This window comes from Salvelinus alpinus, chromosome 10 (genome assembly GCF_045679555.1).
Source record: "Salvelinus alpinus chromosome 10, SLU_Salpinus.1, whole genome shotgun sequence".
Classification (NCBI taxonomy): domain Eukaryota; kingdom Metazoa; phylum Chordata; class Actinopteri; order Salmoniformes; family Salmonidae; genus Salvelinus; species Salvelinus alpinus.
The window spans coordinates 24,369,655-24,658,012 of NC_092095.1; the positions used below are offsets into that span (position 1 = coordinate 24,369,655).

Below are 288,358 nucleotides of genomic sequence, written 5' to 3' on the forward strand. Positions count from 1 at the left end.
ACTGTCGTTTCTCTTTGCTTATTTGAGCTGTTCTTGCCATAATATGGACATGGTCTTTTACCAAATAGGGCTATCTTCTCTATACCACCCCTATCTTGTCATAACACAACTCAAAAGCATTAAGAAGGAAAGAAATTCCACAAATTAACTTTTAACAAGGCACACCTGCTAATTTGAATGCATTCCAGGTGACTTCCTCATGAAACTGGTTGAGAGAATGTCAAGAGTGTGCAAAGCTGTCATCAAGGCAAAGAGTGGCTACTTTGAAGAATCTCAAATTTACAATATATTTTGATTTGTTTAACACTTTTTGGGTTACATGATTCCATATGTGTTATTTCATAGTGTTGATGCCTTCACTATTATTCTACAATGTAGAAAATAGTAAAAAATAAATGACAACCCTGGAATGAGTAGGTGTGTCCAAACTTTTGATTTGTACTGTATGTTCATCCCAACTGAGTAATGCTGGAGCTTTGCCATGTTTTAAATACTCCACGTTCACTACAGTACATTAAACTCCCAATTTTCTCCACCACTGAACAAGCACTACAGCCAGGGGTTTGACTAACAAACACAAATCCTGTAGCCCGGTGACCTACATAACTAAGGCACTACACCCAGAGGAATTCTTGGAACTGGGAGGAATGTCCCACGAGGCCCAGCTCGTAGGTACAGTTACTTATTCACCTAAGTGCCCTCATCATTGCTTCTCTTTGTGAGGAAGACATTCACTGTAGTCTATGAATGAATGTGCTATTTGCAGGCCTACGCAACTGGATATTGTTTTTCAGTCATTGGACTGCATGCCAATAACAAATGGTGTCTCGAGGGTCCATAATGTACAAAGGAATGCTGCTACAAACGGCAATACCTTAAATGGATCAATAATGTTTTCTCTGAGACTGTCGATTGAGATGTATTGTAACTGTCAGCCACACTGGCCTCCACAACAAACTCTTGTAATCCCTGATGAAATCTTAATGTGAACCCATTTAGGTGGAAAGATCCTTCTATCCAACCTTCCGAGCACTTGGCAGGACTCCCAGTTGATGTAACTGGAAAATAAGTAGCACTGGTGTTTGTTTCCCAGCTCCCATCATATTTCCTAAGACATTGTTCTCGTCTTCCTGTTGAAGTCAAAGGTCGTGGGCATTAAACACTTCTGTCTATCTTGTTGACTTATTGGGGATAGTGAGAAGATCAAGTGTAATATTATTTCAATGTTTCTCAGTGTATGTATGGCAGGGAGAGACAGTCCTTTATATCCCGGGTATTTAATCGCTGCTATCCCACAGGTAACAGGATAGGACAACATCTGAAGGAACTGAAAGCCATACGACGACGAGGAACAGTCAGAAAATACATTTTCTGCAGAGCAAAGATGCTATCTGGCGTTTTGTGGTAAGTCAACCGGTTCTAGTCTCAAGGTGTAACCTTAGCTTCCGGACCATTTTGTTTACCTCAATCTTCCCCCTTTTTGTCCCAGCAGGTGAAGAGGAGCCTCACTGATCTCCCCTTCATTAAATCAAAACATTTCCTTTCGGGGCTAAGAAACGCCTCACTAAAAACATCTCCATTGATGTGCGACCCGTCCGTTGCCCTGCTCTGTATGAGGCAGTGGTTTGTGGGTAATGATAGGGTGGCGCAAGTCGAGGACAGCTGGAGACAAACAATCTGCTAACTATGTGAGAGGTTTTTCTGAAAACAGTACCACAGAGAAGGGGGTCATCTTTTTCACAGCAGACCTTTGTCTGTCCTTAACAATTAGCCTCTTCAGTGTGCTGAAATGTCCAGCGTGTGTGTGCGTAGATGTGTGTGTGTGTGTGTGTGTTTGTATGTGTATGTGTGGAAGGGTGTGTGTATGGAAGGGTGTTGAGAGAACCAGGAGTATAGAAAAGCTAACATAAGCCCCAGACATGATAAATCATTGAGACAGTGGTCCTTGGTCAGACTAAGCTTCCATCATAGACAAATAGGACCCCAGTGTAAAGTACCAACAAGTGACTTTTCAAATAAAATGGGGGAAAAAGTTACTTTATGACACATGAGGAAATGTACAACCCAAGTTATGTTTTTAGGCCAGCTACGTTCATTTCTTAGTTCTTGAAATTTATTCAATCAGGCAACTTAAAATGTGAAATGTTTAGAGTGGAGAGAATATTCATGTCTTTGTTGACAGGGAAAGCCAGCAGTGCCCGGCACATAAATTATTCAGATGAATGGTTTTGATTGCAATTAATCCCCAGCCCATCTGACATACTCTGCTGTGAGTCATCTAAATCTGTCCTTGTCAATAGGGTCCAGAGAGAACTCTGTTTTTTTCTTCAAGAAAATGTATATGTGTGATGAATGTAATGGGAAATACAGTTTGTCGATATATTTAGTGTCCCAAAGCTGAGTGGGTATCCTGTTCTAAGTAGCATCTGTCTGCAAATTACACACACGCACGCGTGTGCACACACACACGACAGACACACACACACACACTTGCCATCTTGTCAGCCCCACCCCGATCCATCTTTCATGTCCAACCTTGCCCCTTGCTAACTCAAAAATAGAAAAAGATCCCCGGTGTTATCATTCCATAGACATCCCCTCACACAGCACTGGTGTGTTGTATATACACAGATATATACACCACACTGGTGTTGTGTGATACAGATATACACACCACACTGGTGTTGTGTGATACAGATACTGTATATACACCACACTGGTGTTATGTGATACAGATATACACACCACACTGGTGTTGTGTGATACAGATACTGTATATACACCACACTGGTGTTATGTGATACAGATATATACACCACACTGGTGTTGTGTGATACAGATACTGTATATACACCACACTGGTGTTGTGTGATACAGATATATACACCACACTGGTGTTGTGTGATACAGATATACACACCACACTGGTGTTGTGTGATACAGATACTGTATATACACCACACTGGTGTTATGTGATACAGATATATACACCACACTGGTGTTGTGTGATACAGATACTGTATATACACCACACTGGTGTTATGTGATACAGATATATACACCACACTGGTGTTGTGTGATACAGATATACACACCACACTGGTGTTGTGTGATACAGATACTGTATATACACCACACTGGTGTTATGTGATACAGATATACACACCACACTGGTGTTGTGTGATACAGATACTGGTGTACCACCAGTGTGGTGTATATATCTGTATCACACAACACCAGTGTGGTGTATATACAGTATCTGTATCACACAACACCAGTGTGGTGTGTATATCTGTATCACACAACACCAGTGTGGTGTATATACAGTATCTGTATCACACAACACCAGTGTGGTGTATATATCTGTATCACATAACACCAGTGTGGTGTATATATCTGTATCACACAACACCAGTGTGGTGTATATATCTGTATCACACAACACCAGTGTGGTGTATATACAGTATCTGTATCACATAACACCAGTGTGGTGTATATACAGTATCTGTATCACACAACACCAGTGTGGTGTATATATCTGTATCACATAACACCAGTGTGGTGTATATATCTGTATCACACAACACCAGTGCGGTGTATATATCTGTATCACACAACACCAGTGCGGTGTATATATCTGTATCACACAACACCAGTGTGGTGTATATATCTGTATCACACAACACCAGTGTGGTGTATATATCTGTATCACACAACACCAGTGTGGTGTATATATCTGTATCGCACAACACCAGTGCGGTGTATATATCTGTATCACATAACACCGGTGTGGTGTATATATCTGTATCACATAACACCGGTGTGGTGTATATATCTGTATCACACAACACCGGTGTGGTGTATATATCTGTATCACACAACACCGGTGTGGTGTGTATATCTGTATCACACAACACCAGTGTGGTGTATATATCTGTATCACACAACACCAGTGTGGTGTATATATCTGTATCACACAACACCAGTGTGGTGTATATATCTGTATCACACAACACCAGTGTGGTGTATATATCTGTATCACATAACACCAGTGTGGTGTATATACAGTATCTGTATCACACAACACCAGTGTGGTGTATATATCTGTATCACACAACACCAGTGTGGTGTATATACAGTATCTGTATCACACAACACCAGTGTGGTGTATATACAGTATCTGTATCACACAACACCAGTGTGGTGTATATACAGTATCTGTATCACACAACACCAGTGTGGTGTATATACAGTATCTGTATCACACAACACCAGTGTGGTGTATATATCTGTATCACATAACACCAGTGTGGTGTAAATATCTGTATCACACAACACCAGTATCTGTGTTGTGAAAAAATGGTTACTCTGGCTCATCAGTTGGTTTGGGACAATCCACTATCAATGGGTGCGGTGGCATGATGACACAGCCATGAGATAGCACAGCATACCTTGTAACTCGTCGCTGGAAACTAGGCGAATGAAAGGAGCACCGCGGCTGTGGGAAACTCGAGCTGACCGTGCAAACCGGGCCGACCCAGAAGGTTTTTCGCTTAGCGGGGCAACCTTACAGGCACTGAGGCACTCAATCCAGTGTATCCACGGTCGACCATGGCAGGATCGCTATGCCTGCTTCCTTTATAGGTCGAGGGAACCAGACCTTTCCTTTCCTTTCTGACAATCCTTCCACTCAGAAAACACAGTAGTGGCATAGCTAGACCACATAAACACGGAACAACTCAGAGTTGAAAGCTTGTTTCGATGGAAAGTTTGGGGTTCATTGGCCCTAAACAGTGCATGAAAATAATGGGTTAGCTAACATATTCTTGTCCAGAGATGTTGATTATTATAATTAACTGATATGCTGTTTCTTGATTCATTTTAAGTGGGAAAACAGTCAGATGTCAAGACAAGAAAAACTTCAAGGCAATACTTTGTGTGCATAAAAGGCAGTTCAGATGTTATCTTTTTCTAAATACTTAGAGTATGTCTTGCGTACGGTATCTATGAAAACAAAATCATTTCACTGAGATGCAGTGAATTTGAAGGCCACATGCAGTATAGATGTGAATTAATATGTGGCTGTGCTGGCTATGCTGTCTCTTGTCCCTAGTGACACACAGTGGCAGTTGTTGAAGAGGGAACAGCAGCTGGTGGCACAGTGGGATGGGGGGAGGGGGTGTTGGCGGGGGAGGGAGGGGGTGATGAGAGTGGGAAGTAGAGAGGGGAGGGGTGTCAGAGGGTCGGCAGGGTGTGGAGACTCCTTGATGTGAGACTACCTTTTTTCCACTTGAATGTCCAGACTTTCCAACGCTCTCTGTATGGACCACTGAGGTAAAATAAGAACCAATGAGGTAAAATAAGAACCAATGAGGTAAAATAAGAACCAATGAGGTAAAATAAGACCCAATGAGGTATAATAAGAACCAATGAGGTATACTAAGAACCAATGAGGTATACTAAGAACCAATGAGGTATAATAAGAACCACTGACATATAGCTCTGGACTCTGACCCCTCATTCAATGGACAGACCCTCCCAGATAAGGAGTTCCTTTCGTTTGCTGAAAAACTCTCAAGCTGGGCATAAACTGGTTGAATCAATGTTGTTTCAACATAATTTCAACAAACAAATTCAATCAATTCAATATGATGACGTTGAATCAACATGGAAACTGATTGGATTGAAGTCATCAACGTAAAGGAATGTTTTTTTTCTTTTCACACAATTTTTTTCACCTAAATCCAATGACATCAGCTCAATCAAATGAAAATCAAAACTAGACGTTGCAATGACGTCTGTGTCGAGTGGGTATGTTTGATAACATTTCGGAACTATATGCAAAAAAAGTGAATTAATTGAAAATGGTAACAAGAGGGTTTGTAGAGAAGAAGAAGAAGAAGCCTACTTGTACACTGACAAAACAATTAGCAATTACATTACAATGTTTATTTAAAAGCAAAAAAATATGTAAATTGCAAAGTAGCCGTTACTCGCCTTTCATTGTTTTTATCTGAAGTACTTTTTTGAAAACAAACGAAATTGGAGCCATATCTCAGGGCTGTTTGCTTTGACTTTCATAAGCTCCCTGTCAAGCCTCTGCATGCTACTGTTATTCTAACTGATTGATCTCTTGTTGGAGGGACCCTATCTTGTGATTTGTTAGGGTCCTAGTGAGTTCAAAGTTTCACCTGTCCTTACAAATCCCCAGACTTTAACCTCCAAGCTCAGGGATAGGAAAGTTACTCCTCAGTCCTTATGACTTTAATGTACTTGCCACCCACCAAACACAGAGTTCCAGATTCTAACAGACTAATGTAAACAAGCCAAGCAGGATTTCCATTGTCATAGGATGACATCTCTGATTGCACAGTGCTTATTAAAAGAGTCTTGTCATGTTGTCTTTGATCATGTCTTGTCCCTGTGCTTCCCTCTGCTGGTCTTATTAGGTTCTTTCTCTTTCTCTCTCTCTATCGTTCCGTTCATGCTCCCAGCTGTTTCTCATTCTCCCTACGACCTCATTTACTCTTTCACACCTGTCCCCTATTTTGCCCTCTGATTAGAGTCCCTATTTCTCCCTCTGTTTTCCGCTCCTGTCCTTGTCGGATTCTTGTTTGATGTTTGCAGTTTCTGTGTCCTTGTTCCGCCCTGTCGTGTTCTTTTGCCTTCTTCAGATGCTGCGTGTGAGCAGGTGTCTATGTCAGCTACGGTCTGTGCCTTCCTGAAGCGACCTGCAGTCTGTGGTCGCGTCTCCAGTCGTTCCTCTCTATTGACGAGAGGATTTCAGTTTCCTGTTTTGGATTACCATTGATTTATATCCAGGAGAATCATTATTTGTTTTATACTGGAATAAAGACTCTGTTACTATTACGTCGCTTTTGGGTCCTCATTCATCTGCATAACAAGTCTAGATTTCAGGGCTTGTTTTTCTTTTTAAAGCTTTACTAGCTATACAATGCTCTACATGGTAAAACCCCCCCACTGTAAGCAGAATCAGGTTTTACCTCACACACTTGTAGCGTACATTTTCCTGTCAAAGTTCATTCTGTCATCCGATGATTGACCAACATGAGGTTCAATGAAAGAAAATATGTCAGGATTCAGGACCACAAAACCTGTACTTGGAATTTGGAATTTCTTATAATAAGCACGGTGTATTTTTTTCAATTTATTCTGCTATGTTTAATTTCCTGTTTGATTAACGGAACAGTTTGTTTGAGCACACTCAGTATCATATTTGCCTACGATCTGTCTGTGTGTCTAAAGTGGAATTATTCACTGTTTCGGTAAACACGGTCATGCATTTATCAGAAACCTTCCACACACGCACATCTTCCTCAAAATCAATAGCCAGAAGGTCAATGGAATATTTCTGCTTACAGCTATACTTAAGTACTCAACAACAATGTGACACGTACAATTTCTTCCAATACTCTCATATGGTGGCCAATGCTGGCCATGTCTTTCAGATAATCAGTATCGGAAAATGCTATGTTTTTTCACTGACAGAAATATGTCCACATTGCAGAGTGATTTGCTTTCCCTAACCTGAGCAGTGGCAGCTCAGCTCATGTCTCAACAACATATTATTTTCAGAGACAATGGCAGCTCTATTTATCACTGTCTACTTCTATCACTTCAGGCATGGTTCTCCTTGTTATGAGAGAAAACTCCTCTAATACGAATGCTGAGTGTTTACTTTGATGGGAGAGGGATTTTCCATGTCTGTGCTGTGGTCACAGTTGAGTCATCCGTTTGTGTTTGGATATTATTCTTATTCATCTGCCATTCTGTAATAGTTTCATCCACATCAAACTTTTTTCTCAGTTTCTCGGAGTATAAGTGATTATGAGCCACATTGTCAAGTACATCCTAAATTGGAGTTGTCTGTCAAATAGGCTTATGTTTCTGTTTCTTTTCTAGCAAACACTGTCTTGTCTGAGCATCCCAATCATTTAACCTATCATGACCAGAGACACTCATTGCATGGATTATCTAAAGTAATAAAAACAGGATTGTGTGCTTGATCTGTCTATTTCAAGAACTGACTACAAGAACAAATCAAATGTGTTAGCTCAGTTGGCTCAGTGTTGACACACATCCCGTGATCTGTCTGATGAACAATATATGATGCCTCTCTCTCTCTCTCGGTAACACTTCGCTAGCCAGAAAGTATAACGCTTGTATGAGCCTAGATAACATGTTATGATAAGGCCTCAAATAATGTTATGTATCTCTATAGCACATTTCAAATAATTCAAAATGGCTGGTCATTATGAGATGATAAGGGGATCATAAATGCTTATGGCATGCATTATAATGTATTATAAGCACATCATAATACATAATATCTGGCCAGCTTTGAGTAAAGTGTTACAAAATAGTTTTTTTCAATTCTTTCTCTCAGATGAGTGACAATGATTTACAGTGAAAAAAGTCACTTGACTTCTGGATGGTTTCTGACGGCAACCAGATCTCCTGTAACATTACTGTCAATCCACCCGACACATATTATCCTTACAGCTATAATTACGGCTATACGCTAGATAATACTATGGCAGAAGTGGTACTGTGCCACAGTCTACAAGGTGGTGTATGAGCGATACCCTTGAGTTTTATTTTACATGACACCCCTGTTATTGTGTGTGGGCTGAATCAGGGTCCTGTTCAATTAGGGAGAAAACGGTTTGAAAGGGTGAGACACTACCTGAACCTGACCAATAAGAACACCGTTTTTTGTTTTCTGTTGCAACATCTTTTGCCACGGTGTGACTTACTGAACACATGTTGGAGGTGTAGATGATGTGGGGGTGTAGATTAGGGGGGAGTCATTTCCACCTTTTCTACCATGAATCACGCTGTGGTATCAAGAGATAGGTCAGTGTCCTCACAACATGTTAGGAAAGGAGCAGCTCCTTATAGTGTGGGATAGTCTGTTAAATGTTGGTTGTTGTACATTGTGCTGAAAGACCATTATTTTACATTCCAGGATGGTTAGATTAAGATTGAAGAAGCTGAAGATTTCACTTGTCTACAGTGCAGTGGTCTTACAATTGGCAAAGCCTCCTGGAGAGGATTGTTTGGTATACAGAGTTGCTTTTGGCATGGAAAGTGAGTAGCAACACATCCTCTGTGGAGAGACAAGGATACTCTCCACAGTCCAAACAGCACAGAGAGGACCTTTAAACGTTTCTCTTTTCCACTGGTGTGCTTGCTCTTTGAACGATTTGAAGACAAGGAAGACAAACAAATTAATTCTAAAAGTTAAACAAGCGCAGGGTATTTTGTTTAATTTGAAAACAGCATTGTGAAAGTATAGTGGAGTTATGATCATGATAGTCATCAAGTTTATTTTGATGTTCATTTATAGGCTTGTTCAATAAGTCAGTTGAGTGCTATTATCACGTCTATGCCCCAGTTCACCTCTGTAGAATACATTAGTAATTTAACATGGGCAGATATCTGATCAAGCTCTTAATTGGATAGACTGAGATCACTGGAACGGGTTTGAAAGGAGCTCTGACACTAAAATGAGATTCACAATGTTTTTGTCCTGTAAAACTACAGAGAGAGGACCCCATTGGTTTTGTTAGTCTCACTCAGATATCATATTAACATGGCATAAGTAATGGCAAAATGTGTAGAATTACAGGAAATTTGCTTTAAAACAGCAAAACTGTCTCTCCGCCCCATGGAAAAATGGATAGAACTGCAGGAAATGATCATTAAAACTGCTAAAATGTTCTCCATGCCCTGTGGCAAATTGCATGAAATTTGTTTTAAAATTGCGCAATTTTCAGTCCACCTTTTGGCAAAATGTGTAGAATTGCAGGAAATTAAGTTTAAAACTTTTACATTTTGTCTTTCCGCTATCTTACAATTGAAACCAGTTTTAAAAGCGGAAGTGAAAATTCGAGAGTTCGGGACTATGAGGTTATTTTTTTGTCAAAATGTAGTTATTGACATAGCCTTGTTCTGTTCATTGTTCTCTACCTATATAGTACTCTAAATACCCCAATTCATGTTGTTAAGTTTAAAAGAATACAAGATTAAAATTGCTGTCACCATTCAAACCAATGAGGGTTTGGAAATTTAAAGCCAATTTCCTCACAATTATCTTTTTGCAGATAGAACCTTATAGTCCCAAGCTCTCAAACTGATACCTAGTCAGTTGTACAACTGAATGGATTCAACTGAAATGTGTCTTCTATATTCAACCCAACACCTCTGAATCAGAGAGGTGCGGGGGGCTGCCTTAATCGACTTCCACGTCATCGGCGCCCAGGGATCAGTTGGTTAACTGCCTTGCTCAGGGGCAGAACGATAGATTTTTACCTTGTCAGATCTGGGATTCGATCCAGCAGCTTTTCAGTTACTGGCCCAACGCTCCTACCCGCCAGAAATGGATTGTGTCAGTCAGAGGCTATTGAAGCTATGGCAACATTGACAGAGGCCCAACAGTATAACTAGTCTGACCTACTTTTGTCACCTAGAAAATGTAAGGCAATTCTTGTCCCAAAGCAATAGCACGGTCATAAAGGCACCAGAAACACTCATGGACCATTTAACATCCTCACAGGCTTGGCTGTTTTTGCTGGCCCACTAAATCTTAGCGGCAAGGTAATATTTGGCTGTCAGTCTAATGTTTCAGGTTGAATGAATATGTTTCTGGGGCACTTGTTTTGAATGTTTGAGGAACAATAGTGTTTGAGGAAAGAATTCCTGACAGTCATATGAACAGCAAACAATGCATTGTTTTCTGTATTGTATTTTCTATCAATACTCAAATAAATAATTTATAGTTTACCTCATGATTTGATGGATAGATGTTTTTAAACCCATGTTTTTCAAGGTAAAAAGCACTGACTTCATTCTCCACATGTACTGTACAATCTGAATAATTAATTTCTTAACGCATTTTAAAAGTCATTTTAACAAGCACATACAAAGGAAAACAATTCCCTTTTTATTGAAATACATTTCCAATTCAGAGTCAGTTACTCAATATATGGTGTAAAATGTCATTGTTCAGTGTTTATTTTTTATTGTTTTGTGTTTGTCTCGTGTCTTCACGTTTGCTGTTTGCTTGGTTGATCACCAAAGACCCTTCATCTCTGATTGGACAGCCACACCAGTGGAGGCTGGTAGAGGGGAAATTAGGAGGATGGGATCATTTTAAGAGATCGATTGGAATAAATGGAATTAAACAAACACATGCAAATAAAAGTTAATAAATGATCGTTATGCTGCCTGTAACAATAAGGGCCTGTATTTGAATTGACGCAAACCACCTTCAGACGAGTGAATATTACCAATGTACCAAGTGCCATCTGCTGGTGATCAGTCATCCTTAGTAGGCTCTCTAACACTGGGTTGTCCATCATTGGTTATCCAGGATCTTGTCATAGTGAAATAGGTGTTACAGGTTTTGTGATATAAAGGTTTTGTTATGGTGCTGCTGAAGTTTATTATATACAGTATTCATTATTTGATACATTATTTTTCAGATTGTATATGAAAAAAGCTTGTTGTCATGATCAGATCCTCTAATTATGCATCATCTGATGGAAAATGATTTGTTTAAATCCCAAGATTCCATTCAAATGAATTATTAAAACGAATTCTACTTCCTGTGTTGTCATTTGCTTGCATTCATCAATCTTTTGTTGTCGAGTGGCACAGCGGTCTAAGGCACCTCATCTCAGTGCTAGAGGCGTCACTACAGACCCTCATTCGATTCCAGGCCCAGCGTCGGGTTAGGGTTCGGCCGGGGTAGGCCGTCATTGTAAATAAGAATTTGTTCTTAACTGATTTGCCTAGTTAAATAAAGGTTAAATAAATAAATACTGTAAGCACAGCCATTATCTTTCTCCCCTCTGAGCAAGCTATCAACCAGAGCAGACATGCATCTCATACAGCATAATTATTCTGCTAAGAGCATTATTGGCGCACCAACCAGTGGTCAAAAGAGGTTACAGCAGTGCTAGCCACTTTCCAGGCTTCTAGGCCCTTCTGTATGTCATTTTACAAGATCCCGAGAGGACATATTTCACTTAATTTTTTATAGTCCCCAGACACAGGCAGGCTCGAGACATGTGCAGAAGGTCAAATGTATTTTGTCACTGTTGCTTTAGTAGTCCATTGTTGGCTTTTCTGTTTGAAAAGAGTTGAAGTCATCGTGCTTCGAAGGACAGGGAAGGTGATCTCTGTAGCATAAGATCAGGAAGTATGTATTGTGAGTATTAAGGATGCCAGACATACATTTCATAGGGGGTTATCATACTGTTGGCTACATGCCTAGCCTTTTACTCAAGGTCAAGGAAAACATATTTGTCGAGGTACAGTAGCAGTCAACAGTTTGGACACACCTACTCATTAAAATTTTTTCTGTATTTGACTATTTTCTGCATTGTAGAATAATAGTGGAGACATCAAAACTATGAAATAACACACATAGAATTATGTAGTAACCAAAAACATGTTAAACAAATTCTTTAAAGTAGCCACCCTATGCCTTAATGACAGCTTTGCACACTCTTGAATGAGTAGGTGTGTCCAAACTTTTGACTGGTGCTGTATGTTACAAAAATATTTTTTACAATAACATTAATAAATGTTTACCCCATATACACATACATTATTTTCACGTGTTTTCCTATCTGCCATGATCATATACTTATATTTAAACCAAGGATCATTATTGCTAACTGCTGTGTATTGCTGAAGTGGCTTCACTATTTAGTACAATGTGTCCCTGTCACTATCACAGTTGTTTTGGTTGGTGTTTATATGTCTGTAGCCTACACGGAGCACAGTACTGAATGCAACAGAATTAGCATGCCAGATGAGGGAAGAAAAACAAGTAGGTTTATTGTCACATCTCTATCTTTCTCTCTCTCTCTCGCTCTTACACACACACACACACACACACACACACACACACACACACACACACACACACACACACACACACACACACACACACACACACACACACACACACACACACACACACACACACACACACACACACACACACACACACACACACACACACATGCAATAAACACACACTCCATCTATTGTATATTATCACCTAGTACAGAGAAGGCAAAATCACGTTTGACAGACCAAAGGGCGTCGATCTGCAATCTCTTGGCGGAGAACAAACAGTGTGTTTTGAGAACAAACAGAGTGTGTTTTGAGCTGACAGACAGTGACAGAGAACCCAACAATCTACCATTGCATTGACACTTTAACAAAGGGGCCCAGGTGTATAGTTTGCGGAGGCTTGTGCTTGAAGTAATTCAATTCAATGACCAAAAAGAAATTAGAGACATGACAGCTGATGAAAATACACTCCTATTTGACTGGTAAGGATCCACAGCAGGGGATGAAAGTGCTGTTGTTACTATGCAATACAATACTATACAATACAATACTATACAATACAATAACATACAGAGCCCTATGACAACATGTTACTCCAGGCAGTTCGCCTGAAAATGAGACATCTGAACAGGTAAAAAAAAACATCTGAAAACTTCAGTAGGCCTACATGCCCTATGTTCTGTGTTTGGCACCAAATGAGGTTATAGCAATGGTGGAATGTCCGGCGTGATGTTCCACAACTCTCCCCAGTCAAAAGCAAAATGAGAAGCATGATGAAATCAATGCTGTTTATTTAAAACTAAATCAATCAGACAGGAATGGTGGCATTCTCAGTACCTTATCATAACATAAAAAAACATACTAGTCACATTTAACTTACAATGTAGAACATCCCAATAGCTTCCGTAACTAGTCACATTTGTTTATAAAGAATAATTGCAGGAACATTCATATTCACATTGCCTCTAGTAGCATAGGCCTACAGATGCATATTCAATAATTCATTTATGTAAATGGTTCGAATTTGAGTGGGCATTGGCACAAGGGCAGATGTTGTCGCTCAACTCTCCCCAATGACACGTCTTCATTGCTCTATTACAGGCTGATGAACCATCAAAAGGACTTGAGGAACAGACGGCACCGATTCTAAGCGGGCGCGGGATATGTCATAGCCCGTCATTGATTGTGATGGATGAGACCGGAGCATCATAATGTTATGTAACCGATATCTCTTGTTGCTCATTTAGATCTAAAAGCCTGGTGTGGAGCCAGAGAGCATCCAATCGAATTTTTCTAAAACATTTGAGAATGTTTCATGTGAAGTACATCACAGTCCACAGTCCATCGACCGAAAGAGAATCTGAAGGCTCAATTCAATCAGTTCATCATTGCAGTACATGAAAACTTTTTTCTGTTTACTCTCTTCACAGATAGATGCTTCCCTGTTTTCAAGTTGTAAACATAAACATAATGCACAACCATTGCTATTGCAGGTACTATTGAATTCCATCCTTAGTCTCCGTGCAGTCTATGAAGTCATGGAAACAGGTAGACATCGCTGTAGCCAAGCATCCAACACTCTTTCCCCTGAGAGGTTGGAGGTAGAAGAGTCTGGTGACAACTTAAGCCCTTCATAAGGGATATTGTGTACACGCTCTATGCCACCTGTCTATGAGATTGGGATGTTTGCCAGCACAGGAAAGTGCAGGTCCTGTATCCACAAAGCATCTCAGAGGATTGCTGATCTACCATCATTTTTTCCTTTTAGATCATAATGAATAAGATTGTATGGACAGATCCTAGATCAGCACTCTTACTCTTAGACGCTTTGTGGATACATGCCTAGGGCTCAGACCTGGAGTTCCAAGTAAATGTAACTGCACCAAACACAAAACCCTTCCTCAAATAAGCTAGGCCTAAGGCTGCCATAGCGGAGCCAGTCTCTCCCTACGGACTGGACACTTCCTCTAACCGCCATCTGTCTCCTTCAAGCCTCCCTGAACATCTTTTAAGTTTCCATTTTGTTGCAGCCTGTCTGGGGGGAATCCTCGACATGTATCTATTCCTTTTATCCATTACTAGTGTGAACTGCACTGAGTTGGGCTGTATCAAAACCCTTGGGAAAACAACATCTTTATGGAATGCTTGGTTCTTTGAGAGGAGTGGATCGAATGTTTGTTGTATGTAGATACTGCAATCGATGTGTATCGTTTAGGTTAGTCGTCCGATATTCTGACCTCTACAAGATAAGAAGCTAGAAGACTTGTTGATCTCCAAGCCTAATGTTGCTTGGCAGTAGTTGTTTGGTCTAGGGTTGAACACCACTATGTGTCTGTTCAATGATAAGCAAGGCCAAGTGGGCTGAGTGGGCTGCTTTTCTCCATAAACCCCAGAGGGAGCATGGACTTACTCACCCCTGACATTGGAGAGGATTTGCGATGAGTATGGTGCAAAATGTATGTTTAGTGGATTTCACTGGGCTTTGTACTCATCCCTCAAGTGAGCTCAAGAGAGGACAAACTGCCTTAAATCTATCCAACGGTGTTGACTAGGGAACTCCTATATATGACCTGGATTTCTCTAATTTGAAATATTCCTGGAACTCTGGTTGAAGATGAGGCAACGATGTAATCAGCAGGGAGGTATGAAAGAGTCGACAACATAAAACATATAATGAGCCTACTATGGACATTGCTGTATCCTGTGGGTCTCTTCTAGTAATAATATTTGTATGGTTATATCAACCCCACTGGAAGGAAAGGAAAAGGCCTCACATAAGAGCTCCAGTGGCCTAAGATTGGACTTGATTGGAACAGTCAATCATTTGATAGATAATGATGATGTGTGTGTTGTTCAGATTGGCAGTGACGATGCAGAACCAGAAGCTGCAATAGAGAATTACATAAGACACAAGTCCAATTTCATTATTTATCTGATTTACTTTAATGTGATATTTTATTCAGGCTTCTACATTGCTGCAGCCAATATCATCAGGGCAACACTTCCTTTATGAACAGAACAACAATGAGACCGATATTAATTTCTTATACTACCTGGCAGAAATACATCAGGGAGGTTGTTTGGGTATTTGTAAAGGACTAGAAAGAGCACACAAATATGATTAATACTAACTGCATTCGTCTTAGTATGCAGGTGAATGATTTTATAATATATTTAGTTGACATTATGTTACATACTGTAACAGGGGTCCACACACAGGTCATCATGTGGAAATGTGTTGTTTTAACATGGAAATAAGGTTGATTCAAGTCATTCCTTCACTTAGAAAAAAGGGGGGCTACCTAGAAACATCAAGGGTTCTTCGGCTGTCCCTTAAGGTCCTTTGAGGGGTTTTCATTTGATGAAAAAGTGGAACAATCAAAAAGGTTTTACCTGGAAACAACAACAACAAAAACATGTTTCTGGGAATGAGCTCATTATTTCTACCTTTCTTCCTGTCTCCTTCTAACTTTGTTTCCAGGAATAGATTCCATCTTCCAAATTTGAATTGGGAAAAGAGAGGAAGCTAAAGAGAGAGCTGGATTTAAATTTGAGTCATAGGAATTCCTCACCATTTTACTGGAAACATAGGGGAATTGAGATCATTATAATTAACTTAATTCCCCTATGTTTCCATTAAAATGGTGAGGGATTTCTATGACTCAAATTTAAATCCGGCTTTCTCTTTAGCTTCCTCTTTTTTCCCAATTCTAATTTGGAAGATGGAATGGGGCAGCATTGTTCACACAAGAGGGTGTGAACAATGCTGAGTGGGTGTAGACAAAGGAGAGCTCTCCAGTAGGTACCAAAACATTCAATGGCCCTTTTCTCAAAAGTGAGTTTACAAGTTTATCAACTTTCAAAGCACAATTACTTTCCCATTGTTCCTCGAAAATGCAGTGTATGATATACCATTTTGTAGCTCTGAGTCTCTACTTTTATCCAATGTAAAAAAAAACAATTAAAAATGTTGCTACATAAAACCGATTTGAGTCATATATTCTAACTCTGGTGTCTATTCTACTCTAACTCTGGTGTCTATTATAACTCTGGTGTCTATTCTATTGTAACTCTGGTGTAACGTGGGATATAGGCCACTATAGTTATAGAGATGTGTGCCAAAATTTGTTAAATTTCATGATTGCATGTAATTCAATTAGATTACATTGTCAATTGAATTGACCCCATAACATCGTTTTTATAGATTAGCACATACAGTATGCATCATATAGGCTATACAATCATATTATATGACATAGGCTACATTTAATTTAACTTTCTATCAATAAAACTGTTATAAAATCAAACACAGCTGCATTAGATTATTTTAATAACAGCACAGTAAGTAGCCTACACAAACTTGAAAATAGGTCATTTGGTGAAGGTGACTTGATAAGGAAAGGTCAACTGCTTAGTCTTTTAATATTTTCTTGGAGAATTATATTTACAGTAAGAAAGTATGTACATTTTATATATATATTAAAAATATATACATATATCGTGTTCCCTGCCACGATATTTCACACCTGTTCGATCACAATCTAATATTTCGTTTTGACTCTTCCAGTAGAGGGCTGTTCGAGAGCATGCGCACAACCGCAGCAAGAGAACATTATTCCTCCTGTCACCAGTGCCTGTCACAACATTGAGGGGCAAAACGACAGCCGTGTGGGTAAGGACTTCAACATTTCATATAACTGCACTTTGTTTTTAAAAGATGATCAAGCACACACTATAGGGGTGCTCCAATATGTGGGACGAAAACAATTCGAATAGCGTGTCGGGTTTTGCCATCGTGTTCAGATACGTTGAGATGACTATCCTCGCTCTAATCTCTCATGTTTTCTCCTGTTAAACTAGCGAACATATAAAATGCCCCTTCCCTCAACTACTGACCCACTAAATTAAGTAAAATAACTGTCTATGTATTCGTCAATTTGTTGCTGTAACGTTTTCCAAACATGTGACACGATAGTGTAGGCTAAACAATGCGCAGCAAGGCAGTCAAGCTAAGTGAAACTATAATTTTTCTCGGAAATGTTTCGTCTTAACCTTGCACGTTAGGATTTTGTGTAGGTAACAATGTGTCATCGTGATGAGTTACAACTGTCTTTGTGCGAGGAGACTAGTTACAATTGTAAAAAGTTATTAATGAAGCTTTGCTACGTTGTTTTTATTTCCTTGACTTCAGGGCTATCTTCTCATCCAGGTTGTTTTCTAGTTGGGTGGAGTGTCAGTTTTATATAGTTGTTTGGCCCTATTATTTAAATTACCTCTACATTTTGTTGAACAACATCTACATTTTCTGATTATTTGAACCAACCAGGTTTAAGGTTTGTCATGTTTTGTTTGTAAAACTTTGGGCCTAAATGTCAACTTGTCAAGTGTTTTTTCAATTACACTGTAACATCAACCGTTGTTTGTTTAATTCCTGCGATTTATCCAGAAAGTGCATGTAAAATAATATCTCATTCCCGAGATTAAGGTTAGTTTCCTTATTCTAACAATAATGATCTTCATTCAACCCAACTAATAATTGTCAACCCCTTATCCTATTCAAATGAAATGTTTTGATGCACACTTATAATTTCACCTGAAGAAAACGGAAGAAAAAATAGGTACATTGGGAATGATATACACCGGTTGAGTTAAGAATGATGTAAGCGCTTATTTCTTTAATGTTATGCATTAAAATGTTACCACAGGCAAACAAACAGTCACTAAAGTAACAAAATAAGAATATATAAGCCTGAAACATAGCAGTAGACACCCCGATTTATGTTTTGTTGCTTTTTCAAATATAGTTTTTCCTTTAGTTCTCTAGTCATTCAATTATTATTACTCACTAAAACACTACTCATTAGTGTTTTAAGGAATAGCCTCTGCATTATTCTGTTTGCTGTAATTTCTGAGAGAATAAACCCTTCCCACTGGGAACAGAAGTCAACTTCATTTCAATGAAATGACGTAGAAACAACTTTGATTCAACCAGTGTGTGCCCAGTGGGTTATGTCTAGTATATCCTATAGCATCACAACGTCATGCACTCGTCCACTTTTTATTCTATAGGCAGGCATTCCCATTCAATACTTCATCATTTACATTCACTTTGAAGGTGAGTGATTTTGTGTCTTGCTGAGTGATTGTCAGAAAGACACATCAAAGGATAGATCGTTGTGGTGTTTATTTTGATGTCAGTGTCGAGAAGGTGTTCATCTGCTTCCTGCTTTCCACACTGCTCTATTGCTGCCACACAACACTTCCTGTTATAGCACACACAGATTAAACATGAATAAATTGTTTTGGCTTGAGAATCCACGATTCAGCTAATGTGTATCCGTGGAAGAACTATTCAACAATAACAAGTCACATAAACTGTGACTTTTGTCTCTGGTGTGTTAGTAAATGTAAATCTTATGTGACAACATGTGGAACCGTATCCTAACTTACGTTGTGACTTCAAGATCTCTAGAGAATGTTGCACAGGCTTTGTGAAGTCATCCCTTAGTTTTTGCATTTTTCTTCTGCTGTCAAGCTAAGATGGTATGTCATATTACATTTATGATTAGATTAATGTTGTAGAACTGAAAAATGAACTGAAAAATGATATTTTTCTAATCTGTTGAAATGGTATTGAACTTGAACTTTGATGTGCACTTCTCATGTGATTTGAGTGAAGGGAACACTTTCTCCTTTCTGATGGGGAAATGCTTCTTGCTGATGGATCAAGGGCTTTTTTGGAGGCTGAGAGCACATTTTATTTACTTACATGGACACTTTATAACATAAATCAAGTATTTTCCTCTTTAAAGTTGTCTTGCAGGTTGTGTAGCCTACTGTCTGGGTAAGAGACATTTCTTACTGACTGTAAAGCATATAAACAATGCTATAACACTTGTAATGCAAGCCTAGGGTTTTTTTGTCATCTAATGTTGGACACTTTATAACATAAATCAAGTATTTTCCTCTTTAAAGTTGTCTTGCAGGTTGTGTAGCCTACTGTCTGGGTAAGAGACATTTCTTACTGACTGTAAAGCATATAAACAATGCTATAACACTTGTAATGCAAGCCTAGGGTTTTTTTGTCATCTAATGTTTCAGCTTGAATAATGTGTTAATGAGCATCCAGCCATTTGTTTTCTTGCATCATTTGCTCTCATAGCACTGTACAATACACACAGTTAAGTATTACAGAGGTTTCTGTCACGTAGACTATCCTGTTAACTTAAATACTTCAGTACTGCGGTATTGGCTTGGCTCTCTCCCTTCACAGAACATGTCAGTGACCGCCTCTGTTTAGGTTTATAGTTGTAGTTTTATTGTGTTTGTTAAAAACGATGTTGAATGGATGTAATTCTTTGTGTATGTCCATTTTTTGGGACATAGCACTAGTTGGCCATTGTTTTAGATTTCAATAGGAGGAAAGCCAATCACAGATCTGGGGCACACAGCCATTTTTGAGCAACGTGCTTGCAACCTCAATAGGGGAAAACACTGTTGATTTCAATTGTGCGTTTAGCCTCAATTATAGAAACCAGTCATTACTAGTAATGTGACTGAAGTGTATAATTTCAGTCAAATCCGTGCATTAAATATGTGATTATGCAACAGGTTGAGCAATATATGCTGTACGTATCTGCAAATGTTATTCACAACTGAAATAGAGAAGGCATTGCCCTAAAATAGAAAAAGTCTCTCTGGTTTTGGATTACACTCTTATCTTTCTTTGACAGGATTACTGAAAGAGAATGCACTGACTTTCCAAAGCAGTTGTAAATGTGCTTTCTGGTTATCTACCAATATACAAAACAATAATAGATGTTGTTAAGTCATTTCAATTGATCAAGACCAGTTTCTCAACTTAATCTCGCAACAGACATGCTGTAGACATGAAGTTTCTACTTTGCCATCCCATTCATCTCTTGCCTCAGGTCATGAAATCCTGATGATCTGAATTGTCATTGAAATCTGGTGATAAAATGTATATGATGCACAGTCATTTAATGGATTCTTCATTCATGGATACTATGTGTTATCAGATACTGGACCTATTCATTTTGATTTGAGATTGAATTGAGTAGCTTAGTCAGTGCCAAGGCTGGTCTGACATTCAAGTAAGTTAAATTATGTGGCCTTCATGTACAGAACAAAAGGGTGTCAGCATAATTATTTTGAACATACTTATGTATATGTCACTGAGAGAGACAAATGTGTGTCTTGAGTGTAGTTCTGCATCTATAATATTTATTCTCCTCATATATGCACTCTGATGTAGTCTATGATAACATGGTGACATTTGTTGCCATTGTATGCCAAGGACATTTAAGCCTAACTGCTCAATTTCATACTGTGCTTAGTGTGCTATAAGCTTATATCTTCATGGCATTGACAAAGCAGATTGTCTTGAAACAGCAGGTCTCCCGTTTCAATAGAATGTAAATGTGTGCCAGTTACATTTTTCTCACCAGCCTCAGAGACCGACTATTGATCAAGCCTACGTTGACTTTGAATCAGGAGCCATTTTATTGGAGTATATTGAGAGTGCCACCAGCATGCAGTCTGGAAGCATTGTTTAGATTAAGAACAAATCTCTTTTTTCCCTTTGCAACAGAATAAAACAGGACGTACCCTGTAGTCGTACCCTGTGGTCATCCAATCATTGTGTTTGTCACTTTTTGTCACAACTTGTCGGTGTGCTATTCATCACTCGCCAGGCATTTTCCATAGGTAGTTCCCAATCAAATCAAAACAAATTTGATCCCAGCTTGCTTGGTTTCTTTGAGCCAGTTTCTATGAAAAATCAAAACCCAGGGCACAATAACACTCCGTTGACTCGGTTTGTCTATGGCCTCCAGGCTCTCTCCTTTTGTTGTGTTGAAGCAAATGAGACGCGGGTATCTGCTAAGTCCAGGAAAATGTGCGAATTTGTGTAGCCTCATGCTGTGTAGACTCAGGAGGGAGTGGGTGGTCCCTATTCCCTGAGCATACCGCATACTAAAGCTCCAAAAACCCTTAGCCAAAGTGCCCTCATGCATTCCAGTGTTTGTACACTGTCGTAGACAAAAACAACTGTGCTTACAGAAAGTCCTCAAATAGAAACTAAGGATGAAGTGATTGGCTCCATAGGAGAAATGTGTTTTAAGCCTATAAAGCTAGTCTTTAAATGTATCTTTTGGCCTTCTTCTACAGCTTTAGAATTTTTTTCCTTGCATAGGATAAATAAAACTTTAGAAGCAATAGATACACAGCAAATTTGCAAGTGTTAAAATCTCGGTGTTAAGGTTAAAAGTGCTGTGAGTGTTATATCTGAGTGTTGATTCTAGTGGGATCGAAATTGACACCACTTGTGGTGAATAAATTAAGTGTTATTTGAATCACAGTGGAATCAACACTGCGTGGTGTTGTTACTCCACTGTGTTTAGTTCATTTTCGTTAATTCTCTGAGTGAAAAAGACCTAGGAGGGGCCTCTATCATTTTTCCCAGAATGCTTTGTTGCAGGTAGATTTTTAGAATAGTTTGTTTTTATATCTATGTTTCTGCATGCATGTTGTTTGATTAATTGATCTTATACAATTTCTAAACTAATCCAACCTGTAAGGGGTTGGACCTATTGCACCCGTTACTGAGATGGTTGTTCCAGTTTATATGCTTTAGGCAGTCTTGTTTGTCAAGTCCTTCACCATAGCAGTCATTCTGAATGCAGGTTGTGGGTGATTATAATATTCCAATTATTGCTGGATTCTGATAGGAATTACTAATCACTTCACAAACTAGCTTATTGTGACTTGCAGGTCTGATATGGCCCATGAGCCAAGATTTTCAGACCACAATGTTGAGGATAACTAGTTCATAATTAAAGACCTTATCAAATTTACAATATATGGTCATGAAGGGTTCACTTTAAATTGAAACATATTCACTTTAGCAGGTACTTGGACAGCTTCAGGATGAAGAGTTATTGAATGCAACAAGCATCTCTCTGTCACTAACAAACACAGTCATGGGTTGGTATCTCTCACATTGACTTGAAAGGCATGCTGGGAAATATTAAAATAAGGCTTTACAACCTGTGATGTTACAACACCCCCCAAAAATACTGTAACACTAAATCAAATAAAATCAAAGTTTATTGGTCACGTACACAGTTTATGTTTTGCCTGTTCAATACAATCCTAATTTAAGTCCGAATTTGCTACACTCATGGTGTTAAGGCCCAACACTCTAGGGGTGTTAGTTTGTGAACACTTTGAAAAGTGTTAGTTTAAATCTGTTTCGGTGGGTGACATATCATTTCTAAGAAAGTGCTACATTTAACACTGTGTGCTAAAATTCTGATCTCAAATTTGTTGTGTAGTAATTACATTTTGGAAAGGGAATAGATGATTCCCCAGCAGTAAATGTATGAAAAAGGGTTTGACGCCACCACATTGTGTCTAGTAGGATGATATGAATTCCCCTTTTTCTTTTCTATTTTCCAGACCGTATGCATTTACCAGGCTATATTTGACACTTGACAGCATTGATTAATAATACCTGTACATTTAATTCAGCCTGCATTCAAATGTGCCAGTGAACCGAGAATAAGCATTCCATAAGTGTTCTATAAGCGTTCTGTGAATCCCCAACTATCGGACGCAGGGTGTATTCTCAGATGACACAGGAGATAATTGGGGATCCACTTGCAGCAGGAGTCGCAACCCAAATAATTTAGGGAGACCAATTATAGATGTCTCAGAGATATTTTATCTGTATGGCAGCCTACCGCAGGGCCTCTGCCATCAGAGATTACAATTGGTCTTTCTTTTGTCCCACGGGCAGTTGAACAGTGATTTGTTTTGCTCCTCATTGTCAGCGCACATAGAGAGAGACTGAGCTAAGCTGCTCAACAGACAAAGGGAGAGTTTAACTGTAGGTTGAAAGGCTTGTACTGACTACAAACACCAAGCCTTAAAACTTTGAGAAAGGACCGATTCACTTCCCTCCTTTTGCCACGAATGCACTGAAAGCATCAGATAACCAGGAACATATTTTCCTCAATGTCCCTGCTGGTATCTTTCTCTTTTCCCTTTTCCATCCACTGAACACTTTTGTGGAGTCTCCATTATAATGTGAATTCTGTTTTTGTGCAGTGTTTATTGGATGCTCTTAGCGAGCTCTGTTATTGTGAACAAAAATAGACCAGCCTCTGTGTGTCAGATATTTCAGTTTCTTGTTATTCAGAAGTGACATAAAGGAGCCGGGTTTATGATGGATCTGTCTTGGACTGATTCATTGTGGAGGCATGAAAATGGCCACCACTTTCAGTTAGATTTTTCAATGTAACACGTAATGGCTCCCTTTACTGTAAATGCATGTAGTGGGCATATAAATACACCTATACATATCCTGCTGAGGTCTCTCTCTCTCTCTTTTTCTCCCTCACTCTTTTTTAAAATCCCGCTCGCTCTTTTTTTCCGCTCTATCTAGATCTCTCTATTTTTCTCTCACACCTCTCTTTCTGTCTGGAGAATGATGTATGATTGTATTGGCCGCTGGGCTGCCATTATCTTTATTAGATTTATGCATGTTTGTGTAACAGAGCTCATTTGTGACCAATGAACAATACCCAGGAGTAGTGCATCACGCCATCAAGGTAAATGGAATCTATTTTAGGTAGCGCCCATTAATAACCCCCCCCCCCCCCCCCCCCCCCGCTAGCATCAGGTCAAGGTGGCAACATCCATCCTATTATCTCTATGGAATTGGAGCCTGTTGATAACTTTATTAATTCCTGTCAGGTACACAGTTCATGCTGCATTACAAAGGCCTGTTGCTGTAGCTGGTCTCCTGGGGCTGGGGTGTAATTGTCTCTTTGGATAACAGCAGTGGAGATGGCTGGAAAATATAAATTGTGCTTAGCTTTTAGTGTTGTGGTGGGCTTAATAAGGCTATGTTGTTTACACGGTTGCGCAGTCGCCAACCACTTCACTGAAGGTCAAAGGACATGCTGTGGGCTGAAACCTCTGCTAAATGCCTCAAATGTAAACTCGATGTGCAATGCAATATTTACATGAAGAGCTAGCCCTACTGTTCTTAACATGCACACATGCAGTTTAGGATTCAGTTCTTTACTCCCACAAACCTGGTCTTCTCCGCTCTCTTCTGTACAGCACACACACATCAAACACCTCCTGGTGGCTTTTTCACTGTCAACTGAAACAATTAGATCAACGTAGTCCCGCAAGGGAGGGTTACGCCACGCAGCGCCACCCCATGCCCAGAGCCTTGGCAGCCACCCTCTCCCAGTTAATCAGAGAGGCTGCAGTCAGATCATCCACACTCACCTTCAGGCCTCCTCAAGTACTAGCTCCCTTCCCCCTCTCTCTGTCACACCTCCTGGAGACCTTCCCATCACTCCACCAATTAATAATAGGCCCTCCCTATCTAATATGGAAGGTTCTATTGACTGCCTGGGAATGCAGTGGCATTTAGAGGGAGAATATGGGAGCCATTCAATCAAATCCTCATTGCAGTATTATTTAAGCTGTAGTTTATAAACAAACCTTATTGATAACAAAAAAATATATATAAAATGAAATCTCTAGGTTGTTTTGGGGACACTGTTAATGTTAGATAGCAGAGGACTTTGCCTCACAAGTAGTTGTTTCTACTTTTTAGAATATGGCACGTTTACATGAATTGGTGTGTAAACAAAGTAAAATGCATTGCATTAATTGACTATTGCATGTTTGCCTATCATTTCCGAACCAATGTGTTTTTGTTGTTTTCAGTCTCTGGCTTCTAATAGATCTGTGAAGACATAGAATGTGATTGGAATGGAAGCTCGGAGAAGGAGTCCCTGATTGGCCGAAAGACTGGGCGGGTGCACATACCAAACGGTGAGTCACTTTGGAGGTTCACAGAACCGCTAGAGAGTTCACTTAACAGGGTACCAGTGGTCAATGGTCAGAATGATGATTTGAGTCCCTTTCAGGGTCATACACGGTTATCTTGTGGTTACAGTGCCTTCAGAAAGTATTCATACCCCTTGACTTATTCCACATGTTGTGTTACAGCCTGAATTCAAAATTGATTAAATATTTAAAAAAATCTCACCCACCTTACATTCAGTCCCAGATATACAGTGCATTCGGAAAGTATTCAGACCCATTGACTTTTTACACATTTTGTTACGGTACAGCCTTATTCTAAAATGGATTAAGTTGTTTTTTCCCCTAATCAAACTATACACAATACCCCATAATGACAAAGTGAAAACATGTATTTTTTTAAATCTTAAAACATTTATTGAAAATGAAATGCAGAAATAACAAATTTACGTAAGTATTCACATTCTTGAGTATTGACTCAAGGGTGTGAATACTTATGTAAATGTGGTATTTGTGAGCCTTTCTTGGTAAAAGGCTCTGCATGGTCATTCCGATGCAGAATTCAGGGCATTAATACTTCTTGCGCTTCGCTGAGCAGAGCTGTTATGAAGAAAGTTGTCATGGAAGTGAGTTTGTGTTTATACTGGACCAACTGTGAACCAATTATGTCAATGCAGCGCTATACGGAGCCCTCTGCATTGTTACAAAATTTGGGCAGCACACGGCGATGCGGTACAGAGCTCAATTTGGCCTTCTGCATGCCGCTGGAGGCTCCGCAATTGCGTCACACCCTCCATACAACGCTTCTGACCACATTTTCGTCTCAAGCATAAATTGGCTTTTAGTCTCTAAGAGCTTTGCGCACCTGGATTGTACAATATGTGCACATTTACATTTACAATATGTGCACATAAAAAAAAAAAAATGAAAGTGAGCGATTGTAATCTGAATAAAGGCCAAAATAATATTTGTAAAGGCCAAAACATTAATTTCTGTTTTTAGAGGGAGAGAAATGCTGGGCCAATTGTGCGCTGCCCATAAAGGCCCAAATATAGGCCTGCTAATAGCCATAATGGCGCTGTACAACGTGACCGTGTGTGTTTGAAAGAGTATTTTTATCATTATTTTATTAACTAAAGCAAAAAGATGCTGATGAAATACTGTATAGTATATGCTTTTACATTTGGACAATAAAGCATTTAAAGCATTTTGAAGATATAAGCTACCTGCATTTGTTTATTAGGCTACTGTGCAGTCTGACAAGTAAACATAGCCTACAGTACATACTGTAGTAAACATGGGAAAGTGCCAAATCCCTTACATTAGGGAGAGCAGGCCATGTTCAGACTTTCTCATGACCTCAAGTACTCATTAACTATTTTTCGGGTTGCATCAGTCATGGACAGAAACTTCTGAGACACCGTGTTAAGGATGAACACCCGGTTGTTCACTGGTAAGCCACATTTGCCTCGGGATCTATCCCAGTTGATATTCTGTGCCCACCCGTGGTATTTATCTTCGGTTACACACGGTAGCGTCCCACCTGGCCAACATCCGGTGAAATTGCAGAGCGTGAAATTCAAAAATACCAAATTCTAATATTTAACATTCTTGAAAATATATGTGTTATACATCAAAATAAAGCTAAACTTCTTGTTAATCCAGCCGCTGTGTCCGATTTCAAAAAGGCTTTACGGCGAAAGCAAACCATGCGATTATCTGAGGACAGCGCCCTGCATACAAACACATGAAAATCATATTTCAACCAGGCAGGTGCGCCACAAAAGTCAGAAATAGCGATATAATTAATGCCTTACCTTTGAAGATCATCTTCTGTTGGCACTCCAAAATGTCCCAGAAACATCACAAATGGTCCTTTAGTTCGATAATGTCCTTCTTTATGTCCCAAAAATGTCCATTTATTTGGCGAGTTTGATTCAGAAATACACCGGTTTCAACTCGCCCAACATGTCTACAAAGTATCTAATAAGTTACCTGTAAACTTGGTCCAAACATTTCAAACAATGTTCCTAATCCTAATCCAAACCCAGGTACCCTAAAACGTAAATAATCGATCAAATTTAATACGGAATAAACTGTTTCTAATACCGGATAAAAACAACGTGAAGCGCACTCCAGTTCATGTGCACCAAAACAGTAGAGCCCACCTGGAGTGATATTTACAATGAATAGGACTACTTCTTCATTTCTCAAAAGAAAAACATCGAACAATTTCTAAAGACTGTTGCCATCTAGTGGAAGCCATAGGAACTGCAACCAGGTTCCTAATAATAAGGGTATCCCATAGAAAACAATTGGAAAATCCTATGACCTCAAATTCCCCCCCCCCCCTGGATGGTTTGTCCTCGGGGTTTCGCCTGCCATATTAGTTCTGTTATACTCACAGACATTATTTGAACAATTTTAGAAATTTTAGAGTGTTTTCTATCCAAATCTACCAATTATATGCATATCCTAACTTCTGGGCCTGAGTAACAGGCAGTTTACTTTTGGGCACGCTTTTCATCCAGACAGCTGGAGAACTGCAAGGCAATCCCATTGTGCGCCACTCAGGAGCCATGAACAATAAAATAAAAAAAAGGGAAAGGAAAAAGGCCATTCTTGAACATGGGTTGAGACATTGTTACTAATTTGTAAATAAAGCCTGTTTGTTATTTAGAATTATTTATTTCTGTTTTTAGAGGGAGAAAAAACAAAAACCTACAATCATCTCATGGGTCTCCCAGTCGAGTGCGCACGGGTATTGAACTTTTTAAAATTTTAATTAGCAAACATTTTTGCTTTGCTATTATGGGGTATTGTGTGTAGATTGATGAGGGGGGGGGGGGGACTATTGAATCCATTTTAGAATAAGGCAGTAACTTAACAAAATGTGGAAAAAGTTGAGGGGTCTGATTAGTTTCCGAATGCACTGTATGTACTGTACATATAGGTAGGGGTAAAGTGACAAGCAGCAGTGCATGTGGTGAGTGTGAAGGTATGTGTGTGTCTGTTGGGTTGTCGGTGTAATGTAAGTGTAACCTGCTCTGTACCGGTACCTTTCTGCATTGTGTTCTGGTAAGGTGTAGATGGAAGATAAGGCTCTGGACACAATTCTGCCAGTTGTCTCTCTTTTAATGACTGCATGGAATGGATACAAATACAAGGCAAAAGTTAATGCTGCCATCTGGACTCCCATACAAGTATATTTGCCTCTCCTCATCATGCTCTGAGCACACCCAGGAGTAAAAGCATCAACAAGAAAATGCTCATTTCATTTTATAAATGTTGTACACTAATAATCTGCTAATAAGTGCTCAATATTTCTTAGAGAGTATACTATTGTACCATTATACCTGAGGCATACTAATGAACCAACAACACCATTTTTTTAAATGACCGGACAGGTAACAAAATGAATGACAGGTAACTAGGCACATTAAACATGAAATACAAAATCGTCACATTTCACAACATACCTGCATGGAATGGGTACAAATACAATGCAAAAGTTAATGCTGCCGTCTGGACTCCCATACAAGTATATTTGCCTGACAAAAGACAGTGCCGAATACCCGTAAGAAAATCATCAGAAAACTCATGCTGTCTGCACCTGAAAGAGACTCTCCCCTACAACAAAGCTAACAGTAGCTGGGCTAGCCTTGCAAAGTTGCACTCGAACATTATTCCCATTCACCTTTAATATATATTCCTATAAACAGTAATGCAACACTAAATCAGTGACGATATAACTTTTCCTTGTCATTTCTTGTGCATTTGTGAACATTTGCGAACATGTACATTCAAAAGACCAGAGCATACATAACACATACCTCTCCTGTTCACGCTCTGAGCAAACTGAGGAGAAAAAGCATGGCTCCCGTTGATGACATCACAGCATTAACACAATTTAGAATAAATACAATCAAATAATTCACTCTTGAAAGTAGTGTAATACATCTCAAAATAACTTTTAAAATAATACATTAAAATATATATGAGGGATTATCAGTGAAATACATAAAGTATATTTTACACCTGTTCCATAAGTATGTGGGAGTGTGTGGGTACAGTCCAGTGTGTGTGCATAGTCTGTGCAAGAGAGTTAGTGAAAAAAAGGGTCTATGCGGGTAGTCCGGGTAGCCATTTGATTAGCTATTTAGCAGTCTTGTGGCTTGGGGGTAAAAGCTGCGGTTCTAATCAAATTCTAATAAAAAATGAAACTGAAATGAAAAATGAATGAAAAATGAAAAAATATGCTGTCTTCAGTTACAGGCACCATAATTGTTTCCCATGGGCGTATAATACAGAAAAGGTAACTTAGTCTATGGATGGTTTTACGCACATCCAAACCTTTCACAGGAGCTTGATAAAGATCCAATATAAAGACAAAGGGGGAATGCCAACACCCATTTACTGCTCAGAAATGTAATGCTCTATAAACATCATGGAACCATCTTATAAGATCATACTGGCACTTCTCCAGAAACAACAGACGAAATTCCATTGCATTCAGCCATGCACTTTCTCAGCATAAACCAATGGATGGTGAGTCTTTCTAATAAGTTTGGTTTTTGATCAAATTAAATGTTTTTTTTTTTTTTTTAAACCTACAACAATATTTCTAAATAGGATTGGATCAGAAGCATGATATCATAAATCTCTTCTCTAGTTACATGGCACTGTGCACACATAAGCCTAAAATGCCTTTACGCATAACATTCACAAGTCTATACAAAATACTAGGCTCTTGTCACTTGTATCGTTGCCTATGTGCGAAGCAGATTCATAAAAACAATTGCAGTTGTTATAGCATTATAGAAGAACTGCGTAGTTTGGTGGAGTGTATTTTTGGTAATCGGACGAGGGGTGCTCCTTGAAAATGGGTACGGATAGCAAAATGCAGGTATGTGAAAAAGTGTGAGGGCAAAACCTAAAATATTACAAAGCACTCTCAGTAGATCATTTAAAACCCCTTTATTTAAGGCTTCTTTTGGCTAATGGCCAGGAAAAAAAGACACCTATGTGATGCTGCTAGACCAGCCTTGATTATGTCACGTTCCTGACCCATTTTTATGTTATTTTGATTATGTTTAGTTGGTCAGGGCGTGAGTTGGGGTGGGCATTGTATGTTGTGTGTGTTTTGTTTAGTCTATGGGTGTTGTATTGTGTATGGGATAGATAATTGTGAGGTTGTCTAGTTATGTCTATGGCTGCCTAGATTGGGTCTCAATCAGAGACAGCTGTCATTCATTTGTCTCTGATTGGGAGCCATATTTAAGGTAGCCATAGGCAGTAGGCTTTTGTGGGTAGTTGTCTTGTTTAACGTTTGTTGCTTGTCTGTGCACTTGCGTTATTTAGCTTCACGATCATTTGTTGTTTTTGGTTTGTTTGTATAGTGTTTTCGTTTCATGTTCATCTTCGGTCATTTATTAAAAGAAGATGGCTTATTTTCCTCATGCTGCGTTTTGGTCCGAATCTCTTCCACACGATCGTGACAGATTAATGGGTGGGTAGGTTATGCTTGATTTTTAATTAAATGAAATGGGGGGGGAACCCCCCCCCCATTAAAAAAAATAAAGCGTTTCACTGGGATGCTGACCCATGTTGACTCCAATACTTCCCACAGTTGTGTCAAGTTGGCTGGATGTCCTTTGGGTGGTGGACCATTCTTGATACACATGGGAAACTGTTGAGTATGAAAACCCCAGCAGCGTTGCAGTTCTTGACACAGTTAAACTGGTGCGCCTGGCAGCTACTACCATACCCCGTTCAAAGGCACTTAAATCTTGTGTCGTGCCCATTCCCCCTCTGAATGGCACACATATACAATCCATGTCTCAATTGTCTCAAGGCTAAAAAAATCCTTCTTTAACCTGTCTCCTCCCCTTCATCTACACTGATTTGAAGTGGTTTTAACAAGTGATATCAATAAGGGATCATAGCTTTCACCTGGATTCAACTGGTCAGTCTGTCATGGAAAGAGCAGGTGTCCTTAATGTTTTGTACATTCACTGTAAATCCATTCAAAACCCTATTTAAGAGTGTACTATTGTATACAGTAATTAATATACAGGAGTCAGAGTGCAGTGAATCCATTTTGTTTCCAGGCAGCTACAGTACAATCGATTAATCTGTATTGGAAGGCAAACAGTTGCTGCTTTCCACTGCCTTCTGGGAAATCCGGGCCCCTCCAGCTGCGGCCGCCTCCTCCGCCACAGACCCAACTCTCACTTAATTTGACTTTCATGGGAAGCAGTCCTTATCTCTTACCAGGAACTCAATCGAATTTACATCATATACTGCAGAAAGAGATGCATTAATTTCCTCTTTATACAATAATCATGGGGTTGTTACTGTACTAGGCCTTGAGAAAAAACATTTCACTTTGTCTCTTACAACAGACAGCCAAGCTGCTTATGCGCCCAGTGAACAATTCAAGTAAATTTAAGACGTAAAATGTAATTTGCTTTGCATTATATGGGTAAACTTCAGAGGCCTTTTATGTTTTTATAAAAGGAATGGTGGTGGCTTTCATTGAGTCTGTTCAGAGGGAAAATAGAATGCAAGAGATGTTCTTACAAATAGGAGTAAATTGAGATGTCTCAACTTAAAGCGACGCACACCGTGGAACTTAAATACTAATTGATTTGTTTTTGCATTCAAATGGCCTGCGTTTGTATATCATGTTGTTGTAGAATCGATCCTGTCTCAAATGATGCAGGCAGAGGATAGGAAGAAAAGGAGTTTCAGCAAGGGCGTGGCGGAGGAATATTGTCTAAGAGTGAGTAGGCCTGACCTGACCGCACCTGAGCTCATTATCATATCCTGACAACATTACACCTGTTGGCTGAAAAGTTAAGTGTTGCCCAAGTTTCTGTCAGCAAACTAACAACTGTGTCATTTCAGGAGCGACCAAATGAGGACACCGTAAAAATGAAGAACAAAGTGACAAGCACACAAGGTAAACTCTTGAAATGTAAACACTACTAACAAAACAATTAGAGCATTACTGAGTGCTACAGTATTAGTGCTTATTGATATGAATGCACAGACCATTTTTTCAAATTCATATCAAATTATTTATCGCTGTCAAATGCTATTTAGATTGCATACATGAATTTACACACAGGAATTCTCCATTGAGAATGCTTTTTAGACTAGGACTAGACTTAATCTGGGTCCGGGAATCTGACCCATGGTGTTATAAGGAAAGGTGTAATTCAGATCAATGTGGTGTGCAGCAGTGAGGGGTAAGAAGAAGGCATGGTCGTGGGATCAGTACCTGGGAGAGGAGAAGGTCATAGCAGCTCCCCTAAGACTCTTCACTGAGGTAAGCATCACCTTCATCAACCAGTAGGTATATAGTGCATTTGGAAAGTATTCAGACCCCTTGACTTTTTCCACATTTTGTTACGTTACAGCCTTATTCAAAAACGTATTCAATTGTTGTTTTTTCCCCCATCAAACTACACACAATATCTCATAATGACGAAGCAAAAATCTATTAAAAAAAATGAAATATCACATTTTACATAAGAATTCAGACCCTTTACTCAGTACTTTGTTGAAGCACCTTTGGCAACGATAACAGCCTCAAGTTTTCTTGGGTATCAAGCTACAAGCATGGCACACTTGTATTGTCTCCCATTCTTCTCTGCAGATCCTCTCAAGCTCTGTCAGGTCGGATGGGGAGTGTCGCTGCACTGCTTTTTTCAGGTGTTTCCAGAGATGTTCGATCGGGTTCAAGTCCGGGCTCTGGCTTGGTCACTCAAAGACATTCAGAGATTTGCCCCGAAGCCACTCCTGCATTGTCTTGGCTGTGTGCTTTGGGTCGTTGTCCTGTTGGAAGGTGAACCTTCGCCCCAGTCTGAGGTCCGGAGCGCTCTGGAGCAGTTTTTCATCAATGATCTCTCTGTACTTTCCTCTGTTCATCTTTCCCTCGATCCCGACTAATCTCCCAGTCCCTGCCGCTGAAAAACATCCCCACAGCATGATGCTGCCACCACCATGCCTCACTGTAGGGATGGTGCCAGGTTTCCTCCATACGTGACACTTGGCATTCAGGCTAAAGAGTTCAATCTTGGTTTCATCAGACCAGAGAATCTTGTTTCTCATGATCTAAGAGACGTTTAAGTGCCTTTTGGCAAACTCCAAGCGGGCTGTCATGTGCCTTTTACTGAGGAGTGGTTTCCACTCTACCATAAAGGCCTGATTGGTGGAGTGCTGCAGAGATGGTTGTCCTTTTGGAAGGTTCTCCCATCTCCACAGCGGAACCCTGGAGCGCCACTGTGTTCTTGGGGACCTTCAATGCTGCAGAATGGTTTTGGTACTGACACAATCTTGTCTCTGAGCTCTACGGATAATTCCTTCGACCTCACGGCTTGGTTTTTTCTCTGACATGCACGGTCAGCTGTGGGATCTTATAAGTGTGCCTTTCCAAATCATGTCCATTGAATTGAATTCACCACAGGTGGACTCCAATCAAGTTGATAATCTCAAGGATGATCAATGGAAACAGAATGCACCTGAGCTCATTTTCAAGTCTCATAGCAAAGGGTCTGAATACTTATATAAATAAGGTATTTCTGTTTTTTATTTGTAATAAATGTGCAAACATTTCTAAAAACCTGTTTTTGCTTTGTCGTTACGTGGCATTGTGTGTAGATTGATGAAGATTTATATTTTTATTTAATCCATTTTACAATAAAGCTGTTACATAACAAAATGTGGAAAAAGGGAAGGGGTCTGAATACTTTCCGAATGCACTGTATCTACTACTATAGCCTGACTCCAGTCCACATCATAGCAAGTTCAAGTAGTCCCTCTGTTTTCAGTCCGAGATGTCATTTACTAAACTATACAGGCAATAAAGCTATTATTTGCATTTTAAGGCCATAAGCCAGCTGCATGATGTTAAAAACATAGTCTGTTGATTTAAAAAGAAGGATGTTGGGGACCTTAAACTGCAGGACAGTACATGGTTTATTTTGAACTGCAATGCAATCTTCTCCACGTGATTAATGTCAATGTATCTGTTTTCTTTTGAGCAAAACAAATCAAATTGCAAGCCATTGTCCTTCATTAAAGGCTTTCCCTATCTCAGTAGCTGGAGTTGTAGGCCACGCAGGCAGATTTCAGATGAGAGAGGGAGGAGAATGTGCTAAAACTGCAGAAAAATCCGACACCCAGCCTCGCCTTTCCTGCTGCTTTTCTGCAGCACTTATTTCTAGTGGGCTGACGGGGGCCTGTAAAATAGAAGAAAATCCCAGTGTGTGTGTGTATGGTGGATACCAGGGTGTCTATTGTTTCTAATAACTGCCTTTGAGGACAGTGGGACTTCTGTCGCAGCACACCTATTAGACCGCAGTGAAGATTAAGCAAGGATTTGAGAATTGGCACTAAAATAGTTAAAGTATCAAGGTGTGCCACTGCCCCAGAGCCTGTATAGTCTAAAGGGGAGTAGCTTCACCTGCCAGGCTTCTAGCTTCTCCTAGAGAGCAAGGATACAGAGGCAATGCAAGGATATGTGATCTGGCTATGCAAGACTTGTAGGGCAGTGTTTCCTATGACATTGTAGGACTTATCCAGCCTTTGGACCAGCACTGCGTTTGGTCTGTGTTCCTTACAGGAGAGTTGCTGCCTGGTGCAATGCTCCACTGTTTATCAGTCCCCCCCCCCCCCCCCACTCTCTCCCTGACAATGAATCATGCTGAACTAATTCCTCCGCTACAAACACGAGGTGTGGTGGAAGAAATTTTCTATGAAGGGATTTGACGGGACATCTGTTCCGTCGGAGGCACAAACACTTGTTTCTATGGCAACCGTGCTGTTGAGACACTTGAGCGTGGCGGTCCAACCGCCATGACTTATATGTATGGCTTTTCTGGAGAGGATATTTTATTCATCAATGTTTGGTTTATTCTCCTGCTTTTCTGTAATTTATTTTTGTGGTCTCCTTTTTCGCTCTCTCTGCTCTTTCCTTCCCTCTCTATGTCCTTTGCTGTCTCCCTCACATTCGCTCTCTGTTACGCTCTCTTTTCTCCTCTCCCACACTCTCTCTCACTTTGTCTTCATCCCTCTCTCCCTCCCTCCATCCCAGGCCCAGTCGTTCCCCCTTAGCAGAAATGGTTTCAAGGCGGGGATGAGGCTGGAGGGGATCGACCCTCTGCACCCCTCTATGTTCTGCATCCTGTCTGTGGCAGAGGTGAGCTGCAGCAGTCAGCGAGCTGGCCCAGCTCCAGACCAGCCTCAACCAAGGGCTCTCCCAGCACACTGGGCAGGTCACACTGTAATTGGATCTGTGATTGCAGTCCAGGCGCCACTGTATTGGGTGGAGAAAATTATCGCCCTTAACTGTCACTAACAAAGCCCTTGGTAGTTTTGTGTTGTCGATCTGTTTTTGATGTCATCCCTTTTGTGTTTAAATGTACAAGACTTTAGCACCTGGCATGTACGTATGACATCGACCACTTTACAAATGTACAAGATTGACATTAGCTGTTTGTTGTTGTATTTCCATTAGCAGACATCATTTTGCGTAATAGTCTCATAAAATTTGCAGTGGGAAAAATGATTGCTGTTAAGGGCAAGACCCTGCAAGTAGCCTGCTCTATTGGTCATGGGAATACAAAGCAGAATTACATCATGCCATGGATTGATGTTTGGGATAGTGACCGCATGTACATCCATACATAATACTGTGGTTTGTTTTCCAAGGTGATTGGTTACCGATTACGGCTCCACATCGACAGCTACTCAGAATGCTATGACTTCTGGGTAAACGCAGACTCTCCGGATATCAGGCCAGCCGGATGGTGCGAGTCGACAGGACACCAGCTCCACCCACCAAAAGGTGAGCTACAGCAGATCAGCACACTGTTACCCTTTTGTCTTTACCCATTTCACTGTGACTCGTGACTATCGTGCTGACCCAAACCAAACTGTGCCTTCTCTGATATATTCTTTTCACATGGTCCTTGTCAACATAGTTCAAATCAAGCAACTATAGTTGACCCAGGCCAGCTCATTACAGCTTGCTTTGTCTGAGCTTAGTCCTGCTCTCTGTAAGAGATTGTGCTTGTTTAATAGTAATCAAATATACTTCAGAACAGGAGAATGGCCTATAAACTATGCGTGGATAATTGTTCTTTCAAGGGCCTCATCTTACTTCCACACCATCAGCATTTATTGCTAATACACGGTAGTCTGTTGCATTACAAAGCACATAATTTAATGTACCTGGCACAGTGTTTTATTAGAATGACTGTGAGAAGGTCACTTCTGTTTACTTCTTAATGGGATATTCTACTCCAAAATGCATGCAAATGTAATTACAGTAAAACTTAAACACTGAGTTTCAAATAGCCGCCTGTCCCTTTTAATAGTTCAGGCAATGGCACACATTTCAGCAAATGAACACCCAGTCTAAATGAATTGTTTAGGAGGTTACCATGAGTTACCATGAATTGTTTACAAGGTTTAAAGTTTGATTTGTTACATTACATAATTCAGTAATGACTCTGAAAAAATTATGGCAATCATCAGTTTTTATCGCCAGTAAGAAACTGCTAGCCATTGGTTGCTAACAGCCTCAAGCTAACTGGCAAGCACAAAAACAGTCAACGACTTCGGGAGTAAAGACCCCCCAAAAATCGTCAGATAAGAACTGCTGATAATGCACAGTCAAAGATGAGAATAATTATTCTGTCAAGGAATTTTTTGTAATTTGTTATTTATGGAGGCATACAAAGGCAAAAGAAACGTGACACAGTGTGTAAATGATAACACATTAGTGCAGGAAATTAAGACATATGAAAATGCTGCAATTAAACAATGAACTATCCAAATGAGCTAAAGCTGTGTGCATTAAAACTTCTTAGGGCTGCAATCCCGTTAGCGGGATCGATATGACAACAGCCAGTGAAAGTGCAGGGCGCCAAATTCAAACAACAGAAATCTCATAATTAAAATTCCTCAAGCATACAAGTATTTCACACCATTTTAAAGATACACTTCTTGTTAATCCCACCACAGTGTCCGATTTCAAAAAGGCTTTACAGCGAAGCACCACAAACGATTATGTTAGGTCACCACCAAATCACAGAAAAACACAGCCATTTTTCCAGCCAAAGACAGGAGTCACAAAAAGCAGAAATAGAGATAAAATTAATCACTAACCTTTGATGATCTTCATCAGATGACACGCATAGGACTTCATGTTACACAATACATATATGTTTTGTTCTATAAAGTTCATATTTATATCCAAAAACCTCAGTTTACATTGGCGCCATGTTCAGAAATGCCTCCAGAATATCCGGAGAAATTGCAGAGAGCCACATCAAATAACAGAAATACTCATCATAAACGTTGATGAAAGATACATGTTTTACATAGAATTAAAGCTAAACTTGTTCTTAATGCAACCACTGTGTCAGATTTCAAAAAAGCTTTACGGCAAAAGCACAATATTCAATAATCTGAGAACAGCGTTCAGCCACAAAAGCAAGCCATACAGTTACCCGCTAAATTGTGGAGTCAACAAAAGTCATAAATAGCATTATAAATCTTCACTTTGCTGAACTTCATCGGAATGCACTCCTGGGACTCCCACAAGAAATGTTCGTTTTTGTTCGGTAATGTCCATCATTTATGTCCAAATAGCTACTTTTGTTAGCGCGTTTGGTAAACAAATCCAAAGTCACGAAGCGCGTTCACTAAAAGCAGACGAAATGTCAAAAAGTTCCGTAACAGTCAGTAGAAACATGTCAAACGATGTATTGAATCAATCTTTAGGATGTTTTTAATATAAATCTTCAATAATGTTCCAACCGGAGAATTCCTTTGTCTTCAGAAATGCGATTGAACCGAGCTCGCTCTCACATGAATGCGCATGGTCAGAGCATGGTCAGCTCATGGCAGACCTTACTCATTCCCCTCAACTTCGGCCCCACTTCACAGTAGATGCATCAGACAAGGTTCTAAAGACTGTTGACATCTAGTGCGAAGCCGTAGGAAGTGCAAACTGACCCATATCCCACTGTGTATTCGATAGGCGATGAGTTGAAAACCTACAAACCTCAGATTTCCCACTTCCTGGTTGGATTTGTTTCTCAGGTTTTTGCCTGCCATATGAGTTCTGTTATACTCACAGACATCATTCAAACAGTTTTAGAAACTTCAGAGTGTTTTCTGTCCAATACTCATAATAATATGCATATATTAGCAACTGGGACTGAGGAGCAGGCAGTTTACTCTGGGTACCTTTTCATCCAAGCTACTCAATACTGCGCCTGCAGCCATAAGAAGTTAAGGAAATAGAAGCCTGGCTTATATAGAAGCCTGGCTTATATAGAAGCCTGGCTTATATAGAAGCCTGGCTCCAATAAGCGCCTGTTGTGTCTAGTGATTTAAGCAAATAAATGCCTGGGCTATTAATTGAAGTTTTACGATATGTTGAAACCATCTGAAATATAACTGATGTGCGCCACTGCACTGTAGGAAGAGGATGAGGAGGAAGCGGTGGCTGTGTGCTCGTGGCTTTTATTCGTGCCACTGCTCGCAACAAATATGCAACAAATATACATTGTTACTTGTCTCACTATTCTTAAAGGGGTAGTGCAAGATTTTGCTAATTAAGCCCTTATACTACTTACCGAGAGTCAGATAAACTTGTACGTCTCTGCATGCAGTTTGAAGGAAGTTGAAGGTAGTTTCGCGACCATTGCTAACTAGCGTAAGTGAGATGACTGAAAGTCTATGGGAACAGTTAGCATGCTAGCTGTTCCCATACACTTCCAGTAAATGGGCTAACACTAGGTAGCAACTTCCTTCAAACTGCACACAGAGAAATAAAAATGGTATCCATGAGTTCATCTGACTCTGAGTAAGAAGAAAAATATCTTAATTGCCAAATCTCGCACTATCCCTGTAAAAGCATGTATCGGCAGAAATATATACTGAACAAAAATATAAACACAAAGTGTTGATCCCATGTTTCATGAGCTGAAATAAAAAATCCCCAAAATGTTCCATATGCACAAAAACCTTATTTCTCTCATATTTTGGGCACAAATTAGTTTACATCCCTGTTTGTGAATATTTCTCCTTTGCCAAGATAATCAATCCACCAGACAGGTGTGGCATATCAAGAGGTTGATTAAATAGCATGATCATTACACAGGTGCACCTTGTGCTGGGGACAATAAAAGGTCACTCTAACGTGCAGTTTTGCCACACAACACAATGCTACAGATGTCTCAAGTTGAGGGAACGTGCAATTGGCATGCTGACTCCAGGAATGTCCACCAGAGCTGTTGCCAGATAATTGAATGTTAATTTCTCTACCATAAGCCGCCAACGTCGTTTTAGAGAATTTGGCACTACGTCCAACCGGCTTCAACTGCAGACCACATGTAACCACTCCAGCCCAGGACCTCCACATCCAACTTCTTCACCTTTGGGATCGTCTGAGACCAGCCACCGGGACAGCTGACAAAACTGAGGAATATTTATGTTTGTAATAAAGTCCTTTGTGGGAAAAAACTCATTCTGATTGGCTGGGCCTGGCTCCCCAGTGGGTCAGGCCCTCCCATGGTTGTGGCCCTGCCCAGTCATGTGAAATCCATAGATTAGGGCCTAATTCATTAATTTATTTCAATTTTCTGATTTCCTTAAATGAACTGAAACTCAGTAAAATATTAGAAATTGTTGCATGTTGCGTTTTATATTTTTGTTCAGTATTTTAAAAAATATATCAAAATTAATATACAATAAATTCAAATAAATAATGATATTTCCTGGAGTGGCGATTTACCAGCGGCTGGGCGCCTGGCACAACAATATTTGTCATTTTTAATCCCCATTTGTTTTTTTTTATGTTTTTTTTTCTCCTTTCTCCACCCTTCTCTCTCTCTCCATTTTTTTTCTCCACTTCTTTCTCTCACCCTCTCCCTCTGCACCATTTATTTTCAGGCTACAATGAAAGCGAGGTTAACTGGGAGAAATACCAAGAGGCTTGCAATGCTGAAGCTGCACCAAAGAATCTGTTTAAATCCCAAAATGTTGTAAGTGCTTGGTTGGGGTGCGGGAGTCAATGGAGGCTTAGCTCTACTTTCTCCTGTAAAGACAGCTGGGGCCAAATGCTGACCTTCATTCACACAGCAGAACAAAACAATATGTCCCAGTGGTTGTTGTAAAGCTCCCTCCACACTGCGGCAGAGATGCACCACTTTACTTCCTGTAGTTTTTTACAGTTACAAAAGCTGAAATTTATATTGACTTGTCGTAGTAGTAGATAATTTTCAAATCATGCCACAATATTTCCACTATATTGTCACATGTACAAAGTAGTATTACCCTGAGGGTTGAAGGCATGTGAGATACTGCTTGATTTTAATGAAAGGAAATTGATGAAGGGAAATTATAAATTATATGGTCATATCTCATGTTAAAACTCAACGTTTGTGCGCTCAAGCCTTTCCCTTATGGAAATTAAATCTCACACCTGGAATCATGTGAAAATGTGTTTTTGGAACACTTTACATGTGACATTTCACTTCAAGTGTGACATTTCACATTTCTCTTCAAGTGTGACATTTCACATGTGACATTTCACATTTAACTTCACATGTGAAAATGTGTTTTTGGAAAAATGTGTCATTATGATAAACACATTACTTTTTACAGTGTTTTCAAATTACATATTTGACACACTTTGACATACATGACTACATTGTGTATGTTTTATTTATACAGTAATTATTATTCAAAGTGGGATTTAAACACACAACCTCTTGTAAATGACTGATTTCACCTGTATTCCCGACACTTTAGATTTCAAAGTAAATCTCAGCTTCCTTAAAAATACACTCAAGAAAAACTATTATATTTATCATAGGGATTCAGAAGTAACATTGAAACAGAATAATATGCCCCACCAACATTAGACAACTATACAGAAAACCCTTATATTGCTGAAATAAGTACATCGATGATGAGAGAGACAATAGTCAGATTAACTGGCACTAAGTGCAGAGATGTATAATAGTTAGTGAATGTGTGGGGGAATGTTAGACACTGTGGTGCAGCAGAAAGATCAGTGCACCTCAAATCCATAGATTCTGAGTTCAAGTCCCAGGTGGGGTCATATTTTATCTGAACAGCGTACCACTTACTTTAAAACCCCTATACCATTACTTTACTTATGATGGTTTGGGACACCTGGGACCATCGCGTGACATTCTGACGACTGGTAAAATAAATGTTTTGAGGACATCCTCACCCTTAAGGAAAAAACACATGAATTTCATGTGATGATGTGATCTTATGTAAAGCAACGTGATAAGATGAAATGAAACGTGACAACGTGAGCACATGTTAAAATAAATGTGACATGGGTATACACATTTTATCATGTGATAACATGACATTACACGTGACAACATGTAAAAACATATTCTCATGTGAAGTGTTTCAAAAAGCACATGATTTCACATGTGAAATTTCATATGAATTGTTCCAAAAACACAATTCCACATAATTTAACATGTGAATCATGTGATTTTTCACATAAGGGGATGCTAGCAACCTGAATTTTTTTGCTATGTCACCAGAACATTGTATGGCTCTTTTGTATAATTTGCATAGACTGGAGAACTGACAATGTACAAGCTTAGTGTTTATGAACAGAATACAACAGAACACATTAACTGGGATGACATTCCCTCTCATGGGAGACCAGAAAGTACTAGCGGAAAGACACACCTCCAATAAACCACGCCTGCAATATTCTGATAGGCTGCCACTGCGACACTATGCTGCCAATCAGCAAATAATGTTGCATGTTGTCAACAGAAGAGTCAGTAAAGGTACAGTAGGTCACCTGTATGTTACTGATAACATTTTGCAAGTAAGTTATTGTGAATTTTACATAAACTTACTGACAAATGGCTTCCAGTTCAACTAGTTTCCATTAAGTTGCTGGAAAATGCACAATAACCTATTTACAGTGCTGTTCATAAGAGACAAATGCTCTTACAAAGGTTGCAGAACAGACAATGTCAAAGAAGGTGCTCAATTTGCATCGGCATAACCATCAAACACTTAAACTGCCGGTTGACACACGTACCTGCCTGTCACAACACCTACTCAATCAAGGGTTTTTCTTTATTTTTACTATTTTCTACATTGTAGAATAAAATGAAGACATCAAAACTATGAAATCACACACATGGAAGCATGTAGTAACCAAAAAAGTGTTAAACAAATCAAAATATATTTTAGATTTTTCGAAAGTAGCCAGCCTTTGCCTTGATGACAATTTTGCACACTCTTGGCATTCTCTCAACCAGCTTCATGAGGTAGTCAGCTGGAATGCATTTCAACTAACAGGTATGCCTTGTTAAAAGTTACATTTGTGGAATTTCTTTCCTTAATGCATTGGGACAAGGTAGGGGGGGGGGGGGTATACTGAAGACAGCCCTATTTGGTAAAAGACCAAGTCCATATTATGGCAAGGAGAGCTCAAAGAGAAACAACAGTCCATTGCAACTTAAAGACAAAAAGGACAGTCAATTCAAAAACTTTGAAAGTTTCTTCAAGTGCAGTTGCAAAAACTGGCTCTCATGAGGACCTTCGCAGGAAAGGAAGACCCAGGTTAACCTCTGCTGCAGAGTATAAGTTCATTAGAGTTACCAGCCTCAGAAATTGCAGCCCAAATAAATGCTTCACAGCGGTCACGTAACAGACACATCTCAACATCAACTGTTCAGAGGAGACTGTGTGTGTGTCAGGTCTTCGTGGTCGAATTGCTCCAAAGAAACCACTACTAAAGGACACAAAAGAAGAAGAGACTTACTTTGGCCAAGAAACACGAGCAATAGACATTAGACCGGTGAAATTATGTCCTTTGGTCTGATGAGTCCAAATTTGAATTTTTTTTGTGGCGTATTTGACCACGCCACAAAATATGCTAATGAGCCCCACCAGTACATTGCCCCCACTTATCAAAGCGCAGTGATGATCGTACCTTTATATTAGAAATATTGGGTAGAAAAATGTCACATTATACCTACAAGTTACCGAACTACAGTAATCCCTCGTTTATCGCGGGGGTTACGTTCCGAAAATGACCCGCGATAAGTGAAATCCGCGAAATAGAAAACTTTTTTTTTTTTTTAAATTAGCATTCAATTTTTGCATTCGTATTAAAATTGACTGCTGCTGTCGTCCTTATGTTTTTTTCCTCCTTCTTTATGTAACGAACGGAAGATTCATTGATTCCGTAATGGCGAGCAACGGCTGCATAGCTTTTACCTTCCCTTAGCATGTCCAGAAGTTTAACTTTATCTGAGATAGGTAGCATCTTCCGCCGTTTGGGCCCATCCGCAGGTGCTTTTGTCGGTCCAGGCCGTTTCGTCGACATTATGGGTTTAGGAGATGTTCGAAATTACAAGATAATTTGGCCAACTTAATGTAAATTTGCCAAGCTGTTTTATGTACGTACACATAACTGCACGAGACGACAAAATGATAGCACAATTCGTAGCATGTTTTGATACAAGAAGCGGGAGTGAGTTTTTAGCGAATCAGAATGCAGAGCACAATGCACCAAAAAAAAAAAAAAAATGCATTATGAAAATCCGCGAAATAGCGAATCCGCGATAAGTGAACCGCGAAGTGGCGAGGGATCACTGTATACCAATTGAGTTCATATGTGTGCCTGTGAAGTGTACCTTAGACTTTTTTGTACCCCAGAGAACAACACTGTAACCCAATCATAACCTTATAGTGTGTTAATACATGTTCCAAGCAATATCTATGAACCTGGTGGCACTGCAGAAACATTGATGCACTCAAACAAGAGGTTGCAAGTTCAAATTACCAAAGCATCCACGTATACTCTGTCAAGTGTCCTTGAGCACTGCTAGTTTTACGTTGATGTTACGTTTGTGGTGATAAATGGACAATTATTTATTTGATTCTGGGAAGTTTTTAGCAAAGGGCATGAATGTATTATTGCCAATAAGTCTGTGGCCAGATCTCTTTTATTTTCATAGACCTGGTGGCGTAGCAGGACATACTGTAGCGGGACATATTAGGTTATTTCCGACCATTAAAATCCCAGTTAAAGGAATACTTTGGGATTTTGGCACTTTATTTACTTCCCCAGAGTCAGATGAACTCGTGGTTACCATTTTTAAGTCTCTGCGTGCAGTTTGAAGGAAGTTACTAACTAGCGCTAGCACAATTGCTGACTTGCATTAACACAATGACTGTAATTCTATGGGTATATGCTAGCATGCTAGCAGATAACCATAGACTTCCAGTCATTACACTAACGCTAGCTAGCATTGGCTTGTGAAACTACCTCTAACTTCCTTGGTACTGGACACCGAGCCATAAAAATGCAATCATTGCCAAAATCCCGAAGTATCCCTTTAAGGCCCAAGTGTGGTCACAGTACAAAATTATACAATATGTTTTACACTAATTGAAATCAGAATACAGCAGCACACTGTCATAGTAATGAAATAACACCTTCAAGTTGTTGTATATAATTTAGGCAAAGTGCAAAAATGTCTTCTTGCAACTAGTGCCTTATTCATATCTGGTGCCGTATTCAACTAGTGCCGTATTCATATCCCTTGACTTATTCCACGTTTTGTTGTTACAGCCTGAATTTAAAATTTATTAAATGTTTTTTTCTCACCCATCTACACGCGGGACATATCAGGTTATTTCCGACAAAGTGAAAACATGTCTTTAGAAATATTTGCAAAATGATTGAAAATGAAATACGGAAATATCTAATTTATATGTATTCACACCCCTGAGTCAATACTTTGTAGAAGCACCTTTGGCGGCGATAACAGCTGTGAGTCTTTTGGAGTAAGTCTCTAACAGCTTTACACACCTGGATTGTACAAGCAGACTTTTTTTTTATCCTGAAAAACTCCCCAGTCCTTAACGATTACAAGCATAATCATAACATGATGCAGCCACCACCATGCTAATATGAAGAGTGGTACTCAGTGTTGTGTTGGATTTGCCCTAAACATAACGCTTTGTAGAATTTTTTGTTTCGTATTAATGAAGTGCCTTGTTGCAAACAGGATGCATGTTTTGGAATATTTTATTTCTGTACAGGCTTCCTTCTTTTCACTCTGTCATTTAGGTTAGTTTTGTGGGGTAACTACAATGTTGTTGATCCATCCTCAGTTTTCTCCTATCACAGCCATTCAATTCTAACTGTTTTAAAGTCACCATTGGCCTCATGGTGAAATCCCTGAGCGGTTTCCTTCCTCTCTGGCAACTGAGTTAGGAAGGATGCCTTTATTTTTGTAGTGACTGGGTGTATTGATACACTATCCAAAGCCTAATTAATAACTTCTCCATGCTCAAAGGCATATTTTTAACAACTTTTTTGTTGTTGCCAATCTACCAATTGGTGCCCTTCTTTTGCGAGGCATTGAAAAAACTCCATGGTCTTTGTGGTTGAATCTGTGCTTGAAATGCACTACTCGATTGAGGGACCTTACAGATAGTTGTATGTGTGGGGTACAGAGATGAGGTAGTTATTAAAAAATAATTTTAACTACTACTATATCACTATTATTGGACAAGAAATGAGTCCATTCAACTTATATGATTTGTCAAGTACATTTTTACTCCTGAACCTATTTAAGCTTGCCGTAACAAAGGGGTTGAGTACTTATTGACTGAAGACATTTCAACTTTAAATTATTTATTAATTAAAAAAATGTTCTACAAACAAAATTCCACTTTGACATTATGGGGTATTGGGTGTAGATCACTTACAGTTGAAGTCGGAAGTTTACATACACTTAGGTTGGAGTCATTAAAACTCGTTTTCCAACCACTCCACAAATTTCTTGTTAACAAACTATAGTTTTGGCAAGTTGTTTAGGACATCTACTTTGTGCATGACACAAGTAATTTTTCCAACAATTGTTTACAGACAGATTATTTCACTTATTATTCACTGTATCACAATTTCAGTGGGTCAGAAGTTTACATACACTAAGTTGACTGTGCCTTTAAACAGCTTGGAAAATTCCAGAAAATGATGTCATTACTTTAGAAGCTTCTGGCAGGCTAATTGTCATACTTTGAGTCAATTGGAGGTGTACCTGTGGATGTATTTCAAGGCCTACCTTCAAACTCAGTGCCTCTTCTCTTGACATCATGGGAAAATCAAAAGAAATCAGCCAAGGCCTCAGACAAAAATTGTAGATCTCCACAAGTCTGGTTCATCCTTGGGAGCAATTTCCAAACGCCTGAAGGTACCACGTTCATCTGTACAAACAATAGTACGCACGTATAAACACCATGGGACCACGCAGCCGTCATACCGCTCAGGAAGTAGACGCGTTCTGTCTCCTAGAGATGAACGTTCTTTAGTGAGAATAGTGCAAATCAACCCCAGAACAACAGCAAAGAAGATGCTGGATGAAACGGGTACAAAAGTATCTATATCCACAGTAAAACGAGTCCTATATCGACATAACTTGAAAGGCCGCTCAGCAAAGAAGAAGCCACTACTCCAAAACCGCCATAAATAAGCCAGACTACGGTTTGCAACTGACAAAGATCGTACTTTTTGGAGAAATGTCCTCTGGTCTGATGAAACAAAAATTGAACTGTTTGGCCATAATGACCATCGTTATGTTTGAAGGAAAAGGGGGAGGCTTGCAAGCCGAAGAACACCATCCCAACCGTGAAGCACGGTAGTGGCAGCATCATATTTCGGGGGTGCTTTGCTGCAGGAGGGACTAGTGCACTTCACAAAATAAATGGCTTCATGAGGTAGGAACATTATGTGGATATATTGAAGCAACATCTCAAGACATCAGTCAGGAAGTTAAAGCTTGGCCCTAACCTCAATCCTGTAGAAAATGTGTGGGCAGAACTGAAAAAGTGTGTGCGAGCAAGGAGGCCTTCAAACCTGACTCAGTTACAGCAGCTCTGTCAGGAGGAATGGGCCAAGATTCACTCAACTTATTGTGGGAAGCTTGTGGAAGGCTACCCAAAACGTTTGACCCAAGTCAAACAATTTAAAGGCAATGCTACCAAATACTAATTGAGAGTGTGTAAACTTCTGACCCACTGGGATTGTGATGAAAGAAATAAGCTGAAATAAATCATTCTCTCTACTATTATTTTGACATTTCACGTTCTTAAAATAAAGTGGTGATCCTAACTGACCCAAGACAGGGATTTTTTACTAGGATTAAATGTCAGGAATTGTGAAGAACTGAGTTTAAATGTATTTGGCTAAGGTGTATGTAAACTTCTGACTTCAACTGTACAGAAAATCAAAATTGTATAAATATTAAATTCAAGCTGTAACACAACAAAATGTGGAAATATTAAAGGGGTGTGAATTCTTTCTGAGGGAACTGTATAGACAATCCATTATACCCATAGATGTGGTGGCACATCAGGAACTTGAGGAAGCTACAGTAGCAATCAAGACGTTGTGAGTTCAAATCCCAAGTGAGGTTTTACTGTCTTACTGTCCTTTTAACATTAACACCTTAATTTAGCTGTAAAAATACAGTAATTTATTGTAGATTTGCTGTATTTTCACTGTAACTACACAAAAACTTCCAGGGGAGCATGACACAGCATTCTAAGAATGTCCTAAAAGTATCATGGGGACGTCGCTGTAAAAACCGGGAACTAGACAAAACCTGCAGTAAAAGTAAAATATTCTCAATTACATTTGACACCTGGGTTTTCGCATGTGCTTATATTTTTTTCATGTTAAGTGCTCAAATATTGTCACGTGTAGTTTCAAGTTAGCAAATGTTGCTTTAAATTAAACCATGTTATCACGTGTGAAATTCATGTGTATTTTCTTCAGGGTTAAGGGTAGAATCTGTGTATGCTATGGTATGTCAATATTTACTTAAATCCTCCATTGACATGAATGCATGATTTCTTCTTTTAAGTTTAAAGTCAGAAAGTATGAAGCCCTTTGTGATTTGTCTCTCTGTGTCAACAGACTACGAGCACCTCTAAGTTTCAGGTGGGCATGAAACTGGAGGCAGTGGACAGAAAGAATCCATGCCTGGTGTGTGTGGCCTCGGTGGCCGACATCGTGGACAATCACTTCCTGGTTCACTTTGACAACTGGGACGACACCTACGACTACTGGTGAGACACCTACAATTTAGTTAACCCTTTACACTTGTGGGAATTGGCCTATAAGGATAGGGCTACATTTAAATGTGTCTTACAGAAGAAATAATAAATGCATATGCATAAGCATGGTAGCATTTAAAAGGGAACAGTTTGGAGATTAGGGGGACACAACAGTTCTCCTGACACAAGACTGAATCCAAACATGACACTGTTGATTTTATGTGCATTTTACATTTACTGTACATTTCGCCACATTTGTTGATAACGAAATCTGAAAATAAGAACATTCCTGGAAAATGTTGGGGTAGGTGCGACATAAGACAAAAAAATGACAAAGGTTTGAGTGAGAAGACTAACTGGTATCTTCAAGTGGCCACACACCTCTCCAAAGTGTGCACAGTTCCTAAGTTATTTCAAGGAATTTCTTATGACTCAAAAAAAAGTCTTCAACTATAAGGACCAACATTTTTTAATAACTCTACTACAGTAGATGTACTAGAGTGGAGCACAACCCTCCGTCCCTGCCATCACACAATTACTGTTGTTGTTTACGCAATCCAAAAACTGCCCATTTTAAAAGCTTGTTCTGTTACCTACATCACTAACTAAATTATATAATAGGTTCTTATAGTGTTAGGCTTTCACAAGGCAATTCAGAGAAACGGATCGTCATTTTGGTGCGCATAGAAAGGAGTCATGAGTGCATTCAGGTGCATTTTCCGATGGGTAAATTTTCTTCACAATAGACAAACAGGCTCATTCTGTTCAGAACAAACCAGGGTATACGGCCATCATAAACATTGCCACTGTATATGACGTGAGTTTTATGATATGGAAATGTGAAGGGCACATTTGGCTTGCATGTATTACATCAAAGCAGTATTTACTCAAATCCTCCACGTCTCAGCTTTCATAATTAATCGAGTCCTCTTAGTTCATAGCATTTCCCTGTGCTCTGACGTCATTTGTAGCATGTTACTGTTCAGTCCCTGTGTTCCAATTTAGGCGCTTATCAATGCACAAATCTGCCATTTTCAACACGTGCACGAGTGTAAAGGGTTAAAACTGTTTTTATTCTTTTAAATTCAGCTTTTTGTGAGTTAGAAGTTGATGAGAATATGAAAAAGTGTGCGTGTGTGTGTGAAATTGGTCATTTCAGTTTAACTTCTCAGACTGTTATGAGACACTATTTTTGATATAACTGAAGTAAACTTCAGCGGATCTGGTTCTGTCTTCTCAAAGTTTAAAAGGAAGTGTCTGTCTAGCGTTACATTTTGGGTATCTTGTTGCTACTTTGAATGTTAAATGAAGGAATTTGTCAAAATCAGACCAGAGGTTAAGGTGTTCTAGCCAGAGGAGACGTGATCATAATTTGTCTACTGATGTTTGCTATCAGTAACTGATAGGTTACACCATAATGTTGTTTTGTAGCTGTAGTGCATGTCTCATTCAACTTTATATTACATTGTGTATAATTAGCTTTGTTACCTTATAGAGTGACAGAAGAGAGTGTGTGTGTGTGGCTGGGTGCGCACATGTGTGCATAATCTTTGTGTGTGTACATGTATCATCTTCAATGTAAGATCTCTCTGAAGTTCTGTCGTCAGTGAATCAGTGACAGTTTACCAGCCTATTGCTAAGAGGAGTTTGATTGATTACATATCATGTGACGCATGGCCCAATTCATCCAGTGAAAAGCTTGATATGGGAGAAAAATAGAAGCTGTGTAATTAGATATGATGTAATGGTTGAAGAGGAGAACTGACAGTCGTCTCTGGGAAAAGACAAACGTTTGTTCTCAAGAGTTGCCTGGCTGAGATATTTTCAGGGTATTTTATTTTTCATTTTTTCCTGTATTTTTCCTCTTTCCCTGTGTCATACCGAGACTTTCCAGTAGGAGAAGCTCCTAGCTTCCTAGCCTCCTAACTGCCTACAAAGACATGTAGAAATCATGGTTCCCCACAGCTCATTACATTCACACACACACATGCACACACTCGACATGTACACCCACACTCACAGTGTCTCTTACACACAGGCTCAAACACAGTTGCATGCTCACACGTTCACAAACTCGCACACACGACGCACACCTTGCACACAATTGCATTCTCTCAGACACTCCACTGGCTCACCAGGGAGCATGTGTGGAACTGTTGGTCAAATACCATGGCCCAAGGGACATGGCAAGCCCCATGATTGGCTATTCTGCAAAATTACACAGCTGCTGTGTCATTTCAAAGCACACAGAAGATTAATGGAATTCTTATTGTATTGTCTGATTGATTGTGTTTGTAGGTACATCTTAATCTAGCCGGCCTGTACAATAAGTGAAATTGCAATATTCTCCCGGTCACAAACCGGTTATTGTACATGTAAATTGAATTTAGAGGTTGTTGTAATGTCTTACCTCAGGAGGATTGAAATCAAATTGTACGTGTGTGTGTAGATGAAGAAGTGGGTGTGTGGGTGTGTAGATGAGGAAGTGTGTGTGTGTAGGAAGACAATGTAAAGTATGCTATGGTAAAGTGTAGTGTGTGTGTATGTTTTAGGTGTGACGCCAGCAGCCCTCACATCCACCCAGTGGGCTGGTGCCAGGACCACGGACGACCTCTCACTGCCCCTCAGGGTGGGTAGCTAGCACAGCACACACAGTATACTGTCATTGAGGATGCTGTTTGAATAGTGTCTGCTAAAATGACCTTGTCTCCTCCCCACTTCAACCATGTTTGGCTATTCTCCACTTTAGTCCCCATATTAGTACAAAGATATTAACCTTTATCATAAATCCCCCTTCATCTTCCATGTAAAATCATGAGTTATTCATTTAATTTCCCCTCTAATTTGCTGGTAAATTGCCCCCTTCCACCACACACTTTTTAAAGACATTGAAAGAATCATAACTCATATTGTATGGAGATAGAACATCAGTAGGACATTCATTTCTATGTACAGTATGACACGTGCATCATCCTGAATGAGACTTCATCACAGCTGTTCTTTAGTAATGCATGCCCTTCAATGCATAACAAAAATCGAAACATTAGCTATTTACTTGACAATTGTTTTTGTTTATATACAGTTGAAGTTGGAAGTTTATATACACCTTAGCCAAATACATTTAAACTCAGTTTTTCACAATTCCTGACATTTAGTCCTAGTAAAAATTCCCTGTCTTAGGTCAGTTAGGATCACCACTTTATATTAAGAATGTGAAATGTCAGAATAATAGTAGAGAGAATTATTTATTTCAGCTTTTATTTCTTTCATCACATTCCCAGTGGGTCAGAAGTTTACATACACTCAATTAGTATTTGGTAGCATTGCTTTTAAATTGTTTAACTTGGGTTAGTCATTTCGGGTAGCTTTCCACAAGCTTCCCACAATAAGTTGGGTGAATTTGGCCCATTCCTCCTGACAGAGCTGGTGTAACTGAGTCAGGTTTGTAGGCCTCCTTGCTCGCACACGCTTTTTCAGGTCTGCCCACACATTTTCTATAGGATTGAGGTCAGGGCATTGTGATGGCCACTCCAATACCTTTGACTTTGTTGTCCTTAAGCCATTTTGCCACAACTTTGGAAGTATGCTTGGGGTCATTGTCCATTTGGAAGACCCATTTGCGACTAAGCTTTAATTTCCTGACTGATGTGTTGAGATGTTGCTTCAATATATCCATATAATTTTCTTTCCTCATGATGCCATCTATTTTGTAAAGTGCACCAGTCCCTCCTGCAGCAAAGCACCCCCACAACATGATACTGCCACCACCGTGCTTCACGGTTGGGATGGTGTTCTTCGGCTTGCAAGCCTCCCTTTTTCCTCCAAACATAACGATGGTCTTTATGGCCAAACAGTTCTATTTTTGTTTCATCAGACCAGAGGACATTTCTCAAAAAAGTGCGATATTTGTCCCCATGTGCAGTTGCAAACCGTAGTCTGGCTTTTTATGGCGGTTTTGGAGCAGTGGCTTGTTCCTTGCTGAGTGGCCCTTCAGGTTATGTCGATATAGGACTCGTTTTACTGTGGATATAGATACTTTTGTACCTGTTTCCTCCAGCATCTTCACAAGGTCCTTTGCTGTTGTACTGGGATTGATTTGCACTTTTTGCACCAAAGTACGTTCATCTCTAGGAGACAGAATGCGTCTCCTTCATGAGCAGTATGATGGCTGCGTGGTCCCATGGTGTTTATACTTGCATACATTTGGAAATTGCTCCCAAGGATGAACCAGACTTGTGAAGGTACACAATTTTCTTTCTGAGGTCTTGGCGGATTTCTTTTGATTTTCCCATGATTGTCAAGCAAAGAGACACTGAGTTTGAAGGTAGGCCTTGAAATACATCCACAGGTACACCTCCAATTGACCCAAATGATGTCAATCAGCCTAACAGAAGCTTCTAAAGCCATGCCATCATTTTCTGGAATTTTCCAAGCTGTTTAAAGGCACAGTCAACTTAGTGTTTATAAACGTCTGACCCACTGGAATTGTGATACAGTGAATTATAAGTGAAATAATCTGTCTGTAAACAATTGTTGGAAAAATTACTTGTGTCATGCACAAAGTAGATGTCCTAACCGACTTGCCAAAACTATAGTTTGTTAACAAGAAATTTGTGGAGTGGTTGAAAAACAAGTTTTAATGACTCCAACCTAAGTGTATGTAAACGTCCGACTTCAACTATACCATGACAGCGCAGAAGAAAGTGGTAATAACATGGTACACATCAGATCATGTAAAATGTTATCACAATGACTTAGTTGTCAATTGCATTTCCATTCAAAGTGTAGCTTGTGTTTTAATCCAGACATCAGCAGATGTAATGTTTACCACACCTGTCAGCATTCACCTCCACCTCCTCCTCCGCAGTAGATGTTACTGTAGGCTACATCATGCCCCATAGCTCTCCTTTAATCTCATCATATGGAACGGTTGATCCGTTGACATCTTTGACAGCCTAGCTCTAAGATTTCTCTCTTGACTTACATAAAACCAAGGATCTCAGATCAGCACCCCATCAGTCCTGATTCTGTCAATCATTTAAAAGTCTCTGATCTGCAGTCAGTAGCTAGGATGATAAAGTAAAGTTGGTGGGTTTGTCGGTGTAACGTTCAATGAGACTAGGCAACAGGAGGTGTCTAGAATTTCACCTTGTGTTTCCGGTATAAACATTACATATATATTATTGCCGTAGTGGGCCACTACTGAGCCCCTTCACCCAGTCGTAATTGTGTTGTCTGACTCAACATTAAGTACGGCTCAGGTCATGGTAATGGGGTAGGAATTACATACAGGGAGCTATAAAGTGAAACTCACCCAAATGGTGAGGAATCCAGGTCAGAAGCTTTTGAGGATATCGAAACCCTCTAGGCTCTCTCCTGTTCCCTCGCTCGTTCTCCTGTTCTCCAATATGCAGAGGTGCTCAGTTGTGCCATTTGGTTAACGTTCTCCCCGTGAACTGTATGTCATAAAACAGGATTTTTCATAATTTTGGTGCTTTAAAGCGAGTGTGACGCAGAGCTGTTAAATGAGAGAGAGACAGAGAGAGCTGTTATCACAGCTGTTAAGTAAAACATTATTGTAACTCCTTGATCCATGCCTTGTCTTATGCAGAGAGCATTTAATTGACCATTTGGAATAGGTTTACACTCTCGCTGTCTCTCTCTCGCCAAACTCCTATCAGACCAGCTAGACCTTAGCTCAGCTAAAGCTGTTACAGTGGTGCATACAGTATGAGGTAATTGGAGATAGAGCTTGAAATGCAGGTGCTTGCCTGGCTGGCTTTAGTGAACACCAACATGATGGTATCTGTCTTTTTGGATCTAATGTTTTTTTTCTTGTAAAATATATGTTGTACATAAACTGATTGCATCAAACATCAATTTGAAGTGAATGTGTTGAAACCACATCCCTTGCTTTAACTTAATAAGGACTCATCATTGCTGTCATGTGCAGTATGATGTCACATCCTTTTCCTCAAGGAATTTGAGATCAAGTGAACAACTGCTGCTCTGGTTTACTTACTTTTATTATGTTATACACTGAGTATACCAAACATTAGGGACACCTTCCAAATATTGAGTTGTATCCCCTTTTGCCCTCAGAACAGACTCAATTCGTCGAGGCATGGACTCTACAAGGTGTCGAAAGCGTTCCACAGGGATGCTGACCCATGTTGACTCCCACAGTTGTGTCAAGATGGTTGGATGTCCTTTGGGTGGTGGACCATTCTTGATACACACAGGAAACTGTTGAGTGTGAAAAATCCAGCAGCATTGCATTCTTGACACAGACCGATGTGCTTGGCACCTAATACCATGGCCCGTTCAAAGGCATATTCATCTTTTGTCTTGCCCATTCACCGACTGAATGGCACACATACACAATCCATGTCTCAATCGTCAAGAGGCTTAAAAATCCTTCTTTAACCTGTCTCCTCCCCTTCATCTACACTGATTTGAAGTGGATTTAACACGTGACATCAATAAGCGATCATAGCTTTCACCTAGCTTTGTTTCCCTGAGAATCTGGGAAGGTGAAAGTTCTCATTACTTTGAAATAGATGCATCTATAGGCACTTTACCAACATATTTACTACCACTACTTCCAGCTGTCTCTATGCACAGAACATATTTTGTCTAACATACATTTAATGTTTTATTAATTTCTTGTGGCTGAAGCATCTGCCAACTTGTGAGAAGGAGCCACTTTAGCCTATTGAGATGCACAAATGCGTTTTCTCTTGGATGTTTTACTGGAATGAAATCTAGTTTCAAATTTGAGTTTCATCATAAAGACACAATATATGAACAGTTCCCAAGTAGCCATTCAAGTTTATTATTGAACCATTTGCGATTGGCTCAAATGTCCAAGGCCTCTAACTCCCTCTGACTACTCTCTGGCTTGGGACTGGAGTGCGTTATTTCTGTACAGTCATTTTCCTCTCTTCTATATTAGTTCCACAAAAACTACTGAGGCAGAGTCCTGTAGAGCCAATCACTTACTAATTGGAGCCTCCACAACTCAATCTCCAATAGCTAACCATAATTATCTCCGCAACCAGGCGATATGTGTACATTTGGTCCCCTGCATATGTTGCACCCATCTGTGTGTGTGTCGCGTTCAAGTTTTCAAGCACATTTTTCTTTTGATGAAATTGTCACAGCCGTTAACAGTCACAGTTTGAAGTTGTTGCATGTGTTTGTGTGTGCGTGCGCGAGCTTGCAAGTGTGTGATTAATTCGATTTGTGTTTTGGATTGTGTTCAAGGACACCCCAATCCAGAACATTTCCTGTGGGAGGAGTACTTACAAGACAATGGTTCCACGGCGGTTCCAAGCCAGGCTTTCTGTATGGTAAGCAATAGGCATGGAACAGCAGGCTAGCCTGTGTTGCACAGCACCATTGTTATTCCCAGCCTCTGCTGCAATCTAACGGCTGATTTCGTGTTTCATAATGATTCCTTTTATTGTCTAAAAATAACTACGAACAATTGTAATTAAAAGCAGTTTAATAACTGTTGTGGTTCAGTTCCTTTTCACAATAATGACACAAGTCATGTTTTTCTCAGTTTGACATTAGTTTGTCTCTTTCCCAGACCTGTCTTTCTCATTCAGAAACTTCTGTTTCAAAACGGTTCTTTCCCATAAAGAACTCCACTGTCAGCCTCCTCTCCCCCTGTGACATCTGCACAGCACAATTTCACACCCTCAAATCCTCTCCTCTGGCTGAGTTTCTGGCTGACAGGGCCTGTCCTCTCCTCTGCTCTCCTCCACTCTGCATGTTCTGCTCTTCTCTCTCAGAGATGTGTACAGTGTCCTGTCTTCCGCCTCCTCCCTACCGCTCTCTCTCTCTCTCTCTCTCTCTCTCTTTCTCATGTCCTCTCCTGTCTTCTTTTTCTCTCCCTCTCTTTTGGCTGGGAAGTGTATGGGGCTTTTTGGGAGTCTTGACAGGCTTGATTGCCATCTCTAACGCCCTTTCTCTCTCTCCGCCCCCTCTCTTCCTCTCTCCCCTGTCACAGAGACCGCCTCACAGTTTCCAGGTGAACATGAAGCTGGAGGCGGTGGACAGGAGGAACCCCATGCTGGTCCGCGTGGCCACCGTCTCAGACACTGAGGACTACAGGGTCAAGGTGAGGGAAAGGAAATGGGAATACCTAGTCAGTTGTACAACTGAATGCATTCAATTGAAATTTGTCTTCCGCATTTAACCCAACCCCTCTGAATCAGAGAAGTGCGGGGGGCTGCCTTAATCGACTTCCACGTCATCGGCGCCAGGAGAACAGTAGGTTAACTGCCTTGCTCAGGTGCAGCACGACAGATTTTTACCTTGTCAACTCGGGATTCGACCCAGCAACCTTTCGGTGACTGACCCAACGCTCCTACCCGGTGAAGGGGTGGGGTTAGGGAGAGAACAATGGAGTGAGGAGTGAGGAAATGAGTGATAGATGAAATGAGAGCGAGAGGAAGAGCTTTTTAGAGTGAAAAAAGGAAAGAGTGAGGCAGGGGATGCGAGGAGGTTGTGCATGTGGAAAGAAGTGAGGGGGGTGGTAGTCAGGGTGAGGAGGCCAGCAATGTGTTGTATTGGATTTGCCCCAAACATAACATTTTCTATTCAGGACAAAAAGTGAATTGCTTTGCCACATTTATTGCAGTATTACTTTAGTGCCTTGTTGCAAACAGGATGCATGTTTTTGGAATATTTTTATTCTGAACAGGCTTCCTTCTTTTCACTCTGTCAATTAAGTTAATATTGTGGTTGAATTCGTGTTTGAAATTCACTGCTCAACCGAGGGACCTTACAATTATCTGTATGTGTGGGATACAGAGATGAGGTAGTCATTCAAAAATCATGTTAAACTCTATTATTGCACAAAGAGTGAGTCTATGCAACTTATTATGTGACTTGTTAAGCACATTTTTACTCCTGAAGTTATTTATGCATGCCATAACAAAGGGATTGAATACTTATTGACTCAAAACATTTCAGCTTTCAAAACAAATTGAAAAACATAATTCCACTTTGACATTTTGGGATATTGTGTGTAGGCCAGTGACAAGGCCAGGGATATTGTGTGTAGGCCAGTGTTACCAAACCTCCAAACAAGCTTCAACGCCATACAACAGTCCTTCCGTGGCCTCCAACTGCTCTTAAATGATAGTAAAATTAAATTCATGTTCTTCAACCGATCGCTGCCTGCACCCGCCCGCCCGACTAGCATCACTACTCTGGACGGCTCTGACTTAGAATATGTGGACAACTATAAAATCGTAGGTGTCTGGCTAGCCAAAAACTCTCCTTCCAGACTCACATTAAGCATCTCCAATTCTAAGTTAAATCTAGAACCGGCTTCCTATTTCGCAACAAAGCCTCCTTCACTCATGCTGCCAAACATACCCTCGTAAAACTGATCTTTGACTTCGGCGATGTCATTTACAAAGTAGCCTCCAACACTCTACTCAGCAAATTGGATGCATTCTATCACAGTGCCCTCCGTTTTGTAACCAAAGCCCCATATACTACCCACCACTGCGACCTGTATGCTCTGGTTGGCTGGTCCTCGCTACAAATTCGTCGCCAAACCCACTGGCTCCAGGTCATCAATAAGTCTTTGCAAGGCAAAACTCCGCCTTATCTCAGCTCACTGGTCACCATAGCAGCACCCACCTGTAGCACGCGCTCCAGCAGCTATATTTCACTGGTCATTCCCAAAGCCAACACCTCCTTTGGCCACCTTTCCTTCAAGTTCTCTGCTGCCAATGACTGGAACGAATTCCAAAAATCACTGAAGTTGGAGACCCATATCTCCCTCTCTAACTTTTAGCATCAGCTGTCAGAGCAGCTTACCGATCGCTGCAGCTGTACACAGCCCATCTGTAAATAGCCCATCCAACCAAATACTTACCTCATCCCCATATTTGTTTTTGTTTTTCTGCTCTTTTGCACACCAGTATTTCTCCTTGCACATCCTCATCTGCATATCTATCCCTCCAGTGTAAATTGCCAAATTGTAATTACTTTCTCCACTATTGGCCTATTTATTGCCTTACATCCTTACTTAATTTGCACACACTGTATTCAGACTTTTCTGTTGTGTTATTGACTGTACGTTTGTTTATCCCATGTGTAACTGTGTTGTTTTTGTCGCACTGCTTTGCTTTATCTTGGCCAGGTCGCAGTTGTAAATGAGAACTTGTTCTCAACTGGCCTTCCTGGTTAAATAAAAGTGAAATAAATAAAAAATAGTAAAGTTTCAAACAGTGCTCTACTAGGAGCAGAAACAACTGTGGATTTGGAACTAGGTCTTATCGTTAATCCTGGTGTCTCAAAACGTTTTTTTGTTACTGTCTCTTTATACGATCGAAAGAGCATTTTAAACATGATTACAGCGCTCTGTCTTTAGGAAGGCTTTCTGTTGATCGCTGTGCTCTTTGTGTCCTTGTCTCCTGTACGTCAGCTGTGTTCTTTGTGTCCTTGTCTCCTGTACGTCAGCTGTGTTCTTTGTGTCCTTGTCTCCTGTACGTCAGCTGTGTTCTTTGTGTATGTTGGCCTGTTTAATTGTCCATTATAATACATGTTTTTCTATTTGGTTTAAATGTTTTATTTTCTGTGCAGTACTTTGAGATTATTCTGTATAGTGAAAAGCCCTTTATGAATGTCAGATATAATTTTTAGTACTAACGTGGCTGTCTCTCTCTTTTGCTCTCTTTTGCTCTCTCTCTCTGTATTACTCAGATCCGTTTTGACGGCTGGCATGAGAAGTTTGACTTCTGGGTGGACTCTGACCTGCCGGACCTTCACCCTGTGGGCTGGTGTGCCCGGACAGGTCATCCCCTGGAACCCCCCCTCTGTGAGTTCACCACCCCAGTGTGTGTGTGTGTGCTCTTCGCTAACCATTCCAACTCAACGCTCACATGTACACACAAATCAATGCACTCGTCCATGCTTCTCAAGGACCTCTCCATCCATTAAATCCCCACTATTGATTTTGTTCCTTTCAGAGGTGAATCTCACTGACATTAGAGCACAGCTATCTGATGTATGGGTGCAAAGTCTTTTCTATGGCACAAGGCTTTGTACTGCGCTTTAAATCCTAACCACAACTCCACAGCCAATAGCACAGTATCCCTGCCCTAAAACAACTTTAAAGTAACTGTCCAGTGAAAATCTCACTTTTAAATGTTGATATTATATTACCACTTATCCAAATAATGTAGTTGACTCAAATAATGTAGTTGACTCATCTTATAATCATATTTCTGGCCAAAGCCTAAATTGGAGATAAAAACACACCTCAAACGTTTATCTCAAAACGTTAAAAAGAAAAACACTTGAAATTTGCTTGGATAATGACATCATTATCTTTGGCGGAGACAGACGCGTGTGTGACTAATCCAGCAACTTTTTAATTTTTTTCAAATTCTCCTGTGGGGAGAAGGATCTTTCTCGAGACTAGGGGAGACATGTGCTTACTGCACACAGGCAAGGTAGCTAGCTAGCAAGCAAGCCAAGCAATCCACAGCTGGTCTTGGCAAAAAAAGACAAAGCCTATGCAACAACTATCTCGCCAGTCACTTCTATTTTAAGTTATGTGGTTTGTAAAAGTTGGCCTGCTGGCTATTTAGAAGCAGTTATCTAAGGTTAGCATGCTAATGGTAGCAATCGTTAGCTAAGAAAGCAAGTCAAAGGAGATCTTTCACACAACAACCATCTTGCCATTCCATTTTATTTTAAATCCTGTGGTTTGTAGCTAAAAGTTTTATGTCAAGAGAACGCGGTTGTGTTAGCTGTTGTTGACTGATATAGATAGCAGTAGTAGCTAGCTAGCTTCATGACTAGCTAGTTACGTAGCTAACAACAAAAATATCAGCAATTTAGTGACAGTGAAGTAAAGAACAGAAATGACTCACACTTGTGAAATAATCAGCCTGCATTTATTGCTGTTATAGTGACGTGCCCTAGTAGTTCCATTGTGCATTTCCATATTCTGAATCCATCCATACTATTTGACTTGGTGCAGACAGGCTCGGGCAGTCTGCCCCAGTGCCCCCATGTGGGAGCTAATGTGAATATCCAAATGTATACATGTCTCATTGGCTGAGCAGTCAAATCAGTAAAAAAAAATGTACCAGTATACACCCAAACCACTCTCTGTTGTTTCCGAACAGGCAAATAAGGGGCACAGGGAAATATACTTTTTATAACATCCAAAATGATAATTTTTTGGAAGTACATCTATTTAATTCATATTGTATTTCGTTTTAAAATCTGGAACACTGGACAGATACTTACATTTATAGCAAAGTAGTCGTTGTGATTGACAAGTTGGCATAGTGCGAGAAATCAACAAAAGTATTTTTGTCTGCACAGACTAATCTCTTGACCTTTGAAGAATGCCTTCCATTTTTCTTCATTTTCGATGTTGGCTGTGATTGTTTTTCTTGATGTATTACCATTGACAGTTCCACAGTGATTTAGGGATACAATATAAATGGCTGCAACAGAAATCATGTTAGAAAAAAAAAAAACACAACTCTAATCTTATTTCAAGTGGAGGACTTGTCTCCTTCAGAGACTGGTGGAATAAATCTTTTCAATTTCCCCTTTTGGTAAACACATTTGGGACGACGAATGAGGTGTGTGCGCTCACGTGCATGTGTGCGCTCACGTGCATGTGTGCGCTCACGTGCATGTGTGCGTGTGTGTGTGTGTGCGAGAGAGAGAGAGAGAGAGTTTTGTCTTGGCACCAGCAATACAGGCCATAAACCTGACTTGAATTCTATATATCTTATTTGGTTTGTCTTAGAAGTTTGGTGCTTGATATATTATGGCAACAGAAATGTTTGGTGTTGCTCTAGATGTCTCAATCTAACACATAAGCAGAACCATAAGGGCTATTTGTCTACCCTGACACTCGAAAGACTTATTGGTCTACCCCAGCTAATCATGTGTAAGGTCTCATTCATTGTAACTTAATTTCAAATAGATACTCATAACGCATGGGTTTGCACAGTTGGATAACTAAAACCCATGTTATAGGCGATGAGGCTATATAGGCTACAACATGGGTTTAAGTTATCCTACAGTGAAAACCCTTGCATGATGAGTATCCATCTGAAATTAAGTTACAATGAATGACAACTTATGGAATTCAAGTCAGGTTTATGGCCTGTACAGTGCCTTCGGAAAGTATTCAGACCCTTTGACTTGTTGTTGCACATTTTGTTACATTACAGCCTTATTCTAAAATGGATTAAATAAAAAATAATCAGCAATCTACACACACTAACCCATAATGACAAAGCGAAAACAGGTGCATCCTGTTTCCATTGATTATCCTTGATGTTTCTACAACTTGATTTGAGTCCACCTGTGGTAAATTCAATTGATTGGACATGATTTGGAAAGGCACACACCTGTCTATATAAGGTCCCACAGTTGACAGTGCATGTCAGAGCAAAAACCAAGCGATGAGGTCAAAGGAATTGTCCGTAGAGCTCAGAGACAGAATTGTTTCGAGGCACTGAACTGGGGAAGGGTAACAAAACATTTCTGCAGCATTGAAGGTCCCCAAGAACACATTGGCCTTCATCATTCTTAAATGGAAGAAGTTTGGAACTCCCAAGACTCTTCTTAGAGCTGGCCGCCCTTCCAAACTGGGCACTCGGAGGAAAAGGGCATTGGTTCTTGGTCAAACTTCCAGAAGGACTACCATCTCTGCAGCACTCCACCCATAAGGCCTTTATGGTAGATTGGCCAGACGGAAGCCACTCTTCAGCAGCAGTGGCTGGGAGATTAGTCGGGATCGATGCAAAGATGAACGTAGCAAAGTACAGAGAGATACTTGATGAAAACCTGTTCCAGACCGCTCAGGACCTCAGACTGGGGCGAAGGTTCACCTTCCAACATGATAAAGACCCGAAGCACACAGCCAAGACAACACAGGAGTGGCTTCGGGACATGTCTCAATGTCCTTGAGTGGCTCAGCAAGAGCCCGGGCTTGAACCCGATCGAACATCTCTGGAGAGACCTGAAAATAGCTGTGCAGCAACACTCCCCATCCAACCTGACAGAGCTTCAGAGGATCTGCAGAGAAGAATGGGAGAAACTCCCCAAATACAGGTGTGCCAAGCTTGTAGCATCATACCCAATAAGAGACTCAATACTGTAATAGCTGCCAAAGGTGCTACAACAAAGTACTGAGTAAAAGGTCTGAATACTTATGTAAATGTGATATTAAAGTTTATTTTATTTTATTGCATTTGCTAACATTTTTAAAAACCTGTTTTTGCTTTGTCTGTATGGGGTATTGTGTGTAGATTGATGAGGAGAAAAAAACTATTTAATCCATTTTAGAACAAGGCTGTAATGTAACAGAATTTTGAAAAAGTTAAGTGGTCTGAATACTTTCCAAAGGCACTGAATGTAGTTAATATATGCTGACCCAATTTTACCTACTTGCCTGTTGACTAAATCAATCAATGAAAAGCATGCGTTATCTTCAAAACTCTTTCTTGCCAGCCTCAAGCAAGCCTTGTGATTGGTTTGTTGGTTGTCATCCCCATCCAGCACACGCAGGACCTTCTGACCTTAAGAGCTCCATGACCCAGGGAGTGTGCCCCACTCCGGGCTGCAGGGGCGTGGGCCACATCAAAGGAGCCAAATACACAGGACACCACAGGTAAGACACCTGTTGATGACTACATTGTCTGACAATATCCGCCGGTCCAGAAAAATCCCCAATTGCCTAAACCCTGTAGATCTGAAGGGATTAGAAAGGTATCAGCAGTATGGTAGTAGTTCCACCTTGCTCTCTGATAGGCTTGGTAGCACGTTCACTATGTTGCTTATACCCATCAAATCAAACACATCCTTTCCAATCCCTACAAGTGCTTAGAGGGTAGCGGCTAAGAATTGTTTCTGGGCCAGACCTATCCCCAGCTTGGCTTTTCTGATAGCATGTCACCATTGTTTAGAGGCATATTTTGTTTGCTCAATTTGCTTCCTGTGTGCCCATTGACACCCAGATCAGGAAGGACTAATAACACAAATTAAGGTATTATCCACCAACAGCTGGCTTTGGCAAGGTGAGATGTGGATGCCATTGTCTGTGGGTAATATATATGCTGCTGTAACTGCAGCATTGCATGGCCTGTTGGTTGGCTCCATGCAACAACAGTGAGAGTATGTTGCTAGCATTAACATCCAGCGATAGCTCGTTGGAGCACGAATCCTTGCTAGCATTAGCATTTAGCTCCAGGCTAGCTGACCTGGGCTTCTCTGTAGGGCGAGATAGGGCTGCAGCCAGCCGGGTTCTAAGCTTTTCACCTAGGGGAGCCAGAGGTACCTCCACAAAGGAGAGGAGAAAAAGGGATGATGGAGGAGAGGCACTCCTGGACCATGTTCACTCACGGAGCTCACATACGAGTAGCCTAGAGAAGTTAACCCTGCAGCTTGCAGGCCTGCTCCATGCTCTTCTCCCTGCCAAGACTCTGCCTGACTGACTGACTGCCAGAGCAGCAGCGCACAGTCTATCACCGGCTGTCATACCACTGAGGTTATGGCCCTCTCTAACCCATTTGTTTTACAAAAACACACCGCTTTGCAGAGTGCTTGGTGGAAATTCTCAGTTTTTGATTATGGAAGAGGATGTGTCTTTGAATATATGGCACTTTAGGTGAAAAAAATCGAAATATGCCGACTAATATTAATTTTAGTCGCGGTATATTTTGACAATGCCAGGTGTCAAAGTTGACTTTTTCAATAAACAAACTGTAGATCTTACTCTGTTTTTATAATGTAGTCAATACTATACGACAGTGGTAGTATAGTAGTCCTTCCATTCACCCCTCTGCTCCTCCCTCTCTCCCTCTCTCCCTCTCTCTGTCTCACTGAGCGTCTGTCTGAGGATTCAACTCGCCCTCTGCTATTTTTGTGCCTCACCTTTTCCAAGGATATAATCAACTCTGAATGGAATGAGAGTGGAGTGTGCATATCCCCCCCCCCCTGCACACCCCTCTCCACAGCCCAATGGAAAGACATTCAGTGACAGAGTCCTCCACAACCACAGTACCATGCTTTAAGCCCTGTTACTGCAGCAAAATAAAAACTCTCTAGAAAAGTGGCTCTAACCCAACTTCATTAGCAACTCATTTGAATTTCATCTGCATGAATTATCATGAACTCAGAACTTCAGTTTTATGCGTAGAATAACATATGTGGGTATAAACATATTCAAATGGTGTATTTTACATTGGATAAAAGTAGAGACTCAGAGCTAGAAAATGTTGATAAACTTGTAACCTCACTTTTTGAGAAAATGGACCTTGAATGTTTTGGTACACCTACTGGAGAGCTCTTCTTTGTCTACACCCATCCAGCATAATTCACACCCTCTTAAGCCTTAGCCCCACCCATCTCTTCAAGGATTCACATGTGAGGCCATGTACAAAACAACCAAAGATTTCAAGACTAAAGGCTGGTTTATACTACGGGTGTGTTCGTAAATTCAATCTGGAGTGCCAGAGTGTGCTCAGAGTGAGCTCTGGGCGTTCATAAACTCAGAGCGTTGTCAGATTGTCCGTGTGTAAATTCAGAGCGCTTCGCTCTCGGGGAGTTCAGAGCGCGCATTGGACGCTCTGGCCGAGGAGTAGGGTTGATCTGAGCATTATGACCTAACAACAGCAGTCAAGCACCCAAGCTGACTGGCTAATGTTGGCTAGCTTGCTAGCAATTTCCAAACACAAATGAGGGAACAGCTCACTCTGACCATTTTACTCGCCCTAGCAGAGCTGTTTAGGCTGTTTTTATGTTATCCAGAGCATTGGTGACTGCAACTGTGCTGCAGGCAACAATTGAATTGCTCTTTTTTCCAACGTTTACTGACACCGGAGATATTCAACGTTAAACGTTCGTAAATTCGTATACATGAATGGATGCTTCTCCCTCTTTCACGGGTGGATGGTTGCCCTTAGTTTGAAGATGTACAAAACACCTGTCTCTGGTTTACAACAGCCTTCTGTGTGTTCTCTTTTTGACTCCGTCTGCATATTTGCAATCAAAAAGCCAGAATTCTCTCAATTTCTTTAGCTATTAAACTCTAATGCCACTGATTTCAAAACTCGGTTCTCCAGAAAGTGGAGAGCAACACTTTTGCAGTTCTCCTACTTGATATCTTTCAAAAAAGCTCTGTTACTAAGGATTACCTACACAAACTGATGCGCATGTTATAGACCGAAGCGTGCTACATGGCAGAACAATCGGAACTCATCTCTCGGCATGTCCAGCCCACCCATTATCTCAGCCAATCATGGCTAGCGGAAAGGTTCCTGTCTTTTTCCATGGCTAAACCGACTAGTCTTGTAATTTAACAATTGTATTCCTATTTACAGATGGCATACAAGTGTGTTATTAAGGCACATGAAAGTTTACACGTTCCAGAAGGCATTTCTGCCCAGGAACACACACACACAGAGCTGTATTCAGTCATCTCTGCAGTGCACGGTAATAAAACCATCAATCGACATGCATATTAAAATAACTAATCAGGAAGATGAGAGCTATTTCATACCCCCACATGGCATTACGCTCCGGCACCCTCAATGATTTTGATGAAAGTATTATTTTTAATTCCAGAGGCGTTATTGGTGAAGAGGTAATATTATCCTAGTTTGAATTTTGGTATTAGCCTGAAGGTTTGTGAGTGTGGGAGCTCATCTACTGCTCGAGTCGAGTGTTATGCAATCTCATTATAATAATCTCATGAATATTTATAAAACGGTGACTTACTTTACTTTGAAGAAAAATAAATGTACATTTGTATGTGTTGAGGGACCTTCAGGGTGTTATACAATTCACCTTTCGATAATTTTGGGTTTAACTTTTGACCTCAAAGGGTCAACTCATTTACAGAATACGATGCCGCACAAAGACAAGGCATGTTCATTTCCATTGAGATAACATTTGAATGGAAAGTGCCCACTTTAGCGCCCTGCCTGGGCATTAGAACAGCCCAGCACGGCTCTTTCCTGCAGTACAAATTGATCTTATCTCTCTAAACCATCTGCAGTGGAGGAAAGGGCACAGAGTGGGGCGACCAACCACTCTCTGAACAGCGTAATTTTAGCTTCTCAACACTCAGACTACTGCTGCAATCTATTTTTGAGCTACTAAAACCCTGCAGCTTCAGACGCCTGTAGTTCCATCATGCAGCATTTTGTTTTAATGAACGCAAGCATGGTCGATTTCCACAGCTGGCGTCAACATAAATTGTCTCATCCCGGCTTAAAGTCTCCGGTCTGCTGAGAGCGCAGTTTCATCCCCCTATCAAAATGCACAGATGTATGTGTTTTTCCTTGGCCCGTGCTACGGTTTAGTTGGTCCCAAGGTAGAAGCGTGTCTGTGTCTGTCTGTATGTGTGTCGGCTCAATTTATGGCAACAGATGCAGGCCGACAGTGCATTCGGAAAGTATATTACAGACCCCTTGACATTTTCCACACTTTGTTACGTTACAGCCTTATTCTAAAATGTATTCAATTTTTTCTCATCCATCAACACACAATACCCCATAATGACAAAGCAAAAACAGGTTTTTAGACATGTTTGCAATTTTATAAAGAAAGACCCTTTACTCAGTACTTTGTTGAAGCACCTTTGGCAGCGATTACAGCCTCAAGTCTTCTTGGATATGATGCTACAAGCTTGTAGCCCTGTATTTGAGAAGTTTCTCCCATTCTTCTCTGCAGATCCTCTCAAGCTCTGTCAGGTTGGATGGGGAGTGTTGCTGCACAGCTATTTTCAGATCTCCAGAGATGTTCGATCGGGTTCAAGTGCGGGCTCTTGCTGAGCCACTCAAGGACATTCAGAGACTTGTCCTGAAGCCACTCCTGCCTTGTCTTGGCTGTGTGCTTAGGGTCGTTGTCCTGTTGGAAGGTGAACCTTCGCCCTAGTCTGAGGTCCTGAGCGGTCTGGAACAGGTTTTCATCAGGGATATCACTGTACTTTGCTCCGTTCATTTTTGCCTCGATCCTGGCTAATCTCCCAGTCCCTGCCGCTCAAAAACATCCCCACAGCATGATGCTGCCACCACCATACTTCACTGTAGGGATGGTGCCAGGTTTCATCCAGACGTGACGCTTGGCATTCAGGCCAAAGAGTTCAATCCAGTTGTCCTTCTGGACGTTTGACCAAGAACCATCGGGTTCTTGGTCAACCCCCTGACCAAGGCCCTTCTCCTTCGAGTGTTCAGTTGGGCCGGGCGGCCAGTCTAAGAAGAGTCTTGGTGGTTCCAAACTTCTTCTATTTAAGAATGATGAAGGCCACTGTGTTTTGGGGGACCTTCAATGCTGTAGAAATACTTTAGTATGCTTCCACAGATCTGTTCCTCAACACAATCCTGTCTCGGAGCTCTACGGACGATTCCTTTGACCTTATGGCTTAGTTTTGCTCTGTCATGCACTCTCAACTGTGGGACCTTAAATAGATAGGTGTGTGCCTGTCCAAATCAGGTCCAATCAATTGTCTCCTTATCTATGCCTGTTAACACTCTGTTTCCAGTGGACATTTTTTCTCAGTAAAATTCATGGCCGGCCTTGAGATGCATAGGCTGGGCTTATGGACTGTAATGGAGCGTGAAGATGTGGGCTTTTGTGATGTCAGAGCAACCTTTTCTTGATCTCTGATCTCCCACTCCAAACCAGCTGTAAGTTCCAGTGTTTCCTTTAGCATTGTATAGGCGGATGTGGCCCCCCATTTAGCTCCGTTGGCCCCCAGCTAATAGAGTTTGGCCTCAATTGGTTGACAGTTGTCATGTCAGAGCAGGCCTGGATGTTGCTTTGGGGGACTTAAGAGGTGCCCAGCCTTGAAAGTAATCTTGGTGGGGAAAACATGTACAACAAATGAGAGCAGTTGGCCTTCAACACCCCAGTGACTTGCTTGCTGTTACACTTATAGTGACCCCTCATTTACTCGTTGCTGTATATTTCTTTGCAGCCAAAAGAATGTGAGAGTTGTCAACTATTGTTGTCTGTAAACAATGACAAGCCACCAGGTTCTGACAACTTGGATGGAAAATTACTGAAGATATTGCCACCCATATTTTCCAAATCTTCAATCTAAGCCTACTAGAAAGTGTGTGCTCTCCAGGTAGAATCAGGAATTCCCCAGGGCAGCTGTCTAGGACCCTTACTTTTCAATCTTTACTAATGACATGCCACTGGCCTTGAGTAAAGCCGGTTTGTCTATGTATGTATGCGGATGACTCAACACTATACATGTCAGCTACACCAGGGAGTGAATTCACTGCAGCACTTAACAAAGAGCTGCAGTTAGTTTTAGATTTGGTGTCAAGGCATAAGTTAGTTCTAAATATTTCAAAAACTAAAAGCATTGTATTTGGGCGAAATCATTCACTAAACCCTAAACCTCAACTAAAACTTGTAATACATAATGTGGAAATTGAGCAAGTTGAGGTGACTAAACTGCTTGGAGTAACCCTGGATTGTAAGCTGTCATGGTCAAAACACGTTGATACAACAGTAGCTAAGATGGGGAGAAGTCTGTCCATAATAAAGCGCTACTCTGGCTTCTTAACTTCTCTAGGGTAGGGGGCACTATTTTCACCTCCGGATGAAAAGCGTGCCCAAAGTAAACTGCCTGCTACTCAGGCCCAGAGGCTAGGATATACACATAATAATTGGTCGATTTGGATAGACAACACTCTAAAGCTTCCAAAACTGTTAAAATAAGTTATCTGAGTATAACAGAACTGATTTGGCAGGTGAAACCCTGAGAAAAATCCCTCCAGGAACTAGGATGTTTTTTATTTTTGTAATTTTCTATTCAATGCCATTACAGTATCCATTGACTTAGGACTCAAATTGCAGTTCCTATGCCTTCCACTAGATGTCAACAGTATTTAGAAATTGTTTCAGGCTTGTATTCTGAAAAATGAGGGAGTAAGACCAGTCTGAATGACTAGACCCTAAAGTGTCACAGAGCTTTTTCATGCGCAATCCCGCCTTTCTTGTTTACCTTTTATATTGACAACGTTATTGTCCGGTTGAAATATTATCGATTATTTAGGCTAAAAACAACCTGAGGATGGAATATAAACATCGTTTGACATGTTTCTTTGAACTTTACGGATACAATTTGGATTTTGTCTGCCTGTTGTGACTGCGTTTGAGCCTGTGGATTACTGAAGAAAACACGCAAACAAAACGGAGGTTTGTGGATATAAACATGGATTTATTCGAACAAAACGAACATTTATTGAGTAAATGGATGTCTTCTGAGTTCAACCATATGAAGATCATCAAAGGTAAGTGATTAATTTTATCTCTATTTATGACTTTTGTAACTCTTCTACTTGGCTGGCTACTGTTTGTAATGATTTGTCTGCTGGGCGATGTTCTCAAATAATCGCATGATATGCTTTCGCCGTAAAGCCTTTTTGAAATCTGACACCGTGGTTGGATTCACATGAAGTTAATCTTTAAACCTATGTAATACACTTGTATGTTTTCTGAATTTTTATAATCAGTATTTCTGTTTTTGAATTTGGTGCTCTGCAATTTCACTGGATGTTGGTCAGGTGGGACGCTACTGTCCCACATACCCTAGAGAGGTTTTAACAAGGCAGGTCCTACAGGCTCTACTTTTGTTGCACCTGGACTACTGTTCAGTCGTGTGGTCAGGTGCCACAAAGAGGGACCTCTGAAAATTACAGGGTTGCACTGCTGGCCCTTAAATGGACACGGAGAGCTAACATGAATAATATGCATGTATATCTCTCATGGCTCAATGTCACGAGAATTTTGTTCTCAGTGTTCATAATATCCAATTGAATTAATTACTCAGCCTGAAACCCAGAATTTGTAAGAAACTGGTTGAAATGAATCAGACGGAGGCCCAGCCACAATAGTCAGAAAATGTATTTACGAGAGCGCTCTGCTTATCATTTCCTGTATATTGGTTTATATACTTCACATTTCGTCCTAACTGTCCCTCCTCCTCTAATACAATGATAATATAGTTCACAAGTCTTCTCCTTTTCATACATAGCCTGCCACCTGTTATACAATCTACTACAAGCCCAAGGTTTCCCCCCTCCCTGGGTGGGGAGACTTCCTTCCCTGTTATCAGTTCCACAGTTGTCACAAGTTGTCTGCCACAGTTCCTTGCCTGCTAACTCTCCCTCTTTCTTATGGACAAACATTCTTCATCAGACAGGTTATAATTCTACGTTAAATGTATACATCATTATTCATAAAAATCCCATAACACTCAATGTGGAGGAGAGATTGACTTCATCACTACTTGTTTCTGTAAGAAGTGTTGACATGCTGAATGCACCGAGGTGTCTGTTTAATTTGCATTTTATTGCATGACATAAGTATTTGATACATCAGAAAAGCAGAACTTAATATTTGGTACAGAAACCTTTGTTTGCAATTACAGAGATCATATGTTTCCTGTATTTCTTGACCAGGTTTGCACACACTGCAGCAGGGATTTTGGCCCACTCCTCCATACAGACCTTCTCCAGATCCTTCAGGTTTCGGGGCTGTCACTTCGCAATACGGACTTTCAGCTCCCTCCAAAGATTTTCTATTGGGTTCAGGTCTGGAGACTGGCTAGGCCACTCCAGGACCTTGAGATGCTTCTTACGGAGCCACTCCTTAGTTGCCCTGGCTGTGTGTTTCGGGTCGTTGTCATGCTGGAAGACCCAGTCACGACCCATCTTCAATGCTCTTACTGAGGGAAGGAAGTTGTTGGCCAAGATCTCGCGATACATGGCCCCATCCATCCTCCCCTCAATACGGTGCAGTCGTCCTGTCCCCTTTGCAGAAAAGCATCCCCAAAGAATGATGTTTCCACCTCCAGGCTTCACGGTTGGGATGGTGTTCTTGGGGTTGTACTCATCCTTCTTCTTCCTCCAAACACGGCGAGTGGAGTTTAGACCAAAAAGCTCTATTTTTGTCTCATCAGACCACATGACCTTCTCCCATTCCTCCTCTGGATCATCCAGATGGTCATTGGCAAACGTCAGACGGGCCTGGACATGCGCTGGCTTGAGCAGGGGGACCTTGCGTGCGCTGCAGGATTTTAATCCATGACGGCGTAGTGTGTTACTAATGGTTTTATTTGAGACTGTGGTCCCAGCTCTCTTCAGGTCATTGACCAGGTCCTGCCGTGTAGTTCTGGGCTGATCCCTCACCTTCCTCATGATCATTGATGCCCCACAAGGTGAGATCTTGCATGGAGCCCCAGACCGAGGGTGATTGACCGTCATCTTGAACTTCTTCCATTTTCTAATAATTGCGCCAACAGTTGTTGCCTTCTCACCAAGCTGCTTGCCTATTGTCCTGTAGCCCATCCCAGCCTTGTGCAGGTCTACAATTTTATCCCTGATGTCCTTACACAGCTCTCTGGTCTTGGCCATTGTGGAGAGGTTGGAGTCTGTTTGATTGAGTGTGTGGACAGGTGTCTTTTATACAGGTAACGAGTTCAAACAGGTGCAGTTAATACAGGTAATAAGTGGAGAACAGGAGGGTTTCTTAAAGAAAAACTAACAGATCTGTGAGAGCCGGAATTCTTACTGGTTGGTAGGTGATCAAAAACTTATGTCATGCAATAAAATGCAAATTAATTACTTAAAAATCATACAATGTGATTTTCTGGATTTTTGTTTTAGATTCCGTCTCTCACAGTTGAAGTGTACGTACCTATGATAAAAAATTACAGACCTCTACATGCTTTGTAAGTAGGAAAACCTGCAAAATCGGCAGTGTATCAAATACTTGTTCTCCCCACTGTATATCCAAAAAGCCCATTTATTTGGCGCGTTTGATCCAGAAATACACCGGTTCCAACTTGCGCAATGTGACTACAAAATATCTCAAAAGTTATCTGTAAGCTTTGTCCAAACATTTCAAACTACTTTTGGAATACAACTTTAGGTATTTTTTTACGTAAATAATTGATAAAATTGAAGAAGGGATGATCTGTGTTCAATACCGGAGGAAAACAAAGTGTAGCGTGCCTCTAACAAAGAGTACACTTCCCTCGAGCCTCATTCTGAACAGTGTTACTTCTTCATTTCTCAAAGGAAAAACCTCAACCAATTTCTAAAGACTGTTGACATCCAGTTGAAGCGATAGGAACTGCAAGAAGGTCCCTTAGAAATCTGGATTCCCAATGAAAAGCCATTGAAAAGAGAGTGACCTCAAAAGAAAAATATCTGAATGGTTTGTCCTCGGGGTTTTGCCTGCCAAATAAGTTCTGTTATACTCACAGACATGATTCAAACAGTTTTTGAAAGTTCAGAGTGTTTTCTATCCAAATCTACTAATAATATGCATATCTTAGGTTCTGGGCCTGAGTAGCAGGCAGTTTACTTTGGACACGCTTTTCATCCGGACGTGAAAATACTGCCACCTATCCCAGAGAATTTAAACTACTAGCACACAGCTCGGACACACATGCATACCCCACAATACATGCCACCAAAGGTCTCTTCACAATCCCCAAGTCAAGAACAGACAATGGGAGGCGCACAGTACTACATTGTTCCATGTAGCCATGGCTCTTTCTTCCACATCAGGTAACTGATGCAAGCAGTAGAATCAGATTTTAAAAACGGATAAAGATACACCTTATGGAACAGCAGGGACTGTGAAGAGACACACACACACAGGCACACATACACATAAGACACACACTCTACACACATACACATGGATTTTGTATTGTAGATAAGTGGTGGTAGTAGAGTGATGGCCTGAGCGAACACACTTAATGTGTTGTGAAAAATGTTATGACATGTAATATTTTAAATTGTATATAACTGCCTTAATGATGCTGGACACGAGGATGAGTAGCTCCTGCCTTGGCAGCAGCTAATGGGGATCCTTAATAAATGCAAATACAAAACTGTATCTGTAAATATATACACTCACGCTGTTAGCCAAGGCCTTAAAAGATAACTATAGCCTCAAGTTTAAAGAAATAGAGTCAGCTAATTCTGCAGATTAGAGTCCATATTATCAAAGGAAATTGAATGACTAACAGAACAGACAGATAGCAATAAAAACTGTACGATAAAGGCTCAGAGAAAGTTGGAGGAAAAATAAAAATAAATGGAGGAACTTGTACAAGAAAGATCCAGTGTAATATATTATAAAGAAAATTATGCAAACTGGATGGAATATGGGGAAAATGCACCAAATTCTTTTTCAATTTTCAACATAGAAATGCTACCAATTATTTTTTTTAAACTGAAACTTGTTACAAATGATGGATTCACTCATGATTCACCGAACGATATTTTGAAAGAGAAGGTAAAGTACTTTAAGAATATGTTTTCATTTCAGTCTCCTCCATCTCCACTAACCTCAGGTAATTGTATGGACTTTTACCCTATTAATAATGTAAAATTAACTTCTGTACAGAAAGACTCATGTGAAGGCCAAATTACAGAGGAGGAACTTCTTGATGCAATTAAAGCCTTTTAGTCCGGGAAAACTCCAGTGCTGGATGGCATACCAGTGGAAGTGTACCAGAGGACCATTATAAGCATGTTTTAGCCACTCTTATATAAACGGTAGATCATCGGATACGCAACAAGGTCTGATTTCATTATTACTGAAACAAGATCCAAGTGGTGTATATACAGTGGGGCAAAAAAGTATTTAGTCAGCCACCAATTGTGCAAGTTCTCCCACTTAAAAAGATGAGAGAGGCCTGTAATTTTCATCATAGGTACACTTCAACTATGACAGACAAAATGAGAAGAAAAAAATCCAGAAAATCACATTGTAGGATTTTTTATGAATTTATTTGCAAATTATGGTGGAAAATAAGTATTTGGTCACCTACAAACAAGCAAGATTTCTGGCTCTCACAGACCTGTAACTTCTTCTTTAAGAGGCTCCTCTGTCCTCCACTCGTTACCTGTATTAATGGCAACTGTTTGAACTTGTTATCAGTATAAAAGACACCTGTCCACAACCTCAAAGAGTCACGCTCCAAACTCCACTATGGCCAAGACCAAAGAGCTGTCAAAGGACACCAGAAACAAAATTGTAGACCTGCACCAGGCTGGGAAGACTGAATCTGCAATAGGTAAGCAGCTTGGTTTGAAGAAATCAACTGTGGGAGCAATTATTAGGAAATGGAAGACATACAAGACCACTGATAATCTCCCTCGATCTGGGGCTCCACGCAAAATGATCAAAATGATCACAAGAATGGTGAGCAAAAAATCCCAGAACCACACGAGGTGACCTAGTGAATGACCTGCAGAGAGCTGGGACCAAAGTAACAAAGCCTACCATCAGTAACACACTACGCCGCCAGGGACTCAAATCATGCAGTGCCATAAAAGCTGAAATAAATCATTCTCTCTACTATTATTCTGACATTTCACATTCTGAAAATAAAGTGGTGATCCTAACTGCCTGTGTGGATAGGTAACAGTGTCCTGCACACCTCTGTGTTTATAAGGGCAGTATATTTGAGGTATTACTTATGCAACCTATCATCTTCCATCACTAATTTAGACGGGGTGTCAAGGGGTGCGTGTGTGTCTGTGTGTGCGTACCTGTGTGTGAGACAAGAAAAGCACCACCAAGCATTTCTCTCTCTTGCTCTCTCTTTTTCTCTTTCACTCCATTTCACACTTCATTTGCCTAATCTTCTCATTCCTTCATCATGTTTTTTTTGGGCCTCTTCATTGAAGTTTTGTAATGAATATTTCTTGTTCATTTCAAGGTTTGTCATGTTGTTTTGTGGAATGTTGCTTCCGTGTGAGTCATGATCCAAAGTAGAATTCGCTGAACTGAACCAAAAGAAGCATGATAAGAGAGAGAGAGGGAGGGAGAGTGAGACAATAGGGAGAGATAGAGATTTTCTAAAACAGTGGTTTGCTGCAGGAAAAGTGCTCTGGCTCAGCAAAGCCTAGAGATTTATATAATTAATTACTTTGAGCACAATAGCACAATAGCAATGTGTCTCTACTCTTTACTGTTTCTGGTTGACCGGACCTCAGCACCACATTGTGGCCAGATTCACACTGACTTTCTCCACATGGTAATTTTGAAGGGATGGTTTGACTGATGCGCTGTGACATGCCGGGCCAAATGAACTCTCACACACACAAACATGTCCTGCTGCATGATCTGGCCGGATGAGAAGTGCATGTTTTAACAGCCATGTCTAACACCATTTATTTTCTCTCTTTCTTTCTCAATCATGCTCTTTCTTCTCTTTCTCTTTCTGGCTCAATCTTTCAATCTGTCTACTTCTCTCTCTGCTCTCACTCTAACTCTCTCCATCCCTATCCCTCTCTCTCACCCCTCCCCCTCATTTTCTTTCATTTCTCCACAGTGCCTTCGGCTGTCCCTACTCCGACATCAACATGAAGAAGGAGGCCGTGCTGCCTGACCGGCTGGGCGGTGAAAAGCAGATCACCTTTGTCCCTGTGCACTTTGTCCAGAAGACCAAGAGGCTGTGCACTGCCGATGAACAGGAGGAAGCCACGCCCCAGGACACTCCCATGGAAACCAGGTGGGGGAAAGTGATGTCATTGTGATGATTTGTCAAGATGGCCAGCTGGCCCTGTTTCCATCCTTACTGATCTAACATGATTGGACCCATCCAGCCATGTCAGATCAGGGAGTGAAGAAAGGAAGAATGCAATTTCAAATGATTTAAACAGTGTCAGTGTCGCCACCCAACAGATATTTCTAATTGGACCTGCAGCCTTGGATGGAGAGGAGACTTAGCTAAATGCAATCCCAATGTCATTGAACCTCTGTTTCACTTTCAACTGAGATGCCCTGACACTGTTCCAAACTAGAAAAATAACAGCTGTCTTGACATTTTCAAAGTATTTTTCTTAAAGTCATAACAGAGGACTGCGCACAACTCTCTGCAAATTTAAATTATTCCAAGGTGAGAGTGTTGGAGTCTGAGACGAGGCGGATGACGTGCCGTGGGCTCCTCGGCAGAGAGGTTTAAGGGTGGCAAATTGCATTTTTTCACAATGTCCACAGCAGAATCAGAAGCGTTTCGAATCAGAAGCGTTGGGTTAAACGCCGACTCAGCACTGCCGATCGGCTTAACTTACGCACTGCTCAGAAGGATTTTCTGCTATTGCAGTGGGCTTGCTCTATTTGTCTAGGCCTGGCCGGGCTGTGGATGGCTGGCTGCCAGAGTTTACAGTCGGAAGCTTGTCAAGTGTAATAGCGGAGCGGGAGCCGAGCTGTGATGAACGGTTTTAATATAAAACTAACTTGATTATCAACTTTTTAAATTCCCGCCAGAGGAGTCTTTAATGTGTCGGATGTAATCGTACGTTGTTCTATTAATAAATCGTTGCCGAAGGTTGTTTTCAGAAGCTAAGTGATCCTGTGTTGGTAATGTGATTTGGATTGGTGTCAAGTTGTAGTACCTGCCAAGAAGTCTGTTAGAGTAGGCCATACTCTACTCATATATAAATACTGAAAAGGTTTTGTTCGAGGTCAGCATTTGTGTAAGTGACTATTGATCACTTACACTACATGAAAATGTTTCTTTCAAGATATATCTTTGGTCTGGGCAGGTAGTAACAAAGCACACGCAAATGCGTCTATTACAATGAACTATGGACTACGGCCGTCATTGAAATAATCATTTTTTCTTAACTGACTTGCCTAGTTAAATAAAATAAAAAAATATATAGCGGCACCTGTCAGGGGTGTCTAGATAGTTTTTTACAGCATCCAGAACAGTATTTTATTGGACTGTACTACTGATAATGTATGTTTACCACTGTGCATCGCACTGCTGGCTTGCCATTGAAGCTAAGCAGTGTCGGTACTGGTCGGTCCCTGGATGGGTGACCATATGTTGCTGGAAGTAGTGTTGGAGGGCCAGTAGGAAGCACTCTTTCCCCTGATAAAAAAAGAAAAGAAAAAATATCTCAATTCCCCAGGGCAGTGATTGGGGACTTTGCCCTGTGTAGGATACCCTCTTTCGGATGGGATATTAAATGGGTGTCCTGACTCTCTGTGGTAACCATCTCTGTTCAATGCCTTTTCTCTTTCACTCTTAACCTCTCCCTTTTATCCTCTCTCCCCCCTGCCCACTCACCCTATCTTTCTCTCTGTTTCTACCTTTTGCTTTCTCTATATTTCTTTCTCTCTAATTTTTATCCTCCCTCACTCACTCTCTCCCTTTACTCACTCTCTCCTTCCCCTCTCTCTCGCACTCCCTCGCTCCCTCTCTCTCTTTCTCTCTCCGTCGCTCCCAGGGCTATGTTGTCAGGGTACGAGGGGGCTGGTCGTCTGAGAGGACGACCCCCAACAAACCCCCTGGTGAAGAGAGAGCCCAGGGAGGAACCAGCCACAGCTCAGGGACAGAAGCTCCTCTCTCTGGGGAAGAGAAGCCTACCCAGCAGGTAAGATAAGATGACTTTATTTGTAAATTGTACACAAGGTCCAACTGAAATGTGAATTCTGCTTATAACCCAACCCCTCTGAAAGACAGACACACACTACCGGTCCAAAGTTTTAGAACACCTACTCATTCAAGAGTTTATCTTTATTTTTACTATTTTCTACATTGTAGAATAATAGTGAAGCCATAAACTATGAAATAACACATATGAAATCATGTAGTAACCAAAAAAGTGTTAAATAAATCAAAATATATTTGAGATTTGAGATTTTTCAAAGTAGCCAGCCTTTGCCTTGATGACAGCTTTGCACACTCTTGGGATTCTCTCAACCAGCTTCACCTGGAATGCTTTTCCAACAGTCTTGAAGGAGTTTCCACATATGCTGAGCTTGGCTGCTTTTCCTTCACTCTGCAGTTGGACTCATCCCAAACCATCTCAATTTGGTTGAGGTTAGGGGATTGTCGAGGCCAGGTCATTTGATGCAGCACTCCATCACTCTCCTTCTTGGTAAAATAGCCCTTACACAGCCTGGGGGTGTGTTGGGGCATTGTCCTGTTTAAAAACAAATGATAGTCCCACTAAGCCCAAACCAGATGGGATGAAGGTTGAAGGTTGTGCAATGTAACAGCAATATTTAGACTTAGAGATGCCATCCGTTAGATAAAATACGTTACGGTTCCGTATTTCACTGAAAGAATAAACGTTTTGTTTTCAAAATTATAGTTTCCGGATTTTACCATTTTAATGACCAAAGGCTCGTATTTCTGTGTGTTATTATGTTATAATTAAGTCTATGATTTGATAGAGCAGTCTGACTGAGCGATGGTAGGCAGCAGCAGGCTCGTAAGCATTCATTCAAACAGCACTTTCGTGCGTTTGCCAGCAGCTATTGCGCTGTTTATGACTTCAAGCCTATCAACTCCCGAGATTAGGCTGGTGTAACCGATGTGAAATGGCTAGCTAGTTAGCGGAGTGCGCGCTAATAGCGTTTCAAACGTCACTCGCTCTGAGACTTGGAGTAGTTGTTCCCCTTGCTCTGCATGGGTAACGATGCTTCGAGGGTGGCTGTTATCGATGTGTTCCTGGTTCGAGCCGAGGTAGGAGCGAGGAGAGGGACAGAAGCTATACTATTAAACTGGCAATACTAAAGTGCCTATAAGAACATCCAATAGTCAAAGGTATATGAAATACAAATGGTATAGAGAGAAATAGTCCTATAATTCCTATAATAACTACAACCTAAAACTTCTTACTTGGGAATATTGAAGAATCATGTTAAAAGGAACCACCAGCTTTCATATGTTCTCGTGTTTTGAGCAAGGAACTTAAACGTTAGCTTTTTTACATGGCACATATTGCACTTTTACTTTCTTCTCCAACACTTTGTTTTTGCAATATTTAAACCAAATTGAACATGTTTCATTATTTATTTGAGGCTAAATTGATTTTATTGATGTATTATATAAAGTTAAAATAAGTGTTCATTCAGTATTGCTGTAATTGTCATTATTACAACAAAACAAAGAAATTGTCCGATTTAATCGGTATCGACTTTATTTGGCCCTCCAATAATCTGTATCGGTATCGGCGTTGAAAAATCATAAACGGTCGACCTCTACTATCTTCTGTATACCACTCCTACCTTGTCACAACACAACTGATTGGTTCAAACACATTAAGAAGGAAAGAAATTCCACAAATGTAACTTTTAACAAGGCATACCTGTTAGTTGAAATGAATTCCAGGTGACTACCTCAATGAAGCTGGTTGAGAGAATGCCAAGAGTGTGCAAAGCTGTCATCAAGGCAAAGGGTGGCTATTTGAAGAATCCCAAATATAAAATATATTTGTTTAACACTTTTTTGGTTTCTACATGATTCCATATGTGATTTCATAGTTTTGATGTCTTCACTATTATTCTACAATGTAGAAAATAGTAAAAATAAAGAAAAACCCTTGATTGAGTAGGTGTTGTGACTGGTAGTGTTCATATACAGGTTTTGGAAAGGTGCAGGGGCTGCCACACTGGGCGCCCGAAGAGCTCTTGTTGTGGGGGGGGTTAAGTGCCTTGCTCAAGGGCACAACGGCAGACAATGGCATCTCATTTTTGATACCAACAACCCACTGGTTGACAGTTCACTTCCTGGTAACTCCGGTGGCTGGCTCGCCCCTCTAACTGCTAGGCTACCTGCCGCCCCAGTACATTATACACTATACCTCAGGCCATAAGGCCTTCTTAATGTTTTACACTACTGAGCCGTCCAAGCTGTACTGAGCTGACCTGGTAAGGCATTCACCATAGTTGCTGGAACCATGCTGCAAAGGACAATGTGAAAGGAATATTACAAGTCAGCACTGTTTGGTTCGGGTCAACAAAATAAGTGATTTTTTTCTTTCTTAATTGCCATACTCACAGCAGGTCAAGACCGCGAGGCCTTCCTATCTCCCTACTTACTATCACCACCATGCTGGGAGAATAGAAAAAATATATGTTTTATTGTCACATACACCGGATAGGTGCAGTGAAATGTGTAGTTTTACAGGGTCAGCCATAGTAGTACAGTGCCCCTGGAGCAAATTAGGGTTAAATGCCTTGCTCAAAGGCACATCGACACATTTTTCACCTTGTCGGCTCGTGTATTTGAACCAGCGACCTTTCGGTTACTGGCCGAACACTCTAAGTACTAGGCTACCTGCTGCCATAATATGACCTGTAATTGTGTGGAGGTGGGTAATGCAAATCTTTGGCTACCGTTTCACCACTCTGCATCTTCAGATTAAACCGTTCTCTCTGGTGAACCATACAATAGCATTTGTTGACCATGCTGTTAGGATACGTGTGGCAGGTGATGTGTTTTTGAGTGAGAGAAGCTCATTGCTGAGCTCAATTTCTTGAAATGAAATCAGCATGCTTTCTTTTTGTTTTAAAATATTTAGCAGTAGTTCAGAAGGTCAGGGCCTGGTTTCCCAAAAGCATCTTAAGGCTCAACGGTTTAAAAAATAAACTTAACCTTTAGATGCTTTTGGGAAACCAGGCCCTGGTCATTTGTACTGTACATCTTCCAAACGGCAGCCATCTTGTCATAGAAAAACTCCTGAGATTTCCGAATCTTACTTTTTGTGAATTGGTTTCATCTCCAAGTCCAATTTCCTGTTCTGTCAATAATTTATAAAAGTGTTAGTCATCTCTTCATATAGCACCACCTGCATTTCCTCTCTCAGCGTCTCAGAGTTCTGTGTCACCGTCACAACTCTCTGTACTCTCTATCAGGGCGTTTTGAGACAGGCGCGTGCTCTGCCACCCGGCTCTTAGCGAGGCCCCCCTGGGGTTCCTCTCGGTCGGGTTGACATGGTGTTAATGCAAGGGCACTGATCCAGAACCGTACATGGGGCCACGCTCGCTCTGTCTGTCTCTGTGGTTACTGTGTTTAGAGCACTGAGATGCAGTGCAGATCAGAGACACGAGGCAGGAGTTTACACACACACACACACACACACATACACGCACACACACACACTCTCTCACCCATAACACTGGATTGATTCAATTGAACCTCCAATCTCCCTAAGCCCACAAAACCTATTTGAAAAAGAACAGATCTCTACTGTATCTGCGGCATCGATTCAAGTCAAACCAAATACTGCCACAATATATTTATAGCCACAGTCTGCTTTATCACAACTTCAGCCATGAAATGGCTACAGATCCCTTCAAATTGTGTTTTAACCCCTATCATAACTCGGCCACTGTGATTTCACTTCCCCTGTCACCATACTGATGTCAACGACCCACACACCCACCCGTCCAAAGCTCTTGGAAATACAAATGCTCTGTCATTAAAGAGCCATATTGTCGCAGATGGCAAGAGACGGTTGAGAGGGGAAGAGATGGTTGAGAGGGGAAGAGACGGTTGAGAGAGATGGGAGAGAAGCAGGAGAGACGGGGGGAGGGGGTGAGAGACAGAGAAAGAGAGAGAGTGTGTGTGTGTGTACAGTAATGCCGTATAGAGCGAGCAGATTAGAAAACCCTGCATCCCAGTGTGATTGATATTGAATTTGTTTTCCCTCATAAACGGCCCGCTCTAGCCAGGTTCTCCTGTGTGTACGTTTACGACGAGGAGCTGATTTCTAAACCCTGTGAAAGATTACCGCTTGCCTTGAACATTATGTAAGGCTGCTGTTATATAAAAAAAATGAAAATAAAAAGTGTCACAAGCCTAAAATTAGGAACAGTTACCTTACATAACCATCGTGGTTGATCCGGCTATATTTTACCGAAATACATTGGAGCTTGTTATGTAAGATATTTGTATCAATATTTCCTGATCTGGCATGCCTCCCTCAAGATGCAGTGAAAATAAAACCCAGTATTGCGTTATTCTCTTGTGCATTGTTTGAGTGCAGCAATGCAGCAGAGATTTACACTACCGTTCAAAAGTTTGGGGTCACTTCGAAATGTCCTTTTTTTAAAAAAGAAAAGCAAAAAAGAAAGTACATTAAAATAACATCAAATTGATCAGAAATACAGTGTGGACATTGTTATCATTGTAAATGACTATTGTAGCTGGAAATTATTTTTTAATGGAATATCTACATAGGCGTACAGAGGCCCACTATCAGCAAACATCACTCCTGTGTTCCAGTGTTAGCTAATCCAAGTTTATAATTTTAAAAGGCTAATTGATCATTAGAAAACCCTTTTGCAATTAGGTTAGCACAGCTGAAAACTGTTGATCTCGTACAACGCTGTGTACTATTCCCTTCACAGAACAGCGCAAACTGTCTCTAACCAGAATAGAAAGAGGAGTGGGAGGCCCCGGTGCACAACTGAGCAAGAGGACAAGTACATTAGAGTGTCTAGTTTGAGAAACAGACGCTTCACAAGTCCTTAACTGGCAGCTTCATTAAATAGTACCCGCAAAACACCAGTCTCAACGTCAACAGTGAAGAGGCGACTCCGGGATGCTGGCCTTCTAGGCAAAGTTCAACTGTCCAGTGTCTGTGTTCTTTTTCCCATCTTAATCTTTTCTTTTTATTGGCCAGTCTGAGATGTGGCTTTTTCTTTGCAACTCTGCCTAGAAGGCCAGCATCCCGGAGTCGCCTCTTCACTGTTGACGTTGAGACGTTGAGACTCATTAATCATTCAATGTTTGTCAGCTCGACTTTCAATCGGGGAGCCAAGACCCCTTGAGAGTTTTGAAATAATGAACTTGATACTCTTTGAGCTGGTTTGTGTATTATGAAACATCAACAACGTAGTCCTCTGAGATAGCTTTGGCTTCAACTTGGCTGATCCTCAAGGTTATTTCTATCTGTGGCCAGTCTTGGAAATACTGACAGGACTTTTCCATGGGAACTTCCTTTAGTGCCTCAATTTCTTTTTCTCCTATTCACTGTCACAATCAATTCAAAAGCATGGCTTTCACTGTACACGATGTATGTAGTGTCATAGTCTGAAGTAGACCTGTGCTGTACTGTATGTGCTTTAGCCAACTCTTCTGTCAGAGTATGGCATGACATACTGCACACTGATTACAAAGCATTTGTACTGGACATTTTAATGTTAGAACACTCTAAAATCAACTGTAACACAGGCATATGACATTTTAGCACATATTTGAATAAAATGGCCAACTCAAAAGGTTAGTTCTTACTGTGGGGAATTTAAGGTTATAACACTCAAGTCTATTTTAACATAATAAATATGGCCTTTTGGTTTATTCATTTTCATTATATCACCGGATTATTGAAGCTGTAAATCCCGTACTTCCCATTGACAATGATAGAAGAGTTGGCTATAGCTAATGCAGGATGGGAAGTTTACTGTAGTCTGAAGGTCTGAATTAAAAGTGTGCATTTCACTGGTTCTCAATAGTTTGTGCTAGAAATGTTTGTCTGGACTTTTTTTTATTGATATGATTTATTTAAGTGTCATACACCTACCGGTGCCCAGCCCACATGGGCTTACAAGACACTAGTAAACACAGTTCCATTTTCCTTGTACTCAACAAAATAACATTTAACAAATGATATCCAGTTGAAGTCGGAAGTTTACATACACTTAGGTTGGAGTCATTAACTTGTTTTTCAACTACTCCACAAATGTCTTCTAAACAAACTATAGTTTTGGCAAGTCGGTTAGGACATGTACTTTGTGCATGACACAAGTCATGTTTCCAACAATTGTTTACAGACAGATTATTTCACTTATAATTCACTGTATCACAATTCCAGTGGGTCAGAAGTTTTCATACACTAAGTTGACTGTGCCTTTAAACAGCTTGGAAAGTTCCAGAACATGATGTCATGGCTTTAGATAGGCTGTTAGGCTAATTGACATAATTTGAGTCAATTGGAGGTGTACCTGTGGACGCATTTCAAGGCCTGCCTTCAAACTCAGGGCCTCTTTGCTTGACATCATGGGAAAATCCAAAGAAATCAGAAAAATTGTAGACTTCCACAAGTCTGGTTCATCCTCGGGAGCAATTTCCAAATGCCTGAAGGTACCACGTTCATCTGTACAAACAATAGTACACAAGTATAAACACCATGGGACCATGTAGCCGTCATACCGCTCAGGAAGGAGACGCGTTCTGTCTCCTAGAGATGAATGTACTTTGGTGCGAAAAGTGCAAATCAATCCCAGAACAACAGCAAAGGACCTTGTGAAGATGCTGGAGGAAAAAGGTACAAAAGTATCTCACTGGTCACCATAGCAGCACCCACACCTAGCACGCACTCTAGCAGGTATATTTCACTGGTCACCTCCAAAGCCAATTCCTGCTTTGGCTGCCTTTCCTTCCAGTTCTCTGCTGCCAATGACTGGAACGAACTGCAAAAATCTCTGAAGCTGGAGACTCATATCTCCCTCACTAACTTTAAGCACCAGATGTCAGAGCAGCTCACAGATCATTGCACCTGTACATAGCCCATCTGTAAATAGCCCATCCAACTACCTCATCCCCATACTGTTATTTATTTTTCTCCTTTGCACCCCAGTATCTCTACTTGCACATTCATCTGCTGCACATCTATCACTCCAGTGTTTAATTGCTATATTGTAATTATTTCATCACTATGGCCTATTTATTGCCTTACCTCCCTTATCCTACCTCATTTGCACACCCTGTATATAGACTTTTTCTATTGTATTATTGACTGTATGTTTGTTTATTCCATGTGTAACTCCCTGTAACTCCGTGTTGCTTTGCTTTATCTTGGCCAGGTCGCGTTGTAAATGAGAACTTGTTCTCAACTAGCCTACCTGGATAAATAAAGGTGAACTAAATAAATAAAATAAAATCTATATCCACAGTAAAACGAGTCCTTAAAGGCTGCTCGGCAAGAAAGAAGCCACTGCTCCAAAACTGCCATAAAAAAGCCAGACTACGGTTTGCAACTGCAAATGGGGACAAAGATTCTGCTTTTTGGAGAAATGTCCTCTGGTCTGATGAAACAAAAATAGAACTGTTTGGCCAAAATGACCATTGTTTTGTTTGGAGGAAAAAGGGGGAGGCTTGCAAGCCGAAGAACACCATCCCAACCGTGAAGCACGGGGGCTGGCAGCATCATGTTGTGGGGGTGCTTTGCTGCAGGAGGGACTGGTGCACTTCACATAATAGATTGTATCATGAGGAGTGGAAATTATGGGTATATATTGAAGCAACATCTCAAGACATCAGTCAGGAAGTTAAAACTTGGTCACAAATGGGTCTTCCAAATGGACAATGACCCCAAGCATACTTCCAAAGTTGTGGCAAAATGGCTTAAGGACAACAGAGTCAAGGTATTGGAGTGGCCATCACAAAGCCCTGACCTCATTCCTATAGAAAATTTGTGGGCAGAACTGAAAAAGCGTGTGCGAGCAAGGAGGGCTACAAATCTGACTCAGTTACACCAGCTCTGTCAGGAGGAATGGGCCAAAATTCACCCAATTTATTGTGGGAAGCTTGTGGAAGGCTATCGAAAACGTTTGACCTAAGTTAACTTCTCTGCGCTACGGATCCCTTTTACGGGATCATTTTCCTAAACAACCTTACAAAAAATATTTATAATCATGCAATCACAAGTGAAATATACCAAAACACAGCTTAGCTTGTTGTTAATCCACCTATCGTGTCAGATTTTGAAAATATGCTTTACAGTGAAAGAAATCCAAGATTTTGTGAGTGTATCAATCAATGCTAGAACAGCTAGCCCCAATTAGCATGGTCACGAAAGTCAGAAAAGCAATCAAATTAATCGCTTACCTTTGATAATCTTCGGATGTTTGCACTCACGAGACTCACAGTTACACAATAAATGTTATTTTTGTTGGATAAATATTACTTTTATAACACAAAAACGCCATTTGGGTTACGCGTTATGTTCAGAAAACCAAAGCCTTGTTCCGGTGCTGAAAGGCAGAAGAAAATTCCCAAACGTATCAGATTCAAAAATATTACAAAAAATATTTATAATCATGCAATCACAAGTGAAATATACCAAAACACAGCTTAGCTTGTTGTTGATCCACCTATCGTGTCAGATTTTGAAAATATGCTTTGCAACGAAAGCAATCTAAGCTTTTGTGAGTGTAGCAATCAATGCTAGAACAGTTAGCCTTATATTAGCTTGGTCACGAAAGTCAGAAAAGCAATACAATTAATCGCTTTACCTTTGATAATCTTCGGATGTTTGCACTCACGAGACTCCCAGTTACACAACAAATGTTATTTTTGTTCCATAAATATTACTTTTATAACAAAAAAGCGCCATTTGGGTTGCGCGTTATGTTCAGAAAACCAAAGCCTCGTTCCGTTCGACGAAAATTCAAAAAAGTATCCGTAATGGTCGTAGAAACATGTCAAATGTTTTTTATAATCAATCCTCAGGTTGTTTTTAACAAACATAATCGATAATATTTCAACCGGACCGTAACCTATTCAATAAGAGAGAAAAGAAAATGGAGAGCTCCCCTCTCACGCGCAGGAACTATTCAGAGGACACCTGACTACTTTTGAAAAATCTCGCTCATTTTTCAAAATAAATGCCAGAAACTTTGTCTAAAGCCTGGTCACAGCCTGAGGAAGCCATTGGAAAAGGAATCTGGTTGATACCCCTTTAAATGGAAGAAAGACGGGCCAGGAAACACAGATAGAAAAATAATAATAATCACTTCCGGGTTAGATTTTCTCAGGTTTTCCCCTGCAGAATCAGTTTTGTTATACTCACAGACAATATTTTGACAGTTTTGGAAACTTTTGAGTTTTTTCTATCCTAATCTGTAAATTCTATGCATATTCTACGATCTGGACCTGAGAAATAGTCCGTTTACCTTGGGAACGTTATTTTTTTTTTAAATAAAAAAAAATCTGACCCCTAGCGTCAAGAGGTTAAACAATTTAAAGGCAATGCTACCAAACACTAATGTAATGTATGCAAACTTCTGACCCACTGGGAATGTGATGAAAGAAATAAAAGTTGAAATAAATCATTCTCTCTACTATTATTCTGACATTTCACATTCTTAAAATAAAGTGGTGATCCTAACTGACCTAAGACAGGGAATTTTTACTAGGATTAAATGTCAGGAATTGTGAAAAATGGAGTTTAATGTATTTGGCTAAGGTGTATGTAAACTTCAGACCTCAAATGTACATACAATAATCATGGCAAGTACAGATACCATCTCGCCACATGTTTATGTAGTAGATATAATTCCAACTGTTCTTGTTCCCCTCATCATCAGTCACTATATTCTCTTTAACGGTAGGGCCTAGCATTTCCGTATCTGTGGATGGGATTTGCATTGTGTAGTAGATTTGATTGGAGATTCAGATATGGTCTCTGACTGCTTAGACCTCTGTCAATATCTTCCTATAGAGGTAGCATTATCCAGGAGGAAGGGCAGAGGCTCACTATAGTCTCCTTTAAATCCCTGTCTGATAGAACATGACAATGAGAGGACTTCTCCCAAATGGAGCAGACAGGTGTTATGCCTTCGGAGGAGACACATTAAAAGTTGTGCTGCCGTAGAATTACTTCTGTAGAACATACATTCCCATTTAAGTCAATTTAATTTATGTATATAGCCGTGTCCTTTCTAGTTATGCTACTCTAATGCGCCCCCCTGAGCTCAATTGTTCCCCCAGGCATATTCGGGACATGCATTCATTTCATTGCCTCTAAGCACGTACTAGAAGATGTCTCGCAGCTATTACAAGAAGAATTCTGTAGCCATCCATATTACCATAGACAAAACTTTTTTAAACCTGCATTGCCAAAGTATTGTGCGCTGCTGTAGTTTGTCACCATAGACACCTGGTCCAGGTCATTTAGAATACGTTTTGGGGTTTTATATTTCTCACCTTTTTATAATTTTATTTGTTAAGCACTTTGAAATGCATCCCCTGTAAGAGATTTTACTCTATAAATAATGTTTGATTGATTGAGTTCTCATAGAGAACACAGTCCCACTTTAAATGAGGTGCAACTTATAAAGGCTTCATAAGCCCTACATAAATGCTTCACAAATCATCTATAATCATATGTCATACTCTATAAATGGTGTACAAGAATACATCAAGTTTTATGTCACGCTTGGCAAATCACCCTACAGTGGTAAATGTTGTCATCCTTTATACACCATTTATAAAGTATTGGATACACTTATAGATGATTTAGGAAGCCTTTATGTAGTGTTTATGAAGCCTTTATGTAGTGCTTATGAAGCGTTTTATGTATGCTATATAAAGCCTTTATAAGTTGTAAAATCTGTAGTTTTACCTTCATGGGAAAGACCTGGGACAGGTCTGGCTCTATGGTGTTTCTCCTACAGTTCTTTACTGTCAACAGAGACTGCCCTGCCAAACTGCATCACAGTCCCCCTTTCAGCTAGCACCCAATCACTGTGGACATGCTATCATAACCACTATCCACAGAGCTATCATTACTGTATCCTCAGCACTGGTGTTTTTCTCTGCCAAGAGCACATGGCCCATCGATGTACAGCAGTTTGTAAGATGGTACAATGATGTGAATGCTATAAAGTAGATACGTATGTGTGCTTTATAATAGGATATATTTTTATACCATGACGATATATAGATTTTATGTAAGCCATCTCAGGTTTATATTCGCTCTGTTGTTAGGACTTAAAAGCAGTTCCACCTCAATGCTTGTTTGCTTGGTAATCTTCTGGCCCCAATAGTGAATCGCTTTCTCGCTGTAAGATCATCTCTCTCTCTCTCTTTCTTTATCTCCTCAGGCTCTCCCAGTCAACAAAATATCTGCGAGTCAAAGAGGAGGAGGAAGAGATTGACTTGAATAGCATGATCACAGGTAATGGAAACAGCTGGGTTAGATGGTTCAAAGGTTGTCGTTAATGGTATTATTGACATCCTGGATGCTTTCCCTCGCTCTGCTTGCTCTTTGGAGTGCCGTATGGGCTGGAGAAACTACATTACCTCCAGTCATTTCCCCCCCGTACCTTCTGGCAGCCGGCACCCCAAGTGACTCAAGGCAACGAGAGCATAGACCTATCTATGTTCCTGTGGCACCCTTTTAGTTGTTTTTCCATAGTGTGGAGGGAGAGAGAGATAGAGACTCATTGCTGCCTGGCCACTAAACACTCACTAATGATGACACTGTAATGCCCTTTTATAGTCGAGTCTCCTCACCCAAAGCTATTCAGCTAGTGACAGGTTTTTATTTTTAAATTGTGTAAGTGGCTTGCCGGCTGCTTAGCATCTGACAGGTAGTTACTCTCCACGAAGATGGCTGGTTGTGTGAGCGAGCAATCACTGGAGAGTTGGATACCCAATTTCACCTGAGGTAATTGATGTCAATCACGGTTGCTACTGGGGTGATTTCTCTGTGAAATTGGGCGTTTTCAAGTAGCAAGGAAGTATTAGTCCTAAGTCACTGGATCGCCTGGCTTCGTAGTCACTCATTTTGATTACTGTGAGCACAGGTGTAATGGAGTTTTGAGACTGGTTCAAAACCTAGAGGGGAAAAAACACAGATCTTTTAGTTTAGTTTTTCTTTTCAATACATTGGCGAGGCCCAATAACATCTAGATTCCTCTATCTATTCGGATAGCTGCATTGATTGCTATGATTTGGTGGGTGGTTTCCATGGCAACCTGTCCGTCAGCAGGAGATAGGTGGGGGGGCACAGGGAATGTGTGTGTGTGTGTGTGTGTGTGTGTGTGTGTGTGTGTGTGTGTGTGTGTGTGTGTGTGTGTGTGTGTGTGTGTGTGTGTGTGTGTGTGTGTGTGTGTGTGTGTGTGTGTGCGCGTGTATTTTTTCCGTTAAGCTGTTAGTTTCTCCCAAGGAAAAAGAGACAACGTAGTCTGGAAGGAGCCCTGTTTCGTATCCTTTCAGGCCGAGCGCATTTCACCGGCTGTGTATCGGAGTGAATAACTAATTTTAGCTCCACTACCCGCGACGACAGCTCTTCCAACTCCGTGAGGACGATAAGAGGAGGTGAAAGAGCTCTAGTTGTGACGACAGAACGCATTACTGCTACAGCCGGAGTAGCCAGCCAGGCAGGCCACACACACACACATCACATACACATACCCAAACACATACTTGTGCACACAAACCATACCACACTCGCCTTAACTCCAGGCCACAAGGACCCAATTGTTTCTGCCATGAGTTTGTTCTCTGCTGCCTCAACGAACTAACCAAACTGATCCGTACTCTACTGTGAAGGATGATTCTGGGACCTGGATTTCATTCAGTACATTCTGTACTGGCAATGTGATAAGATAGTTAGAGAACACCACACAATGAGAAATTAAACTAAAGAACACTGAAGAATCTCATTCTTCTCACTCCCCGCAGGAATGTCCATTCTTGTCATTCCTTTCCTCCTTTGTTTTGTGGGACTTTTTCGGTAACTGTGGGATGGCAAGTGATCAGAAGAGACTTGCCAGGTCACCTCACCCTTGGACTCCTTTACAGCTGAAATCCCTTCTGAAAGGGATAGATGAGAGGGCGATTCTCCTCTTTTCTATCCCTTCTCTCCTCCATCCTGTCCTCTTCTCTCTCCTTTTTCCTTACCTCGCTCTTCTTCTTTCCTCTCCTCCATCCTCTCCTCTATCTTCCTGGTACAGGAAGAGACAGTCCACCCATGGCCCTGGCTACAGCATACTTTTCACACTGGACTTTTTGTAGTTATAACAAATATTGTTGTTATAGCATTTAGTTATTACTCACTTTGAGTTTATATGGTAGTTATACTTTAGTTAAACATGTGTGTACGTGGTACTGCAATGCTCATTACTGAGCTGTAGTTTCCATTTCTTGTCCCACACTAGCAGATAATCATATTCTGGTTTTGATTCATTCATAACTGTCGTAGAGTTGAATACACTTCTGAGTGTCAGGACAATCCATTTCTATGAACAATGTTAATTATGTTAATGTACTGAATGATTGTGTTAGTGAGAATGATCTGATTGCAATATCATCCATTGAAGATCTTGACTCATGACTTGCGTTCATATATAATAAGTATATATATAGTTGATGTCGGAAGTTTACATACACTTAGGTTGGAGTCATTAAAACTTGTTTTTCAACCAGTCCACAAATTTCTTGTTAACAAAGTATAGTTTTGGCAAGTCGGTTAGTACATCTACTTTGTGCATGACATAAGTCATTTTTCCAACAATTGTTTACAGACAGATTATTTCACTTATTCACTGTATCACAATTCCAGTGGGTCAGAAGTTTACATATACTAAGTTGACTGTGCCTTTAAACAGCTTGTAAAATTCCAGAAAATTATTTCATGGCTTTAGAAGCTTCTGATAGGCTGATTGAAATCATTTGAGTCAATTGGAGGTGTACCTGTGGATGTATTTCAAGGTCTACCTTCAAACTCAGTGCCTCTTTGCTTGACATCATGGGGAAAAAAACAGCCAGACCTCAGAAAAAAAAATCTGGTTCATCCTTGGGAGCAATTTCCAAAAGAAGAAAAGGTACCACGTTCATCTGTACAAACAATAGTACGCAAGTATAAACACCATGGGACCACGCAGCCGTCATACCGCTCAGGAAGGAGATACATTCTGTCTCTTAGAGATGAACGTACTTTGGTGCGAAAAGTGCAAATCAATCCCAGAACAACAGCAAAGGACCTTGTGAAGATGCTGGAGGAAACAGGTACAAAAGTATCAATATCCACAGTAAAACGAGTCCTATATCGACATAACCTGAAAGGCCGCTCACCAAGGAAGCGAGGTTACCAAGAACCCGATGGTCACTCTGACAGCATTCTAGAGTTCCTCTGTGGAGATGGGATAACCTTCCAGAAGGACAACCATCTCGACAGTACTCCACCAATCAGGCCTTTATGGTAGAGTGGCCAAACGGAAGCCACTCCTCAGGAAGAGGCACATGACAGCCTGCTTGGAGTTTGCCTAAAGACTCTCAGACCATGAGAAACAAGATTATCTGGCCTGATGAAACCAAGATTGAACTCCTAGTCTGGATCGAGGGAAAGATGAACAGAGCGAAGTACAGAGACATCCTTGATGAAAGCCTGCTCCAGAGCACTCAGAACCTCAGACTAGGGTGAAGGTTCACCTTCCAACAGGACAACAACCCGAAGCACACAGCCAAGACAATGCAGGAGTGGCTTCAGGACAAGTCTCTGAATGTTCTTGAGTGGCCCAGCCAGAGCCCGTACTTGAACCCGATCGAACATCTCTGGAGAGACCTGAAAATAGCTGTGCAGCGACACTCCCCATCCAACCTGATAGAGCTTGAGAGGATCTGCAGAGAAGAATGGAAGAAACTCCCCAAATACAAGTGTGCCAAGCTTGTAGCGTCATACCCAAGAAGAGTCTTTATTTATATATATTTTTTATATAACCTTTATTTAACTAGGCAAGTCAGTTGAGAACAAATTCTTATTTACAATGACGGCCTTGGAAAAGTGGGTTAACTGCCTTGTTCAGCCGCAGAACGACAGATTTTTACCTCGGGGATTCGATCTAACAACAAACTCTCTAACCACTAGGCTACCTGCCGCCCTGAGTCGAGGCTGTAATCACTGCCAAAGGTGCTTCAACAATGTGGGGGTCTGAATACTTATGTAATTTACTTATGTAAATGTGATATTTCATTTATTTTGTATACATTTGTAATAATTTCTAAAATCCAGGTTTTGCTTTGTCATTTTGCGGTATTATGTATAGATTGATGAGAAGAAAAAAAAAATTGTTTTCATCCATTTCAGAATAAGGCTGTAACGTAACAAAATGTGGAAAAAGTCAAGGGGTCTGAATACTTTCTGAATGCACTGTATATACACATCTTTTTAAAATATATAATTCCTTTATTATTTTTCACCCCCGTAGTTGGAGTGAACTAATGAACAAAAACGCTTCTACTTACAGCTCAATTTTACCGACACAATCTATTTTACATTGGTTAACTTTTGTTTGTTTTTAGTTCTATCCTTCCACTACCCTCATCTCCTCCCATCTATTTCTGAAGACCATCCAGTTTGATTTCTATTTGCCATATGTTTTTAATGGTGCTGTTTCACAAAATGTCAGAACATATGAAAAAATAATGTGTCTTTCATGTGTCTGATTGGGCCTTCCACGCATGTAGAATGACACGTCACTCTATCACACTCACTACTCTACACCATTTTGAAGATTCACCAAGTGATGTGCTGCTCTCTTCTTTCTTTCTTTCTCTCTCTTTCTCTCTCCCTCGCTTTCTCTTTCTCCACCCAATCGTGAAGAGCAAGTCGTCTCGCAGTCTCATAACTGTGTAGGGAAACAGATGGTCGCTATCTGACACTCGCTGGAGAGAGAGCCACCCCATACACAATAATTTTCTAGCGCGCCAGTGTCCCCCACCTCCTGTGGGCTGCTCACATTTCCCTGCTGCTGTTCAATATGGGCTAATGCTGCTGGGATCCTCAATGTCTAGTCTCACATGAAAAGTATCTGGGACTCTTTGTTTACATACCAAGCTGATTTGGAACAGTGAGGCCTTTGCTATTGTTGAGCTTCTGAGGGAGTTGGAATTTCAGGGTTGAGGTGAAATCCATGTCTTGAAGGGATGTTTTGGTTGGCATAGTGCTAGTTAGGGCTGTCCCCGGAAAAAATAAAATAAAATGATGGTCGACTAAGATTCGTCCTGTTCAATCGATTGGTCGAAATGTTTAAACGTATTTTTCCATATATAGACAGACACACTCTGTGTTTGAATAAAATAAACTACATATGCACTGAGCTTGTCTGATGCTGTAAGCACACTGTTTGATTGAATAATTAAGACACACAAATAACTCAAAGAGCCCGATGGTCACACTGTGTTGAAAAAAATGACAGTGATTACCTGTGTGACTGGCGCACGTTGTCTCGCTGTCCTCCCTACTGCAGCAAAAATGCACCACAGCACAGCAAGTGTTTATTGTGCTGTCCGTGCTGAAGCTGCAAAATCATTTCAGCCATTTAGTTTCTTACTTGTTGCTGTCTGAAAAGCTCTGTTACCGAAATCCATAATTTGTTTCGGAAAAACATTCCCTATTCCCTTAATCCTTGTTCTCTTTACGTGAAACATCTCATGCATGTGACCAATAGGGCCTGACCTATAGCCTATCATAATCACATAAAAACTCCAAACACAGTAACACGTCACAGCAAAATGGATGCGGAGGACGTGAAAAAGAAACTTGAAATGGGTGAATGTTTACTGGTTGCTCAGGAGGGAAAGGGGAAGTCAGATCTGTGGAAGGCATTTGACTTAGTTGTGGAAACTACTGGAGATCATGAAAAGGGAGGGTATAAGAGCAAGCGTTGTGTGAGTATTATGTGCCAAACAGTTGCTGTTAGATTACAATATTTATATTTTTTCTGACCATTTGGAACAGTGTAAACAACACTAAATAAGAGTACCATAGAGTCTGTTCTTATAAAATTAAAATAAACATATAAAGCCTTTATTACAGCAGACTAAAAACAGTTGCATGCATTCGTGAATTGCGGTTTATTTATTATTTATGCTAATTCTTCAAAGCTCCCTTTGTTATTTAATTTTCAAACTTAAATGCTTGATTGTATTTCAAAGCATGAATGTCTCGTATGCTGTGTGATGGCATGAGTGAATAATTGATTGATACAGTAGCCTATATATGGAAATATAGGCCTAAATAAGTTACGGTATTAAGACTAAACAGGATGCGCTCTTAGGCCTATAGCTCGATGGTGGTTATACAAGACTATTATACAAGCCTACTAATGACAACTACATGACTTATTATTATAATGATGATCATAATAATAATTGTAATAATAACTATAAGAAGATAAAGAAAAAGTAGGGTATAGGAGCGAGAGCTGTGTGCATATTATGTGTGACAAAGAGGTGCTGTTAGATTACAGTATTATTTTTATGTCTGTTTGGAACAGTGTAAACAACACTAAATCAATTATAAGTAATACCAGTCTGTTCTAACCCCAAAAAATTGTGAAGCCTTTATTACAGCATAGCAAAGATTAAAAACAGACGAATCTGTGAAATTGCTTTATCCAACATTTTGCCGTTACATGAGGCTTGGTGCTCACGGAATCAGTAGACTATTAAATAAACACTCAAACAGGCAACAGAAGCAAGATCTGTCTTATTTTTGTTGATATATATGAATGATTTATAAAGCTAGGCACATCTTAACAGTTAGGCTATTGATTCTAGACCTAATTAAGTTGGGGGTTTCCTCTCTCCTCAATATTCTTAGACAATAAGGCTAACATGCTGACCACACCGGTCGTGCGCGCGCGTCTGCCATTGCGCGCATGTTGATTTTGTCCACCCACACCAGACGCGATCAGGACATGCAGGTTGAAATATCAAAACAAACTATTAATTTGGGGACAGGTCGAAAAGCATTAAACATTTATGGCAATTTAGCCAGCTGGCTTGCTGTTGCTAGCTAATTTGTCCTGGGATATAAACATTGGGTTGTTATTTTACCTGAAATGCACGAGGTCCTCTACTCCGACAATGAATCCACAGATAAATGGGTAAACCGAGTTTCTTTCTAGTAATCTCTCCTCCTTCAGGCTTCTTCTTTGGATTTTATATAGCGGTTGGCAACCAACTTTAAGGTGCATTACCAATACCAACTGGACTGGAGTTAATCTTTCAATCACCCACATGGGTATATGCTCCTAAAAACCAATGAGGAGATGGCACGTGGGTATATGCTCCTAAAAACCTATGAGGAGATGGGAGAGGCAGGACTTGCAGCGTGGCAAGGGTCACAAATAGAACCAAGTTCTATTTTAGCGCCTGGCTACGCAGACGCTTGTTGGCGCGCGCAATGATTGAATAACATGTATGTGTACATTAAAAAAATGCCAACGACGCGAGCGGTGTGGTCAGCATGTAAGGCAAGGACTGTTTCCTCGTCTGCTGCTGCTGCCTCCGCCGGATTGGTCACATTCCCAATAGGTTGGTTAACTTTGCTATTATGCACACATCAACATAGGGAAAGGCGGCAATTCTACGGCGCACTGAAGATTGTTTCAGAACCGCGGACAGCGACCGTATCCAATGCGGGAAAAATTGCATTTGTTAGAATATTAGATGTATTATTTTTACATAATATAACCATATACAATGTCAGTATCACATGTCTTACAGTGATGGACTGTGCCATTCCCGTGGCCTCCGCAATGGATTAGTCCACAGAGACAGGCGCAAATCAGACAGGTGTCTTGTACACCATGAAGAAAAACATATATATTTGACTGCTCGACTAAATAAATCTTAGTCGACCAACAGCCTATCGACCAAACAATCGACCAGTCAACTAAATGGGGTCAGCCCTAGTGCTATGCCATCTACGAAAATCCTATTTTTGATACCAAGTTGGTATAGACAGCATTGCCAGTCACTGTTGTGAGGACAGGGGGATAAGCAATGACATTTTTAATTACCATTATTTTGGCTTTAGGCGGCATTAGGCAGCCCTAGCGGCGTGTAATCTGTCTGTTACCATAGCAGCAGAGGGGGAATTGTATGGCCAACTCGACCAATAACTAGGGCGAGACCACCGCCACCCAGTCACCACCTAAACAGGGTCTGGTAAACAGGGTCTGCATGTCTTACCAGCTGCTGCTTTCGGGTTGAGGAGGGGAGAAGGAGGGAGGCGGTCATGAACTGGTTATGCTTAGTAATGACTAGTCTCTTTGCTGAGCTGTCTGTGTCAATGCAATAGTGCTGCGTGTGTCTGCCTGCGTGCCATGCATCAATGATTGCTCAAGCCCTTTGTGTCTGCGTGGGGAGTTAGTGTGCATGTGCAGGGTTCAGAACAGTTGTTTATTTTGACTTAGTGAATTACAAAAACTGTAATTGCAATGCAGTTTGTAGACTGCCTGTCACGGATTCCCCCTGGTACTGCTGCTCTTTCCGTGCACCAGTTCCAGAGGTCTACATCACCGGCCTCTAGGCTTCACTGAACTTTCTAATTACGCACTCGATGGTTCCCATTTCCCCTGATTAGTAATTGTATATATGTGCCCTCTGTTCCCCATTGTCTTGTCGGTTATTGTTCCCATGTCTGTTGGTCTTGTGAGTACCTGTGCTTTGTTGTTTCAGCTTTCGTGCTGCATGTGTTGCGTTCTCGTTATTACGTGTCTCGTCCCGTATATTGTTGTGTACTTGTTATTACGGGTCTCGTCCCGTGTATTTATTAGAGGTTTAACCTCGCTCTTTTGTTTGGGATACATCCCTGTGTTTTTCTATACATGTTTGTTTTGGGCTTCGTGCCTTTTCATGGCTGGTTGTATTTTTGGGTTGAGTATTAAAACTCCCCATTACGTATTCCTGCACCTGTCTCCAATCATTTATACAACGTGACACTGCCGACTTGATTTGAGTGCTTTATATGTGTGTAGCTAGTCTTATGTACCCAGTAGCCTTTGTCATAATATCTTGAGTCTGGTAGAGGGTATACTGTGGTTGTTGTTATTGTACACATATGGTAATTCTTCACATCATTGTTTTATGCTGAACCAATTTCAAACACTGCTTAACCTCATTGAGACGCACCTACCCTGGCGGGCCAGTAACCGAAAGGTAGCAGGATCGAATCCCCGAGCTGACAAGGTAAAAAATCTGTCGTTCTGCCCCTGAAAGGCAGTTAACCCGGGTGCTGATGACGTGGATGTTGATTAAGGCAGCCCCACACACCTCTTAGATTCAGAGGTTAGGTTGGGTTAAATGCAGAAGTTGTACAACTGACTAGGTATCCCCTTTTCCCATTCCCTATCTCACCATCTCGCCCAGTGCCATCTCTGAAGGAACATGTTCATCGTTTATTTTCTTCGATTTTATCGCCCCCCCCACCCCCTCTTTCTCACACTGCAGAGGGTGAGAGGGCTGTTGTGTAAACCAATCAGATTAGCTCCCCTCTCGTTTGTGGTGGCGCGCTAGAGATGATTGGATGATTGTCCGTGGGCCTCTGGTGGAGCAGAGGGCCCCTATCAGGGGTCCGCTATCTGACTTCTGTCTGACATGACTGATGGCTCTTATAAAGAGTGTCTGAGGAGAGGTTTCACTTGATTAACAACCAGTAGTGGTGTGTGGGTAAAATCACTGAGGAAGCCAAGCCAGTAAAAAAAGACATATTACAACCTATGTTGTGATAAAAGCCTTGTTTGCTCTCTAACCCATTTGTTCATACACCACCATGATATACGATAAGGCAGTGACAACAAAAAGACAACAGTCACACAGTGGCGGAATAAATTTAACTACACACACGTTTGTTTCGTCACAAAAACCGAAGAGCAACATCTGTTCAGTGAAGTCCATAAAGCAAATATTGCTTATAACAAACAAAGTTATATATTTTTTTTTATTTAACCTTTATTTAACCAGGTAGGCCAGTTGAGAATAAGTTCTCATTTACAACTGTGACCTGGCCAAGATAAAGCAAAACAGTGCAACAAAAACAACAACACAGAGTTACACATAAACAAACGTACAGTCAATAACACAAAAGAAAAGAACAATTTAAAAATCTATGTACAGTGTGTGCAATTGTAGGAGAGTAGGGAGGTAAGCAATAAATAGGCCCTAGAGGCAAAAATAATTACAATTTAGCATTAAATCTGGAGTGATAAATGTGTAGATGATGATGTGCAAGTAGAGATACTGGGGTGCAAAAGAGCAAGAGGGTAAGTAATAATATGGGGATGAGGTAGTTGGGTGGGCTATTTACAGATGGGCTGTGTACAGGTACAGTGATCGGTAAGCTGCTCTGACAGCTGATGCTTAAAGTTGGAGAGGGAGATATAAGACTACAGCTTCAGAGATTTTTGCAATTCGTTCCAGTCATTGGCAGCAGAGAACTGGAAGGAAAGGCGGCCAAAGGAAGTGTTGGCTTTGGGGATGACCAGTGCAATATACCTGCTGGAGCGCGTGCTACGGGTGGTTGTTGCTATGGTGACCAGTGAGCTGAGATAAGGTGGAGCTTTACCTAGCAAAGACTTATAGATGACCTGGAGCCAGTGGGTTTGGCGACAAATATGAAGCGAGGGCCAGACAACGAGAGCATACAGGTCGCAGTGGTGGGTAGTATATGGGGCTTTGGTGATAAAACGGATGGCACTGTGATAGACTACATCCAATTTGCTGAGTAGAGTGTTGGGGGCTATTTTGTAAATGACATCGCCGAAGTCAAGGATCGGTAGGATAGTCAGTTTTACGAGGGTATGTTTGGCGGCATGAGTGAAGGAGGCTTTGTTGCGAAATAGGAAGCCGATCTTAGATTTTCTTTTGGATTGGAGATGCTTAATGTGAGTCTGGAAGGAGAGTTTACAGTCTAACCAGATACCTAGGTATTTGTAGTTGTCCACATATTCTCAGTCAGAACCGTCCAGGGTAGTGATGCTAGTCGGACGTGAGGGTGCAGGCAGCAATCGTTTGAAGATCATGCACTTAGTTTTACTAGCATTTAAAAGCAGTTGGACGTCCGGACAACAGGCCCTCCGATTTGACACACTGAACTCTGTCTGAGAAGTAGTTGGTGAACCAGGCGAGGCAGTCATTTGAGAAGCCAAGGCTATTGAGTCTGCCAATAAAAATGCAGTGATTGACAGTCGAAAGCCTTGGCCAGGTTGATGATGGTTATGAGTTATAAGTTGCTGCAGGGGGTGCTGAGCTGTTGGCCGGGTTAGAGGTAGCCAGGTGGAACGCATGTCCAGCCGTGGAAAATGCTTATTGAATATCAATTATCGTAGATTTATCGGTGGTGACAGTGTTTCCTAGCCTCAGTGCATTGGGCAGCTGGGAGGAGGTGCTCTTATTCTCCATGGACTTTAGTGTCCCAAAACTTTTTGGAATTAGAGCTACAGGATGGAAATTTCTGTTTGAACAAGCCAGCCTTAGCTTTCCTAACTGACTGAGTATATTGGTTCCTGACTTCCCTGAAAAGTTGCATATCGCGGGGGCTATTCGATGAGTATGGCTAAAGGCTGAAAGAACTGGTCGTCTAGTGTGTTCGGAACAGAGAGTTAAAAGAGTTTCTGGGCGCGGAAGAATAGATTCAGCCGTAATGTACAGACAAGGGTATGGTAGGATGTGATATCACCTGCAGCATGGTCAAGCAAGTCAATTTTTTTGACAGTTTACTAAACTACTACTGATTTAGAACCACGGAGTTACCGCAAGTTAGCACAAACACAACAGGAGCACTGCCTCCACTATTCCAGCACCATTTAAACAGCATCAAGTAAGCAAGGCTATATATGATTAGTTTATACACTGAAAACAAACTTAAAGATACCAACAACGATTTTGTCCAATCAATGTTGCTAAATATCATGTGACTGTCCATGGTACTGTCTGTCTGTCTGTCTGTCTGTCTGTCTGTCTGTCTGTCTGTCTGTCTGTCTGTCTGTCTGTCTGTCTGTCTGTCTGTCTGTCTGTCTGTGTCTGTCTCTCTGTCTGTCTCTCTGTCTGTCTCTCTGTCTGTCTCTGTCTGTCTCTGTCTGTCTGTCTGTCTGTCTGTCTGTCTGTCTGTCTGTCTGTCTCTGTCTGTCTGTCTGTCTGTCTCTGTCTGTCTGTCTGTCTCTGTCTGTCTGTCTCTGTCTGTCTGTCTCTGTCTGTGTCTGTCTGACTGTCTCTGTCTGTCTCTGTCTGTCTGACTGACTGTCTCTGTCTGTCTGTCTGTCTGTCTCTGTCTGTCTCTGTCTGTCTGACTTGTCTCTGTCTGTCTGTCTCTGTCTGTCTGTCTGTCTGTCTGTCTCTGTCTGTCTGTCTGTCTGTCTGTCTGTCTGTCTGTCTGCAAGTAAAACAAAATGTTCTGACTCACTTTACTTGTAGACTAGTTGAAAGCCAATGCCATCCACCACAAGTCCAAATCTACATCAAGGTCTTATTTAGTAAGTTATACTGCAGGACATTAACACAAGCAGACCAGAAACAGACAAGTTTTTCTATAAATGATGTTTTGCTTAGGAGGTGATTTGATTGGTCTGAAGCCAAATCCAAACTGGTCTCCCTTGGGGGGGCATTTTTCTGTAATAGAACAACCCACAGTTGAGCTCAGCTCAATTCTGATTGGCTAATTATTATTAATATTTTTAATCAAGAGAGCATCAATCAATCGAATGATACTCTTTTGGTCCAGACAGCATCAGATACATGGGCTACACATACTGAGACAGAGGGGCGCTGTTTCCTTTGCTCAAATTATTTCTCCAGTGCGAATTGACTGAAAATTATGAAAACACGGAGAGAGACGAAAGATAAATGATTTTGTCATTTGTATTTTTGTACAATTCAAGTTAAACTTTGTGGGTAGCACTTAGTTTAGTACTGTTTCCACTGGTATTTACCTGGTATTGACTAGGAAATGATGTGGTAACAATGGCTACTTTTTGGTTTTTACATAATTGGTCCTCTGTTTTCTCTGTGCGAAAGGCTGTCAGTTGGAGAGAATACTTGACATTTATTAAATGGTTGTAGTCTTTTTGTATTAGGATAGTGTCTTAGGGGGTGAGAAAATATTTCAAACTTCTCCAAAGTTGCTATTTGTTTTCAAGTGGCAAAAAGTAGACTGGGCATATTTTGTTGGCACAAGCAGAAATGTACGGTCTTCTTTGTCACTGAACAAATGCAACAGGCTGATTTGAGTTTTTGGTGCTGTTTTATACTTTTCTCTTCAGCCCCAGAGAAGACAAATATCTGACATATTTTGTGTTGGCATTTACAGCACATCCAATTTATACACTGATGATTCCATGAAGAACTGTAGCCTAGGGCGGCAGGTAAGCTAGTGGTTAGAGCGTTGGGTCAGTAACCGAAAGGTTGCTCGATCGAATCCCCGAGCTGACAAGGTAAAAATCTGTCGTTCTGCCCCTGAACAAGGCAGTAAACCTACTGTTCCTAGGCCATCATTGTAAATAAGAATTTGTTCTTAACTGACTTGCCTAATTAAATAAAGGTTAAATATATATATTTTTTAAATCCTTCACCCTCTATACCCTTTCACCCTGCATTTGCTAACTTGGGTGACAATATTGTTGTTCTCAGTAATTGTAAATCTAGACATCTCGCCTCTTTGAAGCGGCTGTATCCTCCATTCTTCTCTCTTCTCCTGTTTAGCCTGCGTTTAGCCTAGATAAAAGGTGGAGACGGCGATCCTATCTATCTCCTGCATCAAAGCCCGGAGCTGAGCCCTCATGTAGAAACCACAGGAATAAATTATGCTAATCTACAACACCAGAGCCTCAGAGCTGCCTCAGTAATAAAGCCACCTTGATGTCAACGGGGGCACGTTTTTATGAAACACATCATCATCGTTGTCGTCATCATCTCCATGGGTCGAGAGGCTGTCTTTAATTTAATCTTGTTTTAGAAGTGCTCTGAGCTGAGGGAGGAGGAACCTGGGTTGCTTTTGAAAGAAATGCGACAGGAAATTAAGTGAAGGTGTAGATTGGAACGGAGTGTCTCGTACTGTTCTCATCTGACTCCATCTAGGCACAATTACACTGTCAGAGATGGTGAGGTAACACATGCAACAGAAGTCTGCAACTGTCAGTCTGATAGCAAAAACAACCAAACACCTGATGATAAACACCTAAAAAAAATACATGGCATGATGATGATAACTGTTGAATCCAGTTAATTGATGAGGAACTATAAGCAGAAAGGGAAATGTGTTTGAGATCTGATACCACTATGTAACAATAATGAGATCTCTTTAAGATGAATTATGTCTGGCCCCTCTCCATAGTACAGTTCTCCCAAGGTTTAGCTCTGGGGGGGAGCAAACTTGGCCAAATTAAGCCTTATAAGCCCTTTGATCTAGATTGACAGAATGATTTTACTTGAATGTGATGACAACTCATATCAGTTGTTCTAGGACTCCAGTGAAAGGAATATCAAAAGCATTGTCATTGACAAAGATAAAAGTTAGTCTTAAGTGAATGTAATTTGATAAAACACCCAACAGATAGTTTTAGTTCATGAGCTGGTTCCATTAATCAGTGTGTCGTCCGTCAATATTAATCAGTGTGTCGTCCGGCAATATTAATCAGTGTGTCGTCCGTCAATATTAATCAGTGTGCCCTCCGTCAATATTAATCAGTGTGTCGTCCGGCAATATTAATCAGTGTGTCGTCCGTCAATATTAATCAGTGTGTCGTCCGGCAATATTAATCAGTGTGCCCTCCGTCAATATTAATCAGTGTGTCGTCCGGCAATATTAATCAGTGTGTCGTCCGGCAATATTAATCAGTGTGTCGTCCGGCAATATTAATCAGTGTGTCGTCCGGCAATATTAATCAGTGTGTCGTCCGGCAATATTAATCAGTGTGTCGTCCGGCAATATTAATCAGTGTGTCGTCCGGCAATATTAATCAGTGTGTCGTCCGGCAATATTAATCAGTGTGTCGTCCGGCAATATTAATCAGTGTGTCGTCCGGCAATATTAATCAGTGTGTCGTCCGGCAATATTAATCAGTGTGTCGTCCGTCAATATTAATCAGTGTGTCGTCCGGCAATATTAATCAGTGTGTCGTCCGGCAATATTAATCAGTGTGTCGTCCGGCAATATTAATCAGTGTGCCCTCCGTCAATATTAATCAGTGTGTCGTCCGGCAATATTAATCAGTGTGCCCTCCGTCAATATTAATCAGTGTGCCATCCGGCAATATTAATCAGTGTGCCCTCCGTCAATATTAATCAGTGTGCCCTCCGTCAATATTAATCAGTGTGTCGTCCATCAATATTAATCAGTGTGCCCTCCGTCAATATTAATCAGTGTGCCCTCCGTCAATATTAATCAGTGTGCCCTCCGTCAATATTAATCAGTGTGCCCTCCGTCAATATTAATCAGTGTGCCCTCCGTCAATATTAATCAGTGTGTCGTCCGCCTATTCTTTTATTTAAAAAATATATATATTTCACCTTTAATTAAACAGGTAGGCCAGTTCAGAACAAGTTCTCATTTACAACTGCGACCTGGCCAAGATAAAGCAAAGCAGTGCGACAAAAAACAACACAGTTACACATAGGATAAACAAAAGTACAGTCAATAACACAATAGAAAAATCTATGTACAGTGTGTGTAAATGGAGTAAGGAGATAAGGCAATAAATAGGCCATAGTAGCGAAGTAATTACAATTTTAGCAAAAGAACAGTGAAGTGATAGATGTGCAGATGATGTGCAAGTAGAAATACTGGTGTGCAAAAGAGCAAAAAAAGATTGCTATTTTTTTTGCTCTTTTGCACAGATTGAGCTATTTACAGATGGGCTATGTACAGCTGCAGCGATTGGTAAGCTGCTCAGATACCTGATGCTTAAAGTTAGTGAGAGAGCTATAAGTCTCCAACTTCAGTGATTTTTACAATTCCTTCCAGTCATTGGCAGCAGAGAACTGGAAGGAAAAGCAGCCAAAGGAGGTGTTGGCTTTGGGGATGACCAGTGAGATATACAGTTGAAGTCGGAAGTTTACATACACTTAGGTTGGAGTCATTAAAACTTGTTTTTCAACCACTCCACACATTTCTTGTTAACAAACTATGGTTTTAGCAAGTCTGTTTGGACATCTACTTTGTGCATGACACAAGTAATTTTTCCAACAATTGTTTACAGACTTATAATTATTATTTCACTTATAATTCACTGTATCACAATTCCAGTGGCTCAGAAGTTTACATACACTAAGTTGACTGTGCCTTTAAACAGCTTGGACAATTCCAGAAAATGATGTCATGGCTTTAGAAGCTTCTGATAGGCTAATTGACATAATTTCAGTCAATTGGAGGTGTACCTGTGGATGTATTTCAAGGCCTATCTTCAAACTCAGGGCCTCTTTGCTTTACGTCATTGGAAAATCAAAAGAAATCAGCCAAGACCTCAGAAAGAATTGTAGACCTCCACAAGTCTGGTTCATCCTCGGGAGCAATTTCCAAACGCCTGAAGGTACCACGTTCATCTGTACAAACAATAGTTTGCAAGTATAAACACCATGGGACCACGCAGCCGTCATACATCTCAAGAAGGAGACGCGTTCTGTCTCCTAGAGATGAATGTACTTTGGTGGGAAAAGTGCAAATCAATCCAGAACAACAGCAAAGGACCTTGTGAAGATGCTGGAGGAAACGGGTACAAAAGTATCTATATCCACAGTAAAACGAGTCCTATATCGACATAACCTGAAAGGCCGCTCACCAAGGAAAGAAGCCACTGCTCCAAAACTGCCATAAAAAGCCAGACTACGGTTTGCAACTGCACATGGGGACAAAGATCGTACTTTGTGGGAAAATATCCTCTGGTCTGATGAAACAAAAATAGAATGTTTTGACCATAATGACCATCTTTGTGTTTGGAGGAAAAAGGGGGAAGCTTGCAAGCCGAAGAACACCATCCCAACCGTGAAGCACGGGGGTGGCAGCATCATGTTGTGAGGGTGCTTTGCTGCAGGAGGGACTGGTGCACTTCACAAAATAGATAGCTCCATGAGGAGGGAAAATTATGGGGATATATTGAAGCAACATCTCAAGACATCAGTCAGGAAGTTAAAGCTTGGTCGCAAATGGGTCTTCCAAATGGACAATGACCCCAAGCATACTTCCAAAGTTGTGGCAAAATGGCTTAAGGACAACAAAGACAAGTATTGGAGTGGCCATCACAATGCCCTGACCTCAATCCTATAGAAAATTTGTGGGCAGAACTGAAAAAGCGCGTGCGAGCAAGGAGGCCTAAAAACCTGACTCAGTTACACCAGCTCTGTCAGGAGGAATGGGCCAAAATTCAAAATTGTGGGAAGCTTGTGGAAGGCTACCCAAAACATTTGACCCAAGTTAAACAATTCAAAGGCAATGCTACCAAATACTAATTGAGTGTATGTAAACTTCTGACCCACTGTGAATGTGATGAAAGAAATACAAGTTGAAATAAATAATTCTCTACTATTATTCTGACATTTCACATTCTGAAAATAAAGTGGTGATCCTAACTGACCTAAGACAGGGAATTTTTACTAGAATTAAATGTCAGGAATTGTGAAAAACTGAGTTTAAATGTATTTGGCTAAGGTGTATGTAAACTTCCGACTTCAACTGTACCTGCTGGAGCGCGTGCCACGGGTGGGTGTTGTTATGGGGACCAGTGAGCTGAGATAAGGCGGAGCTTTACCTAGCAAAGACTTATAGATGACCTGGAGCCAGAGGGTCTGGCGACGAATATGTAGCGAGGGCCAGCCGATGAGAGCATACAGGTTGCAGTGGTGGGTGGTATATGGGGCTTTGGTGACAAAATGGATGGCACTGTGATAGACTGCATCCAGTTTGCTGAGTAGAGTGTTGGAGGCTATTTTGTAAATGTCATCGCCGAAGTAGAGGATCGGTAGGATAGTCAGTTTTACGAGGGTATGTTTGGCAGCGTGAGTGAAGGAGGCTGTGTTGCGAAATAGGAAGCTGATTCTATATTTAATTTTGGATTGGAGATGCTTAATATGAGTCTGGAAGGAGAGCCCACAGTCTAGCCAGATACCTAGGTATTTGCAGTTGTCCACATATTCTAAGTCAGAACCGTCCAGAGTAGTGATGCTAGTCGGGCGGGCGGGTGCGGGCAGCAATCGGTTGAAAAGCATGCATTTAGTTTTATTAGCGTTTAAGAGCAGTTGGATGCCACGGAAGGAGTGTTGTATGGCATTGAAGCTCGTTTAGAGGTTTGTTAACCTCTCTTGGGTACGTGAGACGTTAGCGTCCCACCGCTTCAACAGCCAGTGAAATTGCTTGGCGCCAAATTCAAATACAGAAATACTCATTATAAAAATTCAGAAGACAAAACATATTTTACATTGGTTTAAAGATTAACTTCTTGTGAATCCAACCACGGTGTCAGATTTAAAAAATGCTTTACGGCGAAAGCATACCTTACGATTATTTGAGAACATAGCCCACTAGACAAATCATTACAAACAGTAACCAGCCAAGTAGAAGTTACACAAGTTAGAAATAGAGATACAATTAATCCCTTACCTTTGATGATCTTCATATGGTTGCACTCAGCAGACATTCATTTACTCAATAAATGTTCCTTTTGTTCAATAAAGTCTCTTTATATCCAAAAACCTCCGTTTTGTTCGCGCGTTTTCTTCAGTAATCCACAGGCTCAAACGCAGTCAAAACAGGCAGACAAAAAAATCTAAATTGTATCCGCAAAGTTCATAGAAACATGTCAAACAATGTTTATATTCAATCCTCAGGTTGTTTTTAGCCTAAATAATCGATAATATTTCAACCGGACAATAACGTTGTCAATTTAAAAGGTAAACAAGAAAGGCACTCTCTCGGTCTCGCGCATGAAAAAGCTCTGTGACACTTTAGGGTCCACTCATTCAGACTGCTCTTACTTCCTCATTTTTCAGAATACAAGCCTGAAACAATTTCTAAAGACTGTTGACATCTAGTGGCATAGAAACTGCAATTTGAGTCCTAAGTCAATGGATACTGTAATGGCATTGAATAGAAAACAAACAAACAAAAAAAAAAAAAGACTTCCTGAATGTTCTTTTCTCAGGTTTTCGCCTGCCAAATCAGTTCTGTTATACTCACAGACACGATTTTAACACTTTTGGAAACTTTAGAGTGTTTTCTATCCAAATATAGCAGTTATATGCATATCATATCTTCTGGGCCCGAGAACCAGGCAGTTTAATTTGGGCATGCATTTCATCCAAAATTCCGAATGCTGCCCTCTACCCTAGAGAAGTTAACACAGTGTACAAAGAAGGGCCAGATGTATACAGAATGGTGTCATCTGCGTAGAGGTGGATCAGGGAATCACCCGCAGCAAGAGCGACATCGTTGATATATACAGAGAAAAGAGTTGGCCCGAGAATTGAACCCTGTGGTACCCCCATAGAGACTGCCAGAGGTCCGGACAACAGGCCCTCCGATTTGACACACTGAACTCTCTCTGAGAAGTAGTTGGTGAACCAGGCGAGGCAGTCATTTGAGAAACCAAGGCTGTTGAGTCTGCCGATAAGAATACGGTAATTGACAGAGTCGAAAGCCTTGGCCAGGTCGATGAAGATGGCTGCACAGTACTGTATTTTATCGATGGTGGTTATGATATCGTTTAGTACCTTGAGCGTGGCTGAGGTCCACCCGTGACCTGCTCGGAAATCGGATTGCACAGCGGAGAAGTTATGGTGGAATTCGAAATGGTCAGTGATCTGTTTGTTAACTTGGCTTTCGAAGACTTTAGAAAGGCAGGGCAGGATGGATATAGGTCTGTAACAGTTTGGGTCTAGAGTGTCACCCCCTTTGAAGAGGGGGATGACCACGGCAGCGTTCCAATCTTTAGGAATCTCGGACGATATGAAAGAGAGGTTGAACAGACTGGTAATTTTGGGTTGCAACAATGGCGGCAGATAATTTTATAAAGACAGGGTCCAGATTGTCTAGCCCAGCTGATTTGTACGGGACCAGGTTTTGCAGCTCTTTCTGAACATCTGCTATCTGGATTTGGGTGAAGGAGAAGCTGGGGAGGCTTGGGCATGTAGCTGTGGGGAGTGTGGAGCTGTTGGCCAAGGTTGGGGTAGCCAGGAGGAAAGCATGGCCATCCGTAGAGAAATGCTTATTGAAATGCTCGATTATCGTGGATTTATCAGTAGTGACAGTGTTTCCTAACCTCAGTGCAGTGGGCAGCTGGGAGGTGCTCTTATTCTCCATGGACTTTAGAGTGTCCCAGAACTTTTTGGAGTTAGAACTACAGGATGCACATTTCTGTTTGAAAAAGCTAGCCTATTAATGGGTGGGTGCGTATGAGAAGAGGGGAGACTTTACCAGATTGAAGTCTTGTCATTGCAAGGAATATACAATTATTTACGATCGTACCTCGTAAATGATCAACAATGTTCAGCATTATGAATGTTGGATTTGGCCCCATTCAGCACTAATAAGTAAATCACTAATTGACTAATTCAGCCATATGAATGAGTCATTCTGGTACTTGGATATATGATTAAATGTAATTGGGTTTAGTGGCTTAATGCTAGCCATGCTCCTCAGCTAGCCACATTTAATTGAATTGCTTCTACTCTTCCAAAATGTTATCTTTTCAACAAATCAACAGTATTTTTCTGTAGTTACATGGCAAGCCATGAACTACCCTATGGATCATGAGACCGTGATGTTTTATAGGTGTAGAGTATTTGTAGTCGTGTTCGTGTTCCTATCCTATTGTAGTCGTGTTTTTTTACGAAACCTTACCCAGTTATCTCTTGAGGTACGCAGCACCTGACCTTTATTTAACAGGAGGCTTTGGGTAATTAGTTGTCATGGAGAACTTAGAAGTTAAGAAACCGATACCACACACTTCAAATAATCACTAACGGTCCTTGTGACCCTCTATAAAAATGTAACCTTTATTTAACTAGGGAAGTCAGTTAAGAACAAATTCTTATTTACAATGACGGCCTACCCCGGCCGCACCCGGAAGACACTGGGCCAATTATGTGCCGCGCTATGGGACGCCCAATCACGGCTGGGTGTTATACAGCCTGGAATCGAACCAGGGACTATAGTGACGCCTCTTGCACTGAAATGCAGTGCCTTAGACCGCTGCGCCACTCGGGAGCATATAAACCCCCATGCTGGTGAATACAATGCAGGCTGTGGGTTTGAAAAGCCTACTTATCTTGTCAAACAGAGATATTTATCTTCTGCCTGCCGACAGTCTCTCTGTTTGTTGCGACGAATGATTAATAGTCTTTTCTCAGAACTGCTCATGCATTTTGGAAGCCTTCAGGCCCTCAGGCAAGTATTTCTATAATGATTCTCGGGACCTAGAATAACTTTTATTTCATATTTTATATCCTTAGTACTTTGATTTTAAATCAAGGGTTTATTCATTTAACATCTATATGGACAGCAATGAAAAGGAATGTGGAGAAAGCCTTTAATCCCCTACTTTAGTTTTTCATGATGAATAAGATGACAAAGACTGACAGTGACAGGTCGAAGACAGTGACAAAGAACAGACACGAAAGATCGATTGAGACAAGGGGACATGACAAAGCTTTTCAGAGAAACTCTGCTGAAAAATGTGTAGTGACGCAATCCTGAAATAATCAATGCTCCCTAGATATTTGTTGACTCCAAAGTGTGAGTGCTTTAAAGGGCATTTATGTAGCATGAGATTCCTGGGGAAATGCTGTGCTAAGGGGAATGCATATGTGTCACGACTCACTAAGAGTCTCACTAACCCAACACCATGACTACAGAGAATTTCCAAAAAGCAAGTGGCTAATTGGATGAGTAACGTCAGTATGGCTGCAACTTAGACATTTTGTCTATTGTCTTTTTGTTTTATGTAGACGTCCGTTTCCCAACCTGATCTCAGTTATTTTTGTAGGCTATTTAAATGGATCTGAGCCTGGTACACAAATGTCTCATCACTCCGACTCAGATACGGACTTGGTATGGCTTGTTGAGGGTACATAAACTCACTCTAGTCAGCATTGTTGTACAGTCAGTCAGCCGACAGCCTCATTCAGTCAGACTAGTGTAGCTAACTTTCTGTACAAATCGTCTCTGTAAAGCCAGACGCAACTTCAAATGGCCCAACGGTTTGAGTCAAAGTGTATGCTTGGGGGGAAAAGTCAGTGAAAACGTTGACTATAAACTAGATGCCTTAATGGGGCCAACAGACTCGGAATTCAAGATCTGACCCGGGACCCAAGGGGGTAACCAATAAGCATACTACATACTCAATTTACGTCACAAATAGTGTGGTTAGTATGAGTATTCGAACACAGCTCTACATTTGCACGAGGGCCAGGTAGCCTAGGCCTACCTATACTTCTACGCGTAATCAGGTTTGAGTACTTACTCAAGATTGACAGAAGCGCTCCAAACAAAAGACAATGCATGAATTGACAACTCATAAATGGAATGAAATAAACCAAAACGTTTTTCTCACAAGTGTAGCCTAGGTTGTGCGCTCTGTAAACAACATGTCTACTCCTAAAATGCCAACGGTAACTGTAATAATAATATATTGAATGCATGAACAGAAATTACATAATCAACGAACATTGTAGATTAGAAATGATGGTAGTTAACGGTAAATGTATTACTGGGGATACTGGTGTGCCATCCCCGTGGCCTCCGCAATGGATTAGTCCACTCAGACAGGCGTGAATCAGACAGGTGTCTCGTGTTCCATAACATTTTTTGTAAATATTTTCCACTGATGGACTAAGAAAAATCGACCAAACAATCGACCAGCCAAGTAAATCCAGTCAACCCTAGTGCAATTAAAATGTATTTATCGACCGGACCCGATTAGACTTTGTTAATTTAGTGTTTGTGGGAAGAGAACTGCACGAGCTTGTTATGCGTCAGCCAATTGCAACTGGTTGCTCACCTCACATGCGCCTGCTGCTGAGGAGAGAGAGTGAGTGAGTTAAAGGAGCCTTGGTCTAGGCTAGCCTACTTTTGATTGCGAAGATGGAGTTCATTTTTATTGAAGTAAAATGAAAGTTCAAGGAGAAAGAGTATAGTGAAAAGAAGCCGACAAGTGGAATGTCCTCGGGGACAAGTTTAAATGTTGTAGTTGACAAAGATGAGAAGAACGTTGGCGCGGCCAAATGGACTGTGTGCAACTCGCTATTCAGGTTCGATGTAATTTTCGACCTTTCCTTAATCTATTGTTGTATTTATTATCAGTTGTTTAGTTGTTATTATTATTGTAAATCATTATTATTACTGTAGGCCTATTTGATAATCTAAACCAGTTCTTTAAATATCCTATGCAAAAAGTGTCTTGTTTCATTTGGTTGAGACATTTTCGTTGGCTAAATTAAGGTGTAACTGTCTTTTTGATTTTGTGCTCTGTATTTAGTTTAAGGTTAAAGTAGGCCTGTTGTAAAAGACATAGCATTAGCCTATTGCTGTCATTTGTTGGGTAGGCCTACGGTAGGCAATCACCTTGTTGGTAATAGCTGCCATATAGACCTAGCCTAAAAGGTTTTATTCTGTTGAGCCATTTTCGTTGGCCAAATGAAGTTCCAGCTGTAATGTTGTGTTTGCCGCAATGTAATAGAATTACCGGGAGGCCTACTATGCTACTCACATTCAAACCATGAAAAGGAAAAACCAAAGAGGGCAAGATGCAAAACGTAATTTAATGACCCATTATAATAACCTGTTTGTATTTTCCTTATAAACAATGACTTGACTTACTTTTGATATTACCATAATAAAGTTAAGAAACTTTTTGTTTAGGTGTGGTATGGCTATCAGGCTTAGCTATGTAGGCCTATGAAGGCAGTGCACAACTGACAGTTGAACATGAGGTGGGGAAGAATGTTTTAGGCCTATCAGGTGTTACTCCTTTAATCTAATAATCTAATAATTATCTTTATAACAAATATCCTGATCAGAAATGTATGAATTAGATTCCTTCTGTACACCTATATCTGCATAGCAGTAGTAGCTGCTATCTGACAACTATGAAGAAATCCATGTCGATATCGGGAACATGGTGCCGGCGTATCTCCATCTTTGTCTCTATCTCTCTAGGGCTAGGCCTAAGCTTGGCCTAAGCTTGTCTCCCTTAATATTTTATTTAAGAAATATGAATATCATGCAGTGGACGCCTAGGCGTATAGGCCTATATGCATGCAATGCCCTGATACATTTAGCGCTCAAATCTCCGACGGCTGAACCGTGAGTTAGACAATTATTGTTTTAGGAAGTAAAAACCAATACAACGATAGACTATGAAGTTTTGAATATGCTACACATCCAACTATGCGGAGGCAATCATGTGTTCTAATGATGAACTCGGTTCTCTCTGGGAAAACTGAATTTAGGTTTTCCGCCGGGGTGTGAACCTGGGACCCTTACATTTTCCACTGCAGCTCCTTTTATTAGTCTTCCACCCGAAGGGGCAGATCTGCAGGACTCTCGCCAGTCTCCTCTGGATAGAGGGAGAGAGATTCAACCTTCATTTTCCCTACCTTAAATGTATTCAGACCTGGACAGAGGCCCTGGGTCCAATTCATCAAGTCATTCCCCCTTTTAAGCAGAGGCCACTTCTAAAGATGGCACTTGGCTGAGGTGATATCTCATTGCGTTAAAATTCCCCCATCCTTGAGGACAGCGTTTTGAGGGCACACAGCAGTTGGTTGGAAAGCTGGGGTGTTTCTTCTCTTTACATTATACATTATTGATGCTGTAGCAGAGCTGTCCATTGATGCTTTTATTCTTGAAGAGAAGCTCAAGAAAAATTGTTTCTCAGTCACACAGTTCTTCAGTCATCATTACATTGGTTTTAAACTGCTGCTTTGTGTGTACAATCAGAATGATGATTATTGATGTGCTATGATCAACGTCATCTGTTTGTGTGTGATTTACCATGATAATACATAGCCATTCATCTTTGTTATAGCCACTCAGGCAACAGTGTGACGCGTTCCCATTACCTGGGGAGGTACAGATCTATGCACCAAAAAAACCAGCCATGACAAGCCGACAGCCTCCTGTAGTCGCCCAGGTAATACATTGTGACCGTTGCCATGGCAATCATATCCAGGGCCTTTCTGTGTGTGCCTGCTAGCAGTGCAGTGGAGCTTACCTGGGATACCACTGTCACTGACACTGCCTGGCAGGCTGACATGTACGACTCTCTCCCCTTGTCTACTCTCTCTCCACCCAGGCACAAGCAGCTAGAGTTTAGCTGGAGGCTGGAGGCCTCAGCCAGTGCTAGAGTGTGTAGAGTGTGTAATATGTGACATGTTCGTCCCAAGGTACCCAGCTGAGAGGACCCAGGGCGTCTTCACGTAACATACACGTTTGAGCTGCTACCACAGAGGAGTATGCTGGGGTCACACAATCCCAGCTGGCCACACAGAGAACACACACGCACACCCATGCACATACAGACTGGCTCAGCGCGATGAGCAGATCTTTTATTTTCAGATGTGGCTATTATCTCATTGCCCCGACGATTGAAATATGTTTTTTGTTTGTTTGTAGTGTGCTTGTGTTCAGGTCAAGAGGTGTAACTTATCTAGATGTAGAATAGCTCATTTAAGATTCACAGTACAGTCCACTTTGTTGTCTTTTATAATATTTTCTAAGAAAAGCGTTGCGAACTACCAATGATTAATCACCTGTAACAGCCAATAACTGTTTCGCTAGCACAGACAAGAATATATTCTGGGATGCGCATCGACTATGTCCGTATGTACATACTGTATCCCAACCAGAAGCCATGGATTACAGGAAACATCCGTACTGAGCTAAAGGTTAGAGCTGACACTTTCAAAGAACAGAACACTAATCCAGACGTTTATAAGAAATCCCGCTACGGGGCTATCCCGCTACGGTTCGATCCCAGGCTGTATTACAACTGGCCGTGCTCGGGAGTCCCATAAGGCAACGCACAATTCGCCCAGAGCCGTCCGGGCAAGGAGTGTGGCTCATCGCACTCTAGCAACTCCTTGTGGCGGGCCGGGAGCTTGCAGGCTGACCTCGGTCGTCAGTTGAAAGGTGTTTCCTTCGACACATTGATGCAGCTGGCTTCCGGGTTAAGCGAACGGGTGTTAAGGAGTGAGGTTTGGTGGGTCATGTTTCGGAGCACGCATGACTCGACCTTCGCATCTCCCGAGCCCGTTAGGGAGTTGCAGCGATGAGGCAAGATCGTAATAAAAAATACAAATATAACCTATTACGCCAGCTCTGACGCTTGTCTGATGTGGCAGGACTTGCAAGCTATCAATGATTACAAAGGGAAATCCAGCCATGAGCTGCCCAGTGACGCACGCTTATCAGATGAGCAATTCTGAACAAAAATATAAATGCAAAATGTAAAGTGTTTGTACCATGTTTCATGAGCTGAAATAAAAGATCCCAGAAATGTTCCATACGCACAAAAAGCTTATTTAGCTCAAATGTTATGCACACATTTGTTTACATCCCTGTTAGTGAGCATTTCTCCTTTCCCAAGATAATCCATCCACCTGACAGATGTGGCATATCATGAAGCTGATTAAACAGCATGATCATTACACAGGTGCACCTTGTGCTAGGGTCAGTAAAAGGCCACTCTAAAATGTGCAGTTTTGTCACACAAGACAATACCGCAGATGTCTCAAGTATTGAGGGAGTATGCAATTGGCATGCTGACTGCAGAAATGTCCACCAGAGCTGTTGCCAAATAATTTTATGTTGATTTCTCTAGCATAAGCCGCCTCCAATGTCGTTTTAGAGAAATGTGCAGTACGTCCAAACGGCCTCACAACCGCAGACCATGTGTAGCCACGCCAGCTCAGGACCTCCACATCCGGATTCTTCACCTGCAGGATCGTCTGAGACCAGCCACCCGGACAGCTGATGAAACTGTAGGTTTTCACAACCAAAGAATTTCTGCACCAACGGGCAGAAACCATCTTAGGGATGAGTGCACATCTGAGTGCACATTGTCCTTACCAGGGTCTTGAGCTGACTGCAGTTCGGCATCGTAATTGACTTCAGTGGGCAAATGCTCACCTTCGATGGCCACTGGCACGCTGGAGAAGTGTGCTCTTTATGGATGAATCCTGGTTTCAACCGTACCGGGCAGATGGCAGACAGTGTGTATGGCGTTGTGTGGGTGAGCGGTTTGCTGACGTCAATGGTGGCGGCGGGGTTATGGTATGTGCAGGTATAAGCTACAGACAACGAACACAATTGCATTTTATTGATGGTAATTTTAACGCACAGAGATAACGTGACGAGGTCCTGAGAACCATTTTCATGCCATTCATCAGCCGCCATCACCTCATGTTTCAGCATGATAATAGCCACAATCAACAGCCTGATGAACTCTATGTGAAGGAGATGTGTCGTGCTGCATGAGGAAAATGGTGGGCACACCAGATAGTGACTGTTTTTCTGATCCACTCCCCTTATTTTTTGGGAGGGTATCTGTGACCAACAGATGCATATCTGAATTCCCATGATGATTCCTTAGTTGTTCATTTTCTTGAAATCTAAAAGCACAACCTACATTCGAGCCAATGTCTTAAGTAGTCAAACATGTTATTACTCCCACCTCGTGAAAGTAACAAACTGACACGTTTTCATTTTCGTCAAAAACATATATCGAAGAAGTGCCTTTGATTTTATGGCCTGCACATGCGCGAGACGACCGTTAGACCCGGTGACGTGTTTCTGCACATGAGCGTAGCTAGCCAGCGTTGCTATGACATCGCCTACAAGCGTGATTGGGGATTTCTATTGGAGAAGCTGGTTCTGCCCATCTTCATACTGTACTGTCTTTGTTGTTTCTTTGTAGACAATAATAAAGATCAGTGCTAAACAGTGGATGCAGATCCCTTGGAGCATACATACTGTGAAAAAAAACAAGAACAAGTTATCTTTTGTAAAACAAAAAAGATGGCCATGGCCATGATATGTGAAATGGTTGCATATGTAATTTTTGGTTCCAACTTAATGATAAAGTATTCATTGTGCTTTAAATCATGTGCATTGTCTCTCTATATGAGAAAAAAGAATACCTATCCTCCAGAAAAGGCATTGACAAGTATAACTTTAAAATGCCCCCTCTACGCGAAAGGCGTATCATGCCGCAGCAGAGATTCAGCTTCAAAGTGATTTTCTGGCTGCTCCCATCATTTCTTATTTATTGTTGCATCATTAGATTCATATTTCAAGGAGACAACACGAGTAAGGCTGTGGTATGGAGGTCTTCCCTTTGTGCCACGTCAAGACTGTTCCAACCTTAATTCAACTTGAATTCAACTTGAATTCACCCTTATTCTGTTATATCGCCTTCACATCATTAATTTACTTCAGCACATTTGACTTTGGTGATGCAGCCTTTCCGAACTGGGATTGAGGTTCCGTTGAATTTGGAGTGACTATATAAAGCCACGGACTCTGCTGTAAATCGGCTGAAGCACTGGATTCTTCTTCCCTCTCTTTTCCCTCTTCTCCTGTAATGGCAGATCAGGCCTGTTTTGTGAGCGAGAGGGAGGAGGAGCAGAGATGGATTTAACAGAGCTGACTGGTAGCCATCTCCACAGCGGGAGTGTAATTTAATTACTGTGCCTCGCTTTGCAGGACGTGCTGCTGTACATCAAAAATGTTTCCTTAAAGCTGAGAACCACGATAGGCCAAACGGCGTCACTGCCCCCCCCAGACGCATGTGTTATTGTTTTTGTTTGAGGAAATGAGCATCCAGCGCCGTGGTTAATAAAACATAGTACATACCAGTGGCGGTCGCTGCCATTTAAAATGAGGGAGGATGATTCTTTTTTTTAATGAGCATGGCCTTATTTCTATTACAGCAAATTGGATGACTGTCATTCATATTCCATTTTCCCAGCTCAATGTAACATCGATAGGTTTAGGCTACTAAATGATACTCAAATTCTCCCTGTACCCAACATGAGGTTGCTACAACCTAGCCTATGAAGGAAAGTTTACAACGTAGGTACACGGGTTGAGAGAATTTGAGTAATCAAGGTGACAAGCAGTGACACATTTAGTACTGCCCTGCACACTCTTGCCTGCATCTAGCTGATCTAGGGTGTAATCATTAGTCCAACAGTTGCAAATGAGAGTTTCTATTGGTGTCACGATCGTGTGGAGAGACGGACCAAGGCGCAGCGTGATAATGATACATCTTCTCTTTATTAAAGAAGATGAAAGAACACGACACGAAACACTTTAACAAAAACAACAAACGATCGTGAAGCTATAACGAACTAGTGCACACATGCAACATAGAACATTGACATAGACAATTACCCACAAACACCTAAAGCCTATGGCTACCTTAAATATGGCTCCCAATCAGAGACAACAATAACCAGCTGTCTCTGATTGAGAACCAAATCAGGCAACCATAGACTTTCCTAAACAACTACACTCAACCATAGACAATTCTAAACACCTACACTGAACACAACCCCATCTACTCTATGAAACCCCCTCAACCATACAAACCACACTAGACAATACAAAAACACATACTAACCCATGTCACACCCTGACCTAACTAAAATACTAATGAAAACAAAGATAACTAAGGCCAGGGTGTGACAATTGGACAAATTCGGGTATGTTTATCCCCGTTTCCAACAGAATCGGCGGAATGAATACACCCCTGATCACACGCAAACAGTTCACTTTCATAGCAGCCACATAAATACAGCATGGTCACTTTGCTGGTTGTACATATAATTCCTTCTCGCTATCTACACCCTCTCCTCTTACCTTTTCCCTTCGCTTCTGGACATCAGTGCACGACACATCAGCTGTCTGTGACCAGACGAAAAAACCTTTCCAAGCCAAACCTTTATATCATGACCGCTAACCACTACACACAGGGTACATTGTTGTCTCGTCATGATCAACTAGAACTACTACAACTAACACATTAGTAAACCCGCTACAATCATTCAGTACAGTGTACAGTCAGAAAGCAGTTTAGCAGTTACACTGGTGGCAATAAATTAATAAAACCAAAAGGTGCATGGCAACAGCCGGATAAGATGAGGAAAAAGAAGGAACCCGCACACTGCTCTTGATCGTATCACTGATCTTTAATAAGCTTTACGTATCGTCCTCACGGCCTTCGTCAGAGCTTTTGTGAGTTTTTTTAAATTAGCACCCTTATGTAGACCTAGCCCCACCCATACCTGTTCCATGCATGGAAAGGGGTTGGAGGCGAAGGAAAAACAAATAAGTACTACCAAATATAACAATATGCATTTCATAAATATTCAAATAAAGTGTGTACATAAAATGTATTAAACACGTCTGTAAAACCACAATGAGTACATTGACCTACCAAGCAAGTTTTCATAAATCATTGTGTACAGTGTAAGAAAAATGTCAGAGTAATCTGAAATAGGGGCATAATTCATGTTCAAATTTACAACATAACGTACATAGGCATTTCATCATTAAGACCTTTTAGGAAATAATGTCTGGAGGGTGAAAATCCCAAAACATTCTGGCTGATTTTCTTTTGTGGCTGGCAGTTGCATGAACCAATTTATCGCGTAAATAAAACATGCCAGTGTTTCCTGACTGCATCTCCTACTTTTTGCGAGTTCAAAGTACAGTGGGGAGAACAAGTATTTGATACACTGCCGATTTTGCAGGTTTTCCTACTTACAAAGCATGTAGAGGTCTGTCATTTTTATCATAGGTACACTTCAACTGTGAGAGACGGAATCTAAAACAAAAATCCAGAAAATCACATTGTATGATTTTTAAATAATTAATTTGCATTTTATTGCATGACATAAGTATTTGATCACCTACCAACCAGTAAGAATTCCGGCTCTCACAGACCTGTTAGTTTTTCTTTAAGAAGCCCTCCTGTTCTCCACTCATTACCTGTATTAACTGCACCTGTTTGAACTCGTTACCTGTATAAAAGACACCTGTCCACACACAATCAAACAGATTCCAACCTCTCCACAATGGCCAAGACCAGAGAGCTGTGTAAGGACATCAGGGATAAAATTGTAGACCTGCACAAGGCTGGGATGGGCTACAGGACAATAGGCAAGCAGCTTGGTGAGAAGGAAACAACTGTTGGCGCAATTATTAGAAAATGGAAGAAGTTCAAGATGACGGTCAATCACCCTCGGTCTGGGGCTCCATGCAAGATTTCACCTCGTGGGGCATCAATGATCATGAGGAAGGTGAGGGATCAGCCCAGAACTACACGGCAGGACCTGGTCAATGACCTGAAGAGAGCTGGGACCACAGTCTCAAAGAAAACCATTAGTAACACACTACGCCGTCATGGATTAAAATCCTGCAGCGCACGCAAGGTCCCCCTGCTTAAGCCAGTGCATGTCCAGGCCTGTCTGAAGTTTGCCAATGACCATCTGGATGATCCAGAGGAGGAATGGGAGAAGGTCATGTGGTCTGATGAGACAAAAATAGAGCTTTTTGGTCTAACTCCACTCGCCGTGTTTGGAGGAAGAAGAAGTATGAGTACAACCCCAAGAACACCATCCCAACCGTGAAGCATGGAGGTGGAAACATCATTCTTTGGGGATGCTTTTCTGCAAAGGGGACAGGACGACTGCACCGTATTGAGGGGAGGATGGATGGGGCCATGTATCGCAAGATCTTGGCCAACAACCTCCTTCCCTCAGTAAGAGCATTGAAGATGGGTCGTGGCTGGGTCTTCCAGCATGACAACGACACGAAGCACACAGCCATGGCAACTAAGGAGTGGCTCCGTAAGAAGCATCTCAAGGTCCTGGAGTGGCCTAGCCAGTCTCCAGACCTGAACCCAATAGAAAATCTTTGGAGGGAGCTGAAAGTCCGTATTGCCCAGCGACAGCCCCGAAACCTGAAGGATCTGGAGAAGATCTGTAGGGAGGAGTGGGCCAAAATCCCTGCTGCAGTGTGTGCAAACCTAGTCAAGAACTACAGGAAACGTATGATCTCTGTAATTGCAAACAAAGGTTTCTGTACCAAATATTAAGTTCTGCTTTTCTGATGTATCAAATACTTATGTCATGCAATAAAATGCAAATTAATTACTTAAAAATCATACAATGTGATTTTCTGGATTTTTGTTTTAGATTCCGTCTCTCATAGTTGAAGTGTACCTATGATAAAAATTACAGACCTCTACATGCTTTGTAAGTAGGAAAACCTGCAAAATCGGCAGTGTATCAAATACTTGTTCTCCCCACTGTATATGTAGTTGTGAACATTACAGAGTGTTCTTTAGCTTTAGGGGGTATTTTTTGTAGCAGTTCATCTTGTGTTTCCCCAATGCCAAATTAAGCGCTTCATCCACACATTGTGGAGAATAGCCTCTTCTTAGAAACCTATAGCGCTTCTCTGCTGCTTTTTCTAAAAAGTCCTGAAAATGATTTGTTGCAAGTTAGGGAGGAGGGGGGGTTTCACACCTAGCTCAAGTTGTGGAGGGGTTCACACCTAGCTTGGCTATTAGACAATTCTTTAGTAAAGGTTAAATAGTTTATTGTTCAGCTAATAGACCATCCTGCTATGCTTGTGAAAACTAATAATACTTTTCCCCCTTTCCACATGTTAAAGATTCCAATTGATAAAGTGTTTTTGGGCCACAAACGGCCCCAACCCCAATTAATACATTTGGGCACAGTCAATAGCGTGCTGGACTTCAGGCTAGAATGTTGATGGTTCGAAACCTGCTCCCTGCTTTCTATAATGATTGAGTTTGATACACCTGGTATTGGATATGGCTGGCAAAAAACGTGCTCAATAGCGATTTTTGTAAATTAACTTTATGACAAACAAATATGCACAATTGTTTGTCTCTACATTAACTTACATATTCCTCTCAATTGTACATGTTTTGCTTGACTCGTTATGACGTTATAACTACATACATTTGCTTCCCCGTAATGTTTTGTCAGCCATCTTTGCTGAAGTCACCAGGGACGGGTGGCCCGCGTCAAATTCGTCATTGGAACCACTCGATATGATTGGTCATATAAAAACCTTGGTGCCCAAATGCATACTGAGTGCTCTAACTCTCCCTTGTGGTGTTCTGGAGCAATGAAGCCGTGATGCTGGGTACCTCTAAGTCCCGCGGTGTAAGCTAGCAACTTTTAAAGGAGGAACCACTGTAGGTGTGTCCAAACCTTTGACTGGTACTGTATATAAATATTAGGATGAGCAATGTTGGAGTGGCATTGACTAAAATAGAATAGAATACAGTATATACATTTGAGATGAGTAAATCAGTATGTAAACATTATTAAAGTGATAGGGTTCCATTATTAAAGTGGCCAGTGATTCCATGTCTATGTATGTAGGGAAGCAGCCTCTAAGGTGCAAGGTTGAGTAACCGGGTTTGCCCAAACACCTGGGTTTCATTCTCGCCACAGGTACTGATTCAGACCTTGGACACCAGGTGAGTGCAATTAACTACCAGACAGAAGCAAAAACCAAGTTAATGCCCTCCATGCAGGACTTTAATTGGATATCCATACAACATATTGCGACATTGTATATTTTTGTGGAATTGCACCCGTGTGTCCATACCTTTTATATAACTAGTGTATGTCATTTTGAAGCTGTTGAATGTTAATTAACCTTTTAGAGGTTATTTCTCTCTGAGACCATGGATGGGCCTTTCTGCTGTCCTGGCTCTCTCTCACTCTCTCCTGGCTCTCATTCACTCGCTCTTATCTCAAGTACATGTGGCCGTTAGGGGGATACTTAAGGCAGTCACTTGATACGCATTTCAACCCCTCTGTTCACATCTCTCTGTGAATATTTTTAAACGGTGTGAGCTGCACTGTGTTATTTGAGGATGCAAAGCCTCTTTAAGCTTCTCCACTTTATTATTAACTTCATCACGATTGATTAGGCTTACTAATAACCATAGGCATCTATCTCATTTAGCGTAAGTAACCTCAAAGCATTTTCAAAACAAATATCTTGTTTCACTAATCACGATTAATAGTTACACTCAAATACACAGCGTAAGGTCGGCGCTATCGTGTAATTAACGCTACGAAACACATTGTTCTGGTTTCTGCCTGGCGGTGCTGGTATCAATACATCAGTCCAGTGACAACAAAGACTGCTTGCATCACCGGGGGAATGATAATGGGTGTAGGTTCGAGTTGTGGGCTCCAATTTGAAACCAGGGGTCAGCGGCTTATAGATTTTCCTACATTCACGAGTGAGCGAAGCGTCACGAGATTAGCTTTCATTAGCTCTAGCACGGCAGTAAGTAACTGTTTTCTTGGTGACGGTGCAGGTAGTCAGTATACGGTTAAAGCTCATGCGGAGGCTTTGGTAGCAGCAGTCTGTTTTGGACTGAGAGAAGTTTCACGCTCACTGGGGGATGAAAGACACATGTTTCACCACCACAGGGGATTCTTTGAATGAAGACGTGTTTGCCAGGAATAAATGTTTAGCACTTTTCTTTTGTGTTTGTGAAGTGTTTGAAGTCTGCGGGGCTCGCAGCATTAAACAAACAAACTGCCCTGACTTCACAGGACTCCATCATTTTCGGATTTACAGTTGAAGTCGGGAGTTTACATACACTTAGGTTGGAGTCATTAGAACTCGTTTTTCAACCACTCCACAAATTTCTTGTTCACAAACTATAGTTTTGGCAAGTCGGTTAGGACATCTACAATGTGCATGACACAAGTAATTTTTCCAACAATTGTTTACAGACAGATTATTTCACTTATAATTCACTGTATCACAATTCCAGTGGGTCAGACGTTTATAAACACTAAGTTGACTGTGCCTTTAAACAGCTTGGAAAATTCCAGAAAATTATGTCATTGCTTTAGAAGCTTCTGATAGGCTAATTGACATAATTTGAGTCACATCCACAGGTACACCTCCAATTATTTCAAGGCATACCTTCAAACTCAGTGCCTCTTTGCTTGACATCATGGGAAAATCAAAAGAAATCAGCCAAGACCTGGTTCATCCTTGGGAGCAATTTCCAAACGCCTGAAGGTACCACGTTCATCTGTACAAACAACAGTACGCAAGTATAAACACCATGGGACCACGCAGCCGTCATACCGCTCAGGAAGGAGACGCGTTCTTTGGTGCGAAAAGTGCAAATCAATTCCAGAACAACAGCAAAGGACCTTGTGAAGATGCTGGAGGAAACGGGTACAAAAGTATCTATATCCACAGTAAAACGAGTCCTTTATCGACATAACCTGAAAGGCCGCTCAGCAAGGAAGAAGCCACTGCTCCAAAACCATCATAAAAAAAGCCAGACTACGGTTTTCAACTGCACATGGGGACAGAAATGGTACTTTTTGGAGAAATGTCCTCCGGTCTGATGAAACAAAAATAGAACTGTTTGGCCATAATGACCATTGTTTTGTTTGGAGGAAAAAGGGGGAGGCTTGCAAGCCGAAGAACACCATCCCAACCCATGTTGTGGGGGTGCTTTGCTGCAGGAGGGACTGGTGCACTCCACAAAATAGATGGCATCATGATCTCAAGACATCAGTCAGGAAATTAAAGCTTAGTCGCAAATGGGTCTTCCAAATGGACAATGACCCCAAGCATACTTCCATAGTTGTGGCAAAATGGCTTAAGGACAACAAAGTCAAGGTATTGGAGTGGCCATCACAAAGCCCTGGCCTCAATCCTATAGAAAATGTGTGGGCAGAACTGAAAAAGCATATGTGAGCAAGGAGGCCTACAAACCTGACTCAGTTACACCAGCTCTGTCAGGAGCAATGGGCCAAAATTCACCCAATTTATTGTGGGAAGCTTGTGGAAGGCTACCCAAAACGTTTGACCCAGGTTAACAATTTAAAGGCAATGCTACCAAATACTAATTGAGTGTATGTAAACTTCTGACCCACTGGGAATGTGATAAAGAAATAAAAGTTGAAATAAATAATTCTCTCTACTATTATTCTAATATTTCACATTCTGAAAATAAAGTGGTGATCCTAACTGATTTAAGACAGGGAATTTTTACGAGGATTAAATGTCAGGAATTGTGAAAAACTGAGTTTAAATGTATTTGGCTAAGGTGTATGTAAACTTCCGACTTCAACTGTAGGTGAATGGAAATCGGTCCGGAACATTCAATCAATTTAAAGACGTCACTGAAGTGACAAATGTGTGTTTGACGAGACTTCATGGTCGAACCATAATGTCATACTGCACGGGACACCAGCAGTTTCAGTCTCCTGACAAAACTGTCTGGTATTTCTTACATAGTCACACACAGACAAACGGGGACACACACACTGGCCCCTTCCCTGGGGCCAGGCTGTCTCTCTAGTGTGACACACCATGTCCACTCTGTCCCCCCTGCAGCTCACTGACTGACTCCTATACCGCCCCAGAAAATGGCAGCCAACCCATTAACACATCCCCAGTCCTCCAGTCCCACTGTCTCTTGGTTCTCCACACTTTTGAAATTCAGCTCTGCTCGCCAGTAACATTTTAGCGAGACGCTTCCCGGGCTATGCCCAAATACTGTGAAAGGCCCTTTCTGTTTTCCCCTGCTCTCCCTGTTTCTTTCTCTCTCCCCCTCTCTCTTTCTCCATCTCTCACTCTCTGTCTCTCCACCTCTCTCTTTTTCTCTCCCCGTCGCTCCACCTCTCTCTCGCTCTTGCGCTCTCTCTATCTCTGCCTCTAGAGCCTACAAGCTGGGAAATCGCCGTTTCACTCAGAGTGGTGTGTGTGTGTGTACTTTAGTCATTGAGGCACAGCAGACAGATCCGCAACACAGCAAAGTCGCTGCTTTTGAAGGAAACATTGCCATGGTAACTACAGTATTGTACATAGTCTTTTTTTCTCCCGAGCTTGTTTTTTTGATGGAGCAAAATAGGTCAGGTTAATTGAATTTGTTTGTCTAAATATACAGACGCCAGATGTTTCCATTATTGATAGTGTATTTTTCATAGCTTAATACCTTTTCCATTTGATCAATCTCTTTTGTTGTCAAATCAAATAGCAAAGTGACGGTACACCTTGTGGCTGTTCTATTAATAGAAAACACAGGAGGAGGATGTTGGTTCAAGAACAGGAGGGTAAAATGCTAGAGGGATCCAATCAGGGATCTAATCCGTGATCCCTGTCTAGTTTTTTGGCCCGATATTTTGTTGTGGCGTATTTGTGCGCTACACATTATGGAGCTGTGCTGTGGACTTCCTGTCTCTGAGGGTGCTGTGCCACGGCCCCATCATCAAAGTTTTATGATCAAAGTGGGCCTGTGTTCGTGTAGTGACATTAAAGCTTTTTGTGTCGCGCCCTTTTTCTACAAACAGGAAGGAGGTGACTGGGCTTTCCCATGTCACATTGAGGCTGTGGTGGGGTTTGTGGCTGTGGCTGCTGTCAGCAGGAAGTCAGCTAAATGGAGGGAGCCCTAAAGTTGATTTGACAATACTTTTTGAGCTTTTTTTTGTTGATGTTTTGTATTGTACTAGGTCTTAGCGTCTCAAAATCCACATTCATGTTGGTGACATTATACTGTCATGTAGCCCTTATTTAACCAGGATCCAATTACTTGAGGTGCTGAAGGTGGAACTGAGTGATTTCCCCTTAGAAAGTCAAAATTGGTTATTTTGTCAAAATTCATGAAAACAAACTTTTGCTTTTTGGTCTGAATTTAAAGTTAAGGTTAGGCATTAGGGTTAGCCATGTGACAAAGGTTAGGATTAAGGTTAGGATTAGGTTTAAATGACGATTTTATGACTTTGTGGCTGTGCCAACTAGTGATTACTCTGCAAAGCTGCCTCCAGAAGAAGATACATGACGAAAAATGCTTACCTGCTTCTTTTTCGAGGGAGACCTGAAAGATGTTGAAGAATTATGGCGTTCCAAAAGAAAGTGCTTTCTTAAGAAAAGTCTGCTCCATCTTGCTGCGTTTTTTGGCTCACACTGTACTCATAATCCTTTTAACGTCTTGCTAAGAATGCTCTGATATGATGGACCAACAAATAGATAAAGATCTACCATGCAGATGTCAGACATCATACGCTGCTTCTTTTATTTAGCAAAAAAACACACAAAAAAACATCTTAATTAGGCCACACTTCAAAGCTACTGAGTTGTCTCTGCAAGTTATTTGATTGTTCTTAATAATAACAGAGTACACCACAAAATGTAATAGGTTCAATGCTTCAAAGATGAGAGCAGAAGTGCAATAGAAAGGCAATATCAGACAAGGCACTCGAAAGGGTAGTATATCTGCATGTTTTAAGTTCTCACAGAAATCCACTTGCATTATACAGTATGATTGTGTGTAATACAACACATTGATTTGAATCCTATTAATCCTAATCCTCTTAATAACTACTAAAAACCCTTTGGGGACTCATCGTAGCGTTGCTTGGGTTACAGATGTTAGCCATGTTTGGCCATCGGAGCAGCAAACATAGACAAATGCCACGGTTAACAAGCATGTTAAACCCAGCTCTGCTCCTTCGAGACATAGCTGGGAGACAACTGGAAGAAAAACCACATGTCCTGTAGCTGACCCTGTTCCTGCTGTCTGTACACACACACACACAGACACACACACACACACACACACACTCTCTCTCGCTCTCTCCCATACACACACACACACCACCCCCTCAAAGCTTGCTTTGCTGCCTGCCAAGACAGAGGGTCCATCTGGGGTATAGTAGGGCATTATAGGTTGGCAATGGCATCTCCATCAGTCAGTCATTACATAACCATTTGGTATCTCCCCTAGTCCATCAGTCTAGTACATCAGGGACTAGGTAGTGGATCCTTCCATTAGAAAATGAAGGATTAGAAAAGAAAGACAATAAGGAAAGGAAATGAAAGAAAGGAAAGGAAGCTGAAAGCAAAACAGTTTGTTTTGTTGATGCACAGTAAAATCAAAAAAAGGAAGAAGAAATGGAACAAAAGTCAAGGTTGGTCGCTTGTAATTTTTTGTTGAATTCTTTGGGCAAAGCCTGTACCATTGCTTATCAACCTTGCAGTGATCACACTCCCACTCTAGTATGCAGGTCATGTACAGTAACTAGCTTAGCAGACTGTTTTAATCATCCCAGCAGGCCTTTGCTGTACTGTACATTACCTCTACAGTGCCTTCAGAAACAATTCATACCCCTTGACGTATTCCACATTTTGTTCTTACAGCCTTAATTTAAAAAAAAATACATGTTTTTTCTCACCCATTTACACAGTAACACCCAGTAACACCATCATGATAATGTAAAAACATGTTTTTTTTAATAGATTTTTGCTAATTTAAAATGAAATATAGAAATATCTAATTTACATAAGTATTCACACCCCTTAGTTAATACATGTTATAATCACTTTTAGCAGTGATTACAGTTTATTTCTGGGTAAGTCTCTAAGAGCTTTGCATACCTGGATTGTACAATATTTGCACTTTTTAATTTTTTTTATTCTTCAAGCTCTGCCAAGTTGGTGGTTGGTCATTGCTAGACAGCCATTTTCAAGTTTTGCCAAAGATTTTAAAGCTGATTTAAGTCAAAACCGTAACTAGGCCACTCAGGAACATTCAATATTGTCTTGGTAAGGAACTCCAGTATATATTTGGCATTGTGTTTTAGGTTATTTTCCTGCTGAAAGGTGAATTTGTCTCCCAGTGTCTGTTGGAAAGTAGACTGAAGCAGGTTTTTCTCTAGAATTTTGCCTGTGCTTAGCTCTATTCTGTTTTTTTTCCTAAAAACTCCCTTGTACTTGCTGATGGCAAGCATACCCATAACAGGGTGCAGCCACCACCATGCTTGAAAATATGAGGAGTGGTACTCAGTGATGTGTTGTTGGATTTGCCCCAAACATAACGCTTTGTATTCAGGACATAACATTTATTTCTATGCTACATTTTTGCAGTATTACTTTAGTGCCTTGTGGCAAACAGGATGAATGATTTGGAATATTTGTATTCTGTACAGGCTTCCTTCTTTTCACTCTGTCATTTAGGTTAGTATTGTGGAGTAACTACAATGTTGTTGATCCATCCTCAGTTTTCTCCTTTCACAGCCATTTAACTGTTTTAAAGTCACCATTGGCCTCAAGGTGAAATCCCTGAGTGGTGTCCTTCCTCTCTGGTAACTGAGTTAGTAAGGACGCCTGTATGTTTGTAGTGACTGGGTTTATTGATACACCATCCAAAGTGTAATTAATAACTTCACCATGCTCAAAAGGATATTCAAGGTTTTTACCCATCGACCATCGTTGCGAGGCATTGGAAAAATTTGCTGGTCTTTGTGGTTGAATCTGTGTTTGAAATTCACTGCTCAAACGAGGGACCTTACAGATAATTGAATGTATGGGATACAGAGAGGAGGTAGTCATTCAAAAATCATGTTCAACACTATTATTGCACACAGTGACTCCATGCAACTTATTATGTGACTTGTTAATTAAGCAAATCTTTACTCCTGAAGTTATTTAGGCTGACAATAACAAAGGGATTGAATACTTATTTACTTCAGATTTACGTTATTAATTTGTAAACATTTATAAAAACATAATTTCACTGGCATTATGGGATATTGTGTGTAGGCCAGTGACACAAAATCTAAATTTAATCAATTTAGTTTCAGGCTGTAACACAGCAAAATGTGGGAAAAGTCAAGGGGTGTGAATACTCTCGCTCTCCTCACTCTCACACTCTCTCACTAGCTCACTTTCTCTTTCTTTCCCCACCGTCTTTTTCCTTTTCTCTCTCACTTTCTCACTCATTAACAAATTCACATTGGCAACCCACTAGTGACATGTACACCCTTCCCCCTCCAGAGCACAGCGTGGACAGCCTGCAGCAGGCCCTCCACCAGTCGGTGTTCCTGTCGGCAATGTCGGCCCACCCTGGCCGGGACCTGCCCCTATGCTGGGAGCAGCACTGCAAGCTGCTGCCTGGAGTGGCCGGAGTACAGGCCAGCCGTGTGGCCCACTGGACCGCGGACGAGGTGAGAGCACACACACATCCACGTGTACTTGCGTACATACACACATGGATCTGTAAATTGATGTTTCAAATTATGTAGGGACAAGCCGTGGCACATTTACGTGATAATGCCCGAGAAGCCGGTGTTTGGAGGATATATTGGCTCGGGTGTTGTTAGGCCCGAGACGTGCCAATATATCCTCCAAACACCAGCTTCGAGGGCATTATTATTATATTATGATATATTTTCATAAATAAAACGTTATTTTCATTCATTTATTCATACTATTTCATCCTTCCACAAGATATAGTCCTGACACAAATCTAGGGTTGCTACCCAAACTGGCTGTCGTTCTATCGGTTCGGTTGCCAGAGATGCGACCCAGTCGTTCAGTCTTTTTGTTCTGTATCTATGGACGTGACCCAGTCATCCGTTCCAAATATTCCATTGCCATACTGGCTGGCAACGTTTTTATCCCTTGCTTGCTAGCTAGCCAACTACGGCTGACTTACAGTCACGTCAAAAAGTGCAGGCAGAATAACAGCAAAGTAGCTGCATTTGCATTTGTTGAATCTGTTTTCTAGTGACATTTATTTGGGTACATCCATAACTTTGAGCTAATGAGGTGCAATTTCGCCTGGCATAGAACATGGGCTCACTTGTCAGTACACTGTTGTTCAAAGGAGCTAGCCAACAACACAGCTAACACATTCACTTCAAACTGAAGCTGGAAAGACAGCAAACTAACTGCACTTCGTTTCGTTTGACCTTTTTTCAATTGACATTTCTTTGTATATATCCATAAAATGATGCCAGCTGACTCATGATTTCGACCGGCTGAGAAACGCTGCCTACCTATTTGTCTCGTCCCGACACCTTCATTACTATGGGACAGCTGGAGATCGAATTTGAATATTGAAACAATGTTGAAAATGTCGGAGAGACAGACGGCAAGGTTTATAAAAATCTCTGCTTTTGAAAACGAAATGTTAGTCTAAAAGAAACGTGAGATAATGTCTATATGCTTTTTATAGTGGAGGTCAAGTTTGGGCTGTGGATTGCGCAGTCAGATGGAACAGAGTAAATAGGCATTTTAACGTCATAGATTTAGCCGGTGGTAACTTGTGGAATAGATACCAGCTGGAATGCGGTTTTAACCAATCAGCATTCAGGATTAGACCCACCTGTTGTATAAACTCATACAGTTCACACACACACACACACACACACACACACACACACACACACACACACACACACACACACAGACCCGTTGACATATGCTTGAGGATGTCTCACCTTTGTTTGTTTCACCTTAGTTTGTTTCATCATCTGGTATAGATCCTTGTATTGTTGAGATTGCTCTACATGTGGCTTTGCAATGTGCTGGGATTCTATTGCCTCTGACTTCACTTATAGAAAACCTTAACCCAGTCGTCTGTCAGTTGGGTTTATAGTGAACCAGATTCTCCTCACTTACTGTACTGTCCTGTCTGTTTCCACTTTGTCATTTCTCTTCTACTGCTGATGTCAGTCTTCACGCTCCAGAGAGAGCTTGACACCATAGCAACCAGGTGTGACCATAAACTTTGACCCTTGCAGCCAGAGAGCCTAGTTGTAAATAGACTCTGTGTGTGTGTGTGTGTGTGTGTGTGTGTGTGTGTGTGTGTGTGTGTGTGTGTGTGTGTGTGTGTGTGTGTGTGTGTGTGTGGACAGAATAAATAAGCAATCTTGGGGTCGCTGTGTCTATTCATACCAGATATGATCAACTGTTTATTTCAGTTGATGAATTATGAACATAAGGAGAAATGCAATGACGCTAATGTGTAGGTCTATGAATCATAATGTTTTTAACCGTTTTATTTATGTGGTTCAATGCATTGTGCTTCATAATTTATCGTATGCCTACTCCATTGATACTCTGTCAGTCCTCTCATATTGTTTCAAGCCAAATTGATATCAGTCCAAATCAATTGAAATGTCAGCTGTCACTCGAGAAAAAAAACAACCCTTGAATGTTTCCCTCTCTGGTTAGAATACGAGACACAAATTAAATGTCAGGATCCCTCAGCGGGCACCGCTCCACTCTAAGAATTAATTTACATGCACGACGTCCCGGTCTAAATGGCATGTGCGATGTGGCCAATGCCAAGGTCTGCCGTGCCCCATGCCATGATCCTCCCGCGGTTGCTAAGCACTCTCTCCATCTACGGGTGACGTTGATTGATGAGACGAGGACGGCTACCGGACCCAAAGTGATTTTTCAGCTTTCGCTACATACACACCACACCTTCTCCATTCCTCACCGCTATAGAGCATCTCCAATAGGCTTGGACAGCATAAAGTATATACCGTATACCGGGGTATTTGAAAATAGCCATAGGATGGTTTTTCAATACCGTTGAAACTACACTGAAGAAAAATATAAACGCAACATGTAAAGTGTTATTTCATGAGCTGAAATAAAAGCTGACAAATGTTCAGTATGCATAAAATTGTATTTCTCAAAAATGTGTTTACATCGCTGTTAGTGAGCATTTCTCCTTTGCAAGATAATCCATCCACCTGACAGGTGTGGCATATCAAGAAGCTGATTAAACAGCATGATCATTACACAGGCAAAAGGCAAACAACACAACACAATGCCACAGATGTCTCAAGTTTTGAGGGAGCGTGCAATTGGCATGCTGACTGCAGGAATGTCCACCAGAGCTGTTGCCAAGTAATTTAATGTTAATTTCTCTAGCATAAGCCGCCTGCAATGTCGTTTTAGAGAACAGTACATCCAACCTGCCTCACAACCGCAGACCACGTGTATGGCATCGTGTGGGCGAGCGGTTTGCTGATGTTAACATTGTGAACAGAGTGCCCCATGTTGGCAGTGGGGTTATGGTATGGGCAGGCATAAGCTACAACGAATACAATTGCATTTTATCGATTGCAATTTTTATGCACAGAAATACCGTGATGAGATCCCGAGGCCCATTTTTTTATTCCTAGTCATGTGAATTCCATAGATTAGGGCCTAATTAATTAATTTAAATTGACTGATTTCCTCATTTGACCTGTAACTCAGTAAAATCTTTGAAATTGTTGCATGTTGTGTTTATCTTTGTTCAGTATATTTCTATCAAGTTTTTCAATACATTTTAATATTTGTAGCAATTGTTTAAGTAAATACTTGCAGTCAACTTGTGCAATGCGTTACAAGATAAAGCAGATTTCGTTCTTCATTTCACCTGGCACATTATTTTACATTATGAAACTTAGTTCCCCAGAACTGTTCAGCCAGTCACGTGTTTGTTTGTAAATAACACAACCGGAGAAAGCTGAAGCAGGTGAGTCCAGCTGTGTATTGACAGGGGTCTTGTTTAATAATGAAAGTCAAGTGTTTTTTAGCTTCAATAGAGTGATCAGGCACATGCAACTATAGTTGTCCTTCACAGAAAATACATTCGTGCAACACATTCAGCAGAAAATAGCTTCATTTTCATCAGATGACAACAGAATTCAACTCTATTTGGCTGGCAGTCAAACAAGTAAATGAGTTTACAATGAAAAAGCAAGGTCTTTTTTGCAAAAAACGATGCATGGCCATCATATTTCTAATGTTTAGTCCTATCCTAATGTTTTGTTTAAAGTTCATCTTGGGGCCTCCCGAGTGGTGCAGTGGTCTAAGGCACTGCATCACAGTGCTTGAGGCGTCACTACAGACCCGGGTTCGATCCCAATTGGCCCAGTGTCGTCGGGGTTAGGGGAGGGTTTGGCCGGGGGGGGGCTTTACTTGGCTACAGGAGAAAAGTACAGAGAAAAGTAGCAACACATCAGTCAGAGCACTGTCTACTGATAGAATACCCTTTTTGTGAATTCTTATCTGAGTTTAGAAGTATAACTGAAGCACAAAATAAGTCTGATGCAGAGCAACAATTACAATAAGAAGCATTTTAGATCTGCGTTTATGAAACGCAGCAAGATATTTCTTATGCGTATTTATATTTTTTCCTGTGTGAAAATGCAAAATTCTGCATTAACACAACCACTAAGTTTAACTTGCTATCTAAGTAAGTGTCTAAATTAATACGGTGACGCGGCATCATATTGTGTTAGCTTTCTGCCGTGTTTGAGAAGTCAAAGCCCTTTTGGATGAATTATTTGTACAGCTGCCACTGATATCTTGATTTCCTGCATTTTTTCTCCTCTCTGTTCTTGGCCGATCTGCTCCTCCCCTATCTTCTCTGAGCAGAGCAGGCAGGCCCGTTGCCCTAGCTACTCCAGACTCCACACAGAGATGGTGTGTAGACATGCTGTTAGAGATCCAGTACTGCTCTTCCTTCAGACAAGCATGCGTCAAAACTTTGTTCATTTGTACAATGTCTCTCGTTCACATTCGCTTAGAATTGTCTAAACTCACCAGAAATGACATTCGGTAGCTCCTACCTATATATGTATAACTTTAGGAGCTGGATTCCCTGACTTGGCAATTGTTAGCATATTTAGCTAGCAGCCTCCATGGAAATTCGCTATTACTTGTGCTAATTTTGTTAGCATTTTAGTAATAGACGTTCAAATGACTTTTTTTGCGTTTTTGGGGCTCCTTTGTGTACTAAGCCGGTAATACCGTAAATCCCAGGGTGAGAGAAGGATGGTATGATGATATTAAAGTCTGGATACCGCCCAATCCTAATCTCCAATGGTAACGACAAATAGGTCACCCACCATTTGTAACGGGTTGGAGTTATTTCCAAACACCACGGCAGTGTTGAGAAGGGGGGGGGGGGGAAACAAGGTACCCCTAGGGAAAGAAAGAGAGCGAGAGAAGGGATGGGGAATGTTAAGATGTTAAGACTGAATAGTAGTGCTGAGCGATTAGTGCTTTTTGAGGTCGGTTCGATCACAAAAAAATGTATCACAGTTTTCAATTACGGTTTCGATTATATTTTTAGACATTAAATGCACTATGCATTTGGTGTGTATATAACATTTGTTTTATTTGATTATGTTATTATTTCATTCCAAGTCATCATCTCTGTTGTCTGACAAATTCACTATTTTAGTAGTTCTTCAAAGTAAATAAGGCATACTTTTATGACTGCTGAATACTAACTATCAATCACTTAGATCATGTATTTTCAGGTAGAGATACCTCTCAAAGAAACTGCTTAGCATGTGCTGTCTATCCTTTCTTGATCGTGCGCTCTTCTCTCCGTCTCTCAATGGCCGGCACTCAATGGATTATGGTCATTGTAGTTAGTTTAGCGCAGAAAACGTGGCAATTATGTAGAGTATTGGCCTGTTGGAACTACAACTCCCTACGACATCGCACAGTTCGGGCTTGATCCGATTTATCTCTAGAGAAACTGCATCGAGCTCACAGAAAAAAATAATAATAATGGAATTCAAATAATGGAACCACCGGCGAAATTTCAGTAACCGTCATTTCAGTTCATCACTCAGGCACACTGAACAGAGACACAGGCAACTGTGGCTTTAGTTAGCCCGTTCGTTCACCATGTTAAGAAACGGGTTAACCGTGCTTTATTACAGTAACCAAGCACCGTAGTACACGTATCAATGTGCAAACTGTACACTTGTATCAATGTGCACCATTACAGGGAAGATAGTTAGGAGAGCGATAGGAGAGAGAGGAAGATTGAAGGATCTGGTCCCCTCAGAGCACAGACTGATGAGAGATGGTCCAGTAGAGGTAACCAAGACTCACAACAGCAATGCACAGTGTTGTGGCACGTTCAGATAGAACTATATGATGTACTGTAAAACAAACCACTCTGACATGTAGAAAAAGGCATCTTGTCAGTTCTATCTGCAACAGTGTTGTGCCTACCGAATGTGCCCAGGCTTGTCTTGTGACTGCAACCTGCAGAGAGGGGGCAGCACAGAATGTCATTGAGTTGTACCAGAAGATGTTTTATCTTGGCGGTTGTGGGGATTTGGCAGAGTGGAAGGAGCGAGATTGCAGTAGAGAAAAAGAGAGGGAGGGAGAGAGCAGAACTGTAAAGGGATCGACTAGAGGGAGAGGAGCAGTGCTGATATAGGCTTTTATAACACCCACTAACCCCCCCTAAGACTACAGATGTATCCATACTTCACCACCCACGTCCCTTAAATCCAGGGAGTTCAGTAAGTCCTTAGCCGAGGTTCTATAAAGTGAGCCTATAGCTTGATAGCCTTGAGCAGTGCTGAATGGGCACATTTCACTATCACCCATCAGCCATCACTTCTCCAACCTAACCACTAGCTAATTGGGTGGGGTTAGCATTGCACTTTGTACTATCATCCAAAGCTTGAGCATATATTTTTAGTTTGTGTATGTGATCCCTGTGGGAATTTAACTCACGGCCTTGGCGTTGCTAACATCACACTGGTTTGCTAGCAATGCCATTTCCTTTCAACATTAAGCTTGACGTACTCTAATTAAGATACAAGAACCCCAGGAGCTATCTCCTTGGGAGTTAGTTTATCTGCAAGGCTTAGTCTTTAATTCATTGGGTTCATAATCCTGCCAGCCCTTAATCCCCGTCATACAGATATAACATTTTACAGCAACAGGAAATGTACATGTATTATGTGGATTATAATTAATGGACATTTTTGTAGGGTTTGATGAATGTTTCCTTAGGGCCAATCAAAACTGAAAAGTGGAAATTACAAACTTTAGAAGCATTTTTAAACCTCAAATACACAGTTTTCTTTTCCTGCCGCACAGGAAAATTCTCAGCAATAAAATAGTGATCAAATTATTTGTATTTTATTTAACCTTTATTTAACTAGGCAAGTCAGTTAAGAACAAATTCTTATTTACAATGACGTCCTAGGAACAGTGAGTTAACTGCCTTTTTCAGGGGCAGAACGATAGATTTTTACCTTGTCAGTTCAGGGATTCGATCTAGCAACCTTACTGGCCCAATGCTCTAACCACTAGGCTACCTACCTGCCATCCCAATTAAGATCCTACATATGGATCATTGCACTCATTCCAATAAAGTTACACCTGTCCTTCTACTCCTACCCCCCCTCACTCTCTCTCTCTGACTCTCAAAGCAAGAGTCAAAGTTCTTTAAAAGTGGTGCTTTCAAATGGAAAAGTCAATGTTTGCCTGGATACCTAGCCCATCATATTTTCCGATGAGCAGAAAAGAGAGGGTGTCCGCAGCCGAGGCAGGGGAGAAGAATCTCTTGTGCCACCCTCCGTGCGAGTATTGGTAGTCACAAAACAGCCATGGGAACAGCCTCGCAAAAATGCTGCTCCATGACCGCTGTTACAGAGTCATCTGGGACTCTGTAACAGGCTTTTTCCTGGTCCACTACCCACTCCTGTCACACTTTAACGCACACTGGCTGGAGAAGTTTACCACCCAAAGATGGCAGATGAAACACTTAGCTGGCTCCCCAATTTGCATTTGTAGTGCTGGAGCACACACTAGGAATTGTACAGTGTGTTAGGGTGAAACTTGGATCAAGTTGTGTGTTGACCAGGATTTACAGTGCCTTCGGAAAGTATTCAGACCCCTTGACTTTTTCCACATTTTGTTACATTACAGCCTTATTCTAAAATGGATTAAATCAAATATTTCCCACAACAATCTACACACAATACCCCATTATGACAAAGCAAAAACAGATTTTTTGATTTTTTTGCTAATTTATCATTTTTTTAAAAACAGATACCTTACATAAGTATTCAGACCCTTTGCTATGGGACTCGAAATTGAGCTCAGGTGCATCCTGTTTCCATTGAGATGTTTCTACAACTTGATTGGAGTCCACCTGTGGTAAATTCAATTGATTGGACATGATTTAGAAAGGCACACACCTGTCTATATAAACTTCCACAGTTGAAAGTGCATGCCAGAGCGAAAACCAAGCCATGAGGTCAAAGGTATTGGCAATAGAGCTCATAAACAAGATTGTGTTGAGGCACAGATCTGGGGAAGGGTACCAAAAAATGTCTGCAGCATTGAAGGTCTCCAAGAACACAGTGGCCTCCATCATTCTTAAATGGAAGAAGTTGGGAACCACCAAGACTCTTCCTAGAGCTGGCCGCCTTGCCAAACGGAGCAATCAGGGGAGAAGGGCCTTGGTCAGGGAGGTGACCAGTGGTCACTCTGACAGAGCTCCAGAGTTTCTCTGTGTAGATGGGAGAACCTTCCAGAAGGACAACCATCTCTGCAGCACTCCACCAATCAGGCCTATATGGTAGAGTGGCCAGACGGAAGCCACTCCCCAGTAAAAGGCACATGACAGCCCGCTTGGAGTTTGCCAAAAGGCACCTAAAGACTCTCAGACCATGAGAAACAAGATTCTCTGGTCTGATGAAACCAAGATTGAAGTCTTTGGCCTGAATGCCAAGCGTCACGTCTGTAGGAAACCTGACACCATCCCTAAGTTGAAGTGTGGTGGTGGTAGCATCATGCTGTGGGGATGTTTTTCAGCAGTAGGGACTGGGAGACTAGTCAGGATCGAGGGAAAGATGAATGGAGCAAAGTACAGAAAGATCCTTGATGAAAACCTGCTCCAGAGCGCTCAGGACCTCAGACTGGGGTTAAGTTTCACCTTCCAACAGGACAACGACCCTAAGCACACAGCCAAGACAACACAGGTGTGGCTTTGGGACAAATCTCTGAATGTCCTTGTATGGCCCAGCCAGAGCCAGGACTTGTACTCAATCAAACATCTTTCAAGAGACCTGAAAATAGCTGTGCAGCAATGCTCCCCATCCAACCTGACAGAGCTTGAGAGGATCTGCAGAGTGGAATGGGAGAAACTCACCAAATACAGGTGTGCCAAGTTTGTAGCGTCATACCCAAGAAGACTCAAGGTTGTAATCGCTGCCAAAGGTGCTTCAACAAAGTACTGAGTAAAGGGTCTGAATACTTAGGCTTTTTTGCAAACATTTCCAAAACCTGTTTTTGCTTTGTCATTATGGGGTATTGTGTATAGATATACGAGGGAGGGAAAAAACAACTTAATCCATTTTAGAATAAGGCTGTAACGAAATGTGGAAAAAGTCAAGGGGTCTAAATACTTCCCGAATGCACTGTATATGATTGTTTGGGATTTTTCTTCAAAAGCTACAAATTTATGTTGTTGGTAGTTAGTGGGTGATTTGTGTATGCAAAGTATTCTCATTGTTAATAACATCCTCATAGGAACTGGAGAACTGTTTCCGTTCATGAATAATTCCGACACAAATTAAGATTTCTGATTGAATTCCAACCCACTCTAGAAATATGTAATGGAATGTTTTGAACTTCCATAAATGGCACTTAGCTAATAGAGAATTTTACTAATCCTGTCCTGGAGACTACAGTGTGTCGCAGTTCAGATGCCTCTCCTCACTATAATGTGCTGTATACAGACTGACATTTATGCTCTCTAATGTTGAGGCCAGGTATTTGACATGACACTCAGGTAGCAGGCAGTCCTCTGTAGCTAGTGCTAGCAGAATAATTCAGCCCGAATAGACCTACCACTGCAGACCTGGGTTCAAATAGTAATTTGGATTCTGAAAAAATAGAATTAAAGATGCAAACATCACCCATCTGGCACTCTAGGCAGGCTCAATCAAACACTCAAAATATTTAAAGGAAGCCAAATATTACTTGAGCCCAGGTCTGCCTCAGTACAGGCTACTGGCCAGTTGCTTCAAGGCGGCAGCTTTGGGCGCTGCCTTATCAGGATTCTGCATTGCAGATATACAGTGCTTTCAGAAAGTATTCACACCCCTTTAATTTTTCTACATTTTCTTGTGTTACAGCCTGAATTTAAAATTAATACAATTTAGATTTGTTTGTCACTGGCCTACAGACAATACCCCATAATATCAAAGTAGAATGATGTTTTTCTACATTTTTACAAATTAATTAAAAGCTGAAATGTCTTGAGTCAATAAGTATTCAACCCCTTTGTTATGGCATGCATAAATAAGTTCAGGAGTAAAAATGTGCTTAACAAGTCACATAACTTTAATGGACTCACTCTGTGCAATAATAGTGTTTAACATAATTTTTGAATTGCTACCTCATCTCTGTACCCCACACATACAATTTATCTGTAAGGTCCCTCAGTTGAGTTGTACATTTCAAACATAAATGCAACCACAAAGTCCAGGGAGGTTTTCCAATGCTTCACAAAGAAGGGCACCTATTGGTAGATGGGTAACAAATAAAAAGAAGCAGACATTGAATATCCCTTTAAGCATAGTGAAGTTATTAATTACACTTTGGATGGTGTATCAATACACCCAGTCACTACAAAGATATAGGCATCCGCCCTAACTCAGTTGCCGAAGAGGAAGGAAATCGTTTGGGTAGTTCACCTTGAGGCCAATGGGGACTTTAAAACAGTTTAATGGCCATGATAGGAAACGGAGGATGGATCAACAACATTATAGTTACTCCACAATACTAGCCTAATTGACAGAGTGAAAAGAAGGAAGCCTGTACAGAAAACTAGTATTCCAAAACATGCATCCTGTTTGCAACAAGGCACTAAAGTAATACTGCTTCAGACTGCTTTCCACCAGACTGGAAGATTAACTCACCTTTCAGCCAGACAATAACCTTAAACACAAGCCCAAATCTTCACCGGAGTTGCTTACCAAGAAGACAGTGAATGTTCCAATTGGCCAAGTTACAGTTTTGACATAAAGTCCTGAAAATGGTTGTCTAGCAATGATCACTTTTCACTTTGTCATTATGGGGTATACATTTAATCCATTTTGAATTCAGACTAACACAACAAAATGTGGAACAAGTCAAGAACTGTTCGTTTGGAGCTTCATGGAATGGGTATCCATGGTCGAGCAGCCGCATCACCATGCACAATGCCAAGGGTCGGCTGGAATGGTGTAAAGCTCGCCGCCATTGGACTCAGTTGCAGTGGAAATGCATTCTCTGAAGTGATGAATCACGCTTCACCATCTGGCAGTCCAACGAACAAATCTGGGTTTGGCGGATGCCAGGAGAACGGTACCTGCCTGAATGCATAGTGCCAACTGTAAAGTTTGGTGCAGGAGGAATACTGGTCTAGGGCTGTTTTTCATGGTTCGGGCTAGGTCCCTTAATTCGAGTGAAGGGAAATTTTAACGCTACAGCATACAATGACATTCTAGACAATTCTGTGCTTCCAACTTTCTGGCAACAGTTTGGGGAAGGCCCTTTCCTGTTTCATCATGACAATGCCCCTGTGCAGAAAGTGAGATCCATACAGAAATGGTTTGTCGAAATCGGTGTGGAAGAACTTGACTGGCCTGCACAGAGCCCTGACTTCAACCCTATCGAACACCTTTGGGATGAATTGGAACACCGACTGCGAGCCAGGCCTAATCGCCCAACATCAGTGCCCGACCTCACTAATGCTCTTGTGGCTGAATGGAAGCAAGTCTCCACAGCAATGTTCCAACATCTAGTGGAAAGCCTTCCCAGAAGAGTGGAGGTTGTTATAGCAGGAAAGGGGGGGACAACTCCATATTATTGCCTGTGATTTTAGAATGAGATATTCAACAAGCAGGTGTCCACATACTTTTGGTCATGTAGTGTATTTGAGGTAGTTATGTAAATGAAGGCAGGGTAGAATGACTAGGCATCAGGCTACATAATAATGAGAAGTACAATAAATAACAGAGTAGCATATGATGAGTGTAAATGTGTTGTCCGTATGCATTTGTGTGTGCATATGCAGTGTATGTGAAGCTGTTTATCACACCCTCATGTAACACGGATGCAGCCGGTGTTCTCTTCACGTGTGGCTTTTGTTTTAGCTGTTGGGGCCATGCTCAATACAATACATATTTTTTTACCCATTTGCACAGAATTGATACATTTGCAGTCAGCACTGGGATTTGAACCGACAACCCTCCGGTTACTGGCCTCATTTCTCTAACCTCGAGGCTACAGCCAACTGTACTGAGATGGTTCAATATGACTCTGAATAAACTGGTTGTTCCGTTGGTGTCCGGTAATTTAGCTTGATGACTAATTTCCATGTTTTCATTATGGTAAGAATGTCCTGACAGAGGAGGAAGAGTTACCTTGTTGTTTTTTGGGGTACTTAATTTAAGTCATTTTCACGAGAAAGTCCTGTGGCACTTTACGCCTCACCATCTTTCATTCGATTTTTTAAAAGCCTCATTTGACAATGTTTTGGCAGGATACAGGTTTTCTAACGGCTATTGTCTTACGTCAGTGGCTTCCAGCAGATTTTCTTCTGTTGTAAAGCAGTCGATATCCATCATACAGGAGCTTCTTACGCTCTCTGACCCCCCTTTATTCCCTTGGCTGTTATCCCAGTAACAGTTGCAGTCAGGCCCGCTAGAACCCCAGCTACCCTGGGCTATTATTGGAAGTTTCCAAACCCCTCTTCAGAAAGTTTGAGTTTGCTCACTCTTTCCAACTCCTGTAGCTTAAGTGGTTCAATAGAAGCCCAAGGAGGCACTGGATATGTGCAGCTTTGGATTGAACGCTATCCCTTCACTTTGAGTCTACACTTTGATTTGTTCATGTTTTGACTGCTTTTTAAGCCGTCTTTTTGTATTGATGGAATGGCAATATCACTAGCTTCTTTAGCGCATCAGGAAATGTCAGTGCCCACAGGCAAACACGCTCTCAGTATCAACATGATTTGTTCTTCTTAGTGGTAATAATTAGGCTGTAGCTTCACACATCACTCACTGATCCCCTTATGTCTGTTGATTTTCCATTAACAGTTACAACCCCTCATCATAAGGCCTACATAACATTGTCATAACAATGACATAACGGATGTCATAACCAGTCATGACTTGTGGTGTTGGCCTTATGACTGGGAAGGTTCAAACAAAGTGTTACTATGGTAACTCCACCAGATGCTCTCCATTGAGATGGTCTCCCAAACACTAACCGGTGTGTCTGTCTTCTACATGTCTTTGTCCAGGTGGCTGACTTCATCCACTCTCTTCACGGCTGTGATGAACAAGCCAAGCAGTTCAAAGAGGAGGTAAGAGATGACACACCCTCTATCCACCCTCTGGTCCCCCTCCTCTAATCCCCCTCTAGTTGCCCTCTAGACCCCTCTGGCCCCTCTCTAATCTCCCTCTAGTTCCCTTCTAATCTCCCTCTAGTCCCCTTCTGGTCCACCTCTGGCACCCCTCTAGTCCCCCCTGGTCCCCCTCTAGTCCCCCCTGGCCCCCCTCTGATCCCCTCTGGTACCCCTCTAGCCCCCTCTGGTCCCCGTCCTCTAGTCCCTTCTGGCCCCCCTCTAGTCCCTTCTGGCCCCCCTCTAGTCCCCTCTGGCCCCCCTCTAGTCCCCTATGGCCCCCTCTAGTCCCCTCTGGTCTCTCTCTGGCCCCCTTCTAATCCCCTCTGGTCTCTATCTGGCCCCCTCTGGCCCCCCTCTAATCCCCTCTTGTATCTCTCTGGTCCCCCTCTAGTCCCCTCTAGTCCTTCTCTAGTCCCCCCCCCCGTCCGAAGTAATCTAAATAGTTTTAATGCTAACCCTCCTCCATACGGCTAAACTAATGAGGGGAAACAGGTGTGGAGTAGCCTTTGCCCGTATAGTTGTTAGGCTGCTGTCTGCAACAAAACACTCTAGTTCACTCTGGCCCCCCTCTGGCCCACCTCTAGTCCCCTCTGGCCCCCCTATAATCCCCTCTGGTATCTCTCTGGTCCCCCTCTAGTCCCCTCTGGTATCTCTCTGGCCCCCCTCTAGTCCCCTCTGGCCCCCCTCTAATCCCCTCTGGTATCTCTCTGGCACCCCTCTAGTCCCATCTGGCACCCCTCTAGTCCCCTCTGGTCCCCGTCCTCTAGTCCCTTCTGGCCCCCCTCTAGTCCACTCTGGCCCCCCTCTAGTCCCCTCTGGTCCCCGTCCTCTAGTCCCTTCTGGCCCCCCTCTAGTCCACTCTGGCCCCCCTCTGGTATCTCTCTGGCCCCCCTCTAATCCCCTCTGGTCTCTATCTGGCCCCCTCTAGTCCCCTCTGGCCCCCCTCTAATCCCCTCTTGTATCTCTCTGGCCCCCTTCTAATCCCCTCTGGTATCTCTCTGGTCCCCCTCTAGTCCCCCCCGTCCGAAGTAATCTAAATAGTTTTAATGCTAACCCTCCTCCATACGGCTAAACTAATGAGGGGAAACAGGTGTGGAGTAGCCTTTGCCCGTATAGTTGTTAGGCTGCTGTCTGCAACAAAACACTCTAGTTCACTCTGGCCCCCCTCTAATCACATCTGGCCCCCCTCTAGTTCCCTCTGGCCCACCTCTAGTTCCCTCTGGCCCCCCTCTAGTCCCCTCTGGCCCCCCTCTAATCTCCTCTGGTATCTCTCTGACCCCCCTCTACTCCCCTCTGGTATCTCTCTGGCCCCCCTCTAATCCCCTCTGGTATCTCTCTGGCCCCCCTCTAGTCCCCTCTAATCCCCTCTGGTATCTCTCATGTCCCCCTCTAGTCCCCTCTAGTCCTTCTCTAGTCCCCCCCGTCCAAAGTAATCTAAATAGTTTTAATGCTAACCCTCCACCATACGGCTAAACTAATGAGGGTAAACAGGTGTGGAGTAGCCTTTGCCCGTGTGTAGTTGTTAGGCTGCTGTCTGCAACAAAACACTCCGAGAAATAGATTCTCTTCCTTCGTCTTCACTATGTTTGGTCCACTATGTTTGGTTTGTTTGAGTTGATAATTATACCAAGGTAAGGAGACATGACAGGAATCCAAAGCAATTCATTAAATGCTAGTAGCAGTAGCGATTAGCATTCCGAGCACAGCCATCTTTCCCTCAGCTAATCTGACTACAGTATTTGCCATCGCTCTCTTGGTCATTAAAATCCCTTTTTCACCAATCCCAGTTAACACTCCACAGTTGTGATTTTTACATACACAAGATGTGAGTTGCACGTTTAGTCGTTGAACAAGCATTCACCATCTGATCCAACTGATAAATACATGATTACCGTTTCATAAATTATCAAAAGGCTCATACTCTCAGATAAGATCTGTAGCCCTTTAGAGAGTGAGAGGGATTTTTTTTCTAAGTCTCACTGGGTTCAATTGACTGCATATCAGCTGTTGACCCATGCTGTAATCTGATTGGTTGTCGTCCAACAGCAAATTGACGGGAAAGCCTTCTTGCTGCTGACCCAGCGCGACATCGTCAAGATCATGAGCGTGAAACTCGGTCCTGCCCTCAAGATATACAACTCCATCCTGATGTTCAAGCACGCTGAGGACAACCAATCGGCAGCTGGCAACGCCAACACATGAAGCATTGGAAGCCACACCCACCAGGCCCACCCTATGTGTCTGTCAAACACATAGATTTACTGTATGGATTCATTCCAAGATCCCTGACCCCTGACTCCTGCTCCTTCACCTTGGCCTACAGGCATTTTAGTTAAAGGACTATAAATTTAACTAAAGCCGCTACATGATCTGTCCAGACCGATGGACTTTCAGGTTTGTGTGTGTGCATGTGCGTGTGCGTGCGTGCGTGCGTGTGTGTGCGTGTGTGTGTCTTCTTCCTTGGACACAGCCTCTAATTCTGCCTTTAATACTCAAATGTAGGTGTCATGAAGGTCAACTCAACAAAACCCGCATTTACAGCTACACAGCACAGTTTTCTATGTCTTTTACACTGTAGCTTCTCCATGCTCTACTTTTCTCCTTCAGGATCAAAGAAGTGACAATCACCACCAACAGTACAAAGCCGTGTACTACATCATGACAAACTGTGCTTTTTCTGGGTCATCACGGTGCTATGTGTATTCCGATTACAGTCTACATCACAGTACTGGAGTTGACTTCTGGTACTACCAGCTTACGATCTCTGTCTATCGACTCAAACAGGGATACATATTCCAAACGTCTCTGCCATTTTGATTTGTTTTGATTCTATTTTATATAAATGTTATGTCACTACCTATATCAACTCACCTATATTTATTGTGAAAAATATCTTGGTGTTTGCATAGTTGAAGGAAATTAATATATTATATATGAGCAAATTGTTTTACATTTTATTTGATAATATATTGCACATTAGAAGAACGAAAAATAACCTTAAGTTTTGGAAAATGTAAAACCATGGGATAGCTTTGAGCTGAAGATAGTCTAAATAAGTATAATTTATGTTATTATAATGTTAAGGTAGTTAAGATATCTTATGTAGTCTTACTTTCTGTGGTACTGCAGCTCGAGACAATAGCCATGTACGTTTATCATTATTTACCTTTTGATCCATACTCGTTGAAAAGGACCAATATTGTATTTTTTGTTCTCCTTCATTTTCATTTTTGCTCTCCTTTTTACTATTGGGGTAAGTTTTCTCACAGTCCTGATAGGTTGAAGTTGTTTTCTTATTATCAAAGAACAGCATACTTGATCTTCTGCACAATTAAGAGTTTAATCGTATATTTTGCTATAACTTGGAAGTTAAGCTATATGTTGAAACAGCTGTGCTATATCATTTGTTCTCTAGTCTTAATATAAATGTTGCTACTAAATTTCAACTGAACTCCATTGAAACTTCAGGAATATGAAGAAACCGTTTACTGTACTTTCTGCTTTTTTCCTATAGGGACTTTCTCTCTATCCCAAAATGTCAAGCATCCGGAAATGTATTTTATTCTGATGCTGCTTGTCTTTCTCAATGCTGTAACCTGCAGGACTGCTGTTTAGTGCATGGACAATACTGCTACATCTTGGTACAACCTCCAATATGGAGTTGGATATCTGCCCTTAACATATTCTACACGTATTTAGGAGACTCACAATCTATTTTGGCGGATATCTACCTCCATATATCGACCACTTATCTATGAAAATGACAACTAATTGAACCATAAAGATGTGTTGTACATATTTGTAAACCCTGTTTCTTACACTGAATTTACACTTTGTACAACTCATTGGATTCAGATCACATGACTTCACAATCCAAATAAACAGTGCAAAGTCCCTGACGTCTCCACACTCCGTTTTAGTTCTCCTCAAGACAGTTTTGCATTATTTATTGTTTATTTGACCACTACAGTGCGAAGGCTGCACGCCCATTTCCAATTTCCAAGGTCCCCCTTGACATTATGTACAAAAATGGAAATGAATGGACTGTGGCTGGGATTTATTCAACTGCAGATAGTGGTCTTCCGGATGGCACTTTCTATTTGATTTGCACAGCAGCGTGTTTCGGATGGTTAATTTAGATACTGGCAGTCCTGTGGTGTGACATATTCAGTTCTGACTGCAAACCAGTCATCCACTGCTGCAAAACCAGACTGACAATTTCAGGGACACACTGCTGTGAAAATCAAACACACTTTGCACTCCAATTTCTCTCTGTGACCACCCTGAAAGGGACGGAAGGTCAACATGACATTGACCCATACTCTACTTAAAACCAGGTTCACAGAAATACATCTCAGTCCTGTACTATACATGGAAGCAGCAGAACTGATGATGCAAGACCAAGATACTTCATACATTATTCAAACAAAATTTTAAGAAAACAATGTGCTTGTTCAGTATCCCAGAACTATGCCTCCAGGACATATGAATACCTATTATGAATATATTGAATTGAATACAATAGATTGGATATTTCTATACTTACATGAAAACACACTGACTCAAAAAAATAGAAAGCACATGAACATGGCTGGTATAGAGTGTTTTGATGTAACCCCAAGGGCATTTGACCCCAGGAGAGTATGGTGGCACATCCCACATCATATGCAGGCTTAATCCTCTGTAGCCCTAAAATTCAACTTGGGACCTTGAAGCCAGTTCCACTGCATTTTTTTTCATTGTTGCCCTCTAATCAGGGACTGATTTAGACCTGGGACACCAGGTGTGTGCAATTAATTATCAGGTAGAACAGAACCAGCAGGCTCCGCACCTCAGAAGGTAAGAGTTGAATACCTGATGCTCTATAGTAGGAGTCTTATTTAATGTTCTTTCTCTTGGTGTAGTGTGTGCAGTAAGCCTATGTATCAAAGCTATATTCATGTTATCCTCTTATAGAAATTGTAGGTGGTTGTCTCCAGGAGCCCTTGGACCCAAGCTCGTTTATATAAAAAATATATATACTACAACAACAACAACAAAATATATATACACAGTGCCTTGCAAAAGTATTCAGACCCCTTGGAAATGTTCACATTTTGTGTTACAAAGTAGGATTAAAATAGATTGAGTTGTCTTTTTTCTGTCAACAATCTACACAGAATATTCTGTAATGTCAAAGTGGAAGACAAATTCAAAAAATGAAATAACTAAAATATAGTTGTTGCATAAGTATTCAACTCCCTTAGTCAATACATGTTAGAAACACCTTTCCCATTGATTACAACTGTGAGTCTTCTTGGGTAAGTCTAATGTTTAAGAGATTTCCACAACTGTATTATGCAATATTTGCTCATTATTCTTTTAAAAATGATTTAAGCTCTATCAAGATGTTGGGGATCTGGGCTAGACAGCAACTTTCAAGTCTTGCCATAGATTTTCATGCAGATTTAATTAAAAACTGTAACTTGGTCACTCAGGAACATTCTTCTTGGTAAGCAACTCCAGTGTAGATTTGGCCTTGTCTTGTAGATTTGGCCTTGTCTTGTAGATTATTGTCCTGCTGAAAGGTGAATTCCTCTTCCAGTCTCTGGTGTAAAGCAGACTGAAGCAAGTTTTCCTCTAGGATTTTGCCTGTGCTTAGCTCCATCCTGTTTCTTTTTATCCTGGGGGAAAAAAACTGTATTTGCCAATGTCAAGCATACCCATACCATCATGCAGCCACCACCATGCTTGAAAATAAGGAAGCAGTTACTCTGTGTTGTGTTGGATTTTCCCCGAACATATTCTTTGCATTTAGGTCAAAAAGTGTGTTCCTTTGCTGTGTTTTTTTTTCTTCTTCAGTATTACTTTAGTGCCTTGTTGCAAAAAAGATGCATGTTTTGGAATATTTTGTATTCTATATACAGTGGGGAGAACAAGTATTTGATACACTGCCGATTTTGCAGGTTTTCCTACTTACAAAGCATGTAGAGGTCTGTAATTTTTATCATAGGTACACTTCAACTGTGAGAGACGGAATCTAAAACAAAAATCCAGAAAATCACATTGTATGATTTTTAAATAATTAATTTGCATTTTATTGCATGACATAAGTATTTGATCACCTACCAACCAGTAAGAATTCCGGCTCTCACGGACCTGTTAGTTTTTCTTTAAGAAGCCCTCCTGTTCTCCACTCATTACCTGTATTAACTGCACCTGTTTGAACTCGTTACCTGTATAAAAGACACCTGTCCACACACAATCAAACAGATTCCAACCTCTCCACAATGGCCAAGACCAGAGAGCTGTGTAAGGACATCAGGGATAAAATTGTAGACCTGCACAAGGCTGGGATGGGCTACAGGACAATAGGCAAGCAGCTTGGTGAGAAGGAAACAACTGTTGGCGCAATTATTAGAAAATGGAAGAAGTTCAAGATGACGGTCAATCACCCTCGGTCTGGGGCTCCATGCAAGATTTCACCTCGTGGGGCATCAATGATCATGAGGAAGGTGAGGGATCAGCCCAGAACTACACGGCAGGACCTGGTCAATGACCTGAAGAGAGCTGGGACCACAGTCTCAAAGAAAACCATTAGTAACACACTACGCCGTCATGGATTAAAATCCTGCAGCGCACGCAAGGTCCCCCTGCTTAAGCCAGTGCATGTCCAGGCCTGTCTGAAGTTTGCCAATGACCATCTGGATGATCCAGAGGAGGAATGGGAGAAGGTCATGTGGTCTGATGAGACAAAAATAGAGCTTTTTGGTCTAACTCCACTCGCCGTGTTTGGAGGAAGAAGAAGTATGAGTACAACCCCAAGAACACCATCCCAACCGTGAAGCATGGAGGTGGAAACATCATTCTTTGGGGATGCTTTTCTGCAAAGGGGACAGGACGACTGCACCGTATTGAGGGGAGGATGGATGGGGCCATGTATCGCGAGATCTTGGCCAACAACCTCCTTCCCTCAGTAAGAGCATTGAAGATGGGTCGTGGCTGGGTCTTCCAGCATGACAACGACACGAAGCACACAGCCATGGCAACTAAGGAGTGGCTCCGTAAGAAGCATCTCAAGGTCCTGGAGTGGCCTAGCCAGTCTCCAGACCTGAACCCAATAGAAAATCTTTGGAGGGAGCTGAAAGTCCGTATTGCCCAGCGACAGCCCCGAAACCTGAAGGATCTGGAGAAGATCTGTAGGGAGGAGTGGGCCAAAATCCCTGCTGCAGTGTGTGCAAACCTAGTCAAGAACTACAGGAAACGTATGATCTCTGTAATTGCAAACAAAGGTTTCTGTACCAAATATTAAGTTCTGCTTTTCTGATGTATCAAATACTTATGTCATGCAATAAAATGCAAATTAATTACTTAAAAATCATACAATGTGATTTTCTGGATTTTTGTTTTAGATTCCGTCTCTCATAGTTGAAGTGTACCTATGATAAAAATTACAGACCTCTACATGCTTTGTAAGTAGGAAAACCTGCAAAATCGGCAGTGTATCAAATACTTGTTCTCCCCACTGTATATGTATTTTTCTTTTCACTCTGTAATTTAGGTCATTATTGTGGCGTCACTACAATGTTGATCCATTGATCCGGTTTCTCCCATCACAGCCATTGAACTCTGTAGCTGTATTAAAATCATGGTAACATCCCTGAGCCGTTTCATTCCTGTCTTGCAGCTCAGTTCAGAAAGATGACTATCTTTAATGCGTCTGGTTTAATTCATAATCCACAGCATAGTTATTAACATGACCAAAGAGATATTCAATGTCTGATATGTTGTTGTTACCCATCTACCAATCACTGCCCTTCTTTATGAGGCTTTCAAAAAGCTCCCTGATCTTAGTAGTTGAATTTGTGCTTGAAATTCAATACTTGACTGAGGACCTTAGATGTATGTATGGAGGACAGAGGAAGGGTTGGTCATAAAGAAATTATGTCAACCCCTATTATTTCAGTGAGTCCATGTAACTTATGTGATTTGTTAATTACTCCTGAACTAATTCAGGCTTGCCTAAACAAAGAGATTGAATACTCATATTTTAGTTATTGAATGTTTTATATATCAAAAAATAATAATTCCTCCACTTTGACATTACAGAGTATTTTGTGTAGATTGTTGACCAAAAATAACAAATCCATTTTAATCCCACTTTATGACAATAAAATGTGAAGAAATCCAAGGGGTCTGAATACTTTTGCAAGACATTGTATACACTGAGTATACAAAACATTAGGAACCACCTGCTCTTTCCATGACATAGACTGACCAGGTGAATCCAGGTGAAAGCTATGATTCCTTATTGATGTCACATGTTAAATCCACTTTAATCAGTGTAGATCATTGGTTAAAGAAGGATTTTAAACCTCGAGAAAATTTAGATGTGGATTGTGTATGCGTGCCATTCAGAGGGTGAATGGGTAACACAAAATATTTAAGAGCCTTTGAAGGGGTGTGGTAGTAGGTGCCATGCGCACCAGTTTGAGATCAACGTCGAACTACAATGCTGCTTGGTTTTTCATGCTCAACATTTTCCCATGTATGTCAAGAATGGTCCATCACCCAAAGGACATCCAGCCAACTTGACTCAACTGTGAGAAGCATTGCAGTCAACATGAGCCAGCATCCCTGTGAAACGCTTTCATTCAGTTCCGGTGCCGAAAAGAGATGGCTGCCTCGCTTCGTGTTCCTTGGAAAATATGCAGTATTTTGTTTTTTTACGTGTTATTTCTTACATCGGTACCCCGGGTAATCTTAGGTTTCATTACATACAGTCGGGAGGAACTACTGAATATACGATTAACGTCAACTCATCATCGTTCCTACCAGGAATATGACTTTCCCGAAACGGATCCAGTGTTTTGCCTTCCACACAATACAATGGATCTGATCCCAGCCGGCGACCCTGTGCGACGCCGAAAAAGGGGAAAACGTGGCGGTCTCGTGGTCAGGCTTCGGAGACGGGCACATCGCGCTCCACTCCCTAGCATACTACTCGCCAATGTCCAGTCTCTTGACAATAAGGTTGATGAAATCCGAGCACGGGTAGCATTCCAGAGAGACATCAGGGATTGCAACGTGCTCTGCTTCACGGAAACATGGCTAACTCAAGGGACGCTAACGGAGTCGGTGCAGCCAGCTGGTTTCTTCATGCATCGCGCCGACAGAAACAAACATCTTTCCGGTAAGAAGAGGGGCGGGGGGGTATGCCTTATGATTAACGAGAAGTGGTGTGATCATCATAACAACACACAAGAACTCAAGTCGTTCTGTTCACCTGATCTAGAACTCCTCACAATCAAATGTCGACCGCATTATCTACCAAGGGAATTCTCGTCAATCATAATCACAGCCGTATACATTCCCCCCCAAGCAGACACATCGATGGCCCTGAACGAACTTTATCTGACTCTTTGTAAACTGGAAACCACACACCCTGAGGCTGCATTCATCGTAGCTGGGGATTTTAACAAGGCTAATCTAAAAACAAAACTCCCTAAATTCTATCAGCATATCGATTGTGCTACCAGGGCTGGAAAAACACTAGACCATTGTTATACTAATTTCCGCGACGCTTATAAGGCCCTCCCCCGCCCCCCTTTCGGAAAAGCTGACCACGACTCCATTTTGTTGATTCCAGCCTACAAACAAAAACTCAAACAACAAGCTCCCGCGCTCAGGTCTGTTCAACGCTGGTCCGACCAATCTGAATCCACGCTTCAAGACTGCTTCGATCACGCGGATTGGAATATGTTCCGCATCGCGTCCAACAACAATATTGACGAATATGCTGATTCGGTGAGCGAGTTCATTAGGAAGTGCATTGACGATGTCGTACCCACAGCAACGATAAAAACATTCCCAAACCAGAAACCGTGGATTGACGGCAGCATTCGCGTGAAACTGAAAGCGCGAACCACTGCTTTTAACCAGGGCAAGGTGACCGGAAGCATGACCGAATACAAACAGTGTAGCTATTCTCTCCGCAAGGCAATCAAACAGGCTAAGTCTCAGTACAGAGACAAAATCGAGTCGAAATTCAACAGCTCAGACACAAGAGGTATGTGGCAGGGTCTACAGTCAATCACGGACTACAAAAAGAAAACCAGCCCCGTCGAGGACCAGGATGTCTTGCTCCCAGACAGGCTAAACAACTTTTTTGCCCGCTTTGAGGACAATACAGTGCCACTGACACGGCCCCCTACCAAAACCTGCGGGCTCTCCTTCACTGCAGCCGAGGTGAGTAAAACATTTAAACGTGTTAACCCTCGCAAGGCTGCAGGCCCAGACGGCATTCCCAGCCGCGTCCTCAGAGCATGCGCAGACCAGCTGGCTGGTGTGTTTACGGACATATTCAATCAATCCTTATCCCAGTCTGCTGTTCCCACATGCTTCAAGAGGGCCACCATTGTTCCTGTTCCCAAGAAAGCTAAGGTAACTGAGCTAAACGACTACCGCCCCGTAGCACTCACTTCCGTCATCATGAAGTGCTTTGAGAGACTAGTCAAGGACCATATCACCTCCACCCTACCGGACACCCTAGACCCACTCCAATTTGCTTACCGACCCAATAGGTCCACAGACGACGCAATCGCAACCACACTGCACACTGCCCTAACCCATCTGGACAAGAGGAATACCCATGTGAGAATGCTGTTCATCGATTACAGCTCAGCATTTAACACCATAGTACCCTCCAAACTCGTCATCAAGCTCGAGACCCTGGGTCTCGACCCCGCCCTGTGCAACTGGGTCCTGGACTTCCTGACGGGCCGCCCCCAGGTGGTGAGGGTAGGTAACAACATCTCCACCCCGCTGATCCTCAACACTGGGGCCCCACAAGGGTGCGTTCTGAGCCCTCTCCTGTACTCCCTGTTCACCCACGACTGCGTGGCCATGCACGCCTCCAACTCAATCATCAAGTTTGCGGATGACACTACAGTGGTAGGCTTGATCACCAACAACGACGAGACGGCCTACAGGGAGGAGGTGAGGGCCCTCGGAGTGTGGTGTCAGGAAAATAACCTCATACTCAACGTCAACAAAACAAAGGAGATGATTGTGGACTTCAGGAAACAGCAGAGGGAGCACCCCCCTATCCACATCGACGGGTCAGTAGTGGAGAAGGTGGAAAGTTTTAAGTTTCTCGGTGTACACATCACGGACAAACTGAACTGGTCCACCCACACAGACAGCGTTGTGAAGAAGGCGCAGCAGCGCCTCTTCAACCTCAGGAGGCTGAAGAAATTCGGCTTGTCACCAAAAGCACTCACAAACTTCTACAGATGCACAATCGAGAGCATCCTGTCGGGCTGTATCACCGCCTGGTACGGCAACTGCTCCGCCCACAACCGTAAGGCTCTCCAGAGGGTAGTGAGGTCTGCAGAACGCATCACCAGGGGCAAACTACCTGCCCTCCAGGACACCTACACCACCCGATGTCACAGGAAGGCCATAAAGATCATCAAGGACAACAACCACCCAAGCCACTGCCTGTTCACCCCGCTATCATCCAGAAGGCGAGGTCAGTACAGGTGCATCAAAGCAGGGACCGAGAGACTGAAAAACAGCTTCTATCTCAAGGCCATCAGACTGTTAAACAGCCACCACTAACATTTAGCGGCCGCTGCCAACATACTGACCCAACTCCAGCCACTTTAAAAATGGGAATTGATGGAAATTATGTAAAAATGTACCACTAGCCACTTTAAGCAATGCCACTTAATACAATGTTTACATACCCTACATTACCCATCTCATATGTATATATACTGTACTCTATATCATCTACTGCATCTTGCCATCTTTATGCAATACATGTACCACTAGCCACTTTAAACTATGCCACTTTATGTTTACATACCCTACAGTACTCATCTCATATGTATATACCGTACTCTATACCATCTACTGCATCTGCCATGCCGTTCTGTACCACCACTCATTCATATATCTTTATGTACATATTCTTTATCCCTTTACACTTGTGTGTGTGTGTAAGGTAGTAGTGTGGAATTGTTAGGTTAGATTACTGTTGGTTATTACTGCATTGTCGGAACTAGAAGCACAAGCATTTCGCTACACTCGCATTAACATCTGCTAACCATGTGTATGTGACTAATAAAATTTGATTTGATTTGATTTGACACCTTGTCAAGTCTATGTCAAGACGAATTGAGGCTGTTCGAGGGCAAAAGAGGGTGCATCTCAAAATTAGGAAGGTGTTCCTAATGTTTTGTACACTCAGTGTGTGTATATATGTATGTATATTTATATATACGTGTGTATATATAGTGTATATATGTATGTGTATATATACAGTTGAAGTCGGAAGTTTACATACACTTAGGTTGGAGTCATTAAAACAAATTTTTCAACCACTCCACAAATTTCTTGTTAACAAACTAAGTCGGTTAGGACATCTACTTTGTGCATGACACAAGTAATTTTTCCAACAATTGTTTACAGACCGATTATTTCACTTATAATTCACTGTATCACAATTACAGTGGGTCAGAAGTTTAAATACACTAAGTTGACTGTGCCTTTAAACAGCTTGGAAAATTCCAGAAAATTATGTCATGGCTTTAGAAGCCTCTGTTAAACTAATTGACATCATTTGAGTCAATTGGAGGTGTACCTGTGGATGTATTTCAAGGCCTACCTTCAAACTCAGTGCCTCTTTGCATGACATCATGAGAAAATCAAAAGAAATCAGCCAAGACCTCCGAAAATATATTGTAGACCTCCACAAGTCTGGTTCATCCTTGAGAGCAATTTCCAAACGCCTGAAGGTACCACGTTCATCTGTACAAACAATAGTACGCAAGTATAAACACCATGGGACCACGCAGCCGTCATACCGCTCAGGAAGGAGATGCATTCTGTCTCCTAGAGATGAACGTACTTTGGTGCAAATTACTTTGGTGCAATAGGCCCACTCAGCAAGGAAGAAGCCGCTGCTCCAAAACCACCATTAAAAAGCCAGACTACGGTTTGCAACTGCACATGGGGACAAAGATCGTACTTTTTGGAGAAATATCCTCTGGTCTGATGAAACAAAAATAGAACTGTTTGGCCATAACGACCATCATTGTGTTTGGAGGAAAAAGAGGGATGCTTGCAAGCCGAAGAACACCATCCCAACCGTGAAGCACAGGGGTGGCAGCATCATGTTGTGGGAGTGCTTTGCTGCAGGAGGGATTGGTGCACTTCACAAAATAGATGGCATCATGAGGAAAGAAAATTATGTGGATATATTTCCACGTTGTAGAATAATAGTGAAGACATCAATGCTATGAAATATCACATATGGAATCATGTAGTAACCCAAAAAAGTGTTTAAACAAATCAAAATATATTTTTGATTTTAGATTCTTCAAAGTAGCCACCCTTGAACGGAAGATCTCCACATGTGTGGTTCCAACTGTGAAGCATGGAGGAGGAGGTGTGATGTTGTGGGGGAGCTTTGCTGGTGACACTGTCAGTGATTTATTTAGAATTCAAGGCACACTTAACCAGCATGGCTACCACAGCATTCTGCAGTGATACGCCATCCCATCTGGCTTGCGCTTAGTGGGACTATCTTTTGTTTTTTAACAGGACAATGACTCAAAACACACCTCCAGGCTGTGTAAGAGCTATTTGACCAAGATGGAGAGTGATGGTGATACATCAGATGACCTGGCCTCCACACTCACCCGACCTCAACCCAATTGAGATGGTTTGGGATGAGTTGGACCACAGAGTGAAGGAAAGCAGCCAACAAGTGCTCCGCATATTTGGAAACTCCTTCAAGACTGTTGGAAAAGCATTCCTCATGAAGCTGGTTGAGAGAATGCCAAAAGTGTGGAAAGCTATCATCAAGGCAAAGGGTGGCTACTTTGAAGAATCTCAAATATAAAACATATTTTGATTTGTTTAACACTTTTTTGGTTACTACATGATTCCATATGTTGTCTTGGGGCGGCAGGTAGCCTAGTGGTTAGAGCGTTGGGCCAATAACCAAAAGGTTGCTGGATTGAATCCCCGAGCTGACAAGGTAAACATATGTTGTTCTGCCCCTGAACAAGTAAGTAACAAGTAAATAAGAATTTGTTCTTAACTGACTTGCCTGGTTAAATAAAAAAATATGTGTAATTTCATAGTTTTGATGTCTTCACTGTTTTTCTACAATGTAGAAAATAGTAAAAATAAAGAAAAACCCTTGAGTGAGTAGTTGTGTCCAAACCTTTGACTGGTATATTTTTTTTTTATTCAACCACACGTACACATGGCTTTTGTATTGTAAATCTGTGTAGATTTGTAATGTCATGTAATATTTTGAATTGTATATAACTGCCTTAATGTTGCTGGACCCCAGGAAGAGTAGCTGCTGCAGTTGCCTCCATCATTCTTAAATGGAAGAAGTTTGGAACCACCAAGACTCTAGAGCTGGCCTCCCGGCCAAACTGAGCAATCGGGGGAGAAGAGAGGTGCCCAAGAATCCAATACTCACTCTGACAGAGCTCTAGGGTTCCTCTGTGGAGATGGGAGAAACTTCCAGAATGACAACCATCTCCGCAGCACTCCACCAATCAGGCCGTTATGGTAAAGTGGCCAGACGGAAGCCACTCCTCAGTAAAAGGCACATGACAGCCCGCTTGGAGTTTGCCAAAAGGCACCTAAAGATTCTCAGACCATGAGAAACAAGATTCTCTGGTATGATGAAACCAATATTAAACTTTTTGGCCTGAATGACAAGCGTCACGTCTGTAGGAAACCTAGCACGATCCCTACGGTGAAGAATGGTGGTGGCAGCATTATGCTGTGGGGATGTTTTTCAGCGGCAGGGACTGGGAGACTAGTCCGGATCGAGGCAAAGATGAAAGATGAAAGAGAGATCCTTTATGAAAACCTGCTCCAGAGCGCTCAGGACCTCAGACTGGGGCTAAGATTCACCTTCCAACAGAACAACGACCCTAAGCACACAGCCAAGACAATGCAGGTGTGGCTTCGGGAAAAGTCTCTGAACCCAGCCAGAGCCCGGACTTGAACCCGATCTAACAACTCTGGAGAGACCTGAAAATAGCTGTGCAGCAACCTGACAGAGCTAGAGTGGATCTGCAGCTAAGAATGGGAGAAACTCCCCAAATACAGGTGTGCCAAGCTTGTAGTGTCATATCCAATAAGACTCAAGGCTGTAATCGCTGCCAAAGGTGCTTCAACAAAGTACTGAGTAAAGGGTCTGAATACTTATGTAAATGTCATATTTCATTTATTTATTTTATTAGCAAAAATTTCTAAAAACCTGTTTTTGCTTTGTCGTTATGGGTTATTGTGTGTAGATTGGTGAGGGGAAAAAATTATTTAATCAATTTGAGAAAAAGGCTGTAACCTAATAGAATGTACAGGGGTAAAGGTACTGGTAGACAATGTACAGGGGTAAAGGTTTTATAGTTAATCTCTAGTGACCATGAATGTTATAGCTTTTTTTCAACTGTTGGTTAATGGGGGAGGTAGACAACAAATAATGGAAATAAATGACTCCGGGTGTAAAGTGGGGAAATTGATGGTGTAATTTCGCTCAATGCAATGTTCCCTGTTGTTGCCTCTCTCTCTCTCCCCGCACGTTCTCTTAATCTCTCTCTCTTTCTTCCTCACTCTCACTCTACCCCTCTAATGGTCTCATTATCTTACACACACACATTCACACTTACATTAACAACTTATTAATGGCATTTGAATTTGACGAGTGCCCTGGCAACATCCCCGAGGTTGCAAAACATGAATAACCTACCTACTGTATGTGTAACCAAACCTCCCTTCAGCCCTGGTCAATAGCAGAGAGTTTGCTGATCTAGGTCTTTCTATGAGTGCTATGGGAATATTCTGGCCGCAGGGCATTTTAATTCTCATATCTCCCATGGCTGTGTGGAAGTGGAGGAAAGAGCCAAGGATTTGGGTACAGCAGTGAAACAGTAGTACAAAGCATCAGACCAAGCACATTTTAGCGTGGACTGGATCCTGCCTCCCAGGTGCTTTAGTGGAAAGAAATGCAAGGCAGACATGACTCCTCGGGGAGAGAGAGGAACCCCCTGAGATATGTGTGTGTGTCTGTGTGTGTGCGTGCGGGCTCAATGCCGTGTGTACGTGCATGTTCTTGGAGGTATTGAGGGCACCTGCGAGCAGGAGAATGAATGATTGTCGGTATGTTCTGACAAACAGAGGCTATAAGCTGCAGCATAAGCTGCTCACATCAAAGGCGGAGGAGGTTTGGCTTTATTAAGGCTCTTTCTAGGCACATAGATGGCTTCCACAGCACCAGTGGCTGGTTCAACAACCTGGACCTTGTTACCAGCAAGCTTCTTCGTCTTTGAATCCAAGCTTATCTGGGTAAATTGCTGGCTTGGTGTTATGTGGAGTTGAATTTCAAAGGGCTTCTGTCACGACTTCCACCGAAGGTGGCTCGTCTCCCTGTTCGGGTGGCGCTCGGCGGTCATCGTCGCCGGCCTACTAGCTGCCACCGATCCCTTTTCTTTTTCGTTTAGTTTTGTCTGTCTTGTGTTCACCTGTGTCTAGTTTAGACTAATCAGTGGGGTATTTAATCTCGCCCTACCTGCTAGGTTTTGTGCGGGATTGTTTGTGTTACTGTTGTTGGCTTGGGTTGCGTTTTTTTCACAAGACGTTTTTTCCTGCACGTTAGTTTAGTAGAGGAGTGTGTTCCTCCGTTTTCGACTAGACTGCGTTCCTGTTTTCTAGTGGCTGCTTTTGTGGTCCTGAACCTGTTTTGTTGGTGGACCAGTAAATAAAACGCCCTTCTTGAAATTCTTGCTCTCCTGCGCCTGACTCCACACCCACCTCTCCTAGGGAGGTTTTGACAGCTTCATTGTAGATGCTGTAGGTTTTATCATATGGCGGATGGAAAGTGCAGTGGTATGAGTATCAATATGGTTTTTTAACGTATAGTTAATCTATTTGAAAAACCCACTGCAAATGAAAGCAGATGCTAATAAGATGCCAATACAGGGATACCCATTTCCATCCTACCCTATTCGGTTTTAAGTATGGATATTTTAAAGCATTCAATAATGCATTTATAGTAGATATCTGCCACATTTGACCATACACCATGATATAAACTTCAGAGGAATTGGATTTTACCTGATAAATTGCTTTAAAGTTAGCTGCAGTCATGACCATGTACATAGATAAGTTGCCTATACATGTATATTGGGCTCCCAAGTGGCGCAGCAGTATTAGCCACTGCATCTCAGTGCTAGAGGTGTCACTACAGACCCTGGTTCGATTCCAGTATGTATTCCAACCGGATGTAATTGGGAGTCCTATAGGGCGGCGCACAATTGGCCCATCGTCACCCGGGTTTGGCCGGGGTAGGCCGTCATTGTAAATAAGAATTAGTTCCTAACTAACTTGCCTAGTTAAATAAAGGTTACATTTTGCTCTGATGGAGGTCTTTTCAATCCTAGTGCTGGTGAAACACTGGGTGCATGCATTTGTTCTGGCTCAGCATTGACTAATTAACAAACTAACTAATGATTAATTCAACTAATTAGCAAGCACATGTTTAGTTGATTCAGATGGGTCAGCACTGGATTGGATCAGAAGCCTCTACATACTATGGCTCAGACCAGTACTGAAGAACACCAATGGATTCTAACTTCATGTGGACCAGTATTGTACTGCTTAAATTATTGTAGGTAGAATGCAGGTGACATAACTTTCACAGAACAGAGTATGCCTACTGCATTTTTCTGTGGGTTCTGGGTCTATTCACCAATACCAATAGGCTACCTGTTTTCCCACAAAGAAAATCTTACCCCCACATGCATTTCTTTAGAAATATAAAGGCTACTGAATAAATACCACATAACATAATTACATAATGAATGCATCATAATCATAGTGCATGTGGTCCTGAGCACACAGGGTTGGGGAGTACAATTAACAGATTACAAAAAACAGCAACTGTAATCAGTTACCAGCTAAAATATTGTAATCAGATTATAGATACTTTTGAAAAACTAGATGATTACTTTTAAATTCAGAAAGGATGTTTGCGACAAAAAATCTTTGACAGTTCTCTGTTTTCTCAATGACATTCAAATCAGCATTGAAAAAAGGCGCAAATTGAAGTTTGTGCCACCTGAGCGAGTCTGACCAAAAGTCAGAGAGCACTATGATGACACACCAAATGTTTGATGGATCGAGGGAAATGAGCACGAATAGTCTTTTTTAGGCTACAGTCCAATCTATGTCTTCCAATGGTGCGACTGCTGTCGGCATCCGAAGATTATCCAACTTGAATTAACGCTTGGAGGTAAGGATGACAGCAGTGGTGTAGTCTACGGCGATACGGGTATCACTTATTATTGATATCTACATAGCGCATTGATGTGAATCACACTGCTGCTCTCTCATTTACCTATTTGCGCCCTACGGATTGTGGTTGTTGTGGATGGCTGTTCACAAATCTAAATGTGTATTTGAATCCAATAATGGTTTAATTCAAGAAGTTTAAGCTGTCTATCAATCATTGTTTTTTAAACCAGTGGACAGCCAGTGAAATATTCCCTCTTGCAACGACTGCATAGTGTGGATCCCAGCATATGGAATAAAAGTGGGGCTTTTAATGCTCAACCCCCCCCCCAAAAAAAAAAAATATTTAACTAGGCAAGTCAGTTAAGAACAAATTCTTATTTACAATGACAGCCTAGGAACAGTGGGTAAACTGCTTTGTTCAGGGGCAGACTGACAGATTGTTACCTTGTTAGCTCTGGGATTCAATCTAGTAACGTTTCGGTAACTGTCCCAACGCTCTAACCACTAGGCTACCTGCCGCCTAATTCATGCTGATAAAATATCCATAGGCCCAGTGGACACATGCTCAAACTCGCACACTTTTGATAGACTTTACCCTTGTGTTGTCTTAAGGGTCAAAAATGACCCGCCACTGTTTTTAACAGCAGAGAAAACCCGCTAAATGATATTTTTCCAACTTTAAATGTTATGGCTTTTCCTAGAGTGACCCCAAATTAGAAAAAGTGAAACATCACCTTTGTTCATATTTCCAGGAAAGCTGTACACCATCAGGGCACAAATATTGTCTTAGGGTCATTTTTGACCCGGCAGTTATAAAATCATTTACACACAACAAAAACCACAAAGACACACACACACACACACACACACACACACACACACACACACACACACACACACACACACACACACACACACACACACACAACGATACATTGAGATTGTGTGCTACTGATTGAACTCAGACAAAACTAAAACTTTCTTGTGCATGTGCAGCATCACCCCTCCACGACCCCACAGGTGACTCAAGTTCACAGACAAAATAAAAACAATTTCAGACAAAATAAACATTTTTTGAAAGCATTGTTAACTAATGGGGAATGCAGTCAGAGGCTATAAAGGTGCTGCAGATGACAGTCCCCACAGTTCTCTCTTTGCTGAACCATGAGTGCACGTTTCAGTGCCCAACAGGTCATAGATCTGATGGCCAGGAGGAACAAGAGAACAATGATTTAGAAGAAGAGGATGTATCTGAAGAAGAAGATTGGGAAGAATACAGCATGATGGATCATCTTCAGATGAAGAAGAAATCCCCCAAGCTGAAAGAGAGACATTTTTGTCAAAGAACAGCAAAATAACATGGTCCTTGTCACCATATGACAACCAGGGCAGGATGGCAGCACAATATGTCATAAGGATGACCCCAGGGCCCACAAGACATGCAGTTGCCCATGCCCAGGACATCGCCTCAACATTCTACATGTTCATCACACCAGCCATCGAAAAAATCATCCTGGAGATGACAAATTTGGAAGGTTTCTGTAAATATGGAGACAACTGGAAAAGGATGGATGAGATTTACCTGCGTGCCTACATAGGGCTGCTAGTCTTAGTGGGTGTGTATATGTCCCGAGGCGAGGCTACATGTAGTCTCTGGGATGCAGGGAGTGGAAGGGTGATTTTCAGTGCCACGATGCCACTGACAGTCTTTCACACTTTCTCAAGAATGCTACGATTTGATAACCGCGAGTCAAGACCTGCAAGACGCGTGAGAGACAAACTGGCGGCCATCTCCACCATCACCCGACCTCAACCCAATTGAGATGTTTTGGGATGAGTCGGACCGCAGAGTGAAGGAAAACAGCCAACAAGTGCTCAGCACTTAGTTTTGGGGTTATGCTCAGGTAAAACAATTTGGCTCATCTATACTTCCAAGTCCAATTCTTGAAGATCAAGGGGTATAACATTTATTGGAATGACTGGAATTCTGATAGACTTTGTTAAACAGCCATCACTAACATAGAGAGGCTGCTGCCAACATACTGACTCAAATCTCTGGCCACTTTAATAAATGGACCTTATAAAAGGTATCACAAGTCACTTTAAATAACGGCACTTTAATAATGTTTACATATCCTACATTATTCATCTCATATGTATATACTGTTCTATACCATCTACTGCATCTTGCCTATGCCGCATGGCCATCGCTCATCCATATATTTATATGTACATATTCTTATTCATCCCTTACATTTGTGTGTATAAGGTAGTTGTTGTGAATGTGTTAGATTACTTGTTAGATATTACTGCATTGTCGGAACTAGAAGCACAAGCATTTTGCTACACTTGCATTAACATCTGCTAACCATGTGTATGTGACCAACAAAATTTGATTCGATTTTTTTTATGTAAAGATATAACTGAATTGTATTATTATATGTAGTAGAAAGCGATGGGTTAGAAGAAGCCTACATATCCAACCCATAAAGTAAAATTGAACATCCATATATGGCCAGCTATGTAAACTTTAACATAGATTTATCTTGCAATAGATGTCATTCAATTGGTAACATACATTTTTTTTTCTTCCAATGCCTAATAAGGATAAAGTAATCTAAAAGTAACTGAATGTAATCAGATTACGTTACTGAGTTTGGGGTAATCCAAAAGATACGTTACTGATTACAATTTTGAACTGGTAACTAGTAACTGTAACGGATTACATTTAGAAAGTAACCTACACAACCCTGCTGGTACAGCAGTAGCTAGTAGCTGTAGGTAAACTTGTTACTGATACGCCTAACATCTCGGGCGCAATTGATCGGTTGGATGTACTTGCTCCACCTGCAGAAAGAATCTCTATTATCAAAATGCGCACTCATCTTCCCCAGAATCAGTTTGAGAATTAAAAGAAAATTGTGCAATGCATATTTCGATTTGGCCTCTGTTATTTGTAAACCACTAGCCATTCTTCCCATATATAACTAGATGCCGCAACCCCCCGCAATTTTGGAACCTAGGTGATGCGGTTCCATGTGGTGAAGATGCAGATAGAAAGCTCTGTGTAGATGTTTCTGAGTGCGCCAGGTGCCTTGCGCAGGTTAGTTGCAGACACGAACACTAGTCCATCGGTCCTACTTCTAGCCAAAAACGTTGGAGAAGTCTCACCACACGCGCTCTGGACGTTAGCAGCAGCACACGGCTGCAGATCCAAACATGGATGGGGAGTGTTCGTTACCGAGAGGATAGTTAAGAAGGCAATTATTCAAATCCTGCAGCAATTTCAGTCGATGGCTGCTGTGGTGGTATCATAGCAACAACACCCAAGAATTAGAAAAACATTAACAATAGCCCGGTATCACGCGCTGACTGCCAGCACAAAACTCTCCATTACAAACTCGGCGCGCTGCTCTCTGACAAGACACTCCCTGGAGAGGAGCGCGAGTGCGCCGAATAAAAAGGATACTATTTTTCTCCCAGACGCAGGTTGACTTGGAAAGGCTTGAGCATCGATGAAAACTACATCGCCGAGTGACTGTGACTGGATCCTCTTGCTGAAGAAGATCGCCAGATCCTTTGCCAGAATGGAATTACATGGAATAAACGAAGTTTCCTTTTACGACATGAGATATCCGCGCCCGGGGATCGAAACTTTCTTTTAGGGTTTTTAATATGTGGTTGTATTGCCTGTCTTCTATGGTAAGCTTACCATTATATAGGCGTTTGGATATGATACTGAAGTAGCCTACTAGTGCTTGAATAAGCGGCTCATCTGAATTTCATGCATTTTTACTGTGCTTGTTCAATATGTGTTATAGATAGCTCCTGTCACGACCACAGGAAGCCCATTGAACATTATTTCTTTCCTCCTGCTCAATTGGGAACAAACCCGTATTTTTAATTGAAGACATTCTGTTTATGTTTTATCTACCTATGTAGTGGGCCTAATGCACTATATCAATATAGCCATATCTGACAATTTTATATAGGCCTGTCAATAGAGCCTAAAATGTAATGTTATCATAACCATGAACAGCCTACTAAATATACACCAACTGCACTTATGAATACTCAGTTTCCTGTCCTAGGACTGGATGACTGAATAATTGACAGACATTATGCATTTGGATGTGGAGTGCTGGTAAAATCACAATGCGCATCTGTTATCATGACATGAGCTTGCCTTCCATACTTGGAAATCCACAAGCCTTACTGACTGTCCTCATAATGTGTTATATACTGAATAGTTGTTATACTCGGCTACAGTGGGCATACTATTCTTTGTTTAGTTCAAAGTTAAACTCATTTGTAGCGTCAAGTGAACATTGTTTAATGGCACTGTAGGTGCGTTTCACATCAAAGTCTGTGGCATGGTCATAGATATTCTCACATGACTAGCTGCTTTGTCTGGTTGCCTCGCCACTGGCACCCCAGTGTTCCTCTTGACTCAAATTGTTATTATCATCATCATCTGTGTGTAATAATGTGTGTGTGTGTGTGTGTTGTCGTGCATCTGCAAGTGTATGTCTTTGTGTGTGTGTGTGCGTGTGCGTGTGCGTGTGTGTGTGTGTGTGTGTGTGCGTGTGGACAGTGAGCCTTTGACAGGGTTCAGTGGTTCACTATACGTTGTGACTGAGTGTGATTGAAAGAGGGAGTATTCACGTAATCAGAACCCCACTTTTGTTAACAGCAATTTGGAGATCAGTTACCAAGTGAGCGAACTAAACCCATGTCATTATTAGGCTAATTATGTAATCAATTATTAAAATGTGAAGATATACTCAGGTTTTTTGTAAAGTGCATCAAATGTGTTTGGAAATTGTCTCTTGAACATAAACAATAGGATTAAGATTGTTTGGGGAGAACAGCTGACATTGAAATCCTATAATCCTAAAACCTGCTACATAACTCGCTGCAATGTAAATGCATGGTGATCAAATATTCTCCTAATCATATAGCAAATAGAATTCTGATGAAGTAGACAATTGTGTTTGGCCATTGCCATAGGGAACATAGGCAAACATGATGAAAATCCCTCAGATAAACAGACACAGACTCCTTCCTGCTATTCCCCCAGACAGTTTGAGATAACACCTCCCCAGAACCACCCCACGGGTAAACTAACCTGGCCATAGGACTCCTGTAGAACCCCAAGGCATGTTTAGCACCATGACCTCATGCATGTGCAATAGAGTTGGTTTGGTGACCTTAGTAAGCTTGCCTTAGACGAGTTGCTCTGGGTCAGAGAGGATCTCCCTGCGGAGAGACAATGCTTAAGCTTCGGCTCAGCAGGCTAATGTGCTTTTCTGTCAAGCAAGACACCTGGGTTCAAACCCTGTCATTCACACAAGCATTATAGCCCAGTAGAGTGTATTTATAGCAATGGAGAGTGTTTAGAGGCTCTCTGAGGTTGGACAGAGCTATGGACCTGGTGAATTTACTGCAAAGAACTAAATGGTGATGAATGTGGATGTTTATAGGATACAGGTACAGTAGTCAAGTCTCTGTGTTTGACAGAGGGGGATGAGACCACAGAGATAAATACAGTATAGTGTATCCAACTCTATTGGTGAGACATGGTGAAAAGACCGATACAGTGCAGTAGAAAAGCTGAGGACTGTTGAGGTATGTTTCAAGTTATGTTGCTATTTATGGAGAGATGGACGATAAGATGAGTGTTGGTGGCGGGTATATCTATCTATGAAAAGGAGAGTTTGGAGGTGTGGGAGTAGTAGATATTAATAGCAGAACTTAAATAACCATTATACTGTATATTACCAACATCATGAAGGCTCCCAAGGTGCGCTGGAGGGACTGGTAGAGAATAGTGCCTCACAGGAGGTCGGCAGAATCAAAGGACCAACTCAATTGTACGAAGGTACCCCTTTGCTATTTCCTCAACACCAAAATGTCACCTGACTTATACATTTAGCCTGTTAAGTTTCCCTGTGTCATTGGAATTTCAACACATCAGGTGCCCATTCTGAGATCATAATGTACATCATGTGTTTACTATTCACCCTTGTTTATATACCAGCTCTGGGAGAATGGAGGAGAAATCAACCGTGTTATGATGCAGGTTTTATAGTTTTGGTCAAAGTTTATGATGGATAGATGTAATCAAAGATGACTACAGTCTGTTTGCCTTTACAGCACTGACATGCTTGGAATGTCAGTATTTTACTTCTCATTAAGCATAGAATAAATCCCTCATTCGTGTGTGTGCATGAGTGCTTTTGTGGTTGTGTGTGTACAGTGCGTGTGTGTGCATGACCTTGTACTTGTGTGTGTGTGTACGTGCCAGCGTTCATGTGTTTAATGATCTCAGACATCATTTGACACAGTAGTTAAGGGGATCAATAGAATAGCGGGCGAAAACATCAGCACATCAGCGCTTCAATGCCAGCAGCCTTCGATCCAATCCTGCATCCTTATGATGCATAGCTTTGAGTGAAATTGCACAGTGTGCTTGTTTGAGATTAGATTTACGAACTCTATTTGATCTCACATGTCATTCCTATGTGACAGTTTAAATGTATCTCATTCTCCCACTGCGACGCTGAGGTTACAGATCAGTTTGCAGTTCAAAGGTTCATTCAACGATCCATAAAGGCCTTATTGACTTCACAGAAGGTTGACAATACAACCCTGTCATGCTTCAGTTCCTCAAGAAATGTATTTACTGTCCAGAGATCATGTCATATTATTTATCTATTTGGTACATCTCTTCTAATTTACAATAAATGTAATCAGGAATCTCAGGAATCGATTTGTCTCTGCCTGACTCATTGGCTATTGATGGATTGCCGTGCTATATGAATTATAGTACAGTTTTATTCCTGCCAATATATTTATTCCCTGGTATTCAACTGAATTGCTGTCTTCACAGAAAAATGACCGGTATGCCTTTTGTTGGAGGTGGAGAGATGATGTAAAGAACATGGGTTCTCTGTCAGGGAGGAGAAGAATGTTCTGAGACCAGTGCCAGTAGCGGTTTGTTTTTACATATGCTTAGAGGCCCATTATCAGCAACCATCATTCCTGTGTTCTAATGGTACGTTGTGTTAGCTAATCCGAGTTTATCAATTTAAAAGGCTAATTGATCATGAGAAAACCCTTTTGCAATTATTTTAACACAGCTGAAAACTGTTGTCCTGATTAAAGAAGCAATAAAATTGGCCTTAGACTAGTTGAGTATCTGGTGCATCAGCATTTGTGGGTTCGATTACAGGCTCAAAATAGCCAGAAACAAAGACCTTTCTTCTGAAACTCGTCAGTCTATTCTTGTCCTGAGAAATTAAGGCTATTCCATGCGAGAAATTGCCAAGAAACTGAAGACAGAAAAGTGATGACAGGTTACATCACCTCTGTCTACAGATTGACACAGTCCCCAACTTGAACACATTGCTTTAGCTACACCCATAGGTGCCAGGCAATAGTTGCTGACACACGTACCCCCTACAAAGCGTGCCTTCAAGCTTATATTTTCTCTATGGGAGAGATGTACGCTTGCACTCTCATAAAAAAAGGGTTCCAAAAGGGTTCTTCATCTGTCCCCATAGGACACCCCATTTTGGTTCCAGGTAGAAACTTTTTGGGTTCCATATAGAACCCTCTGTGGAAAGGGTTCTACATGGAACCCAAAACAGTTCTACTTGAAACCAAAAGTGTTCTACCTGGAACCAACAAGGATTCTTCAAAGGGTTCTATGGGGACAGCCGAAGAAGCCTTTTAGTTTCTAGATAGCATCTTTTTCTCTAAGAGTGTGTATGCAGCTCAGGCAACAATGGTTTAATGAGACCTGTAACTGGACAGTACATTTGTCATCACAAATGAAGAATTATAGTTGCAATATACAACTAGGAGGCTATTCCCACCAAATGTCAGCACTGTGTGTTTTCTCGCTCCCTGCTGATTTACAACTGGGAGATATTTAATTTTATGGCTACTCCAGTCTCCTTTTCAGCTCATTTATCACCTGATTTACTTAACAAAAGGCACATCTCAGTAAGTGGTCCAAGTATCCTCATGACATGGCACAAGTGTGGGGGTGGGCCTTTCCTCTTTCGTTCTCTATTGTTCCTCAAGCAAGGGGGGAGACAGATGACATCGCAAATTCCCATCAGACCAACTCCTTGAATGCCGTACTCCTTGAAGTTTGCAGTTATGTCTGAAAAACACTATTTTGCTCAAATATATATATTTCTGCCGTTTGGTGTTTGTTCTTTACTGTATTTATGCCAGGGATAACACTTTTCAACAGTAAAAGTAAAAAAATCACTGGAGGACATCTTTAAATAATATACAGTAATTCACTGTTAATAGCACCAATCTGATCAAATTCACAGGAGAGTTCCTTGTCCTCATCATTTGTGAGCTGACTAAAAATGTCTGGTAGTGAAGTGAGAGAAAAAAACAGATGAGTTTTTTTTCAATGCTAATATTGAAGTGATCACATTAAGCTAAATGAGCTAGCCTACAGACAGCTAGCCATTTTAATTGGACTGACCTCCTGTGACCAAGGGTTAATACAAAAAGGCCAACACAAACACAAACACTCCCGAGCCTCCCTGAAGGCGTTAGCTACTAGCTAGCTTCTTCACTCCTCCATTTTGTTAGTCGCTACTCGCTGTGTTGATAAGCCTCAGCTGGGTCTAGGATGCCACGTGCAGGGGTATAGCCCTGAAAGCGCTCCTGTGGGCCCAGCAGCCATTTGATTTGTCCCTTTGAATTAGCTCCGACACCAGGTGCTTCTTTCTGCTCCATCTGTTTGCCAGCAAGGGGAGAATTAAAATAGGTTTATCTTTCATCCAGGAGCATGTTTTTTTTATTAGCGAGCTAAAGAGCTGTATCCTCTAATTTAATTTCTGTTGAGCGTGTGAGGTTTTTTTAGGGCATAAAAGTGTGAGTCTTTTTGATTGAAGTACACTTTCAAAATGGCCATATTTCAGGGATGTGGTGTGTTCTTTCTCTCACTACTTTGTTAAGAGAGTTAATTTATAATAAAGTATGTGCAATCAACATCTTTTGTGTTGCACACGGGGGTGTAATGCATAATTGAATAATTGATTTATTTGTGATTGATTTATTAGACTTGGTATTCACCCTTACATCGTGGTTTGTTTTAGGGGGACTATTGGAACTAATTACCATTAGACTGAACCCATTATACCCATGTGTTGATTGGTAACCATCAATAATCAGCTGTGTCTGTGAGCTAATGAAACACCTTCAGGCAGAGCGAGGTGTGAGTCCCTCTGGATCACACTGTTATCGTCTCCTTCTCTCATTAGCATTATTCATCCTGTGGCTACTGACTGTTTCACGCCACCAGAGAGTCACTCGCTCCAGCTGGGAACTGCAGTGTGCACCAATCTTCATGCATCTAAATGAACCTTTGTATGATTAGAACTCCTGTGGACAAGATTTAGGTCTTGGATTATGCATTTGAATATGCCCTCCTGAGGTGGTCGATGTGCCTATGTTATGGAGAATCATATTTTACTGGCTCTTCACAGTAGTCAATGAAGTAGTCAGAGAAAGGAGAGCATTTCCATGGCAAATCTCCACAGATGGCGAAGATCTTTGTATCAAAGCATAACAGTGTGACGTGTCCAGGTAGACTAGGTCAGCTGAGACAGCAGCAGTCTTGTGTGAGTGTTACTCCTCTCTGGTTGAGGTGAGGAGACCTGTATTGGGAGCTTCAATTTCTTTGGCTCTGCTTGGCTTCTTCAAGGTAGTGCATTAGCTCGCTGTATGCGCACCATCACCAGTTGCACAATAACATCAAAAGAAGCTCAATTGGGCCAGAATACCGCCATGTCTGGTAACACTGACTGCTCACAACAACACACTTTTTAGACCACATTTTCAGGCACATTGACTTTCACTGGATGCTTTTAAACATCTCCTTTTAGTTTCGTTATCTGCCTGTAGCTCAAGGGGATAGCTGTGGTATCTTTCGCCACTCATTGTATAGGTATTGGCATTGCTGTTGGTTTCGCTATTGATAGTGACGGTGTACTTAATTCAAAGTTTTAGAGCTTTTCCGGCCCAATGATTTATCACCCAACTGCAGGCATCCCCCAAGGTTTAGTCTCAAATCCGTTCCTGATGTGCCGTGCATAGCAAGAGCCAGTAAGCACACTACACATACAGTGTAGGCTTTTAAGGGACAGTCTTCTTCCTGTATTCAGTGTTTTCTATAGGGTTCCTTTTCACAATGTGCACAATGTAGTAGAGTTTCATGATGCATTACTCTATGCAGCTGTCAACCGTAGTATTTGGTAAAGGTGGTACCTGGCGGTACCTGGCGGTACCTGGTGGTACCTGGCGTGTAGAAATTGAAGTGGCGTGGCAGCGGACGACCAGCTGTTTTCTTTCTTCACACTCCTCTAGGCTTTATAGCCGGCGAGCAAGCAGTCGGTGAGATGTGTGTGTTGCTCTATATTTCCCTGTTGTTCTTGCAACACTGTATTGTGAAGCCACAGAATGTCTGCATATCCCACTCTGCTATGCCGCTCTGTCATTTTGGTGCATTCACCCCAGAGCGCATGTGTGTGTGTGTGTGTGTGTGTGTGTGTGTGTGTGCACATTCATGTGTCTCACTCCGCTCCCTGTGCTGTGGCGGAAGTCTCATCACTCCCACACGTCTGGAGCTGTCACCCAGTGAGCATGTGCCTCTGGAAAACAGGCTTCACTTTCCATTGATTCTCATTGTTTTGCTCCTCCTTCATCCTGAAAGAGCTTAATTTGGCATGCATATTTCACTGGGATGATCTAAATTAGTCAGAGCATAGCGGAGGTGTTGCGCTATGCTGCACTGTTGCACTGAATAGGAATGTAGTAGTTTGTGTTGGCGTTTGTTCAAGTGTCTTCTCTAAATGTATCACAAACTTATGACCATATCAAATTCAGCAGTGGAATAACTATTATGGACCGCTTGAGTATCATCATCAGTATTGCAAATCTAGGTCTATTATCTAACCCTGTCTCTTCCTCTCCCTTTTCTCTTTCTGTCTCTTCCTCTCCCTTTTCTCTTTCTGTCTCTTCCTCTCCCTTTTCTCTTTCTGTCTCTTCCTCTCCCTTTTCTCTTTCTGTCTCTCTTTCTCCCCTTTCTCTGACCTTCTCTCCCTGCCTACCTCTCACTCACCCCCCCCTCTCTCCCCCTCTCACTCACCTCCCCCTCTCTCCCCCTCTCACTCACCCCCCCTCACTTTCCCCCTCTCTCTCTAGCCTCAGGATGAGTGAGTGAGCAGTCTGTCTGCCGAGTCCCAACCATGATCGCCACCGGAGGCCTGCTGCGGATCAACAGGAGGCAGGACTCGCTGCGCTCTAAGAGCCGTGCAGAGAACAAGCGTAAGAGAAAAGCCAAGAAGAAGCAGAAGAATGAGGTGGTGGTGGTCAAGGGCAAGCTGAATCTGTGCTCCATCTCGGGGGTGGTGGCGGCTATTGGGATTCTAATCCTACTGGTGGGCATTGCCATGGCCATACTGGGTTACTGGCCCAGGGAGAGCCCACTGTACCCGGATCCGCCCAAAATCCAGAGAATTTATAACAAAAAGGAGGAGTCAGGGCTGACAGGCAACTGGACGAACAACGCGAAGGACGGATTTCACTTGGATGGGGATTTGGTCAGTAACAATCGTTCCAACGGCACAGGTTTAGAGCAGCCGTCCATGGGCTTCCTGGCTGAGTTCTTGGATAAGTACCTGTACTCGGACAAGTTGAAGGTGTTCGGTCCCCTCATCATGGGCATTGGCATCTTCCTGTTTATCTGCGCCAACGCGGTGCTGCATGAAAACCGCGATAAGAAGACCAAAATCATCAACCTGAGGGACATCTACTCCACTGTCATTGACATCCACAGCTTGCGGACTAAGGAGAACATGCCACTCAATGGTTTTGTGAACTACATGCAGTCCAAAGGGGTGGAGGGCAAACCTAGTGCTGCATATACCGCCGCCCTACTAGCCAAAGGCACTTGGCCCTCGGGAGGTTCGCCGGACGAGGGCAGCCTGGGCCCCTCCAGATGCCACTCCCTGACTAGGTCAAGGGTGTCATCTCTAGAGAGGCAGACGTTCACCGACACAGTCTACACTATCTCCAGACACAGCGGGGCCGGCCAGCAGAGCAGCCCGATTTCCATCCCCAAACGGTGGGAGACCCGGACAATAGTGGCCTCCTCGGTCAACGCCTTCACTCTCCCCATGACCAAACCCAACCATCGGGCCAACCAGCATCAGCGCAGGCCTTCAGCCAAAGCAGAGGCAGGGAGGAGCAGGGCTGCCCTGTGTGACTCTGGCGAAGAAGACGAAGCCTGGGTTGAGTACGGTGTTCCAGAAACCACCACCCAGGCAAATGTGGAGACTTTGCAGACGGCTATGCTCCTGCCTCAGGACTCTGTGGAGGTGTACAAGAGCAGTGGTAGCCTCCAGGGGGCGCTTCAGGGCTCCCAGATCCAGCTGCTCCCCTCGTCCCCCACTGGCCCCAGGGTGATGGGTTCCCACTTGTCCCTCAGCGCCCTGACGGACTACTCCAGGTCCATCGATCTGGGCATCACTCCATCCACCCCCACCAAGTGGAAGGTGGAACGGTCCCGGCGACTCAGCTGCCCTCGTTTAGAGGTACCGGGAGGTGGTGGGTACATCAAACTGGGCGACCTGGGGGGGGAGTCCTTTGAGTCAAGGGAGTCATGTGAGGTGACCGCCTTCAGCCGAGTGACCTCAGAGGAGGGTCTGGCTAAAAGTCAGAGGGAAGGAGGAGTAGCCAATGAACAGGAGGAGAGCAGCCCCGGGGAACGACAGGACAGGTGCTCAAGGCGATACTCCAACAAAGAGAAACTTCTCATGATCTCTCAGTCAGACTCCGTTTTGGACGATGAGGAAGTGGATAGCACAGAGATATGATTGGACAATTACTGATTGGTGGATTGAGTTTATTTGAAAAAAATGGACACAGGATAACTCGCAGTTGGTTTAAGACACTTGAGCTGTTTAATGGAATTATGACAATGACAATACTGCATAGGATCTGAGATCTAGAGGATCTTGTGGTTCGTTGCAAATGCAATTATCGATATGTGATCAAAAACCGAACATGGTCTTTGGAGGCTATGAAAACAGAAGACTGTGTGTATAGTATTTTGTCAATGGTTTGTTTGTGTAGGTTGGAAGCATCGCACCCAACTGAAAGAGTTTCAAAGCAAAAAGATAACATTAACCAAAAAAGGGCCCGTTTTAAAATGGTGATTGAACAGTTAGTTACTGTACCATCCACTTGATGTAATAGTTTCTCTAATTTGTAGAAATATAGTGTGTCTGTTCCACCTACTGTCACAACTGATACTGTAGTAGTATATTGATTGAGAGTTGCTGTCTCAACAGCATGTATTTTGTACTTTAATGTCTTTGCCGTTTTTATCAGTTTGAATTCAAACTTTAATAGCAATACATCATTGACCATCTCTGTTTGCTTGTGGGGGAAACAATGTTGGCATATTTGCCTGTGTGTCTTTTAAATTCTCTGAGTAAGGCTTGTATGTTATTGTTTAGAACTGTCTTGACTTGCTTGTTAAGGAATCTACTGTATATCTTTGCTATCGCTTTTGCCTGAGCGAAATTAAAAACAACACACTAACTAGCACAATTCACAGCTGAACACTTGTATCTCTGTACAAGTAGCCTAAGTACCTTAGCACAAGTAACCATCTGTGGAAAAAATACTTATCAAATCAATGTTATCCTGTGCAAAAGCAGCTGGATTGTTTTTGTAGTTGGTTCTTGTTCAATAACACACCTGCAGTAAATAATTGTATTCCAATTGTTCCTGGTGCCCATGGTCAATTCAACCATCCCATGGTCGTCCTATGGCTCAATCAGTCTTCAAATAAACATATGAAGCTGTCTCATTATCTGTGCCATCTGTTATTCCGACATGTCAATCAAGTTATCAACCCGAGATGTGAGAACACTCTCTCCAAATTGAGTACTCAGCCTAGCCAAGCAGATCTTGATGTGCCAGTGTGTTAAAAATATTAGCTCAGCAATGTATAGCTGAGAGAGAGAGAGATGGAGAGAAATAATGGAGAGAGAGATATAGAGAGTGTGAGAGAAAGAGAGGGAAAGAGAGAAATATAGAGAGGGTGAGAGAGACAGATATAGAGAGGGAGAGAGAGAGATATAGAGAGTGTGAGGGAGAAAGAGAGAGAGCGAGAGAGAGATATAGAGAGTGTGAGGCAGAAAGAGAGGGAAAGAGAGAGATATAAAGAGAGAGAGAGAGAGAAAGAAAGGGAGAGCGAGAGAGAGAGAAAGATGGAGAGAAAGAGAGAAAGAAAGATAGGGAGTTAGAGATAGAGAATGTGAGAGAGAGAGAGATAGAGAGTGTGAGGGAGAAAGAGAGGGAAAGAGAAAGATATAGTGTGAGAAAGAGAGCGAAAGAGAGGGAGAGAGAGAGGAAGAGAAAAAAGAGAGGGGAGAGAGAGATAAAAAGAAAGGGAGAAAGAGAAAGCGAGAGAGAGAGAGAGAGCGGAAGAGAGAAAAAGAGGGGGGATGGAAAGCGTGAGAGAGAAAGCTAGAAAGAGAGGGAGAGAGATGGAGCATGAAAGAGAGCTGAGTGTATGTGTACGAACAAGTGTTTTCCTGTCAATGGGAGTAACAGAGTCCCACATTTGGTACGGAATCCTGGTTTCCATCTGTTCATGGGGAGAAGGAGCTTTATATAAAATCAAATAAAATCACATTTTATTGGTCACATATACAGTGGGGAGAACAAGTATTTGATACACTGACGATTTTGCAGGTTTTCCTACTTACAAAGCATGTAGAGGTCTGTAATTTTTTATCATAGGTACACTTTAACTGTCAGAGACGGAATCTAAAACAAAAATCCAGAAAATCACATTGTATGATTTTTAAGTAAGAATGCTGAATGCTATTTTTTACATTCCTGTGACAACAGGTGTTGTAGGTGTCCTGGAGGGCAGGTAGTTAGGCCCCGGTGATGCGTTGTGAAGACCGCACCACCCTCTGGAGAGCCCTGCGATTGTGGGCGGTGCAGTTGCCGAACCAGGCGGTGATACAGCCCAACAGGATGCTCTCAATTGTGCACCTGTAAAAGTTAGTGAGGGTTTTCGTGACAAGTCAAATTTTTTCAGCCTCCTGAGGTTGAAGAGGCGCTGTTGCACCTTCTTCACCACACTGTCTGTGTGCTTGGACCATTTCAGTTTGTCAGTGATATGTACACCGAGGAACTTAAAACCTTCCACCTTCTCCGCTGCTGTCCTATCGATGTGGATAGGGGGTGCTCCCTTTGCTGTTTCCTGAAGTCCACGATCATCTCTTTTGTTTTGCTGACATTGATTGAGAGGTTATTTTCCTGACACCACACTCCCAGGGCCCTCACCTCCTCCCTGTAGGCTGTCTCGTCATTGTTGGTAATCAAGTCTACAACTGTAGTGTCGTCTACAAACTTGATGATTGAGTTGGAGGCGTGCATGGCCATGCAGTCATGGGTCAACAGGTAGTGTCATGCATGTCATGCAATAAATGTCATGCAATAAAATGCAAATTAATTACTTAAAAATCATACAATGTGATTTTCTGGATTTTTGTTTTAGATTCCGTCTCTGACAGTTGATGTGTACCTATGATAAAAATTACAGACCTCTACATGCTTTGTAAGTAGGAAAACCTGCAAAATCGTCAGTGTATCAAATACTTGTTCTCCCCACTGTACGTCTCGTGTTTCAGCCGTTGAATTGCAACTCCACTTTGTCTCTATACTGACGCTTTGCTTGTTTGATTGCCTTATGGAGGGAATAACTACACTGTTTGTATTCGGTCATGTTTCCAGTTGCCTTGCCATGATTAAATGCGATGGTACGTGCTTTCAGTTTTGCGCGAATGCTGCCATCAATCCACAGTTTCTGGTTAGGGAATGTTTTATTAGTCACAGTGGGTACAACGTCTCCTATATACTTCCTAATAAACTCGCTCACCGAGTCAGCGTATACGTCTGCTAAATGACTTAAATGTAAATGTAAATACGTCAATGTTATTGTCTGTGGCTACCCGGAACATATCCCAGTTCATGTGGTCGAAGCAATCTTGAAGCGTGGAATCCGATTGGTCAGACCAGTGTTGGATAGACCTAAGGAGGGGAGCAACAAGATGGAGTCATGGTCAGATTTGCCAAAAGGAGGGTGGGGAAGGGCCTTGTAGTGTGTTTCTTGCTTGTGTACTGCAATCGATATGCTGATAGAATTTAGGTAGCCTTGTTCTCAGATTAGCTTTGTTAAAATCCCCAGCTACAATAAATGCAGCCTCAGGATATATGGTTTCCAGTTTGCATAAAGTCCAGTGAAGTTCCTTGATGGTCGTCTTGTTATGTGCTTGCGGGGGGATATACACGGCTGTGACGATAACCGAGGAGAGTTCTCTGAGGAGATAATACGGTCGGCATTTGATTGTGAGGAATTCTAGGTCAGGTGAACAAAAGGATTTGAGTTATTGTATGTTGTTACAATTACACCATGAGTCGTTAATCATGAAACATACACCCCCGCCCTTCTTCTTACCAGAGAGATGTTTGTTCCTGTTGGCGCGATGCACTGAAAATCCTGTTGGCTATACGGATTTCGATAGGATGTCCCCAGCTAGCCATGTCTCCATGAAACAGAGTATGTTACAATCCCGGATATCTCTTTGGAATGCAACTCTTGCCCTAATTTCGTCGACTTTGTTAACTAGGGACTGGACATTAGCGAGTAATATACTCGGAAGCGGTGGGTGGCGTGCGCGCATCCGAAGCCTCACTAAAAGACCGCTCCGGGACCATATCCTCCGACGGCGTTGTTTTGGGTCGCCTCTGGGATCAGTTCAAATGCCCTGGGAGGTGTAGTCAAGGGATCCGCTTTCGGAAAGTCGTATTCCTGGTCGTAGTGCTGGTTGTGCTGGTAAGTTGACGTCTCTCTGATATCCAATAGTTCTTCCCGGCTGTATGTAATAACACTTAAGGTTTTCTGGGCAAACAATGTAAGAAATAATACATAAAAAAACTAAATACTGCAGTTTCCTAAGAACTCGAAGCGAAGCTGCCATCTCTCGGTGCCAGCGTGCATACAATTACAAGCAAAACGATTCCCCACATTTTAGTGCCAATCCCCAAACTGTCGGGCGTCTTATGTAAATGTGACTGGCCGCTCTGATTGATTATTATGGATTTAATCTAACCTTTCTGTGGATAGGACACCGCATGTTTCTCCACTGTATTCGTTTGAGAGCCTTTGAAGTGTGTGTGTGCTCTTTGAACATGTATTCATTTATTTTAGTTCTGCAGCAATCCAAGAGCAACATAAATTCAACCCTAAAACAGATTATGCACATTAAATCCATTTATTCAGCTTCGTCCTTCCTCTCCCCTCCACTGCACTGCTGCTGCATTCAAACTTGACCTCTGCAGTCATTCTTTCCCCCACCTGTCTGACCTTTCTCTCAGCCAGCCAAAGCAGATGTGTGAAAGATTTACGGTTTTTCTGTCTCTCTCTCTCTCTCTCTCTCTCTCTCTCTCTCTCTCTCTCTCTCTCTCTCTCTCTCTCTCTCTCTCTCTCTCTCTCTCTCTCTCTCTCTCTCTCTCTCTCTCTCTCTCTCTCTCTCTCTCTCTCTCTCTCTCTCTCTCTCTCTCTCTCTCTCTCTCTCTCTCACTCCCTCTCTATCCCCCTCTCTCTCTCCATGACCTGCAGTGAGCTCTGAATCTTCCAACATCTCTCTCAAACCCTCCTCCTCTCACTAACATATCCCAGAATGTCTATCTCTTTCTTATTCCCAAAATCATAGCAACACCTAGTCCCTTTCTTATATTTCAAATTACAATGTTTTCTCATCAATGTTTAACTACTACTTCAATCAACCAATGAAATGTACTTATAAAGCACTTTTTACATCAGCAGATGTCACAAAGCGCTTATACAGAAACCCAGCCTGAAACCCCAAACAGCAAGCAATGCAGATGTAGAAGCAAAGTGGCTAGGAAAAACTCCCTAGAAAGGCAGGAACCTAGGAAAAACCTAGAGACCGACCAGGCTCTGAGTGGTGGCCGGTCCTTTTCTGGCTGTGCCCGATGGAGGCCAGTTCATTCTTTAAGATGTTCAAATGTCCATAGATGACCAGCAGGGTCAAAAAATAATCACAGCGTTTATAGAGGGTGCAACAGGTCAACACCTCAGGAGTAAATGTCAGTTTGCTTTTCATAGCCGAACATTCAGAGATTGAGACAGCAGGTGTGGTAGAGAAAAGGGGAGAGGGAGAGGGAGAGGGAGAGAGAGAGAGAGGGAGAGGGAGAGAGGGGGGAGGGAGAGGGAGAGAGGGAGGCGGTGGGGGAGGGAGAGGGAGAGGGAGAGAGGGAGGCGGTGGGAGAGTGAGAGAGAGAGGGAGCGGGAGGGGGAGGGAGAGGGAGAGAGGGAGGCGGTGGGAGAGTGAGAGAGAGAGGGAGCGGGAGGGGGAGGGAGAGGGAGATGGAGGGTCGAAACAGCAGGTCCGGGACAAGGTAGCATGCCTGGAGAACAGTTCAGGGTTCCATAGTATAGTCATAGGCAAACATCAGAAACTAGATCAGCAGAACAACCAGGTGGACTGGGGACGGGGACAGCCAGGGGTTGTCAGGACAGGTAGTCCTGAGGCATGGTCCTAGGGCACAGGAAGCTGCTGAGGGGAGGACGGCTCAAAATAATGGCTGGAACGGAGCGAATGAAATGGCATCAAACAGATGGGAACCATGTGTTTATATATTTGATACTATTCCACTAATTCTGCTCTAGCCATTACCACAAGCCCTTCCTCCCCAATTAAGGAGCTACCAACCTCCTGTGTCCTAGGGGTCAGGATGCACCAGGAGGGAAGAGAGAGAGAGAGAGTGAGAGAGAGAGAGAGAGAGAGAGAGAGAGAGAGAGAGAGAGAGAGAGAGAGAGAGAGAGAGAGAGAGAGAGAGAGAGAGAGGGGGGGGGGGGGAGCATACTTAAAAAGATCACACAGGACACCAGATAAGACAGGAGAATTACACCAGACAAGACAGGATAATTACACCAGATAGGACAGACTGATCCTAGCCCCCCCCCCCCCGACACATAGACCATTGCAGCATAGATACTGGAGACTGAGAAAGGGGGGCCGGGGGACACGGTGGCCACGTTCGACGATATCCCCGGACAGGGCAAACCAGGCAAGATATAACCCCACTCACTTTGCCAAAGCACAGCCCCCACACCACCAGGAATTTAGTACCCTAAAACAAGGCGGAGTATAGGCCACCAAGATCTCCTCCACCGTACGAGCCTGAGGGGGGGGTGACTCAGCCCCCGTAATAAGGTCAGAGACAGAGCATCCCAGTGGAGAGACAGAGAGGAGCCGGCCATGCAGAGACAGCAAGGGTGGTCCGTCACTCCAGCGCCTTGCCGTTCTCCTTCGCACCCCGGGGCAGACTACACTCAATCATAGGACCTACTGAAGAGAAAAGACTTAAAGGTCGAGACAGAGTCTGCATCTCTCACATGGATCGGCAGACCATTCTATCAAAATTGAGTTCTATAGGAGAAAGCCCTGCCTCCAGCTGTTTGCTTAGAAATTCTAGGGACAATAAGGAGGCCTGCATCTTGTGACCGTAGCATACATCTAGGTATGTACGGCAGGACCAAATCGGAGAAATAGGTAGGAGAAAATCCATGTAATGTTTTGTAGGTTAGCAGTAAAACCTTGACATCAGCCCTAGCCTTAACAGGAAGCCAGTTTAGCGAGGCTAGCACTGGAGTAATATGTTTTTTAAACCTCTAATTAACAGTGTTATTGCTCAGTTGTCTTTAACGGCAGGCGGTTATATAATTGGTAAAGCCTACCATATGTAGACTACCCCACTATTCCTGCAAATTCACTTATCAAGTCTCCTGGGTACTGTTTCTCACCAGAGGTGAGTGTTTTTCCTCTATTCTTTAAGACTGTTTCAGCTGACATGGTGATTCTTTGCTCATTAAGATAATGAGCTGTAAGTCCTCTTGACGATTGTCATTAAAGTGAGATTAATTACAACAACCAGAATGAAACATCACATCTCAGTGGATAGGATTAATACACATTTTGAAGGCCAAATCCAATGCCATATATGATATCGATCGCTGGCCATATAGGCTACCTCACATTGAAGAGAAATACATTCCTCATGTTACATTTGACCTAAATCCTAGGCTTATTTCCACCGCTTGTTTAAATCCTTGCCCTTTCACTTGCCCTGTCTACATTCAGATAAGGTACACAAACACATTTACTTCAGCTTAATGTAGGCCACACAAAGGCTAATGCTACAGGGCCAGCACTCAAGTAATCCCTACTATATTTTATTCATTAGACCTACTTTGTAATGCATTTTCCTTTCGTGAATCTCTTCGCCTGGATCTATTTGACACTGATAAAAGCGGACACATCCTATCCCATGTTCAACTCGTCTCAGTAAATTTGACGGGACGGAATGAGAGTATCCACAGTCACAACGTTTGTAACATCTGATCTAAATGACATCCTCATAGAGCTCCTGACATCCCACTGACAGAAGGAATCAAGCTCCCTGCACTTGTTGTAAACAACATCAAAAATCAGCTTGGCCCATCAACACGTAGTACACGTTTATCATCTTAACAGCCGAGCTGCAAAATAAGCCTGTGTTTAATGTTGACAGCTTGGTAAACATTTGCATCAAACTATGTAGTGTCAGTGACTCACAGAGGAAATCAAGTCGCAATATACGAAGTGTGAATATACGGTGCCTTCAGAAAGTATTCACACCTCTTGACTTTTTCCACATTTTGTTACGTTACACCCTGAATTTAAAATAGATTCAATTGAGATTTTGAGTCAGTGATCTACACACAATACCCCATAATGTCAAAGTGGATTTTTGAAATTCATAAAAAATGTACAGCTGAAATGTCCAGAGTCAATAAGTATTCTACCCCTTCGTTATGGAAAGCCTACTGTAAATAAGTTCATTAGTAAAAATGTGCTTAACAAATCGGATAATAAGATGCATGAACTCATTCCGGTTAGTGGTTAACATGATTTTTGAATGAATACCCCATCCCTACCCCATACATACAATTATCTCTAAGGTCCCTCAATCGAGTAATGAATTTCAAAAACAGATTCCACCACAAAGACCAGGGAGGTTTTCCAATGCTTTGCAAAGAAGGGCACCTATTGGTAGAATAGAGCTGACAATGAACATCCCTTTGAGCATGGTGAAGTTATTAATTACACTTTGGATGGTGTACCAATACACCCAGTCACTCCTTCCTGACTCAGTTACCAGAGAGTAAGGAAACTGCTCAGGGATTTCAGCATATGGATGATGGTGATTTTAAAACAGTTACAGAGTTTAATGGTTGTGATATGAGAAAACTGAGGATGGATAAACAACATTGTAGTTACTCCACAGTACTAACCCAAAGCCCCATATACCACCCACCACTGCGACTTGTATGCTCTCGTCGGCTGGCCCTCGCCACATATTCGTCGCCAGACCACTGGCTCCAGGTCATCTATAAGTCTTTGCTAGGCAAAGCTATGCCTTATCTCAGCTCACTGGTCACCATAACAACACCCACCCGTAGCACGCGCTCCAGCAGGTATGTCTCACTGGTCATCCCCAAAGCCAACACCACCTTTGGACGCCTTTCCTTCCAGTTCTCTGCTGCCAATGACTGGAACGAATTGCAAAAATCGCTGAAGTTGGAGACTTATATCTCCCTCATTAACTTTAAGCATCAGCTATCTGAGCAGCTTACCGATCGCTGCAGCTGTACATAGCCCATCTGTAAATAGCCCATCCAACTACCTACCTCATTCCCATATTGTTTTAATTTACTTTTTGCTCTTTGCACACCAGTATTTCTACTTGCACATCATCACTCCAGTGTTAATATGCTGAATTGTAATTACTTCGCTACTATGGCCTATTTATTGCCTTTCCTCCTTACTCCATTTGCACACACTGTATATAGATTTTTCTATTGTGTTATTGGCTGTACTTTTGTTTATCCCATGTGTAACTCTGTGTTGTTGTTTTTTGTCGCACTGCTTTGCTTTATCTTGGCCAGGTCACAGTTGTAAATGAGAACTTGTTCTCAAATGGCCTTCCTGGTTAAATAAATGTGATTTTTTTTATTAAATCAAAAATAAATAAATAAATGACAGAGTGAAAAGTATGAAAACAAGCCACATAAGTAATACTGCAAAACAAATGTGGCAAAGAAAATGTCCTGAATACAGAGTGTTATGTTTGGGACAAATCCAACACAACACATCACTGAGTACCACTCTTCATATTTTTACAGCATGGTGATGGCTGCACCATGTTTTTTACGATAAAAATAAACGGAATACAGCTATAAGCACAGGCAAAATCCAAGAGGAAAACCTGGTTCAGTCTGCTTTCCAACAGACACTGGGAGACAAATTCACCTTTCAGCAGGACAATAACCTAAAACACAAGGCCAAATCTACACTGGAGTTGCTTACCAAGATGACATTGAACGTTCTTGAGTTTTGACTTAAACCGTCTTGAAAATCTATGGCGAGATTTGATAATGGCTGTCTAGCAACTTAACAGAGCTTGAATAATTTTTTATGAATAATTGGTAAATATTGTACAATCAGGGTGTGCAAAGCTCTTAGAGACTTACCCAGAAAGACTCACAGCTGTAATCACCGCCAAAGGTGCTTCTAAAAAATATTGACTCAGGGGTGGGAATACCTATGTAAATGAGATATATTTGTATTTCATTTTCAATAAATGTGCCAACATTTAAAAAAAAACTGTTTTCCCGTTGTCATTATGGGGTATTGTGTGTAGATCGGTGAGATTTCTTAAATATTTAATACATTTTGAATTCAGGCTGTAACACAACAAAATGTGGGATAGATCTAGGGGTATGAATTATTTCTGAAGGCACTGTATTACAGTGTGATTCAGGGTTGGGGAGTAACTGATTACATGTAACCAGTTACATGTAATCTGAAAAGAAGAGGAAAACTGTAATCAGTCACGTTACCAGGAAAAATATTGTAATCAGATTACAAATACTTTTGAAAAACTAGATTATTACTTCTTCGATTACTTTCAATTAAGAAAGAATGTTGGCAAAAAAATACATTATGACACCTTTCAGTTTTCTGAAATGACATTCAAATTAGCCACAAGTCAGACACTACTATGATGACACACCAAATGTGTTTTGTCTTCTTCTTATGCCTCTTAAGGGGAAAGTAATCCAAAAATAATGGGAAGTAATTACATTATTGAGTTTGGGTAATCAAAAAGTTACATTACTGATTACAATTTTGGACAGATTACTAGTAACTGTAATGGATTACAATTAGAAAGTAACCTACCAAACCCTGGACTGTGATCAAATTACTTTCTATAAGGTATGCTTAGGGCCATATATCAAATCAAATCAAATGTTATTTGTCACATGTGCCGAATACAAGAGGTGTAGATCTTACTTTGAAATGCGTACTTACAAGCCCTTAACCAACAATGCAGATATTTTTTAAAGTGAGAAAATATACAGCACCAGTCAGAAGTTTGGACCCACCTACTCATTCAAGGGTTTTTCTTTATTGTTACTATGCTCTACATTGTAGAATAATAGTGAAGACATCAAAACTATGAAATAACACATATGGAATCATGAAGTAACCAAAAAAGTGTTAGCCACGCTTTGCCTTGATGACAGCTTTGCACACTCTTGGCATTCTCTCAACCAGCTTCACCTGGAATGCGTTTCTAACAGTTTTGAAGGAATTCCCACATATGCTGAGCACTTGTTGTCTCGTTTTCCTTCACTATCCTTCTTGGTCAAATAGCCCTTACACAGCCTGGAGGTGTGTTGGGTTATTGTCTTGTTGGAAAACAAATGATAGTCCCACTAAGCGCAAACCACATGGGATGGCGTATCGCTGCACAATGTTGTGGTAGCCATGCTAGTTAAGTGTGCCTTGAATTTTAAATAAATCATAGACAGTTTCACCAGCAAAGCACCCCACAACCATTACACCTCCTCCTCCATGCTTCACGGTGGGAACCACACATGCGGAGATCATCCGTTCACCTACTCTGCGTCTCACAAAGACGTTGCGGTTGGAATAAAAAATTTGGACTCATCAGACCAAAGGACAGATTTCCACCGGTCTAATTTCCATTGCTCGTGTTTCTTGGCCCAAGCAGGTCTCTTCTTCTTATTGGTGTCCTTTAGTAATGGTCTCCTTGGAACAGTTGATGTTGAGATGTGTCTGTTATTTGAACTCTGTGAAGCATTTATTTGGGCTGCAATTTCTGAGGCTGGTAACCCTAATGCACTTATCCTCTGCAGCAGAGGTAACTCTGGATCTTCCTTTCCTGTGGCGGTCCTCATGAGAGCCAGTTTCATCATAGCGCTTGATAGTTTTTGCGACTGCACTTGAAGAAACTTTCAAAGGTCTTGAAATGTTCCCGATTGACTGACCTTAAAGTAATGATGACATTTTTTTTTTATTCATGTGTTATTTCATAGTCATGCCTTTTCCAGCATGATGGAACACCTTGCCATAAGGCAAAAGTGATACCTAAGTGGCTCGGGGAACAAAACATCAATATTTTGGGTCCATGGCCAGGAAACTCCCCAGACCTTAATCCCATTGAGAACTTGTGGTCAATCCTCAAGAGGCGGGTGGACAAACAAAACCCCACAAATTCTGACAAACTCCAAGCATTGATTATGGGCTGCCATCAGTCAGGATGTGGCCCAGAAGTTAATTGACAGCATGCCAGGGCAGATTGCAAAGGTCTTCAAAAAGAAGGGTCAACACTGCAAATATTGACTCTTTGCATCAAATTCATGTAATTGTCAATGAAAGCCTTTGACACTTATGAAATGCTTGTAATTATACTTCAGTATTCCATAGTAACATCTGACAAAAATATCTAAAGACACTGAGGCAGCATACTTTGTGAAAATTAATATTTGTGTCATTCTCAAAACTTTTGGCCACGACTGTACACTTAGAAAAAACAAAAGGATTTTTCAGCTGTCCCCATAGGGGATGCCTTTTTGGTTCCAGGTAAAATCTATTTTGGGTTCCATGTAAAAACTCTCTGTGGAAAGGGTTCTACATCATGGAATTGAAAATGGTTCTACCTGTAACCAAAAAGGTTCTACAAGGAACCATGGCGGCGGGAAGATTTTTTGGGGTGGGGAGTGCTGTCGACCGTGAGTAAAACCACTACTTCCCGAGGCTATGCCTGGAACCTAAAAGGGTTATTCAAAGGTTTATCCTATGGGGACAACTGAAAAACCCTTTAAGGTTCTAGATAGCATATTTTTTTCTAAGAGTGTATGTCAGATATTTCCATAGGCCTAGACAACGACCTCAACAATAGCAGGTGGTCTCTGACATAAGAAAAAGGAAGAGGGGGGGGGAATCCATACATCCAAAAGATGTACAGTGGGGTTTCTGCTATAACCTGAGTTGGATTATGTAACAACAGATGCTATTTACGACGCCCAATTATCTAGCAGCATCTCCCCTACCTCTCTCTCACCATCACTTGCAGATTATCGCGGCACAGCGCAACAGCTCGTATCCAAGCGCTGTGCACATTACAACTTATATTATTCGCTAAAAACAGCCATTCACCATCCCACACATTCACTTGAATAACAACCAGTGGGCCTGGACGCCCTCCAGGTCTACAAATAGCTCCTTTGATGTATGACTCCTCGTGTTCGTCATACCCAGCTTCATTTCTATACATACCGCATATCAATTTGACAGTGTGTGCACGCGAAAAACATGTGGACATCTAATAATGTGAGTCACTTGTAGCCTAGTAATTGGGAGGAAAAGCATGATATCTTGTAATGAACTCCTGGATGGCCATGCATTGGCTGCTGTCTTAAAAGGCTGCGTAGGCTTCGATAAATAAACGCTGCTGTCTTTTTGCACCATCTAGTGGTAATTCTTTTAATGTTTTTTTTTCATGCAGCCCCTCAGGTGGGACTATACAGTACTATACCAAAGTTGCTTTTATGTTTTCATCTTTACCTATGTTTAAAAAAATGTTTTCATCTTAGTCATTTTTACTAAAATACCATTACGTTTTACTCAAATTTTATAGTTTGAATAAGGATTTCATCTAGGTATTGTCAAAATGACGAAAACAGTGGCCATTTTAGTAAACTAAAATGCCCCTTAATGTTTGTCACATTTGAGTCACATCACATTTGTATTGCCTCATTAACCTATAGTAAACATAAATCACTGACTTCCATGTGCACAAACATACAGCCTTGTCCTACCAAAATATTTTTCTGCATACAACCCTATTCTCTTTCCAACAGCATTCATATGACAAATATATAGAAGAAGAATATCATATTATATAATAATTATCTGGCCATGTAAATTCCCAATTCAGCCTACATAGATATTACACATTACATACAAAAAATAGACTCACACAAGTGCAGAGAGAGAGAGAGAGAGAGAGAGAGAGAGAGAGAGAGAGAGAGAGAGAGAGAGAGAGAGAGAGAGAGAGAGAGAGAGAGAGAGAGAGAGAGAGAGAGAGAGAGAGAGAGAGAGAGAGAGAGAGAGAGAGAGAGAGAGAGAGAGAGAGAGGCATAATCACCAGATGGTGCCTCAAAGTACTGGCAAAGTAGTATGGGTTGCACCTCCATCACATCATTGCCATTGTTATCAATGTTCCACAGACACTGCAGCCTCATTGATATCCAGAAGTAGAACGGGGGCTAATGACTGTTTCACCCAGTGATGTAGTCGAGTCATTCAACCTCCAGTCCGAATCAAGTCCCAAGTCCCCGCTGCCTGAGTCCAAGTCAGAGTCACGAGTCCCTATGGCTAAAGTCCCAGTGCTTGAGTCCTGGTCCAAGTGCTCATGTCTGAGTCACTGGGTCCACTTTCACTCAAAATAAAGTTATTTAACCAGTCGGATAGCCTATAGCATAGTGGTAAGATTTAAATAAAAGTTAAATAAATATAGAAAATAAAAGAGGAATTTAGTCAATAAATTGTTTGCTATCCTTTTTTCTTTCTTTCTGTCCCACCAAATGTTTGCACATACAGTTGAAGTCAGAGGTTTGCATACACTTTAGCCAAATACATTTAAACTCAGTTTTTCACAATTCCTGACATTTAATCCTATTAAAAATTCCCTATCTTAGGTCAGTTAGGATCACCACTTTATTTTAAGAATGTGAAATGTCAGAATAATAGTAGAGAGAATTATTTATTTCAACTTTTATTTCTTTCATCACATTCCCAGTGGGTCAGAAGTTTACATACATTCAATTAGAATTTGGTAGCATTGCCTTTAAATTGTTTAACATGGGTCAAACGTTTTGGGTAGCCTTCCACAAGCTTCCCACAATAAATTGGGTGAATTTTAGCCCATTTCTCCTGACAGAGCTGGTGTAACGGAGTCAGGTTTGTAGGCCTCCTTGCACACACACGCTTTTTCAGTTCTGCCCACAAATGTTCTATAGGATTGAGGTCAGGGCTTTGTGATGGCCACTCCAATACCTTAACTTTGTTGTCCTTAAGCCATTTTGCCACAACTTTGGAAGTATGCTTGGGTCATTGTCCATTTGGAAGACCCATTTGTGACCAAGCTTTAACTTCCTGACTGATGTCTTGAGATGTTGCTTCAATATCTCCCCATAATTTTCTTTCCTGATGATGCTATCTATTTTGTGAAGAGCACGAGTCCCTCCTGCAGCAAAGCACCCCCACAACATGATGCTGCCACCCCCGTGCTTCACGGTTGGGATGATGTCTTTGGCTTGCAAGCCTCCCCCTTTTTCCTCCAAACATAACGATGGTGATTATGGCCAAACAGTTCTATTTTTGTTTCATCAGACCAGAGGACATTTCTCCAAAAAGTACGATCTTTGTCCCCATGTGCAGTTGCAAACCGTAGTCTGGCTTTTTTATTGCGGTTTTGGAGCAGTGGCTTCTTCCTTGCTGAGTGGCCCTTCAGGTTACGTCGATATAGGACTCGTTTTACTGTAGGTATAGATACTTTTGTACCTGTTTCATCCAGCATCTTCACAAGGTCCTTTGCTGTTGTTCTGGGATTGATTTGCACTTTTCGCACCAGAGTACGTTCATCTCTAGGAGACAGAACTCGTCTCCTTCATGAGGGGTATGACAGCTGCGTGGTCCCATGGTGTTTATACTTGCGTACTATTGTTTGTACAGATGAACGTGGTACCTTCAGGTGTTAGGAAATTGCTCCCAAGGATGAACCAGACTTGTGGCGCTCTACAATTTTTTCAGAGGTCTTGCTGATTTCTTTTGATTTTCCCATGATGTCAAGCAAAGAGACACTGAGTTTGAAGGTAGGCCTTGAAATACATCCACAGGTACACCTCCAATTGACTCAAATGATGTCAATTAGCCTAACAGAAGCTTCTAAAGCCATGACATCATTTTCTGGAATATTCCAAGCTGTTTAAAGGCACAGACAACTTAGTGTATGCAAACTTCTGACCCACTGGAATTGTGATACAGTGAATAATAAGTGAAATAATCTGTCTGTAAACAATTGTTGGAAGAATTACTTGAGTCATGCACAAAGTAGATGTCCTAACCGACTTGCCAAAACTATAGTTTGTTCACAAGATATTTGTGGAGTGGTTGAAAAACAAGTTTTAATGACTCCAACCTAAGTGTATGTAAACATCCTACTTCAACTGTAGGCTACTGGTAATGTTACCAGGGCCACATTCAGTTGAAAAACATTCTCCAAGTTTGCACATAGAAATTCCATGAACAGAGCCAATGTTTTTCCTTATTCATCATGCCAGAGAGGCATGTTTGTTCTACATAGCATATGCTGAAAGCGCCCCCAGGTTGTTAGCTATAGCCAACTTTTGAGTTAACATGACTAAACAAGGTGTATCCTAAACAAATGTATCCTAGTTCTAGGACAGCCTGTGATATGCTTTATGAATGTGAAAATGCGGCCCACCAATGCACAATAGAAAGAAAAAACATTGCGCCATTATGGGTCATGTCTTTTGATTTAGAATCAAGCCATTATCTCTTAGGAAATGAGAGAGACTTGGCTACATCGGCTGCAGAACCTGGATATTAAATGCAGTGGGAAAACTGAGAGGGTTGAGCGAGAATACAAATTCTACAAATTCAAAGACAATGTCTTCTCTGCCCACATAAACCACATAGAATTGCAGGAAATGTGCTTTAAAACTGAAAAACTTTCTCTCTGCCACATTGCAAAATGTGTAGAATTCCAGGAAATTCACTTTAAAACGTACATTTATATCTCTGCCTTCAACAGTTTTTCCCAAAACCAAATCTCGCTTAGGGCCCCGAAAAGGCTAGCCCTGCCCACACTCCCCGGCAGCTCACCAGCTGATGTAGGCTGTTTGCCGGATGTGACAATTCCTTCCCACTGCTGAACAGAACTGCCCTGCACATCTGTTCTGCTAATGCTTATCACTGAAAAGCTCTCAATCTCTCCAAAAACTCCAGTCCATCAGATTTTAGTCACATAGCAAATTTTGTCTCATCTCGTCTGTCAACTGAAATTAAAAATAATTTTAGTTTAGTAATAGTTTTTTCTGGGTCTATTTAGTTGACGATATTAACACTGCTGTGTGTGTGATGATCATTTATGAACGCACACAACTTTCTGAACATCACCGGTCTACTAATAACCGGTCCTGGCAACCCACATTACGCACACCTTGCAACCATCATTATGCACACCTGCTCCCCATCGTTATGCATACCTGGACTTCATCATGACCTTTATTACTTCCCCTTTATTTAGCCTTCAGTAGCCTCAGTCTTCAGGCAGTATTGGTTTTGTTCATGTTCAGTGTGGCTCTCCTGGCTTGTTTATCTGCTTATTCTCATTATTAAACTCCCCTTCTTCACCTGCTTCCTGACTCCTAGCATATACGTTACAGTCCTATATCTAGGAGACATACATTATTTAACGTTTTTTTTCTTCACATATATAACCCCTTTTTTCAGTGGGCACAAAACTACCTTCATACTTCCGGTTACTTTCAGACTCGTTTGTAGCCCAATACTTCCAGTTATCTTCACATTAGTTTGTAGGCCAAATGGTTTGGACGCTCCAAACAGAAGTTGGCACATCGACGGTATCGACTTCAAACGAGTCCCTTGACACTTGTGGGGTTTGTAGAGCAGAACATGAAATACTAGCAGCACCATGTCCTAACACATAAAATACTAGTGGCACCCTGTCCTAACACATAAAATACTAGTGGCACCCTGTCCTAACACATAGTCCTAAATCATGGATCTGATTCATTTGATTGATTATTTTAATTTAATGATTGCACCCTATCTTCTATAACTCCTATCAAATGCACCATGGTTGACAGCATGACTAATAAAAAACCTATTCTACTGGCCTCGGCTGTTTCAGCTACAGTGATCATGACAAGAAATGTGCATTGCAGCCATCACCCCTCTGTTAGTTGTAAGACACATCTAGAGGCCATATTAGTCTGTGTGTTGACCATAAGGTGGCAGCAGAACCACATTTTCCTCCATATTTAAACATTTTACCAGCCACCATATCTACAGTATGTACCATTTCTTGTAGTTGGCCCATTATATCTGATATCTGAAGATCTGCCACTTTTGCGCTCATCTGGTATAGTAAACCAGCTCACCCTAACTCCTTTGATGGTGAGTCAGGACAAGGTACCAGATTCTCCCTTTAGTTTACTGAAAAAAACAGAAGCCCAGTGGATAGTATCTAGCCCTTACAAAGCTCACTGACATTTTTCGTGACTGTGTCCTCTCTGTATTAACCTACCTGACGGTCTTGTGAGCTCCAGCTCTTCTTAGTGAGTCTTTTATTGTCATTTATTGACATTTTGCTGAAATGTCAGCTGCCACAATCTGCCCTTCTTGAGCCTGGGATCTGTTGGTGCTCTGGTCGAGGAAAATAGCAGTCATGAAAGAGCTGTAAACGTATTCCCCCTGTTGCCTTATCTATTCCCCTCACAAACCCAATCAGGGTCAGTATTCAGAAAGCTTCATAGGGAAGGAGTGCTGGTCCAGGATCATTTTTTGAATGAGCTTATATGGACAAGGGGAACCTGATCCTAGATCAGCACTCCTACTCAGAGACAATTTGTCAATACGAGCCCAGAGTAGTTATGGCACACAAGCCATAAAGTACAGAGGAGCTGGCCTCTTCACAGCAGAGTAAAACCTTTCAGCCCTCTGCTTAGCCCAAATCCTCTTATTTTGACAGATCCTCAGCATTATCAGTGGTGATATTATGGTTACATGTTGATAATAGTTTACTTTTTATAATTTTTTGCCATGTTTTCTGTACTTTCTGGGGTGATGTTTGTGTGTTGTGCTTGCCAGTGGCGGTTCTAGCTTGTATGGCTCCCTGGGCGACCCCCCCCCATATCCGCCACTGGTGCTTGCCATATCTAGGCCTATATATGGACAAGAACAGCAACAGTTTCATTTTAAACTTGAAACCTCTCACAGTTTGATAATGCACACACATGTTTTGATTTCCTCCTAGTTTCACAAAGTAGCTTTCTCTAACATACATAAAAGTAAGAGAAAGCACACAAATAACAAAGAATGTATTATATTAATGTTAAATTTCCCAATGCACGATGCTATACATTGTCAGGTGCCTATTCACAGGGTTGGGTAGGTTACTTTCTAAATGTAATCCGTTATAGTTACTAGTTACCTAGTAAGGCAACTTTTGGATTACCCAAACGCAGTAAAGTAATCAGATTACATTCAGTTACTTTTAGACTACTTTCCCCTTAAGAGGCATTAGAAGAAGACAAAAATGTATGTTACCAATTGAACGACATCTATTGCAGGATAAATCAATGTTAAAGTTTACATACCTGGATGTAACATTTTACTTTATGGGTTGGTTAGGTAGGCTTCTTCTAACCCATCGCTTTCTACTACATATAATAATACAATTAAATTATATCGTTACATTAAAAACCAAAGTCTTTCAGAATTCCAGTCATTCTAATAAATGTTATACCTGGCCTCCACAATCTCCCTACCTCAACCAAATTGAGATGGTTTGGGATGAGTGAAGGAAAAGCAGCCAACAAGTGCTCAGCATATGTGGGAATTCCTTCAAGGCTGTTGGTAAGCATTCCAGGTGAAGCTCGTTGGGAGGATGCCAAGAGTGTGCAAAGCTGTCATCAAGGCAAAGGGTGGCTATTTGAAGAATCTCAAATCTCAAATATATTTTGATTTGTTTAACACTTTTTTTGGTTACTACATGATTCCATATGTGTTATTTCATAGTTTTGATATCTTCACTATTATTCTACAATGTAGAAAATAGTAAAAATAAAGAAAAACCCTTGAATGAGTAGGTGATCTAAAACTTTTGACCGGTAGTGTTTATATATATATATAGTCCAAAAATATAGTCCATAAAGTCCAAACATTGATGTAGCAACTACAGATTGCCCCTTTAAGTCTATCAAAAGTGTACAAGTTTGAGCACGTGTCCAATAGGCCTATGGAGGAAAAAAATGATCAGCATGAACTAGGAAGAGCAATAAAAGCCCCACTTTTATTCCATAGGCTTGGATCCGCACAAGGCAGCTGTTGCTAGAGTGCATTTTTCACTCGTTGTCCACTGGTTTCAGAAACAATGATTGACAGGCAGCTTAAACTTCTTGAATTCAACCAATATTGGGTTCAAATACATATTTAGATTTGTGAACAGCCATCCACAACAACTACAATCCGTAGGGCGCAAATAGGTAAATGAGAGAGCAGCAGTGTGATTCACATCAATGCGCTATGTAGATATCAGCTGCAGCTGTACATAGTCCATCTGTAAACTACCCACCCAATTTACCTACCTCACCCCCCATACTGCTTTTATTTATTTACTTTTCTGCTCTTTTGCACACCAGTATCTCTTCTTGCACATGATCATCTGATGATTTATCACTCCAGTGTTAATCTGCTAAATTGTAATTATTCGATTTATTGCCTACCTCATGCCTTTTGCACACATTGTATATAGATTCTCTTTTTTTCTACCATGTTATTGACTTGTTTATTGTTTACTCCATGTGTAACTCTGTGTTGTCTGTTCACACTGCTATGCTTTATCTTGGCCAGGTCGCAGTTGCAAATGAGAACTTGTTCTCAACTAGCCTACCTGGTTAAATAAAGGTGAAATAAAAAATAAAAAATTAAAAAAATCAATAATAAGTGATACCCGTATCGCCGTAGACTACATCACTGCTGTCATCCTTACCTCCAAGCGTTTATTCAAGTTGGATAATCTTTGGATGCCGACAGCAGTCGCACCACTGGAAGACATAGCTTTGACTGTAGACTACAAAAGCCTATTCCTGCTCGTTTCCCGTGATCCACATTTGGTGTATCATCATAGTGGCCTCTGATTTGTGATCAGACTCGCTCAGGTGGAACAAATTTATACTTGAGCCTATTTTCAATGCTGATTTGAATGACATTGAGAAAACAGAGAAGTGTCAAAGATTTTTTCTCGCAAACATCCTTTCTGAATTTAAAAGTAATCTTTGAAGTAATTGTGTAGTTTTTCAAAAGTATCTGTAATCAGATTACAATATTTTTGCTGGTAAAGTAACGGATTACAGGTATACTTTTTTTGTAATCCCATACATGTAAAGGATTACATGTCATCCGTTACTCCCCAACCCTGCCTATTCAGACCAACCCTGCATATTCAGAATTGAAACGAGTGAAAAAGTGCATCATGGTGGCTGTTTTCTTTACTCAGAGGATAGCTTTGCATTTTAATGTGTATAACACCTCACTTTGATCAAGCCAGACAAGCCTGATTGAAGAAACTGAACTGGGAATGAAAGCCTGTGAAGAGACATACAGGGATTTATATTTGAAGGGGAAATGCAGGGAGATGGGGAAGATTATAGCAGATATGCTTCTAAAAAAATAGCACTGGGAGGAAGGCTTTAATATCCCTTGACTTTTTCTCTGCATCTTGATTTACAGTGACTTCAAAAAGTATTCAGACCCCTTGACGTTTTCTCTGCAGCTTGACTTACAGTGCCTTTGGAAAGTATTAAGACCCCTCGACTTTTTCAAAATGTTGTTAGGTTACAGCCTCATTATGAAATTGATTAAAAAAAAACATTTTCCTCACCAATCTACACACAATACCCAGTGATGACAAAGCACAAACAGGTTTTTAGAATTTCTTGATAATTTATTAAAAATAAAAAACTGAAATATCACATTTACATACAGTTGAAGTCAGAAGTTTACATACACTTAGGTTGGAGTCATTAAAACTCGTTTTTCAACAACTCCACAAATTCGTTGTTAACAAACTATAGTTTTGGCAAGTCGGTTAGGGAAAATCAAAAGAAATCAGCCAAGACCTCAGAAAAAAATAGTAGACTTCCACAAGTCTGGTCCATCCTTGGGAGCAATTTCCAAACGTCTGAAGGTACCACGTTCATCTGTACAAACAATAGTACGCAAGTATAAACACCATGGGACCACGCAGCCGTCATACCGCTCAGGAAGGAGACAAGTTCTGTCTCCTAGAGATGAACGTACTCTGGTGCGAAAAGTGCAAATCAATCCCAGAACAACAGCAAAGGAAGATGCTGGATGAAACAGGTACAAAAGTATCTATATCCAAAGTAAAACGAGTCCTATATTGACATAACCGGAAAGGCCGCTCAGAAAGGAAGAAGCCACTGCTCCAAAACCACCATAAAAAAGCCAGACTACGGTTTGCATTGCACATGGGGACAAAGATCGTACTTTTTGGAGAAATGTCATCTGGTCTGATGAAACAAAAATAGAATTGTTTGGCCATAATGACCATCGTTATGTTTGGAGGAAAAAGGGGGAGGCTTGCAAGCCGAAGAACACCATCCCAACTGTGAAGCACGATGGTGGCAGCATCATGTTGTGGGGGTGCTTTGCTGCAGGAGGGACTGGTGCTCTCCACAAAATAGATGGCATCATGAGGAAAGATAATTATGGGGTATATTGAAGCAACATCTCAAGACATCAGTCATTAAAGCTTGGTCACAAATGGGTCTTCCAAATGGATAATGACCCCAAGCATACTTCCAAAGTTGTGGCAAAATGGCTTAAGGACAACAAAGTCAAGGTATTGGAGTGGCCATCACAAAGCCCTGACCTCAATCCTATAGAACATTTGTGGGCAGAACTGAAAAAGCATGTGCGAGCAAGGAGGCCTACAAACCTGACTCAGTTACACCAGCTCTGTCAGGAGGAATGGGCCAAAATTCACCCAACTTATTGTGGGAAGCTTGTGGAAGGCTACCCAAAACATTTGACCCAAGTTAAACAATTTAAAGGCAATGCTACCAAATTCTAATTGAGTGTATGTAAACCTCTGACCCACTGGTAATGTGATGAAAGAAATAAAAGCTGAAATAAATCACTCTACTATTATTCTGACTTTTCACATGATTAAAATGAAGTGGTGATCCTAACTGACCTAAGATAGGGAATTTTTACTAGAATTAAATGTCAGGAATTGTGAAAAACTGAGTTTAAATGTATTTGCCAAAGGTGTATGTAAACTTCCGACTTCAACTGTAAGTATTCAGACCCATTACTCTGTACTTTGTTGAAGCACATTTGGCAGAGATTACAACCTCGAGTCTTCTTGGGTGTGATGCTACAAGCTTGGCACACCTGTATTTGGGGAGTTTCTCCCATTCTTCTCTGCAGATCCTCTCAAGCTCTGTCAGGTTGGATTGGGAGCTTTGCATCACAGCTATTTTCAGGTCTCTCTAAAGATGTTCGATTGGGTTCAAGTCTGGGCTCTGGCTGGGCCACTCAAGGACATTCAGAGACTTGTCCCGAAGCCACGCCTGCGTTTTCTTGGCTGTGTGCTTAGGGTCGATATCCTGTTTGAAGGTGAACCTTCACCCCAGTCTGAGATCCTAAGTACTCTGGAGCAGGTTTTCATCAAGGATGTCTCTGTAATTTGCTCCGTTCATCTTTCCCTCGATCCTGACTAGTCTCCCAGTCCCTGCCGCTGAAAAACATCCCCAAAACATGATGCTGCCACCACCATGCTTCACCGTAGGGACGGTGCCAGGTTTCCTCCAGACGTGACGCTTGGCATTCAGGCCAAAGATTTCAATCTTGGTTTCATCAGACCAGAGAATCTTGTTTTTCAAATCAAATTGTATTTGTCACATGCGCAGAATACAACAGGTATATAGACCTTACAGTGAAATGGTTACTTACAAGCAACAATGCTTTAAGAAGTTAAGAAAAAAAGTTTTAAGTAAAAAATAGACAAGTAAACATTTTAAAATAAAGGTGACAAATAATGACACCGCAACAGTAAAGTAACAATAGCAAGGCTATATACAGGGGGGTACCGGTACAGAGTCAACGTGCTGGGGCACAGGTTAGGTGAGATAATATGGACATGTAGGCAGGGGCGCGCCAGGGATTTTGGGCCCCATGAAAGATATCACATTGCGACCCACCACCACAGGCCACATCAACCTTGCGCAATTGCTGTAACCACACACCTCCAGAAGCCAATCGACCCATTCAAGGCTTTAAATAACTCTACCTTTGCAGGCTTGCAACTCTCTTGTAGTCCAATATTTACTGAGAGTGAGCTGTGAAAATATAACACTGTGCAGAAATGCATGCAACATTCTGCATACAGTGGAATTCACTATTTGATGCAAGACTAATACCCTCTATAAGAAATGTGCTAAAAGCCATCTTTTACAGTCTAAATGTAATTTTAATGGTAAAGTTCCTGAACGGAAAATTTATGAATAACTTAAAATAAATACAACTTAAATATACATTAACCTCTTCAATTAAAATAAATTAACATTATCATCTATAGAATGATATAACAAACAGAATAAAATCAGAAGCAGATTTTTGAACTAAGTATACAGACCAACTAAAAAATAAGCAGCTGTTAAGTGGAAATGGAAAATGGAAAACAAAGTGGAAATGGAAATGAAAAGGCCTGATGGTGGCGCTAGAGGAAAGGTCAAGTGGTCACCAAATCAATAGGTTTCTTCCACTTGGGGTCTTGATTGTGCACAACAAATTTTATGACAATCCAGCCATTACTTTGAGATATATATTGTTCTCAGTCTGTTCTCAGCCTGTGGGCATCATGTGTGTAGTGATCCAATATCCATAGCCATGCCATTTAACAGTTATCACTGGCCCTTGCTCTGCCTTACTTACCAATAGCCCAGCGCCCAGCCTTCTTGCTAGCAAAGTCACTGATTAAGTCTTTGAAGTCCAGCTATCTGACTTTCAATGGAAAGCATGGCAAGACTGCAAAGTCTGTCCTGGGACAGATAGTGGACCTAAAATAGTTTTTTGTATCCGTTTTAGCTTACTGAAAGCTCTCTCGCCACCAGTAACAGTTACAGGCAGTGTGCAAAATATACGGAAAGCAATGCACACTTCTCCAAAATGCTTTGCAGCTAATTCTTACAAACTGCATTCAGAAGACTAAGAGGGAACAAGTTAGGGGGGGAAATGGCAGCATATACAGTGTTCAGGTGTCTTACTTTATTTTGAAACTCAGGTGTAAGATCTCTGGAATACTTCACGATCAGTGGTTGGCACACAGAAGGGACTTCATCCTCACTAATCTGCCCAACTTTCAGAACAGCAGAAAATTATTCTACAATTTTTGCAGTGGTGTGGTACCTAGTGTCCAAGTCACTTATGATGTTGTCCATAGCAGTAAAAAACACTGTTCCGAAACACCGTTGCATCACTGTCCTGAGCTGTCTCCTCTTAAGAGGTCTCATCATGGAATCTCTTTCCTTTCCTCTGGCGGCTGTGTTCCTTGCTAAATTGAGGTGCAACATCCATTTGCGTAGCAATCAGTGTTGCCTCAGACAGGAGAGACTCCCATCCATCTCTAAGAGCCTGCATCTCTTCCTTTAAGGCTCTGATATTGGCTGCCTCTCTGTCAAGTGAGATTTTTCCTGACTGGAGAATCACATTCCTGTCCTCAATGCATTGCAGTCCCTGCAATTATGTCAACTGACATGTCATTCAATACAATGCTGCTCACCTCCTTCTTCAGTTGGGAGTGGGGCTGGTTCAGGGGTATGGCGATGGGGAGACAGGGCTGCGGAGCCTGAAGCTGCATCTGTTGGGCCTGGCACCAGGCAGGGGCAGGGGCAGGGACAACTGATTAAGTATAAATAGCTTGCTAAAGGTTTGCCTGCATTGATTAAATGTCGGCTAAAAGAGGAGCGAAATGTGAACACTCAGACATTTCTGTGAAGATATTAAGTAACTAATGTTAGGGGAGCAAAAGTAGCCTATTTCACTATGGACTAAGCTAACAGGTTCATTTCCAAATGTCCACCAATCATGGACTACACCTACCTTCCTTTGTGAAAAAGAGAGGGGGGGGGGGGGCAATACAGAGGCTCTCTGGATGTTTACTTTTGCCAAAAACAAGAAAAGAAAAAGAAACCGTTAGTTTTATTAGTACATTGTAAATAAAATATATTAATGATGAAATGTACTATTGAATTTTTTTAGCCTAATGTTCTAATAATTGTTTAGGGCCCCTGTCAGTCACAGGCCCATAGAATCCCCTCACCCACCCCACTATGCATAGATAATAAACAGAGAGTGGCAGCAGCGTAAAAGACTGGTCTGGGTAGCCATTTGATTAGCTGTTCAGTAGTCTTATGGTTTGGGGGTAGAAGCTGTTAAGAAGCCTTTTGGACCTAGACTTGGCGCTCCGGTACCGCTTGTCGTGCGGTAGCAGAGAGAACAGTCCATGACTAGGGTGGCTGAAGTCTTTGACTCATGGTCTGAGAGTCTTTAGGTGTCTTTTGGCAAACTACAAGTGGGCTGTCATGTGCCTTTTACTGAAGAGTGGCTTCCGTCTGGCCACTCTACCATAAAGGCTTGATTGGTGGAGTGCTGCCGAGATGGTTGTACTTCTGGAAGGTTCTCCCATCTCCACAGAGGAACTCTAGAGCTCTTTCAGAGTGACCATTGGGTTCTTGGTCACCTCCCTGACCAAGGCCCTTCTCCCCCGATTCCTCAGTTTGGCCGGGCAGCCAGCTCCAGGAAGAGTCTTGATGGTTCCAAACTTCTTCTATTTAAGAATGATGGAGGCCACTGTGTTCTTGGGGACCTTCAATGCTGCAGACATTTTTAGGTACCCTTCCCCAGATCTGTGCCGTGACATAATCCTATCTCGGAGCTCTACGAACAATTCCTTTAACCTCATGGCTTGGTTTTTGCTTTGACATGCACTGTCAACTGTGGGACCTTATATAGACAGGTGTGTGCCTTTCCAAATTATGTCTAATCAATATAATTTACCACAGGTGGACTCCAATCAAGTTGTAGAAACATCTCAAGGATGATCAATGGAAACAGGATGCACCTGAGCTCAATTTCGAGTCTCATAGCAAAGGGTCTGTATACTTATGTAAATAAGGGATTTCTGTTTTAGATTTTTTTTTTTTTGCAAAAAAAATATATAATCTGTTTTCGCTTTGTCATTATGGGGGATTGTGTGTAGATTGCTGAGGAATTTTTTTTTTCAATCCATTTTAGAATAAGGCTGTAACATAACAAAATGTGGAAAAAGTCAAGGGGTCGGAGTACTTTCCGAAGGCACTGTATCTTATGGCTGACTTGACTGGTAGGCCTATACTCTCTTGTGATATACTTTCGTTGTATATGCAAACGATGTGAAAGACTTACCATATCAGGCCTTCAATGTCAGGCAGTGGTGGAAAAAGTACCCAATTGTCATACTTGAGTAAAAGTAAAGATACCTTTATTAATAGAAAATGACTCACGTAAAAGTGAGTCACCCAGTAGTAAAAGTTTTAAAGTACTTGGTTTTAAATATACTTAAGTATCAAAAGTAAATGTAATTGCTAAAATATACTTAAGTATCAAAAGTAGAAGTAAAAGTGTAAATCACAATATATTTTTTAAGGATAGCCAGGGGCACGCTCCAACATTCAGACATCATTTACAAGCGAAGCATTTGCATTTAGTGAGTCTGTCAGATCAGACACTGCAGGGATGACCAGGGATGTTCTCTTGAGAAGTGCGTGAATTGGACCAGTTTCCTGTCCTGCCAAGGATTTGAAATGTAACGAGTAATTTTGGGTGTCAGGGAAAATGTATGGAGTAAAAAGTACATTATTTTCTTTAGGAATCTAGTGAAGTAAAAGCAAAAGTGTAAATGGTAAAGTAAAGTACAGATACCAAAAAAACTACTTAAGTAGTACTTTAAAGTATTGTTACTTAAATACTGTACACCACTGATATCAGATCTCTTTATTTATTAGCTAATGTTGTAAATCCATTTTAATTAAGTGTCGTGTGTCATTGTGTTCTATATCATTCAGAAACATAAATCAGAATTGTCTGTGTGAAAGCTGTTTTCAGCTGCACTTCCACTGATAGCCACATGAAGCCAGTATTCCACTTCACACCAAGATGCCAGTCTAAGAAGCAATGGCAGTGAAAAGCAATGTGCTCCAATGATTATGTTACTGCAATCTGACCACACACTAGCTGAATCTACCTTCTGTTACAATACTCCAGCCATTTACATGTCATAACGCCCTGTGGATATGCCCTAATAAAGTAGTGCACACACCAATGCTCCAGATCAAGTTAGATGGCTATACTGTAGTTATCCATAATATAAATAATTACTTTCCAGAGATTATATCTCTGTGTGTGGGAGAGGGTGGGAGGCATTTATTCCAGGTGACAGGTTTACATTCAGTAATGCATAAGACAGTTGGAACACACCCTTCATAAGGATCGGGTAAAGATATGTGTGGTCTGAGGTGTATTAAGAAGATGTAGTCTACTGATGTGTCGCCGTGACATTCTTTGTAACTCCTACTACACTCTAAAGGGAATACTTGTCATACCCAAAGCCAGTTGGCCTGTTAATACTAGCCTAAAATTATATTGATCAACTCCAGCATTTTGCCTCTGAATTTCCCTCAAAATCAGATGCATAGAGACTGATATAGGCATTTGCCCTGAAATAACCAGCAAGCTTAGTTATTCAGTAGTGCACGCACCTCCATTTCAATAGTTATAACAGATACTACTCTCCCTGCCGTTGCATTAGGCAGCAGGAGTGACATTTGTCTGAATACAGTAGTCCAGAGGGACAGTAACTGCTTTAATCTCACTCAATAAAGCAACTGGAATTGAGCTCCAACAGCCAGCCCACATATGTTTAACTGACAGTAACCTTGCCCTATGAGGGTTGACCTAAAGCGTTTCCTTAATTTCGCAATAGGGGGCGTGAATGTGTGGAACGCTTGGTTCTATTGTGGAGAGCGAGAGGACGGTTTTGCAGGTGAGGCACTCTCTGCTGAACTGCATTTAGGCTACGGCAACCCGCCAACTAGACATTTCAGAAATAACGGTATTTGTCTGAGCGGATTGTATCAGTTGGCTGTGAGCACAAAAATAGCTACAGGAATCAGGTAAACACGTTTTCAAGTGAAGTACCCTATATAGTTCATTCGGGACGGACTTTAGCGCGTTAATGTTAATGAGAGTAGCCTAATGTCTGTTCGATTTGTTTTGGGTCACTGAGTAATGTTAGTGTGTTTACTGTGAAGCTCTATCGATGAGTGTTTTGAAAGTTTACCTTGTTGCAGGTATACATATTTCCCATTAGAAGTTGTCTAAACATTTTTGAGCGAACTGTATTGCCATATGCGCATTACATTATTTGCGAAAATGACTGGTTTTTACAACAATATCCCACATCCGTGCGAGGGAGATATTACATATATTCCCTTGAATTATGACCATTTCTCCTTTTAGGCTACTGTATTTTACTGGATCAGGTCTCCATGCGTTCAACAGCTGTTGATACAAAGTATCCTGTGCGTAAAGCTTTGAGGATAGACATATGGCTACTGTATTCTACATCTGGAATTCATTCTCCAGTCGCTGTAAGCTACTCTGTAGAATGGTTTCATTTTGAAACAGCGAATAACACGTTACTTATTTTCATGCATACTGTAATAGTGAATATATTAATATCTGCAGCAGTACACCGGTCTTTGGCAGTAGGCTGTAGGGAAAATATTCGATTTCAGTCTCTGCAGTCAAGAATGTTAATGTGCGGTGATTGTCGTGTACAGATGGCTGGCTTCACTGCAGGCGCGTGCCACTGTCAAAAACATTGGCGCCTGTTTTGATTGGAGTTTGGAATGAACACTGCTGTAGGCCTACAAATATTGATGTAGCCTAAATTATTACTGTTTTACAAATGTTATACTGGTGTAGCCTATTTGATCTCAAGGTTATGTTGGTTATGTTTTGCACTTTGAGTGTTGGACATCTTATCTTTTATTACATTTTTCCCCCCACATCACTCTGGATCAACTTGAATGCAATTCTGGATGGAACCTGGCTGTGCTGTATGAATTATCATGGTGAGTACAAATAAATACTTCCTACATTTTCACACAAAAGGAATATAACCTGTTGGAGGGGTCTGCCCTTGTCAACTATCAACACATTGTGGGACATTTAAGTCTACTGTAGGCTACAACTGTTAGGCTCCTTTGCGATTGCCAAATGCCTTGGAGGCTATAAATGCATAGCCTAGCCTACCCCAGCAAATGGCATTGCAGGTATGACTCGGAGAGAGTTGAATTGGGGTGAATTGACTACAGCCAGGATGCCGAAGTGCATCCCTTCCTTTTGCTATGGCAAGGACAGCCTGTTCTGTTTGGGTTTTAACCTACCGGTATTTGTCTCGTATTTAATCTTCCGAACCCCCCAAAGCTGTGGATTAACCACAGCAAATGTCAGTCAGCACTAGAAACACTAAGCTATTAAAATACTACAGAAATGTCTGTCAGTCTTCGGTCTGGCGTGCTGTTATTGTATTTTTTTGTGCAGCTGATACTTCCTATTTATATCGTTGGGCTTCTTCTGTCCATTCCCTAGGGGAAAAGTTCAGTTACTGCTAGGCAGATGTGCCTCTGGTTCTCTCCTCTCTCTCTCTCTATCTCAATTCAATTTAAGGGCTTTTTTGGCATGGGAAACATATGTTTACATTGCCAAAGCAAGTGAAATAGATAATAAACAGACGTGAAATAAACAAAAAACATTTCTACAGTAAACATTACACTCACAAAAGTTCCAGAAGAATAAAGACATGTCAAATGTCGTATTATGTGCAAATAGTTCAAGTACAAAAGGGAAAATAAATAAACATAAACATGGGTTGTATTTACAATGGTGTTTATTCTTCACTGGTTGCCCTTGTGGCAACAGGTCACAAATCGTGCTGCTGTGATGGTACACTGTGGTATTTCACCCAATAGATATGGGAGTTGATCAAAAGTGGGTTGGTTTTCAAATTCTTTGTAGGTCTGTATAATTTTGGGGAAATATTTGTCTCTAATATGGTCATACATTTTGCAGGAGGTTAGGAAGTGCAGATCAGTTTCCACCTCATTTTGTGGGCAGTGTGCACATAGCTTGTCTTCTCTTGAGTGACAGGTCTGCCTATAGCAGCCTTTCTCAATAGCAAGGCAATGCTCACTGAGTCTGTCAGGTATTCTGCCACTGTGTACTCTCTGTTTAGGGCCAAAATATGTTCTAGTTAGCTCTGTTTCTCCTCTCTCTCTCTCTGTCTCTTTCTCTCAGGGAAGTGTTTTCCTGCAATACGATACAACAAAAGCAAAAATAATCCTTATTGATCTGCAGGTATAACTCAGACTCAGCCTCCTTTCCCAGCAGCAGTCATAAAGTGCTCCATTACCAGAATGACTCATGCCTACTGAACAGACAGTTTTCATGTAGCCAAACTTATGGGATGATTATGAATGCTTAAGTGCTATGAAAGTCAAAGTATCAACTCAGCTTGGTAAATATTTGATTGTAATACCCTGGCTATGTCTGCTCCAGTGTAGCTTCCCCCTGCCTTGTAGTTTGGGAGAAAACGACCACTGTTTCAGGTTGTCAGGGCTTTTGTGCATATAGTCTTTTTAATTAAACTTAGGTGCAAAGACCTCTGTACTCACATTACAGTTTCCTGATTATATTTTGTAAAGCAATATATATAGTCGCCCCTGACTGCAAGATTGTTATGCACTGATTAAATAGTTATATTTACTTTTCGAGATTGTAAAATAGAATCTCAGATTGCACTGCACTCTCCCTCTAATATAGAAGCTCATGAAAGAAGGTTAGAAGAACCCTATAGGCTATGCACAATGCATTCCGTAAGCCAGTGGTTCCCAAACTTTTTATAGTCCCATACCCCTTCAAACATTCAACCTCCAGCTGCGTACCCCCTCTAGCACCAGGGTCAGCGCACTCTCAAATGTTGTTTTTTGCCATCATTGTAAGCCTGCCACACACACACTATACAATACATTTATTAAACATAAGAATGAGTGTGAGTTTGTCACAATCCGGCTCGTGGGAATTGACAATGAGCTCTTATAGGACCAGAGCACAAATAATAATAATAATCAATCATTTTGCTCTTTATTTAGCCATCTTACATATAAAACCTTATTTGTTCAAATTGTGAATAACTCACCACAGGTTAATGAGAAGGGTGTGCTTGAACGGATGTACATAAATCTGCAATGTTGGGTTGTATTGGAGAGAGTCTCAGTCTTTTTCCACACAGTCTGTGCCTGTATTTAGTTTTCATGCTAGTGAGGGCCGAGAATCCACTCTCACATAGGTACGTGGTTATAAAAGGCATCAGTGTCTTAACAGCGCGATTTGCCAAGGCAGGATACTCTGTCAGTATCCTAAATCTGGGAGTGGCTTCTGATTAAATTCAATTTTCACAGAACCACTTGTTGCAATTTCGATGAGGCTCTCTTGTTCAGATATCGGTAAGTGGACTGGAGGCAGGGCATGAAAGGGATAACAAATCCAGTTGTTTGTGTCATCTGTTTCGGGAAAGTACCTGTGTAATTGTGCACCCAACTCACTCAGGTGCTTCGCTATATCACATTTGACATTGTCCGTAAGCTTGAGTTCATTTGCACACAAAAAAATCATCCAATGATGGAAAGACCTGTGTTTTGAAGAGCTCCAATTTCTTAATCATAGCCTGAATTTTGTCCCCCACATTGAATATAGTTGCGGAGAGTCCCTGTAATCCTAGATTCAGATCATTCAGGCGAGAAAAAACATCACCCAGATAGGCCAGTCATGTGAGAAACTGCTTGCACACGTATTACCACTCCACTATGTCTCCCTGTCATGGCTTTAGCACCATCAGTACAGGTACCAACACATCTTGACCACTAAAGTCCTTTTTATGTCACAAAGCTGTCCAGTACTTAAAAAATATCCTCCCCTGTTGTCCTGGTTTCCAGTGGTTTGCAGAAGAGGATGTCTTCCTTAATTGACCCCCCATAAACGTAACAGACATATACCAGGAGCTGTGCCAGGCCCGCTACGTCTGTTGACTCATCCAGCTGTAACGCATAGAATTCACTGGCTTGTATGCAAAGCAGTAATTGTTTCAAAACATCTCTTGCCATATCACTGATGCGTCGTGAAAGTGTTGTTTGATGAAGGCATTGTCTGTATAGTTCTTTTGGCCTTTTCCCCCAGCCATATCTGCAGTAGCAGGAATAATTAAGTCCTCCACAATAGTATGGGGCTTGCCTGTCCTAGCCACTCGGTAGCTCACCATATAAGACGCTTCTAGACCCTTGTTATTAATGGGATCTGTTGCTTTTATACATGTCTTACTACTTGAAAGTCATCATAATTCTCGCTCAAAAAAACTCCCGTGACTTATTTTTCAAATTGGCATGTTTTGTTTCTAAATGTCTGCGCAAGAGTGAAGGTTTTATTGAGTTGTGAGATAGTACTTCTGCACATATAACACACTGTGGCTCAGGAAAGGCACTACTCCCAATATAAGTGAACCTCAAATCAATGTAGTTCTTATCATATTTGCGCCTCTTCGATGGTCCAACATCCCTGTCTGTTGTTCGGTGCTTTCCCGGATAAGGAGGCAGTAGCTCTTCGGCTGCATCAGATTCACAACTGTCAGAGTCCACACTAGCTGGGCTAACAACAAATGTAGAATTACTGATGCTAGCATTGGATGTGCTCGTGGAAGCAGAACAACTTGTGTCGTCTACAGGTGCAGGTGTAGTACTGCTGGTAGTAGCAGTACTAGCAGTAGAGCTGGTATGTGTCTCTATGGATGCGGGCCTTACCTTTTTTAACCAGTTATCAATTTTCGAGCAAACGGAATGAGCAGCAGCTACATTTGGCTACATACGCGAGACAGTAACGATTAATGTGATTGGATGTTCATTATTTGACTAGGCTACCTATATTTGACGTTGTGCTGTTATTTCGCTGAATACTAGATTTTTGGCAGTGAAACGAGGTTACTCTGTCATCGAGTGTAGTGTATAAGAGGCGAAGTCAGGTGCAGGAGAGTAGAGTGATGTAAACATGCGCACTTTTATTTTAGTTCCAAAACGAGAGCACTACATAAATCAAATGCGCTCAAAACACGGAACATAACAAAAGTAAAGCGCGTAATAAAACACCACAATAACATGAAACAATTACACACAAAACATGATGGGAAACAGAGGGTTAGATACAAGTAGATTGATTGGGGAAATGAAAACCAGGTGTGTATGGAAACAAGACAAGACAAATGGATATATGAAAAATGGAGCGGTGATGGCTAGAAAGCCGGTGACGTCGATCGCCGAACGCCGCCCAAACAAGGAGAGGAGCCGACTTCAGCGGAAGTCGTGACACTCATGCGAGAAAAAAACCTAACCCAAATGTATAGCCCCGTTGGAAAATATAAATGGACTGTTTGAAAATGTGAAGAAAAAAATAAATAAAAAATAATTGTCCCAGCGCACAATTGGCCCAGCATCGTCCGGGTTAGGGGACGGTTTGGCCGGGGTTGGCCAAAAAATCTTGCCTGTCATCTTAGCTTTAACACAAACGCACACATGCAGGCACAAATGCTACACACAGACATTAACACTCGAAACTATGCCAGTCTACACCAGCAGTACTCAGGGGAGCAGGCCTCCACATCTTGTTTGATATTTTTCCATTGATACTCTCACTGTAATTACAAATCTGCTACATCTCACACTGGCCAAGATCAAAAGTTGATTCCATACGCAATACACTGGTCTACTCAATGATTCAAAGAAACACTTTTTTTTTTAACCTTTAACCAATTGCTTGTGCCTATGTTAATCTAAAGGTTGACTTATTGAAGCATCCCTCACCCTGGACTCAGGGCTATGTTGTATTGATGAGGGGCTTTAAACGTGATGAATGAAACTGCAATGGATAGATGCCCCTATTCACAAAGCGTCTCAGAGTAAGAGTGCTGGTTTAGGATCGGTTTAGCCTTTTAGAACATATTGAATAAGATTACATGGGCAGGGGGGACCTGATCCTAGATCATCACTCCTACTGTGAGACAGTGGGAATACAGGCCCAGTTGTATGTCAATTGCATTGTAAATCAGGCTCAGAAAACAGATGTAGCCTGCCCATTGCCCACTGTGCTCAAACAGGTGGATTCAATGTTGTTTTCACAAAGTTATTTTAATCATGTTACATTGTTATTACAGTGTTTTTACAGTTCTACCAACATGGAAAACAAAATAGTCATCAACAGACATTTTTTGCCTTTTGTACCCAACTTAAAACCAAAGCGCTATAGCTGGCCTCAATATTTGAACTCGTTCAGTTGTTTGTTGACAAGTCTTATCAAATCTCTATCAAAAGTGAACATTGAACTGACATCTGTGCTCAGTGAGTAGGTCTCAGTTAACTCAGTGCTGCTAGGTCCTTATCATACACTGTGTGATGAGTGTTGCGCGCTGACTGTAACAGAAATAATGGTCATCGATGATTAGGTTGTTCATTGACCGTTGTCTGAAATCTTTGGCCTCAAAAGCACTTCTCTTTTATTGATGTAATGGCCATAAACAAAAGCTAATCTCCTGAGTCAATATTCTTCCTTCCTCTATCTCCGGCCTTTTATATCAGGGATTGAAAGATCATTGTTCCAAGTCATGCGGTCGCAATGATAATTACTTTGACAGGGTATGACTAAGTAGCCTATCTTTCGCATGACATTTTCTTATAAAATCCTAGTTTTGGATGATTTGTCAAGTCTTCCCCTGAGTGCATTTACACTGGATTTCTGATATCACGGCCAAAGGTTTCACTAATAGCCGGGAGTGCTGTGTAAAACAGGAAGTGAGCGTGGGTAACAGAAAAGTATGAGGCAGCACTAATGACATAACCTCACTGACAATGTACCACCGTCTGTGGAATGATGCCTGTTATGTATTTAGTGGGGAATGGGTAAACCATTGTATCCTTAGCTTGGGACTTTTAAATGTATCTATACACTCAAATGTCATCCAAAAAGCTTTTCAGTGTCTACACAGCTGCATCAACAGCTTACATAATGAATGCAAATGGGTATTAGATGGCTGTTCATGACAAAAACACGCTTTTCTCCTGCCTTTTATGAGTGCCAGGTCTGTGGAGTCAAAAACTTGATTTCCCTGTGTTTTATATATATTTCCACACTATGAGGTTGGAATAATACTGTGTAATTGTGAAAATGATGATAATGCTTTTTTTGTGTAAGGGCTGTTTGAAAAGACTGCCTGAAGTTTCAGCCTATTTTGGTGGGATGGAGTTTTGGCCTGCCTGGTGACATCACTCCCAGACAGTCCGAACAAAATTCTTGCTTGAGAAATTGCTCTTTGCTAAGAAGCTATTTTTGACCACTTTAACTGAGTAAGGTACTTAATTGTTACCCACTAAGATGATAGGGTTGCCTACTATGTCGAGACACCCGAGTCGAGGCATTTTGAGTGTCCGCTGTAGATTCGACTCTGCCTCAGTGCTGCTCATTTGGCTGGCTGTGCTGTGATGGCTTTCTCTCCAGCAAAGTGTGCCCATTCTTCACGTTGAGTCCACTGTAAAAGTCTGATTGAGGTTTCAGACATCATTAAAGATGATTTTCCTAAAAGTCTGTGTTGAGGGACTGCCAGAGCTAGAGCCCAATTGCTCAGCAAAGCAATTATAGTCTCTGTCATATTAGATAGTGTGCAGGGCAATGGTTGAAAAACAGCCCAATAGACAAGGAATGAAGGCTGGAGCTTTGAAGACGTGTGTGTGTGTGTGTGTGTGTGTGTGTGTGTGTGTGTGTGTGTGTGTGTGTGTGTGTGTGTGTGTGTGTGTGTGTGTGTGTGTGTGTGTGTGTGTGTGTGTGTGTGTGTGTGTGTGTGTGTGTGTGTGTGTGTTCCCACAGCAGATCTGTCAGGTTTGGCTGCATGCCCGCGGCAGGTGAAGGAGGGAACTTGCAAATCAAAACAGCAGACAAACTCCTCTCTCACAAACATGTACAGTGTGTACTAGGTTAGTCAGTTGAGTAGTATACTGAGTCACATACTGAGCAATAGCAATGCAGCACAGCGTTGGATGTAGCAAGCCCAGATCTAGGCTATATTAGTTACTGTAGATCATGTTGTCTATCAGTATACTGTGGATCAGTACCACTCTTTTCATGCTGCTCTTATCTGAGGCATGCCTAACTGAATGTGTGTGCATGTTGTATTGGCCCAGTTCCAGAGACAGAACATCTAGTATAGAAGTCTGTCTCTTGAGCAGGCCTATTTCACAGTCACCACCCTCCATACAGGACTGTAGGATTCCATGCAATTGTCTGTCTAGCTTTCAGCGTGCAGATGCATTCTATAGGGCTGGCACAATTACCGTATAACCATGTATCTGACGGTTATGGATGAAGACCGTCGTGAAAATAAAATAACCGTCATAACCTTTTAACCTTTTTTGTTATTTATTTTTACAAACAGCTGACTGGGCGGCCGGGAATTTGTGTCCGTTTCTGCGGTAACATGGTCTCTTAAAAACGTGATGAAGCGTTGTTGCTCCTTGCTGAAACAAACCGGGTGTTGTAGCAAACAAGCACACAGAGAAAGGTGCCAGCGAGGTGCAACAGCAGAACACAGAGAAAGGTGCCAGCGAGGTGCAACAGCAGAACACAGAGAAAGGTGCCAGCGAGGTGCAACAGCAGAACCCAGAGAAAGGTGCCAGGGAGGTGCAGCAGCAGAACACAGAGAAAGGTGCCAGCGAGGTGCAACAGCAGAACACAGAGAAAGGTGCCAGCGAGGTGCAGCAGCAGAACACAGAGAAAGGTGCCAGCGAGGTGCAGCAGCAGAACACAGAGAAAGGTGCCAGCGAGGTGCAACAGCAGAACCCAGAGAAAGGTGCCAGCGAGGTGCAACAGCAGAACCCAGAGAAAGGTGCCAGCGAGGTGCAACAGCAGAACACAGAGAAAGGTGCCAGCGAGGTGCAGCAGCAGAACACAGAGAAAGGTGCCAGCGAGGTGCAGCAGCAGAACACAGAGAAAGGTGCCAGCGAGGTGCAACAGCAGAACCCAGAGAAAGGTGCCAGCGAGGTGCAGCAGCAGAACACAGAGAAAGGTGCCAGCGAGGTGCAACAGCAGAACACAGAGAAAGGTGCCAGCGAGGTGCAGCAGCAGAACACAGAGAAAGGTGCCAGCAAGGTGCAGCAGCAGAACACAGAGAAAGGTGCCAGCGAGGTGCAGCAGCAGAACACAGAGAAAGGTGCCAGCGAGGTGCAACAGCAGAACACAGAGAAAGGTGCCAGTGAGGTGCAACAGCAGAACACAGAGAAAGGTGCCAGCGAGGTGCAACAGCAGAACCCAGAGAAAGGTGCCAGCGAGGTGCAACAGCAGAACACAGAGAAAGGTGCCAGCGAGGTGCAGCAGCAGAACACAGAGAAAGGTGCCAGCGAGGTGCAGCAGCAGAACACAGAGAAAGGTGCCAGCGAGGTGCAACAGCAGAACCCAGAGAAAGGTGCCAGCGAGGTGCAGCAGCAGAACACAGAGAAAGGTGCCAGCGAGGTGCAACAGCAGAACACAGAGAAAGGTGCCAGCGAGGTGCAGCAGAAGAACACAGAGAAAGGTGCCAGCAAGGTGCAGCAGCAGAACACAGAGAAAGGTGCCAGCGAGGTGCAGCAGCAGAACACAGAGAAAGGTGCCAGCGAGGTGCAACAGCAGAACACAGAGAAAGGTGCCAGCGAGGTGCAGCAGCAGAACACAGAGAAAGGTGCCAGCGAGGTGCAGCAGCAGAACACAGAAATATAATCTATGGCAGCACATGCAGTCAGGAGTGGAGGAGAGAAAATTATAATAATTTTTTTGTCTGTTATTCAGACCATTATTACGGAGACCACGGTCATTTGGCTGGCCAATTTACCGTCATCCAAAATTCCATTAGCGTCACAGCCCTAGCATTCTAGTCGATCTTAAAATGCCGCAGTTAAGACCTTTTTTAATTACGGATCCCGCATGGCTGCACATAGAGGCAATGTTTTTGCTATTGCCTCACAAAAAAAACAGCCACTACTTTTTACTCTGTGTGAGATATTCTATTGCAGTAATTGTCCCTGGTGCCTTCTTCAGCTCGTAGAAATACTTTGTGATTCATCCCCCCTGCTGAGTGAATGCCCTCTGTAGATGCGTCAGTGATGGATTCTGGAAGGGCTTCGCTGAATAGATCTGGGTGTTTTTTCTGAACTTTTTTTTAGCTTTCCCTTGTTAGAATGTTATTAGCATGGATCTGACAAACATTATATAGCTTAAAACCTATCACAGGCAAAGAAGATGTGTGTGGGGGGTGTTGTGTGTGTGTCTGTGTATGTTTGTGTGCACACTAGAGCTGGGAGATATGGGCAAAAATCCATATCATGATAAATTGACTGAATTATCACGATAATGATACATTTAACAATATGTTTGTATAACATTAATGTGTAACATAGTTATTTTTACATTCCCCTTAAAACTACTACTACTGGCCTCCCGAGTAGCACCACGGTCTAATGCACTACATCGCAGTGCTAGAGGTGTCACTACAGATCCTGGTTCGATCCTGGGCTATGTCGCAGCCGGACGCGAACGGGAGACCCATGAGGCGGGCACACAACTGACCCAGCATCGTCCGGGTTAGGGGATGGTTTGTCCGGCTGGGATGTCCTTGTCCCATCATGCTCTAGTGACTCCTGGTGGCGGCCGGGCACATCCACACTGAATTTGGTCGCCAGCTGTACGATGTTTCCTACGACACATTGGTGCGGCTGGCTTCCGGGTTAAGAGAGCAGTGTGTCGAGAAGCAGTGCAGCTTGGCGGGATCGTGTTTCGGAGGAGTCATGGCTCTCGACCTTTGCCTCTCCCGAGTCCGTATTAGAGTTGCAGCAATGGGACAAGACTGTAACTACCAATTGGATATCACGAAGTTGTTGAGAAAAAAGAGTAAGTACAAATAATAATACTGCTACTACTTTGAATGGTGTAGCTTTCAATTGTCCCATTAACACTCATACATTAGCAAACATATTTTATTTCAAATTTCACATATCTCTAGTAAAGGCTACTTTTTGTGGTGAATGATATCTGGTAAATGATGATGGTCGGTTCAGTCAGTGTCGATAACTTTCGGTTTAACCTACCAGCTCAAGTACACGCTTGCATGTTTCTGTGTGAATTTACCTGTCAGTTTGTGTATGTGTGCACATACATGCATGTGTGTGACTTCACAAGTGTGTGTGTGTGCTCCAGACCTGGGTTCAAACATTTATATATTTATTTGTATTACTTTCACTTACATTTCAAAGTATTTTCAAATACAAATATTGAAATATGTGAATACTCCCAGGCATTTCAGCTCAGTTCTGTTTGGTCCTAGGATTATTGTTTGGTCCTATAATGTATTTGGAAACACATATTTGAAAATAGTTTCAAATTGTTGGCTATTTATTGGAAATTATTTGAAAATACTTTCAAATAACTAATAGAAGTAGTTGATTCTGCACCACATTATTTGAAAATACTCAAATACACAGAAGTATTTCAATGACAAATACTTAAATACACATGTATTTGAAGCCAGCTCTGGTGTGCACTTGTCTATATGTGTTTGTATGACTAAGCTTGTGTGTGTACCCGTCGCTAGACTGTGACGCTAAGCTACTTCTCTCCTCCTCGCCATGGGCCTTGTCTGCTCTGTGACTGACTCATCAGCAATATCTCCATATACACACACACACACACACACACACACACACACACACACACACACACACACACACACACACACACACACACACACACACACACACACACACACACACACACACACACACACACACACACACACACACACACACACACACACACACACACACGACCAGCCCGCTATTTCCCGCTTAGATGACCAATTACCACACACCACATTAGCCAGTAGCTATCAGTTAAGGCATCTCTCTCTTTGTTGTATGGCTTTGCATGAATACACGTGTCTGCTTTATGGCGGGCGGCTAGCCTGAGGCGTTTGGACTCCCCCCTGGTCGTGAATAATTTAGGATCTATTTAACCAGTGTGGGGCGGACTCAGGTGCGAGGACAGATAAAGCATCCCACCCACCTACTGCTCCGGTCTTTATCTGTTTCCTAGGGTGCATCTCAATAGTGTGAAGTGACGTCCTCCATCATCCCCTTCTCCTTTCCTCCATATACAGTGACATTCAAGAACTAGACAGGTGAAAGTAAATCGGTGTGCATCATCCATATTGATTTGACTTAGCCTGTGTTTTCAGTAAAGATGAAGGAGAGGAGACAAGGAGAAGAAGCCTCACTGCAGTGGTGTTTTATCAGCCTAACCATGACTTATAACATGGTAATGACATGTAAATAGCCATGTACAGTCAGTTTAATTACAGTGTAGATATCTGTGAGCTTTGCATTTCTAATGGTAGGTGAAGTCCTATAGGCTTCAGGGACTGCATTGTAGCGGAACATGCATGTCACTTAATGGTGGTGTGATGGTTGTATGGAGCCCAGTCCTGTGAAGGCAGGAGAAAGGGTATCTGAGGAGAATTCTAACATACTAGTTCAGCTGCTGGGCCCATACAAAGGATGGATGGGGAAAGCAGGCCAGTCATTGGGACTGCCCTCTGTCTCTCCGCCTGTCTGCCATGTTGTTTTATAGCTCTGTTGCTTTCCCTTCTCACCGTCTAGCGAATAAATCTGTCCCTCGGATGTTACACTTTCTCCCCTGTTCTATATTTTTTTAATAGTTGTAATTTCAATGACTCCGTGGGTTAGAGTGGGGTGATGGCAACGCCAGGGCTGTGGGTTTTGATTCCCGCATGGGCCACACGTAGTTAATGTATCACTGTTTTTGTCAACAGTTTGTAGTCAACAAAATTGATCCTAACCCTCCTGGTTGATCAGATATATCTTGGTGTCACTGATGTACTAATGTGTTTTTCATTTCATTCTTGCATCCATCCTTGACAAAGGGGCACAGTAATGTGCAACAGTAATGTAGGTGACTGTGTTAATTTGAAATCGAACCATAAGCCGTTGGCTGCGAGGGATTGGGGGTTTACTACAGATTAGCTGTAATCCATTGGCTAAATCCCAGTTTTGGACAATGTGTGGCGGATTGGTCATTGCCTGGACTGATTCTGCAGGGTGTGAAGCAACAGCATACTCATTAAGAGCAGCCGGGAGGTGTTGAATGTTGATTGAATGTTGTTAAATGTTGATGACAGTGAGATAGTGCATCTAAACTTGGACCGTGCTAACACATCAGATGGTCTGTGTACAGAGGGCTTATTTTTGTATAGGCTAAGTGATGATATAGGCTTGTAGCTAATAGGTTGACCCTGGAGAGTGGCCCACCAAGCCTTGGGCACCCCTACAGCACCATCACTTAAGCAATAATACATGAGAGGCCATGTGTTATGACATTTTTATCATGGCTGCGACGTGGTCATAGCCACGAGGCGAAGCCGAGGAGACCACCACAGCCATGATAAAAATGTCATAACACATGGCCTCTCATGTATTACTAATATATTATTGGTTTTATAGAATGAGTTACCAGCATTAAAAAGCAACATTCTTTCCCAAACCATAACATTTTCAACAAAACGTGATGCTACATTCACTAACACTGATTGTCAAGTGCAATTTTAGGTGTTCTCTGGTCGTTAGTTCTATTTGTATTGCCTGCCATGTAAATCAAAACTACTCAAGTGCTGGTTGATAGTTCCAGGACTTTGCAGGTTGCTAGGGCAAACAAAAATGGTTGCTATGGAGGCTCTTCCCCCTTGGTAGCTAGCCAACTACACAGCTAACACAATCATTTCAGACTGAAAGGCAGCAAAACTAGCTGCATTTGGTTTAGTTTTACCTGTTTTTCCATCGATTTTTTTGTTGTTGGTATATATCCATTAATATTATACTGATTCATTTTGACTTGAGAAACGCTGCCTGTCTGTCTCGTCCCGACTCCCAACACATTCATTATTATGGAACACAGTGGACATCGAATTTCAATATTGCAACAAAAACGTCAGACATAATTTCTAATTTCTTTTCATAGTGGATATCAAGTTTATAAATTGCATGGCTGGGCAGTGGATCTGTAAAAGTAGTAGTGCGTATAAATTGATTTAGATCTCTCCTACAACCTCTTCACATTAGCACATGGCTATGCAAATAACCTGCTGGCAGCAGATGGATATACCGGTCTGATCAGCAACACATCAATAACGTGAGATGGAATTCTTACGAAACTAAACGAACATAGTGTTGTGCGGACATATTCTCAGGAAACAGTCCTTCAATTTGCCCCACACAGCCGTTATCATGTCTTCTCCGGCGCGCTGGTTAAGTTGCCTGTCAGAACAGCCAGTGATAATATGATTCAGGGCTCCCTTCATCTTCTCTCTTCCGTTATTTCATACTCGTTTCACACACACACACACACACACACACACACACACACACACACACACACACACACACACACACACACACACACACACACACACACACACACACACACACACACACACACACACACAGAGTCTGAAGTGTGATTGGTGATGTGATGGGTTTCTAAATATTTTACTGACTGGTGGGATACTGTCAGGCTAGAATGATTGTGATCTTCAGTGGAACATTGAAATCTTTTGGAGACTAAATATTTGACTTTGTCTCATTGGATAATAGGAGGAATAAACACTGTTTTTACAGATTTGATGGGTTAGGGTTAGATTTGATGTAGTTTTGTATCCCTTTTTGTATCCTTACGCTGTGTAATTAAGCATAGTTTAGTAATTCCATGATATGAAAGCTTAATTGCCCCAATAACTTTCTGTCAACATCACAGTGTAGCCTAATTTTACTCGTTCCCCTCCTTTTACCCTTTTGTAAACACTGTTAGGAGAGATTCACAAAGAGCTCGCCATTGTTGAAATATGAATTCATTATGAGACGCGCTGTTACATTGTCTTTGATTGCAAGATAATTAGGTCTTTGTGGAGTTCTCACTTATTCAATGGATATTTCTCTTGCTGTTGTGGGCCGACTGTGTTCGGCTGAGCATCGTTTCCATTTTGGATCTTGTGAAGACTTACTTTGGATTTGAAACAGAATTCTTGATTAGATGTTATTGGTGTAGAATGTGGTGCAGATCTCTGTTTTTACTGAAGTTTGCCTCATATGTTTGGTTAAACATTGCTGTGTAGGCCTACAGTACCAAACCCATGTTACATATATCCCTTTTACACTAAGACGTTTTGACGGCAACTTTGACATACCGGCAACTGTTTTTTCGCCTTTTCCTTATATCTGAAAGGTATTGCCGGTATCAAAGCTGAAACTTTTATTTCCGCCTAGCAACCTAGTAATCATTTAGGTCAACTTCTGCCTACGGCTTAGTATGAAACGTAGCCGTAATGCTGAGGTGGCATTGGCAGGCACTACGCCGTTAAACTCGTGTATGGTTGCTAGGCAGTACCAGTTAACCATCCTCCTGCCAGTTCTAAACTTTGCCTGGCATGTCACTGGTCAAATCTCTTTGCATAGCCCACCACTAAGCATGCACTGTTTTCTTAACCACAACTGGATGGATCCATAAAGAATTATTGTGGGAATAAATATAACTGAATGAGAAAAATATTGGAATAAAGCATCTTAATGCAATTGAAGGCATGTTTCAAATTGTTGCTTACTGAAACTCCCAAAGTCATCTAACCATTGTAATAAATTTGAAGCAATAGCCTACCAGTGTGTGGTCAACTAGATGATAGTTTCAGCACCGTTTTGATTGGGACACCACCATCGCCCTACTTTGAGACAAGCGTGAGGACTCGTCTTGATAAATCAATGTCAGATTTGACTTTTCACTGAATCTCCGTTTAGATATTGGTTAGGCTACAGTTAGTTGGGGAAATGTTAGCTAAGTTGAGGTGAGTGCTGCTCATGATCAACTTTTCTAGTTGGCTCATTTGTTAGAACATTTTGCCAGCATGTTATGTAGTTTAACAAGTGGATTATTTTGCTCATCCTGACCAAAAGACTGTGACCACTGACTTGTCTCAGTGTGTCTTGACTTGTCTCAATCAATGTGATTTTGTTTCACTGAATCTCTGTCTGTATAGGCTATTTGGTTAATTGGTTTCTGTCTGGGCAAATATGTGGAGGTGGTATTGCTCATCTATTCATTTGCTCATCTATCACTAATCAGAAACATTTAGCATGCAATAATGTAGCCTAACTCAAGTGTAGGCCTATTATTTTGCTGGATCGCGTATAGGCAACTCCAAAAGCCCTTGGAGGTTGTGAAATATGAACACGAGACTCACATACTTTAGAAAATAGGATTGCTATTGTTTTCTATGGGTATCATGATGAAGATACTATATGACAGCGGTTTCACACTTTCCCGTGACACAAGTTGTGTGGGAAAAATATTATTTGTATTTTATTCTGTTATATTCCATTATATTCTTACTACAAAATATATGTGTGTTTGACTGTGATTGGGGTAGGTGTGTCTTGTCTGTTTAATGAACAAAATAATGAACTATTGATTTAATTTGGGCATAACATAATTAAACAAAAAATATGCCATTTATTTTTGATGGTGTATATTCTCAATGGATTTATTAAAACATTGTCACACCACTACTACCACTCATCCCCAGCATGCCGGCATGCGCACGGTAGGTATAAAAGGCATATGCAGGCAAGAATGTGGTAAAAATGGGCCTGTTTGTAAGGGGGTCATATAAACATTACCCCATTTCTTTAACAGTCAAAATCTGTAAATCCAATGTGAAAGCAGCAAGAGTAACAACTGGGCTTAATAGGCCTAGTCTCTCCAAAATGAAGGGAAAATTGTACAGCATCACCCTCATTCATGACAACTCTACTATATTTGTTCTGAAAGACTTGCAGTTGAAACATGTCGTCATGGAAGCTTTTAATCTGAATAAAGAAGTCTTGAAATGTGCCCTGATTGCTGCTGTGCTGAATAGCCCCACAGGAGAAACAGTCACATTTTCCTTCCAGTTGTGGAGAGAAAACTACCTCTATGGATTAAGCACTTATGGCAGAAAAAAGGCTTATCCAGAGTAACACTAACACAACAAAGGGTTTTGCATGGTCGTCCTGAGCTCAGACTAAACATGTTTCAGAAGACAGTTTGTTGTCTGGCTTTGAAAACAATTAAAAAAGCAAATGCAATGTTCTTATCTCTGCCATGGCTGCTCCTCCTCCTTGCCTTTTAATTTTTACCTTTACCATCTTTGTTTTGACAGTTGGTTCTTGAAGCATACTTAAAGTCATTAAAATTCAGTTCCTGATTAAACAGTGATTGACTTGCCCCTCACGTCAGAAGCAGTCGAGTGTTTAATGAATCTCCATCGGCTTGTCTATTTTTCATCCGATAATTAGGAGTCTGTGGTAATGAGTCATACCTCGGAGTTGACTGGCATCTCATTGGTGGCCAGGGTCGTGTTCATTAGACTCTAAACGTAACAAAACAGACTGAAACATGGAGGGCCTACCTGGACTTGTACAATAACAAACTCTCATTTTAGTTTTCCATTGCAAAACGTTTTAAAACATTTTCCGTTAGTGTGCCGAATGGAAACGACCATGGTTTTCGTTGTGTATCTGTGAAGCTCCAGCTCCTCAGTGTCCTTGCCCAGGCTCTCACCCGGCGATGACACTTAACAAACAACAATATCCTTGCAGGCGTGGAGCCGAAGCCTCTGGGACTAAAGCTTCCCATCAGCATGCAAAGTGCATTACTGCTTTAATATGAAGGGGCCATATGGAGCGCAGAGGTACTGTATAGTGGTGCATGAACTTTTCGCTTGTAAGGGACATTTTGTTTTATAGAGCCACGTGTTAAACAGTACTGATAGGGTTGAGGAATTCTATTCATCAGAATGTAAGGCATTCACTTTTTTTGTTGTAATCCATTCACAATGTAGTTGCTTCCCAGGTGTTTTTATAGTTGATTTCTTTGACCTGATGATGATAGCATGCATCAAATAAAAATGTGATTTAAAAGAGTACGGCAACAGGGTGTTACAGGGTGCAATTCCACAAGCCACCATATACTCTCTGCTGTGGAATAGTTCCATGTGAATAATATTATGAGTATCATTACACATAGCAAGACATGAACCTAAAACAGCTAGAATTCGCTCTTGAGTGCTACTTAATGTCGTTAGTCCCACTTGCAGGATGCTGGCTCACCATTCGAAAACAGGTTGCCAGTTGGAGTGAGATTGGCCTACACAGAAATGCATCAAACAGTAAATGAGACTTGGAGTCGGCGCCGCTCAGGCAACACTTCCAATTTGCTGAAGGCTCTGAGTCAGAGTGCTCAGTGTCTGGAAACCTTCCAAACCATTTCCTTTTCATCCCCCTACTAATCTGTTATGTGGATTATTAGTTCCCCCAAGGGGGGTTAGGAGGGGGGCTATGACGAAACAGCCAACCATCTACCCACTCTCTTCTTTGAAGTTTCAAGTTTTATTTGTCACATGCACAAGCACAGTGAAATGCTTATCTTGCATACCCTACCCAACAATGCAGTATTCAATATCAAATAGGATAATTAATTTAAAAAACACGAGAAATAAAAATTGAGAGGAAGCTATACTGAACAAAAATGTAAACGCAACATGCAACAATTTCAAGACTTACACTTACAAGTGAAATAAATGTATTAGGTCCTAATCTATGGATTTAACATGACTTGGAATACAGATATGCATCTGTGGGTTACAGATACCTTAAAAGAAAGGTAGGGTGTGGATCAGAAAACCAGTCAGTATAAGGTGTGACCACCATTTGCTTCATGCAGCGCGACACAACTCCTTCACATAGAGTTGATCAGACTGTTGATTGCGGCCTGTAGAATGTTGTCCCACTCCTCTTCAATGGCTGTGCAAAGTTGCTGGATATTGGCAGGAACTGGAACAAGCTGTAGTATACGTCGATCCAGAGCATCCCAAACATGCTCAATGGGTGATATGTCTGGTGAGTATGCAGGCCTTGGAAAAACTGAGACATTTTCAGCTTCCAGGAATTGTGTACAGATCCTTGCGACATGGGGCCATACATTATAATGCTGAAACATGAGGTGATGGCGGCAGGTGAATGGCACGACAATGGGCCTCAGGATCTTGTCACGGTATCGCTGTGCATTCAAATTGCCATCAATAAAATGCAATTATGTTCGTTGTCTGTAGCTTATGCCTGCCCATACCATAACCCCACCGCCACCATTGACATTACCTTATGGTAGATAAATGAACATTCAATTATCTGGCATTATCTGGCAACAGCTCTGGTGGACATTCCTGCAGTCAGCATTCCAATTGCACGATCCCTAAAGACTTGACACATCTGTGGCATTGTGTTGTGTGACAAAACTGAAAAAGAATTCTGCAGCATTGAAGGTCAATCAATCAATCAATCAAATGTATTTATAAAGCCCTTTTTACATCAGCTGATGTCACAAAATGCTATACAGAAACCCAGCCTAAAACCCCAAACAGCAAGCAATGCAGGTCCCCAAGAACACAGTGGCCTCCATCATTCTTAACGTTTGGAACCACCAATACTCTTCCTAGAGCTGGCCACCCAGCCAAACTGAGCAATCGGGGGAGAAGGGCCTTGGTCAGGGAGGTGACCAAGAACCCAATGGTCACTCTGACAGAGCTCCAGAGTTCCTCTGTGGAGATGGGAGAACCTTTCAGAAGGACAACCATCTCTGCAGCTCTCCACCACTCCACCAATCAGGCCTTTATGGTAGAATGGCCAGACGGAAGCCACTCCTCAGTAAAATGCACATGACAGCCTGCTTGGTGTTTGCCAAAAGGCACCTTAAAAACCTCTACGGACCCCCCCTCCCGGATCCGGGATCATCGTCATCAAAAAAGCTGACTAGCATAGCCTAGCCTAGCGCCACAGGGATATCATATAATATAATTTCATGAAATCACAAGTCCAATACAGCAAATGAAAGATAAACATCTTGTGAATCCAGCCAACATTTCCCGATTTTTAAAATGTTTTACAGCGAAAACACAATATATATTTATGTTAGCTCACCACAATAGCCAAACACACAACGCCATTTTGTTATACAATACATTTATGTTTTGTTCGAAAATGTGCATATTTATAGGTATAAATCGTAGTTTTACATTGCAGCCATCATCACAAATAGCACCAAAACAGCCAGAATAATTACAGAGAGCAACGTGAAATACATAAATACTCATCATAAAACTTTTATGAAAAATACATGTTGTACAGCAAATGAAAGATAAACATCTTGTGAATCCAGCCAATATTTCAGATTTTTTAAGTGTTTTACAGCGAAAACACAATATATATTTATGTTAGCTCACCACAATAGCCAAACACACAACGGCATTTTTTCACCGCAAACATAGCTTTCACAAAACCCACAAATAGAGATAAAATTAATCACTAGCCTTTGAACAACTTCATCAGATGACAGTCTTATAACATCATGTTATACAATACATTTATGTTTTGTTCGAAAATGTGCATATTTATAGCTACAAGTCCTGGTTTTACAATGCAGCCATCGTCACAAATAGCACCAAAATGTCCGGAGACATTTTAGACAACGACGTAATCTAACAGAAAAACTCATCATAAACTTTGCTGAAAAATACATGTTGTACAGCAAATGAAAGATACACTTGTTCTTAATGCAACCGCTGTGTTAGATTTAAAAAAATAACTTTAGTACAAAGCACAGCATGCAATAATCTGAGACAGCGTTCAGCCATTCTCCGCCATGTTGGAGTCAACATATTCCACAAAAATACGAAATAACATCATAAATATTCCCTTACCTTTGATGAACTTTCATCAGAATGCAGTGCCAGGAATCCTAGTTCGACAATAAATCGTTGTTTGGTTTTAGAATGTCCATTACGTCTGTCGAATTAGCAACTTTGGCTAGCATGGTGGAGCTCGCGTTTCCACAAAGATTTTACGCATGAACGAAAAATTCAAAAAGTCAAAATAAAAGTCGAATAAATGGTCAAACTCAGTTGATAATCCATCTTTAGGATGTTTTTAAGAAATACATCCAATAACGTCCCAGACGGAGAATTTCCTCGTGTCTACCAAATGATTTGCAACCAACCATATGACAAATCCTTGTGCGTCACCAAGTACTACCGATATGGCTGACCTCTCACTCCAACGAGTCCCATTCGGTCCCAGAGAAGGCTAGAGACTTCATTCAACGTTCTACTGCCTGTTGACATCTAGTGGAAGGCGTATGAAGTGCATACAGATCCATAAATAAAAGGCAATTGAATAGGCAAGGCCTTACACACCCATTTTCAGAATTTTCACTTCCTGTTTGGAAGTTTGCTGCCAAATGAGTTCTGTTTTACTCACAGATATAATTCAAACAGTTTTAGAAACTTCAGAGTGTTTTCTATCCAATAGTAATAATAATATGCATATCATATGATCTAGGACAGAGTACGAGGCCGTTTAAATTGGGCACGATTTTTTCCCAAAGTCGAAATGGCGCCCCCTATTTCCAAGAGGTTAATTAAGGACTCAGACCATGAGTAACAAGATTCTCTGGTCTGATGAAACTAAGATTGAACTCTTTGGCCTGAATGCCAAGTGTCATGTTTGGAAGAAACCTGACAACATCCCTATGGTGAAGCATGGTGGTGGCAACCTCATGCTTTGGGGATGTTTTTCAGTGGTAGGGACTGGGAGACTGGTCAGGATCAAGGGAAAGATGAACAGAGCAAAGTACAGAGAGATCCTTGATGAAAACCTGCTCCAGAGTGCTCAGGACCTCAGACTGGCTCAAAGGTTCACCTTCCAACAGGACAACAACCCTAAGCACACAGCCAAGACAACACAGACGTGGCTTCGTGACAAGTCTCTGAATGTCCTTGAGTGGCCCAGCCAGAGCTCGGACTTGAACCCGATCGAACATCTCTGGAAAGATCTGAAAATAGCTGTACAGTGACGATCCCCATCCATCCTGACATAGCTTGAGAGGATCTGCAGAGAAGAATGGGAGAAACTCCCCAAATACAGATGTGCAAAGCTTGTAGCATTATACCGAAGAAGACTCGATGCTGTAATCGCTGTCAAAGGTGCTTCAACAAAGTACTGAGTAAAGGGTCTGAATACTTAGGTAAATGTGATTATTTTCTTTTTTAAATGTTTTTATACAAACCAGTTATGTTGTATTGTGTGTAGATTGATGAACGATTTAATCCATTTGAGAATAAGGTTGAAACATAACAAAATGTGGAAAAAATCAAGGGGTCTGAATACTTTCCAAATGCACTGTATGTACATGTAGGCAGGTATGGAACTTGGGGAGAAGAGATGACAGTCAGAAGTCAGACCATGGTAAAGATTATAATTCAAACACAGATACATCAGACTGGATGACTTTAATAGGTTGTCGTTTACCAATGCATGCCTTGTGCTTTTGGGAAGGTGTCCCGGGTAGTCAATGATATAACATCTTCACTTGGAAAACGACAAGTCAGATACGTCAAAGGAAAAAATATAGGATCTTTATTTACTATTCTTTGTTTTATTTTAGGGTTGGTTTTTCAGCTATTTGATAATATGCCCGCCATACAAATTATTTAATAAAATAATAACTTTTTAGCATATTCAAAAACATGGATGCTCTTCATAGGAGGTTTCATTGTCGTTTGATCTGGTAATATGACCTGAAATGTTTGTACATTTAATAAAGTTTGCTGGCTTCATAATTCAACTTGCAATCTAAGTGTAATGAATACTCAGTGAGAAAAAGGTATAGATTCACTCGCAGAGCGCGGTAGGTGTTTATTTCGCCTTCACAGAAGGCAGGAATCGTGATCACAGGCAGGCAATGGTCATACACAGGTAGGCAAACAGGCAGGTGAATCAAAACTAGGACTGAAGGCTATAACTGGTTCTCACAAACGAGCTAGGAAAAGACTTATTAGAGTTAAAACGAACAATACCTCACAAAGGCACGAACAGAATGAACGGAACTAAATAGAGCTGATGAGACCAAGTGAGTAACTAACACAGGTGAAATCAATGAACAAAAATGAAAGACAGGGCTACGTTCAAGAACACAAAGAAACAGGGCTACGTTCAAGAACACAACGAAACAGAACACAAGGTTGACTAAGAAAATAAATACAGAACCTTACACTAAGTAATCTATACTAAAGTTACTGTTATGAATCTTAATTTTGAGGAGTCTAAACTGATTTATAATTTGATAGTGTCAACGGTGTGCGTACTGGGAGCGGAGTCAGGTGCAGGAGAGCAGAGAGTTGTGAACAGGCGCACACTTTATTTAGGCAGGAGAAACCAACAGCCAATGCAAAAGTGCAAACGCGCAAACAGTCACAATAATATAGTATAAACACAATAACATACCTCGTGAAATAAAACACGGAATAAACGCATACCAGTAAAGCGCGTCAACATAGACACGTAACACAAAGCAATCTCACACAAAGAAATGAGGGGGAACCGAGGAATAAATACATGAGGTGTGATTGGGGAATGAAAACCGGGTGTGCAGGGAACAAGACAAAACAAATGGATAAATGAAAAATGGAGCTGCGATGGCTAGAAAGCCGGTGACGTCGACCGCCGAACGCCGCCCGAACAAGGAGAAGGGCCGACTTCGGCAGTAGTCGTGACAGATAGGTTACTTCTGATGGTCATTAGTACCATCAGACCGTATCCGCTAATGCACTCAGGTCTACAGAGCATCATAAATGCATTTTCTGGGGCATTTTAATATAAATGGATATCGCAAATATAATCAAGCCAATCTGGCTGAATGGAAATGGACCCAGATGGCCCCCTGAAGGTCCTCACCAGACTGAAGGTCAGGATTCAGGTTGTTAATAGCAGAGGTGCATAAAGATGGCGGCCTCCATACTCTTACCACAAATGCCTCGTTTGCTAAGTTCGCCGTATTGTACATTGCTCTCTGTTACCCTTTTTTTGTTTCGGCATTAGCACAGTATAAATGATCCCAATTCTAGCTCCAAGACGCCTGCAAACCGAAAAAGTAGGTTATGCTGATTTATTAGCGCATTGAACCATATCGTGTGCTGTAGTTTAAAATATCTGCGAATAGTGCTCCAACAATGACGTCATATCTGAATTACGACACTTTATTATTATTTTTTGTATTTAACCTTTATTAAACTAGGCAAGTCAGTTAAGAACAAATTCTTATTTACAATGACGGCCTACCCCGGCCAAACCCGAACCCGGACGATGCTGGGCCAATTGTGTGCCGCCCTATGAGACTCCCAATCACAGCCTGTTGTGATACAGCCTGGAATCAAACCAGGGTCTCTAGTGACACCTCTAGCAGTGAGATGCTGTGCCTTAGACCGCTGCGCCACTCGGGAGCCTTCGCCATTGCACATTGACAGTAAACAGACATTGTGTTATCTGTTTTGTGTGTTGTGTATACTGTAGTTTCATGTAGTAGTTTTGAGTTGTGTTCTCATGGACTATTTAAACGGTGTTGTTGTTCTATGCATGCATCAACCTGCACATTAGATAGAGGATGGCTTGTAAAACTAAAGACATCAGTTTATTTTTTTTAACATAATTTTCAACAACAAACATAATTTTCATCCATCCTCCTCCCCAACTTTTCCACCAGCTGCCACTGTACCAAGTGCATACTGAGAGCCAAATAAAACAACTTTACAGCTAGCAATTTGTTTACAATGGTCTCTGGCAGATTCTGTTTTTATTCCAAAGCTTCAAGGATATGTGTACCTGTATGTGTTGTATGGAAGAGCTCCAACTTGAACTTTTGCCAGGGGAGTCCCTAATGCTCAGCTGTGGTGCGGGCACTAATACCACTCACTATAGGATCACCAAATTGCTCATAACAAAAATATTATGATCCTACACTCTGTTGTAGTGCAAAGCTTATATCAATATGAAAATAAGTGTAAGCAAAAATATTTGTTCAAACATTTAATGATTTTTATCATCGATATAGAAAATAATAACACTACAGAAGTCTGAATAAGTAGGTTATGTATTCCCCGAATGTCCTTTGTGAGTGCGTGATAGCTCCTTGTGATTAGGACCTAAACTTCAGGGATTTTGTAGAGGTATACTTTTGTAGAGGTATAATTACGTAATTCAACACCAGGTATTATCCATCTCTGGGTCTGTTTTGTCCAGATTTTTTTTCATAAAGTGGGCATTCTTGGCTATCCCAGAATTCCGTGTGCCCGGTGTAGCCTACGGTGGCAAGCTAGCTTGGCTACTGCAGGCAGTGGCAGGATGACATAGGGGGACTACCGGAGTCAGCAGCCAAAGCTTGGAGAAACTGTACCCAGACAACGGATTTTGGAGGACACAGGATACCCGGTAATACAATAGTAACTCCGGATTTCATAAAGGGGACTCATGTATTGAATTCAGTAGTCGCACATGAATTGTGGAAAGAGAGAAAATAGTTTCATTATCGATGTTTTCATCTGAAAATGTGACGTGCGGCCGTTGCATCATTTACAGGAGATGACGATGCGATTCCCTTGTACAAAAAAATACTGCTCATGGATAACTTAGTTATAGTAACATTCAAGACGAATAGAGATATGTTAATTTTTATTGAATCTTTGTATCCCGTAGCCCTCGTTGTAATTTGAGAAATCATGCTTTCTGCATAAGCTACTTTGTATCATATGAGTATAATTTTCCTCTGGATACAGTATCATGGCCATGTGATCAAAACGGCCGATGCCTAGTTGCGACTGGTTAAAAAGTGTCTAATAATTGGATTACGCATGGATTCTTGCGCATCAAAGGAAAAGTTGTCCGTTGTATTATTTTGTGGGAGTTGTGCGCTATTTTGTGCAATTTACTATGGCGGTATGCGTAACGTCTAGCGGTTTTGATAAGTTATTGGTAGACTGTCACCGGTGTATGACAGTTATGACTTGCAATCCCGAAGTTCCTGTCTCGGTTTTCGGTATGTGTTTCTGCAATGCGGTAGGTGTGGTCTGACTTCGGTAGATGGAGAGGAGGAGAGGAGGAGAGGAGAGCGTCTTGTGGCCGCTCTGCCAGCTGGTTTACTCGCCCGACGGGGCGTTTTTCAGCCCACATCATGGTTAGCAAAGTGAGGGCACATGTTACAGACACAGGTGGTGCTGCATTGTGCAAGCTCATGGGTCAGAACATGTAGCTATACTGGTCCATTGTTTACTATTTTATGGATGTGTTTTATTTTGGTCTCATCTGTCACCATGGGACATCAGAAATGGGTTATAATAGGCCAACAATGTACAACTATGTTTGTGTGTAAATGTAATAAACTGTTTACATTGGTACATGTTGGCTATTTGTCTGTTTTTATCATCATTTTGATTTATGATGTAGAAACTGCAAACTCCAGCACAAGGTAATGCTATGATTGATTTGAAATTAAATGGTTATGATAATGTCTGCACCACTCTGCTTGGAATGTTTAAAGTGATAGGTCTATCTGGAACTTGATTTATTTTCTTAGCGTATTTGAAGAGGTAGGGCATCAATGTGTGTCCATACCAATACTTACTCTCTCCAAATAGCAGACATGGAGGTATGGTCCACAGAATAGTGATTATCATGGTTTCCTTTATGTGAGCTGCATGCTAGGGTTGTGTTGTTGACCAGTGACCACACCTCAGAAAGTGACTCACTCCCAGCCTGTTGAGGCTAACAGAGAAGTAAACAAATAAACATATTGCTGCAGATTTCTGTTGTGCTTTTCACTAATACCTGCCCAATATCCTTTATCTTGGCTAGAGCTCAGCCGACCATTGGTCAATATTAGCAAAATAGCTTTCGATTCAACATATGGTTATAAGGCCTTGGATAGAAGAAAGGAGCAGTGTAGCTGCTGAAGCCATGCTGGGTTTAAACCTTCTGTAAAGCTCTTCAGTCCAGCTGCTGAAGCCATGCTGGGTTTAAACCTTCTGTAAAGCTCTTCAGTCCAGCTGCTGAAGCCATGCTGGGTTTAAACCTTCTGTAAAGCTCTTCAGTCCAGATGCTGAAGCCATGCTGGGTTTAGGTCCCCGGGACATAGGTCCCATGTGGCTCAGTTGGTAGAGCATGGCGCTTGCAACGCCAGGGTTGTGGGTTCAATTCCCACGGGGGGACCAGGATGAATATGTATGAACTTTCCAATTTGTAAGTCGCTCTGGATAAGAGCGTCTGCTAAATGACTTAAATGTAAATGTAAACATTCTGTAAAGCTCTTCAGTCCAGCTGCTGAAGCCATGCTGGGTTTAAACCTTCTGTAAAGCTCTTCAGTCCAGATGCTGAAGCCATGCTGTGTTTAAACCTTCTGTAAAGCTCTTCAGTCCAGATGCTGAAGCCATGCTGTGTTTAAACCTTCTGTAAAGCTCTTCAGTCCAGCTGCTGAAGCCATGCTGGGTTTAAACCTTCTGTAAAGCTCTTCAGTCCAGCTGCTGAAGCCATGCTGTGTTTAAACCTTCTGTAAAGCTCTTCAGTCCAGGATCAGTGGATGGGTTCCATTTTTCTCATGGACGTGTATCATCCTTATGTCCTACAGTATATGACTTTGATGGATGGCTTAAAGTGTGTTATGCTGACCACGGACTACTGCAACAATACTGCTACTGTGCAGCGGTGTAAGGTTACATGGGAGAATGTCACACATACAGCATCTCTTGCCATAACATTTTGAGTTTTGGTCATTTAGCAGACGCTCTTATCCAGACCAACTTACAGTAGTGAGTGCATACATTTTCGTACTGGTCACCCTGGGAGTAAAAACACAAAATACAAGATTTATAGTGTGATATGTAGGGTAGTACTGTGGTGGAGCAGTGGGGGCCAAATAACAATGCTTGGCTTGTCTGAAATGGATTTCTCAGTCTATATATGGGCCAGTGGCTTTTGGCCTCTGTGTCGAGTGTTTCAATCACTGGATCTAGGCTACAGTGGAACAAGTCACAGAGCAGCAGCCTATTCAGAGCAAAGCAGAAAGAATACGAAGATACCAAGGGACTTTTCTATCAATAGCAGGGTAAAGTCCTTTGGTTGTGCACCTCTAGTACATTTACATTTCAGTAATTTATCAGACGCTCTTATCCAGACTGATTTACAGAAGCCGTTAGGGTTAGGTGCCTTGCTCAAGGGCACATCGGCAGACTTTTCACCTTGTCGGCTCAGGGATTCGAACCAGCGACCTTTCAGTCACAGGCCCAACACTCTTAACTGCTAGGCTACATGCCCCCGCATAGTCAAGAGAGTTAAAAAAAGACTGCCTTGTGTGTAAGTATACAGTCACTCAGATTACTGCATGGAGACTAATTTACAAGAGCAGGCATGTTTTATGTAAAAGAGGAAAGCAGAACTTGTTTGTGACTCAAGGAGCTGTGTTTTAGCATTGCAACAGCACCAAGGACAGCGACACAGACTTTGAATAATAGACAGTCAGGCCCAGTTCAACTCCTATACCACTGTTGTAAGCCTATTATTCTCATAACAGAAGGGCTACTGAATGTCAATCAGGAAGCCTTGTAAGTTTGCTGCTGCTTTGTCATCAGGATAATTCAATCTCATTGAAAGAGATATATGCAGTAACTCAGCAAAAAAAATTCTCTGAGGTTTTTTGCGAAACATTGCCATTCCTTTCCTTGATATAGCCTATGACCCTCAAACTCAACTCTGGGCCTCGAAGCCACTTCCACTGCATTGTTTCATTGTTCCCCTCTAATCAGGGACGAATTTAGACCTGGGACACCAGGTGTGTGCAATTAATGATCAGGTAGAATAGAACACCAGCAGGCTCCGGACCTCGTAGGGTCAGAGTTGACTACCCCTGGCCTATGAGTTGAACCATGAGCAGTTTAGAGGAGTTCAAGTCTGATTATATAGAAGTCAGGTTGTTTACGTTGTAAACAGCAACAACTACTGTATAACGTGTTACTTAAGCAATAAGGCCCGAGGAGGTGTGGTATATGGCCAAAATGCCACGGCTAAGGGCTGTTCTTAGGCACGAATGAACGCCCTTAGCCGTGGTATATTGGCCATATATCACAAACCCCTGAGGTGCCTTATTGCTATTATAAAATGGTTACCAATGCAATTAGAGCAGTAACAATAAATGTTTTGTCATACCCGTGGTATATGGTCTGATATGGTCTGATTGTCAGCCAATTAGCATTCAGAGCTTGAACCACCCAGTTTATAATATACTTTAACCATGTTATTACCACTTTACTCCATGGTAAATGTGAAGTGTTATCAAACATTTTATAGAGGTTGTATTTAGGTTTTTGGAAGTTGTATTCTCCATTTATAATCATAATACTCTGACAGTGTATAGGCCTATAGACAGTGCATAGGCCTATATCGATGTATCATAATTTTCACAGTATGCCTAGCGGCTGTCCTAGATGTTTGAATGACAGCCTTTAAGTACTATACTCTGTAATTGTGTGGATCTGTGGATAGTACTGTATCATTCAGTAATATAATGGTGCGATCCTGCTTTAGAGTCCATGGGAGATTCTATGATGAGAACATCTATCAAAGGGGGAAAAAAACTATTGGAGCTCAGTATGCAGATCAGATCAGTACATGCCTTATTTTAATTGGGATCTAAACTCAATTTCTTTTACCCTTGTAATTATTAGAATTTTCTCATCTTAACCAGGTTTCTGTTTGCTCTTAGATGGACCTGATTGAATAATTCATATTTCTCATTAACATTTACATTTTTGTCACTTAGGAGACGCTCTTATCCAGACCGACTTACAGTACAGAGCTGCGTCCAGTATTAGGGAAGTTAGAGTTAGTTTCACGGGCCAATGCTAACTAGCATAGCACAAAGAGTGGAAGTCTTTGAGTACAGCTAGCATACATAAAAATAGTATCCACGAGTTCATCTGACTCCGGGGAAGTAGATAAAGGGCTTCATTGCCAAAATCCCAAACTATCTCTTTAATATCATCAATATTATGCCACATGAAACACTGTTATTACAGTTCCAGGCTTGTTTGCTTTGGCTTCAAAGGGGTAGAGTTGAATGGAAAAACATTCTAGGTTACAGTAGCTGATTCTGTTAATGATACCTCATAAAAAAAACATTGTTTTTGTAATTGTAATAATATTCTCTTAATTTCAGGAAATACGTTATCAATGGTTGTGTAGATGTCAAATATTAGACGTATTCTTTATTCATGAGCAGTGTTGTTTTGGGTCATCAATGATTGAGTATAAAGTCTTTAATCCACCTACCAGGGAGAGCCATACAATAAGTAACTAGGCACATCTAAACCGTGTCAGCTGATTGAACCTCTCCCATCCAGGTCAATGGTTCCCTCGAGATCCTTTCTAATCTGCCCTGGGGTTATTTACTTGGACAAAACAGGTTTCTTCTGTGATAGGCATTGAGCGCGTTGTGACAGACAGAATCAACTCCCTCCAGTGTGTCTGTTCTACTTCACACTTTCGGATGCTTTGTGATGGGGGAACACAGATGTGTTGATAGCTAGCTCTCCCTCTGTTTGTTCCTCTAATTTCCCTAAGGGAGGTCATTCGTTGTGGAAATGTGTGCCCTCACTCATGTGGGCTACTGTTGCTTTCCCCCATCTCCCTGGGTGGTCTGGGTTGAATCCTGGTATTGTGGATGGTTAAATTGTAGGGCTGTTTGGTAAAGAGGACCAGCTGTGGCGGTGAACTGGGTAATTGGCTTGGGGGGTCTCTGGACTCTGCCAGTCCACTGCCGGCCCAACCGGCTCTATTAGCTGAAGGGGAAGAAAGCAATGCAATCAGATTGAAGGAGACACTGGTTATTTGGGAATAATTCAAGGGAGAACAATAAGTCGGAGGAAGCAAACGTAAGATAAGATCTGAAGAGGACTTCTGTCGGTACTAGTGCTGAGCGATTTGTGCTTTTGAGGTCGTTTCGACTATAAAAAAAATATCACTGTTTTTGATTTCTTTTTTGATTATATATTTTTTTAACATTAAATGCACTATGCATTTTGTGGGTTGAATGCTGTAATAATACAGAATAAAACAAATAATAAAAGTCCAATGATGGTAGTGACTGCTCATTACTGCTTATCACTTATTAACATAATTTATTCACATTAGTTAAATATTTGTTTTATTCGATGACTTTATTATTTAATTCCAAGTCAACATCTCATCTCTATAGAGCTGCTGCCTATATAGCCTGACAAATTCACTATTTTAGTAGTTCTTCAAAGTAAATTAGCCACTTTTATGACTGCTGAATACCAACTATCAATCACCTAGATCATGTATTTGTAGGTAGAGAAAGCCCCGCAATGCAACTGCTTTCTATCTCTCTCGCGTGCTGCACACAGCCCGAGACCAGACAAGTAAGCGGACGTGCAATGGATTATGGTTATTGGAGTTAATTACCACATTTCCTGTGCTAAACTATGTAGAATATTGGCCTGTTGGAAACTATAATTCCCTACTACATCGCAGAGTTTGGGCTAGATCAGATTTTTCTCCACAGAAACTGAGCATCAAGCTCCCCCCAAAAACGGAGAACTAAATGGAATATAAATAATTGAACTGACGTCAGTCAATTAGTTGTTTAAAAACGGAAAAATAAAAAGCAGAGAAATTATTTAGTGTAGAGGTGCTGATTAATGGCAAATAAACTGTAAGCTATATACTCTACATATAAACTCCCAGTAATTTATTTTGTAAACCACCAACGGTTATGTTGGCAATGACAATATTGAGGGGTGTGTCAATTATTAGTTTGATGAGAATGATTTGTGTGAAACTGTTAAAGGACAATAGTTTACAACATGTTGAATATATTAGGCTAATGTTATCATATGTCAACATAATTAGATATTGTACATAATATTAGCATCAACATACTGTACATTATTATTTAATTAAATGTAATATACAGTATATATTTAATTGTTTCCAATTTCATTTTTGTTACATGTAATCTTTTGGTTCAACCATAATGCACAATAAGCATTATCAACAGTGGGAACATATTGGGTGTACTCTGATAAGCTGTAGAAAGAATATTTGAATTTATCAGACTTGTTGATAAAAAAAAGGAGGATTGTTCATAAGACTGAAAACTGAAAAATAACAGACATTTCGGTTAATCGTTCAGCACTAGTCCGTACTCTCTGTGCTGTAAATAGAGACAGGACGGTTCAGATGTTATCTAGTCAGAGGAGAGGAGACTATTCAAAGGTAATACTGTCCATAAAGAGGATGTGTAGTCAGAACTAGAGGACACACTGGGTTCAAATATTGTTTGTTTTCCTTCAGATACTTTGAGCATTTGTTTGAGCCTACCTGAAATGCCAAAGAAGCGGGGTTTGCACTTTTGGGCCTTTTCCATTTCTCCAGACAAGCTCAATCAAGCGCAACTAAAGAATTTGAACAAAAACAAACACCATTTGAACCCAGGTCTGTCTTACTAGAAGACAGGCCATTGTTTGATGCTATATGCTCTCTAGAAGATTCCCACAGGTCCACAGACAGACAGACGGACAGTCTTTTGATGAGGACACTCCAGATACAGTAAGTGTCAGAAAAGGTCAGAGCGGCCATCTTTTTCGACAGCAGTCGGCATTCTGTGTGTAAAAGATACCAGTACACGCATGCATTCTCTGCACAGCTGTGCCCAACCCATATTGGCATCCTTGCTAATTATAGGCCCCAACGGGTGAGAAAGACACAGATAGAGAGAGAGAAAGGGGGAGGTAAAGGGAGAGAGACCAGTAAAGAGAGAGAGCATCATTCATGATACAATGGTAGCCCAGAAAGACGTTTTCCACTGGGGCTTTAGCAAGGGGCTTTTTCTGAAATAGAACATACATCAGTGTTCACCGGAGGTTGAAGAAGCTACTCATTTGTTTTACACTGAACGCAACATGTAAAGTGTTGTTCCTATGTTTCATGAGCTGAAATAAAAGATCCCAGAAATGTTCCATACGCACAAAAACCTTATTTCTCTCAAATATTGTGGACAAATTAGTTTACATCCCTGTTAGTGAGAATTTCTCCTTTGCCAAGATAATCCATCCCCCTGACAGGTGTGGCATATCAAGAAGCTTATTAAACAGCATGATCATTACTCAGGTGCACCTTGTGCTGGGGACAATAAAAGGCCACTCCAAAATGTGCAGTTTTGTCATACAACACAATGCCCAAAGATGTCTCAAGCTTTGAGGGAGCGTGCAATTGGCATGCTGACTGCAGGAATGTCCACCAGAGCTGTTGCCAGATAATTTAATGTTAATTTCTCTACCATAAGCTGCCTCCAATGTCGTTTTAGAGAACTTGGCAGTACGTCCAACCGGCCTCATAACCGCAGACCACATGTATGGTGTCGTGTGGGCGAGTGGTTTGCTGATGTCAACGTTGTGAATTGAGTGCCCCATGGTGGCGGTGGGGTTATGGTATGGGCAGACATAGGGTTGCAAAGGGTCGAAAACTTTCCGGTAAATTTCCATGGGAATTTAAGCCCTGGAATTTGAGGAATTTTGCTTAAATTCATCAAAAACGTTGGCCGATAACAGTGAACCTTTTTTGTGGGATAAACATAAGGCAATTCTAGGTCTTGTGGCATATTTTGGTTAAACTATCCCCAATTCAATGGAATTGCAACCCTCTGCATGCACAGTGCATTCTTCCTTCACATGTACAATGCACTCTTCCATCACATGTACAGCTGATTCTCAAGATCTTGCACACTAATGAGATGCTATTGAGCCCACACTACTACACTGTCTGAGCCAAGGACTACATGCTTTATGGTAAGTTTTGATTACAATACTGGGTGGGGTGAATATATCTTATATGACATACATGATTTTTTGTTAACTAGTAAATAGTAGCCTACAGCAAAGTGTGTTTAAATCGTTTCTAACTTGTTAACAATTTCTGCTAGTTAGTTTTTGCTACCATGTGAGTTTTAGCTTGGTTGAGCCTACTAACTGAGGAGTGTTAATTCACCTGTTTCCATAGATGTTTCATTTTAAAACATTTATCTTACAAAGGAGTTGTTTCATTTAACTACTTAACTATTTATCTGTACATGAAATTGTATTTCTTTCTAATGTTTACAGGAAAATGCCACGGGCACTATCTGATGTGTGGAGACATTTCACTGCAGCTAGTGTAGAAGAAAAAGGTGTGTACATTTGCAAATACTGTGCTAAATCATATGTGAAGAATGCAACAAGATGCAGAATTATCCGGCAAAGTGCATAAAGTTCCCTCAGCGCTCACAACAAGCAAACTCTGACAAAAGTCCCTCTACTTCTATTTGAGGTGAAAATGATGAATCAGACACTTTATCGATAGCAACAACTCATGGTCCTCCTGGAATCAGAAGTGTTTTTGACTCAATGGAGGAACGTAGTCAGAGAAATGCTGATGAATGTCTTGCTCGAGCTGTGTATGCAACTGGTTCACCTCTGATGCTCACAGGCAATGTGGATTGGAAGAGATTTCTGAATGTTCTTTGCCCAGCATACACCCCTCCAACCAGACATGCTTTATCTACTCATTTGCTGGATGCAGAGTTCAACAGAGTTCAAGTGAAGATCAAGCAAATCATAGAGAGAGCGGACTGTATTGCAATCATCTCTGATGGGTGGTCAAATGTTTGTGGGCAAGGAATAATTAACTACATAATCTCCACCCCTCATACAGTATTCTACAAGAGCACAGACACAAAGGACAATAGACACACCAGTCTCTTCATTGCAGATGAGCTGATAGCAGTCATCAATGACCTTGAACCACAGAAGGTATTTGCACTGGTGACAGACAATGCTGCGAACATGAAGGCTGCTTGGTCTAAAGTGGAGGAGTCCTACCCTCACATCACACCCATTGGCTGTGCTGCTCATGCATTGAATCTGCTCCTCAAGGACATAATGGCACTGAAAACAATGGATACACTCTACAAGAGAGCCAAGGAAATGGTTAGGTATGTGAAGGGTCATCAAGTTATAGCAGCAATCTACCTCACCAAGCAAAGTGAGAAGAATAAGAGCACCACATTGAAGCTGCCCAGCAACACCCATTGGGGTGGTGTTGTCATCATGTTTGACAGTCTCCTGGAGGGGAAGGAGTCTCTCCAAGAAATGGCTATATCACAGTCTGCTGATATGGACAGCCCCATCAAGAGGATCCTCCTGGATAATGTATTTTGGGAGAGAGTGGTAAGCAGCCTGATACTCCTGAAACCTATAGCAGTAGCCATTGCACGGATTGCACGCATCTGCACGCATTGCACGCATCTGTGATGTTCAGACTCTGCTTGCAGATGTAAGAGAAGAAATCCGTACTGCTCTGCACACTTCACTGTTACTCCAAGCAGAGGAAACTGCAGTTCTGAAATACATCAGGAAGCGTGAAGACTTCTGCCTGTAGCCCATACACGCCGCAGAGTACATGTTGGACCCCAAGTATGCTGGCAAGAGCATCCTGTCTGGTGCAGAGATCAACAAGGCTTATGGGGTCATCACTACCGTGTCTCGCCACCTTGGCTTGGATGAGGGAAAGGTTCTTGGCAGTCTGGCGAAGTACACTTCCAAGCAAGGGCTTTGGGATGGAGATGTGATATGGCAGTCGTGCCAACATATCTCATCAACCACCTGGTGGAAGGGACTTTGTGGATCTGAGGATCTTTCCCCTGTTGGCTCCATCATCCTCCAAATCCCACGAACATCAGCCGCCTCAGAGCGCAACTGGTCCTTGTTTGGGAACACACACACCAAAGCACGCAACAGGCTGACCAATACAAGGGTTGAAGAATTTGTTGCCATCAGGTCCAGGTCCAGGGAGAAGACATGGAAGCCTGAGAGGAAGACAACCAAAGCTTTAGTTTCTAGACTATCATTTTAAAGATGTATGTTAAACACTGTTTTTCGGAGAGGCGATGGATCATTGGGGATCATTCAATAGTCCCTTTCTTTTGTTGTTCAGTGAAATCATCCCATGTGAAGAGTCAACTCGTCACATGGAATCAGGAATTCCCCAGGGTAGCTGTTTAGGCCCCTTCCTTTTTTCAATTTTTACTAACGACATGCCACTGACTGAGTAAAGCCACAGTTTCTATGTATGCGGATGACTCAACACTATACACGTCAGCTACTACAGCGACTGAAATGACTGCAACACTCAACAAAGAGCTGCAGTTAGTTTCAGAGTGGGTGGCAAGGAATAAGTTAGCCCTAAATATTTCTAAAACTAAAAGCATTGTATTTGGAACAAAATGCTCACTAAACCCTAAACCTCAACTAAATCTTGTAATAAATAATGTGGTAATTGAGCAAGTTGAGATGACTAAACTACTTGGCCTAACACTAGATTGTAAACTGGCATGGTCAAACCATATTGATGCAGTAGTAGCTAAGATTGGGAGAAGTCTGTCTATAATAAAGCGATGCTCTGCCTTCTTAACAACACTATCAACAAGGCAGGTCCTACAGGCCCTAGTTTTGTCGCACCGTGATTACTGTTCAATCGTGTGGTCAGGTGCCACAAAAAAGGACTTTGGAAAATTGCAATTGGCTCAGAACAGGGCAGCATGGCTGGCCCTTGGATGTACACAGAGCTAATATTAATAATATGCATGTCAATCTCTCCTGGCTGAAAGTGGAGGAGAGATTGACTTCATCACTACTTTTATTCATGAGAGGTACATGTTGAATGCACCGAGTTGTCTGTCTAAACTACTGGCACACAGCTCGGACACCCATGCATACCCCACAAGACATGCCACAAGAGGTCTCTTCACAGTCCCCACGTCCAGAACAGACTATGGGAGGCACACAGTACTACATAGAACCATGACTACATGGAACTCTATTCCACATCAAGTAACTGACGCAAGCAGTAAAATTAGATTTAAAAAACAGATTAAAAAACACCTTATGGAACAGCGGAGACTGTGAAGCAACATTGGCACAGGCACATGCATACACACACACACACATACAATAACACACACGCTATTCATACACATGGATTTAGTACTGTAGATATGTGGTAGTGGTGGAGTAGGGGCCTGAGGGCACACAGTGTGCTGTGAAATCTGTGAATGTATTGTAATGTTTTAAAATTGTATAAACTGCCTTCATTTTGCTGGACCCCAGGAAGTGCTGGACCCCAGGAAGTGCTGCTTTGGCAGCAGCAAATGGGATCCATAATAAATACAAAAATACAAACTAATTTAATTTAAGTTCAATTCGTAACTACATTTTTTATTTCTTTCTATTGGAACTATTTAATCATTTGCAATTATGTCTACTTATGATAAGGTAAAAGGTTTATGTTTCTGTCTCCATATGATATGGTAAATATATCCAATGCAAAAAACATCTACATTTAAATGGAATTAATATTAATTTGCATATATTTCTGTTAATTCCTATGTATTCCCATTAATTCCCATATATTCCTGTTAATTCCCACGGAAAGTTTCCACCTCAGAATATTCCCCAAAATGTGCAAACGTAGGCAGACATACTATACTGTAAGCTACGGAAAACTAACACAATTGCATTTTATCGATGACAATTTGAATGCACAGAGATACCGTGATGAGATCCTGAGCCCCATTGTCGCAAGGATCTGAACACAATTCCTGAAAGCTGAAAATGACTGATTTCCTTATATGAACTGTAATTCATTTATATTTTTGTTCAGTATGGATGACATGTTATTTTTTGTGGAACTACTGGCCACAGTAGTGGTGAAATCCTGTTTTCTCTTGAATTCCCCCCCTTGCTTCATTGGCCATGAAAGTTGATTAATTCTGGTTGAAATATCAGCTCCTTTGTCAAGTAAATTTTTACTCCTTTTTCTGATAAATAAATGACCTTCAGATGATGGCTTGAATAATTCAGATTTCTGCTTACTACGAACGTAGAGAAATGCAAATTTGTCTCATGATTTTTCAAACAAAAATACAGAACATTTACAACATTTGAGGATTCTAATTTCCTTGTATCAGTATGGCTAGAAAGGATTTCCTGACCTTCACGGGATCTTTCTTGTTTGTTCTGTTTTCTCTGCTGCTTTAATATTAGTCCAACAGAAGACTGCTATGCTGGCCTAAATTGGGCTGCAGTTTACTGGTGTTCCTGCTGTTTAGCCTGGACTATCTTTAATGTTGCCATAGTAACTACCACAACATTGGCCACATTTGTGTCTTTTTGGGGGGCTCCTTTTGTCAAGGTGTTTTGCAGAGCATGGACAATCGTGATAATATTTTATGAAAATGTGATGCACAGTAGGCTACAGATGTAGGATCTTAGGAAGTATGAATTATTATGTGGAAATATGAATTATGTGGATTATAATTAATGGGCATTTTTGTAAGTGTTGATACATTTTTCGTAAGAGAAAATCAAGTCTGACATAGTGGAAATTACAAAATTCAGAAGTATTTTTAAACCTCAAATGCACTACAAGTTATCCTGCAACAGGGTGATCAAATTAAGATCCTATATCTGTACACTTATGTAATGTCTTTAGTATTGCATTTTACATACTTTCTTCTTTAGACAGTATAATTTGGACTGAAGCAATGTCAGCAAACCTTGTATAGCTGAGTAGTATTACTACTAAGTGTAATGAATCCAATTTATTTATTTTTTCTCAAGAGTGGAATTTACTTACCATGGATCATTCGGTGCAGCGGGAGGGGTATTTTTGTTGGGGGGGGGGGGGGGCTGCCCACAAAATATTATAGTAGGCTACACTGTCCCGCGAATGTTCCGCAAAATCCTCCCGCATTTGGGTATTTTAAATGTGGTCACCCTACTTCCATAAAACCTAGTAATAAATTACCAGAAAGTCCTTGCACAGCAGAAAAGCATGTTTTGCAGTTGACTTGAAACTGTAAAGTAAACATTCTTTACTTTGATTGAATAGGGTTCCTACACTCTCAGAAAAAAGGGTTCTAAAAGGGTTCTGCGGCTGTCCCCATAGGAGAAACCTTTTTGGTTCCATGTAGAACCCTTTCCACAGAGGGTTCTACATGGAACCAAAAAGGGGTTCTTCAAAGCGTTCTCCTATGGGGACAGCCGAAGAACCCTTTTTAGTACTAGATAGCACCTATCTAACAGTCTTCACTCTGTGTGCCTGATTTCATCCCTGAACCGCATTAGAAGAAAAGAGACATGGGGGAAATAAAATCCTACGTTAGAGGATTGGGACACGTCCCATTTCTCTCTCTCCAGGGGTCAGTGGGGCTGTCTCAGAATATTTCTCAATATCCCCTTTGGTGGAGTGCTCGGAGCAGCTCCCATCAGTACCTATCAGCCTCTGAGAAGCAGAGCATGCTGTGGGATATTTTTTGCTCACTGAAAGGAACGAGAGGAAACTCAGCCGTTGCCTTCTTCCTGTTTGCTACACATTTGTTTGATGTGGTGTAAAACGCAATTGAGATGAGATTGTCCTGAGCTTTTGTAAGCTTTAATCTTCTATCTAAAACTCGCTCAACCGTTATCTCGCTCGCTAGCCCCTCCCTCTCTTGTTTGATTGCATTATTCTTTTATATCTGGGCTGTAGTGTCTTTCGTCCTCTTTGACCCCGGATGTGTTTAGTCTCCGTAAAGCAAAGTCAACTCTCTGTTTTCCCAAACAAAGCTAGAATCACCCTGAGGCAGTGGCAGACATCAAACAAGCTTGACAGGAGAGAGAGATGATTGTGGCTCACTGTTTTATCGGAGTGAAGCTGATGTCAGTTAGTCTGTTGACGTGCTGTCAACCTGTTCAATAGACCGACCAGCTTGAACCAATAAGTGCTCAGAGTCATTCCCAATTCAAACACCAGATTAAAATGATTGAAATCATAATCAACACATAGCATTTCCTGACTACATCAGAGATGTTCTGTAGCCTCACCGGGCTTCCCTGGTGGTGATGCAGTGTTGAGTCTATCTGGGCCTGGATGAGTTAACCAGCCAGTGACCCATTAGACATGAGTCATGGGATGAGTGGGAAACACATACAGTATGTGCTTGTTTTCACAGCGTCATTTACACTTAATTGGTATTTTCAGTGGTCTTCACAGCAGGAGGGGTGAAGTAGGAAAGCAAAGGCTAGCTTTTTCAAACAGAAATTTGCATCCTGAAGCACAAACTCCAAAATGTTCTGGGACACTGTAAAGTCCATGGAGAATAAGAGCACCTCCTCCCAGCTGCCCACTGCACTGAGGCTAGGAAACACTGTCACCACCGATAAATCCACAATAATTGAGTATTTCAAAAAGCATTTTCTACGGCTGGCCATGCTTTCCACCTGGCCACCCCTACCCTGGTCAACAGCCCTACACCCCCCACAGAAACTTGCCCAAGCCTCCCCCATTTCTCCTGCACCCAAATCCAGATGGCTGATGTTCTGAAAGAGCTGCAAAATCTGGACCTCTACAAGTCAGCAGGGCTAGAGAATCTGGACCCTCTCTTTCTAAAATTATCAGCCGAAATTGTTGCAACCCCTATTACTAGCCTGTTCAACCTCTCTTGTCTGAGATCCCCAACGATTGGAAAGCTGCCGCGGTCATCCCCCTCTTCAAAGGGGGAGACACTCTAGGCCCAAACAGCTACAGTCCTATATCTATCCTACTCTGCCTTTCTAAGGTCTTCGAAAGCCAAGTTAACAAACAGATCACCGACCATTTCGAATCCCACCGTACCTTCTCCGCTATGCAATCTGGTTTCCAAGCTGGTCATGGGTGCACCTCAGCCACGCTCAAGGTCCTAAACGATATCATAACCGCCATCGATAAGAGACAATACTGTGCAGCTGTATTCATCGACCTGGCCAAGGCATTCGACTCTGTCAATCACCACATTCTTATCGGCAGACTCAACAGCCTTGGTTTCTCAAATGACTGCCTCGCCTGGTTCACCAACTACTTCTCAGACAGAGTTCAGTGTGTCAGATCGGAGGGCCTGTTGTCCGGACCTCTGGCAGTCTCTATGGGGGTGCCACAGGGTTCAATTCTCGGGCCAACTATTTTCTCTGTATACATCAATGATGTCGCTCTTGCTACTGGTGATTCTCTGATCCACCTCTAAGCAGACGACACCATTCTGTATAATTCTGACCCTTCTTTGGACACTGTGTTAACTATCCTCCAGACGAGCTTCAGTGCCATACAACTCTCCTTCCGTGGCCTCCAACTGCTCTTAAACGCTAGTAATACTAAATGCATGCTCTTCAACCGATTGCTGCCCGCACCTGCCCGCCCGTCCAGCATCACTACTCTGGACAGTTCTGACTTCTGAATATGTGGACAACTACAAATACCTAGGTGTCTGGCTAGACTGCAAACTCTCCTTCCAGACTCACATTAAGCATCTCCAATCCAAAATTAAATCTAGAATCTGCTTCCTATTTTGCAACAAAGCATCCTTCACTCATGCTGTCAAACATACCCTCGTAAAACTGACTATCCTGCCGATCGTCGACTTCGGGCGATGTCATTTACAAAATAGCCTCCAACACTCTACTCAGCATATTGGATGCAGTCTATCACAGTGCCATTCGTTATGTCACCAAAGCCCCATATACTACCCACCACTGCGACCTGTATGATCTCGTTCACTGGCCCTCGCTTCATATTCGTCGCCAAACCCACTGGCTCCAGGTCATCTATAAGTCTTTGCTAGGTAAAGCCTCGCCTTATCTCAGCTCACTGGTCACCATAGCAGCACCCACCTGTAGCACGCGCTCCAGCAGGTATATTTCACTGGTCATCTCCAAAGCCAACTTTTCCTTTGGCCACCTTTCCTTCCAGTTCTCTGCTGCCAATGACTGGAATGAATTGCATAAATCACTGAAGCTGGAGACTCACATCTCCCTCACTAACTTTAAGTACCAGCAGTCAGAGCAGCTCACAGATCACTGCACCTGTACATATCCCATCTGTAAATAGCCCATCCAACTACCTCATCCCCATACTGTTATTTATTTTTGCTCCTTTGCGCCCCAGTATATCTACTTGCACATTCATCTTCTGCACATCTTTCATTCCAGTGTTTAATTGCTAAATTTTTATTATTTCGCCACTATTATTACACTATTATTACTATTATTGCCTTACCTCCCTTATCTTACCTCATTTGCACACACTGTATATAGACTTTTTTCTATTGTGTTATTGACTGTATGTTTGTTTATTCCATGTGTAACTCTGTGTTGTTGTTTGTGTCACACTGCTTTGCTTTATCTTGGCCAGGTCGCAGTTGTAAATGAGAACTTGTTCTCAACTAGCCTACCTGGTTAAATAAAGGTTAAATGAAAAAATGTATAAAAAAGTCACACACACACACTAATATTTGTAATTTCAGCCTGGCAGGTTGTGTTTAGTCAGCTCATTCCTTTCATGGTCTCTATGTCACAGACTCACCACTACTACAGCAGATGAATAATACAGACTCATCACTACTCCTACAGCAGATGAATAATACAGACTCATCACTACTCCTACAGCAGATTAATAGAATATGGTGGTGTAGCGCGGGGGGTTTGGGGAAGGGGGCGACAGGTGCTTGACTCTTGACTTTATTGTATTGCTAGTCGATCTCACCTCATCCAAGCTTCTCCGCAATCTATGCTCCTATTCTGTTTTCAGTTGGTATCATTGGTAGGGGCTTGTGTGCGTAATCTATTTCTCATATGTCCTTTCTCATCTCACAATTGTAGCAAAGGAGTTAAATGTGTTTAACTGACAGTCTGTAAACTAATTATAAACCCTTTATAAAGTAAAAAAATTATGTTCCAATCTCCAATTTCACCCGTCCTCCTTCACTTTTGGCGAGATATTTTTCCCCCATCTGCACACATGAACAGGCCACATTTGGGAGCGGTTCATTTCAAAATCTAATGCCCTTGTTGTGTGGCCGTAAATTTTATTAGCGTTTATCCGCTCACGGTCTTTTTACCTCTTTGAAGGTTTAGTTTAAACCTTGACTTTTTGCCTGGCCAATTTACTATTTCTGTCATCTTTAGAGGTAAAAAATATGCGTACTGTTTTCAAGAAAATGCACATTCTTTCACTATATGTAAATGTCGATAGATTATACAATATTTGCAGTCAATGTTAGGTTAATGAAGCTACGGTTATGCAAGTCAGGGAAACATTGTTTCCTGTAAAAAATTATAATAATTTACCATTACGCTATAATTTTTCTGATTACATCCACACTGGCAGGTAATATGGCATCTTTTTACAAATTGATGCTAATGCATTCTGACAAGAGTCTTTGCATTATGATGATGAATTTGCATTAGGCCTACATAGGGCTGCTGCAGTGACCGTATTACCGCCACACCGGCGGCCACAAGTCATGAAGGCAGTCAAATTCCACATGACCGTTTAGTCACAGTAATTAGTCTTTATCCAAACTCTGATGCTGCTCATTAGTAGCTTACCAAATGTGCTAACTGCCTGGTACTCAGCACTCTATTGTCCCTCTAATCACTCTGACATCAATGCAAATCTATTCGAAAATGGAATCAAACACTTCATGAGGTCAACATTTCCATAGGCTATGCAATTGGTGAGAAAACAGAGTGATGGTCTCTACTAAATAGGCTAGGCCTACTATATTTATTTCTCAACTTTCCTAATTTTAAGCACATTTCTTATCTTTACAACAGGAGTATAGCCTACCTGGCTGGCATGAAAATTAATCACGGGAAAAGCGTCCTCCATCTGCTATTTAAGTGCATAGATGACATGTATTTTTTTCCCGCTGCCACTGTTTCGATACAGGTGCATGATAATGGTCCATTCTAAATCAAAGCAAATTTCACACATATATTATTTTGTATATGTAAAGACAAGATTAAATCAAGAATAGTCTGATGGGTGACAATATTAGCCTATCACTTGTGAATTATATATTATCACTTGTGAATGATGTCCAGCATAAGAAACAGCCTTTTTTTTCTCTTGACTTTTTCGAATCATAGTTGCACACATCAAGTAGCCTAGCCTATAGGTCTATATGTTTTGATAAGGTTTATATCACAACTAAAGTGGCCAAAACACTTCTTTAAATTAAGCACATTCATTTGCTTTACAAGGCGTTTAGAGCCTACCTGGCATACATAAACAGTGCGTGACTTTCAAGTTTAGGGAAGATCATTTTCACCATAAAAATGCACCTTTATAATAATCGCATTTGTAGTCACTTTTGATAATGGTGTTTTCCCGCTAATGGAACATTCCTGCTTATAGCCTACTGCCGTGTGCGCATTGCTGCGCGTATAATGTGAAGGAATAGCCTAATATCTTATTAACATTTTAAGCGAAACGTTCTAATCTGTTGTGTCAGCCACATTGCATAAAACATGTTTTTTGATGCTAGTGGTTGTATTAATTAAAACTGTCCCAGACTATGTTTGGAATATTTATTTCTCGCACACAATAGAATAGGTCGACTTTTGTACTATGGGGGATAGTAGATTGACATAGGCTAGTGCTTTTGTTGTTCGTTAGGCCTTCCCATCTTGTTGGCTCTCGAAAAGTAAGTGTGGACAGTTCTTCCAATATCTTCAATATGCTCCTCAGAATTGGATAAGGACGAGCGCAGTTGCGTTCCCGATGTGTCTGTCTTCACTTGTAGCCTGTGAGAAAGACCCGATCACGTGATGGAGAGCGTGCAGCAATCAGGGAGAAGGGCACAGCAAAGGCATTGATTTTTTTAGGGTGCATTATGGCCACAAAGGGGATGCCCCTGCGAAATTCAAGTCATTATCAAGTGCTTGTCAAATTGTGAATGAGAGACTATTGGAGTGTGTACAGCCTATGCAAAAAAAACAAAGCAGAGCTCATGCATTTCAAGCGACTTTTTACAAATCATCATTGGAGTCTCATCATGCAGCCTTAAAATGTATTCAAAATCAAAACATATAGCCCAACTAAAGTTACATTAATATCTCTAAATTAAACATTTAGGAGTAACTATTTCTTTGTTATCCACTCAACACAGAGTAGCCGCATGTGCGCACTCCCTCAAATCGGTTGGAGAAAATATTTATATTTTATTCAGCTTTGTTCAATTGTATTCTTCATACTATTAAATAATATAAAATAATGCCACAGAATTCTAAGCACATATTGTCTGCTAAATGAGGACAACTAAGAGTATGCTAACATAAGGGAAACTCAGAGTATGCTATTCTGTTCTTCTGAAATAGACTACATTTTCTTTATATGATGCTTCTTTAGACCTCTCTAAAATAAATAATGGATTTATTGTGATGGTGTAGACTATATTACATGGATTTATTAGACTTTTTAAAATGGAAATGTTCCAAAGGTCTGCATCAGTGGCTTGTAGGCTATGTGTGGAAGCCAGGAGATGCTAAATATGTTTATGTTAATTAACGGTCAATTACCGTGAGACCGACAGTTATTTGCTTGACAATCACCGGCTGATGAAATTTCATGACCGCCACAGCTCTCTTTTTTTTGTATTTTGTTCATTATGCAGAGACATAATCATGTCGTAGTTAGTCTACATCCCTTCCCTTCCAGCTTTTACATCCGCTTTGTCCTGAAGCTTGGATATGGAAAATCATTTTGGAGATTGGTATTGACGTTTTTATTGCTTATCTATGGTTTTCATGGCAACAGGGTCCGGTCCTCATAGCTGGCCTCCTCCAATCCGTCACCTCTTTGGTTGGAATAAACGGATGGAGAGCTTATAGTGTGTCTGACACCCTTCTGCCTGGTCAGCAGTGCACACTGACCTATATTAGAGATTGTAGATTAAACCAAGAGAAGGTTCCACAGGCTTACGGCCCACAGAGCCCATTTCAAACCCAGCTAGGATAAACCCGTTGTTGAATGAGGAAGAATGAAATACTCTCAAAAGTGTTTCTCTAGGGGATGTGTATCTGGTGGACCTCACAGAGTCTTTGTATTATCTGTATTCATCGCAACGCTGAGCATTAATTGAATTAAAGCATTATGGAATGAACGCAGTGAGTTCAACGCCAGTTCATGATGTGTTGCTGAGGGCATGTTTTTGTAAGATGTTCAAACAACTTAAGTGTGACTTTGACTTAGTTTCTGAGGGAGAAAGCAGTAAAGAACATCACTCTTAACTGGCCGTTACAGTAGTAGCTGATTGGGTGTGGTACATATTTGAACCCTGCATACTCTGACTGCCATGGGCCTTAGTGGCCACGTGTGGGTAGGGGTGTCATGGCACCTGTCTACGTGCTTGTGTGTGCATGCCTCAGCATGTTTACGTTTAATGTCTGTGTGTTTGCCCATGTTTTTGTGCATTAGTGTGTGTGTGTGCGCACATGTGTGTCTGTGTGTATGTATGTGTGTGATACTGGAACCCCTGCACCATGTGTGTGGAGACCAGAAGGGGTAACTGAGCCCAGTCCCATGTTGTGGGTAAACACTGGTGATACAGTATAAATAGCCCTAAAGCTCTGACAACCCTGCCACAGCCCACTGTTAGTGTGTGTGTGTGTGTGTGTGTGTGTGTGTGTGTGTGTGTGTGTGTGTGTGTGTGTGTGTGTGTGTGTGTGTGTGTGTGTGTGTGTGTGTGCGTGCGTGCGTGCGTGCGTGCGTGCGTGCGTGCGTGCGTGCGCGCCGTGCATGCGTGCGTGCGTGAAAGCCACACTTCCCCAGCCAAACACTTCCAGCTATGCTGGCTAAAGTTCACATACTAACGTCTCCCTTTCCTTACTACTAAGATTTATTACAGATTCATTACAGCATGGATACATCTTAATGACATTAATACATATTCATTGTGATTATTTTGGAGTTAGCACGTGGGAATTATTAAATGGTAATAGGTTGTTTATAAGGTGTCAAATGATAAGCGAATGAACTGTAATGGCGTGTAGAGTTTTCTTTACGGAATAAAGACGCATTTGATATTTTTGACTGACTTTGTCCTTTCAGACAGCTGAATATATTGAAGTGGTTTTACCATTACAGTGTGTTCTCAGGGGAACCCATATACACAACATTCTAAGTCCTTATGGTTTGTCAATGGAAAATGGGGCCATCATCATGCATATCAAAAATAGAGTACTGTAAATTGTACTGCACTGTTGTAGTTACCAGTTACACCTCGATTCATTTAAATTTGAAAGACACTTGGTGGACACTGATGGACTGTCACAATGAGACATTGAGGTATATTAATGCTGGGGCGAGTGTGACATGTCTCACAACTCTTCACTGATATAATCTGAGTTGAATCACTGCTGTCTCAAAGAAGCTTATTATATAGAGAAGTACTGTAGTGTCACCTCTGTTTCAACCTTGAAGCTATGTAAAATACATTAGTAGTCAAATCAATGCTGACTTTCACATTACAAGAGCTTCTTATTATGGCTGTTGTCCTAGATATGTTTGGCGTCGGCAGTGAGACAGTGTACTTCATTGCTATGCAGGTTATTCTTTATTGATTTAACACATATATGGATCTCTTCCTCAGATTGACGGTGTGGTGGTTGGAAATATGATTATGTCTCTGCATTGCAGAAAGTATTCAGGGTACATATTATTATAGCATTTCATTTTCAATTTGTTTAGCTCATGTGTTGTAACTGTTGTCTTGTGTTGAATTTGAATATTTTTTTGGTCTCAGTCGAAATTCTTCCATCTTCTTTTGTGTGTATTTATTTGCTGTGTTGTAGGGTGAATCATCATGACGACAGAACCAAATTCAGAGTCCAGCGCGGACCAGCAGGAGGCCAGTGCGGTTCCACTCCTGGAGGCGGACTCTTTCCCCCCGGCCGCCGCCCACAGCACGCCTGTCAGGAAGAAGCAGGTTAGCCACACCCACAAAAAATAGCACCGTCACAGAGTTTCTAAACCCAGAGGTTCAACATCGCGAGACTTCCGGGAACGGTTGTGAAGCAAGCCAAGTAGACACGGCCGGGGTTTGGGAAGTTAATGAGAGAAGTGAAAAATTATTCCTTATTTGTTAATTTTCTCTAAATCTAAAGGCACAACCTAGATTCGAGTCAATGACTTAAGTAGTTAAACGTGTTATTACTCCAACCTCGTGAAAGTGACAATCTAAAACATTTTAATTTTCATCAAAAAACACTATATCAAAGGAGTGCCTTTGATTTAATGGCCTGCACATGCGCAGTCCGGCACAAGATGGCCGTTAGACCTGATGACCTGTTTCTGAGCATGAGCGTAGCTAGCCAGCGTTGCTATGACATCGCCTACAAGCATGATCGTGTATTTCTATTGGAGAAGCCTATCTTCATACTGTACTGTCTTTGGCACCGTCATCCTCATTTAGCCTATACAGTAAATGACGTGGGAATAGGCTTTAAATGGCTAAATTTGAAACATTTTATACAATATCAAACAGCCACAGTAGTACTATTCAGGTTTATAATAAACAAGTGTCCAAATAATTTCTCCTTAAAGGGATACTTCTGGATTTTGGCAATAAACCCTTTATCTACTGCATCATGACTGGTTGTGTTCAAGTCACATTAAAAAGTAATTTATTTTTCCCATTTAAATTATGTATTTATTATTAGGATCATACATTTTTTTGACCCCCCCCCCTGAATGTCATGATGTAATTCACACTCTGACGCAAAGACATAAAAATAGAATCCACAAGTTAATCTGAGTAGATACAGGGCTTCATTGCCAAAATCCAGAAGTATCCCTTTAACATTTCCATCACATTCATCCGGCCCGCCAACTATTTATTCCACTTGACCATTCGTGTCACAACCTGTTGGGTCCAAAACAACACATTATCATAATCATACCACTTTAACATTCTCATCACAGTGCTATGTTAAAACCTGTGCCCCCCCTGTCCAGAACGGTGAGAGAGCGGAGGGAGGCGTGGTCCCACAGGAGAATCAGCTTGAGCCATCGCAGGTGGAGGAGGACAGGACCTCACACAGGTCGTCCACCAGTAAGCTGTCCAGGTCCCCCGGTGGAGGCCGGAGCGTCCGCAGCTACAAGACCATGCAGTGCAAGGTCACCCTGCTTGATGGCTCCGACTACACCTGTGTGGTGGAGGTGGGTGGTGGGGGTCACCGCTTGGGGTTGAGGGGAGTTTAGCAGGTAGGTGGGTTAACGTGCGTGTAGGGATGGGTTGGTGTGTGCGTGTGTTCGTGCGTGCGTGCGTGCGTGCATGCGTGTGTGTGTGTTGCAGAGTTCACCAGGGATCAGAGGGGGCAGGACATGTATTTATCAAAGTTAGTCTCACTGACTTATAATTTCTTTCTCAAGTCATACTTTGTGGGGTTGGCTCAAAGTTGGCATGAGATGGTTTTTTATCACGCTGAATTGATGACGTCTCCTTCTACAAAGTCACCTCTGTCTACATGAACTGAGTGGACATTAATGGTATTGTTCTACTGGAAGACTAACGCTGACAATATAGGTTAGCAAGCTTATCTATATGCATGGCTCTTCCTTTATTTCCTGTATTATCTGATCTTAACATAATTAAAGACTATGGAAGCTTGCCACAATGGAATTCACTCTGCTTTTAACGTTATTGTAATAAACTCCCCTTAGACCTAATACTTGGCTGTATACATTGAAAACACCCCATCCCCCACTGGCACATAATCAGACAGTTTTTTGGCCAACACCGCCGTTTTCGCTCTAAGCAGACATCATCCATCACTCTGTATAAATTTGTCCATTCCTACACATTTACTGCTTTGTCTCCACATAAAACAGAGGTTCTGTTCTTCAGCTTCCAGCCAACTCTGTCGACCAACTACTGGAGAGAAACCAATCTATTAGTGCAGTTTGAGCCCCAGGCTGGATATGGCCAGATTAGTCGGTACATCCAATGGAAAAAGATAAAGCATTGTGGCCGGTTGGCTTGGTCGTTTGTTGGTTGCTCTGTGTTGGTGGCCATGGGAAAGCGACACTGCGAAGAGAGGGGTGTGGCTCCGGGCTAAACATGCTGCAGTGATTATTGACTGGCTCTTTCCCTGGCAGAGAGGACAGAGGAGAGATAGGGGGGAGAAAGGTGGATAAGAGAGGGGAGTAGAGGACAGAGGAGAGAACAGAGGAGAGAACAGAAAAGGAAAAGAGGGGATAAGGCAGGGGAGGAGAGATATGGTAATGTTTTGGGGGGATAGAGGTCAGGAGACAGGAGAGGAGGGATAGAGGGTAGGAGTGAGGGGATAGAGGTCAGGAGAGAGGGGAAAGGAGAGGTAGAGAGGAGAGTGGAAAGGCTTGAGGGGATAAGGGAGATGGATACACTCGTAGAAAAAGGGTTCCAAAACGGTTCTTTGGTTGTCCTTTTTGGTTCCAGATAGAACTCATTTGGGTTCCATGTAGAACCCTCTGGGAAAGGGTCTACATGGAACCAAAAAGGGTTCTACCTGGAACCAAAAGGGTTCTGCCTGGAACCAAAAATGGTTCTTCAAAGGGTTCTCCTATGGGGACAACCGAAGAACCCTTTTAGATTGTAGATAGTACCTTTAGAGAGAGGTGAGAGAGGGGCAAGTTTACTGAGGGGATAAAAAGAGAGAAGCGGGTGATGGCGTGACATCCCCTCCTCTCTCGCAGTGACATGCACAGTGTCACGTCTGTCACAGGCCACTCCGCTTCTGGGTCACATGGTCTGAATCATCAATGTCGCTCTAACCTCCCAAGTCAACTCTACAACATTCCACTTAACTACCCATCAGCCCCATCAATGCCACGACAACACTCCTATAGTGAATCCAAATCACCCCCTACCGACTCGCTCGGAGGACCCTCCGTTGTCACGTGTTGCTGACAAAACTCTGAGAACGACTTCCAGTGAGTGGCGATGGGATCAATAAACCCATCAACTTCGGGTCACACTCGTTAAATAGTAAAAAAAGCATGAAATCCAAATGAACAAATCCCCCTGTTGTTTTACAAGATATAAACTCAGTAACAGTTCAACATTTAATTTGGGAGGTATTTCATCTGTTAGCTTCATGTGTCAAGTCTCAAAATCAGACATAAACTTATGCATGTGGCGTATAATTAGGCACGCCTCTCCATTCTTTAGTGTCAAATTGCGCCAACTCCATAGATATTGCAGTGCGTGTCGGGATAGTACTTCACTCTGAAGCCTTGCTGGTTTGGCCGAAGCGGCTATCAGAAGGTCTAATTAGCCCCGAAACACTCGATCATTTTCAGTCCCTCAGATTTCTGACACTTGTGCATTTGGCGGAGGCGCGCGGGAGCGAGCAAATGGAGGGCCAAGGGGAGGGAGTGATTTGAGATTGAGCCCTAGTAATGGATGTAGCGACGTAGAGGACCTAGGGAAGTGGAAACACCTTTTTCTCCATCTCTGTTTGTCCTCATTGTTCAGGAGCTACATTCTTTGTTTGGATGTTGTTTGTGTCACTCAGACAGTGAGTGACATCGCTGAAGTGCTCCTTCTGGTGATTGGAAGGGGAAATGAAGGCTGCAGAGATGATCCTCTTTAGCGTTAGCCGCTAGCTGCCCATGGCTAATGCACATAGTTTATATTGTTCCTATATTACTGGGTGTTTAATAAGGTTGTGGTGGTTAAGTGGTACCCCAAGAGGTCGTACGACCTGGGAAATCGCTTGACTGCATTTCACAGTAAATCACGGAGATGAGCATTTTCCTCATTTATACAGTACAGTCGGAAAGTATTTACAACCCTTTGTCTTTTTCCACATTTTGTTACGTTACAGCCTTATTCTAAAATGGATTACATCCTTTGTCTTTTTCTCATCAATCTACACACAATACCCCATAATGACAAAGCAAAAACAGGTTTTTAGAAATATTTGCAAAACCGGAAATATCACATTTACATAAGTATTCAGACCCTTTACTCAGTACTTTGTTGAAGGACCTTTGGCAGCGATTACAGCCTCAAGCCTTCTTGGGTATGACGCTACAAGCTTGGCACACCTGTATTTGGGGAGTTTCTCACATTCTTTTCTACAGACGCTCTCAAGCTCTGTCAGGTTGGATGGTGAGCGTTGCTGCGCTGCTATTTTCAGGTCTCTCCAGAGATGTTTGATTGGGTTCAAGTCCGGGCTCTGGCTGGGCCACTCAAAGACATTCAGAGACTAGTCCCGAAGCCACTCCTGCGTTGTCTTGGCTGTGTGCTTAGGGTCATTGTCCTGTTGGAAGGTGAACCTTTTCCCCAGTCTGAGGTCCTGAGTGCTCTGGAGCAGGTTTTCATCAAGGATCTCTCGGTACTTTGCTCCGTTCATCTTTCCCTTGATCCAGACTAGTCTCCCAGTCCATGCCGCTGAAAAACATCCCCAAAGCATGATGCTGCCTCCATGCTTCACTGTAGGGATGGTGCCAGGTTTCCTCCAGACGTGACGCTGGCATTCAGGCTAAGGAGTTCAATCTTGGTTTCATCAGACCAGAGAATCTTGTTTCTCACGGTTAGAGTTCTTTAGGCGCCTTTTCGCAAATTCAAAACCGGCTGTCATGTGCCTTTTACTGAGGAGGGGCTTCCGTCTGGTCGCTCTTCCATAAAAGCCTGGTTTGTGGAGTGCTGCTGAAATGGTTGTCCTTCTGGAAGGTTATCACATCTCCACAGAGGGACTCTAGATCTCTGTCAGAGTGATCATCTGGTTCTTGATCACCTCCCTGACCAAGGTCCTTCTCCCCCGATTTCTCAGTTTGGCCGGGCGGCCAGCTCTAGCAAGAGTCTTTGTGGTTACAAACTTCTTCCATTTAAAGATGATGGAGGCCACTGTTTTCTTGGGGACCTTCAATGACACAATCCTGTCTCTGAGCTCTACGGACAATTCTTTCAACCTCATGGCTTGGTTTTTGCTCTGACATGCACTGGTGTGTGCCTTTCCAAATCATGTCCAATCAATTGAATTTACAAAGAGAATATATATATATATATATATATTTTTGATCCATTTTAGAATAAGGCTGTAACGTAACAAAATGTGGAAAAAGGAAAGGGGTCTGAATACTTTCCGAATACACTGAAAATTTGGGATTTTCTTGTCTCCTGTGTGTTTCTTGCTGTACACACACAAACACACACACAGACACGCACAAACACACACACATTCGTACACACACACACACACACAGTTATTTTGTACTTTGTTTAGCTTGGATGGAATAACTTCTGTATAGCCCATCTCAAGTATTCATTCTGACACTTGGTTTGTTTTAACACACCTAGCTACTACTCCAGAAACACTACAAAATAATCCAGTTTTACCACACCTAGTCCTCTACAAAAAACGTTAAAAAATATAACCCTTCAAATCTTTCTCCGTTTCAAGGTGACATATTTGGAAGAAGTCTACTGTGTCAGCCCTCTTTACTCCTGACTTAATTGGGCTATTTTTACAAAGCATTAAGGCATGTTGCTAATTTAGAGCTAGCAATAGGAGCCTCACAGGTTGACGTATCGTGGTTCCGAAAGCCTTGAGGGCCAGGCAGGGTAACAGCCATTAGTACAGTGATCATGATGTGACACAACATGGTGTGATGCTGGGAGGTGGGAGTGAAGCCCTTTTGACAGGCGACCCCCTCCCCCTGTAGAGAGGGGAGTTATGGTAGGAAGACTGGCACCCACAGCGGCAGACATGACTGTGTGTGTGTGAGTGTGAGTGTGAGTGTGAGTGTGTGTGTGTGTGTGTGTGTGTGTGTGTGTGTGTGTGTGTGTGTCTGAATACTCTTTCCAGTGCCTATCTTTCATTAAATGGCTCCTGACCCCGTTGGAGGAATACATCACAATTTAGCGCAGTGACACACCATTATCATTCAGGAGGGGTTAGATAATAGAAAAATGGTCTGCCGCAGTAATCTGTCCAATGTATGTTTGTAACATTTCTGGAATAAGAGTTTTTCATGTGCTTTTCTGTGCAGAAACGGGAGAGAGGCCATGTGTTATTCCACAAAGTTTGTGAGCAGCTTAACCTCCTGGAAAAGGACTACTTTGGCATCACATTCCGGGATATCGAAAACCAAAAGGTGGAATTTCTCTTAGATTTTTCTGTGTAATTAGGGGTATTTTGGTTGTTTTGTAGAGGTGAATTGACACTGTCCTCTTGAATTCTCCCAGAACTGGTTAGACCCATCTAAGGAGATGAAGAAACAGATCAGAGGTGCGTGGAATATGGGTATTTGGATATTATTTCTCTGCATGGTTTGAATGTTAGCCAGCATGCTAGTTACTCAGGCTGAAAGGGTCTTTCCAACTGTTCAATGGTCATTTCAATGAACCACTTGTTTTTGTACTCTCCAGGAGTTGCCTGGAATTTTTCATTCAACGTGAAGTTTTACCCTCCAGACCCTGCCCAGCTGTCTGAGGATATTACAAGGTAACACTTTCTCTAGTTTCACCTTCGGGAAGCTGTCCACTAGGTCCTTTTTCAAGAGGTTTGCTATATTTGTACCTTTGGGATGTCTACATTCACCAAATAGCTGTCTGAGTCACCTGGGATGTTTTTATTCTTCTGTCCTCAGGGTTTTACATTAGCATAATGACACATTTTTTAATCAATTCATTACTGTGCTTTGTGCATTTGGCTGCCAATTAACTCTCTCGTTCTCTTTTTTTTCTCCTTTCTCTCACACTTCTTTTTCTACGACAAACTCCCTTCCTCACTCCCCTTTCTCTTCCCCACCCCTCTTTCTCTGTCCCTCACCCTTCCTCCCCCTCTCACTCTCAGATATTACCTGTGCCTCCAGTTGAGAGATGACGTGGTGTCGGGGCGTCTGCCCTGCTCCTTTGCCACCCACACGGTGCTGGGATCCTACACGGTCCAATCAGAGCTGGGGGACTACGACCCAGAGGAGTCTGGGACAGACTATGTCAGCGAGTTCCGCTTTGCCCCCAACCAGACCAAGGAGCTGGAGGAGAAGGTCATGGACCTGCACAAGAACTACAAGTCAGTCTGTCTGTCTGTTTAGAACTACAAGTCAGTCTCTGTCTGTCTAGAACTACAAGTCAGTCTCTGTCTGTCTAGAACTACAAGTCAGTCTGTTTTTCTGTGTCTAGAACTACAAGTCAGTCTGTTTGTCTGTCTGTCTACATTTTTCTGTCTTTCTGTCTATATAACCTATTGGAAGAGACGCTCATGGAATGAACAGTTACTGTAAAAAAAAACATACAAAACCCTCTGTGTGTGTTTGTCTCTCTCCAGAGGAATGATGCCAGCTGAGGCTGAGATGCACTTCCTCGAGAACGTGAAGAAGCTGTCCATGTACGGAGTGGACCTTCACCATGCCAAGGTAAAGGGGCCGTATTCAACTTATACAAACATAGGCTACCTGTTATTGACCCCAACCCTGTCGTTTTTTTTTTTTTTTCAAAATGTCTGCCCTGCCATGAATTGAAAAAGCCCTGTTATGACCTGCATGATTCTGCCTGGTTCCCTGTCCTTTGACCGCCAGCAGCTTGAATAGCCATTTGGATCTTTGTTGTTTGAATCCTTAGATCCAAACCATGGTGTTATGTACTGCCCTAAGTGACACCTCAAACCCCACAAGTGCAGGGAATGAAGGATATCACTTACATAGGCTCTGAAATTAACTAATTTAACCTTGCTACCAAATTCATTTTTTTTGCCTGTCAAAGGTGCGTACACTTTTTATGGTCTACGTATCACTAGCTAATGTCCTCTCTGTTTTGTGTTCAATTTTGTTCTAGTTGTTACTTTGTGCCTCGGTTGGTTAATGTTGTTTGCAATGTCAGCTGGGAATGACATTTTAGGACTAACTAATCACCTATCTACACAACACTGTTATATAACCAAGCAAATCAAAAACTGGCATAGATTTGAATGGACATGGCACGGTTAGATAAAAGAACATTGTCAGATTGAATATACTCAAGAAGCAATAGGAGAGGAGAAAGAGCTTATTTTAGATTTTAGCTGAACTTTTTACAAATATGGTTATTTTTTGTCTTTATCGAAGAAACATTGTTTGGAAAATTGTATTTCTGTTGCCAGCCATGTAAATATAGCCTGACCCAGCTATGTAATGTGGGTTATATCATCTGACCTTATGTAACCCCAACCCCAACCATGAGGAAAAATCGTTCACCAAAAACCGTTTCACAACACCTCCTAGCACCAATTGCATCAGAGAGTAAACATAGTGTTTTGTCATGAAAAAAAAAAACAGGAAATAATGACATGCTACTCAAGCACTTATGATTTTCATTCATAACCAAATAAGAGAGAACACATAAAAACACTCATAACAGACTCACTGATGGCATGGAAACCTTCCCTCCGTTTGGTCAGATCAGACTGTTTTTATCTTTTCTTGTCTTATTCTTACTGAATGGCCTAGTTGGTAGGAAGCCTGTTTGAGTGCTTGTCTCCAGCTAAGGGCGAGGTAAGGCTTGCATTTTGTTTGTGTGTACGTATAGTTACATGTATGTTACATGTGTCCCTGTCTGAAAACCCCTGTCTTTGTGCATGACCATGGACTGTTAGAGTCCATCGTTTAGGGCTGTGGGTTTGTCTCACCACAATTTTGAGTTGACATTGTGGATGATTGTAGTTGTAATTTCTTAGGTGGCTGTTGTGAGGTGTAGGATATCGCCCCCCCATGGTATACTGCATCCCCTCATAGCCCCAGTGCTCATATCCCACACACAGGGAGTTGTAGACCACCCTCTGTCCCCCCATCTGCTCTGTGGCAGCCCGACTGTGCTCATCTGCAGACTTTAAGACCTTTTGGGGAAGGCCTCATCATTGTGATGTCATGTGACTAGTATTCGCCATCTTAACCCCACATTTAGGCTACATCCAATATCCACATTAACATGCCTCTTGAATGAAGCAACTAGGCATGTGGTATGCTAGTGTGGACATTGGAACATGTCATAGACAGAGTAGATGTCATTGTAGTAACAGACTCCGCCTCGGGAGTGATAGACTCCTCCATCACCCTAACATTCACTGTCCTTTCAATGCCATCATATTGTGATGTACGTAGTTGTATGAATGAATGTTTAGACAAAATTCCCACTGCAGCCTTGTAGACCTTCAGCATCCATGGATCATGAAAAAGGAGCACAGTTCATTGTACAGCCCAGCTGAAAATACCTCAGCTTTGCTCATTACTACCCTAAACTACATTTACATAGCTAAGACACGTACATCACTGTGCTCTGTAAATTGGCTCTCAATTGCTCCCTCCCCTCATCTCCTTAACTTCATCTGCACTGATTGGAACGTGACAGGTAAAAACAATATGGTGCAAGATCATGATTAGGCTGGCTTTCACCTGTTCAGTTCTTTCAGCTGAGTGCAATGAAGGAGAGGAGGCAAGGAGAGGACAGACTTTTTAGACAATCGAGAAAGAGCCCAATACTTGCTCCTGGATAAGCCAGACAGATAACTAGTGAAAGTAGGAGCTGTGAAAAGAGGCGATTTAGGATAAATAATTGGTTTCCGGTAATGTAGGTCATTTTCTTGTCTCTTGAGTTCTTGGTTTTGCGACGGTTTGTGAAATATGTTCATCAACATTACGACAACTCTCATTATGTTTTCATTTCAATTATTCTTTTTTTAGAAAGCTCATTTGAATCCTTCATTGAATAATGCATTGTATTTGGCTTGCCGTATCGCCAGTCATCTCAGGCTGCCTCACTTCTTTGTAGGAGAAAGTGGTGGTGTCTGATAATGTCAACTTTTTTTGTTGTTGTAAACAATCAGAAACTTTTTTTAGCCTGGTTGTCAATCTGTTTTGGCATTAGTTAACTACTCTGCCGTTATCATGTTTGGTAGAGTCTAGAAAAGATTAGGAATAAGTCTATGGGCATACTGTAGACCAGGGCTATTAGAACTCCAGGCCTGGAGGAACGAAACACTTCTGTACTTTCTGGGCCAATCAGTGACATTCAATCAATCAATGAATTACTAGTTAGTAAACAAAACCAGGAGCCCTTTGGCCCTTCAGGCATGAAGTTGAATAGCCCTGCAGACAACAACCAATAGGTGAGCTGACTAAAACCAAAACTTACTGACACCTAGGCTTCCTCAATGTGAGATTAGTAACAAAATTCCACAAACTTGACCAAAGTTCCCAGGTCTTTTCAGAACTCCCACTTTGTGGAAGTTTCAGGAATTTTGCAACCCGGAGTCTCGTTTGAGTAGTGTCAGGTTGTTAACCACGCTTCCTGACATTCCTTCCCAGGATTCCGAGGGTGTTGAGATCATGTTGGGCGTGTGCTCCAGTGGTCTTCTGATCTACCGCGATCGCTTGCGCATCAACAGGTTCGCCTGGCCCAAGGTCCTCAAGATCTCCTACAAAAGGAATAATTTCTACATCAAAATACGCCCTGGAGAGGTAAGCATATCAGTATAAGGCCCTGCTGACATGAAAGCAATGTCCAGATCCTGTTTCATGTATGAAGGTAGTATGCACATCACATAGAATGGCATCACATAGAATAGCATCACATAGAACAGGGTTCCCCAACTGGTGGCCCGTGTGCCCGAATTTGGCCCGTGTGGTTTTATTTGGCCCTCCAAGTATTCTGAGCAAAAATAAATACAACATTTATTGTTGGAAATAAAAGACTGTAAAAACACCAGGAAATCAGCTCCAAGTGATTTTAATTTAAGAAATCTGTTCCTAAGTATTCCCACGCATAAGAGAGAGACACATGATCATATAGAAATGTATGCAAGGTTTGAAATGATTATCTTTTAATCTAACATATCTGTTTGGACTTGTTGCAGTCAACAAATTATATGTTCCGGCACCCCGACCATCCGCTCAAGAAAGAAATTGTCCCTGAATCTAGTTGATGATCCCTGTGTTTGTGTGTTTTTTTCTGTATGTTTTGTCATCAGTTTGAGCAGTTTGAAAGTACAATTGGGTTCAAGCTCCCCAACCATAGGGCGGCCAAGAGATTATGGAAGGTTTGCGTGGAGCACCACACCTTTTTCAGGTGAGACCTGGGCCACCACCTCAACGTGTAGACATCTGCCATTTCAGTGGAGGGTTTTGGATGTAAATCCATAGTTATTGAACATTGTCTTGGTTAACTTCATGCTGGGTTGGAACAAATGCCTGCACACACTGCTTCCCTCCAGGACCATTTGCCCATCCCTGCTGTAATTGTGTGTCTTTCTTGACCGCTAGGTAGATTAATGTCTCCTCTTTGTTCTCCTGCCCTCAACATTCCTCTCTGTCCTCTAGGTTGGTGTCTCCAGAAACTCCCCCCAAGAAGTTCCTAAACCTGGGCTCTAAGTTCCGCTACAGCGGGAGAACCCAGGCCCAGACTCGACGAGCGAGCTCCCAGATCGTCCGCCCGGCGCCCTGCTTTGAGCGCTCCACCAGCAAGCGCTACATCATGTCTCGCAGCCTGGATGGAGGTTTGTAGTCCCATCAACCTTTCTCTTTGAAGCGGTTAGGAATGAAGGAGGATTGTATCACATTTCTCCCCATAGAGTTTGAGTTGGGGAAGCATACTACAGGACAAAGCAAGCTACAGGACATTATTAAACAACCAAACCTAAATCATCGCACTTATGAAAATCATATGTTGCCCTTGTCCTCCGTGTTCATGTCCGCACTTTTCTGAAGTATTTGTTTCTAAGCTGTCCAAGTCAGAGGGATTTACAGTATCCAGAGATGTTTTTACATGCATCTCAGGCACCAATCAATCAATGCACTAATTTGTCATAATGGCCATACCACTGCACACCTTGTAACATCTGTCAATCAATCACACTTGATTTGGTCTTCACAAACATTGAAATTCACTCAAGTCCTCCCAGACCTGTCATTGACTTACAAGTGTCACTGGCGTGAATAGGGAATAATTTCCCTTGAATATCCCTAGAACGATAGTTGATATTCTCCACAGAGCCATTTTGGTCGCCGTTTGTCTTGAAAGTGGTCGCTTGCTTGACAGCTTCAACATTTCCTAGTCTACATGAAAGCTTAAGAGAACCTCCGTAAGCAGCCATGCTGTGAAGGCTCTAAAGCCTCAGTACGCCGCTCAGACTAATTACAGTTTTTAGCCATTGTTATCCTCGCCGCTCTGCACTCACAATGCCTTTTCATCCCCTGAAAGCACCCAGGGCCGTCCCTCACTCCCCTGTCTTTATCAACCAGTCCCAAACCACGGGTAAAGTCCTTTATTTTTCAAGCCAGCTCACAGAGGAAGCCGCAGATAAATGGCTCGTAGTGACGACGGCTATGTATGCAGAGAGAATCGAAAAGATTGTTTATTTTATACCCCCTTCTGAGGGAACGGATAATCGCCACAGGGATTTACCAGGCACCCCATTGTGTTGTTTTGTCATCTTCGCTTGACGATGCACCCTCTGCTTTTGTTCTCCCCCGTTCGCTGATTAATTGGAGAATTACGTTTTTTATTGTATTTATGCTGCCGCCCCCCGCCCCTCCCATGTCATATCTGAGCTGTGACGAAAACCTGTCTGTTTGAATGCAAATGTTGCTGTTTCATTTAGGAATAAAGAGCTTTTTTGGCGGGATTTCACTAGCTAACTGACGTGAAAGAGAGACTCGGCCAATTGGCTGTGATATCAATTGAATATGAGCCGCCCCGGGGCCCATATTAGTTTCAGACTCCATCAGTATCATTGGACCTAAAAGGCAACATTGATTTTTCTGTCTCAACTCTTCATTGATGGGAGAAAGTTTAGTGTCTGACTGTCTGTTCTCATCCCATCAGAAAGTGTATCCATTCAGTGTCTTAGTCTTAAGAGGCTTTCCATAATACTGTGAACCAGACAACTTACACATTCTTTAACGTTCATGTATTCAAATCCATAGTCAATAGCTCTACAAAATTATTATATAAACAAACAATATTCTCTCCCTCTTTCTCCCAAGTGCTCAGCTGACTACCTAATGCTCAGCTTTGAATAATATTATGTGTCATGTTAATGTTGAATCTTCCCCCGTAATATTGAATTTCTATGCAATCCTCCTCAGCTCCGCAGAGTACACCCAAAAGGAGTACACCCAATAGGAGTTCACCCAAAAGGAGTTCACCCCAAAAAACTGTATCACCGAGAATTAAACCACCTGCTAGTTTAAACGGCACTAAACCAACAGGTAGATATTATGCACTGTGTCTCTCTGTACGTGCTAACAGTAGATGTAGCCCCTGAGCTAGCTATGCCTGCTAGTTAATGATCCCATCTCTGCTTCTTTCCTTTTTCCGACGGTAGCCATTTTGTTTTGTATTTTGGGCGCTGGTTACAGACACCCCTCGGTGCTGATCAGGCTTGCGCTGCATGCTCCCATGCTGATTGGGGGGGGGCTCCCCGTCTAGCATGTGAACGCACCATGGCCCTCCCTTCATAGCTGTTCACTTGTAGTTGTTTGTTTCAAAAAGAATGGAGAAAAAAATCCCAGCCTTGTTGTGTTAGCTTGGCCGCTAATGGCTTATGTGGCCTGGATCTATAAAGAGACTCAGCAATCGCTCGCTCATTCTCCCAGCTCGTTACAATGATTCTTGTGCTTTCAGTGACGTAGGGAGATGATATAAGTTAACATAGTTACAGTAGTCATTGTTTAATGTCCTGAATGATCAACAAAGCTAATAAGCTGTGTTCTAAGTTCACAGCAGGGATGCAGTGCATGTTTTGTCTGAGCTGACTCATAGCAATGATGGAATATTAAACGTTTCTAATTTACCAGCACATCCAATACCATATCATCTGCCAACTGCATATTTTTTCCCCCTTTCTCGTTTAGGTTCTGACGCAGTAGTTTTTATGTTGGTATTTAAGTGCATGCAGTTTGAGCCTTTCATTATCAGTCAATGGGAGGAATTCAAAAGCTGCAGTCAGTTAGAGAATGTTTGTAAGTCCGGCCCATAGAGGAGCTGAAAAATGACCGCTTATCAGGGATTGCTGTCTAATGTTAATTGAAAATTGATGATGAGGGTAGTCACCCTAGCATTTAAACCTCTGCATGGAAACTGATAGCAATTTATATATATATATATATATATATATATATATATATATATATATATATATATATATATATAGCCTTTTCTCATAAATCTGGAGCGTGGTATTTCGTTAGGTGCTTACTGTTGTGACTGAAACCCTTGATGGTATCGATTTTAATATATAATACTGCTTATGAGATGCTTTTCATTTCAAACCACACAATGATTATGGAATATTGGCTTTAATTACAGATCAAGGCTAATATCTGAATGAAAAGCTCTGACGTTGATAATAATAGTGTTATTATCAATGGGAATGGGATTTAATGCGTGTTTTTAGGTTTATCTTCCATGAGTCAATGGTTGTGATGACTATGCTGATACAACCTGCAGCTTATTACATTCACGCTCCAACCTGCTAACCTGCAATGTTGCCTCAGTTAGAGGAAAATGACAATTCCTTAATGCAAAATGATGTGTGTGTGTGTGTGTATGTGTATGTGCGTGCCTGTGTGCGTGCGTGTGCATGCATGTGCGTCTATGTGCATGCTTCAGAGATGGGCTCGGATCTATACGGAAGGGCGAAGGGCATTGCCGTGAGTGACCTCATCACCACGGTGACACCGGAGAAAAAGGTGGAGGAGAGGAAGGCGGAGGAAGAGATGGAAGTAGAGGTGCAGGTGGAGGTGGAGGAGGAAGACGAGACCACGAAAGCCACCGAGATGTCTCAGCCAAGTCCAACCTCTCCCATTCGACATGATAAGGTATAGTTCTCCACACCCAATCAATTATCTCTGTCCTCAGTCCACCCCTGAGCTCTCTCTATAATACATTAAAACAAATTCCTCTGAGTGCCCAGATTCCACTCTGAAAATGAAAGCTGTTTAATGCCGGAGCCCAGAGTGTAACCTAGCTATGCCAGCCAGAGCTATTCAGACAGACTAGAGCCAGGTGGTCATCATTTTTCTAAGGTAGTGAAGCAGCACAAATCTCATTGTCTGGGAATGCCGTCCTGTGCGTTCACGCTCTGCCACGCTCTCTATCAGGTAGGCAGGGCCCTGATAACTCACTAATGGATAACTCAGAGTCCCCGAACCTGAACCGTCTCTACTCTGGCTGAATGGCGACTTCAGATCAGTGCCAGAAGACTCGGAAACAGACTCTGACTATTTCAAATGTAGAAATGAAAAGTGCTTGTTTAGACGTGATGTTCATTCATTGTGAAAGTTGATTACGAGGAGCTTAAACTTAATTAACTTTGGCAGATGTAATGTCTATAGTTACTCGTTACCTAGGAGAAGAGTTCTTAGTAGAGTCCTAATTGCTTATTGTGAAAGGGCAACCTGCTAACTGTAAATTAATTTGTGATGAAAATTGAGAAGGCAGGAGAGCAACCTCAAGCTGGTGGAGTCATCTGTAATGTATTCTAATGGAATGATATTGACATAGGTCTTCTGAATATGTTTTAATGCATTTCCTGTTGTTTTTTTACCCCGAAAATGATTTACCATCACTAGTTTGTTGAACCACTTTGCTAATGGCTAATGTTTTGGTAAATATGAGTTCTGGGAAATCCTACATTCAACCCTAACAGCCACGGTTCTCTTTCTCCTCACGCTTGTCCATTGGATGTTCTACTGTGTTACTACTAAACAGACGGAACTGACTGACACTTGTGTTGATGGTGAACTGACAGCTACTGAGGTTTGTACCACGGGTAGACACTTCACCTCAACTCTCATCTGTTCTTGTAGAAGTCTTACGTTCTTTAGTTCCATATTTCTATTTCAACAATATCGGATTGTCTGATTATCCATTCAATGCGTTATTTGATAGTTTCTCTTATAAGCTATAACCTGTTGTGTTGTATTGCGGTTTTGATATCAAATTCCCTCTCTGTGCTTCCCATGCTGCCAGTCGGACCAAGACGACGAGTCTGAGTTAAAGACACAGGTATATTAACTAGTGTATGGTGCCTTAACACTCATTTCATCCACAGCTCGTCAAACGACCATTTCATCCACAACCTGTGAACCTGGGATTCAAAATCACTGTAGGCTCCAAAATCAAGATCTGCAATCTATGAGGAGATGTGGATTTTATATGCAACAACATCTAAATGACTGTAATTTCCCTTCCAGAACAGTTTCATAAGGCGAATTAAAGGAGAGAATGTGTTTGTCAGACATAGTGTGCTGATGTTAGAGGTTGGTACAGTATGGAACGCCAGGCTAGTGCATGGAGATTGGTGACATTTTGGTCAAGGACTAGGTTTGGACAGTAACAGTGGATTTCCCATTTTGACCACAATAACATATCGTTTTGAACTGTCCAATGTTGATTCACTAGCTAACATACTTAGTAAGCATGGAGTGTTTTTGGGGTGATTTAGTTTTTGCTGTAATACATTAACGTGATATGCTAGATTGGGAGTTATTGCTTATAAATAGAGAATACGATGAATTAAGGTTCAATTGATGTCTATGAATACTTCTTTACAAAGAGGTGAATCTTAACTTTCACTTCAGTTAAATTTGTACTTATTCATGCATTGATGTCAATGTGAGACTAAGTGAAAATTCGACCTTAGGATTCACCACAAAATGTGGATAATTCATAAGTATACAAGAGAGGCAAATGCATTGCAGTGTTCTTTTGAATGCATGTTCTGCCTGTTTTGGATAGATTATCCTGTATATACAGCCCATTACACTGCACTGCACCTGTGAACATAATATAAACATACATCAAATTATTGGACATTATGTTTGTCAATCTGTCACCAAGACGATACTTAGCCACGCTACTTCAAAAGCAGCACACAAGCTGCACTCACAAAGATTCAGAATTGTAATTTCGTCTCATAGTACACCGTTGATTTCCTATTGCGTTTGCATTGCAGAACTCATTCACTACCTTATTTTGTTTTTAAAGGATTGATTTGTAGCTTGCTGACTAGCGTCCAGTAGCATAATTTTTTCAATAGAATGTTATTTTCAGTATTGTTCAAAACATGGACATAAACGTTAAACAGCCTGAAAGAACAGGACACAATGCTACTACGTTAAATTGATATCCATACACATTTAAAATCTAGTATTAGCAGTAGCATCAGTCAAATGACTTCTCTTTCTGTTCCTCAGGACACAGTGGGCACGCCAGAGGAGCTGTTGAAACACGCGACCAACATCAGCGAGCTCAAGAGGTCGTTCCTGGAGACGGGCGCCGACACGGCCGGCCTCACCGAGTGGGAGAAGAGGCTGTCCTCGTCCCCCCTGCGCTCGCTGCGTCTCGACGAAGCCCCTATGATCGAACCACTGGAGCTCGATGAAGTACCGGTAAATTCACTGTCAAATTGTAAAGGGACTGAATAGAGAGGGGGGGTGGCATCCATATAGCGTTTAGAGACCCCTGTGTTTTAATTACACATTTAGTAGAACCTCAGTGGGTGAAAACACGTAGAATTAGAAATCCGGTAACATGTAATCCATGGGTGGACATTATGCTGCTTTTTGTTCCATCCTGCTCTAACACACCTGGTTCTACTAATCAGCTGCTCATTAGCTCCTTGATAAGCTGAGTCAAGTTTAAAACTGCTGGAAGTACATACACTACTATCCTGACTTAAAGAGAAATAGCATCCTTGCTTTTGATAGGGCATGATTTGAAGGTTGAGATGTGGCTGCTGCAGTGTGAGAAGGTTAAGATGTGCCTGCTGCAGTGTGAGAAGGTTAACGTGCCTGCTGCAGTGTGAGAAGGTTGCGATGTGGCTGCTGCAGTGTGAGAAGGTTAAGATGTGCCTGCTGCAGTGTGAGAAGGTTAAGATGTGCCTGCTGCAGTGTGAGAAGGTTAACGTGCCTGCTGCAGTGTGAGAAGGTTGAGATGTGCCTGCTGCAGTGTGAGAAGGTTGAGATGTGGCTGCTGCAGTGTGAGAAGGTTGAGATGTGCCTGCTGCAGTGTGAGAAGGTTAACGTGCCTGCTGCAGTGTGAGAAGGTTGAGATGTGCCTGCTGCAGTGTGAGAAGGTTGAGATGTGGCTGCTGCAGTGTGAGAAGGTTGAGATGTTCCTGCTGCAGTGTGAGAAGGTTGAGATGTGCCTGCTGCAGTGTGAGAAGGTTAACGTGCCTGCTGCAGTGTGAGAAGGTTGAGATGTGCCTGCTGCAGTGTGAGAAGGTTGAGATGTGGCTGCTGCAGTGTGAGAAGGTTGAGATGTGGCTGCTGCAGTGTGAGAAGGTTGACATGTTCCTGCTGCAGTGTGAGAAAGTTGAGATGTGGCTGCTGCAGTGTGAGAAGGTTAACGTGTGCCTGCTGCAGTGTGAGAAGGTTGAGATGTGGCTGCTGCAGTGTGAGAAGGTTGAGATGTGCCTGCTGCAGTGTGAGAAGGTTGAGATGTGGCTACTGCAGTGTGAGAAGGTTAAGATGTGCCTGCTGCAGTGTGAGAAGGTTAAGATGTGCCTGCTGCAGTGTGAGAAGGTTGAGATGTGGCTGCTGCAGTGTGAGAAGGTTGACATGTGCCTGCTGCAGTGTGAGAAGGTTGAGATGTGCCTGCTGCATTGTGAGAAGGTTGACATGTGCCTGCTGCAGTGTGAGAAGGTTAAGATACGCCTGCTGCAGTGTGAGAAGGTTGAGATGTGGCTGCTGCAGTGTGAGAAGGTTAACGTGCCTGCTGCAGTGTGAGAAGGTTGAGATGTGCCTGCTGCAGTGTGAGAAGGTTGACATGTGCCTGCTGCATTGTGAGAAGGTTGACATGTGCCTGCTGCAGTGTGAGAAGGTTGACATGTGCCTGCTGCAGTGTGAGAAGGTTGACATGTGCCTGCTGCAGTGTGAGAAGGTTGACATGTGCCTGCTGCAGTGTGAGAAGTTTGAGATGTGCCTGCTGCAATGAATGAGATCCCTCCTCTCCATGCCAAATCTCAGGAGACCGGGGCCTCTACCGTGTCTCCTTGAAAAGCTACTCAATAATCTATACAGGTGGAGGAAGGTGCTTAACACCCCACTACTGGAGATAGAGGGACAGATGTTAGGAAATAATTGCTGCCTCATTATGACATGTGACACCTATACCCTTCCTTCTCCAGTGACGTTTTCAAGTAGCTACCAAGCATCAAGCAGTTTTTCAAGTGAAGTTAAGCCACTGTGAAAGGAAGTGATTCAGAGGCAGCTCCTTGATGCAGACAAAAAGTGTAGACTACAAAATCCAACCGCTGAAGCCAAAAGTAGATACAAGGAGCACCGGTTGAAAGTACCAGGGGACAATTTACAGTGTGACATCAATATAGGGCTGGATTGATTTTTAGCAGCCTGGCCTGTGAATGAGTAATAAATCCTTGTGCTGTAACCTTGCCAAATGGAGGTGGGAGGGAGAGACTCAAGGAAGCAAACATCCTCCTCGGCTAAGCATTTTAGCAGGGCTAAGATCAACCACAGCCCTGCTATGGAAAAGCATGCAGGGACTTCAAAAGGGAGGAAGTAACCCCCACCCCTCTGCATGCAGAGTGTGTGTGTGTGTGTGTGTGTGTGTGTGTGTGTGTGTGTGTGTGTGTGTGTGTGTGTGTGTGTGTGTGTGTGTGTGTGTGTGTGTGTGTGTGTGTGTGTGTGTGTGTGTGTGTGTGTGTGTGTGTGTGTAAACATCAAGCGGTCGGGAGAACGGCAATGATGATGTAACCAAGGAAAGGGGATTTTTTATTTTATTCATGTAGCAGCGACGATTGCATATTTCTGCCAGTATTTCTTTTTATGACTGTTTGGATGTGATTAAAGTAGGTGTGGAAAGGAGCCAATTTACCCCTCAGCCAAGTCTTGCAACCTTGACCCATTCTTTATTTGTGAGATACTGGAAGAAGAGGGATTGTGTCTGCAGAGAATGTTCTCATTAATCCAGACCCTTATCTCTGTTATCAACCTCATAGTGTGAGTATGTTTGGAGAGATACTTAAGTCCCATCGTTACACACTGTTGTGCCATGTTTTATGGAAATCTCATATCCCACACACTCTTATCAAACAGAATGAGTAATGATATCCGTAATAGGATACAGCCCACACGCGTACGCCTCAAAGCTACTTTCCATTCTACTTCATTCATGCCGGGCTGTTTGTTTGTCTTGTTTTTCTTTTCTATTCATGTAGAGCAAAGAGGATGAGAGAGAGGATGAGAGAGCCATGGATGCAGGCGGTAGCATTGAGGAGGAGATCAACCATAGCCCTGTGGATACTAAGACTACTGTGGTAGGTAGCCAGGATGTATGCTGGTCTAGCTATCTCTGTGTGATTGGAACACCTTCATCTCTGCTGCTTGGTTAAATTAGACCCAGCTAAGTCTATGAATTATTAACATGTCTTACTGTACATATTTAACCAAAGATCCATTTGGGAGTGTAGGACTAGAATCCTATGTTATTCATTGTCAGCAGTGGATGACAACATGAGAAGAATTTGAATCTGTATGTAGGTCTACTGTAAATTAGCTATACATAGAGATCGGTTTTAAATAGCCACTGAACACGCCGATTGGCACATGTGTTTTTCTGTTGCTCATTAGAAAACGAGATTTCTGTCTTGGAGGTGTGTTTCCTGACCGATTCAGCGTTTGGTTAATGATGTTTGTCCCCGATGAGACACTGTAGCCGCGGAAGCCTATTTCACTTGCTCAAAATCCCCAGAATGAATCTAAGTTTACTCAAGAAATCTGTAATACATTTTTCAGTTTTTGCAGAGGATGCTTTAGTTTAAGTTTAACACATAACTAAGGTGTTTTGTGCAATATTTCTCAAGTTAAAAAATGGGCGACATGTTGTCTTATGTAAACAAAATCGGGCTGCTGGGCAGGTCTGTCTCATTGTCTATGCTATTGGATAGAGAGCAATCACCGCAGCTGTTCACCCCATTTTAGTGCGCAAATGGACATTGTCAAATCAACACTGTTTTAGACGAGACTGACTTTATGACAAATTATTCCTATTTACACTTTGTAGTCAATTTTGACACTAAAACTCTTTCTGACTCATGTCGATGCCACAAAGGCCGTTTTCAACGGGATTTGTTGCTTTTTAAAGGCCGTCACTCTTTAACAATACACTAACAACTAAGAACTGTGATCTATGTTGCTGTCTATGTTAATAGTGTCTATGATCTATGTTGCTTGCAAGTTTAAAGTTGCTGCTTTAAGAATTGCTCTTCTTGGGACTGCCACTGGAAGTCCTTCTCCCCCTATTGAACTGCAAGTTGGCATTTATTGTTATGAATATTTCCCAGGAGGCAGCGGTGCAGAGTGGTCATTATCTGGCACAGCCACAAAGTCATAAAATATTTTTTAAACCTAACCACACTGCTAACCCTAATGCCTAACAGGCCAACTACACCGCTCGTGTCGCGTGTGCGAGTGTTGTGAAATACATTTAGACATATATGTTATTCAATTATTGCACCAACACTGCTCGCGAGCGTCTGCGTTGCCAAGGGCTAAAATAGAAGTCAGTTCTATTTCTGACGCAGATCGCGCTGCAAGTCCTGCCTCTCCCATCTCCTCATTGGTTTATAGAAGCAGGTACCCAAGTGCCATCTCCTCATTGGTTATATCCACGTGGGTGAGAGAAAGACAAAATAGGTCGGTGGCGGTAATGCACGTAATTTATGAAAGTTGCCAATCGCAATATAAAGTCAAGAGAAGAAAAAGCCTGGAAGGAGGAGAGATGACTAGAAACGATTCGGTTGACAGTTTTATGTGTGGATTAATTGGCGGAGTAGAGAACCTTGTGCATTTCAGGTAAAATAACAACTAAATGTTTATATCCCAGGACAAATTAGCTAGCAACGGCAAGCTAGCTAAATAGGACAAATTAGCTAGTAAGTGCAAGCTAGCTAGCTAAATTGCCATAAATGTTTAATGCTTTTCGACCTGTCCCCAAATTAATATAATTGGTTCAGAGTTTGTTTTGATATTTCAACCTGCGTGTCGTGATCGCATTTAGTGTGGGGGGCGCAGCCGGTTTGGGTTCCGTGTAACCCTAACCTTAAATTATGCCTAACCCAAATTTTTACGTATAGACAATTTTGACTTTGCAGCTGGTCCATCAAGCGGAATGGCCTCCAGGGCAAGATTCATTACAATTAACGTCAACCTGCCGTTGAACTGGCTAACCCCAGTCTTTGTATGTATCTTGTATGTAGGATTCTGACGGGTGGGTAATAGTAAGTAAAGTCCCTCCTAAGGTAACCGAAAAGAAAAACATTGTCAACTATAAAGTTATGACCGTCACTAACACTGTGGCCGAAGGAGCGCTCGCCGGCACCAGTGGTGGCATAGTCGGCAAGGAGTTGAAAGCGTATGAGAGCTTCCGCAGCGAACTCCCCTCCAAACCCGAGGAGATGAGAGAGAAGAACTATACCCTGGGCAAGTCCTACGACACCATGTCAGGCAAGATTGTGACAATGACAAAGCGGGCCAAAGATGGTGGGGAGGCGGTGGCGGCTGCTCCGGCAGCGTTTGCCAGGGAGCTGAAGAGGGCAGCAGACCAATCCACCACCACAGTGAAGATCATCCCGGTGTCGACTGAGTACGAGATGCCGGTGTCTGTCCACATGGGTCTCCCGCCCCAGGAGGGAATCGGACCCCCCATGATTACCATCAAGGAGGCCAGGACACCCTCTCCATCCGAGCCCAGCGACGGTGCCCTGGGCCTGGGCGCCGTGCGGACCGTGGTGTCCATCCGCTCCAGCCAGGACATCAGTGATGCCGCGAGAGCGGACAGCAGGAGGCAGCTGAGGGAGACTTTTCTCCTGGGAGACAGGAGCACCACCCCCGTTGCGCCTCACACACCTCTCTCGCCGCGCTCCCCCATGGCCAAGTCACCTATGGCAAAGTCTCCCATGACAATGCCCAAGCCTCCAATGGCGGATCTGCGTCTGAGCCCCGGCCCCGTGTCCTATCTATCCAGAACCCCATCGCCCTCCAAAGTGGTAGGATGATATGACACCCCTCCCCCCCAAAATGCCTGAAGCCCCCCCCCTCTCCCTCCCTACTGTAGCCCCCCAAAATGTTTTCAAGCTAATCCCGCCCCTGTCTGCCTGGTCTTCGTATCTACTGCAACAAGCCTGGACCCGGCTCTGTTTTGCACTCGACTGAATGTTTATAGGAATCGCTTGGGAGTCTCTTTCTTTCTATCCTTTGCTCTTTTTAGTTGGACACAAATCCCTTAACCACGGTATTTGGTGTAATTTGTTTATTGCTTTCCTAAGCCAAACTTGCTGCCTCATGGGCACTGGCATTTGTTTACCCCTTTCATTTCAATGTAAATGAAATTGTGTTTCGTTTTAAGCTGGTTCCCCATGCTGCTAGCCACACCAAATTAATGCTTTACACTTTGGCTTATTGTACGGTACGGTATACTATGGTTTGTATGCCACTGACTGCTTCAGCCCTACCACATTTACTTTTGACTTCCCTTGGTATGCCCTCTATGAACTCTCGGCTGCTTGATCTGAGATTATGATATGGGCCCTATTCATAAGAGGAGACATCCCGACTCACAAGACATACTTGTCTGTCTCATCTATTGCCTTTGTGATTGACATTCTCAAGAGATGAAAGCCAAGTACTGAGCTGCCATAAGGTCTCCCTAGTAAAGTTGAATTGCTGACGATGCTCCACTCTTTTGTAGAAGTGCTATAAATGTATAAAAGCTCTAGTAAAGTGATTGACATGTCACAGGGTGGTGTTTCTATCAATTGCTCAGATTTGCGTAATATAGCATACAAACATGGATTAAAAAACACATTTGATAAACACTGTCATATGATCACTTTAAACCATTGAAATCACTCTAGATTCTTAAGTGTTCTTAAAGTATTCTATCTTCTCAAACCCAATCTTCTAAAATGACCCTTCTTAGCGATCAATCTTCACCTCAATGCTCTTATGAATAATCCCCACAAACCCCGTCCCCTGAGCTTGTGTCTGGGCATTGTGTCAAAGGCCTGTCTGTCTGTGTCTCTCCTCCTTTGTATGTACAGTATCTAACTGTGTGTGTGTGTGTCTCTTCTACTCCTGTGTGTGTGTGTACTCTCCCCATCTCTCTGTCTGCTCAGCCTAAGCCGACCTTTGAGGAGATGTCCCCGGAGCTCACCGCTCTCTTACAGTCAGCCCGATATCAGACCAGCACGCAGGGTTGGACTGCCTCGCCTGCCCATAGTCAGTCCCTGCTCAAGGTGGCCTCTTACGCCCTATGGACAATATACAACTTAACAAATGGGATAACAGCAGTTATCATTTATTTGATTTGATTTCAACTTTACATATACAGGTTATTCACATTGAGATAACATCTCTTTTGTAAGAGACCTGTTCAGTATCTATACTGTTTGTCCCTGATGCGTTTGTCCTTGTTGGTGAGGAAATGTTGTCGCTCTAGCCACTATGCTGTCTGTCAGGCATTTCTGTCATCGCCACTTGCCTGTTCCCTGTCAGTCCGTCCTTCCTCCCGATCATTAAAACAGAGGACAGGTTGATGAGGACACATGGTTTAGGACAGCTTTATGAGGACACATGGTTTAGGACAGCTTTGAGGACACATTGTTAAGCACAGGTTTATGAGGACATGGTTTGTCTAGACAGAGGTACCACATGGTCCTATGACTTTATTGAGGAGGAATGTGAGAGCTTTATTCGGGCGCATATTTGATTTTTCAACCCTACTCCTCTTTTAGAACATTTCAATACCTCAAAGTGGAAAACAAAGCGATCATGCAATGCAACCAATGTTAAATGACAACATGCATTCAGAAGATCACCGTCGGTACTAACATATAAAGTAACCCTTTCCTGCGGTATGGAAACACAATCATGCTATTTGTCTTTGTTTTAGCATTTGATTCCATACTAGGCCTACAGTAATTGAAGTGCCCACACAGGTTCAAGGAGACTGACTGTGACGTCTTGTTTGTTTCCTTTGCTAGACAACAGAGAAGTTGGAGTGTATCGTGCTGCAGACAGAGGTGGTATCATCCCAGCAAACAGAAGAGGTTGAGGATCAGCCGAAAGAACAGCCGGCAGAGGACCAGGAGCAGCCGGTGGAGAAACAGCCTGACGACCGGCCTGACGACATGGAGAAACAAGCTGGTCAGCAGCCTGAGCAGGTAGAGACAGATTCATTGGGAGGGATAAAGGATGATGGGCCTCAGTCCGTGCTTGGGTTTACAGGGACGCGCATGCATGATGACTCGGACACGCCCAGCGAGGCGAGTGACACTAGCGGCACCGCTAGCATAGCCTCCGCGGGGTCTGCCCTGACTGCCGCGGCCCAGGCCGCTGTGGACGAGGCTGTAGGGGCGGCGGTGAATCAGACAGAGACTGAGGAGGAAACTCCAACCGCAGGCTCAGGTGGAGGCCTGGGGCTGGACAGTCCGTCAGAGGGAGAGGTGTCCTCAGGGTCAGTCTCAGAGGAGGAGGAGAAAGAGAACAGCCTGGACTGGAGAGGGCGCTTTGTGTCCCCCTCTCCTACAGGAGCATCCTGGCAGAGTCTCAGTGGGGAGGTAGCTGCTGCTAGAGCTCACTCAGAGGTAACACCCCAAAGAGCCCCAACCTTTTCCCTAGTTGTCCCGTAAGTACCTCCTCAACCCTTCTTCCCACTCGCCTGCATTAGCACTGGAAAAGCTAGCTGAAACTACCTTGGTCTCACATTCCTTTTTTCCCATGCTACTTAGAAAGTGCTCAATCTAGCCGAGGCTTACCCTTACAATCGCCTGTAATTGCACTCGAGCCTCCCAAAATTATCCCAATATTGGCCTCCCATTTGCCTGTAATAAGCAGTATTACCACTGGATAAGCCACCCAACTCTCCGAGTCCTGCCCCTCCTCTTCACCAATAATACCAGTCAGCCATTACAGCCTGTGGAGCTGTGTGTGTAGTGATGTGCAGGTGGGGAAAACAATGACCTTGTTTCCTGTTTCCTGTCCCTGTTTCTGCACACTGGGGTTTCTATTGGAAATCAATACCCTGGCCAGGCAGGCTGTAAACACTGCAAGCTGCAGATACACGCTACTGTATGTATTACCCAGGAGCAGTATTGAAAACTGTAGTGGAAGATTGCATAGAGGGAGGTGTGTGTGTGTGTGTGCCTGTTAGTGTTTGTTCTTGGAGCAGCAATATAAACGTTCAATTCGAATATTTCGACCTGCACATGTACACAGTTTCACAGCGGAAATGGTGCATATCCCTTCCTGGTAGTACTGCCTCATTTCCCCAATGTTCCCAAAGATTACCTTTGTGGCAATCATGAGTGGCAATAATTTAAATGTTTTATGGACGCGTCTATGAGAAGCACAGCTTAAATAGATAGCAGTCTGTTGCTATCAATTAAGTTTTAAGTCCACAGCCAATTTCAATGATATGGACCGTTTCAGTGAAAGCAACAGGAATTGTTTATAAATACGTACAATCCTGCCAGGTAGACCGATTTGGCCTTCTCCAAAATGAATTAATAGGCTTCCACACATCCATATAAAGCTTCAGATAAATAAGACTTACTCAGTGGTGAACACTGTTGAGTTCTGTCATGCATGACACAGACTGGCTGAAGTGAAAATCTCTTTGCCTTGTTCTTTGGTCAGGGTCCAAAGGGACCTGGGTGATACACAACTCTTTCATCAGGAAAACAAATGTTGTTGTTGTTATTGTAAACATTTGACATTTTCTTACTTTCTTTGTAACACAAAATTCTCCCTTATTCTGTGCTTTGGGATTTTGTGTTATCATTTATGTTGATTCATTTATTGAAGTTTTTTATATTTTATCAGAGAGCATGCATCTCATGAATGATCCACAATTATCCACCCAAAGCCACTCATTCCTATAATTTACAGTGTTAAATAACACTGATATGTGAGAACAATATTTTTTGTGAACAAATATGTTATTTTGTCGTTATAAAAAGGTTGGTAGCAACATGTGAAAATCGTTATGGAAATCTGTTGCAGCTTAAGTCGACTACAAAACCTACAATGCAATGCTCTCTCTTAGGGCTGGCTGTCTGGCTGGCTAGCTAGCCAACGTAGCTACACACAATGATATCAAAGTCAATATCGGCATGTGAAGTAGCTAGTTAGCTGTAAAATCGCCGAAACAAACTGCACTATCAATTTAGGAGTTTACAATCTCACCATGTTCAACCTGCAGATCGATGTGCCTCAGAGTGGAGTCTGACATTCGCAATGGCCATGTAACGGCACCATGCAATGCACCCTGGACTGAAGAGGCAGTCAAATAGGAGAAATGTGCTAGACCATCCGTTAAATTACACATTTCTTGAGGTAGGAATATCAAAAATATGATCAATGGCTAATTCGAAAGAAGACAACTTCCTGCGTTTTGACATCGGCCAGTATTGAAATCTGACATGTATGACAGACGTTTTCACAATCTAAAAGTTGTATTCCGATTAACTTCCAGGTTAGTGAGAGTGACTTTATCGCAGTGCCATGTCATACCGGCAGAATTTCTTCCTGCTTAAACGGCAATAGCAAATATACACATGAGATGTCCCAGGGAAGTGATAGAACATTGCTCAGAGATGCACAAAAACAATCATATTCAAAATGGGTGAATCTTTTCTTTAAACTTTTTTCCCATTTTCTTCTCCTGCATTTTATATGACCTTCCAATAAACAAATTGCTTGTGTATGTCCTGTAGACAGACGGTGAAATTGTAATTGTGTGTGTGTGTGGTCATGAACATGTTTGTGCGTAGATGTACGCTAGCGTGTGACCATAAGGTATAAAGATCTAACTTTCTGCACCAGTCTCCTTTTGTCTCTCTCCATTTCACCCTTCTTCCTCTCTCTCAGACATCTGTGCTGGAGTCTCCAGAGGTCCTGACCTTCAACAGGGCAGACGTGATGGAGGAGACAGAGATGCTGGTGACCCAGGAGGTACCTGTAATACACACGGAAATGAAAACCATCACATACCGGTCACTGGAGGTAAAGGTCCTCACAAAACGTCAGGGTTGTTCAGGCTCATGCTCTGTACTGGTTCCTCTCATATACTCCAATGTGCATCTTTTCAACCTCATTCATTAGGGCACACAATATAAAAGTTTTTAAAGTTTTGCAACAGAAAACAAAAAAGAGCCCTGGGAATTCCTCTGTTTCAGTCCGTTTTCTTCCGTTTGGTGCCAAATAAACACGACCCTGTTCTTCAAATCAAATGTTATTGGTCACAATCACGTGGTTAGCAGATGTTAATGCGAGTGTAGCGAAATGCTTGTGCTTCTAGTTCCTAGAGTGCAGTAATATCTAACAAGTATTCTAACAATTCCCAAACAACTACCTAATACATACAAATCTAAAGGGTTGATTGAGAATATGTACATATAAGTATATGGGCGATGGCCGAGCAATGGCCGAGCGGCATTGGCAAGGTGCAGTTGATGGTATAAAATACAGTATATACATGTGATATGAGTAATGTAAAATATGTAAACATTATTAAAGTGGCATTATTTTAAGTGGCATTGTTTAAAGTGACTAGTGATCCATTTAATAAAGTGGCCAGTGATTGGGTCTCAGTGTAGACAGCAGCCACTGAGTTAGTGATTGCTGTTTAGCAGTCTGATGGCCTTGAGATAGAGGCTGTTTTTCAATCTCGTAGTAAGAGGAAGGGAAGCGCTACTAAAGGTACACAATAGTACATTTTGGTAGACAGAAGGTGCTCTTTGGTAGAAGGGGTGAATTGGTCATCAAAAAGAAAGGAGGACCAAAGCACTCTTCATATAATTAATTAAAATGCCTTTATTTGTACGGCATGTTCAATAGAAACAACTTTTTTTTTAAATGTAAAACTTTGTTTCTAATGAACATGCCATACAAATAAAGGCATTTTAATTAATTATATGAAGAGTGCCTTGGTCCTTTCTTTTTGATGACCTGTTTTTCAGTCTCTCAGTCCCAGCTTTGAAGCACTCAATGGAGAGGATGTATTGTGTCTGTGTTGTGCCAGGGTGACGCTGACATTGATCCAGAGGCGGGGGTGTTGATGAGCGCCCAGACCATCACCTCAGAGACCAGCAGCACCACCACAACCACACATATCACCAAGGTAGGTACTACCTGACCTGGCCTCAGTGGGGCACCACTCTCATTCACCATCAGCATGAATGAATAGGGGCATGAGTGAAGAGAGCAGGGATCATCAACTAAACGCAACATGCAATAATTGTAAAGATTTTACTGAGTTACAGTTCATATAAAGAAATCAGTCAATTGAACTACATTCATTAGGCCCTAATCTATGGATTTCACATGACTGGGAAAACAGATATGCTTCTGTTGGTCACAGATACCTTTAAAAAAAGGTAGGGGCGTGGATCAGAAAACCAGTCATTATCTGGTGTGACCACCATTTGCTTCATGCAGCGTGACATCTCCTTCGCATAGAGTTGATCAGACTGTTGATTGTGGCCTGTGGAATGTTGTCCCACTCCTCTTCAATGGCAGTGCGAAGTTTCTGGATGTTGTCGGGAACTGTAACACGCTGTCGTACACGTCGATCCAGAGCATCCCAAACATGCTCAATGGGTGATATGTCTGATGAGTATGCAGGCCATGGAAGAACTGGGATATTTTCAGCTTCCAGGAATTGTGTACAGATCCTTGCGACATGGGGCTGTGCATTATCATGATGAAACATAAGGTGATGGCGGTGGATGAATGGCACAACAATGGGCCTCAGGATCTCGTCATGGTATCTCTGTGCATTCAAATTGCCATCGATAAAATGCGATTGTATTTTTTGTCCATAGCTTATGCCTGCCCATACCATAACCCCACAAACCGCTCGCCCACACAACGCAATACACACTGTCTGCCATCTGCCCGATACAGTTGAAACCAGGATTCATCTGTGAAAAGCACACTTCTCCAGCATGCCAGTGGCCATCGAAGGTGAGCATTTGCCCACTGAAGTCGGTTACGACCTCAAACAGTCAGGTCAAGAACCTGGTGAGGATGACGAGCATGCAGATGAGCTTCCCTGAAACGGATTCTGAAAGTTTGTGCAGAAATTCTTTGGTTGTGCAAACCCTCAGTTTCATCAGCTGTCCAGGTGGCTGGTCTCAGACAACCCCACAGATGAAGAAGCCGGATATGGAGGTCCTGGGCTGGCGTGGTTACACGTGGTCTGCGGTTGTGAGGGCGGTTGGACGTACTGCCAAGTTCTCTAAAACGACATTGGAGGCGGCTTATGGTAAAGAAATTAACATTCAATTCTCTGGCAACAGCTCTGGTGGACATTCCTGCAGTCAGCATTCCAATTGCATCTGTGGCATTGTGTTGTGTGACAAAACTGCACATTTTAGAGTGGCCATTTATTGGCCCCAGCACAAGGTGCACCTGTGTAATGATCATACGGTTTAATCAGCTTCTTGATATGCCACACCTGTCAGGTGGATGGATTATCTTATGAAAGGAGAAATGCTCACTAACAGGGATGTAAACAAATTTGTACACAAAATTTGAGAGAAATAAGGTTTTTGTGCAGATGGAACATTTCTGGGATATTTTATTTCAGCTCATGAAACATAGGACCAACACTTTACATGTTGCAATTATATTTGTGCTCAGTATAGATTCAGCCGCAGGCTGATTTTTTTCTTGAGTGGATATTCAGGGGTCCGGAACATAATTACAAATATTTGTAGACTGCAAATTGACTGCAAGAAGCCCAAACAGATAATAGTTTCAAACCTTGCCTACATTTGTATACAATCACATACATGTATATCTCTATTATGCGTGGGAATACTTTGGAACAGATTTCCAAAATTAAAATTACTTGAAGCTGATTTGCTGGTGTTTTTACCATTTTTTTTTCATGTCCAACAAAACAAGAAATGAAATAATTGCTCAGTAAACTTGGGGGCCAGTTGGGGAAGCCTTGAATAGAGGATATAGATATTACTGGTCTGTTAGTGGTGTAGCTATAGAATTTAACCAAGGTGGTTCCTATGGCTCATTTGGTTTGAGCTTGGCGTTTGCTTCCCGCTTCCAACATGCTGTATACCAAATATATTTAAATATAGTTTTACTTAGTTGTTCCTTGACTGAAATGTCCCTTAAATTACATTTGATTTTTTACCAGACTGTGAAAGGAGGCATCTCGGAAACGAGGATCGAGAAGAGAATCGTCATCTCGGGGGATGCAGACATTGACCATGACGAGGTAGGAAGACACTCTTACCCTGTGTGTCCTTTAGCATGCAAGTAGCCTTACAGCTATTAAATAGGCAGAGCTATTTTAACATCACAGGTGGTACTACAATGCTGATAATATTGGGTTCCTTACTCAGCGGGCAATAACATCATTATAGCGTCTTTTATGACGTCATGGTCAGGCTGTATACTAGTTGTCTTTTTAGCAACCAGAAAGACGTCTTTATCTGGTTGTAATCTGACTAGATAACAAATTGACATCTTTTCTTTCACGTGTTAATGTCGTCATGAACAATACGTCTTTACCCGGTTGCTACAGAAACCAGTTGGTTGCAATCTGGTTATATGGCCGCTTCTCAACCTGAATAACAGAAAATGACGTAAATTTGAAATAATTTATATATTATGCCTGCTGGGTACTGTGTTGAGAGATGCTTTGCCTTTAAGTGACTTAAAGCTCTGTTGCTCAACAGCTGAGGTCCGTGACCGGGAGGTGTACACACACAGTGACAAACGTGTATAAACAGAGTGACGAACGTGTACAAACACAGTGACTGAGGTGTACACAAACACATACTGTGACTAGTCCAACCCTTACACTTGTGATTCTGATCATACCCATTCCACCTTCCTCTCTGTTTCCCTCCATGGGGTGTTTGGCGTACTGTCTTTAGGCCCTGGCTCAGGCCATAAAAGAGGCCAAAGAGCAGCACCCTGACATGTCAGTGACCAAAGTAGTGGTCCACAAAGAGACTGAGATCACGCCCGAGGAGGGCGAAGAGTGACCGCAGGTAAGGGGACAACGTCGGTCGGTCAGTGACGGCTGGGGCTGGCTGACAGGACACTGACCTCCCTCCATTCCTTCCTCATCCCTCTGGCTCCTTTGTTGTCTACAGTCACCGCCTTCTCGATAGGGCTGCTTGATACTCAGCTAGCTCTACTAACCTGAGGCTGCTTGACACTCAGCTAGCTCTGCTAACCTGAGGCTGCTTGACACTCAGCTAGCTCTGCTAACCTGAGGCTGCTTGATACTCAGCTAGCTCTACTAACCTGAGGCTGCTTGACACTCAGCTAGCTCTGCTAACCTGAGGCGGCTTGACACTCAGCTAGCCCGACTAACCTGAGGCTGCTTGACACTCAGCTAGCTCGACTAACCTGAGGCCGCTTGACACTCAGCTAGCTCGACTAACCTGAGGCTGCTTGACACTCAGCTAGCTCGACTAACCTGAGGCGGCTTGACACTCAGCTAGCTCGACTAACCTGAGGCTGCTTGACACACAGCTAGCTCGACTAACCTGAGGCTGCTTGACATACAGCTAGCTCGACTAACCTGAGGCGGCTTGACACTCAGCTAGCTCGACTAACCTGAGGCTGCTTGACATACAGCTAGCTCGACTAACCTGAGGCTGCTTGACATACAGCTAGCTCGACTAACCTGAGGCTGCTTGACATACAGCTAGCTCTACTAACCTGAGGCTGCTTTTAGTTTTTATGCTTTCAGCTTTCACTCCACATTCATCTGTGCCCCGCGCAGTATCATAATTCCTTCTGTGTGGATGGAGTCTATATCCTGTATAGCCTTCCATGGCTGGCTTCTATCGCTGAAATGCCTGCTCTAGAAATGTTCTTAGTGCGAATGTTTGCTTTTTCCTTTCAGCTTCTAATACCGTTATTGACAATAAGCAATTAAAACGTTGTGCGTTTGCTCATTGGTGTGTGCATTTTCTTTTTACTCTCTTTTGTCAAAATGTAGAGGTGGGTTTTGATTGATGTCTATAGTGCTGTCTGCTGGATGTCTCTGGTACTGTTTATAGTGTACTGGAAATACCGACAGTACAGTTTTCAAATTGCCAGTTTGTCTCATTCCTATTAAATAAAGGGTTATTTCGAGAGTGTATTGAGCAACATTATCTGATTTGGTCATTCTTTTCTGGTTATTGTTATGGCATGATGCTGAGGAAAGAGACACCATTTTACATTTCTTATTATCTAGGTTTCTGTACATTGTAGCAGAGGCATGTTACCGGACGGAGCTTGTGCTTGTGCATTAACCTTTTTCATTTATTTTTGTCATGTCTTAGCATGCAGCCTGTATGATACTGTGTTTGTACGTGTCTCATAAGTATTAGTTTAGATGGAAAAAGTTGTTTTCTGCCGATAACAGACAAAACATTGACTGTCTTTCACAGGACCCCTCTCATGCTCTGCTTTTAATCTCCAGTCATAACAGCTTCTTCCCCTTAAAGGAAAATCACATGATTTCACATGAAATTTCACATGCGAAATCATGTGAATACATATGTTTTTGGAACACTTCACATGCGATCATGTTTTCAAATTTCATGTTGCTTTACATGTTATCACATTAACTTGACATTAAGATCACATGTGATAACATAAAAACACGTGTTTTTGGAACACTTCACGTGTGTTCACGTAAAATTCATGTGGTTTTTCCATAAGGGTTATCTTCAGCCATAGTAGCTGCAGTAACAGAAAACATTTATTTCATTTCCATCCTTCTGAAAAAGATGTAAGAGAATGTGAATGCTCGGCATTCTTTCATCTAAGCATGTGCTCTATAAGGATAACCTCTCTGTTTTTCAGGATTGAAGGATCACTGGGTTCACCGACGTTTCAGGGGCATTCTGTTAACGTTACTTCACGCTCTTCAGAGTATGAGATGCAAGCAGGATAGTGACGTTGCCAACAGACAACACACCACTGTAGAGGACACTACTACTACTCCGTCTGACTACTACCGGACTAACCTAACCCACACTCACCAACACTACTGGCAAACACAGACCTCCAAAGCTGGCCAGCCCTTCATTGGAACATGTATACTGCATGAAAAGGGATCATTTCTGCATTTTGTAAAGGAGAAAACAAATACATTGGAGGAAATATCAAAATATATACATGTTTTACTTGACCTGTGCACTCAGGCTCGAAGGGAGAAGAATGTATGTCATGACAGTTTTGAGTTTTATGATAGTATACTCTGTTTTATTTATTATCGAACTACAATAATAGTAGCTAGGCTGAACGTGTATGATGGCACAATATTTATCCATGCAATAGATGTGACATTCATCTTGCCATACGTCCCCTTATTTATCCCAATGCTGATTTTATTCCATTTTACATACAGTATTGCTGGAAAAAGGCTAAAATAATATGTATGGTACGTACATTTGCTTAGTAGACCATATACCCTCAAAGATGATTTTGATTTTACTTTAATTGTAAATATGTTCATTTGGATTTCCTTCAATTACAAAGTAAAGATGAGTATAATGAGGCAAAATCTCGTAGAATTGTGTTAGAAGGGAATGTTAAACAGACTCCATTACTGTGACTTCAGAGTTGATCAAGAAAACCCTTATAATATATGTCTTCACATGGTGGTCGGTGGATTGAACGTTCTTGTTGGGTTGTATCTGAAATGACACCCTATTACCTATATAGTGGGCTTTGGTCAAAAGCAGTGCACTATATAGAGAATAGAGTGCCATTTTAGACAGTCTTGCTCATTCTTAAATCATACCCAGAATGCACCTCTCATCCATGTGTGGCACATCCAAGCCTTAAAACTGAAGAATGACAACCTCCAGTACAACCCTGCAATGTGTGTTTGATTTCTCCAAGGCCGATGTGTCAGCGGCCATCCAACACAGGGGTATCATGCTCATTGAACCTGAGGTGACATGCTCCCCTCAATGTAAACAACTGGGATGAGAATGAATCATTAGTAGTGTCTTATATAAAATAAAAACTAAGACATATGTTTGGTCATCGGTCCCCCCTCAGAAATATTAAGAGCATGATGCCTCTGATCCCACTCCTTCGACTCATCAGCTGCAAAATCATCCATGTTGAATGTGTTTCCCACAAGATAAATAAAATGATAAATACATTGGGTTGGATCTTTGTCAATCGCTGAAATGCTATTTCTGTTATGCTTTCATAAACTCATGGCAGGAACTCTACAGTGAAACCATTTACAGTAAGGTAATGACTTTTACAAGTTTAAGTGACACTAGACCATAAAGTCCTCTTTCACTCGTCTCCTTTCTTCTAAAGATTTGCTAATTATTGATGGAAGGAACCCCGCTGAAAGGAAAGGTGTGACAAAATGGGTGGTCAAGTGTTACATGTGGTGTAAATCACTTTGGTTCTGTGTGAGAGACAAATAATAATAACCAAGTCAAATGACCATCAGCAAGACAGTTACTTTGAATGACTCATATGAGAAGCAGTATTTGGTAATATGTGATAATTCAGTTACACAACAGCATTGTCTAAAGAGGATCCTAACCAGTCAGAAACCAGGGCCTGTATTCAGGCTTCCAGTCAGACTACTTTGTGATTGCCCTGCTCAAAGGATGCTGGATGGTTACAGCTGTTTGTCACGAATCCAATTAGGCTTTTGAACAGTATGTGTTAGGTACAGTAGATAGATATATGTTCTATCTTTTTATGTTAGTGCTTGTCTGAAGCTACTGAAATGGAAATGGTTGAAATGACCTGAAAGGGTTCTCAACCCAGTTAAGTAAGAGTTAATACACACTTGTTCCTGCGGAAGTTATGCAATATAGAAATGTGTCAAATGTCTCTCTGGCTCTGCAAAATAGTTTTTGGTGTATCAAAAATCTATCCAGTACCCACAATGTATTTTACATAGCAGATTTAGCTTTTTATGGCATATTGGATTTGACTTTGCTCCAATTCAGATGCAACATGAAGTCAACTGTGAAGGCACAGCTGGTCTGGCATGATGAGGCAGATAGGGACATTGTTCCAATGGCTGGATAAGCATCGTGTTGGTTTTTGTAATTCCCCTATAGGCTTCAAGATAGGGTACTCTGAACACAAACCATAACAAATACACTGAGTGTACAAAACATTAAGAAACACCTTCCAAATGTTGAGTTGTACCCCTTTTTGCCCTCAGAACAGCCTCAATTCGGGCGGCGCACAATTGGCCCAGTACCATCCGGGTTAGGGGAGGGTTTGGCCAGGCCGGGATTTCCTTGTCCTATCGCGCTCTAGCGATTCCTTGTGGCAGGCCGGGCGCCTGCAAGCTGACTTCGGTCGCCAGCTGGATGTTTATTCCTCCAACACATTGGTGCGGCTGGCTTCCGGGTTGAGTGAGCAGTGTGTCAAGAAACAGTGCGGAATGGCAGGGTTGTGTTTCGGAGGACGCATGGCTCTCGACCTTCGACTCTCCCGAGTTCGTAGGGGAGTTTCAGCGATGGGACAAGACTGTAACTACTAATTGGATATCACGAAAATGTCTCAATTGTCTCCAGGCCTAAAAATCCTTCTTTAACCTGTCTCCTCCCCTTCATCTACACTGATTAAAGTGGATTTAACAGGTGACATCAATAAGGGATCATAGCTTTCACCTGGTTTGTCTGTCATGTTTTGTACACTCAGTGTATGTCGATGGTGCAATCCAATGGTTGAAGAGATGTGCATCTCAATACATGAAACAGATGCGAAACAGATGGCGCCAAAGAACATGGCTGATGTTTTACATTCTCTCAACCAATTGTGCAATTTTGTTATTTTTTTGCATTTTGTGTAACTTAATTTTTAACTTATTGTGTACATAATGTTGCTGCTACTGTCTCTTATGACCGAAAATAACTTCTGGAAATCAGAAAAGCGATTACTCACCACTGACTGGAAGAAACCTTTTCCTTTAACGAGTCGACGAGAAGGATAACCTGCTTTCACTGGAACAGGCCCAGATCCACGCCTTTTGCGTGAAGAAAAGACGCCGGAGAATGGGATGCAGATCAGGGATCCTTCTGAGAATCCCGAGGCGAGTGAGTAAACTCCCAATGCCTTCCTTTCTCCTTGACAACGTGCAATCGATAGAAAATAAAATGTATGACCTACTATTAAGAT

General features: G+C 41.8%; 4 protein-coding genes and 1 long non-coding RNA gene across 24 annotated transcripts; 4 read left to right on the top strand and 1 right to left on the bottom strand.

The window, feature by feature from the left end:
• The first annotated feature begins 17,462 nt into the window (after nucleotides 1–17,462).
• On the top strand, nucleotides 17,463–147,237 carry LOC139531755 (lethal(3)malignant brain tumor-like protein 4). 2 transcript variants are annotated; one of them, XM_071328534.1, is made up of 20 exons: nucleotides 17,463–17,563; nucleotides 25,663–25,770; nucleotides 32,460–32,545; nucleotides 32,671–32,725; nucleotides 33,006–33,094; nucleotides 35,864–35,968; nucleotides 36,481–36,616; nucleotides 40,738–40,829; nucleotides 48,794–48,945; nucleotides 51,486–51,562; nucleotides 56,200–56,285; nucleotides 56,951–57,061; nucleotides 59,665–59,779; nucleotides 63,499–63,610; nucleotides 76,319–76,498; nucleotides 78,225–78,371; nucleotides 89,620–89,693; nucleotides 130,161–130,330; nucleotides 143,239–143,301; nucleotides 145,390–147,237. In XM_071328534.1, exons 3-20 carry the CDS (start codon nucleotides 32,477–32,479, stop codon nucleotides 145,543–145,545), a joined length of 1,989 nt encoding a protein of 662 aa, XP_071184635.1. In that variant the 5' UTR covers nucleotides 17,463–17,563; nucleotides 25,663–25,770; nucleotides 32,460–32,476; the 3' UTR covers nucleotides 145,546–147,237. The 2 variants fall into 2 exon arrangements, with proteins under 2 accessions (XP_071184635.1, XP_071184636.1); XM_071328535.1 differs by having other exon boundaries at nucleotides 33,009–33,094.
• A 17,902-nt stretch (nucleotides 147,238–165,139) lies between these two features.
• Nucleotides 165,140–174,676, top strand: LOC139531756 (transmembrane protein 200C-like). Its single transcript, XM_071328536.1, has 2 exons — nucleotides 165,140–165,354; nucleotides 172,891–174,676. Exon 2 carries the CDS (start codon nucleotides 172,935–172,937, stop codon nucleotides 174,561–174,563), a length of 1,629 nt encoding a protein of 542 aa, XP_071184637.1. The 5' UTR covers nucleotides 165,140–165,354; nucleotides 172,891–172,934; the 3' UTR covers nucleotides 174,564–174,676.
• A 28,447-nt stretch (nucleotides 174,677–203,123) lies between these two features.
• On the top strand, nucleotides 203,124–286,358 carry LOC139531757 (protein 4.1-like). Of its 19 annotated transcripts, XM_071328540.1 has the most exons (28): nucleotides 237,073–237,123; nucleotides 237,436–237,500; nucleotides 251,017–251,150; nucleotides 252,179–252,382; nucleotides 257,201–257,305; nucleotides 257,397–257,454; nucleotides 257,580–257,655; nucleotides 258,007–258,225; nucleotides 258,481–258,568; nucleotides 259,637–259,681; nucleotides 261,491–261,643; nucleotides 262,153–262,250; nucleotides 262,502–262,677; nucleotides 264,269–264,391; nucleotides 265,794–266,002; nucleotides 266,895–266,942; nucleotides 267,156–267,191; nucleotides 267,380–267,445; nucleotides 268,382–268,576; nucleotides 271,366–271,464; nucleotides 273,406–274,194; nucleotides 275,323–275,442; nucleotides 276,190–276,369; nucleotides 279,077–279,211; nucleotides 280,230–280,328; nucleotides 282,369–282,449; nucleotides 283,114–283,230; nucleotides 285,047–286,358. In XM_071328540.1, the coding sequence occupies exons 3-27, from the start codon at nucleotides 251,028–251,030 to the stop codon at nucleotides 283,222–283,224; spliced, it is 3,636 nt and encodes a 1,211-aa protein (XP_071184641.1). In that variant the 5' UTR covers nucleotides 237,073–237,123; nucleotides 237,436–237,500; nucleotides 251,017–251,027; the 3' UTR covers nucleotides 283,225–283,230; nucleotides 285,047–286,358. The 19 variants fall into 19 exon arrangements, with proteins under 19 accessions (XP_071184654.1, XP_071184639.1, XP_071184638.1 ...); XM_071328553.1 differs by lacking the exons at nucleotides 237,073–237,123; nucleotides 237,436–237,500 and adding an exon at nucleotides 203,124–203,154 and having other exon boundaries at nucleotides 251,038–251,150; XM_071328538.1 differs by lacking the exons at nucleotides 237,073–237,123; nucleotides 237,436–237,500 and adding an exon at nucleotides 203,322–204,247.
• Nucleotides 211,607–213,014, top strand: LOC139532910 (ABC transporter F family member 4-like). The gene is made up of 2 exons (XM_071331070.1): nucleotides 211,607–211,637; nucleotides 211,804–213,014. Exons 1-2 carry the CDS (start codon nucleotides 211,607–211,609, stop codon nucleotides 213,012–213,014), a joined length of 1,242 nt encoding a protein of 413 aa, XP_071187171.1.
• On the bottom strand, nucleotides 275,489–279,077 carry LOC139531760 (uncharacterized). Its single transcript, XR_011666425.1, has 2 exons — nucleotides 278,393–279,077; nucleotides 275,489–277,856 (listed from the first exon to the last, which is right to left on the bottom strand). It is a non-coding gene; the product is annotated as an uncharacterized lncRNA (long non-coding RNA).
• Nucleotides 286,359–288,358: the final 2,000 nt, after the last annotated feature.

Bases quoted from the DNA above. Each gene is read 5' to 3' on its own strand.
- LOC139531757 (XM_071328538.1), top strand. From the start codon at position 251,028: ATGACGACAGAACCAAATTCAGAGTCCAGCGCGGACCAGCAGGAGGCC. The intron at 257,656-258,006 runs GTAACACTTTCT...TCTCACTCTCAG, and splicing joins CTGTCTGAGGATATTACAAG to ATATTACCTGTGCCTCCAGT. The intron at 258,569-259,636 runs GTAAAGGGGCCG...TGAATGGCCTAG, and splicing joins TGGACCTTCACCATGCCAAG to TTGGTAGGAAGCCTGTTTGA.
- LOC139531756 (XM_071328536.1), top strand. From the start codon at position 172,935: ATGATCGCCACCGGAGGCCTGCTGCGGATCAACAGGAGGCAGGACTCG.
- LOC139532910 (XM_071331070.1), top strand. From the start codon at position 211,607: ATGTATCTGACGGTTATGGATGAAGACCGTC. The intron at 211,638-211,803 runs GTGAAAATAAAA...CGGGTGTTGTAG, and splicing joins GGTTATGGATGAAGACCGTC to CAAACAAGCACACAGAGAAA.
- LOC139531755 (XM_071328534.1), top strand. From the start codon at position 32,477: ATGATGCAGGCAGAGGATAGGAAGAAAAGGAGTTTCAGCAAGGGCGTG. The intron at 57,062-59,664 runs GTGAGGGAAAGG...TGTATTACTCAG, and splicing joins CTGAGGACTACAGGGTCAAG to ATCCGTTTTGACGGCTGGCA. The intron at 130,331-143,238 runs GTGAGAGCACAC...GTCTTTGTCCAG, and splicing joins CCCACTGGACCGCGGACGAG to GTGGCTGACTTCATCCACTC.